Here is a 237,033-nt window from a genome sequence, read left to right on the forward strand (position 1 = left end):
TTTGAGGATACCAACGGAATTTCGTTACATAAGGAATACACACAGGCATTTATTATCATAAATAATAAACCATTGTAGCTACCATAGCTACCAAGATTTACGTATGCTATTTGCTATCACAGCTCAACCAACACTCAAAACTACCTAAATATAAAGCTTTGCAATCTTCCGTACTGAAACAAATGGCTTGCTACGTGCCTGTAGACTTCATATTTTCATGTAACATGATTAAATATCGAGGTTAAAAACACAGAAATAGGATCAAATTGAATCAGTAAGTATACCATCCAAGCATCCGAAAAGAACTACACTGCTGGGATATATGGTTACGATCAGACAAGGAATACCATGGATATTTTTAAACAAATGGCATGTGATGGGCATCCGGTCTCCTGACTGTTTAGGTGAAGAAATTCTGCGAATATGGACAGGAGCCCAGTTCCTTTGTCCGTCACGGTCGAAGGAGAGGGCGCTGACCAATTTGCGGTCTGCTTTCGTAATTAGACCGTTAGCGAGAAGCATTATTCGCTCCGCATCAGTGCCCCTTTAAAATGTTGAGAACTCGGTCAGTTGAGAACTGATAGTCAGTACTTAAAAAGTTAACTTGAAACATCCCTGCTTTAGAATCTAGACAGAAAACAAATTCTACTCTGAATCTTCCATCATTTTCATCAGGTTTGTGCGGTTATGAACAAGAACACATGTAGTTCTCTGGTGAAAAACGTGTTTATATATCAATGAAGGTAAATGTGTACATATAATCTCGTACATAATTGTAAGTCAGTAGTCTATTCAGCACTTATCTCATTGCACATACAGATAATGACAAGTGAACACATAGCATATAGAGTAAATACATTGCAGAATAGGTAAAATAACAATAAAAAGCTACAATACTGCCCAGGCATCACTTGTAATAGTTGAGAGCGAGTTGTATGCTAAGTTATATAGGGGGTGTAGGGTGTGCTATGTAGGAAACATGTCCAGTGATGACAGTATTCAATCCGCTGATTTCTGATTTTATTTCAAACTGATCAGTTCTGTGAATCATCTAAAAGTGTTTATGCTGAGTTATATAGGAAGTGTTTGTAACTTACACTAAACATCATTTCTTACTTGCCTAATTATGTTATATTTGTAATGAATGCTCAGCATCTCCAGTGATATTTCTGTGAAACAACACTATCTTTGTACACAAATGACTCCATAATAAATGATAACTGTAGCAGGCCTTTTGAACAGAGAAACAAATGAGTAGATGACAAAAAAACAAATAAGAAATTAGGAAATCATATCAATAAAAAGTATGACCCAAAGGCTGAAAAACTGGATTGTAAAGCACAGCACACAACAAAGTTACACACTTACTACAGAATAGGTTAGTATGACCCCTCACCTGTAATCTAAGAAATAACTGATTTCCAGTTGACCTGAAACATTATTTTGTTGACAGGCTGCCCTTGCATGGCATGAGTACTGCTGTGTGGCACTGGGCTAAAAATTTATAATGGGGAGTACCACCAGTAGGGCAGGACATGCTTGCCCTTTTCGCAGTCACCTGGTGTCACCACAGATTTGGGGTTTTCAAATATTTTTGCAGTCTACACTAAGTCTGAGGATAGTCAAAAAGGGCACTAGTGTTATATATTTACAAACAGTACCTGTACTACTTGGTGGCAGCGTGTATCAACAAGTGATGAAAGAATGTAATAAACAAACAGCACTTGGCCACTACTTCATAAAGTCATCTGACCACTATGGTGATGATAAGCCCATGTTTAAGTATGGGGTATGGTATAAGGTCACTTCGTTGTAGAATGGGGTCCAGTAATAGAACCACTCTTGTTTCCTAACTCACTTGATTCATTGATTTACTAACTGGCCACAATCACATCGCATGAATAGTGGGGCTAAAATGATTTGTTTTGATTCATTATAAAATTATATCTGACACCTTAGATTCAATTTTCGATAACCGTTATCACTACTTCTGTTCAATAGCTGAATACCTATCCAAATTATTTCCACACACCCAACATAATTTTTACTCCCAACGCGAGCAGCACTGAGCACTTGAATGAGGCAAAAACTTGACTTGTCGACGGCGGGCTACTTATCCACTGAGAATTGTTGTTTGTAGTCATCGCCAAGTTGGACTTCACCTTAAATCTTTCCAGGTTTTAGCCAACTCTGAGAGTTACATAAACATGGATGTTTTTATTTGCACTACTAGGTGGTAGTATGTATCCAAAATGGATGTAGGAAACGCAACATTTTTTGTCAAGTTTTTCAATAGAGGACATATACCGGCATACGAACGCTTACTTTTCACTTTTTCGAAATTCGCATTTGTTTTACTGTTCAGCATACATTCAAAACAACTGGTAACTTTACCATCATCCATCAAGCTGATATAAAACATTTTAAAGGCACTCTGACACGACCCTTACAATATACCACTTTATGACCGCATATGTCTTTACCCTTTGTCATGTGTGAACATATCTTCTGTATTTAATGCCTTTAAATATATAACAACTAGAAACCTTACATCATCCATCAAGCTGATGTAAAATATTTTTAAGGCACTTTGACACAACCCTTAAGTTAAAATATGCAACTTTATGACAGCATATGTCTTTACCCTTTGTCATGTGTGAACGTAGCTCCTGTATTTAATGTCGTTAAATATACTAACATTACCATCATCCATCAAGCAGATACAAAACATTTTAAGGGCACTCTGACCCGACCCTTACAATATGCAGCTTTATCACAGTGTACGTCATTACCCTTGGCCATGTGTGAAGATAGTTCCTGTATTAAATATCCATGAAGATCCGGGTTAGTATTGGTTTTCTGCAATGCATGTTTGTCGTAAGAGGTGATGAACAGGATTGGGTTGTAAGGCTCACTGACTTGATTGACACATGTCATCATATCCCAATTGTGTAGGTCAATGCTCATGCTGTCGATCACAGGATTGTCAGCTCCTGACTTACAGACCATCAACAAATACCCGGAATATTGCAGAGTATGATGATACACAACAATCAAACACAACAAAATTCCGATACAAAGACACTTTGACACTATATAAACATGAACAATGTGAAACTTTATGTAGTCATAACATGCATGACACACCTGTAAATCCTAAGGAATACATTGGTCAGAGGCAACATCATTACAAGATCTGAAATTGAGGTATATAAGACTAATAAGATTAATATCAGTTATAAATTTACTTTTATCATGTGTGGGTATTTCAAGTATTTTCAAACAGAAAAACACATTCAGTCTGTTTATATGAGCGATCTGTGAATAATCCTAACACAGTTATTAGTGATATTAGTGAGGTTAGTGATGCTGATCGTGAGCTAACCAACAAGGTTCTCTGCATGAGTGACTGCTTAGACCATTAGGATATCCCAGTTCTCCACAGAGTTGCAAGTCACTTCCGTCTGCTCTTCAGATCATCAGATACAAGTACATTAGATGATGAGATCATCACTCCATCATGGTGCTATCATCAGTATCCGCATTACCAGAATAACGTCAGACTCTTAACTGTGATATAGTCTGAGTTACATCACAGATCTATGACAAATATGTGAAGCCTGCAGAAAGGAGTTGGCTGCCCTGCCCTGCCCTGCCCTGCCCTGCCCTGCCCTGCCCTGCCCTGCCCTGCCCTGCCCTGCCCTGCCCTGACCTGACCTGACCTGACCTGACCTGACCTGACCTGACTGCCACCTTCCCGTCCTGTGTATCATGGTAGGTATATATATGTGTGTCCGCTTGTATTTTCTTGTTCATAAAGCATCTGCCTGAAGAACATGGGGTCAGTACTTCCATCCCCATGGCTGTTACACCTGTTGCAAATGTATATATTGTTGTTTCCCTGCCTAGAATTCAGCACTGGAGGAATAAAACAGGGTCAATCTGTTGTCAGTATACTGTGAGTGAGAGAGGTGTCCATGTTCAAGTGCAGCATGGTATCTAAACAATGGCACTAGCCTGGGCTGATACACACAAAGGTTCACTGCAGAAATGCAATAATCTTAATGCAATGTTAAATCTCATTTCATTTCTCTATATGATGAAAAAAGCACAAATTTACTCCAGTTTATATCCACTCAGCACTCGTTAATACAGCAAAATACAACAAACTAAAATTAGTGGTCCCTTTGAATTTGTTTTCACAGTAGTGTACTGCAGCTGACAAATGATGAATGACTCTTGCGGCAATTCTGGTGTTCAAAAGCCCATAATCAGTTGATCCTGATCTTGGTTATAAGGGAGACAATACATTGAGGCACATCTACCATTACCCTGACCCTCACCCCAATGTTCAATATGTACAAACAGTTACAAAACATAAACAAGGCAATAGTTTTCAGCACTGACATATAGGCAAAAGGCCTTTTATAACACTAACTGAAAAATATTCCTTATGTATAAAATGGACATATGGTAAAGCTGTAGTGTTGCCTTAAATAGTGAACTTACTGGGAAAATCACAGTCTTGTAAACATGAACACAGACCTTCTATTATTGCAATTATAAGTTAACTTTGATTCATTATTTTAATGTTTGAATTAGTAAATCTATACAAAATGAGCAGTGGGTTGTCTCAGTTGACCATCAACTGGTCTTGTAGTATCACAAAGCTTGAAAGCCTGGAAGAGCAGAAAATGCCTCACCACCTGTAACATAAATAGTTTAGTGAATGAGTCAATGGTGCTCCATGCCATTTTGCAGTATCACACATTATCATGGTATAGTTAAAAATATATCAACGTCTGACAAGAGAAGGAAAAAGGATAAGTATGTTTGTTAAAAATGCCCATTACAAGAGATATATTCTGGCAAATCCCAAACCATTTAATTCAAATCTTTCACACTTTACTGTTTATTACTATGGGACTGGATCACAATGCTTTAATAAACCAGTCTGATGAGTGAGTAAGTGAGTTTAGTTTTACAGCACACTCAGCAACATTCCAGCAGTGGCGGTCTGTAAATAATCGAGTCTGGACCAGACAACCCAGTGATCAACATCATGAGCATCAATCTGCACAACTTGGAACTGATGATGTGTCAACCAAGTCAGCAAGACTGACCACCCAGTCCCACTAGTCTCCTCTAATGACAAGGATAGTTGCCTCTTGTGGCAAGCATGGCTTGCTGAAGACCTATTCCACCCTGGATTCACAAATCCCATTCTGATGACATGAGACAGCTTGTGCTGGTTATCACTCGCAACAATCATCAATTTTAACCTTAAATCCCACAACATAACCTGTGGGCAATAACTGCACACAACCATAACATTGCACAAAATGAAAGAGGCACTGATTGATAATGGTGAATGATTAATTACTAATTCCTATAAGGTCTTAAGAAGAGACATGCCTTTGGGGCACTTTACATCGTCTGAATAATATACATAAAACACTGAAAAATAATCACACAAGTACTCACTGAGTTGGTCATGGGACACACTAAACCTACTGTCTGAGGTGATGACCTTTGCCTCTGCAGCCCATGATGGCGCCATCCACGTCTGCCACTGTGCACAAAGTGGGTGAGTGAGTGACTTAAGATTTACAGTCACACTGGTAATATTTCCGACATATCGTGGCTTAAAAAAGTTCTAAATGCAAAATACATACATATCCAGTTTTCATGGTAGATTTTGTACCAGTGCATGCAGAAATAAAATCATAAATATGTAGTCCAAATCTTTTGCGCTTATACCAAACCTGAATCATTTCAAAATATATTGTTTCTTCATATGTTTCTGTTTTAAAGTACTTTTTAAAAATAAGTAGATCAGAGTCTAAGCGTGCAAAACACGCCTGCAAAATATTGTTTGCGTGTTTTGTTGATTTTTTGTGCGTGAAAAACGCAGGTTTCTACTTTAACGCGAAACTGCTATCACATATAAAACCCTGTCAATGAAGGACAATGACAGTTCTAGATTATCACAAAATGATTTAAAACTGGCTAGCAAATATCTTTAAAAGTAGTAAACTATTTTGGGACAATATGATGTAAAAATGGGCTATTTATTGCCAACAACTGAAGGTAGATCACCATGCTAGGTTCCATGGCGGTGGACAAAGAGTGACATCATTAGTCAGTAAAGAATCTGGCTATCTAGCTGGCTGCCAAGTCCTGAATGTTACAAAAGTCTCTGGCTTGTCTAACCTGATATCATGGCATAATGAATCCCTCAATATCCCGTTCATGCTTTAATGGCAACCACAGTGAGAGCATGAATGCAGCTACCAAATCTTCTTAGGGTATAAGAGATTTATTCTCCTCCATCGGAAACATATTTCCCTCATATATATGATTTAAAGTATTTTATATGAATCAGGTGATTTATTTATTGTTCGTTGTTTAACGCCACCCTCAACTATATATCACTTATACTGTAGTAGTCTGTAAATAATTAAGTTTAAATAAGACTTATCCCATGATCAACATTAAAAGCATCAATCTATGCAATTGGGATAAGATGATATGTGTCAACTATGCCAGCAAATGTGATCCTGATCCTGATCCAGTTGGTCGTCTCTTACGACAAACTTTGGCTACTGAAGACCGATTCTGACCCGGATCTTCACTTGTGCATAAACTGAAGTACATCCACTAGTGACTCATATATACTATGATGCGTATCCACCACTATTGAACAGGTTTCACCTGTAATCCAGCATGGTTCCATAGACTCTAACAGGAAACATCCAGGTTAGCCAAATATTTATACCCATATTAATAGCATGTATTGTAAGTATCAACTGCCAAGGAGTCTGGCCTCAATTACATACATACCATTTCCCCACCCAAATATATATTACACTGGTCTTTTCCACACCATTGTGTATTTTTAGGTTGTTCACTCAAAAATAAGAATGAATGAACAAGTACATATCAATAGTCAATTTTGGGAGGTGTTTCCAAGGAGGTGGGGAAATGATCAGGCAAAAATATTTTTGGGTGGGGAAATGACCAGGCGAGGAACCTTGTCCACATGACTAAAGGCTACAGCTGCAACAAATACAGTATGTGGTGAAGATGATATGCATCACAAATATTGGGTAAGGAATGTGAATGTAATCACAAACACAATATTATAGTTAAGTGATTGATGCACAATACAGAACGTTCATGTTGTTAGTGTTGATCTGTCACAGCCATAACCAGTGATCTCATGCCTCTCAAATTTTGTATGTAATAGTTACAACTGACAGTACCATGTGCAGCCTTGGCAACCTAACATGACATGCGCTACTGCAGGGCTTGTACATGTTCCATCCTTGTGTATCTCACTTTAAGGGTTCAAGTAAAACACACTCCTGAAGGGATTGTAAATAATATTTACTGGTGACCACCAATAATAAATTGAATTCATGAAAGGCTAAAGTTTGATTCATCGAACATGCGAGTGAATCGTAACAGCCTTACTAAAGAGGTAAGCTCACATGGTCAGGGTGTCACTTGTGTGATGACTTCCGGCACTCTAGTCTCGAAATGCACATAATGTTAGTAGAAACAAATAATACCATTTAAACTGAACAGGAGCACCTGAGAGATGGGAGATTAAAATATCTGGACTAACTTCAATCAGGGCTTTAGCATTGCAGAAAAAGAAAACAGAGTCTTTGAGACAGACTAAAAGATTTGAACACTACTTACTTTATGGTTTTTGCTCGGGAGCAAGCACGGAACTGGGAGGTTGATTCTCACTATTGACTTGTTGCTGAGGGTGACGATGATCTCTAGGCCATACTTGCACTGAAAGAAGACAACACACAACAAACTGGATAAATGTCAACCTCCTCACAATCTGAACAGTTCCATGGAATTATCCTTGTAACAGTGTACAGCAATCTATAAGCAATTAACATAACATAGCGATAAAATAGTATTCGAAATCATTCAGGTACAAACCTTTCCTTGTTAGAAGTTCAAAAGGTATGTGCAAATGTCCACTTTCACGAGTTGGTAAGCTGTTCTGACTGGTCAGTCTCAAAGGTTGCCTGAAATCGCTTCTAGGGTTTGTTAGACTCAGTGTAAGAGTGTAACAAACAATACTGACACTAAGTTGATTAACCATCATGGTCTGTACATCCAGTAGGAACAAAAGGCCAACTATATAAGTACAACTGACCATCGAGAAGATATGCCTGACCAGTCAGGTAAGTACATCAGACCATCCAGTAAGTACAACTGATCTTCCACAAGATACATCTGACCACCCTGGTAAGCACATCAGACCACCCTGGTAAATACACCTGACCATCCACAAGATATGCCTGACCAACCAGGTAAGTACATCAGACCACCCTGGTAAATACACTTGACCATCCAGAAGATACACCTTACCGTCCAGGTAAACACATCATCCCACCCATGTAAGTATGTCAGACCAACCTGGTTAGTATACTTGACCATCCAGGTAAGCACATCAGACCACCCAGGTAAGTAAGTCAGACCACCCAGGTTAGTACACTGTACCATCCAGGTAAGCACATCAGACCACCCAGGTAAGTAAGTCAGACCAACCTGATTAGTATACTTGACCATCCAGGTAAGCACATCAGACCACCCAGGTAAGTAAGTCAGACCACCCAGGTTAGTACACTGTACCATCCAGGTAAGCACATCAGACCACCCAGGTAAGTAAGTCAGACCACCCAGGTTAGTACACTATACCATCCAGGTAAGCACATCAGACCACCCAGGTAAGTAAGTCAGACCACCCAGGTTAGTACACTTTACCATCCAGGTAAGCACATCAGACCACCCAGGTAAGTAAGTCAGACCACCCAGGTTAGTACACTATACCATCCAGGTAAGCACATCAGACCACCCAGGTAAGTAAGTCAGACCACCCAGGTTAGTACACTTTACCATCCAGGTAAGCACATCAGACCACCCAGGTAAGTAAGTCAGACCACCCAGGTTAGTACACTTTACCATCCAGGTAAGCACATCAGACCACCCAGGTAAGTAAGTCAGACCACCCAGGTTAGTACACTATACCATCCAGGTAAGCACATCAGACCACCCAGGTAAGTAAGTCAGACCACCCAGGTTAGTACACTTTACCATCCAGGTAAGCACATCAGACCACCCAGGAAGAACTACTGACCATCCATGAAGGAGTACCTGATCATCCACCAAATACACCTGACCATCTGATCATGTAGGTAAGTACAGTTGACCACACAGAAGGTACACCTGACCATCTATATATGTACATCTGACAACCAGCTACACAAGACTGGCCTCTCCTCACCTACCTCTATGTGTTGCCCTTTTATCGTAGGAGGAAGATCTTGCCTATCTTTTGACGTGAGTGGAATCAAAATATTATCCAGAACTCTGAAAAAGTGAACAAATTTTGAACGGTTTGCTGAGAAGCATGGTGGTCTTATATCAGAGAAAATGTTTCCCCAAGACAGTATAATACTTCTACAGTGTAATGAGATCAGAGAAACAACTTTCAAACACTATACTTTCAGTAATATAACTAAGAGCTTTCAGAGGACTTCACAACATAGTATAGCTTTCTGTGATTGCCATAATTGTGTATATGGTGTTGATAAACTTAGAAAAAAAAAATAAAAGGGGTGGATTTTCATTTGCGGAGATCAAATTATACTTTAATTTTGACAGTCATACTTTAACATAAATTGATAATACAATAGATTTTTAGGTAATTCTAAAACAAAAAATGATAATCATATGTTTTAAGCACCGTTCTGTTTAACTATTGTATGTGATGATATAATATACTCATGGATACAAATAAGGGAACACATGAAAGTACAAGTGTTCCTTTATTCTTCTCCACATTTCGCATGTATTGCGCAGTGGGAGGAAATTCTGGAAATAAACATAGGAACACTTGTACTTCCAGGTGTTCCCTTTTTTGTTTCCACGAGTATATTTGAATCAAGCTGGGGAAGGAAAAATAGAGTAAAGTCAAGAAATTTTAGTTATATTTTTAAGAAGCTGTCATATGACTGGCGTCAGAGACCCTGAGGTCATCATTTGGAAAAATTCAGCTCGCATATTTTCAATTTCAGTCAAGAAGGGTTTAAAGATCATAGAGCAGAGAGTTATCATGTCGGAGTCATACACCTGATTGTAATGGAATTGTCAGCTATCTTAATCTTCAGGCAGACAGTCTACCAGACTCTCCAACATATACAATAATACATACTAGGGTTGGGACGATTCACCGAGAGATTGCAATACATTAAGATCGATACAGCTATTGTATCATCAACTGGTGTATCGATACTGTTTCAAAACAGTATATCTTAAACATGTTTAAGTACTTATCTGCTAACTATGATAGAATTATTTACTTGTTTATTACAACAGTGTTATTGTTACACATATATACCTTGAAATAAATTATACTAAATCTTAATACTGTGACACCAAGTTTTATGTATCATGATATGTGTCGTATCGCAGGTAAAATATTGCATTGTGTATTGTATCGTGACATTATAAGTTGTTCACTGGTCATGAGGGGACCTTGGGTTGAGAGACTGAGGGACCAGTGAACAATGTATTTAACTTACCAAACACCTCAATGTTAATTTTGAACTGTTTGAAGCATGGTATCGGATCGTATACTAAAGTCAGCCTCTGTGAATCAAACGAATCTTGAATCTGGCTTTTTTTTCCCCCACAGGTATTGTCGTAGTAAAATTGCTGTGCATGGTGTAATTCCGACTCTTAATATTCACAGGGACTACATATGAATGTTTTGTCAAAATTTATTCACTGGAATGCGAGGCAAATGTTTTCTTAGGCACTGCTAGATTTTGCAGATGACACAAGAAAAACAAACTTAGAGTTATCTCACCTCTATCAATTTTGCATTCACAAGACAATGGTAGTTTCCGGTAGTTTCCATGCATCATGCATGATTTAGTGTTATTCCAGATAAAGAAGTACTACCACAAAGTACCGAATGAGTTGCCATTGGCAACGGAGTACACTGCAATGAACCTTGCTTGTAAGTGGGGTATATTGAAAATAATAGAAGAGCGCTCAACCAATCATAAAGTGACATTTATGTGTGAGGTAAGATAAAGAGTATGGTCCCTGCTCTAATACACACATCCTCCTATCAGAAAATTCTGGCTTGTCATATATGTGATACCGAGTGAGTGACTTCCTCAAAATACCACCTCGTGAGAACTGATGCATCCATTCCAGAAGAACTTCCTCCTGTTTCCATGACAACCACAGGTCCACCTTCTGGTTGAATGTACGTCTTCTGCTGCATACGTCTAATGCTGGGAGACAGTTTCTCCTGTGGAACATCTTTCTTGCAGATGAAGAGCATATCCCTCAGTAGCTGTGGATGCAAAATCACCATCACTAGCAGAATATACCCTAAATTATCACCATCATTGGCAGAATATATCCTTAATCAAAATCACTAGCAGAATATACCCCAAATCATCACCATCACTGGCAGAAAATACAAATCATCATCATCACTAACAGAATATACCTATAATCACCATCACCAACATAATAATAATATAACCAAAATCATGAATGAATTCAGTTTTATGCCACTTGTGAAGGACTAGAAATTGGCTTAAGACATTGTACACATGTGGTTGGTTTGTTGTTTAATGCCACATTCAGCAATATTCCTGCTGTATGGAGGCAGTCTGTAAATAGCTGAATCTGGATCATGAGCTTCAGTTTACAATGACATGTCAGTCCCATTAGTAGCCTGCTAATAGTCTTATGACAAGCATGGGTTACTGAAGACCAGTTCTAACTCGGATCTTCACAGTCAGTGAGTGAGTTTAGTTTTACACCGCACTCAGCAATATTCCAGCTATATGGCGGTGGTCTGTGAATAATCTAGTCTGGACCAGTGAACAGTTAAAACAAACTCAACAAAGCTGCAAGTAGGCACAAAAAGAATAAAAAAAATGAAAAACAACATGAGTATTTAACAAAAATTAAGACATTTACTAAACTATCTATAGTTAGTTATCGATAGTTACACATGCAACTGATTGAGCAACAGTTTCGATTCTACCATTGATTGATTGCTTCGGGAGACTCAAAGCATCGTTACAGCCCTATCTGTTCTTGACAAACCATGACAGAAACATGGTATCATAAGGTTCCTGACACACCTAAGGGACACAACTCTGCACAGCACCTGCTGAGTCTTTGATGACAAGGATACTGTCCCTACCATAAATGCGAGCAAGTGAGTACAGTTTTACTCTCCTTCAGCAATATTCCAGCAATATCACAGCAGGGGACATCAGAAATGGGCTTCATGCATTGTATCCAAATGGAGAATCAAACCTGAGTCTTCAGCAAAAACCTTACTCCCAAATTTTTGTTGTTCTTTGTAATGTTCTTTGTAACATTGTTGTCTTCAAGGTCATACATGTATATGGATTCTTTCATGATCCACTGATGACAAACATGCCCCAAACAAGAAATAAGAAAACCTCAAGAATCGTATGTGACATCTCATCCTCCACACACCTTGATCTTGAATGAGCTGATTGTTGTGGATGTTTCATTAGTGACGATCATCCGAAGCTTCATGTTGTCACCTGACATAGGGTTTACGTCCACTAATCTGCAACCAGAGGCAGGACAGGTTAAACTAGCACTCAGGTGGGGTGTTCTCAGTTTACCAGCAGGTATTGTTTAAAGGTTTCAGGTCATTGGAATGTGCCAATCTCTAAAAAACAACATGTGATGCATTTTTTATTGTCTGTTAGCAGTGAAAATGTACGATAAATTTTGTCTTATACACCAAATTAAATCAAATAAAGTGAAATTAAGATTTCAGATCCTCATAATTTTACCTTGCCAACTCAACATTTAAAACTCAGAAATTCATTCAACTTAGGATAGATGTTCTTTGACAAACAATCATAGATTCCAATAATAGCAATTTGAAACTAAGGTAATTTGTTTAACAACTTTTATCCTAGGATATAAATGTTCAGTTGACATGGTAAAATTATAAGCATTGGCAATCTTTAATTTCACTTTATTCGATTTACTAACAATTCATTGGTAGGTTTGCACTGCAAACTGACTACAGAAGCAATCCAAATTTTATATATTTTTAGATTAAGCGTTACTTTTTCCAATTCCCCTTTATCATACAAATAAATACCAGCGTTGATCTCGACTTGTTGACTCACCTCACTAGAAAATGGATGGACCTTCGAAATGGGAATTTACTGACGACGTGGTCAAGTTCTATTGTCTTGTTTGCTTCTTGACCCTGCGGCTTCATCACAACAATAACCTGTGATGCCTGCAAGTGTCAAGGTCAAAGTGTTGTGTCTCTCCATGGTACACATTTGCATTCATCATTTACAGCAGTTCTTTGAAGAGTACTTTGTACTACTGCATGCCAGAATAAAAGCCCATAAAGATGCAGATGTTATTCATGTTTTAATAAAAACATGAGAACAGGCATGTGACTGACAAACCTTGACTTATAAACAGGGCAAATTTGGGATTCGAACTAATGATGTTATGTTTTGGGCGCAACAGAGGGAAGCATTTCTGCACAGTGAGTTGTGGTGCCTGAATCTCCATCGTTAGAGGAGGAACTATCAGCATGGAGGAATTATCTGATCAATAACTGGCTGATGTACCCATTAATGAAAATTTGTTCAAATACAACTTCAAGTCAACATGAGAATGAAAAAGGAGTATGTCAAATGAATAACCCATTCATATACAGCCAAATTCCATCTTAACAGCACTTACAGTATTGTTTGACTTACACCAATGTTTGACTTACAGTATTGTTTGACTTAAGCAATGTTTGACTTACAGAAAGGTCTGAGTCTGTGACAGAGGCTTGAAGCCAGTACTCAACCATGGACTCCCATGATGCATCACCAACACTTTGAGCTTTAAAGGTCCCTGGAATAGGAAGTATAAATCATATACTAAAGGAAGAAAATTATGGAACACACCAACACATTAGTAACATCGCCAGTCATTTCAGCAGTATTCATGCCATATTTTCACTACAAACTACTCATAATGCCCCAAAAGACAGTAAAATATGCATTAGAACAGTCAAATTATTTCTAAGTTATAAAGCATCACAAAATATGATCAGTGTTCAAGATCAGCTCTGTCAACCAACTGGCAGATTTTGCTGACAACCTGCTTCACATCTACCTACTGTTGTGGGAAAATGTCACAAAGTTGACCAAATTAAAAATCAATTACAAAATAGTGAAACTGGAGCTTGTGTAAATATGAAAATACTTTGATTAATGTGTCCTTGCCAAATAATATCTGGTGTTGTGAAATTATAATAAGCTGTTTATTGAACTGAACATGAATTCATGTTGATAAAATTTGCTCTTTTCCTGGTTATTTATATTACTTTATACCTCTCTTTGTAAGCCCTAAAAGAAATAATGTTCACCAATGAATATGTTTTCATATGTGTTCTTGTTTTTTTTAAGGAGATCAGGACTTTAAAATGAGCATCTTTAATCATGGTTGTATCATGGAATAATAATTTATACAAAAATTCATTTATTATCACTACAAGCATTATACATTAGGATTCAGATATTAAGAAAATATACATATAGCATATTAATTTCATCATGATCAGTAGTAGCTTAGAGGAAGACACCAGCTTAAAGCAAGAACTAATTTCATAGATCTACAACTCCACAAGGGTTTAAAATTACAAGTGCATTGTTTAAAGATGTTTGTACATAAATCCTAGCCTGAGATATTCAAAATGCTACGGTTAGACATACAGTTCATTCTAGACAGTTTAATGAGCTTCCTTGAAGAAAACATATCATTAGTACAACAGTGTGACAACATTTTTAATTAAGGTCATTAAGCCATGGCCCAGTGAAACACATCTATTGTAATCCAAGCTATTATAATTGACACATCAAAACAGGTTTGGATAGAACTAGCCCAAGCATACAGTAAATGTGCCAGCAGGATTAATGCCACTTAAGATAGGATTACTAGGATTAAGAGCACTCCCCTCTGTCTGGTTATTCCAATAGGTCACACCCCACTCTGTACATTCAGTATTTCATTGGCTATTATAGGGCACACCCATTTTGTATCTTTTAATGAGCCACAACCTTTTTATTGTTTCAAGTTTAGTTAAATAGTCTCCAATTCCATTTGTGGCTTAGAAGGGTTTAGACTTCCAACTCAGACCAACTCTAGCCCTCAGCCCAGAGGGTTGTACCGACTCTCTGCGGCCACCCTTGTTATTCTATTTCTTGTTAATAAAATTATAAACAGCTTCTTGTGACTTCGGACTCTTTGCTGAGTTAATTCCCCCAAGCAGACCAGCACGCCAGTTAGATAAGGGATTTGACTGGTACCCTCATTTGGACCTGAGACCCTTATCATAATAGTTGGTTGGCTGGCAGGAAGTTTTTGTGGCCTAACATTCATCTTTATTTCATCCATGACTTGTGATAAGAAACTGAGGGCCAGGTAAAACAAAACTTAAAATATCAAATCTTAAATACCGTAACACACCTGGTAAAACCTTTGGAAGTGTCATCATAAAGGGGAAGATGTAGCTGCCAATTGCAAATGGCTCTGAAAGGAAAATACAGACTTCATGTGTATTGTTGCTCTTTACAACACTTCATATTTTCTTCCAGTTCTAACCATGGTGAAAAATATGTTCCAAAAATGTCCTACATAATCAAATTTACCAAAGAGTTGACTAAATACTGTAAGAATGAAGATTTTCATGGATATCAACTTCTTTATTATGAGAACACAACATTTTGGTGTTAATGCTTACTCCTTCATCAGGTGAATGAGAAGGGGGTACGAAGTTATATTTATATGTACAGGTAAACAATAACAATGTAACAAGTGGACTGAATTATCGAAAGCTGGAAGCCAGTATAAACAAGCACTGATAGGAAGCCGACAGTTATGATAACAATGATGGAAGCCAATGGTAAGATTATGTTTACATAACACAGATGGGGATTAAGGATGATGTACATGATTGGGGATTAAGGAGGCCAATGGTGATGACATACACATGATAGGATGAGGATTAAGGATGATGTACATGATAGGGATGATGATAAAGGATGTACACGTGTGTAAACACTAATGAATTACATAGATGGAATGTACACAGATAGAAGAGATTAATTTATCAACAAGTCCTAGGCACTTGGTAGGTACTGTCAGTTTGTCAAAAGCATGTTAATCATAAATACAGTTCATTGCATTTCAAACTTTACCATTGATTAGAGTCACTTTTGCAGTCAATGATTTACCTGTACTGCTGTAGAGCTCCACATTGTAGAAGTCAATGTAGTCTTTGGTTGCAGTCAAAGTGTTCTTGCCACCCTCTGACCTGTAGTCATAGTTGACTGAAACGACAACAAAACACTGATTATACTACTCAAAAGAAGTTAAGAACAGTGATTTTTTTCGGTAACCTCCCAAACCCCTATAGTTAATACAACAAAGTTCATGGTTTAGTGCACTGTTAATCTCCTGCCTGTTACCTACCAGGTATGTCATACAATAAACCATCCCAAACACGTAGAAAATAAGAGAATAATTTTAATGAGCAATAGCCAAACTAAGTTTGAGTTGAGAGAATGGTTGGAACACAAATATTTTATATTTTATAATATACAATACTTTATTAGTTCAATAATATTGAAAATGAGTTTGTTGAATCCATTACAAGTACATTGTTGTAGTGTCTCTTATTTTCTTGAGGTTATTGAGGGTTTCAGTGTCTGTCCAAATTAAAATAGATGTCTCACAGTGTGCAGGAACTGTTTTCAGTCCAATATCAAGCTGCTCCTTGAGGTGCAGTGCTCAATCTCTGTATTCCCTCTTTCTGTTTCTAAAATTTATATAGCTACAGTTACAATCTGTGATGTTATTTCACACATTCATGGATTTGTGCTCAAAAAGTGTGTCTGAAACAGACTTTTTCAGTTTACCAGTAGCCAAGATGCTAATATTCTATATATATGGATTATTTCTACACAGTATGCTATGCTGTTATATTCCTGCATTTTTCATTTTTCTATAAGTTTATTCATGAGTCAGTCTGTATGTGACATATAGTACCCATTGAATGTTAAATAAAATGGGAAATAAAAAAAACTGAAATATTGTAGAGGTTGCCCCAGATGAAACTTGAGCCCCACTAAGAAAACAAATGGCAGCTGAGTGCATCAACTAATTGTCATTACATTACACTTCTACATTTGATTCAGAACGTTCCATTTTTGTCTAACTTTGTGATTTGAAAATCACATATGCTCCTTGGGACTTTTAAGCACTTTTTAAGCACAAAGAATGCAGAAACCTTCACAGTGACTATCTTGTCAGAATGTTCACCAGTTTGGATCATCCTCAGTGAGACTGATCAGATGGTGAATGATCAGGTTTCAATGTGTCCAATCATCAACTCTGTGTGTTCCAGTAACTGGTGTTACAGCAAAACAGCTATTTGGATCATCCTTCCTGATATATGTCAAGGTGTACAAATATAATCTACATTCATAGTGCTGGTTTGTTTTGGGAAACCCTCTACTTATTGTAGAGTCTGCCAACCTAAATCTGAACAATCTGGTTCTCTAAATATGATGGTTCTCTGAATCTGAACATGCTGGTTCGCTGAATCTGAACATGTTGGTTCCCTCAATCTGTACAGGCTGGTTTCCTCAATCTGAACATGCTGGTTCCCTGAACATGCTGGTTCCCTACATCTGAACATGCTGGTTTCCTCAATCTGTACATGCTAACGGTGCTTACTGCAGAGAATTTTCATATTGCAATAAATTGCAATGCAAAAGCATGTATTGCGATATGTATTTTTGCCAAATATTGCAAGAAGTTTTTTCAAACAAAAACAGCTTATAATAATCGAATTGATGCTTTACGATAAAGCAAAAGCACTATATAATCACTAGGCTTGATTAAAATTTAATGAAACTTTTAATCATGACAAAATAGAAATGTAAATAACAATATGGAGGTTTCGGATTACGTCCCTTTGTAAGTGCTCTCTTTAGAAAAGGCAAAAAAGGGTCGTTACATCACCGGAAGGTGGGGCTGTTTCCAGGCCGTAGCTAATGTAAATATGCCATCTCATCACTGTTGTGTTCCGGGTTGTACCGCATTAACGCGAAAGCAGCATAAACTGGAGAAGTACCCATGGCTGCAGGGGGTGACTTTTTTGTCCTTCCCGAACAAGATCAGGGCATCAAGTCTTCAGAGAAGATGGATTAATCTCGTCCGACGAGAGCCTACATGGGCACTGAACAAGTACAGTCGGATATGTTCAAGACATTTTTTGCCCGGTGGTGACTGTCCGACACTTTCCCCTTATAACAACTTTAAAACATCCTCCACTCCAAGGTATTGACCACTTACATATATACTTTATTTTTCACTGATTTTTTAAAGTCTTGTAGCCTCTATTTTGACACAATTTAATGAGTTTGGCCGCAGATCTATAAATAGATCCAAGGTTTTTCATATTACTCAATATTAGTATAGAGTCGAAAAGCCGACTGTTTAATTCAAAATTATTGTCAAGCTTGGCCGTACTTCTGCTCAATGTAAATCTACAAATTGTGAATAATAAAATTGAATTATTTTAGATATTTGTTCTATTTTTGCAAATAAGATATACTCTGTTGTAAAACACTGTGGAACTGAAAATTATCAGTTATATTTTTTTCATAAAGCTACTCAAAACTCATCACTGGCCTTGGATGAGAAGGAATCCACCAAAGAGCTTGCAACTACACAAGTTCCACCTGATTTATCAGGAAGCAGAGACTTTGCCGCCATACCCTACACAGTTGGAGAGATCACAGTCCTTCAACCAACAAGGAAAATAAGTTTCTCAAAAGGTCTACTCATAAATAATTCTGAACTTTAAACGATAAATTTTGTTGAAACTTTATTTTGAATAGTTTGAATACAGAATGAAAATGTTGTGCAGATTAAGTAATTATTTTTTTAAATGAGCAAATTGACCTTCTCTGATTCAAGATATTCATTTCATTTTCCTCCAGGTGCAATAGAATCAAACACACCCATAATCAGCAACGATCATGACTATGTCATGAAGGATGAAGAGAAGAGCGGGATGTGTGAAGCTGGAACTCAAACAGATCTGACAATGTCGGACATCCATATCATGAATGAGGACCTTAAAAGTAAAACTGAAAAACTGGATGACAAAGAAACTCTATTTAGGGACTTGTTTTTGGAAACTGTTGTTAAAGATGATGAACATGTAAGGTTTTATACGGGCTTACCATCTTGTGCTGTTTTATTGGGAATCTTCAACATACTTGTTTCTAAATGTTCAGTTTTGAACTACTGGAATGGCAATGCTGCTGCATGCAAAATAACAAATACTTCAAGATGTCATCCAGGTCCAAGTAGAAAGTTGACAGTGTATCAAGAATTTATTCTAACTCTTGTTCGTCTGAGACAAGGATTTCTGCAGTATTTCTCAGCAGATGTGTTTGGAATATCAAAGTCACGTGTTAGTCAGATATTTGCAACATGGATTACTTTTATGTCTCAAACCTTTGATAATGTATTGAAATGGCCATCAAAACTGCAGGTTAAGAAATATATGCCATTGTCTTTCAAGCAGGTATATCCCAGAACACGAGCCATAATTGACTGTACAGAGTTCTTTTTTCAAAAACCTAGATCACCTTCAGCCCAAGCAGCTACTTACAGTTTGTACAAATCTAAAAATACTGGGAAATGTTTACTTGCCATATCACCATCTGGTACTTTCACGTTTGTCTCTGACTTATATGGTGGTAATGCTTCAGATAGGTATATTACAGAGAATTCAGGATTTTTAGACTTAATTGAACCTGGAGATGATATCACGGCAGACAGAGGTTTCAATGTTCGTGATTTATTGACTAGAAAGCGAGCTACCTTAAATATGCCACCATATTCTTGAAAATGTACTTGGGGTAAGAAAAAGAGACTTAATGTGAGTGAAATTAAAAAGACAAGAAGCATTGCAAAACCTAGAATTCATGTTGAGAGAGCTATACAAAGACTAAAATGTTTTCGACTTTTAAGTAACATCATTCCTTGGGAAGTGAAACCACTTGTTAACAAAATGGTGAAAGTGTGTGCATTTTATTGTAATCTTATGCCAAAACTAGTCAGGAACTAAGTCAACTTCAATAACTGTTGTAAAGCAAATAATGCATATATTTTGACTTGACAGAACAGTGTCTTGTATTCAATCCTCTAAAAAAAAACCCAAAACAATGTGATACAGATGTTTTTTAATGCATCATGGTTTATTGTTGATACTGTGCTGTACAATAGTTGACATGTAATGATTTGTACATAATTATACTCACATCCAATTATTGTATTAGCATCAAACAGATCCTAGATTTTTTAAGCTCTCTTGGCACTAAGATAGTCTTAAGTCAATGTTAATGTATGTCACTTATGAATGCCTTAGCGCTGAGAGAGCTTCGAAAATTGAGCCGCAGGACCATGATCAATCATTACAATACCCAACAAATCAGTGTGTATTTCACACAATCTACACAAGTAAAAACTCAAAGGCCCATATAAGCTGCATATCCGGGTAAATTACACATGTAAAATTTCCAATTATGCATCGGAAAAAATGGTTGCATACCAATTACACACACAAAATTTTAGATATGCAAAAAGTATTAAACATGGTCATGGGTTATATTTATATTATAAGAATTGTTTGAGTAATGAAAAAGACATTGATTGCTATGAATTTGTACTGTTAGTGTAGTACTACTGTTATACTGTCAGTACAGGATGAGTGATTTTTTATGAAATCAATTCCATTATACATTATCTGTATTTAAATTGGTTTTGCTCAGGTATGATGTAAGGCAATACATATCTGCTTAGTGAACTCACTCAGTGACATATACAAAGGTGAGTAAAATCACAGAGATACCCACATATCTGAAAGCAGTGGGTAACAGAATATGAAATACCGAGTCAACATTCATAATACCCATTCAAGAAAAATGAATTAGGTACAGTACCCACATGAGCTATCTTATCTGAGGCTCTGGCTAAAGATGACAAATACAGTCGAACCCCATTGTCTCGAACTCGGTTGAGACGAATTCTCGGATGTGTCGAACTGACATCTTGGTCCCTGCCGATTTCCTTATATTTATCATTATTTTTCCCCTGATGTGTCGAACTAGATGTGTCGAATTCCCGGTTGTGTCAAACTCATTTTAGGGTCCCCAAAGGCTCTAACAAATTTACCCTTTTGTCTCGAACTGTCAAAGCTGGTTGTTGCAACTGCAACTGCAAATTATTCTTGTTCTTATCTTTTTGTATGCATATTTATTTCCATGACGAATAAAGTGATTGAATTGATTTACATTTGTACATGTTGTAATTTAAAGATCAATCATGCCGTAAATGTTTATTGCAAAGATATATTGTTCGTTTGTGTATCCTACTGCAAAATAACGATGTGTTAAGCAGCGTGGTCTTGTTGGTTCTTGGTCTTTTCAATGCTGACGGATGTGTCGAACACTCGGATAAGTCGAACTTTCCCCTTGGACCCGACGAGTTCGACACAACGGGGTTTAACTGTACTTAAAATACATTTGTAGTGCTAGGTAGAAAACTTGTTACTAAGTGTAAAGTTGATGTTTATAATCAAGTGCCTCATGGTATTTACAAGGTACTTGACAGACAGTAAACAGATTGTAAACTGTTTACATAACAGTTATCCCCATTTAACTTAAAAGTACATTTGTGTTGTAGTAAAAGCATAATTACACCAATAGGTCTATACACAACGTATGTACAGTATTACCTGGAGTCATTTTAATACATGATGACAACAATAGTAATATTATTTATTACTTTTTCATGTACATGCCCTTGACAGTAATAGATACTGACATCACAAGCACTGTTCTGAATAATACTAGGGGAACAAATTTACAGAAATAAACTTCAATTTACGTTCCATAAGATCTTGTTTCTCAATTTTACATACTATTATGTATGCCAGTAAGTAAGTAAGTATTTCAATTAATACAAGTCAGTATTTGTTGATACCTGAGTTTTGTTATGATCATCCACTTCAAATGACACTGGGATGAGACAATCTGTATCTGCATGTCTAAGTAACCTTTAACACTTCTCACATACACTTCACGTGTCAATAATTTGTAGGGCTACAAAAGCAGATCAATCTAAGACAGCAGTTTAGGAACAATGAATGATTCATAGAAAGAGGTTATTGACTGGAAATCTTTTTTCCATTCCATTTTGTCAAAATAAATTCTATCAATATATATCAAATGCTTTCCAGTTTTTATGGTACCTTCAACATAGAGAACAAAATCACACCAGTGAACATTTGCAACTATTTGGCACTGTATTTGCTTGTACCAAGGTGAAGACTTACTCAGCTTTATCACTCCACTTTCAGTTTTATACACACTGTAATTCTCAGAACAAATTTCCTCAATACTGCAATTTTTGTATTTGTAAGTAGATTTAACCTCTAAAAGGCCCTTACCACAACATTTACAATGTACAACACCATCAGGGCTGGCACCAAGATGAGGCATGCTTTCATTTACTAATAGTCCTGGAACATAAACATTCAGGCCAACATGGTCTGTTTTTTTGTTTATACTCATACAATTCACGGGCAAGGACTTCACACTCTTTACCATACATTGCTGGTGCTAATGTTGAAGAGGCACAAGTACTACTAACATCAGACCAACTTGTATACTCAGACATGACCTGCTTTACTATGTAATTGTCACTTTTATTTTGACTGTAAATTAATACATTTGGAACGACAGATGCAGTCAGTCGACCACATCGATACTTAAACCAGTTTTCATTATCTGACTGACCTTAAGAAAGTGAATTAATTTCTTCACAATTACTGCTTGTCATGTTAAGCTTAACATAATCAATGAAACTTGGGGGTGAAATTGTGTTATTTTTATATTCAAAGCCTATTTCAAGCATAGATTTGGGAAGTGAAGAGGCAACTTGACCCTGGTCATTATCCAAGACTTCATTCATTTGACAATCAGTGTCCTTAATTAATTCATGCAATGCATTCTGGACATCAAAATAACATTCATTCCTTTCCTTGGACGATAATTGTTGATTGTATCTGTGTGGAGTAGTGAAGAATTAATTTCAGCTAGTTTAAGTGGTAAAAACTGTTTCCTAGCATTGTCCCAAACACACTTGACATCGGTGCAGGTCTCTGTATTCCTGTCCACGTCTTTCAGACCAGTCCACTAAGCTGAAGAACAGGGCAACAACATGCTTACAAGCACCGTCATCACTGAAAAAATATGGAATAAAGCTTATTTAATAAATATTTTGAATTTCTGAAAACGCTCATAAACATGCTTTGATTTTTTGATACCTCACTAGACATAATTCAACTGACTATGGCAAGACTACACATAGGAAACTGCTTAGTAGGAAAATACAGATAATAATAATACTTACCCTGTACAGTCACATCCTGCTGACACAATACAAGCATTTCCCCTCTCCAGCAGACACCAGGTTAAGTAGGGTTTCTCAGACTGTGATGTCTCACGGGTGCACTGGGCTCGAACATATTTATGATCATGTGACAAACTATGAAGCTCAACAACATGGACATGGCCATCGGTATGTAGTCGGTAGCCCTTCTCCTTCCTGAACCACTTCAGTCTCTCTTTGCTCCAACTTGCCCGCCCTAGCAAGTAAACTAGGATGTCAGCTTGACAGAACATCGGCAGCAAAGTCAGGTTATCGGTCCACGATTTCAGTTCGGGCGACACAACTGCGGGAAATGTCACTTTTTCGTTGTCAACAACAACCCTACTTCTCTCCGCAAGGAACGAAGACGTATCATTGGGAGTCGCAAGTTCAGCTGCCTTATTCGTCAACTCAAGCAGCTGTGTCAAGGTGTAATTTGAAACGGTCATACCCCTTGCCTTTAGAAAGGATCGTAATTCTGGATTCAGCATCGAATCGATAGATTTTGAATTACCCGCCATTGCGACACTAGAAACAGCCCCACCTTCCGGTTTGTTGCGCAACCTATTTGATAACTCGAAACCTCCGTATTGGCTCAAATAAAACAAGGAAAAGAACAATTTAACATCAACAGAGTGGCTACTAGTTTGAACTGTCTTCTCCACTCTCAAAATATGCCTTGAGATTTTAGGCAGCAACTTGACATATGAGACATCACTGATCATTAATAAACAGTACTTAAAACATTCAGATATGAAACACTGAGAAACAGTTCAACAAATATTAAGAACGCAACAAACCAAACTTAATAATAATCCTGTTAAATGTAATTTTCACCACGATTATTCCCACCACAATCATTATTTATCACAACAATCATCACCATCATCAACCATCACCATCATCATCATCACCACACCATAGTGTGTGTTAAAAACAGGAATGTCCAAAGATTTTGGAAGGTCAGAGTGTTGCAAAAGTTTTCCAAATACATGTCAAAGTAACAGTTTTCGATCAACGTATCCCAACACACATCATTTTCATGTCTGAACAAGTAAATAATGGTAAACCAGTTTTTGAGTAGCCCTGGTACATAGTGGTACCTTTAACCTGTAAATACTAGAACCCTGAATCTGTACATGATGGCAACTTTTTTGCAAGCCTTTAAATTCTGATAATTTACAGCAATTCTGGTATACTTCTAATATGAAAATTCACATAATTCACATTTTTCTATCTCCTTCAGTCTAAAACCCTATTAGAAGTAGAAAAATACTTAAATTTGTTTAAATTTGAGCTCTGAACTCCAAAATTCCAAGGTGGAAACTTAAAATTTATGAATAGAGATTTGTACATATATAAATATTATCTCTACTGAAAGATTTTAGGGTTTTTTACATCCAAAAGGTATTCATGTTGCTAAAGATGACTGGCATATTTTGAACATTTGAGAATGTTTTTCTGTTGTTCCAGAAAAATATATCGTGAAATATTTGAATCAACCTCCTACCACCAACAGCTGTATAAATATTATGCAATCTGCCTATGTTGATAAAAATGCAAACTGTTAGGATATTTTTTATATTATGTACAAATCAGAATCAAGTGCAGAACATTTTCATAATTCCATGTGTACCATTCAAGTGATGTGTGACCATGCATTTGACTGTATTATGAGCCAGTGGCCTTTTTTCAATAAAACTGTCTGTCTGCCTGTCTGTCTGTCTGTCTGTCAACTTGTTAACTTCTGAACAACATGTGATTTACAATCATCACAGCATATTCAATATCTCATTCAGAATTTGACTGGCAATTCATCACACATGTTACCCAACATACAAAAGAAAAACAAATACTGACTGTCGTGAAAAATAGCAAAATGTTCCTGTACAAGCTTGTAACAGGTAGCCATGATGTACACACACTACATGTTCACCAACTATATGTCAGAAACAGATCGCATTCATCACAACACTACAAATGTGAGATCAAAAAGCAGTAAACATGGTCCAACACAGATTGTCAGTGTGTGTCACAATACTGAGCCCCAGTGAGAAGCACTCTTCAACACAGGGATGAGGAAGGAAGTTTTGGATGTCAGTTGTGACAAACCAAAGACCAGGAAAACAATTCTGGACAGTTCATGCTTACTGACAGAGCTACGTGGAAGAAGCAATGTTAGCCTTATTGCGTTACTGGTTTCTGCTTATTCCAGAGCATGAATCTGTACATGCTGGTACCCTAAATCTGCACATGCTGGTACCCTAAATCTGTACAAGCTGGTTCCCTAAATCTGTACATGCAGCTACCCTAAATCTGTACATACCTGTTCCCTAAATCTGTACATGCCGGTACCCTAAATCTGTACATGCTGGTTCCCTAAACCTGTACATGCTGGTTTCCTAAATCTGTACATACTGGTACCCTAAATCTATACATGCTGGTCACCCAAATCTGTGCATGTTGGTTCCCTAAATGTGTTCATGTTTGCATCCCTAAACCTGTACATGATTGTACCCTAAATCTGTACATGCTTGCACCCCTAAATCTGTACATGTATGCATCCCAAACTCCTAAACATATTTTCACCCCTATATATATACACGTTTTCACCCCTAAGTACAGTTTTTTATAGATAAAACTGAATACTACTTGAAACACATCCAAAATATTTTATGTCAAAATGGCTGAAACACTGTAAACTCTGATTTGTGCTTACGAAATCAACACATTTCACATTACTAGTGAGCAGTGAAATATATCTGGCACGTAAGATAACATTGATCATGGAATGTGACACACAACACAACTAAATACCATTACAACTTTCTCACAAATAAAAATATAATAAATAGAATATTTTGTTAATATTGTCAAAAAACATGTATATTTCATCGAGTGGTCTGACAAGCTGATATGTTCACGAGTGGCGCTGCCACGAGTGAACATATCAGCTTTGCCAGACAACGAACATATCAGCTTTGTCAGACCCCGAGACACGAGATGAAATATACATGTTATTTGACAACATTAACAAAATATTCTATTTATTATATTTTCATCATTGTTTGTAAATGATCGAGACATCGAGTAAGTCTGCAAAAGTGATATTCTACTCAGTAAAATAACATGCTATTCTACTCAGTGAAAATACCATTTTTATTTTCATCAATATTTACAGAATTTCACTCTTAAAAATATAACAAAACAAGACATTAATTTGTTCATTAATTTCAGGAACATTGTTTCATTTATCAATATTCTTGCATCACAATGCTTTCTTGTTTTGGTATTAATAATATTCAGCCATATTAATGGGTTTTTTTCACAACTGTCACTCTCACTGATATCTAATTCATGAATTTAAAAAAGAATTATTATTCTTTAAATCATGTTAAAAAGCTTCCATAAAACTATTTTTCCCATAAATCAAAGACCTCTCAAAGGAGTTTAAAAGACTGTTTTGTAGCAGATGAACCCATAAGTAGAAACCATGGTCTCACTAAGCAATATCCGATTAAATGTTTTTATTTAATGTAAGTTTATAAGCAACAAACACATGTCTAGAAACAATGCACTGAATTTCAATTTACACCATGATTATTGGCTAAAAGTGTGGTGAGAATAGAAACAAATTGTTTCACTGACAGTTTGTCAAATTCCAAAACATGGTTTGCAAACTGTTTTCACAGTTTCTAATAGACAAACTTCTGTTAGTAAACATTACTCTGAAATCCTTGTTTTCAGATCTTTATCTGACCAGTGTCATGGAGACAGACTGACAGCAATTACAGTAAAAAATGTCATCTTTCCCAATTAAAACAGCTGGCATTGTTTGTTGTTTATTGATGACATATTGTTTGTGTAACCCTTTTGTGCGCCATCTGTTGTACATTATTATTAACCAACATGTGCTACATGTTGTATGTACCTAGCACTATTTGTACATCAAAATAATAACAACAATAGCCACACTTATAATATGCCATGCAACCATGCACCGCAATAGTGTTATGTAATTTTATATGTATCATTGTACATGTTCTTTTTGGACCAAATGAAAATGGGAAATATAAGACTTAAATAAAAAATAGTATTTACGATACAGCATCACTAGGTATGAAGTTGATAGGGTAGCTTAGTGGTTAAAGTGTTAACTCACTGCACTGAAGACCTGGGTTCAATTCCCCACATGGGTACAATGTGTGAAGCCCATTTCTGGTGTCCCTGCTACAATAATGTTAGTATACTGCTAATAAGCCTTGGAAAATCTATAACCAATTGACTGTGTCTTCATACACAGTCATACACTGTACTTCATGTTCAGAGCGATGAATTAATTATGTAACCACTCTCTAAGTTTTCATGAAAGCAGTATTTAGAACAGCTTTGTATTTAATAAAAGACAAAAACATTTGTCACAGCAAAAAAAAATATTGCTAAAAGCAGCGTGAAACTAAACTCACTCACTCACTCACTCACTCAGTAAATATGCAAGTGATTACTTACAATGTTCGTATCCTTTGAATATAAGCTTGATGCCACGTCCTGCCGTAGGGTCATCAATCCTCAGATACACTACACTGAAACATTGAAGACAATACCATGAAGCCATTACCAGCATATCAGTGCAACAAGTTGTTCTTTTTCTACACCGTTTAAATCAAATAATCTATAATAAAGTGTTGTTTTTTCCCTGTTTACTCATTTTTGTTATGCACCGTATTAATACTTAATGAAGATATTTACGAAGATAAAAGTTGTCATGTCATCAGGAGAAACATTTACTGGCATTTTAAACTTATCATTTGTTTCAAGACAAAATGTTGGCTGACATGAAAAATGAACAAATTTAACATTCAATAACTATACTTGTCATAAGATTTATAACAAGTTTTTAGTTTGGTTTGTTTGGGGGTTTTTTTGCACTCAGCAATATTCCAGCCATAAGGCAGCAGCAGTCAAATAATCATAAATAATCGAATCTTGACCAGACAAACCAGTGATCAACAGCATGAACATCAATCTATGCAACTGGAGTGGGATGACATGAGTCAAATATTTCGGTAAGCCTGACCACCCAATCCCATTAGTTGCCTCTTTCAACAAGCATGGGATACTGAAGATTAATTCTAACTCAAATCTGCTCACAAACTTTAACAATTCCCACCATTTTGTCAACAACAAATTGCATCCTTGTGGTTCGACACCAGATTTTGATATTTTGTTGAGTATTGTCATGTGTGCGAGGCAGGGCCCCTTCTTCTTCCTCTCCTTCAGCATTCTTAAAATAGTTGTCCATTCATTATTTCTGTTTGTCATGACTTCTTTAAGTTTGCTACATTAACTCACTGCATAATTCATATAAACTAGTTAAAGTTTACCTAAAGATGACAAGAATTTCTATGATATAATACAACGTAATGGTAGTTGAGAAGGAAACATACATTCTTCATTCAGATTATGACTCACTCCTTCACAGATTACTTTGCTAAACGAGCACTTTTTCAGACAAACTGTTGGCAGAATTTATCTCGGTATGGTAGTTGGGAAACAGATACATTAATGATGACTTATTACAAAAACAAAATATCATGTCTACATGAGGTACAATTAGTATATTTTGCTGACAAATAACCTGGTACATATTACATCAATTGATTACCTTCCACAAAATAGTTCATGGAGAAAACGTGTTCGAATTTGTTTCCACTGAAACTTCATATGTTTTTCCTGTTTACATCAACTATCTTTGATTGTTTGTTTATTAGAACTTTGTCAAATGAATTCACAATATTTCAACTGAGGCTCTTTAAAAGGCATATATATAAGTTGGTATTCAAGTATAACACAAAATCTTATGGATGTCAGCTTATTCTTTTTTGCATACACAACGTTTCTGACTTTACCCTTGCCCCTTCATCCGGTTCAATATTTTCAATGTTTGTAAAAATGACTATGCATTACGCCAGTGACCTAGACTTCAAAAGGTGGTTCTTATTTAGGCTTTTATCTATTCGTGAATGAATTGTGTTATTTTTTAACATCATTTAAATCTACAGAATTACAAGACAGACAGTACACAGCTCTCTGATGACAGAGAATGTGTTTGATCATCATGACGCGAATAACGACATTAGTTTACATACACACTATATGCCATGCATTATGCGATAGACATACGAACCATCATCAATAAAATATTCATAAATAACGTACCCAAATACATCTTCTCCAGGTAAATATTCCCCTTTATGTGTCCTCAATAGAATTTCGTTCATGATGTCATGAACTTAAGAATATGATCCGAACGTGGCATGACAGCTATGCCAGTGACCCTATCATGTCAACCATGAAACGCACATTAGGTTTTCACGAAGTAGGAAGTAAACATGAAAGGTTTCTCGAAAAGTCTGCCGCTTCCATAAACGAAATATGATTCATGCTCCCCAAATAATTTACACATATCTACTCATCTTGGCAATTACCCCATTGTTTTATAAGTGTCTTTATGTCATTGAAGTGATAACTTATTTCAGGTACAATGTGTGAAGATGGTTTCTGGTGACCTCTGCCGTGATACGGGACTTTTGCTAAAAGGTTGCGCAAAACTCTCTCTCTCACTCACTCACTCACTCACTCACTCACTCACTCACTCACTCACTCACTCACTCACTCACTCACTCACTCACTCACTCACTCACTCACTCACCCACCCACCCACTCACTCACTCACTCACTCACTCACTCACTCACTCACATGGGGCTCTGATTCAACTTCGGTTTTGTTCCCGTGCCAGACTCACTGACTAGCTGAGTAAGGTTTTACGCCTCTTTGACGATCGCTTTGAGGAACGGGGCCCTGATTGAGAGTAGCTCAACAGGATAGCGTAATAATGGACCATAAAGATCATGTGTGTAATACTATTTAATATATATTATATAATATAGTAATAATATTTACGATATTCGTTAAAAAGACTGCATGTCACTGACCCACATCCTGGTTTGACAAGTTCGACGTATATCTGCTTTGGTCATCAACAGAAGGGGGCATTTCAACAGTTGCTTTCCAATAAAAGTATGAATCTGATGAGGAGGGGTGTCTGCAGGTTTCTGAGCCAACGGAATAAACATTTCAGGATATTTAAGCCGTTAGTGTCTTTCGTTTTAATAAATATATGGTAAGAGGACAGATTAACAATCCTAATTGTTCCTACTTGATCCTGACACATAGAGGATATTATATGAGTTCCCGTATCACACTATGTTTACGACACGAGCGCCTAAATTTTCGTATTTCCCGAGCGAGAGCGAGGGATATACCGATATGTAAGCACGAGTGTCGTAAACATGGTAAGTTATGGCCACGAATATAATATTCTGTTTATTACCGAAGTCGTAAAAGTGAAGAAGGTAAGACAAAATCTACTTTCAAACGTGGGCTGGCTACCCGCCGTCGCCGCAGGAAGACTGCAGCGTAAAAGATGGACCGTGAAGTCATGACATTGAAACCCGTGAAGATCCGGGTTGGAATCGATCTTCGGCAACCCATGCTTGTCGTAAAAGGAATTAGATAGTCAGACACTATGACATGGTTGACGCATGCCATCGTATTCCATTCGCTCAGATCGATACTCATGCTGTCGATCACTGGATTGTCTGGCCCAACTCCATTATTTACAGACAGTCGTCATGTAGCTGCGATACTGAACGAGTTTGAGTTTGAGTGAAGCACCATGTTTGATTCGGAAAACCCAAACCCAACAGCCTAGCGCATCTGGAACACATACTCCCCATGCAGCTTGTGGCAACTGGGCACTGACAGTTGTGACTCGGTGCCGAAAAGTTTGGAAAACTCAGTCATCTACCTTTGTTTGTTTTTTTCTCTTGGTCTTCCAAGCAGAGCGAGACCTGTCCTTTACTTTAGCAGAGGCCTGGAACCTGTCACTCAATCTGTGAAGAGGGTGAGCAACACTTCTTATGGTTCGCCATCCTGTAACCATGGTTCGCGTGACGGCCTGCGTTGTGGAATGGTGAAGAAGTTGCGAGGCTTCAATGCTGTCGGTAGCGTCTTTTAAAGGAAACGTTGCCGCAAACTACATGGGAAATCTGCCGTCTACATGCATTAGTGTTTGGGCGTTGGAATCAAGTATGGTGCTGGTGTGTTTCAGCACCCTTGTGCTTCGTTGTTTTGACAACGTTTTATTTCACTCAAACTCAACGAATATTGAATCAGTTCCATCACTGCAAGCTCTAACATGACGTTTAAAGTGCCCATTAAGTCCACAAAAAATTGCACTTACCTTAGGGTATAAATAGCATCACCACGTTTTAGTTTATACAGGACTATCAAATACTAGTATTAGGGTGGTCCCATACTTTTTGTTTGTAGTACAGATTCCGAAGGAAACATCCGGTCATGGCATCTTGTGATACCTATAAGTCCCGTGATACCAATTCCTTGAGCTGACACGCCTGGAGCGGTCCAGACATCTGAGGTTCTGGGCCCAGTGTCCAGCTTCAGAAAGCGATGGTAACTCTACGACTGTCGTAACTGTATGGTTAAGTGTAAGAGGTAGCGCTATGGTCGCTTTGAGAAACGCGGTCCCAGGTGCTCCTTTCACGAATAAACCTGCATTGACAACCTCGATAATTTGCCAGGGTATAGGTTATGATAAATCGTTTGTGGAGATTTATCGTATACCCTGGAGATTATCGAGGACGGCTCTCCTGAACCAATCGGTAATGTTGGCCCATTTGACAAGGTGCAGGCGTGGACTGACATCATGAACCATTTCGTGTTGCCATCTTAGGCGCCTTGTCAACTTTGTGCTGCCGCTGACAAAGTACTGACCGGTACCATGACCGATACTGACTTTTTGAAGTAACAACTGACCCAGTGCCACTTTCAGATGGAAGACCGAGGGACCTGATCATGAACCTGGAACTCCATATGGTGGCATCATCAAGTGATTAGACTTTAAGCTTTCGGTCTTCTGATTCGTGCCGGCAATGTTTGAATAACAACGTTTTGCGTCTGTGCCAAACTTCAGGCTTAAGACTTTTGGAAACCGGACTTTTTCATATCCAACCTAAACCTTGTGGATTTCATTGCCGTGCAGTTTGACACTCAAAACATACCTGTTTTCAATACGTTATAAGAAACTATATTCGGACGTGTGCATGTTGTTATGTGTCAGAGACTCTTTTAATCTGTGTATTGTCCCTTAAGTATGTCTGCTGACGTGGAAACGGCGCGTGAAGAAAATTCTGCAATACATTGTTTTGGTGGTCGGCTTTGTTGACATTTAAACAGATGACTACATATGATGTGGTGAGGTACCACAGTTATTCACGCACTGTTCAAGATATCTTACCACCAGTTTGAATAATTTTGGACTTAAACGAGTCACCTGGGGCTCCTCTCACGAAGCAACCTTTATACCGGTTAACCTTAACTCCCATTCTTTAACATTTCTGAAAGGTTACCTCAGTGACTTACGATCACCACAGTGCTTTGTGAAAGGAGGCTCTGTTTTTGCTTAATGTTTAATAAGATGTCCAGTAGGACACATCAAGGCACAAGCTTCTAAGATGATGTGTATCAAACTTAGTTCCCTAAGATATGTTTAAATGCATTACAGGAAGCCAGTGTGCAAAACAGCCACTTGCCCACTAGCCTCAGGCTAGTAAAAATACAGTCGGGCCAGTAAATCTGAACAGTCAGACCAGTAAATCTTAACAGTCACTGGCCCAATTGGCTAGTGAATTTCCATGGAGTCCTTTTGTAAATATATCACTCTCACTGATCTGATCTACTGAAATACATTTTTAATTCATCCAAGATTATGGCCTGATAAAAATCACATTAGCAGCTTAATGATGAAACCTGTGTCTAGATTCATAATTTCGGACAAGTGAATTGTATTTTGCGGGCTAGTAACTTTCAGGTACAGTTAGCCTGACTGAGAAGGAAAATTTGAAAACTATTTAGCACACTGTTGAGAGCTGATGCGTTGTGAGGTGTTCCATCCCCTGAACAAAAGAGAACCTCTGTTTCTTTAGCGACATCACAGTTATGCCAACATCTTGTAATTGTTTATACATGTTGCCACTTAAAATACAGCACTGAAACATCACAAACTGTTCTTTTTTGTTTAAACATGTTTTATTATTTTCATAACAAAATGTCACCAACATACATTCCATGCTCACAATGTATATTCACAGTGAAGAAATCAGGCATTCTCTCAAAGTCACACTTGTATCTTACCTCACACACGAAGGCTATAAATATTTACAAATAAGTAAGCCCTCATGCTGGGAAAAACTGGGAAACAGTCCTGACGATCTGTTATTAAAATGTCACCCACTGAAACCTCTCCCCACTAATATACTGAGGGAAACAAATAAGAGAACACCACCTAATGGCATTGTTCCCTTATTTTTTACTCAGATTTCTTCCAACAGTGCTATTCAAAGCTGGTGATGGAAGCTGGAAAATATTAAAGGCACACTTCAATTTTCCCGTGTTCCTTATTTGTTTCCTGCAGTATATGTCATATACAAGTTACAATTCTTTGACATAAGAAGCATTTAACACAAGTAAACTTCTGTGTACTCTCTATCATAAAATGTGTTATGATGCTAAGTAAGACAAATGAAATTTACAACATAGATGACGGGGTTGAGCTCCTAAGCTTTACCCTCCACAATCTGAATACAATGTATGCAACACCCCTTTGTTTTGTTTATCTCTTAATTGCTATTTGTATGGAAGTCAATTAAAGTAGTTTATGTTGAAAAAAATAATAATACATATTCAATATAACTCTACACCCAAAAACACAGTTTCCACACCTACGTTCTCCCTTCTTATACAATCAAAATCATGACTGGTTCCTTGGAAGTGAGCAATTTTTTTACGCTATACTCAGAAACATTCCACCTACAATTGAGTCTGGACCAGACTAATGTGAGATCAACAGCATGAGCATTGATCTGCACAAATGGGAACCAATGACATGTGTCAACCTAGTCAGCATGTCTCACCAATGGATCCCGTTAGTCGCCTCTTACAACAAGCTCAGTCACCTTTTGTGGCAAGCATGGGTTGCTGAAGACCTATTCAACCCCGGATCTTCACGGGTTGGGTCATTTATTCATTCATTCATTCATTCATTCATTCGTTCACTATGCCATTCGAGACTGTCACTGGCTTTGTAAATCCACAAATATTGAATACATCACTCAAAAGTTTTTTTGTTGCTATAAAGATGTATCCTGAACAAAAAGTTACATGATTTTATATGGAGTATATCACTGGGTTCCTCAAAATTCCTTGAAACAGTCTTTCGGTTGCAGCACTTGCATTAGGGATAGCATCTACGTTCCACACAGATCACAGAGAAAAACATGTACATTTACTGCAACATTTTCACATAAACAATCTACTCCCTCTGGATGACATGAAGAGTATCATCTTAACAGATGGCTGCTCTTAACAATTCAGATCAATTTGTGTGGAAATCCAACCCTTAAGCATAAAAGATTTGCTGTGACGTTATTTACTGGTTTCTCAGTTGAATGTGTACCTGTAGGTTTCGGCAAATTGATCAATGTTTGAGATCAGCATCAGTTTGGGTTTTCCTTCAACATGCTATGATATAACTGGCATACAGCTCAAGGTGGCACACAACACAGCTCACTTCCTCATTCTTAGCAGTTAATTACAGCATGTATATCACTCACAGCATGTGCTCACACACATGCTCACACACACGTACACTCACACACACTAACACACACATTATGTAGCACTGGAGCTGAGGAAAGCCAGATGACCTTTGGTGCACTTGTTGGCATAGTGACCTTTCTCGCCACACTGAAAAATCAAACATATAGCCTTTGTAAGATTGAGTAAAAAATCACACTTACCTAAAGTTTAAGAGCACAAAGTTCGATAAAAAGTTTAACCCTTGCTAAAAATTATCAGTAATAGGGTGAGCATGGTGAACATAAAAATGTAACAATAATTTCTATGGAACAATATAAAACACACCTTATAACATGTGACCTGATCGAGGGGTCGGCGTTGATCACCAATGGAAGCATCATTCATCTGCTGGTTCATCTGAGTAAATCACAAAAAATAAGAGTGAGTGAGCGAGCTTGGTTTTCTGTGGCTTCCAGTGACATCAGAAATGGGCTTTACACACTGTACCCATGTGACATTGAAACCATGACCTTTGGCATGACAAGCAAACACTTTCTCCTCTGAGCTAACCAGTGTTGCATCCAGGAATTTGGAATTAAGGGGGACATCTTCCTTAACTGTCATAAAAGATGGGGACCTGACACCCACCAGGGGGTATCACATATTGATTAAAGATAAGTATTTACTGTGAGTGAGTGAGTGAGTGAGTGAGTGAGTGAGTGAGTGAAGTTTCACGCCTCGCTCTGCAATATTCCTGCCATATGGGGTATCACATATTGATTAAAGGTGAGTATTTACTGTAATGTTGATGCAGTCACAACAATGATAATCTATTTACATGAGTAAACATCTCCGTTGTTTCGTTTCCCATGCTACAACAGCATCATCATAGGGAAATTCCTTATACCTCGGTCCCACAATTTTGATGGTAGAAGTGGGTCAGCGTATCTATGGGTTACATATGTATTTGTCTCATATACAGAGTCAGAAATAGCAATTAGCTGTGCACACACTCCAACAATTCACTGGTGCTTTTTTAGATGAATTCTGAGACAGTGATCGGGAAAATGAAACTGCTGTTTTATCAAGAGAAATATATTGCAGCATTGTGTAATTCTAATTGCAGGTGTGTGACAGCACTTTGGTGTTCTTCATGCCGTTACCCCGTTCTGAAGTGTACCCTTGGTAGGCCAGGCTATTTTAGTTGTGATGATTTTTAACAAATCATCAAGCTAAAGAAGTTACAAATGTTGCTGAGCTGTTTAAAATGCAGCACCTGATTGGCTGAAGTAAAGGTATGGACTATATCGAACATTAATATATGTAAAACAACAAATAGACACAGGTCAAGGAACCACTTTAAGTATTTGTCATGAAAAGAGACAGAATCATGAAAATGTTTTGGTTTAACAAACGAAAGAGTTTATCAACACAATTCACAGTCTTGGTTATATATTTGAGATATGTAAATTCATCCATGAGACCCACACATGTTACAAAGTTGCATGAGTTGACATAATATGTTAGCTACATGGTCACTTATATTGTGTGACCGCTCACGCAGAGATTTTGATTTTTTGCAGGAAATGCACGTTAGTAGGGGGAATCCTGCAGTCACGAAGCCTGGATGCAACACTGTTAGCCCGACAACCCTAGGCATTGAGAAGTACACAAGGCAAATGAAAGTTCAATAATCAATAATGAAGTACTCATGTCATCATGAGGAAAACAACTTAATGTATCAATATGAACACCAGGACAAATGAAGATAAACTGTTCTTGCAGTTACAACAGTGTCCAGGAAATCCAGCTATCACGTTTCCAGCGATTACATGTTGTTTACTGATTTACTAACAATACACTGATAGGATTAATTGCTGCGATGTTTCGTTTTCACAATGATCAACATATGGCATGGGTACACTAACTTTCACAAAGGCAGAATAACTTATATACGTGATGCCCTATGGCACTCTTATAAAACTCAATTTCTGAGCATGTAGAATCTCACCATGATCTGTTCCATCTTGACATTGTTGGGCATCTTGGTACAGTTGAGCACTTTGTGACCTGTCTCACCACAGAAATGACAGACAATAGAGGCCTTCTTGGCCAGCTGGACTGGGTCACTCACTGGCAGGTCAAACTTAGGACTGAAATTCAAACCACACAGAATTTGTAAGATTCACAGAAGAGATTTATGCTGCTTCAAGCAGATTTTCAGGTATATCATGTGATCTCAGGATGCTGAAGTGAACATGTTCACAGACATTACGTTAAGCTAAGAAGTGCGGATCATAATGTATCAGAATCTTGGATTCAGACCTAAACCACTGGGTTCTGGTGGAAACTGAAATGGACAGACAACTTTCATAAAATATGTTACACATGTATTTGTGATTATGACTTCTTAGTAAAGTACAGATTCTAGTACTTTTGTTGGGTTAGGACACAAGTCCCCTCCATGATTCCAACCAACACCTCAGAGTCGGACATCTAACTTGTCCAGTCAATGCATATCCCTGATGGGACTCAAACCCCAAAAGCACCAGAAATTAGAATTTGTATTTCACTAAGAAAGTGTACTCCCAAACATAGCATATGATATATTCTCATACACAAGAGTAATGCAATGCTGCAAATCATGGTTATGCTTACGTCGAAATGACAGACAACATTTTGGACAGACACCCCAGCTTCCAAATGTATGGCTGTCTGGTTTCTTTCACTTTGAGTTAAACATGGCATTAATTAAAACAAGGAGTGATACACTCAACTTTTGTGCAGTCTTACACCCAGTAATGGTGGTGACAATTCCGGCATGCTCGATTTCACAAGACTTATGTGCATGATATCCACATATTCATTGGTATGGTGCATTTGGGGGGATTCTTTCTATTGATGTGTTTTAACTCAGGCCTTCCAAAACGAGTAAAAAATTATTGATAATTTCACCTTTCACTATATGCTAAAATCTCATATCAATTTAGGGTTCCAAGTTTGTTTCCTGTTTGTATAAAAAAACTTGCATTTCTTATGCCTGTAAGTATATTTGACCACTCTCTCAATGGCATTGCATCTTCACAACTTTCAGAGCTAACTTTCTTATCTGAACACTCTTGGGGCACAATACAGTGGAAACTGTCTAAACCAGCACTCTATGGGACTAAAGAATTTATGCAGCTTAGACAATGTGCCGGATTGAGGAACTGATGATAAATGTACAAGCCACAAATGGGTCTGAGATTTTTTGCCAGTGCTGACAACTTGTCAGTTTGGACAGATGCCAGTTTCGACAACTTTGACTGTAAATGGGTTTTGTTCATGTTCAGTGTTGACTTGCGATTCGACAAATCCCAAAACAATGTCAAAAACAACAAAATGACTATAAATCTGCCATATATAACTTAACAAAAGATCCCTTCACTACTGATCCAAGCACAATTGTCAGTTTACACATGTTAAACATTTCTTTTCTTTGGTATTGGTGTCACTGCTGACTTAACTTTTCATTGGACAAAACTTTTACCAGTCACGAATGACATTTCCCATAATCATACTGTAAGTTGAAGCACTGACTTCCTAAAAAATTCAAAATAATGACATTAACATTTTGACTTGAGGTTAATGAGGTTAGACAATCTGAAAAACTTCATCTTTCTCTGGTTCATGACGTTCTAAGCCACATATATAACAACTGAACAGAAAACTGATTACGGTGACCAATCACAAGGTGCCAAAGACTGTCATTTTAGAGTTACTTTTAGCCTGGGTATTTCCCAAATATAATAATTTTTGCAACCGTGCAAGCACAGCCAAGACTGTCATTTCACTTACCCATGATAGTTTTTTATTTTAACACAGGACTATTTACCAGACACAGTGTCTGGCTAGCTTTTCAATTTACCGATCCCCAACAAATTTTACCGGCGAATTCTAGGTATACACCAGAGAATGGAAACACTGGGTATCATCAATGTTAGTTCCACTTACTGCTGGTATTTACAGCTGGGGCCCTCAATACAGAAGCCATTGACATAACTTTGGCAGATAAGTCTCCTCACATGTCTGTTCTTGCAGTTGGGACCTGTGGACAAAAGACAAAGCATGAAAATGTTTACTTTTACAATAAATCATGATATCCCCACACAGTGAATTTTTCTTTCTTGTTCTGATCCTCAGTGGAGGCGTGCCTAGGCAAAGGGTTTCAGCTTCTAAAATTTATTCACTTGATTACTTACTGTTTCACTCTGCAATTAGCAATATTCCAGCTAAGTGGCAGTATTCTGTAAACAGTCCAATCTGGACTAGAAAATCCAGTGATAAACAGCATGAGCATAGATCCATGTAACGGGGACATGGTAACATGGCCATCTCTCAGTACTCAATGTAGTCTAAGTGATATTTTCCAATTTTCAGCTTTCACAGTCAGCTGATCCATAAACCAAGTTTAAGCATGTTAATCAAAAGCATGGTTTAAGTTGAAACATAAAGTCACACACTCATTACTTACCATGACGACAAAAGCCTCTGTCATACCATGGACAATCTTTCATCTTCTTTTCAGGATCAATGTGAAGAAATGGACATTCTTTATTACTACACTGTCCTGAAACAAGAATAGCAGCCTTAATAATTTACATGTAACATACAAGATTTTAGAAAGAGGTCTGGCAAATATCAAAGGAATTCTCATTGAAATGAATTAACTGACAGACGTATGGTTTGAGACAATCTCCTGCTGGAAAGCTGGTTTATCCTTTGTGACGTTATCTACTGTCTTTATTCCAGTGTGTTGTAAGCTGAAACTCCTTGGAAATAAACAATATGTTTATCACATATTGTTGGTTATCTATGAAGAAGTGAGATACTACATCTCAGCGTCTAAAGATCTGGTACTGTTTGAATTCTAGTGTGTAGGTCTGTCAGTGTCTCTATTTTCCATTGTTTACTTGTATATCTATTAACGTAAAATCAGCAATATACTGATATGATTTAAGCATATTAGTAAAAAATATTGAATGTACTTTAGGGCTGCTGGTCCGCTGAAACATTAAACTGACATAACAGGAACACTGGTTCTTATAAGCAATTGTTTTGAATATTCCACTTTCAACATGTAAAGAGTTAATTTCTATTCCTAAACCTTACTTACCAAATTTGGAGTAGAAATAACACTCTGGCATCTTTGACATGTCATACTCATGCAAGAACTCACAGTCATCTCCCTTCTTACACAGTCCACGCAGCCAATGTTTACACACAACCGTTCTGTCACCTCGAACATGACGGAATGGACATGCTGTACCCTTGTTGCACTGATGTCGGAGATGAAATACACATGTTGCTGACCCAGATTCTGAAATTCATAAATGGATAATATCAAAAGTCATTTAAAACATTGTGAAATAACAAAATTCGTTAACTGATGCAAGAGAGTGGTTATACACCATGATAGGTTACAACTTTTCACAGATATCAAGATGAGTTCGTGTGAGCAAACAATAATTTTGTAGGAAAAGCTAAAACCATGCAGGTTGCAGACATTTAGTCCCTGTGAAAACGACAATATGCACAGGTTTGGTAATGACAAAGACAGGCCCATGATTAGAACAAATGTTTGGTGAGTGAGTGAGTGAGTTTAGTTTAACGCTGCACACGTCAATATTCCAGCCATATGGCGGCGGTCTGTAAATAATCAAGTCTGGACCAGACAATCCAGTGATGAACAACATGACCATCGATCTGCGCAATTGGGAAGCGATGACATGTGTCAACCAAGTCAGCGAGCCTGACCACCCAATCCCATTAGTCGCCTCTTACGACAAGCACAGTCGCCTTTTATGGCAAGCATGGGTTGCTGAAGGCCTATTCTAACACGGGACCTTCACAAATGTTTGGAGTCAAACATGGGACTAAAGCATCATGACATGCCCAAAGCATAAAATATGGCTGGACTATAGAATACCAGACACCTTCTGCCATCTTTCAAAGCAAGCGAGTTCACATGTGGTTAGGGTTAGGTTTAGGGTAAGGGTTTGGTTTCGGGTTGGGGTACAGTTTAAGCATAGGGTAAGATTTAGGGTTTGCGTTAAGGTTAGGATGACGGGACACTAGGTATCCAGTGTTCTGTAACTGTACCTAAAACATTGTTGAGGGACAACACTGAGAATTCAGGCAAATGAAATGTGTTTAAATCAGTTCATTATGTGACCTTACTTGGCAAGAGACATTTATGTGCACTTAGTTTCCAGAGTCATCAATTTTGAACTTCATTCATAATCATATAAACAAATGAAAACTGACAAGATGATGAAGATAAGAACATAAACACACGCGCGCGCGCACACACACACACAATCAATCAATCAATCTAAACACTATCATTATCACGTCAACATTTGTATAACACTATCAACAGATTTCATTTGTGAGCAGTACTGTTCATATCATGTAATTACGTTGTACCGGCGCCTGCCGGCATCACTCAAACACTCACTGTCCATGCCAGGGAAAGGCAACGGTAGAGCCCCTAGTTGCTGATCTAAAGCAACTTCTATGTCGAACGTTATATTGTATACGGGGGCTACAACTTCCTGCATTTTGTATATTTATGTCTCTTTCGGGAACAACAAAACGAGATATAACTCAGTGTTCAAACACATGCACAAGTGGCACCGGAAGTTTATGATCAGCGCCTCTGTGGGTTATTATAAATGTCGGATTGGTATACAAAAACGGACATAATTCAGATATTTCTTCATGAACAAGAACTGTGTCAGCATTACAATATTTTCCGAAGTGTTGTCTTCGACTGTGTTGGAGCATTGAATCACTGTGTTTTAGTTTTCATATCATTAAAAGTTATGTTTACAGGTTTGACTCGCGTAAAACGTTGGTCCAACTGAAGCGGTCGTAAAATCACGATCACACTATCAAGTTTCTCTCGAGGCGTTCGTATTGTCAGGCTTAACCATTTTAAAAAACGATTCCGTTCCTGAGATGTTGTGTAGAGAAATGGCAGTTAAGGGCTTCACACGTTGTATTATAATGTGATCATGTGAACACTCCGTTTTCAGACATGATGAAGTAACGCTTTGAGCACGAGACTACCCCGTCGAAAGGTTTTTGCAGAACAATACTTACCAGGGCCAATGCCGATGTTCTCGCTACAACATTTACATACCACGTTGCAGTTTCACATAAATATCTTTCTCAGACACAGGTTTTTTTAGGCTCAGAGTCGACCAGTCCTTGTGTTTATCCCCTAATGCTGAGCCCCAGGCAAGGTGACAACAAGTAGCCTTTAGCAGGACGAGGCCACGATATCGAACTACCAGCCTTCCGTTGTCCGGGTAGACACTCCCTCCACTGGAACACGGAGGCGGATAACAGTAAAACCGTTTAGCCTACAATTCCTCATAGCACGTTGTTAACTTACCTATCGTGACCAATGTTTTCATTATGTTTATGTACATTTTAATATGTATGTATGTATCTTATTTTGCTTTATTTCAAAATATTTATTTTTTATTTTATTTATTTTTATTTTTTATTTGTATTTATTTATACGTATAATTAAGTAAGAAAATAAGTCATATTTATCTGTGTTTGTGGTTGGATAAGGAGTTTTGTTATTGTTTGGGATTTTTATTTTTAATTTATTTATTTTCATTTTTTAATTATTTTTTTTTTACTTTGTTTTATTTTATTTGAGTATTTCTTGTTCTGTAGCTAATCCTGTAATTGTATGAGACCCGTGAATACCCGGGTTAAAAATGATCTTCAGTAACCTGCGATCGTGAGAGGTCAGGCTCAGGCTCGCGGACTCGATTCACACGTCACAAGTCGCGAAGGTCGATGCTCATACTGTTGATCACTGGATCGCTGCCATTTAGCTGAAATATTGCAGAGTGCGAAAATTAAATTCATTCACTCTTTAATTTGACCCGCGAAGCTCTGAGGGTAGAATAAGCTTCAGCAATCCATGTTTGTCGTAAGAGGAGACTAACAGGATCGGGTGGTCATGCTCGCTGACTCGGTTGACACATGTCATTGGATCCATCCTCATGTTGTTGATCACTGGATTGTCTGGTCCAGACTCGATTATTTACAGACCACCTCCACATAGCTGGAGTGCGGGAGTGCGGCGTAAAACTAAACTCACTCACTCTTTGATTTGTTATTGATTTTTCTGATGTCTGTTTTTGTTATATATATTTTTTATTTTGTGTTTTGTTGTGTATTGTTTAAATGCGCAGGTTTTGTCTCTCTCTCAGAAGCACAGTTACTCAGTGTTTTCCGTGTGACAAATGGACTCGACCCATGCTGCAGTCAATATGAAACCTCCACACGAGCACGTGTCACCACAACCAAAGACGTGCTTGCGAAAAGCGTGACAGTCATGCAAATCAGCTTGGCAGGATTTGCATCGTGAACACGGGTGGCAATCTTCAGCTGAGTCCGATGGCCTGCCCAGGAAATATGATACTTCAAACCTGCGCTTTCTTGGTAGGTGCTTTTACTATTTTAGGATACTAAATAAATTATAATAATTGTCATCAACTGAGGAAAGAGTTCCTTCCGTTCCCCCTTATTCTTTCTTCCACAGATTAACAGAGGTAACACTAAGTGGTTCAGCCCTATATATTGTACTTATTTTGGAAAGAGCTCCACCCGTAACCCCATCTTTTTACGCAGTAAGGGAGTCATTCCCCGGAGAAGTATTCCGCAACTGAAATAAGTTCATTGATTGTTGTTGTTTTGGTTTCTACAATGTATATTTAAGGTGAGGCATGCATGTCAGTTTATAATTTTGTTTTTTGATTGGGTCAGGGGGTGCGGGCGGAACGCTTTCGGTAACATGTTGTCTTAATTGTATCTTAAAAATATTAAAGACATATTCAGCCTCTAAAATTGCCACTATAAGAAATCTTTCCTCATACTTAAAATTTAGGGGGGGATACGGTCGGAAGTCTCACCGCATTTTTACCCAGAAATAAACATGTCCAAAGGGCCGGTGTCGTCTGCCCTGGTCAAAGTTGTTGTAATTTTAAACGTTTTTAATCAACTCCACACACACGCGCACACACGCACACGCACACGCACACGCACACACACACACTGCAATCGTTCCTTTCAGTTTTCTTATTTCGGTTTTTGAGATCGGTCTGTCAGTGTTAATGACCACCTTAACGGCATCGAAACAGGCCGAATGATGTTGTTTGCAAATGCTTTTGTCTGAAATCAAGTTGTCATTTTGAAAAATGCTACTCAGAATATCGCTAAAACTGGGTTATGAAGCAAATTGGGTAAGGTTGGCGATGTCCAGACTCAAGTCACACTCTACTCTTTCTTTGGACAACAGGCTTTGGCGCTCGGCACGCACGGCAGCAACTTGGCATCAGTGACCCTCAACATCCTAGGTGACAACGACTACGCCCCCGAGTTCCCCTCCCCTATCAACTCAGTCATCGTTCCCGAAGGCGTGTACTCATTTAGGAAGCCGTTTCTTGTGACCAAGGTAGATTAAAATATGCGAGTATCGGTTTATATTTATCCATTACATGCATGCTTGAGTGGCGAGCAGTAGTTTGTATAATATGACCAGTGAAAATCCCCGTTAGAATTGGCCTTCGGCAACCTATGCTTGTGTTACGAGGCCACGAAGGGGGTCGGATGAGCGTGAAAGGTGGGCAGTGAGTCAGGGTCCTGAAAGGTGGGCAGTGAGTCAGGGTCCTGGAAGGTGGGCAGTGAGTCAGGGTCCTGGAAGTTAAGCAGTGAGTCAGGGGCGTTGAAAGTCGATAGGAAAAGGGGTACAACTTGGACAATGTTTTGTGGTTGTCATGTCTGTTATTTTGACAGCTTGAAGCTCAAGACCTTGACACCAAACTAAGTGGGAACGTGAGCTATGCAATTGCAGGGGTGTGCAAGACTGGTTGGGGCAAATTCCACCTGAGAGAATTTAATAAACTCATGCTCATTGCCACCGTTAAAGACGGGGACAACTTCGTCATCTTGGTGGAGGCACTGGATCACGGCAAACCCCCCAGAAGGTAGTAAACTTCTTTTTCACATAAAGATTAATATTCGTATATTTTATAGAGGAGAACTTGAATTACGTACTGTCTTGGCAATGTGTATTTTGATAGCAAAATGGCGTTGTTAAAGAATTCATTTTTCAGTCAATTATATACATTCTTACGCTTGACCAATGGCTTTTCCGTAGGGATCGTTGTGCGGTGGTGGTGAACGTGAAACACAATCCAGACGGACCCTCGATTCCCAGTGACCGGTACACCGTCCGTTTACCTGAAGGAATACAGATTGGTAGCCATGTACTTACTATACCGGTATGTGCTGTTTACTGGCTGTTGTTCAATTTTCTCTTTGTACCCCGGTGGGGATAAAGTAACAGCATGACCCATAGTATGTATGATAAAAGCTGATGTTCTAATAGAACGCATACCCATATTAAAATTAACATATTAACATAATTTTACGAAATATCAGTATGCCTTGGAAATAATGTGACAATAGTATACATTCCCATCCTGGAAACCAGAGGCCTTGTATTGGTCTCTTGAAATGCTATGTATTGAACGAAATTTACAGCGAAACTGTTGAAAACCTGCAACTGCATAATCCAATACCCAGAGACCAATGGAAATCTGGTTTAGAATTGGTGTCATAAAATGCGACTGTGCTTGTCGTAAGAGGCGACTAACGGGATCAAGTGGTCAGCCTCGCTGACTTGGTTGACACGTTATCGGTTCCTAATTGCGCAGATCGATGTTCATGCTAGTGATAACTGGATTGTCTGGTCTAGACTCGATTACTGACTCGAATATGGGTGGAATATTGTTGAGTGCGCCATAACACTAAACTCACTCACTTAGATTTTTTTTCCAAAGCCCATATATGCTTGCCAAAGGATCTGACGGAATCGGATGATCAGGCTCGTTGAAATAGTTGACACACGTATAATCATTTCTCAGCTGTGCAGATGGATGTTCATGTTGTTGATTACTGGTTTTTCTGGCTCTTAATTATTTCCAGACCGTTCATAACAGCGGGAATATTGCTGTGTGTGGCGTGTAAAACAACCAGCCATCCAATACCCAGGACAGTCGGGAAGGGTTGGAAGGGTTGAAACATCTGTTCATGCATGGCTCAGTCTACGTTGTCAGCGACCCGTGAAGATCCGGGGTAGAATGTCCTCAGCAACCCATGCTTGGCGAGCTAAAAGGCGGGTCAGCGTGTCGTAGGCGGCGACAAACGGGATCGGGTGGTCAGGCTCGCTGACTTGGTTGACGCATATCATCAGTTTCAGATCGATGTTCATACTGTTGATCACGGGGTTGTCTGGTCCAGACATGAGTATTTACATACCGCCGCTATATAGCTGGAATTTTGCTGAGTGCGTCGTAAAACTAACTCGCTCATCTTATTCGCCATGGTATTGGTGGAATATTATTAAAAGCGGCGTGAAAGAAAACGCCCAGACTAGATTATTTACATAACGCCGCCATATAATTGGGATACTGCTGAGTGCAGCGTAAAACTGAACTCTCACTGCCTTTTTTGCTGGCTATTTCCTGCTTTGTTTCACTACATCATCTGTCAATGATAAAATGTCTAATATAATTGAAACCCTTCTTTCAGAGTTTTCCCTGGCTTCTTTTTGAAGCATTCTTCACTGATACCAGCATTACAGCGTATGATTAATGATGCGCATGCATGTAACTTCTTAATCCCTCCCCCCCACCTCCCCCCTTTTTTAAAGACCTGTCATGTTTTCTAGGTTCGTGACCCCGGCAACGGTACTCTGCAGTTTGAAATAGCGTCGGGCAATGCCAAAGCTGACTTCGCCATTGACCAAGAGTAAGTGTATACAGGACGAATGTTAAAGGTCACATGCAACCAAAAAATCAAACATAATTAAAACACAATTATCACTTATTCATGACATATAATATACATTGCTGCTTTAAAAAAACAAATAAACAAAATTATAAGCGTACAATTGCGATTCAAAAGTGCAATATTTTGTACTTGGGCTTACTTCCCCCGAAACGAAGCCCTCGGGAGACCGAACCCAGTCATAGCGGGTGGATATGCACTCAAGTGTAACGACGGCTTCCGATTGGCTGTTTCATTTGCTGATATGCTGAGGGTTCATTGTGTGTACAGAAAGATGATCTGTTTGATGGGCATTTTAGAAGTATAGCCAGTCACAAGAAAGTAAGAACCTTTGCAGATAACTTCTTTTTGTGTACTTGATGCGTCGTTTCAGTATGGATTCATATACTGTTGTCAAACAAAATCATATACACGAAAAGAAGTCGTTATCCATGAAGAATGTATATAGAGATGTTGGGTTTGGAAAATACATGTTCTCTGAATTTGCGCTCGATCCAATAAAAATCATGTCAGTAGAGATGGTAAACTACTGCGTGGCTGGAATCTGTCATTCGTCAAGTACAAAGCAGGACTTGAAACTGACAAGAGTTTGCACCAGTTTCCGTCAGATCCAGTCATCCCGAAAAAAATGAATGTAGTTTGTTTGCAACACACAGACATAAAAACATGTCATGTGTATCACGTGCCTAATTACATAATGTGGCAGACACGGGACTCGGGTGCACGAGTCATAAATCAACCTATTTTCTTTATGTCGTATAGTCTGATAGGTGTTAAGTTCAATTTGCACGTGGTCAATGATTGAAGCTGTGTATTGCATGTTGTCTTTAGCAGACAGGCAGATAGACATATAGGTGTAAATAAACCAGACACTGAGCTTTCCCTGTGACAGAGACTGCTTACCACAATCAACAAGCTGTTTTGCGTAACGAGTACATTATTTACTTGTTTGTGTACACAACCAAGATTAGACCACTGCTCACGACCTTAGACCCTGGGCATGCATACTGTTCCAAGCTCCGCGAAACTATTCACTGCGCATGCGTTATGGACGCAGCGCAGCACAGCTGTTGAAACCAGTTTTTCCCCAGCGCTGGGGGGAATTTAGTGAAACGTTTGAACTCCGATTTCGCGGGCTTTTTTTTCATCGCGTTTTTTTCAACTTTGTAGGTTGAATTGGCATTTTTTATGATTTGTTTCGGTAAGTGCACACCGAAAGGTACCAGAATCTGCAAAGTTGTGTTTTACGTTGCATGTGACCTTTAATGAAGTATGAAATGTTATTCATATTGGAATATTATTAATGTGAAAGATTCATGTGTAAACACTGAACATCCAGGTTGGAATCGATCTGCGTCCTGTCGTGAAAGGGACTAACCAGACGAGGTGGACCTGTGTTGTGCATGACGTGGCATCCTAGTTGCCTTGATCCACGCTGATCAGAAGTCTTTCTGGTCTAAGGCAGACCTACAGACAGGCTATATGTAGCTGGAGAGGGACAGGTGGGGTAGCCGAGTGGTTAAAGTGTTCGCTCATCACACCGAAGTACCAGATGGTCGATTCCGCACATCCGAGTGAAGCCTTTGTCATCTTATTTCATCTCGACCCGTGAGGATCGGTAGAATAGGCCTTCGTCAACTCGTGCTTGCCACACAAGCCGACTATGCTTGTCGTTAGAGGCAACTAATGGGATCGGGTGGTCAGGCTCGCTGACTTAGTTGACACATCATCGGTTCTCAGTGGCGCAGATCGATGCTCATTTTGATTACCACTGGATTGTCTGGTTGACTCGATTATTTACAGACCGCCGCCATTTAGCTGGAATAGACTCATCACATTCGCCATGGTATTGCTGGAATATTATAAATTGGGCGCAAAGGAAAACACACTCATGTAGCTCGATTAGTGCGGCCTGAACCAAGAGACAAGAGTCTAGTTTACTGACGGATTTGGGGGCGTTGAGTAGCTTAGTGGTTGAAGTGTTCCCTCTTCGTGCCGAAGACCCGGCTTCGATTCCCTCCACATGGGTAAAATGTGTGAAACCCATTTCTGGTGTCCCCCACCGTGATGTTGCTCTAATATTGCTAAAACCTACGTAAAGCCATACTCAGTCATTACTGAAGATTTTGGAAAAGCCCTTTCAAGGAGTTGTCTAAAGCTGAATTTCAGTTGTCACAGGGTGGCTGTATGTAATTTGGCTAGTTCGGTTCTCCATTATGTGTAAGAAGCTGACGGGCGGTTACAGGTTCTACAACGTGGCTGTTGGGATCAGTGGCTTTGTTCATTCTGCCATTAATCAGATGAATATCGCTGATATGTATGAAAGAATTCGTTTAAAGAACAGGAAATTCAAAATGTGTCTCAAAAGTAATCCACTGAAACCCCACGGTCATTGGTCCGCTGCTTACAAACTGAAGTTCACTTGAGAGAATGTTCCAATAGCTTAATGGTTTTTGAGAGGCGTTTTAAAAGTTGTAAAGAAAAGAATACAGGTTCTGTGAATAGTCGAGTAAGAGCATCCTCTTTACTATCCAGTGCAAATCATTTGCTTGATATCGGCGTTGGGGGTAGGATTGTGGTTAAAACGTTGGCTCCTCACCCCGGAGACCGGGGTTCGAATCCCCATACGAGTACAATGTGTAAGCCCATTTCTGGGGTTCCACGCCGTGATGTTGCTGAAATATTGCTAAAAACTGCATAAAACCAAACTTAGTCAGACATCGATTTGATCACGGTGTTAGTATCTACACCGAAACGTCCCAATCATTGCAGTGAAGAAGTTGACCATACATAGTTTGGTTTTACTTCAGGTCAGTGCTTACCAAACGTCATGACATCTAAATAACCGTCAACATTTGTTTCAGAGGCGTCATACGGAATGTTAACGTTCTGAGTGTCAACAACTCGGGAGAGTACCATCTGAATGTCACTGTGACTAATACCAATGGGTCGGTGAGTCCTCCAGTTTGAGTGAGCGTTTTCTCAGGCTAAGCTTAGTCTCAGTATTATTCGAAATACGAAATACATGCATTGGCTAATGGTAACCATGTCCTTGGAAAACGATATTCGTATACATGTAAACTGCACGTCAAATGTCTGTTTTATGCGGATTTTCCTTTGTTGAGGTTTTCAGTGCCTGTGACTGAAAATTTTGTAAGTCCCACCAAACAGTAGCTGTTGTCTGATTGGTTAAAACAGCTCGGCCGTCTCGCGTTTGATTGGGCGATTATAGGTCGCTCAAAAGTTACCTGACCCGACCTCTTACTACTGGCAAACACATATAAGATGATCCACGACCTGACAAATGACCCCAATTTGCATACTTTGGAACGCCACACAGAACGATCCACTTGAAACAAGAGGGAGACAGGTTGTATGATAAATATCGAGAAGTTCATTTTCCCCGTGCGTTTCATGCATGAATTATTATAGCACACTCGATTTGGAAACGGGTACAATCCCAACGAATTGAATCAACACAATATACTGAGCAAATATGTTTAGTACCACCGATCCATTTCACGAAGCAAATGACATTTTCCTGGGTTTTTTTTAACAAAATTGTTGAATATCTAAAATGCTTGTCAATGCCCCAATCATCTATTTGTCTTCGTCTTAACTAAAGGTTAGCATGGAATATCAGTATCTTATGCCTGAAATTGCAGTCTTATCATTCGAAGGAATATGCGGTGTTGATTTCATGTCACGGTTAGCATGTATTGCTCGTGCATAATCGTCAAGCTACCTGTAGCAGCCAAGTGTACTCGCCCAATTCGTTGTATCGCCTCTCTTGTCACAAATGCGTTTAGTGCGCAGGATCATCTAATATGTGTTTAGCAGTAGTTGTCAGTTGCTTGGTCCTTTGACTCCCAGTGAAATAGGGGTGGTGGGGTAGCCTAGTGGTTAAAGCGCTCGTTCGTCATGCCCAAGACCCCGGTTCGATCCATTAAATGGGTAGAATGTACGGAGCCCATTTTCTGGTGTCCCCCATTTCTGGTGTCGTATCGACCCCTGAAGGTCTGGGGTAGAAGAGGCCTTAAGCAACCTTTGTTTGCCATGTAAAACGACTATGCTTGTGGTAAGAGGCAACTAACGGGATCGGGTGGTCAGGCTCGCTGTTTTGGTTGTCATCGGTTCCCAGTTGCGCAGATCGATGCTTATGTTGTTTTTCACTGGATTGTCTGGTCCAGACTCAATTATTTACAGTCCGCCGCCATATAGCTGGAATATTGCTGAGTGCGGCGTAAAACTAAACTCACTCGGAACCTTAGGCTTGCCTCGTGATCGCTCGTCACACCGAAGTCCCGGGTTCGATTCTTCAAATGGATGATCCCATAGTTGATGTTCCTGGAATGTTGCCAAAATCGGTGTAAAACCAAACTCACTCAGAAACTGTCATTTCTGAGTCTATTGGTCACTTTAGTTATACTAGTGGGTTATGTGGGATTATATCCGAACTGATGGGACATTTTATACTTCTTTTCGATAATAACGACCTGTGACTGGACGTGTCAGTGAATATTAATGTATGTGATTGCAGTCGGACAACACAATAGTGGACATCAAGGTAGTTCAGCATTACCTGCACGCTCGCAACTGCTCGTGCAAGCAGTACAAGACTCGGCGGAATAGACCTCCATCAATTCCATCCCCTCGCTATATGGTCCATATTGGAGAATGGGCTCTTGTCAACACTACTATCTTCACCATTCCGGTAGGAACTCGTCCATTCTGGCCTCCGTTTTGATTTAGGTGTTGATTTTTAACAGTACCCTGGAACTTCTGTTCTGTGTGTCAAAGAGTCAGTTAAAGCTATCTGGCTTCAGTATCTATGGCTTTTCCCCCACGCGGATCCGTGATTCTGACCCAGGCGGTGTGGGTCGTTAGTCCAATATCAGTCAACGCAATACCTGGCGGAACTGAACAACGAACTTTCTTGTCCTTAAGTATGGGTAATTTCTTTTGATGTCTCAATTCAAGAGCCTGATGGTCAATCTTGTACACGCCATAGCTTAGAATAATTGTTAAATGTTATAAGTCGAGCTGGAAGACCGGGTTCGAGTCTGACTGAGCGAAGCAAACCGATCCTTCACAAGCACGGATGTGTGTCTTTTTACAATATTGAATATACCCCGAGATCTCCATTTGTTTCAAATTTTGTATTTGCCAGGCAGTTGATCCCGATGGCGACAACCTAACCTACAGCATTGTCAGTGGTAACGCCTTCAAGGATTTGGAAGTTGACTCATCAAGGTAAGGGTGGAATGGTGGCACTTGTATTGTTACTGTCCACTTCGTTTATTAATGTCTTTATAGGTTAAGTTCCGGGTTATAATTGATCTTCAACATATTGCTGGATGAGGTGACTGATGGGATCCTGGTTGGATGAGGTGTCTAATGAGATCCTTTTTACATGAGGTGACTGATGGGATCCTGGTTGGATGAGGTGTCTAATGAGATCCTTTTAACATGAAGTGTCTAATGAGATTCTTTTAACATGAGGTGACTAATGGGATCATCGTTGGATGAGGTGACTAAATGGCTCGCTGATCATCCCTGTAGATCAGTGTTAACAATGTTGATCACTAGATTGTCTAGTCCAGACTCAATTGTCTAGACTTCAGCCATATATAGTTGGATTAATGCTGTGAAAACAATCTCTTGTTTTCGCAAGGTCAGCGAGGTTCCAATATAGGTTCTGTTGTAAGAGGCGATGAAAATGGAAATCTTGTGAACAGAGTAGCTCTGCTGATTGGTGTCTTGTACCACAAACAATTTGTGAATCGTCAATTTTAAAGGCCCAGAGTTTGCGTTTGCAAAATGCTCCATAAATCAAATTACTTCATATTCCGCAGTGGCCATTTTGTACCACATGCGTGTCAAGTTTAGTCATTGAAAAAATATTGTAATGTGAGTGAAAGTGTTGGCCTCTCGTCATTTTGTCTTTTAAAAAGAGTTATGTGCATCAAGATATGGTTTCCCCTCCTGGTAAAATGGGTCTGAAACAAGCAATCAAAGGTTGACTTAAGTAATGAAAGAATTTCGAAGTCTTTTCAAAATGTTTTGTTCAGTTGTCAGATGTTGGTCAAGGTGACATGTATAAAATACTGACCACTTTTTCATTCCATTGTGCCGTTATAAAACAACCTTAACGCTGAATGTGAGGACACTGACGCCCTAAACCTTGCTTACAGTCTAAAGACATTTCAACTTGAATTGGATGTAAACGTGAAATCGAACTTCTTATATTCGTTCAAGTGATACTGTCAGCGTGTTTACACCTGAAGTTCCCATTGGAAAGTACAAAACCCACAAATTCCCATATCAGGAGACCCGTGAATGTCCCGGGCCAGAATAGGCCTTCAGCAACCCATGCTTGCTTTAAAAGGCGACTATGCTTGTTGTAAACGGCGACTAACGGGACTGGGTGGTCAGGCTCGCTGACTTGGTTGACACATGTCATCGGTTCCCAATTGTGCAGATCGATGCTCATGCTGTTGGTCACTGGATTGTCTGGTCCAGACTCGATTATTTACAGACTGGCGTCATATAGGTGGAATATTGCTGAGTGCGGCGTAAAACTAAACTTGCTCACATATCAGGGATGGCAACAGGTGAAAGGGAATCCAGCTGAAAATCAGCTCGGGGCCAGAGGCCCACAACAGGGTCCAGAATAGACTGATTTGCATATAAACCAGCAGATTCTCGAAAAATTGCCATCCCTGACATATATGTAGGGTGAGTTACTTCAGTGCCGATTTAATTTGGGATGTATTTACTTTCAGTGGTCAAGTGATTAATGTCCATTCTTTAGACTACAAACGAAAACCAGTCTACGAACTCAGAGTAAAGGCTGTGGATCCCCGTGGACAGGTGTGTATTGCTTGCTGTTTTTTTCTCGTCTTCTCGTCTTCCAGTAAAGGATATCTGGCGGTCCCACAGTTAGGAACCAGAACTGGTTCTTGAATATACGCTTGTTACGGGAAATCTGATACCGGACTTATATCTGAGCCCCGTCTGGCATGTCGCAACTCGGGACCAGTAAATCAGTTTAGTACCGGAAGTAGTGGCCTGAAACATAATTGCTTACCCCACTTGAGCATACCACAAACAGTCACGGGTTTTGAATCCCATATTCGCCCAAAACATTTCTTGGTTTGTGAGCAACATTACCCACCACATGGGTTCCACCAAAGTATGAGATCATGATTACCTCCAAATAACCCCCAAAACTAAGCTAACTCGCCATGATAAAACTGAAACACTGCTTCACTGATAAAAACAAGACCTGCTCATGTATTTTGGGGTGATCTGTTTAAAAGGTCAATTATGCTCTGTTGATTGATCAATAGACTTATCCGTTAAAATCCAGTGTGACATGAAAATTTCAGGTTTACAATTTTCTGTCAGTAGTGTGTGATTTGACCCTGAAAACCCAGACCATGCACCGATTATCAAAAATTATCGGAAAAAATGGTCTACAGTAATTTATCGATCTGCCTGAAAAACGTCGATTCATAGTGACACCCCATGCACGTTCTTAACGTGTGGTGATAACGTGAAATGATGCTGCATACACAAGATGAATGTCACTAACGGTCCTCAATGAGTTTTCTTTCTACCAGACTTCAAAGTTCAGGTTCCCGTACCTTTTTAAAGAGTATAGTTTTAACATTGAAAGCCCGGTAAAGCATGTTACTAGATTAGTAGATTACATCATTTATTTCCAGTCTGCGTCAACGCGACTTCAGATAATAGTCATCAGGAACACCTCCAACAGCACCAAGGACGACAGTCCCCTCAGCGACATGATCCTGGAATCTGAGAAATGCCAGTGCGACATGTTGAACACAGGAGTTGGCAACCACCATAGATACTTCCTCGTCATCAGTATGTTGACGACCTTGACCTTGTCACTATGGTGATGAACTTTTCTTTAATGATGTAACTGTGTCTTGTTTGTTTTGTTTTCACAACAATGGGAGGCAGCCTATTTAAAGTGTTCTCTTCTTACGCCCAAGACCCGGATTCAATTTCCCACAAGGGCACAGCGTGTGAAGGTCCGGCGTTCCCCTACGTAACGTTGCTGCATATTGCTAAAAGCGGCATAAAACTTCAGTCACTTACAACCATGCATGTAGGAGGTGCATGGAATTGGGGAATTGGTATGAGGAGGTCACGGTTAGACTTTGCACGGCTGGTGAAGATGCGGGGTAAATTAGGACTTCAGCAACCCATGCGTGCCATAAAAGGCGACTATGCTTGTAAGAGACGACCAACTGGTCAGGCTCGCTGACTTGTTAACACGCAAACCAATGGTTTCTCTTGGCCAGACTCCATTATGTATATATACGTCAACGACAAAACAATGTGTCTTGAAAAGCGAAACCACCTACTTCCGATCACTCATGAATTTATCTGAAAATATTTAATACCTTAACTGGCCCTGAGTCAGACAACTCACAAAACATTCAGTGAGAGGCTGAAGTACTCTTAGGCCAGTATTGCATTTCGTGTACGTTGGTTCATGTAATGTTTCAAACATCATCCCGATTTGTATCTTATTCAAACAGCAAGTGTACACTTTCAAGTCATTTAATGCAATGCGTGACCGTGTTGCAACTGGTTGGGTCTGTTGTGAAGGGGTGCACCTTTGTTAGTTGATGGTCAATATGTCCAAAAAGGCGAGACAGGTTGCCGTTTGACATCTCAGTGTCCAGAACTCATTCTAATTATCTTTCGAAACGAAGCTACAGGTGATTTAATGTTTCCGCTGTGTGCATGGTTCATGCGGACGCAACATTAATGATATTGTCTGCTTCCCTATTGAATGAAGTTAACTCGACCTGCCGATCGTGCCATTTGACCTCACGGGTAATGCATATGTAAAGAAGCTCAGGTCAAGCTGAACAAACTATACCATGTGCCGACTGACGAGAGGCACTGCCCAGTCTTGGGTATTATTCAAATACCCAAATACCCGCTCTTCAACTTAGAAAGTCAAAGCACGAAGGGAGGCCACCCTCGGTTTTCGTCAAGCATGCCGTGACCTGTAGTGAGTGACTTCATCGTAAAATGTCTAGAGAACCACCATCTGCTTATCTGGTTCTACCCATGTACGAAGGGTTTTTCATAGCACATATAGATTGCAAACACGTCTCTAGAAGACAGCATCCCCGCGGTTTGGGACAAATTTCCCCGAACATGCTCATTTGATAACTATCTTGTTTTCTCTGTATTTCATGTTCAGTATAACTCAGTACCAGACTCTGGTCAGCTGGTCGCCACTGTTGTGTTGCTGTCGCCTAGTCGTTCCTAGGTCGAAGGAATGAAAGATAACTAGACCCATGTGTGTACCATTTATCATTATTTATGGAGCTTTCATAAAGAAATGAAATGTGCCAGATGAAAGCATAATTGGGGACGAAAGGGAAACACAAACACTTCTTTCAAGTAGAAGAGGAATACCCTCAGACGTGCCAGCCAAAGATATGCCGAAACCACGCCTCTCGCTCATTCACTAATACTCTCACATTGACACATACATCCATCACACATGCAGAACACTAACAAATTCACCCTCCCACGTGCAAAACACATCGCCATAGACATGTACAATCATTCACGCCTGCAAACATGTCATACTGTCTGGCGTGCACCCGCACACACATACCACGTGCGCCAATTTCTTCAAACAAAACACTTCATCAAGAGTTGTCATGCACACCTCCTACAATTATACACGTCCTCAAGTTCAAATACACATGTGCACATACACGCATACTGGATGAGAAACCTACGAGAAGATTCTCATCCAGAGGGCAGACTCTCCTCGGCGCCTTCCTCGGAGCCCTCTGTCCTCCACGAACCGTCTTCATAGATCCAGTAGTCGCCGTCGTCACTCGGGCCAGGATAGAGGTCGACGTAGGTGATGGTGAATGGAGCAGGGAGTGTCTCACCGTGGTCAGGGTGAGCCCAGGACGGAGTGAAAACACGAACAGAACAAGGGGGTGGGGTGGGGTGGGAGGGGAGAAAGATAGGTCTACAGTAGGTGTTGGAGCTGTAAAAGACTAAAAGAAAGTCACAGCCCCAGATTTTAAAAAAAATCAATGTATATTTGTAAATGAGAAATGGGGTATGAGGGGACAATTTTCAGAACAGCAGAACAGAGTGGCAATCACAAAGCACGTGTAAGAGACAACTGACAGAATAAGTAAGCTGTTATGTCCAGCATGAAGAACATGTAGATGGAATACATATAGTCAAATTCCTCATCCATCGACGGCCATAGACTAGCAGCAGGAGTCGCATGATACTGGACCATGTCTTTACACGCTGAAAATAATCAAAACAACGTATTATAAATACATGTACAAAGCAAATTTGACAACATTATGTACTTAGGGGGCACCCGTGAAGAACCTCCTCGTGCTGGGTGCTGGGTAACGCTAAGTGCTCTTCTCCCGTGTGGACCCGGGACAGAATGTGTCCACAGCACCCAGTTCTGGTCGTCAGAGACGACCAAATTGGGCAACCCGTTTGGTGTGGGTTGCGTCCCTGTGTCGGTGGAGGACGGGATCCTGGTGGTTGAGGGCAATTGCGGTCATTAACTGTGTTCCGTTTGCCCAACACACCACTTTGACCCTTACTTTACATAGACGGGTGGCAGAACCGGCCGGTCATGCCCAGCCCTGAGTTCCTAATTGTTACTGCTCTATGATTATTTGGCTTGGTTGTTTTGGAAATATATGCTGGTGCCAGAAGGGAATGACTCATGGGCCAAACTGGTAGAACTTACCACTGGTGTGTATCATCCTTATATCTCTGGTATCTGTCTGTTGGGCATCCATAGGCGTTAGATACTACCCTTGTTGGCACGCGGTGGCGGGTGGGGAGTAAGGATGATGAAACTTTATTCACATTGTTATGAAGGATTTGATTTATTCCGCTTATTACCTACCAACCCTACAGGTGCGACAGAAGTGGCGAGGAGATAAACCCAACCACAACAACTTGGAGTGTAATGATGTTGTCATGATAGCAGACCCTCAGACCGTTCGATCCCTATGGCTGGTAGGAAGAGTATGCAGGACTTACCCAGGTGATGATGGGAGGGTTCGTTCTGCAACTGTCCTTGTGGGAGACCAGGAAGTCACCAGACCCGTGGCCAGACTCGTACACTTGCCAGAATGTGCAGACAGTGATGTCAAGTGACTCTTTCATTGACACTGATGTCAAGTGACTCCTTTAGTGACAGTGATGACATTTTCAGTTCGTCTAAAGCAAATTTTGTCCCAAAATTTAGGAGCGGCTGTGTTATGAAGGATTTGATTTATTGCCCTTAGGTTACTGCATTCCGCTTACCATTCCCTATTTTCAAAACCTACTTCATGTTTCGGTGGAACGCAAAATGGCAGCCTCCATGTACCCATTGCCATGTGCCCTGGAATAAAGCCATGAAGCATGAAACATACACTTCTTTTCATGGTCCCGCAAGTCGGATACGTTGCCAAATGGATGGACAGACACTGAACCGTGTCTTTAGTGATGAATCTCTATTTTCCAACGTGGAAAGACTAACCGACCCAGTCTCCCATGCAGTTACCAATGTCATCACGAAGACAACCCCACTCTGGACATCAACGGTGACAACCTCCACTACCAGTGCCCAGGGTTTGATTTAGAGTACTATGCCTTTACGTCAATCCTCACGAGAGAGAGACAGATTATGTGTTAAATCTCCCAGGTGGCAGGAATATAGACAAGTCAGTTTGCTCTGCAGATAAGTCTGATCACTGCAAAGCTAAACACTCCGTGATAACCAAGACTTCAAATGTATCCAGATATGTCGCTTACATCTAAACTCAGTGATTTCCAATCAGCAGAATTAACCAGACAGAGGAGGCAACTAGAGTTAGCTGAAATAAAGAGGCAGGCTATAGAAGATGCCAAGGTTGATGAGGAAATGAGGGTATTAAATGATAAAACATATTTAGCCCGCATGGAAGCAGAGGAGCAGATGCTTAGGGCTCGAAAGTGAGCAGAGGACATGTGATAAGGCAGAGTGAAAAACGGAATACTGAACTGGGAAGAGAACGCAGGATCCGCAAAGCAGAGAATTCCTTGAAGGAAGCAGATCTTTTGGCATCCATGATAGGAATAGGTTTGAATCCACCAGCTGCAGTAAGCACTTTCACCACTATTACCTCATCAACACATCGTCAGCAAGCTGTAATGGCAAATGTTGAAAACCAGGTTGAACAAGTTGTTTTCAAAACTGAGAAGACTAACCAAGAGGTGAATCCTTCCACTCTGCATTCTGTTCATAATGCCATGCCTGTACCATATGAGAAGGAAACTTGTGTGAAACAGGATCAGCCAGCCTTGCTACCGAATTTCCCAAACATAGCTGCTGAACCATTCCAAAGTGCTCCAGTTCACCCTTCTTCTGGGGACACATCCTTTGGACCCCAAACTTATGGTCCACCAAGTTTCCCCCATGGACAAAGTCCACCTATGACACCAAACATGACTGAACTATTGATTTCCTCGTCATATGGGATTCCACGACCTACTTTGCCTTTGTTCAACAGCGAGAAGGAAAAGGACTTTGCCATTCTCAAAATGGCCCTGGATAATCTGGCCAATGTCCATACTCGTTTAACTGAACAGTACAAATACCAGTTGTTGCTTGATAGGCTGGGTGGCAGAGCTGAACGTTTAGCAGAGGCATACATGTGTGCACCACAGCCTTACTCCGAAGCCTTTGAAGCCCTCAAGAATAAGTATGGTCAACCTCGTCAGTTAGTTCAAGGAGAGCTTGGAGCAATTTTGAGTATGCCCTTTGTAAAGTTTGGAGATAATGAGGCATTTGAGAACTTTGCTGTTGCTGTACATTCCCTAGTTGGGATGCTGAAATCTCTGGATGGTGAGAGTTGTGCAGGGTTACAGTGTGGATCTCATGTGGACAGACTGTTGAGTAAGCTACCAGTGAGCTTAAGAGATAGTTTCACTGAACATTGCATCAAGACAGGTGTGATAAGAGAGCACTCAAGTCAAACCTACACTCTTTCTCAGTTTAGTTATTGGCTTCAGATTAAATCTCAAGCCAGACGTCAAGTCACTTCATCATATCATAATGACGACCGATCAGGCAGTGGCAACAAACCCTTGAACGTAGGTCGACTCAGACGAGTACCACCAAGGAGAAATGAACCAACAATGATGACCAGTATCCATACGCGATCTGACTCACGAAACCATTATACCCGTGCTCCTACATCCAGTACAGCAAGTAGGGATGAGACAAAGATGATGACCAAGTTCAGAGCCTACTGCCCTTACTGCTCTTCCTCAGAACACTATCTGAACTCTTGTAAGGAGTTTGAGAAACTATCATTGGATGAAATTGTCAGATGGATGAAAGAAGGGAACCGATGCTCAAAGTGTGTCATGTTGATCAACCCTCCAAACCATGCTTTGTTATGCTGAAAGTTGTGAAAGTTGTCCTCAATGGCCCAGGTGGTCAGATGGAAACATACGCTATCCTGGATGATGGATCACAGCGAACTATGATTTTGACATCAACTGCAGAAAGGCTTAAACTCTGTGGTAGAACGGATGAAATCCTCCTGTCAACAATCAGGCATGAATCTTACCATTGTACAGGGAAGAGTGTCAACCTTTCCATATCGCCAGTTGACTCGCCACAGATTCAGTATCCAATATCAAATACGTTCACCTCACCTTCACTTTGCCTCTCAGAGTACACTTACCCAGTGAAGGATTTGCAGATCAGATGGCCACATTTGAGAGATTATCTTCTACCCTCCATCTGCAATGCACAGCCTGTGATCCTGATTGGCTCGGATTAAGCAGACCTAATTCTCCCACAGGAGCCTGTGCACTTTGGACCCAAGGGAGCACCGGTAGCTGTACATACGCGACTAGGCTGGTCTTTACAAGTCAAGCAGACATGCACTTACCACGGATGTCACAGACAGTTGAGCAGTGCCTACTCACTTCCTGTGTTCACCGTGATCCTGAGCTTTGGAGTAATGTTGAGAAACTGTGGCAGGTAGATGCAGTTCCCAATGGAACAAAGGATGTGACCAGGTCAAAGCAGGACAAGCAAACTTTGGAAACTTTAGAGACATTCACAGAAAGAGTTGAGATGTATGAAGTAGTGCGCTATGCTACCTCCTTGTTTAGGATTAGAAATGGAGTTTTCCTTAATGCCATAGAAGAATCTGTTAAGGATAATCTCATCCGTACAGAAAGGAGACTTAAGTCAAATCCTGAACTAGCTCATGTGCACAAGGAAGAGATTCAGAAGTTGGTAGATGCAGGTTACGTGAAGGTTATCAGCCCGGAAGAAGCAGCGAAAAGTGCTAAATCTTGGTACATTCCACATCATATTATGCAACACAATGGAAAGCATCGTTTGGTGTTCACTTGCGGGTACAGCTACCAAGGCAGAACCCTGAATGAGACTTTTCTTCCTGGGCCTCAACTTGGATCGTCCCTGATTGGAGTCTTACTGTGTTTCAGACAGCATAGCGTAGCAATCTCAGGTGACACAAAGGCCATGTTCCACCAAGTGAGGCTACTGCCAAAGGGTCGACCCTTACTACGATTCATCCGGCGTGACATGGATCAGACAGTTCCACCAAACATTTATGAATGGCAGGTGCTACCTTTCGGAACCACCTGTAGCCCTTGCTGTGCCATATATGCACTGCAGACACATGCACATGGTCACAAAGAGGAAAACCCTGATGTATACAGATCAGTTGCCACAGCTTTCTATGTAGACAACTGCCTAGACAGCGTTCCCACAGCAGCGGAAGCCAAAGAGTTAGTACATGACATGAGTGCTTTGCTGGATAAAGGCGGATTCCACCTCAGACAGTGGATTAGCAACATTCCCTCAGTCGTGACTGATCTACCTACGGAGGGCCAGGCAGCCGTGAACGTTGGCTCAGTCTTGGCGAGGCAGGACTTCCAGAAGGAACCTTGGGACTCCAGTGGCAATGTGACAGTAATGTGCTTGGATATAGGGTCAAGGAGATTAGCCATGATTGCCTCACCATGAAGGTCATATATCGAATCTTGGCAAGCCAGTATGACCCCTTGGGATATTTAACTCCTTTCACAGCAAGAACAAAGGTCATTGTCCAAGATCTGTGGAAATTGAGGAGAGACTGGGATGCACCTATTGTGGAGGGGAGTGAATATGAGAAGTGGTGTTCATGGGGAAATGAGCTACCAAAGATTGAGAACATGAATCTACCTCAATGTTACACACTTGATCATGTTGATACCATGAATTTAGTTCAACAGCTACATATCTTCTCGGATGCCTCAGGGCGTGTGTATGGAGCAGTTGCCTTCCTTCGGACAATGTATCAAGGAAAGGTTTATGTCAGCTTTGTACAAGCCGGATCCATTTCCCAACCATACCAAACCCCGTGAATCCATCTGACGTTCCTCCATCATCAAGATGGAATTTTTAAAAGGCTAACTGGCCTTTACATGAATGTCTCGGTGCTGACCAACTCAAAACTGAACTTTTTAATGATATCCCTGGTGCCATACAATTTTCAGATAAACTAAGTGACATAGCTGACGAGTGTATCCCAAAGTCCCCTTTAGTTCCTCACACACAAAACCATGGTTTACAGATGAATGCAAACAGGCCCTGAAGACACGGAAGAAAACTGAACATGACTTACGTCGCCATCCTATGGTCCACAATTTAGATAAATTAAAAATTATTAATGCAAAACACGTCGTACTTTCAAGCAAAGTAAAAGCCAGTCTTGGCAAAACTATGTATCAAGAATCAATTCTCGCACGCCCATATCAAAGGTGTGGAATATGATCCAGAAGATCAAGTGTAAGGGATCTACATCTAGCATACACCATCTAAAAGATGGGAACAAATTATCGACTAATAAATCAGATATTGCAAATAAACTTGGTTGTACTTTGGCCAAACATTCTTCCTCATCTAATTCTGTACCTGAATTCCAAAAATGTCAAAAACAACAAGAAAAGAAATCTATTAATTTCAATTCAGATAATGGAGAAGACTACAATGAAACCTTTTCTATACATGAGCTTCATACTACTCTTGATCAGGCTCACAACACTGCTTCCGGAGCTGATAATATCCATTACCAACACCGGAAACACTTACCAGAATCATGTTTGGAAACACTATGTCATATTTTTTATGACATTACCCTTCGTCGTGGCGTAATGCAATAATTGTTCCCATCCCGAAACCTGGACGTGATCATTCTGATGAATACGGGGCCCAGTTATAGGCCCATTTCATTAACTAGCTGTGTTTGCAAAACCATGGAACGCATGGTAAATAATCGACTTGTTTCGTACTTGGAAACCAATAACCTAATAACAGCTATTCAATGTGGTTTCCGTAAAAACAGAAGCACTATCGATCATTTAGTGCGTTTGGAATCTTTTGTTAAGAATACCATAATAAATAAGCAACATACAGTGTCGATCTTTTTCGATTTAGGAAAAGCGTACGACACGACCTGGAAAAGTGGGATTTTAAGTGACTGTGGATTACGAGGCCGTTTACCTCAATTTATAACCAACTTTTTAAATAACAGGCAATTTCAAGTTAGAGTGGGTTCTACCCTATTTGATCAGTACAGTCAGGATCAGGTTACACTTCTACACTTACACCAGAAACCATATAATACAGATCTCTGGTGCGATGTAAACTTGATTACGGTCCCATTGAATATTGTGGATCCTGTCAGAGCAGCCTAAGACTACTTGATTCTGTCCACCACCAAGGACTAACCTTCGCTCGATCAACGCCGTATAAAACTATCTTTACAACATATTACAAAATTATCTTCTAATGAGTCTAATCCTGCATTTAATTGTCATTTAATCCCCATTATGAGTCTTCTCTTGTTCCGCCTCTTGGGCTCAGAATTAAGCCATTTATTGCTGCTGCCGGCAGTGAGCTGGAAAAGAGAGCGCCTTCCCGTCTTCTTTCCTCTTCTCCTTCGCGATTGGTTAGGCCACTAGTCGACATAACATTAACTACTTTTAAAAGTGACGTACAATATAAACAAGAATATAATCAATTAAAAAGTAAATTTAGCAATTACAAATCCTTTTCACAGATGGGTCCAAGGATGGTGACGCCTTAGCTTGTGCCACTAGATCCAGAACAATACCAGACAGCAGCTCTATTTTTACAGCTGAAGCAAACGCTATACTGACAGCTCTTAAATATATTAATAGACACTCAAAAACTAAACAATGCATTATCTTTTCTGAGTCTTTCGTGCCTTCAGGCTATTAAAACTCTTTCTTGCAAGCATCCACTTTTATTAGAAATTATTGAATTATGTAATGAATTTGCTACTGGCCAATACGACTACGGCTACTGGCCATCGTCTTCTGTTGGTTCCAGCCAATCTCTGGTAACACACTGACCTCGCTGCTAAGGAACAAATCTGTGACACCACTTCATATTCCTTACACTGATCATAAAGCCACCATTAGATCTCATAACTGTGATCTGATACAGAAGAAGTGGGACTCTCAAGCAGGTATTAATAAATTACATGCGATAAAACCTTATATTGGTTATACCTATTTGGGTAGAGGGCATTATGCGACGATGCGATTGGCCACACAAGATGCACCCACGAATATATACTGAAAGGTGAAGATCCTCCGTTTTATATCCCTTGTGATGAAAGAATTAGTCCAGCATATATTGCTTGACTGTGTTGAGTATTCCATTACAAGGGACAAGTATTTTAAATCACCCGCAATGAAGGATCTTTTAACAATAACAGCTCTCATTTAATTGTTGCAATTTTAAAAGAATTAGATATATTAACTGATTTGTAAATAGATAAATATTTTATAATTGGAATTTTAAATTAGTAACTCAATTTGTTGGTGGTTGTACCCTCAAAGGGGGTTAAAGCACAGTAAAATTATTGTCCTCCTGAGTCCAAAAACATTTGATGTAAATGTCTTCCAGGTTTTTACTCGTAGTATACTTGTCATTTTAATGTATGGCTTATTCTCTGCATAAAAGCCAAAGGCTGGGGGGATGGAGTAAATCCAGCTAGGGTCCGTGCAGGTAGCAACAGTAATGTAAGTCCCCATGGTAGTATGGTGATGTACCTTCACTTGTTGCTGATTTATAGCCCATTTATATATTGCATTGTCCTCTGTAGTTAAACTGTTTTAGATCTAATCATTAGTTTTACATTCTACTCTGTGATATTCTAGTTAGTTTCACTGTCCTTCCTTGACAGGCTTTAACAATGTGTCTTTAATTAATATGCATTTTTGTAATTCATCGTTTTCATCCCGATATGGCTGAAATATAGCCGATGTGACGATAAATTTTAACTCACTCGCTCACTCACTTTGGGACCGTCCAAAACATAGCCAGATATTCGTACTGCCAGACAGGCGGATTACCGCTATTAGACCATTATACCATTAGAGACCCTTTGATAAAACAAAGTTACTTTATCTAAAACGATGTCAGTGGTGAAAGGGTTACGTTTTCACCTTTTGGACAAGACAACATGGAGCTTCTGGTCTACAAATGCAGTCATTACATGCGCATCCCATCTCTGCAGAAATTTTCATTTACTCCTAAACATTTTATGAACAGACTGACCGACACGCTCTGGAGAATTAGGTTTACGGGCCTCGATAAAGCGTTAATGTGGTTAAAATGGGCATTTCGTCATTGTTTCTATCCTTCTAATGATGTCAATGTAGGTTGTATATTTTAAAGGTCAGTTTACAGGTAAACAATATCTAAAGAAAGTGTTATCTACATAAAATATACATGTAACAACTTAACAATATCCTCCATCAAGTGTATACACGGACAAATCCATTTCAAAGGCACAAAGCGCATGTAAAAGATGAACTTCAGTAAAACTGCAAATGGCTGCCATATGTCATCGCTACCTACACTGCGACCAAATTCAGTAACAATCTATCTCCCTAATACTTTGAAATATAATAGTTGTTTTCTTAAATACCTTTGAATGTTCAGCCTTGTAAACATCTTAGGTGCCTGACTCTGAGGGTGCGGGTTCGAATCCCGGATGGGACTCAACCGAAAAAAGTACTAGAATTTGTACTTTACTAAGAAAGTGAAATCCCAAATATGACATATGTTGCATTTGACCACTTTCTAAATGGCATCGTGTAATCATAGCTTTCGGCCGTGGGAGCCGTGCCAATTTACACTCATCAGAGGGGTACACAAAGTACGCAGTCTAGACTACCAGTTGTCCGACTTTCATTTTTGTGGAAGTCGCGGTGGCTGAGCGGGCTAGGCGGCTGACTTTGTGTGCTGGCGATTAGGTGCCTGACTCTGAGGGTGCGGGTTCGAATCCCGGATGGGACTCAACCGAAAAAAGTACTAGAATTTGTACTTTACTAAGAAAGTGAAATCCCAAATATGACATATGTTGCATTTGACCACTTTCTAAATGGCATCGTGTAATCATTGTCAGTAGAAGATCTCGGAACGAAGCTGTAGTCAACGAAATGCAGAGCGATAGGGAGTATGAGCGATAGCAAATCTGTTAAGAACAGAAAGGACGTTGGCAAAGACAACGGTAGCTATGGAGACGGAGTCAGACCGAGGCCATCGTCAACGTCAAATAGGTGGCGGTAGGTGCATGGCATGAAACCAAACACTTGGCTAGGTTTAAGGTTCTGGCTGTTGCCCATGTACATATATTCAAAGTTGGGATAAACCACCAATTCGTGCCTCTATCAGCTGTGAAAAGATATTTAACGAAGATATTATAATGGCAAAGAGCAAAACTTAAGCATTCGTTTTCAGTAAAGGTGTCTCTGTTTTCAGAGTATGTTTCTTTTGTTATGTCAGGAACAGAAGGTGCAGTGTTGGGTTAAAATAACTGTTCTCTTTGGGGATTGTCGTCTGTTGCATTGTTCTGAACATATACTGAACATCATTGAAAACGCACCACCTGTAAATTTTGAAATAAGGCAATAGAATCTTTTGGAAATGGAAAATTAATGGTGGGAATTTTGATAATAACACACTAGATCGTAAATAACGCTCTACAGTAAAAAACGGATCGTTCGAACACATCATCGACCACATCACATGAAAACAACAAAATTCATGCACATCACACACAAAGTCCACAAATTGCATGCAGAAAGCATGCTGTTCAGGGGTATAAATGACCTTCGGCACAAAACCGTTCTCATTTTCGCAGTACTTTCGTAAGTAAAGTTTTTTCGCCATGCCAAGATTGTCACCAGAGGAACGAGAACAGGCCTTCAAGCAGAAACATTGCACGACGATTTGGGTGTCATCATTCGACCATTCTGAGGCTTGCTAACAGATACCAACAAACAGGAACCAGCAGGGACCGGCAACGCCCAGGTCAGGCACGTGTTACCACCCCTCGTCAAGATCGAGATCGAACCTTGCCCGCTGCCAGAACCGCCAACGCTGTCCAGGGTCGACGTGGTTTGATCAGCGCTTCCACCGTCCGACGCCGTCTCCGTGCGGCAGGGTTACGTTGTCGACGCCCTTACGTTGGACCCATCCTGACTGACAGGCATCGCCGTGAACGCCGACAATGGGCTGAACAGCATCGTGTGTGGTTGTTACGACGTTGGCATGGTGTGGTGTTCTCCGACGAGTCGCGTTTTCACTTGCGAAATGCTGATGGGCGTCTACGGGTATGGCGTCGACGGGGTGAACGTTATCATCAGGATTGTGTTGTGCAAACCGATCGGTGGGGTGGGGACAGCATTATGGTGTGGGGAGGGATAAGTTATCACCACAGAACCGCTCTGATTGTTTGTTGTGGCAGAGTGAATGCCGTTTACTACCGTAACAACATTCTTCAGAACAACGTCGTTCCCTTCTTTCACCAGCATCAAGATCTGCACACATTTCAACATGACAATGCACGAGCCCACACTGCACGTGTTTCGATACAGTATCTGGCTAACAACAACATTCCTCTACTTCATTGGCCTGCATTGTCACCAGATTTGTCACCCATCGAACACTTGTGGGATTACATCGGCCAACGCCTCGCACGTCGTCCGCAGATCAACAACCTTGGGGAACTCGACAATGCCTTGCAGCAAGAGTGGAATGCAGTGCCTCAGGACTTTATTCAGAGACTTATCCGTTCAATGAGGAGACGTTGCACAGCTTGTGTTGCTGCTAACGGGGGTCATACACGCTACTGACTTTCCATTTTGACCCCATCTTTATTTCATTGTCAGCTGCATTAAATCTTCACTGTTTTGCTTGATTGTTTTTTGCTTCTTTTCTTTATCAAACATTGGTCTACACAAATATGTAAAATTTACATAGATTGCTCACTTCTGCTCTTAGAAATCCACAATTTTAGGGGTGGTGCGTTTTCAATGACGTTCAGTATATTATATTTACATTGTCACACTGGTTTGGTATTTTTTGTTGTTGTTGGTTTTTTTCGCTATTTGCTATATGTTCATATCAGGAACAGAAAGTGCAGTGTTAAAACAATTGTTTTCTTTGGGGATTCTCGTCAGTTGCATGGTTCTGAATATATACCATTACAGTCTGACATTGAGGTCAGGAACACAATAAACACTAGGAAAAAAGTAACTCTCGGTGAAATGCAAACGACAATAAAAGGAACCAGATCCTGATGTGGCGGTCGTTGTCGTAGTCTCCGTCGGTGATGAAAACAAGGGCATGTTGAGTATTAACTGGTTAACTGACGATTTAATTCCTGATTACAAAGACCGTTCATCTCATCCGGGAAAGGTCTGTTGATGTGTGGCTGGTGTACATTTAAGTTACAAGCGACTGCTGCACTCGTTGCTGCTGATGGAGCTCCGTGATTCCTCCAACTCCATGTGTAAAGTCGCGCCAATAAGCTAACAAGAGTGGTCTCCCCTAATCATACGTCAGGAAGATGTTGGACTTCCCCTCACTCATAAAGACGATGAAAACTAATTAACCTGCCGGATGTAATAAAAAAACATATATGACGTAATTGTTCACTGCACTTTTTTAACACAAAAAGGACCGGTGTATCTCCGGATATTCATTTTAGAAAATTGGAATCTCGCTGTCTCTTCTGTGAATTCAATCCTATCGCCATTGTTTCCTTCAATCTTATTGATGGTATTTGTCACTTATACATGTGTAAGAAATGTTGTCTACCCTGTTGTGGAGCTCAGTGATTGAAACATCATCCCGTCACGCCGAAGTCCCGGGTTTGATTCCCACATCTGTACAATGTGAAAAGCCCGTTTCTGGAGTCGTACGTGCTATTGCTGGAAATTGTTAATTTTAAGTACTGTAAAAGTAAACTCGCTTACAAAGAAAATATGTTTCCGTGTAATGATACTGGACAGAGACCAGTTATCGCCATTTTTAAGTGGTTTTTAACGATTTGCACCATTATTTCTTATCAGAATGAATTAAAATTTGTTTTGATGATAGATCAGCTATTCACCGATGTTTTCTGCTTGTTTACAGTTACTGGTCGTGTTTCTCGGTCAACACAGTGCGGTAGCGTATATTGTGCGGGAGACGGTGTTTTCGTAGACTGAACCAGTTCGTAGACGCAGTGATTTCGTAACCCAGACTGTTTCGTAGACAGTGATTTCGTAGACGTGTATAAATAATTGAATAACATTATTATGCAAGCATATTAATTTTGATAAACCACTAGGCTTATATATTGTGAATATTTTTTTGTTTTGTTTTCCGCAAATAAGAAAACAATGAAATGGTTAAACAGTTTTCACTGTTTACTCATTGAAACCATTCGGTTGCACTTAGTTGTTGTGAATGTTAATTAGGAACTAGTGAGTTGTTTTGATTGCGTTTTGTTAATTACTTTGGCGGTGACCTACCCACCTTCTCCAGTGCTACGTCTGGGTTTGTGTCTGTGTCGTTGAATGTTGACCAATTCTGTGGGAATAGGAAGTAGTGAGTTGTTTTGATTGTGAAATAGTGTGTGTATATTCAAGTGTGTTGTTAATTATTTGTCGGTGACCAACACACTCTATCCTTCTTCTCCACTACTACTTGTTAGCTTGTTTCCGTAGTTCAATGTTGATCATAGTTACCTATTGTGTAGTTTGGTATTTATTTCAGAAAACTCAGAGATTATTACATTATTTGCACATCTCTCATCATTTTTTTAAAACACCGATCATAATTACCTAATATATTGTTTTATTTCACCAAAATCAAACACTTTCCGTTTTCACTAATATCAGAATGAATAATAACACCAAACTAACATTTACTAACATCATTTACTAACGTCTACGAATCCACCGCTCAATTTGTCTACGAATCCACCGGATTTCCACGTCTACGAACCAGTCTGGTCTACGAATTCACTGCAAGCCTATTGTGCTTTCCCAACAACTAAAAAGACCAATTATCGCCATATCTGATTTTTTTTATGTCATTCACCTAATTTGACATAAACTTGATAATGAAACTATTGTGCTTCAAACCTTGACATATTGAAGAAATTTCATAACTGGAATTTGTTTTTGTAAAAAAAAAAAGAGAAATTTAAAAGAACAAAACTCGTTCTCACTGTGAATGTTGAGGGATGCTGATATAAGCTGATGGGAATATGGAGATCTCACCACCGGGTTGAACGTATGAAAGTTGACATTTCCAGTAGTAGTTTGCAATTTTCTCAATGTTTGTTTTCTCGGGGAAAAACGAAAAGATAAAGGTGAAAATTGACAGTTATATTTTGTCAGTATCGTCTGCATGGTATCTGTCTAGTCCATAAAACGGAGATGGAAATTTGGGTCAATTCAAAGTTAAGTGATTAAATGTTGGCGTTATTAGTATGTTCAGACAAATTAAAATCTGCACTTTTTATTGACTGAGTTGACAAGTCATAGATACACAACACAGTCTGGGTGATTGTCTTTCAGTTCTCATCGTTTATGAAATTTCAAGTCTACACATTAATGGTCACGTGACATACCCCCGACATGTTTGGGTCACGTCTTCAGAGGGATTTATATTAGTAACGTGAAGCGTAAAATACTCACGATAATTTTAACTCTTGTAATGAATCGTTTTATTTTTGGGGGATGTGTCAGTATGTGAAATCCTACAGAAGTACAAGTAAAGCTGTACAGTCAGGTGTTGGCGATAACTGGTACGCGGTGGTAACTGGTCGCTAGCCAGTACTGTTGGTGTATGTCAAATTATAGGCCTGCTTATTAAATAGCGATTGAATAAAATTGAGAGATCTTTCATACAAAGTTAAAGCCTGATTACATATTTTGCGCGTGTGGAACTCGAGCTATGTACGCGATAACTGGTCGCTAGCCAGTACTGTTGGTGTATGTCAAATTATAGGCCTGCTTATTAAATAGCGATTGAATAAAATTGAGAGATCTTTCATACAAAGTTAAAGCCTGATTACATATTTTGCGCGTGTGGAACTCGAACTATGTACGCGATAACTGGTCGCTAGCCAGTACTGTTGGTGTATGTCAAATCATAGACCTACTTATTAAATAGCGATTGAATAAAATTGAGAGATCTTTCATGCAAAGTTAAAGCCTGATTTCATATTTCGCGCGTGTGGAACTCGAGCTATGTACGAAACAGTGGCGGAGAATTTCGCGTCAATCATCCAAGATGGCTGCGCACATGAACAGATGACCAATGTCAAAATAATTCAACGTTTTCATGAAAACAGGTACGGTATGAATTGCAATTTCGACAGCTGTTCATTCTGTTTGTAAAACACCATGCCTGTATTCAGTATTTACCAATACAATTCAGAATTGGGCAGGGACTACTCCTGAGACTGTAGCACTGTATCACCTGAAGACATCATTCGTTCACGTGATGCATACCAAGGTTGTTATATCTAACAGTGTTTAACCTGTCTGGATACCGTGTAAATTTGTGGCATATTGCAATTCATCAAATATCGCACGATCCCGATGCAAATAGTCTCGAAGCTCATACTGCACTGCAATCACTCACAAACAAAACAACGGCCGATGATATGGGTCGTTCAGATAAACATGATTAAATTGGTCGTATGCACAAATGAGCCTTTTGTTTCTGCATTTTGTTCCACTTCATTATTATTTTGTCATGCATTCTAATGGTAACTTTATCCTGGAGGTTGGGTAAAAAATGCAGGTGAAATCGATATCACCAGCACTGCTTGACCAACTATAAATCCATAATTTGTGATGCTGAAAATTTAACACAGCTTGTGGATAATCAAAATCATTGTTCAGAATTGATAAGCGATGTTCCAACAAAGCATGAATCCTTTAATGATATGTATAAATTGTAAATAATGTCAATTACATTGACATAGATATTTCATTTCAATGATCACAACTACAAGAACTCTATTTTTTTGTATGACAAAATTAGATCGTGTGGTCATGATTGATTCAGTGACTGCATATATCACTGTGTCATGTCATTGCTCCTACCATCAACCACTGGTTCAGGTTGATTATTTATATGCTGTCATGTACAAATTGTTGCTGACTGTGATCTTATGACTGACTCATACAAAATTAAATTAAATTAAATTAAATTAAATTAAATTAAATTAAATTAAATTAAATTAAAATTTTGTCAACATGTAGACAGATTATGTTTTTAATTAGGTAAAAGGTTACAGATTTGTGTATTGTAGTGCTGGGAAACGGTTAAAATCTCATGAATGATGACTGGTTAATTAAAACCGATCAATCATAAAAAAATAATTGATTAGCATTATTTATCAGATTTTCCTGTCATGTTAGTTAATGCACACAAATACAAAGAAAAAAATTGAAGTTCTTTGGTTGTTTTTTTTCCAAATCGCGCACAAGGTATTTGCTAATTTTATATCTTTAAAGGATGACTAGTATGTCAGGAACATATTTTCTTTATGTCTTTAAGATGATTTGAAGTGAGCTTGCAGTACTTATGAAATGTAAATTTAATGATGGATCTACGAACAAAACTAACCTTTTGAAAAATATATATATTTAATGCAAAAGCTGTTCCAAAATTGTTTGTGTTTGATTATGAGAAAACATGATTGATTGCTTCGAACAATCTTTGATTATTTCAATTAATCGGACCACCTCTAGTGTACTGGATGAATGTGTAGGAGAATGAATTTATGATTGTTCTATCTTACCAGAATATTCCCTTTTTGCTTTTTTCTTACAGATCTCAAGATGCTGAAGCAGATTGTGAAGAGTGCGTTTTTGTTAGCGTCTTCAGCAGTGGCTGTGCCATATACAGTGGCGTTTCTATGCAATGTTCTGTATGGATGGCCACAGTCTCGGGACAAGTACAAGAGAGCATTCCATCCACGGAAAGTGTATGCTCTTAACTATGCTGTGTTGAAGAAACTGCTCATATTAAAATATGCTCCACTGTACTTCAGATGGAAATTTTTCTACAGCAATGCAGATCGTTCTATTCTTGCTAAGGTATGGCTATATCTTGTTCTCACTGGTCTGAATGTTGTGTGATGGTTCCTCCCTGTCAAACCCATGAAGATCTGGGTTAGAACTGATCTTCAGTAAATCCATGCTTGTCTTAAGACTGAGAGGCGACTATTGGGATCAGGTGGATAGGCTCATTGACTTGGTTCATGCCAGTCATTGTATCCCAGTTGTGTAGATAGATGCTCATCAGTTTATGGTTACAGCTCCTTCATAAACCCCACTTAATGAATATAAGAGAATGTTCTCAATAAGATGGGATGCAGAAGTGACATAAATTAGGCAACTTGATTTTCTGGTCCAAACTTGGTTATATTTAGACTGCCACCATATAGCTGGAATATTGATGAGTGTGGCCTTAAGCTAAACTCACTCATTTGCTCATGCTTCTTTAGTGTCTGTCTCAGACGATATTTTTCACTATGGACTGCAGGTGAGCTACAAAAATTAATGAAAAAAATGTATGTTTATATACATATAAATTTGTAAAAGGTAGGATTTTTCAATTCAATATGTAGGTTGTTTTCAAATTCAAACATTCAGTCAATCAATGATTTATTCAGTAGAAAGAGCAAGACTTCCAACACAGATATCAATGATACTATAGAAAGGAACTGCTTAACACTGAAGCATGAATCTGAGCAAGACAATAAGTGAGAGAGATTACTCCATTGTAAAGAATGGAACGTGTAGTTATTGATGACAGATTTATAAGTAGATTGAAAAAATTTGGAATTTGTTTTCAGGATTTGTCTTATGGACGCAATGACCGCACATTAGATGTATATTCCCCGTTTCCTCACAATCCTGCTGAGTTGCGACCAGTGGTGATGTTCGTGTATGGCGGAGCGTGGGGATCTGGGGACAAGAATATGTATGGGTTGCTGTGTATGCAGATTGCATCCAAACTGGGGGTGATTGTGTGCTGTATCAACTACTCGCTGTACCCCCAGGTAATATTACTTTCATATGTGTAGATATTAGTGCAGGTTACCAGGTTAGTGTTCACCGTATGTGCATTAGTAATCAATACTGAGTAATTGATCAAAATCATTTGTAATGATGTTATCTCACACATAAACCTTGTTTTCTGATTGATCAAAATCATTTGTAATGATGTTATCACACACATAAATCTTGTTTTCTGATTGGCTGAGAGAGTCAGTGTACCACATATACAGGCAAGTAACATTTTCTTTGTTAAAACACTTTAAAAGCCGAACTAGGGGAATTTGTTTGTTACTTTATGTTAGTAGTGTTTTGGCTTTTGCCAAACTTCAGTACTTCTTATTTTGATCCAAAACCTGTGCTTCAAACAGTCAAAAAATTAACATTGAGGTGTTTGGTAAGATAAACATGTTCACTGGTCTCTCAGAGCCTGTGGGTTGATGTACCTGCTATGTTTGTTTATGTTCCCGGAGCCTGAAGGTTGAACATACGAGACAGGCACAGTTGATATGATGAACACAATGGGGGTTACTTCCTGTTGAGACAAGTCAGGAAACTGTCATCAAATGTTTATGTCTTCACCTGACACCCATAACAATGAGAAACATACTTTCTGAAGTGTAATATCAGGTTTCATTTTTTATGAATTACAATTAGTCTCCCAAGCTCATTAGTAATCAGTCCATTTCTGGTGCCCTCCACCATGATATTGCTGGAATAGTGTCATAAAACTAAACTCACTCACTTACTCATTAACAGTACCCGTGTGATTGACAAATTGGCCGATTATTCGATCAAAATCTCCATTAATAGATACTGGTGCTGCAGTGAATCCACAAGAAGGTGAAATGATATGGTCAAGAAAATTACTCAGACCTACATGTAACAAATCCACAGTATCCAGTATCCCCCAAATTTTAAATTTGTATGCTATATTACTGTGGAGGTTATGTATAAAGCTGGCATGGTTTCCTCAAGAACTCATGCCTACTTCTTTTTGATTTTGTGGTCTGAGTTCACCTGACAACTTTTTTCGGAGGTGTCCTTTGATCCTTACACAGCAAGGCATCATGCCAGAGGAAAATGATCAACTCTAAATGAGATAGTCTATTTCCCATAAGATGTGTGGACACCGCCTGCAATAAGCTACTGTGAATTTGCTGAAAACAATGGCCTTTGAACATATTCTCAATTTCATCAACTTTTTATAGGACTGTCTCATGTATATTTATCAAACTGAAAAACTGATCATTGTACCTTTAAAAAGTCAGTTCGCCATTGAAAGCTTGGTGTCTGATGCATTAACACCAAACAATATTTATGTTGTCTCTGGTTGATACTGGTCATAGTATGTTTGTAAATATGTAGGCTATATTCCTTTTTTACATCAAAAGCTTCTGTTAATGATGGATTAGTCACTGATAAGGAGAGAGTATCCTGTTGGGGCAAATAAAACATCTCAGGGCTGTATCAAATATTTACTCAAAAATCACTGAAACTTGAACCTAACATGAATGCACTTATTCTATAACATTAAATTTCTTTCACACAGTGTCTGATTACCATGGCTTTTTATAAATCTTAGGCTTGAAACAAAGACGTTATATTCATGGGCCTGCCTGCATCAACCCAGCATTCCTCCTTTGAAAAGTAATTGAGAATTTTCATCAAGGGCAGGCTCCCTGACGTAGTTGACATGTCATCATGTCCAGTACTATGCTGATCACCGGATTGTCTGGTCCAGACTTAATTATTTACAGATTGTCGCCATATAGCTGGAACATTGCTGAGTGTGGTGTAAAACTGGCCTCACTCACTCTCTAATGTGGTTACTGTTGTGTTGTATCAAGGGCTATGTGGATGATATGGTGCAGGACGTGGTGGACGCCATCAACTGGGTACACGAGAACATCCACACATATGGAGGTAATAAGGTATGTACCTGGGGACATTTGCCATACACACACAATGTGAAACTTTATCTGTTTTTCATCTTAATTTCTAAAAGATTAGAGGAGGGGAACTCTTATTTTTTGAGTCCTCAGACTCTGCGCCTAGAATTACTTGAATGACTTGATTGTGACAAGTCTGGCTTAATTTGGAAGTATTTGACTCATGGACTGAAATATGACTGCAAAAAAACCCCTCTTTCTGTTAACATGGTTACTGTCTCTCAGATGAGATTTTTTAAACTTGGACTGATATACATTAGTATTAGTGATAAAAAATGTTTGTAAGGGTGTTGTTTTTGGACATAAACATTCACAGAGATGCACAAACTTAGTGTAATTGCATAAATGTTGTTAACAGTTGCCTAGTGGTTAAAGGTCACATGCAACCAAAAAATCAAATATAATTAAAACACATTTATCACTTATTCATGACAAATAATATGCATTGCTGCTTTAAAAAAACCATATAAACACAATTATAAGCGCACAATCGCAATTCAAAAGTGCAATATTTTGTACTTCGGCTTACTTCCCCCGAAACGAAGCCATCGGGAGACCGAACCCAGTCATATGCACTCAAATGTAACGACGGCTTCCAATTGGCTGTTTCATTTGCTGATATGCTGAGGGCTCATTGTGTGTACAGAAAGATGATCTGTTTGATGGGCATTTTAGAAGTATAGCCAGTCACAAGAAAGTAAGATTCTTTATGGATAACAATGTCATTTTGTGTACTTGATGCGTCGTTTCAGTATGGATTCATATACTGTTGTCAAACAAAATCATATACACGAAAAGAAGTCGTTATCCATGAAGAATGTATATAGAGATGTTGGGTTTGGAAAATACATGTGCTCTGAATTTGCGCTCGATCCAATAAAAAATCTTGTTAATAGAGATGGTAAACTACTGCGTGGCTGGAATCTGTCATTCGTCCAAGTACAAAGCAGGACTTGAAACTGACAAGAGTTTGCACCAGTTTCCGTCAGATCCAGTCATCCGAAAAAAATGAATGTAGTTTGTTTGCAACCCACAGACATGAAAACATGTCGTGTATCACACGTGCCTAATTACGTAATGTGGCAGACACGGGACTCGGGTGCACGAGTCATAAATGAACTTATTTTCTGTATGTCATATAGGTGTGAATAAACCAGACACTGAGCTTTCTCTGACAGAGACTGCTTACCACAATCAACAAGTTGTTTTACGTAACGAGTAGATTATTTACTTGTTTGTGTACACAACCAAGATTAGACTACTGGTCACGACCTCAGACGCTGGGCATGCATACTGTTTCAAGCTCCGCGAACCTATTCACTGCGCATGCGTTATGGACGCAGCGCAGCACAGCTGTTGAAACCAGTTTTCCCCCCAGCGCTGGGGGGAATTTAGTGATACGTTTGAACTCCGATTTCGTGGGCTTTTTTTTCATCGTGTTTTTTTTTCAACTTTATAGGTTGAATTGGCATTTTTTTATGATTTGTTTCAGTATGTGCATACCGAAAGGTACCAGAATCTGCAAAGTTGTGTTTTACATTGCATGTGACCTTTAAAGTTTCTGATCCTCACGCCCAAAGACCCGGGTTCGATTTCCCACTTGGGTACATTTAAAGTTTCCCCTGTCAAGTCCCTTGCTGTAATATTGCTAAAAGTGGAGTAAAACCATACTCACTCACTCCATTGATATTGACTATGATACTAAAGCCCAATTCCCAAATACTTTACCTGATTACTGATGTTTTTTTATTAATTCTCTTATCTTCAGGATCAAATAATGCTGATTGGCCACTCATCAGGGGCCCATCTCTCAGCCATGGCAATTCTGGAATTGTTACATGACGAGCGCATACAGATCCAGCCCTTCAAGGGGAGGCAACTCCAGTTTGACGACCAGCACTACACAGGATCAAACAACAACAGTAATGAGGAACAGGAAGGCCAGGAGGGAAGCTCAGGGTCCTCCGAATCTTTTGCTCTTCTAAGTGATAATGGGGAACAGCAGAATAGTGATGTCAATAATGGAGCTACAAGTACATTTGAAGTTCTCAATGGACAGCAAGGAGGGAAAGAGTCCACAATGACTAGCAGTGAGACCAGACCTCCTGATGACAGTATGGACGTGATTCCTAGTCCCACAGAGGAAGGTGCCGGTGATGATGTCGTGGCTGAAGGGGGAGGTGGGGAGGAAGAAGAAGATGAGGACAGTGGGGATGATGACTCAGTTGTCACTGTTCGACCAAAGGATATTGAAAGACATGCTACCTTGGTGGATCTGTGCAAGTCAGTTAAAGCATTTGTAGGTATGTGATGTTAACGATTCATAGACCTGTGAAGCTCTGGGTTAAGACTGGTCTTCAGACAAGAACATGATCAGCAGGATTCCACTGATCAATGCTGATGTCACTGTGTCAGTTGTCGGCAACCAGTGTCTTCAGCAACCTATGCTTGTCGTAAGAGGCAACTAGTGGGATCAGGTGGTCATTATTGCTGAATTGGTCGACACGTCATCGTGTAACAGTCGTGTAGATCGATACACATGCTGTTGATCACTGGATTGTCAGGTCGAGACTCAAATTGTAAGAGGCAACTAGCAGGATTGGGTATCAGGCTCACTGACTTGGTCGACACACGTCATCATATCCTAACTGTGTAGATCAATGCTCTTGCTGTTGATGACTAGATTGTTTGGGTCCGACCCGATTATTTACAGACTGTCACTCTATGGCTGGAATATTGCTAAGTGCGGTGTTGAACAACAAACAAAATAGAGATTTATGCCATTGCCATTTGGGATTGAGAACAGCTCTCAACCAGTACAGGTGGTAGCCAATATTAACATGTGGTCAGGCTCTTTGACTTGATTCCAAACAACATTAGCTGGAAATTTAGGTCTGTATATAAAAAACTTTCTTTATTGGTATTGTATGAATAGACATTCAGGAGCATGGTTAAATTTCAGGTGAGACTCCAATATAATGACTAAAATTTTTGTTTTACATAGAAAGTCTTACCCAAATATAATGTATATTATAATGTCTTGAATTACTAAGTACAGATTTTACAATTAGCTGTTGTTCCACAGGTTTAGCTGGAGTCTACAACATTGCCGACCACTACATCCATGAGTACGGGCGGGGTGTCGAGGACATCTCCAGTATGGGGCGGGCAATGTATGGGGAGGATCACTTTGAGAGATTTTCACCCACAGTCATTATTAAAAACCTGGGCAGGAGTATAAGGTGAGTGACACAAGCACAGGGATGTACAGGGATATATATTTTGTTGGTACAGGGCAATCAAAGCTTTCACTCGAAAGTATCAGTTAGGCTCTAAATTTACAAAATGGAGCTCACAGAGATGGACATTATCAGAAATCTTATTTCCCACAGTGTCTCTCCTTGTTGTGAGACAGTTTGGCATACTTTTTCAGATTTTTCCTTATCCTGACTCATGGCAATTAAGCATGAGTCAGGATAAGTATAAAAGATCAATTTTATTCAGAAAATTACATTTTTTAGTGGTTTTACCTTTAAAACTGTTGTTACTTAATGGCGAGCAACATATAGCTGCAGTATGGCTGTAGGTTTAACACTCTGTTGTCTTTGAGTTTATTATCCATGTAGTCTTGTCTAGGCAGAACTCATGAAGATAGGGGTCAGAAATGGTCAACATCAACCCTTGCTTGTTGTAAGAGTTGAACGGAATCAGATGGTCAGCCTCACTAACTTGGTAGGGTTAATATCCCAGTTGTATAAATCAATTTTCAGGAAGCTGATCACTTAATTATCTGGTCCAGACTCAATTATTTACACACTGAAATATAGCTGGAACATTGCTTCATGCAAAGGAAGAAATATCAAAGCAGAAGTTTTGTTCATTTGAACCTCCACTGTCAATGATGAAAGCAGTTCCCACTATGTAAAATGTGTGTGTTCAGTAGGATGTAAGTATATGGATATCTGATTGTATGATTCTGTGAATGTGGCAGTTCCACTGTAAGTGAGTATATCACTGGTATGAAGTTATGATACTGAGATTTTATTCTAAATTTTCGTGTCATGATAACAGAAAAGCGGAATGGAAGTACAGTGCACTGACTGAAAAATCAGAATTAGACAGCAGTCTGAGTTACACAGAAATGGACTATATTGGAAATATTTTTATTTCATTGTCAAATAGTCAATAACTGATTATTTGATCGATGGGTGCACCACTGATCACAATGTGTCTGAAGGTCTCTTAAATGCATTGTGACTATGAGTTGACATGATCATCGCGGGGCGGTGGAGTAGCCTAGTGGTTAAAGCGTTTGCTCGTGACGCCGAAGACCCGGGTGTGAAGCCCATTTTCTGGTGTCCCCCGCCGTGATATAGCTGGAATATTGCTAAAAGCGGCGTAAAACCAAACTCACTCACTCACTCACTCACTCACTCACTCACTCATGATCATCGCAAATATTGTTTACAAATTTGTGTTAATCGCATCAAAGGTAAACAAGCATTCACTGCTAGACAAAATACACAAACCAATCAACGGGTTGTTTATTCAAGATTTGTTGGCCAAGCAGACTTCCTGCTCAGTCCAGATTGTAAAGAAATGTTTTTGTTCCCTTTTCGGACTGACGCTTTGGTCCAAAATACGAAATTAAGAGAGCCTGAGATACAAAGATTTTTCATTATAACAAGAAAGAAGGATTATGTCAGGACTTAAAGTTCTGTTCAGTATATACAGCAATTCGATAAAGACAGTCCAAGTTGGACAGAGTGCAATGTAGTACCGCAAATATCATGAACCCATGAAGTACCTGCATTGTAAGTTGTCACATTTACTTTTTAACAATACCATTAACACAGAGAAAGATTTCCCTTTATGATGATATGTGCAGCAAGACTTGATAGGCGATATATTGTGACATGAAATCACTTAACAAGTTATTAAAACAGGGATGTTGTGAGTAAAAGTTTGTGTGCTGAGTTGCTTCCCTTAGGTGTAAGGGGTTAATGATTGTGGGCTTGAATCCCAGGTTTGCTTGTTTGTTTCCAGGTTTTGTTAGCATCTTGTTTCACCAAAGTGGAAACCAATGTCCTGGGATTGGGAAAGAGAACTTTGATAATGGGCCATTTTCAGGATTATTAGCCATTTCCTGAATTTTGAATGGGTCACTGCCCTTGTATCATTAGTAAACTTCCAAATTTTAATGGGCCAGTTTTCATTCTAATGTGCAAAATGGCCCATGGCCCATGCTTTTCCGAGTCCCTGAAATGTCTAAGATCTGCATCCTTGAAAACTTTCCACCAATATAAGACTGACATGCTGATGTACTGAAATACTGTTCAAAGATTATTTACCGAAAAAGGTGTCTGCTGGGTAGCCTAGTCGATGAAGTGTTTGCCAGTCATGTTAAAGACCCGGGTTTGATTCCTTCATGGGTAATAATAATGATAATAATTAGGAGATAAACATCATGTGTTGGCCAATTCCCGGGTGTTATGTTTATCGACATTGTAAACACAAAAGTAAACCAAAGGGGTTTTAGTGTCTGCACTCGTTTACATCGAATACGGACACAGCAGTGAAGTGTCATCAGCTGGCCGTTTCAGCTGGTTCTCATGGTAGCATCTGGAGTTGCTCATTTGTGACGTCATTCTAATTTTACGTCACAATATGATTTGAATGACGTCACCACTGTTGATGACACAACAAAACAATTGTTTACGTGTCAATACGCGGTGAATAGTCTTTCAGTTTCCGGGAATCTAATACCATTTAATCATGTTTTTCAACCAATCAGATTACAGAACACAGTAACTTTTGGTTTACAATGTGTAATAATATAACGCCAATTTCCACTCCAGGTTTCCTCATAGCACTAACAATGAATAAAGTATTTCTAGAGAAAGGTTTTGAAATGAGGCTTAAAGTTTAAAAGGTTGGAGTCAGCTTAAGTTCGTCACAGATGGAATTCCATTTGACCAGTGCCTTGTTCCGGTATAGTGTGAAGTCAATTTCTGGTGATATTGTGATATTGCTGTAATATAGCTAAATGCAGCGGAAACCTACATTACTCACACTCACAAAAAATCAAAAGAAAGATAAATCTGCTGCACCTATATCAACTTTTGTGTTTATTTATCCACAGCCTACCAAAGATGGTGCTTGTGCATGGAACGGAAGATATTGTGGTTCCATTGTCATCAACAACCAGATTCAGTGATGCTCTAAGTGACATTTTCTCGGACGTGACAGTGCGAGTGTTGCCAGGCTGCGATCACTATGACGTCATGATTGACCTCATGATGCCAGAGCGTCGTTTCTATGACTCTGTGATGGGGATCCTCATGGAAACATGCAAGAAAGTGTTTTGATGGCGAGATTGGCGTGGTGTCCGTTTGTTGAAAGGTGGCCAGACGCACTTACCTGGCCAGTGCTTGAACAAAACAAGTCAATATGTTATTTTTTAATGAAATTTTATCTAATCACACATGTTATCAGCACTGTTCCAGCTTGGTTGAATTTCATGTTTAGATGAGTTGGTTTGTGCTATTATTTTCAGACCAAACTGCTTTGATAGTTTGAAAGTGAATATGGTACAAAGTGTGTTTGTAGGTTTTGTTTTCTTGTTCATCATTTGTTGATGAATCAGGTAACATATATTATGATTTTTGTTGTTTAATTGTGGAATAATCTGAGGTTGGAAATTGGTTATTTGGGTGTTTTCCTTGTAGACAGAAGCCAAATTGAAACAGTTTTTTTCCATATATGTATACCTATAATTTGCAAACAATACTAAATATGTGTTTGAATGTGATTTGCAATATTCATGGAAGGAATAGTCTTGCATCATTATTTTTGCAGCATTTAGCCATGGAATAATCAGTATTCCTGTCTGGCTAATCTCATATGATTCTAACTGCTGCCAAAGATTTTAACCACAGGAAACTCCATCCTTCCAAAAGGGCCTCCATTCTGTAGAACAGGAAGTGCTTGAAGACATTATGCAACTCTGTTGTGGCACACCATTTCAGTCCCAGGCCTTATCCCTTGGGGAAGTGTTAGTGAAAATGAAGTACCACAGACAAATTTACAGAAACACAAATCATGGTCCTAAAGGAAGCTGAAGATCCCGATTTGGTCAGTTCCATGGCTTCCAGAAGTATCCCTCACAATGTTGTAGTCACAGGTCATTTTCCATCCTGCATCTTTCTTACAAAAGTAACAAGTGCAAAAATTTTACAATATTTTACTTATCTTTTTCAGAGGTTCTAAAGAAACCAAAAAAATTCATTTTATTCATTTATTTTGAAATAATGTCTTTGATTTGTGTAAGGCTTATGTTTCCTTTCAATGGAAATTCTTCAGTTGCACACCAACATGCTTGAGTTAGTTGTTCCTGTAGTTGTCAGTCTGAAAATTTTGAAGAACAGGAAATATATATTGTTTATATTTAAATATATATTGCTCTGTTTTTTGAAGAACAATGCTGTAATGAATTTACAGAACAAGCAATTCCTTCATATTACCGATCCTACAGTATCCGTACAGGGTATGACTGTAGAGTTCTGAAAGGACAGTGTGTTCTCATCTTCAGTTGAGTGGTAAGTTTCATACAGTATATGTATATACTATGAATGATCATTGAACATTTTTTTCTGATACAAAACACCTGACAAGGTTACTTTATTAATTTGTTTTGAGATTTTAAAGACAAGAATTAGGTGTGCAATTTTATATTGTCATTATTACCATGTTGTTTATGTTATTACATTTGGGCCAAAACAAAGAGGGAACATCGGAACAGATCTTGGACAGTGTTCTAGTAAACTGTTCTACTTAATGTCCAAACATACACAGGATTTATGGTTCACAGGTAAAATGTCTTTTCATTTCATATGGTCATGGCATACACAATCCTAATGATACAACAATCACTTTGTCTCTGCTAAAAACCAGGCAACTTTGTGTTTGTTTTTGTACTGAGTTGCTGTGACAGCGTGCTGTCAGACTAGGAAAGTTTTGCTCTTTGTCAAAAAACAGACATATATGCTTTTGCAGATATTGATATGCCTGTGTCTGAAATCCAAGAGTATTTCTGTTTGATGTTTTAAACATAAGCTTTCAACAATTCTTCATCAGAATCAGACATTTTGTAAGTGTCAGTAATGACTAAGATATATACAGTGGAAGCTGTCTAAACCGGCACTCAAATTTTAGATGTTCCATACATCTGAGTAACTTCACCATATCTTGATGTTTGGTCTGGTTAAATCCATTCTGGGTTGGTGACATTTTGGAGTTGCCAATCCAGATGTCTGGCTAGGTTTTTGGTTTAGTCATTCACTGATGAGTTACATACATTTTCATGCTTTTAGGTTGTGTATGAGAGATACAGAAATCAGATATGCTTATCTTACTGCTTCGGTTACTGAGAATTTACAAGCCATGATATTGTCCATTTGATTCAAAAGTTTGCCTGTTTTAACTTACATTAGAGAAGTCCTTACATCTTCATTCAGAGCTAGCTTACTAGCGTAGCTTATCTCATTTCAAGGGCATTCTTCCTTGAACAGGTTTAAATTTGTTCAGTATTTTGTATGCGTGCCTGCATGTTGGAGTTTAAAGATGCCATGGGAACACTTTGTGTGCCTGAGAATGTATGTGTTAATTTCATGCAATTAGCCTAGAAAGTTTAGATGTTCTATTGTGTTATTGTTTTAAAGGCTGGAAGAAGGTATCTAATCTAAGTGGCTTTGTTTATTGATCTGTTGATCCAAATTTGACTTATTTTGGATTTGTTTAATTCATTTATTCCTTAAATCTTTTAAAATATTCAGAGTGGTTGATGAAGGCAATGAAAGTACCTATTCAACATTTAGGAAAAGAGTAAGCTTATATTCCACACACAGTTTTCTAAGGACAACATTTTTAACTGAAGATGATTTTTCTTCCAAGTATTTGATGACTAGAATATTTCACTGATTATTCTGACTAATAATCTTTCACTTTGATGTTGCACATGAGAAGATGATCATGATTGAGTCTTCACTTTGAAGAAACTCATATGATAATTATGGACACATTACTGTAGTTGTTTGCTGTGGAGTGTGCAAGCGAGTATTGTTATGCATGTTCTGGGTGATTGTTGTGAATATTTGTTAATTATGCCTTGACTCAGGTTTATGGGTTTAGTGGATGATCTGTCCATGGTCTTGTCTGTGTCTTTTACCTTGTATTACTCTGCTTGAGACGTACACAGATTGGTGTATTTTGTCATTCTGTTCATTCACTGTATGTTTTAATAAGGGGCCATTCATAATTTATGGCTAGGTGTTTGATGAGGATTTTTATGGAAGGCATGTACAATGTGAATAACGCCCCCTAAAATTGATGTGCAAAGTAAGTGGGGGGGCACGCACGCACACATGCACGCACACACACACTCACTCACTCACTCTCTCTGAGTATATGTGTCCAAAACTGATGACCAACCAGCACCTGCACCTTCAAAATGGGTGACCCCCTAAATATCATCAACTAGCCTTAAGTTATGAACGGTCCTGCAGTGGTTATGCAGCTAGTATCAGTGCAAGGCATTGTAGATGTTTCATCAATCATGAAATCACATATATGCATATTTTAACAAATTGAGATGAGAGATTATATAATATTATTTAAAATGTGGGGGGAATGAATCGGGTGAGATTTGGTCAACAATATTATAGCTGTTTCATGAGGGTCCATAATGTTAATTGTCCTGACAAACCAGGGGTCAATGTCATGACCAACACAATGTATGTGGCTAAATGCAATCAGTGTGCTCCCAAACCAGAAACCATTCAAGCTGATCAGCCATTGTGATCTCATGATATCTGGCTCTAGTCACCTAAGTTACCCTGCAATACACAAGAGATTTATAGAGCTGAATAATTTATGACAAACCTAAGAGTGCAACATATGATTCTATTGTACGACACACTTAAATGTCTTTCATATCATGGAGGAGGCACTGGATAATTTCAAACCATCTAGCTGCCATTTTGTTTTAAGAAGGGGCTGTCTCACTATGCCTATATAGAACAATCTGAAATATTATGATTACATAAAAAGGAATTTTTTTCAAACCTATTTTAGCTTGTAACATGTATGATGTCTAATGCATAATCCATTCCCAGTGTATGCCGTTTGTGTTGTATTGAGACACTGTTATAATATATGTACTGTCTTTGGCCAACAAGTAGATAAATTTCCTTGTTCACACCATCCACATATAAGTTACCTGTGCTAGTTGTTTATTTCAGTTTTACTCTCTTTTTTTTGTGGAGTTGGTGGGAAGAGAAACAGATGTTTCAGTACATAAGTATGAAGTCAATGTTTATTCTACAGTGTAGTGATCGGTTTATCTGTATTAAGGCAAACAAATTACACGAAAGTCATAAGATAAGGCATTGGAGTAGCCTAGTGGGTAAAGTGTTTGCTTGTCACACTGAACATACTGTGCATGGTTTCGGGGGTAGGATCACTGAATAATACATTGCCATGCAGTAAATTTAATGGGATATGGTTGAAATATGAGCCATGACCTGTTGCACAATTGTTAGACTTCTGATAAACGATCTGACATTTTTGTATGCAAGTAACACACTATTCTCATTACCAAGGATGTTTCGGGATGTGAAACATAAAATCAATGTAGATTCTTTTCTTTCCGAAGTGTTAAACATATATATGTAATCCCTCCTTTTTGTTTGATATATCAAGTATATTTCTGTTTATTGTCCTATAATTTGCAGAGAAAAGCATTTGTATTAATAGAAAAGTAAGAATAATATATGTACTTTGATAAAACTTTAAACAGTTGCTTCTGGGTGAGAATCCAAATGAATTGACTAATATGGGGTTGGTTTGGTAAAAGAAACATGTTTTGTTTTGGCCTTAGTTTTAAGTTACAGTGGAATGTACTTGAAATTTGAATAACAAGTTGTAAAATGAGGTCCAAGATGGTTGAAGCCTGTATTAACATATTTAACACTAAGCGTTTGTATTGATGTACTTAACACAATCAGTATCAGGTATTAGCCACTGACAATTTATTGTTTCAGATTTAGTGGGTTGTTTTTACATAAAAAAGATAAACAGAATATAGTTACCAATTCTGTTTCTAGTTATATACTTTAAATTATGCATAAGTTTATTTGTTAAAGTACATTATTTTTTGTCTTACCTTCATTCCATGGTCCTTGTCATGTAGAGAGTATTTTATTGAATTGATACACCCCTTCTGGATCCACACATGTCCATATGAATCCTTGATACATCTGTGTACACATTTGTTGCATGTGTATGGAAATGCCAGTACCAAATTTCATCGGCTGCTTCCAAGACAAAGCAGTTCCCTGCAGGTGATGGGCATCGCAACCAGTATTCAAAATGGCTGGTTGTTCATCATGTCATTGTCAAGATCAGGCATAGTTTGTTCAAATAGGTAGGAATTCATTCTAACATTTCTGTGTTCGTCCCTACTTTACCAGTGCTTATGGGGTTCTCAAGGATGATAATGCGTTCTGACCTGCATCACTTAGACTTGCCTCTATATCAAGCCCACAATCCGGTTCTAGTAGGTTCAGGGTGGTGGGATAGCCTCATGGTTAAACTTCCACTCATTACATCAAAGTTCAATACCCAATAAGGGTAGGATGTGTGAAGCCCATTTCTGGTGTTACTGTTGTGAAATTTGCTGGAATATTGCTGAAAGCAGCATAAAACCTTACTCACTCACTCAAGCTAGTAACCACTGCTCAGACTGGAATGATGTTTGAAGTAGTGTCACGCTGCCCTCAGTGAAGTTACATTGACCTCAGTGAGGTTATATCACCCTGTACTGTACTTGAGCCCTCCAACAGAGATAAATATACCATATCATGACAATGTGTGGCCGACATCGATGATGATGATGATGATGATGATGATTAAAAGTCCTGTTACCTGTTCAAGTCTCCTTAAGGGCCTTTGTCCAAATGATTACCAATCCTTGACAAGGGAGGAGTTTGTTTGTCTGAACATTGGCATAGATATTCATATTTTTTCACATTTTTTATTTATTTACTTGTGCCTCTGTACATATTCTGTCTTGTGATGGTTGTGTTCGCAACACTTAATGCTTCTGTACAATTAGAGATCATTCCAGCTTATGCATTGTGTTGATGTTTATAATTGCATGGGAGTTGAACAAGATAACTGAATTGTGATCACATTATGTAGACATGTTTTAATAAAATCTGTGAGTAAACTTTTGTCATAGCAGTGAATAGCCCAGAGGATAGAATGAGTGAGGAGAGCATACCACGACGAAGCATTCAAGATGACTGCACTTTCACATGACCTGTGAAGATCTGGGTGGTCAGTCTGCCTGACTGTGTTGATATGCCATTGTATCCCAATTGTGTAAATCAATGATCATGCTGTTGATCACTGGATTGTCTGGTCCAGACTCTATTATTTGCAGACTGTCTCCCCATTTAGTGTGATGTTGAACCAGTGTTTGCAATGCTTTAATTTGCCAGTTGGCATTCAGGGCCTGCTGTCTTTAAATCTGCAGGCCCATTTTGTCAAACCAACAAAGTAGACTGCACTGTACACAGTTTCACAATATCTACAAAAGCAATTAGCGAATCCTATGGTGCTGAGAGAAGTTATATTTGTTAAAGACTGGTGATGACAATCCCATGTGCAAAGAGCTGAAATACCAGGAAGTGAAAGTGTATCTTTGGTAACATGAAGGATGATTCTTGAACATTAATATAGAAAACAAATTATGGGAAAGATTCCAGTTGAAAGAAACAGGTTACACATAACTTACTGATGACCAGAAGGGTGTCCAGTTTTTTTTAAACTGCTGGCCCGATACAGTAACAACCAGCGCTGGTCCACCTGGATGTGATTATGAACAAAGGACTTGCAGAGACAACCCCCTACATCCAACTGAGACACCATTCTGCTGCTGATACCTCTCTCAGACACAATTCACTGATTTCGAGCATACCTGTTGAAGTGTTCTTGTTTCTTTTCCTGAGTGCAAAGCATCATCCACTATGGACAATGCTCTCTATCCACACCATCAAGGTGACCTGTATGTCATGAACAGAGGAATGCTGCTGATGGTTTCAGCTTCTGTGGTCCATATTTGATCATGTACAGTGCGTAAGGATTTGGTTTGGTTGTTTAACACTGCATTCAGCAATACTGAGCTGTATGGCAGCAGTCTAAATAATCAAGTTTGGAACTGACAATTCAGTGATGACAGCATGCGCATCAGTTAGTGCAAATGGGATATAATGACGCATCAAGCAAGCCAACAAGCCATTACCAGCAAGTGTAGTACTGTTTCCTTCTGAAAACCACTCATGTGGGATGTTTTGGATTTACTTGGTCTTCAGGATCTCAAACTATCTCTTTGTATGGATGTTTGTTGCTTAGTCTCCAAGACAGACGTCAAAACCCATTTTCACAAAAAAATAAGCAAAAACAGAAGGTGGTGTTTATTCTATTGATGTTTTATTGTAGCAATGCTATGAGATTTGTACAGCTATGGCTGTCACAGCCATAAGGGAAAACAAGGGGTACAGAACCAGGCACACCAACCGCGTCAGTATCTACAAATATAGATAGACTGGTGATGTGTCATTGACGAAAGGAGAAACTGACACATTGTCACAACACAAGAAAACTTCACGGAGACTGGGGTCATTTTCATTACCCAAAACTACAATATCTCATGTGACAATGTAACTGCAATATCTTGCAGTTACTTTATTCAGACAGGAAGTTGACATGTTCTCAACAGCAACAAAACAACTCCTTCCCTTATCAACTTTTGTGTACTGGTAGAAATAACTTCGGATCTGTACTGATGTAAATGATTTCTTTATTGGTCTTCTATTTTGTTGTGTGGGCAGCAAGTTTAAACACAATTCACAGTGGTTATCTCCCCTTACCACCATTTTCACTTATACCATTGTCTTCCTTTTTGAAATTTGCCAAGTAATATAAACCTCACACATTTTCAATGAACTTAGAACGCAATCTGCCATAATAAAAGATTCTGTGGTGCAATAGTTATTTATGTCTCAAGTTCTAACAATACACATCCCTATTTCACTTCACTGCACAGCAATACAGCCCCAATTATGGACATATAATATTAGATTAGTAACCTGTGGCCTGAGATTCTTGTCTTCACTTCTAAAGTCTTTGGACAAAACTTTCTACAGTTGAGTCAACTTGCTTCCACACAAACTTCAGAAGCAACTGAGACATTCTTGCTCTAGGGAAACATGATGAACCTCTTCTGAGGTTTGTTACCATTGTTATGTAAATCCTAATTTCTATCTACATTAAATACATGAAATCATGTCTGCTAAAAGATTGACTGAAGTGGAACCACTACAAAGAGGTAGAACTCATCTTTGAGTCTTCTGTCCCTAACAATGACAACATGAAAAAGTATGGGCGTTACCATCCCAAAGATCTAAATAAAATCTAACAGTATGAATCTGACAAGAGTACTACTTCGTTTCAATTGAATGATGGAAAATGTGTCTAAGAGGAAGAAGCTGTGAGACAAAAATGAAAATTGGTGGAGAGGGCTGCTTTTTTCAGTATAAAAACAATTTTCTCTAAGATAAACACAGCTTGTTTTCAAAGATGTATAGAAATGCTTTACGAAGATTTTCTCACAAACAAGCAAGAACCAGAGGACAGTCTTAACCCATCAGCATCAATTTTATTACTGCGCTACTTAAGCAAAGCATAGAAAACCAAAAACCAAAAATTATCAAAACGGATGCAGCATATCCAAAGCCTTTGGGGTTGTTGAAGCTGACAGACATATTGAACTATCACGCTTAAAATTGCATAGATTTGAATGCAACCTAATCTAAAACTTGGCTTATGCCATTGCAAAGTGTCCTGTACATCTGTTGACTAGATTGAGTTTAGTTACGAACTCATGCTCTTTTGAAATAAAATACATACTACTCCAATTTTGGCAGGGACATCCAATCAGCAAAATTTCACTCACTTTGTACATACTACATGCTTACGGCACCCATGAATACATACATGTATGATCTGCAGAGTAGTCAACAGCTGAGCTGACACATGAAGTCAAGGTCAAGCTTCTAATAGGTTCGGGGTGGTGGGGTAGCCCAGTGGTTAAAGTGTTTGCTTGTTATGCCAAAGCCCCAGGTTTGATTCCCAAAATTGTTTCTATGTGTGAAACCCATTTCTGGAGTACCCTGCTGTGGTATTGCTGGAATACTGCTAAAAGCAACTTAAAACTACACTCGCTCACTCTAGTAGGAATAGGGTGGTAGGGTAGCCTAATAGGTTTAGCCCATCACTTGTCTTTGCTTCCATACATAACAATGTGTGATAATGACTTGTCTTGGCTTGCAATCATGTCTGCACACTGCTTGAATAACAGGCTACTGTTGTGTCCACTCAAAATTTAGGACTGATTTGAAGTCCAGGAGTCAAAATAGATTTGTTTCCTTAGTTACAAATTATGTACCCAAAGTCATCATATGTATTCATGGGTAATTCAGGAAGGGCATGCATCCAGAGTCATGAATTACTGACTCCAGAGTCATGAATTATCGACACCAGAGCCATGAATTACTGACACTTATTTTCCATTACCTACTGAACAAAAGGGTTAGGAATTACAAGTACTTTGTGTAGCGAAGACTGGACTTCTTTAATGAATATGATACATTATTTCACATCCCTAACTTGATTTGTTCAGCATGCATCAAATTCATTACTTTTATTTAGGAGCTTAATTTGCCTCATACCTTCATGGCCCTTTCCAAAATGAGGCATTCAATCTGGGTAAGTTAACCCAGAAAATTTCAGATATTTTTTTCTGCGAGTACGTGAGTTTACTTTTACACTGCATTCAGCAATAAATAATCTGTCTAGTAAAGTCTGTAAATAATCCAGTCCAGATGAGACAATCTAGTGATCAACAGCATTAGTGTCGATCTGCACAATTGGGATAGATTTTTTGTGTTTAACAAGACTTTAAAACAACACACACAAAAATTACTTAACTCTAATGGCTGCTAAAGAGATTCCAGGTGTTCTAACATGCATAGTTCCAGAACAAACCTTTCTCCTATGTGGTTTTTGGATATAGTACCGTTTTGTATTTGCACATACTTTTAACATTGGTACATGGTTGAAATCCCCCTTTTTTCACATTTATTTTTTGTTCAACCATTAAATCAATTTTTTCTGTATACTGTAAGCCAAATTCAAATGTCCAGAATAAACCAGCGATTGTCTAGCCATGATTGTATGTAACATCAGGCCACATTGTTTACAAAGAGCACAATGTTTCTCTCTATCTCTCTCATTTCCTTTCTCTCATTTATGACTCTCTCTTTGAGCATTTTTATTTATATCTTTTTAAAAAAATATTTGGTGTTTTAAGAAAATTTACTTCATTTGACATGAACATATTTTTTGCCTCCAGAAACCTGGCACTCAGACCAAGAATTCACATAAAGCTAAAAAATACTTTATCATATCTAAGTATAACAGTATTTCACCATACATGTGTGTATTGTTTTATACTTGGGTGGTATTTGTTAACTTCAAGAATAAACATCCTTACAATGAAGAAAAGCTGTTCAAACTTTTGAAAAATTCTGCAAAATGAGATTCTACCGACTTGACCATCATGGCCTTTTCAGAGAATAAGTTATTGCTGTGATTCTGAAACTTTCCCCGCATGTGAAGCAATGTAACAGACACTGTCACAACATAGGAACCAGACATACTTATGTCCTTACTTTATTCACACTGATTCTTAACTTAAACAGCTTTATATCTATTTTCTGATCTGACAACCCATAATTTATTAAGGTGGATAAAAAACATATACTGTTTAGCTTATAATCATACGAAAACAGCAAAATTTATTTGTTTCTGACTGAACTCAAACCTCAAAACCTGAAAACAGGACAAGCTTGAAGATCCTAGAGTGGTGTGTTGCTTTAATCCCATTTAATTGTGATGAAATATTTAACATTCCTGTCACCTTTTACAAAAATATGAAAAAACATAGAGAAAAAAAACTCAACCAACTGACCCTATATGAAGAATTCTTTCTGGGCCCATTTTCATTTTAAATTTTATTCTAACCACAAACCAACAGTTTTGTGAAAAAATATCTGAAAAAAAAAATAAAATAAAATAAAATAAAATTTTAAAAAAGCTTCACATTGAAAACGTCTTTAACAGTTGTGTATCTCTAATTCCACTTGGATCAAGTACATGCAACAGACTTAAACATCTTATGTACAGCTATTCTGTAATTCAGATGAACAGGCCTGTCAGACATGCATGCTGACATCAAAATTACTCCGAAAACAAGATCAGAAATAAACTTCTTTTCATCTGATCATGTAAACAAGTGCACCTGGCAGGTTAAGATTATCCTGTCCTTATGCAATACTGGTTTTACCGTTAGTATCAACACTTAGTCCAAAAACATTTCTTTTTCATCAAAAGAAGTTGAGATGTTTATTTGACGATATGTAATCCTGGCTCCTGATCCACAAAGTACTTGTAATGTTACGACCTGTCATAACTCTACAGTTTATCATAGACTTAGGAACGTCATAGCACTGCAAACACTTTGTGGATCACAACCCTGATGTATTACATGTGTTCCCAACCCCTAAATGTTGTGAAATTGAAACTATATGGATGTTCAAGAACGACAAAGACCATGTTCAGTGATAATAATATTCTAATTTTTATACACCAAATATTTCTATAGTTTCATTCATGTGGTTTACAGCAAACTCAATGGTGTTCAAAGAAGACTGTTAACATAAATATTACTGAAGAATCATAAAATTTGTACATGCAAATATTTGGGCTTATAAAACAATGTTTGTGTAAAGTCTCAACAAAATTAAAAGCATAAAATGTCAGTGTAAAGATTTCAATAAAACACATTCAGCGCTGTTTAAGAGACTTACAAGAATCTCTGCACACACTGAGAAGCTACACAGCCTCAGAGGGGTACAATATATTGACACAAAACTGGTAGACTTTCTACCAAACACAGAAATTTGCATAATTTCACGCTGATTACACAATGCTACAGAAAGGACCATTTCACTGTTTTTCATCCAATATACACAGTACACCTCAACAGCATCAATAATATTTACCATGTGATGTAACTCACAACAAAATAAAATACTGTAAAAAGACAGCAAAATTAACCTAAACTTTCATTAGTTTAATCTGTATGAATTTCAATGCAAGGCATGCAGAGACGAAAACTGTGTTTAGACTGTACTACGCTAAACAAAATGAACCCTTAAATCAAATACAGAAATCAATGAATTTTACAAAAAAAATATTCCATAAGGTTTGTTTTATCATAAACAGTATTCACGTATAATTCTTAGTAGGTTTTGAAAAATAGTTCACTGACTTTTAAAATCTGCTGACTAGACAAAATGGACTGTTTGAATATAAAAGTCTCTCATATCGAGACCCTTAGACACAGGCCAGGAGGACATACCCGTTACAAGAAGTGAATTTGACAATCTTTCCCAGCAGGCCCCGAACACAACCGACAACACAATGAACAAACAATATACATTGGTCTATACATGACAAAGGGGTGTGTCTATATACAATCAGCAACATCCTTTTGAACGCTCAACACCCCAACAGAACCTTCCCAATTGCACAAAAACCGCTTGTGTATGCACCGCAGCACTACACCGACATAGAGATCACAATGCTACAGCTAACAATCTTGTCATAACAGTTCATCTAATTCACATCTAAGTATATAGGAGACAATTCCAGCTCAGACAGTTCTGCTTGGTTCAACAGTGATCAACTTGTTGACCAGGCAATTAGGTGTTTCATAAATGGCAAAATGGTAAATTTTCAGAAAATGTTACCAGTTTGGATAAAAAAATCATCTTTGAGATGTTTTTGAAACATAGGTGACTTCTATATATATGTCTTTGATCTTAGAAAAGAGTACAAATCATTGTTAAACTGCAACCAAGTAAAATCAAATTTTTAATAAAAAATGTGTAGTCTAAGTGATAAGGTTGTTTCTTGCAGAATTGCCTCTCTTCAATAGAAACACTCACAGCAAAACACTTTCTTAGCCATTTTGTCCCTTTTAATGTCAAACATTTGAAATTTTTTATTTCATCAATGCCTGTAATACTGACATCTCAAAACATGTTTGAGACTTATTGGAATGCATTATCAATATGATACTAAATCACGCTCAACTGACTCCCAATATTGAGCCTCAACATCCAACACACACTTGTAGGGATGCCGACATCAACAGCATCGATACTCACGATACTCATTATTGTCGTTTAGAGGGGAACATGTACAACTGCCATCAAGTTTAACAGTTTACCACATCATACCATAGCAGTTTGGTGCTCCACAGTTCTACTCCTTCTATCAAACCACTATATATACATTCATCTCTCTAAGGGTAAACTTATTAACTCTGAGAGAAACAGACTGATACTAACAGTCATAATCTCAATCTCATTATGAACATCCTTTGAGACACTGGGAACTGAACACAAACTACACAGAGATATCTAGTTTTTCTGAAGTGGCCATTTTGAATCTGAGGTTTGGCAGCCATTTTGAATTCGAGGTGGGGCAGCCATTTTGAAATTAGAATCTGCGTACTGGTGTCATCATGTATGTTTAGGTTTTGGTGGAATTGTATCACTGAGACAGTATATGGAGCTATGGTGATGTCATATTTTATACACAGAAAGATTCCTATCAGCATGTAATGCCATAGGAACATGTTTTCATTCACAACAGAAATACAAAATATGTGCTTCAGTATTCTGTCAAGTTGCATTGTATAAATCTATATGAAAATACCCCATCTGAATGGTCTACTTTTACAAAGAGACAGAACACACTACACTGCAAGTTGAAACGAAAGTAGTTCTCAGGACAAGCTGGAGTGGGACAACATTTTCACTTTGTAAGAAATTAAATCTGAGGCATGGGAATTCTACCGAAGCCAAATTCCACAACTGTCTGGGTAACCATGGCAACAGCAAGCTTAAAACACGAACACGATGACCAAGGTCTCAGTTCCACAAAAAGATATAAGAGCCATGACAATTGTCAACCTTTTAGGGTATGGAGTTACAACTGTCCATAGGCTAAGATTTCTTTCTGAATCAAGGGTCCTGGTCCTTGGTATCCAATGATATGACAGTAAAACCTGCTGTATGGAACTATGCTACGTTCAAGGAGGAATCGGTGATGACAGATACAGTCCCTGCTACAGAACCAAACATCGTTGTTGAAGAACTTACAAACAGAACTTCACAGAAGCCATGGCAATTCTTAGCAAGATCTGAACAAATTTAAATCCGCTGATTCATTATTTGATATAAGGACATAATCCTCAAATTATGAATCTGAGTAAGTAAAATATATACTGTGGGTGCCAGGAGAGTACACCTGCAGTACTTCCCATTGTTCCAGATCAACAAATTTCACCGAAGGTTTTCAATTACCACGTAGAGACAATAAGTTTTCATTCAGAAGTGGTCTGTGATAGTTCTGTTTGATCATGTCCTAAAGATAAATTGTTTCTTTAACAGTCTGGATTCATGGTGGGCTACTTCAAGTAGCAATGCATTAAACCAAGCTACAAAATATTGTTTCCATATTGTTAAACAAAAATGCAACATATACTAACATAAAATCAGCTTAGAAGTCGCAAACAATATCAAGATTTCGACAATCTAGGGGTGCCATGGCTGGACTGTTGGAGGACTTTGTGGTGGCTGTGTCTGTCTGCTTCAAGATGACCTTTGGTGTGAGGAGCAGACGTCAGACTGGTAGGCAGGCTGCGAGTTCCGAGAATAGCAATTTGCGATGTGTTTTCGAGGTGAAAGGCGTATGGTACATCTATCTACACAGGACGTAGTGGTTGTGTCCACATACACTCGCCACCAATAAATTATGCCTCTATATATAATACACGGGACTATGTACATGACACTCCAGGCCCCCTACCACCTCTTCAGTCCAACTGATGGCCTCTGACTACATCCAGTGATGGGCCAACAGCTGGACATCTGACCTATGGTCAGAAGGACAATTAATGGAGATGGTTTTGACTACCTCACATAACAGGCCAAGGATTTCAACCAAACGAAAGCTTTACTCTGTTCGCAGATAAGCATTCAAACTACCAAGACTGCTTCAAAGAAATTCTTAAAGACTGGGAAATATATTGTACTAAAAGCAGTCTTAGACTCAACAAGCCAAGACATTACTTGATTTCTTCTACAGTCGACTGTACAAAGAACAGACACATTATCAGTGAAATGAATTGTACTAGATTTGTTCAGTGTCTGAACTTGGAGACTGCTAAGCATTTTGGAGAGTTTCTTTGAATTGAGGTGTAATATTCTAAAGGTATTTTATCACTGAAAATGTCCTTATTCACCAGTAGAGTTCAGGCTTGCTATTCTCAAATGTTTGTAGCCCTACAAACTTCTTAAGCACTTAACACATTGGCAACGTTCAAAGTTAAGAATTCATAGGGTTACGAATGTTTTGAGACCCGAGCCCAGTTCTTCCAGACAGAAACAGAAACCTTTAATTTTATCTTAATATTACTCTGAACAGATTAAAAAGAATCTGCAGCTCTCATTTGGACAATGACCTTGACTTGTAAGTGAGGCGTGTTGTATTGAGAAGATGAGGATGAAAGTGGGGATGGGCATACACGTGGGCGGGCTTATGTGCGGGTATATACTGTAGCAGAACCACTGGCAGCTACACCAGCATTGGGGGCAGTGTCGTTGCTTGGCACACCATCTTGTGCTGCAGAGAGATAAGGTCAAGGTCAACGTCAAAGTCATCATTCCAGAAAACAACAGTTCACACGTTCACATACATTTTGCATGAGAGCAATGTTACAAAGGTCCAATTCGGATGACAGCAATGTTACATTCATGTATACTACATATGACCAAGAGTATCACGTTTGTGCAAGGGAAGGGCTCGCTGCATGATCAAGGACTTAAATCAACACACCTACTAGGTATATAGACACACTTTGTAACAATAACTTATATTACTCAATAGTACTAAAGCTGCCTACCCACAATTTCGTCTTTGTGTAAAAAGCTTCACACCTTTGATTATTTTGGAAAAGTTTTAGCCACAATGCTCAACCTCTGGTCCTCAAAACGTAATGAATATTTTCCTAAGTACACTGGACAGCAAGAGAAATTCAACTCTGTTCTTTTGTCAAGTTCTTAAAAAGAAGACATAAAAAAGAATGTTTACTTTTATCAGATCTTCAAAATTTGCATTTCTTTTGCTGTTCAGTATATTTCAGAAAACCTTCATACTTAGAATTTTTTAATGTCAAATCATCCATGTCTGTGTTCATTTCTGTGGCCATTATCATTTGGCTTATTCACCTTTGATTACTCAACTGAAAAGATTTGACACTGAAAGGCACAATAAAGGTAGCTCTCTATAAATGCTAAACGGTTTGTCAAACCCAACCCAGTCACATAGTGGCAGAATGAAGGACACATCTTTGTTTCATAGCAAAAGAATTAATTTCATGTCCACAGAGTTACGCAACATTTGTACAGGCAAGCAGCTTTGCAGTACTGTAGCAGGACGTTACCTATGATACAGTATATAAATTACAGAAATAAATCCATTCTATTTAATTTAACCCCCTATTTGCAACCATAGCTTGGTTCTGAACTCATTATAAACAAGATGCAAAACATGATCCAATTAAATGTTTCACAACTAAGACTATCTGTGCCAATGATGTTATAAAAGCTTTGAGTGAAGAGACCTCTCCCCAAAACGAAGCTATGGTGGTAAATAGTCCTGGGTATCATAATAGAAAAGCAATAATAATGCCCTGGATTGCCAAGGATGATCTACAGGATGGTTTGTACACTGTAGCAAGTAACAGCATGGCACTGTCACCTTCAGTAGTTTCTAATCAATGATACTGTAGTTATGACTAGTTAACAACTGACACAAGAGTCTTGCACGTCTTTATAATGATCCAAACCCATCAATACTAGATCCTTGGATCAAGACAACACATTCAAATGTCTAACATTGTCATGGGGTTTGTTCAACACAGTGTATACAATAACACAGGCATCAATATTCAACACAAATCAACCAGTTTTCATCTTGTCAACCAGACAAGAACATTGCTACTCACATTTACTTGTATGGTTTTGCATAGCTCTCTGTCGTTCTCTATTCTCGTATTCCATTACTTCATTGTATATCAGACCTGAAAATATATAACTGATGAATTAGCTAATTTGTCAACTCACAAGACAAAGAGTTGAAACCACATACAGCAGAAGTTCTTGAAAAGCATTTAGAACATGAATACACGACATCTTTTGATGGATAATAAGTTCTTTCAGAGATAATTCTTGCTCTTTTATCAGATGATAAAGATAATTCTTGCTCCTTTATCAGATGATAAAGATAATTCTCGCTCCTTTATCAAACGTCGAAAAAAGAATTAAAGAAGTTGTTAAGTTAAGTGAGTGAGTGATTATTGTTTTACGACACTTGTAGCATCATTCCAGCAATATCACGGCTGGGGACACCAGAAATGGGTTTCACACAGTGTAACCGTGAGGGGAATCGAACCTGGGCCTTTTAGCTTGACGAGCAGATGCTTCAGACATTAGGCTACCTTACCCTCCAACAACACAGGATAGCCAAATCAGGCAATCATCACATGCAAACAATGTTACATTTGGCATTACACTTTCTCATTTAAATACAGATTCTAGTACTTTGTAGGGTTGAAACTTCGGACCCACAGAGCTAAGCACCTTATCATCAGCACACACAGACAGATGTCTTAAATGAAAGTGAGTGAGTATTGTTTTATGCCACTCTGGGCAATATCCCTGTAACATCACAACAGGGGACACCAGGAATGGTATTCACCCATTGTGAATGCTACTTTGGCTACATCACTGACCCCCTATATGAAAGTGCATTTCCAAGAAAGTGTAAACCCAATCATGACATGCACTACATCTGAAACCTTCTTGCAATGTACTGTAAAGCATTGTTTCCTGTACTGAAAAGCAAAAGAAACACAATTTTTGAAAAAATGAAGTCTCATAAAAGCAAAAGAAACACAATTTTTGAAAAAATGAAGTCTCATATCTAAGAACTTATCATAGAAGTTCAGAGATGTGTTTCTTCTGTCGTTTGTCTTACCTTTCCATTCTTCGACCGAATGTTCTTTTTCATCTACCGAGTGGTCGTAAGGATCAGGAGCAGGCTGGAACAAGAACCATTCTTGTCATTACTTAACACACCTTCACATAAACATATACCATGACAAAGTGAAAGTATACCTGTAAATTAGGAAGACAGCAAACACAAAATTGAATCATTGAAATGATTATCTAAAAAATATCAATCTTTCAAATAAAACTTCACATTTTTTTCCCATAAGGTCCTACACTGAACAAAATATAGAAAAGTTTGTTTTGAAAAAAAAAGTTTAGTACCTGTACTCATATTCAACCAATGTAAAAAAATTTGGTTTGAAAACTAATGAACATCCTGGGTTTCTTGTCGCATGCATATATTTTGTCATCAAGTTAATTTGTTTTGGCTGCCTGAGGAGTTAAACATGAGCTGGCCTATCCTTGACCATCCAGTGTACTAGGATCTTCATTCATGAGAAATATCAGGGACCATTTTGCCACCCAAGCCTTCTTTGACTCCTTATCTCAATCCCTCGTATCCCTAATGAAGTACCAAGCTTCTTTTGATCATGAGTAGATGAATTTTGTTGGGTTTAACTGCCTAGGACGTATGTTTCTTGTTCCTATTATGACCACAGGTGAAACTTGTTTCAAATACCATGATATAGCAACGAGATCACTTGTAGTGGCAAATTTGACAACAACTGATACAAGCATACTCGTGGTGGCAGTCAGCATGTTAACAAGGAAAGCATGCCCAAGGGAGGCAACTCTTCACACCAAATTAAGGCATCACATGATCCATTTTCTCTCCCTCATGCTGACTGCGTAAGTATGGTTTTACTCTGCTTTTAGCAATATTCCAACAATTTCAAGGTAGGGGACATGACAGAACATGGGTGATGGATGAACGCTTTAACCACAAGGCTACCACATCGGCCTTCCTTCTTTCATTCGTAAGCTTAATCAGCTGCAGAGACAACTGTCTCCAGCACATTTTAAATTTCGACAAAGGAAGTAAATAGGTCAAGAGTATTTCAATGAATGGTGTGATCGTATAATACACCGGATAGTTGGCCTCACTGTACCCAATCATACAATTATCACTAAATACTCACAGCATTGACTTCTCCATCATCATACCACACGTTAATGTACGGATGCATCAGAGCATCATCCACTGATATCCTTCGCTCAGGGTCAATCACCAGCATTTTGGACAGGAGGTCTCGTGCCATGCTCGCACGGAGACCTGGGTGCTCGGTACTGTCCGGCGGGAACAGTACATCGGGGAACAGTCTCTCAAAGGATGACCCAGCATGCCGAGGTCGATTTTCCACATAGTTCCTCACTGTTGATTGTAATCTGTTCATGAAGTCTTGACTTGGAGTACCTAGCTGTTCAATGATTTTGTTCCACTGATCGATGTCTTGATGGAGTTAAGGATGAAATATCCAAATATTCAAATATTCAATTGTAAGACCACCATCAACTACAAGAAAGTTATTGAGTGAGTAATAAGCTGATTACAGTACTTGGGGCCTACTTTATCTTAGGAGGTGTTCTACATGTTCCAACATAGGTGGTTATAGAAAATGGGGCCTGTTTTAACACAGGAGGTTTTGTTTGTTGCATAACGCCACATTGAGCAACATTCATCTTTTATGGTAACGGAATGTAAATACTTGAGTCTATACCACACAATTCAGTGAACAACATCAGTCTATCCATTTGGGATATGATAACAGGTGTCAACAAGGTCAGCAGGCCTGACCAACTGATTTCGTTAGTCGCCTCTTAAAATAAGCATGGGTTGCTGAAGACAGACTCTAACAAAAATCTTCACAGGTGGCATCTTAGGAAATAACCAGCCAGTTGCAATACAGCACAGATAACAACGGGAAGGATACGGTCACTGCCAGGAAACATGACAGTCCCTCGTATTAACTCAGCCATGATACAGCCCACTGACCAGATGTCCACTGAAACAGACAAGATGAAGATGTGAACACAGACAAGATGAAGGTGTGAACACAGACAAGATGAAGATGACAGCACAGACAAGATGAAGGTGTGAGCACAGACAAGATGAAGATGTGAGCGAAGACAAGATGGGATGAGTGTGAGTGAATGAGTTTATTTTCATGACCCTTTTAGCAATATTCCAGCAACATCACGACATCAGACATTGTGCCCATGTGGGGAATCGAGCCTAAGTTCTTGGCATGACATGTCAACACTTAACCACTAGGATACCCCTACGCCCTCAAAATATGTAAGGAAACAAAGAGAGATAATAACATGTCATAATGAACTGTTCAAATTATAAAAATCTCTCTGATAAACTACACACTTGTGTACACATGAATTTCACGCAGTCTTATACATGTGGTCCTGTGCACATGGCTCAGGTCACGAATCAGTTGAAGATAAGCAACATCAAGCATGGAAAATCCTTGGATGGGTGACTGTGTTTGGCAGCTTGACTCCTGACAGTTTTTATGACTGTGTTTGGCAGCTTGACTCCTGATAGTTTTTAGGACTGTGTTTGGCAGCTTGACTCCTGAGAGTTGTTAGGATGTCAGTCCTGCCCCACAAAGCATGTGATGCACGTGGTCTTATATTAGGCATGTGAGTTTGTTTTTACCTCTGTTCACCCATCAGAAAATGGGTACCCGGTTGGCAAAAGTTATGCGACTATAACCTTCTAGTACTTAACAGGCAGCTTGGTTTTTCCAGGGTAATAAGAATCAGGATTCTGATTAAGCACAGTGAGCAATCACCTGGTGTTTGGAGACTGCACTATAAAAGATGACTTATTATTATTTAAGATTTACAACATAATCATGTACCTTGTCAGCAGCTGAAAGAATCATTTCATAACCCAAAAGTCACAAATTAAAGTCACAACAAACTTTGAAATATTGGAATGAAAATTTATTCACTCCCAAAATATTATTCTGCAACTACTTTGCCAGAAGCTATTGCTGATCGTGAGCGCTACCGTATCTCACCGTTTGCCTTGTATCCCATGCCTAGGATGACCTCTGGCGCCCGGTAGTACCGTGTCACTACATACGGCGTCATCATGAACCCAGTACCAGCTGTCCTCGCAAGACCAAAGTCCAATATCTTTAACGTACAATCTGATTTCACCACTATATTGCTGGGTTTTAGGTCCTGAAAAACAAAAACAGAAGAATTATTTCAAATCATGGGTCCATTATTTGTGTTACATCTTTTAAATAGCATAAGCAGGCAATGTGTGAGCAGATTTTACCCCCTGGATGCCACAGGGACATATATGTCCTTCTTTCTTCTTCAATCCTCACTTTGAAGTGCAATAAAATTCTAAACATATCAAGCACATACACATATTTCACAGTTTTGAATTCTGTGGAAAATTTCTTGATACCATTCACTATTACCTCTTTTTGGTGCGGGATAAAAAACGGAGACTTCACTGTTTTTTAATGCACACAAACAACTTTGACAACATTTGGCAGTGCCTGTTTCTCACACTCCTGAGGTAGTCGCAGTAATATTTATACCAACCGACAGGAAATTAAACACTCTACATTTCTGTATAATTTTATAGCTGTATGCAGATGCAGGCCCACGCGAGCGCAAGTATTGCACAACGTTCACTTTTCAAACCTTACAAAAATGTGCGCCTAAAAAAAACCCCTCAGCATCCACGGGGTTAAAATCTGCAATTTGCGCAGACTCAAACCTGAGCCTAAAGTAGACAAGTGAACCTACTTGCTACCACAGAATTCTCAACCGATTGGGAATCAAAGCTAGTTCTGGTGTAATTGACTGAAAACATGACTAATTCTTTATAGTCTAATGAAAGGAAACATGGGCTCTGGTCATCATTGATATCCTTCTTTTATAGCTTGAAGATGTTGGGAATCAAACTTGGACTAACTGCATAAGAGTGAACACACTGCCTGCAGAGCTGTTCAACAGTTCTTATTAGTTAAAGTCTCAAAACTTTTGGAATCAAATATGGCTCTAGACCACATGGCTATCCTTATACAACTTGAAACTCTCTTCTCCAGATGAGTACAACCTCACTGCATACAGCAGGAAGTTATGGGCTAACCCAGAACGTAACGATCATGGGCTCCTTTCAAGAAACAGCTTTTACTAAGGTTACCTTAGTGACTTACCATCACCTTAGTACTCTGTGAAAGGAAGCACTGAACCTGTTGGGAATCAAACCTAACTGACCCTCTTTTAAATAACAAAGCACAAAGGTGATCGTAAGTCACCAAGGTGACCTTAGTGCAATGTTAAGGTTAACCATAGTAAAGGTTGCTTCATGAAAGTAGCCCTGTGACATAGATGAGAACCGAGTTTCCACTGACTTTCCCAGCATCAAAAGACAGATGTTGCACTGAACTCACCCTGTGTATAATCCCGGCAAGATGAAGATGTTTGATGCCACACAACATTTGATATAGAAGGTAAGACATGCGTTCATGATCAAGGTCCATCTGTATCACCTGGCATAGATTGGCATCCATCAGTTCCATTACTAGATACCTGCAACATAGAGCAAGACATGACACTCTTACAGGATACACACAAGGCACACTCACTTTGAGTTTCTAGGATTTAATGTGGCCCTAGGGCGGTAGCTGGCCTTGATTTACTGTGATTGTGACACTCTCATCCTGATTGTCTTATATTTCTAGGGACTATGACACTCTCAGGGCACTCTCACCCCACACCTAAGCATTCACCCTAACTGACTTCCAAGCACTCACATACAGGTATGTTATTTTGTACATTTTGAGACTCGTGAAGATCTGGGATGGAACTGATCTTCAGCAACCCATGCTTGTTGTAAAATGCGACTAACAGTATCAGGGTGGTCAGACATGCTGACGTGGTTGATGCATCAATGTATCCCAATTGTGTAGATCAACGCCCATGCTGTCTAACACTGACTTGTCTAGCCTTGACTATATTATTTACAGACCTCCACCATATAGCAGAAATAATGCTGAGTGCAGGTTATAAAACAAGCTAAACTTCCTCACTCAGTCATTGTACATTTTGATCTAACAAAAAGCATAGTACACTAAACAGTTTGCCTTATTTGCAAATGGTTGTGAAAAGACAGATGTGCTTGTGTCAAGCTGCAAGTCACTAGTAATAGCTCTCAATCGTGGCTCTGATATTTGAAACTAAGACGGAGGATACACTGTCAGTGGGAACCATGGCTCTCCACTGTGCTGGTAATCGAGTTGGTGTGTGCTGATTGTGTGTGGGAGTAGCCAAGGACACACAGTCTCTGTGTCCTGTACAGTAATAGCAGCCATGCAACACCATGTCCATCTTCATCTCCCATCTTCATCTCCTATCTCCACCTTCATCTCCACCCTCATCTCACAGGAGGGAGGGTAGAACAGCGGGAGTTATATAGTGGGTGAGTTGGTGGGTGAGTGAGTGGGTTGGCAATTGATTAAGTAAGTAGGCTGGCAAGTGAATGAGTGACTGTATGGATGTTTTAGCCAGAGGTTAGATGTGTTGTGAGTGGACTGATGAGGGAGTGGATTAGTGATTAAATTAGTGACTTGGCGGTTGATTAAGTTGGTTGACAAGTGAGTGAGTGGCTGTATGAGTGTCTGGGTGAGTAACTAGTTGGGTGAATGGGTGAGTGAGTTAGTGAGTGGCTGTGTGAGTGTTTGGGCGAGTAACTAGTTGGGTAATTGAGTGAGTGAGTGGCTGTATGAGTGGGCGTCTTGTTGAGCATTTGAGCAAGACAGTGTCAGCAATATTATAGAACTTGGGAACTATGATTGGTCTCCACAAGTTGTATCTTTTACAAGGACTAAACCACATATTTAGCAATATGACAAAGCAGTAACCACTTGGCTACCCTGTACTTTTTGACAAACCAGTGCAAACAGAAATACTGGCAATGTACTAACCAGAATGATAGCATGGCAATGTAGGGCAAGCTAATGTTTTTCATATAAGACTGATAGGTTGCAAAACTGGCACGAAAGAAAACAAAACAGTCCTTCTAGCCCTCAGATAGACCAAGATCAAGTTTCTGGAATGGCCATATTTTAGAGAAAAATTCTGTTCATAAAGTGTAATAAAAAAATATAATGAAAAGCAGCCCAGACACTTTCTTCATTTTTAGAAAATATGGCAATCTAGACTTGCATGGGCTTTCTTGGATATACTGTATTTGTTCCTGGGTGTGTATGGCAGGCTAGCCTCCAGAACAACTGTACACGCTTGTACAAGCAAGGTAATAACATTTTGTATGATGAAATAAGGTGAACACTATGAACATTGGCCCAGTCATGGGGTGAAAGGTTTAAGGACCAGACTACATAGATGATTTATTGATATTTATAGATGAATTGGGAAACGTTCGAAAAGTTGATATTTCAGAGCTTCCAATGAAGAAGTGGCTAACGAACGACAATTTCATTATGAAATGTAAGCACTCTGGTCCAGACAAGCCAGAGTGTGGATGAGAAGGTACCATGATTCCTGCAGGCTCGCTACAGCTGGTGTACTCTTGTATGCTACTGGTTGTAATCAAAGACCGATGATTACGACACGCCCACACGATATTGATCTGTGGTAGACCTAGGAAGTCTTAGCATGGTGACCTAGATCCTGAGCAGTGCAGATGAGGGCTAGTGCAAGCAATGTATCCAGCCAGTAACTCTTTCAAGCAGACCTACTGACTGGCTCAGTCAGTGTCCATGACTTTCCAATAACCGATTCTGTTCCAGAGATCAGGATGATCTGGAGAAACTTTCTCACTGGTTGCAAGAACATGAACAGTGGAAAGTGAGTGAGTGAGTGAGGAAGGGAGCGAGTTTATTGCTGCTTCAAACAGCACCATGGCTTTTCCACTTGATGTTGGATGAAAGGACTCATTGGTCACAGCATAAACCATTAGAATCATCAGTCAGTGAGTGAGTCAGAGAGTGTGTGAGTTAAAAGCTGCTTTCAAACAGTATCATGGCTTGCATGCTTGAAGTTGCAAGAAAAGCCTGTAGTGATGTTTATCTCATCTAGGAAACCCAAAGGGAAACCTAACCAGGTCACATTTGGATCTGAACCAATGTTCACAGGTTTCTGGCACGCCCAAGGGACACAACTCTGAACTGAGATTAGGAACACTGGACAACCTGTGCCCCTTTATAGTTTCAAAGGCCTAAATGATTGATGAGATTCTTTGAACAACCACAGATACTGCATCAGAAAGAACCATTTGACCAATTCTGGTGCTAAAGACATATAATGCAAATTAATTCCAAAGGCGCCAGACCAAACCTGAAGTTCTTCATGCTGGTCACCAAGTCTGACATCACTGTAACACAAGATGTCTGAAGATCTGAGTTTAGTTGCACACAAGGCTAGGCTTTATGAAACTCATGAGGCGGCTGTAAAACTGCCGACACAGCACAAACCCCCCCACTTGCTCTTAATCAAATTCTTGGATATCACTACACTGAGTGGGCTCACAGCTTTGCTGACAGTCACCTCTCATTATAGGAATCTTCAAACAACTACACTCTGGTGATATTTCTACGAAGGAATCGTTTTATATAAATTACTACTGAATTCACTTGGTTAATCTTAATGACATTGGTTGAAGTGAATGTACCATGACATTGTGAATCATTGTTTATAACATCAATGAGTGATTTGTCTAGACTAGACAATTTACAGACTGCCATCCCAAACCTGGACCAAACTATGAAACAATGCCATTGTACCTAACACTGTATCAGTGAATGATTTGTCAGTCTAGACTTCACAATTTACAGACTGCCATCCAAAATCTGGACCGTAACATTAAACTATGCCATGGTATCCTAACACTGTGTATTGTTGGCCATAATATCAATGATAGGTTTGTCTGGTCAAGATTTCATGATTTATGATGAACAATTAACGATGCCATTGTGTCTTACATCATGGATTGTTGTTTGCAATATCAATGATGGGTTTGTCTGGTCCAGCCAAGACAATTTACGAGTTGACATAACATGAGTGAGTGAGTGAGTTTAGTTTTACGCCGCACTCAGCAATATTACAGCTATATGGCGGCGGTCTGTAAATAATCGAGTCTGGACCAGACAATCCAGTGATCAACAACATGAGCATCGATCTGCGCAATTGGGAATCGATGACATGTGTCAACCAAGTCAGCGAGCCTGACCACCCGATCCCGTTAGTCGCCTCTTACGACAAGCTGAGTCGCCTTTCATGGCAAGCATGGGTTGCTGAAGGCCTATTCTACCCCGGGACCTTCACGGGTCTGACATAACATGAAACATGAAAACACAAACAAATTACGACAAAAAAAGAACAAACAACATGTTTCAAGGAGTGTCCAAAATTATATAAAATATCAATTATCGAATGTAATTCTTTACTATGTCAGTGTTAATCACTTGAAGTTTCTTCAAACTCAGACGAAAACCAACATATAAATGAAAATATAACTTAGAGCCAATTTACAGAGTTTATTAATTGAAATAAAATAAACTGTCAACTAACATTCCATACTTGTTTTTGTAATTACTGACAATAAGTAGTGCAGTAACAACCTAACTGACCCCTACATTCAGGAAGTAACACCACTGAACCAAGCTGTCCACCTAATTATCCTATGACGCCTGTTTACTAGCATAATGAAGACGGGAAGTGTTCCATACTCACATCAAGCAGGTCTTACATTCAACATGATCTCTGACCCATACTATCAAAGAAAATCAATTATTCAATGTGTGGTATAATGGAACTCTTTGGTGCAATTATTTCCAAATCAATCTTGACTCAGAACATGACTCCCATGAAGGTAGTTTGTCTGAAGGGGGTTAAGAAAGTCACCCTTTCTTCCCCAAATCAATGCAATAAAGAGAAATAAACAGCTAGTGTGTTGAATCCAAGTCTGGGAGCAATGCCAAGCCTACTCTCATACGTGGACATTTTATTCATTCATAATCAATATCATTGGTGATGGTTGGTAAAGAAGCTATTCTGTAGCAAGGGCGGAAAAATCAATGTTGTGATGCTACCAAACTTGGTCTAGCTTTAGTGATCTTAATGCATTATCAGTATAATCCCTGCAGAAACACCTACGTCGGATGCATGCCAGAGAAGTGGTCTAATAGTTATATCTGAGGTGGGATGATATAGCTTGTATCCACCTCATCTTTCATAGAATCTCAGGAACTGCACAGAAAAGTGGTACATTCCTGTTTTTGATTTGCAGTATATAAGTACACAACCTGAAGGAGCATATTATTTCTAAGACGGTGGCTCTCTTGTGCACACCAATGAAGTTGCATTGCATTCAACTGAACATTTCACTTACTGTCATAGGACAATTAGCTTGACATTTTTAATCACTGGCTATGAACAGTCACACAGAATATGAATTAATGAGAGTACAGTATTATGTCTTAAGTCACATTCAGCGACACTGGGTTAATTGACACAAGAATGACCTACGCTCAAAACGCCAGGAGTAGAGTAAGCTGGTAAGTCTTGGCTAGGTAAACTACCAAAAAAATATCTGTAATGGATTTATATTAAATTCATATTTCCTATGTTAAGAAGAACTAACATTGCACTGAATGTTAAATTAAACATTACAACTGTTCCTGTTCGTTGGTTCTGTTATCATTGGAATGCAGGTAATTCTGACCAAATGGTATTAGGCAGAGTAGTATTATTATGAACTGGGAATCTGTTGTAACATTTGCTTTACACATGAGGTTGACTACAGGCCTGTGAGCAGGTCCAGATTAATCCATGCCATTGTCACACTGAGACTCTGGACATCCAGCCTTGATGATAGTAAGGAGAGAATGTTGCAAGGACTGTCTCAAATTCAACAAACATTTAAAAACTTCAACATTAATCTTAAATCTGTAGAAAGATAACATGGATATTAACATTCATGATGATGTGTAGCACGATCGCAATATGACCGAACAAAATTAAAAACACTGACAAACAAATTTCTGTTAAAAAAAGAAAATACAAGCAGACATTTAAAGTAGACATATCATGACAAATGATTCAACTCTCATTGTTTGGACACAAACAATACACCCACTTCGAAGCCAAGGAGCAGATTATGGTGCAGTCACTTTCACAGTGTCAAGAGGACAAGCCGGGGTTTCCTCAGAGAAACATACAAATTGGTCGTTTGCTTGTTTGAGAGACAGTTATACAAGCTGGTGTGATATATTGATTACTGTTAGCTTCTTCTGCCCATCTCCTTCTGTATCGGCGGCCGAGGAGGTGGGAGCAACGTGTCCTCATCCTACATCTAACTCCTCAGTTGTTAGACTAGCTCTTACTTTTTGTCTTTGTCAAATATATGCTTGGACATTTTGTCCTGATTCTCACTTAATGGATGCTTCAAAGATCTGTGGCAAGATCTAAATCATTGTTAATGCCAAAGAAAGTTACATCAGTGTCTAAGCATCATTAAGCAGGTTCATGTGGGAAGTTTCATGGATTTGCTGATAAAACTAGAGATTAGGCTAGAGGAGACTGAAAAGTGTGCGTTGCTTTAGGTTATGGATAAATTCCTGGTGGGGCTGTTTTAAAATAGCTAACTTCACAACACTCTATTGCCAGTTGTAAGACTTGGTATTTGTCTGTTATTTAATGCCGCACCAATGAATATTCCAGCTATATGATGCTCGTCTGTAAATAACTGAATCTGGGCCAGACAATCCAGCGATCAACACCAAGAGCATTGTTGGAAAACAATGACAAACCGTGTCAGCTAAGTCAGCGAATCTGACCATCCAATACCAATTTCCTTAGTTGCCTCTTATGACAAGCATGGGCTGGTGCAGACCAATTATCACCCGGATCTTCATGGGTCCCTGTTGAAAGAAACTGGTTAAACTGGCAGGAAGGTTCAAGAAATTGGTTCATAACATCAATCACAGGTTCACCTTGTCAAATCTGATTGGTATGAAATTGCCAACAATTGGAAAGTGAACGAGGGAACACTTTTTTTTTCTGTAATAAATAAGTTTGTATCAGTACTGGTTAACGACTGCAGCAGTGCTACAGGAATTTGTCTAATCCAGCATGTTAGGTAACTAAGCATCCAGCATTGAATAACAGCTACAGCAATTACCAAGAATAAAAGCTAGCAAGTCTCCTGATATTGAATCTCTACAACAGTCTCTCAAACACTATCTGGACAGTCATGATCCTTGACACTTAAAGTGTACCAACTCTCAGTCAGTATGTCAAACACAGCTACACTGACCGCATGACCAGGCACGGTGTCATTTTGACAGTGGGATGTTTATAGGATTCATTATTGATGTTTGAAAGGACAGAGTAACATGAAAAGCTTCCACAGTAATATGGATTCCTATTGAGCTACATGTACTAACACTGATCAGCCATAGCATAGTATGGTTTACACATCTTTTGAGTGAGTGAGTGAGTGAATGTGAACGAGTGAGCGAGTGTGTGAGCGAGTGAGTGTGTGTGAGCGAGTGAGTGAGTGAGTGAGTGAGTGAGTGAGTGAGTGAGTGAGTGAGTGAGTGAGTGAGTGAGTGAGTGAGTGAGTGAGTGAGAGTGTGTGAGAGAGCGAGCGAGTAAGCATGGTTTAACACCAGATTTAGCAATATTTGCTGCAGGGGAAGCCAGAAATTGGCTTCACACTGACACTGTACTCATGTGGTGAATTGAAGCCCCATATGAAGGGAATAGAGCCTGTTCATGGGCATGACAAGCAAACACTTTATCCACTAGACTATTCTACCCTCTCCTCATTGAGCCGCTTCTAGCAATGTTCCAGCAATGTCACAGTTGGTCCGGGGGTCACCAGAAATAGGCTTCACAGATTTTACCAATGAGGGGAATCAAACCAAGGTGTCAAAAGCAAACACTTTAACCACTCAGCTACCCCACTGCCCTCTCAGCACATACAAATAACCAAGCCTAGACCAGACACTCCATGACTGATATCATAAGTAACCATCACAACATCTAGGGAAGAAGCAAATCAACCATGTTACTGAGCCATATCTGACCTACTAGGAATATCTTAGTCAAGCTCAGTGATGGATAATTTCATCTACAAGGTTTCAGCCAAAAAGAATTATACAGAATTATGTCTCGTTAGACATGCCTTCTAAAATATATGCTGGAGGCCAATGTACTGAGAATGCACACAGTAAAGACCTGACATATTCCAGCTGAAAGGCTTAAAAACAGGATTTTTTTCACAAGTGTTCTTTTTACGTTCATGTGATAAAACAAAGCAACCAGTGACACAATATACCTCAAGCGACTGTTTCAACATATGTAAAATGTGACAGCTTTAAGTAGAAAAGTTAGATAGTTAGAGGTGTGCAATGCCTCGCTTCCCTGAAGGACACAGATAGCTTCTTCATCTGCATGACATGATGTGCTTTTCTTTAAATGTTGCATCCTTTTTTTTTCTCCTTGAAATTAAAAAAAAAAAACACCAGAAGATAAATCATCAATATATCCCGCAATGGCAAAATATCCTTCATGAATATGTCTACAAGTTATGATTATGCAAAATGTTTTGGTGTGTATATATAGAAAAGTGGAAGGAGACAATGAATAGTTTTAAAAGTTGAAAGGAGCACAACCACTAATTTCAGTCAAAGTCAAAGTTGTTGCCATGGAAACGCCAAAAATATTAAATTCAGAATTCCAAAATTATCAAAAGTCACCAGTAGAACAAGCTATGTGCCAAGTAAGGTGAAGACACAGTGAACGGTTTTACAGCTCTACTCCAGAAAAGAGCACTACCACCAATGTTTAAGTCAAACTTATTGCCATGGAAATGCAAAATATATTTTCTTCAGAATTCCAAAAGTACCAAAAGACACCCGTACACCACAAGATTTATGTGCCAGGTTTGGTGAAGAAATACTGAATGGTTTTAAAGTTCTGGTCTAGAAAAGATATATGTGCAGGGACAGATGGAGCGCATTTTAATACACCTTGCAAAACTCCTTGCGGGGGATAAAAATCACAGCATCTTTGATATAAATTTTCTGTAATGATAGAAAATCTGCCATGCTATTCAGTCCCAAAATGATGATATCCACTTATTTTACCCTTGTCATAAATACAATAAATGTATTGTTTGCAACCTGAGTGAGTGAGGGAGGGAGCAAGCTGCAGTGGATGTTAGTGCAATGCTGGTCACAATGTTCCACGCTTTGGAGGGTCCATCTAATCAGAACTGACGATGACAGAAGATTTATGATTTAAACCAACATTTGACCAATTCTGGCCACAAGGGGACATAACTCTTGACAGTATGCCATTCTTGATAACATAAACAGTGGCCTCCATTACTTCAGGGATCGACATCAAAGCAATGGAGATGTGCTAGACTAACAGTAAACACTTTATTCCAATATGGCTGACTGACTGCAAGAGGTCAATAAGTCAATACTTGAATGGCAGAGTGCCCAAATTGTGTTACATACGCCATTCTATTTGCAGCAGTACTTGATCTGGTAACAATCTACGTGTTTAAAATTGTTCAATAAAACATTTTATATATTTGCCAACAAAGAGATTTCCTTTCACCGCAAATTGAATTCACCACAAAAAACATTTCACAGAGTAGGGAATTGTTCTTCCCAGTTTGAATGAAGAATTTCACTTTTTCCAATAGCTATTTTAATGGAAGAATGCGTAGGAGAATGTGATCTTTTTTCAGTTGAGAAAAGCCCATGGAGACATTTTGAGTTTTACTGGGGATGTTTTTGTCCTGTACATATTTCCTCCAAATGTTAATATCTAATTTCAACATTTCACACAAACATATATCACTTTCCCTTAAGTTGCTGCTGGCAGTCAAACAACTCACTATAGACATGAAGCAATACATGATAGAATATACACCATCACAATCTATGCATCACGATACATCAAATAAGTTACATTATAAATTATCCTTATGGTGGTTCTGTCACATTTCCTTGTTGGCCAGACAAATAACATAAAATCCACTTGTCCTTTAGACTATATTTTTCAACCCAAGCTTCAGTTTTTGAAAATTAAAAAACAGCTGATTCAGGGTTTTAGTTGAAATGCAAAATGAAGGAATATCAAAATATTAGGATATGAACATATTTCAAAGAAACTAATTGTTTCTAAATTATACACAAATATAATGACAAGGAGCTGAGAGACTTTCTTCAGTTTTAGGTCTGTGGTAAACTAGACCTGCCATATTCTGGAGGCATGGGCTTCCTTGGAAATGTTTTTAAGGGTCTGTATCGCACACTACAGTCTCCTATATGACCTAAAAGGATACAGAATGTAATGAGTATAATCCGAGAAGAAAACTATAATGTTCTTTTCTTGACAGTATCTTCAATGTGGAAATGAACAAACAACATTTATGATATGTACTGCATGGACACTCGATAAAGACATCACACAGAGTTCCTAATTATCTAAAGACCACTGTCTCTGTCGGTCAGATGTACAATGTGACTTATGTGTACCATCCTGTAATACTGACTAAAGACAGTTGGAGTGATTCCCCTATATCACTGGCATGTTGTATGGCTCTTGTGGCAGACATCCTGGCTGGCCCAGAGTCTTCTGTCGGACAACGACTGAAATCTTACAATGTTCCATCTCCTTCGCTGTAAAAATATATCATTTCTGAACCGCTGGTTGCCAACATAACCTTCAGTTTTCAAAAATATATATGATACTTAATAATAACTGCAATTTATACCTAGCCTTTTCCACACAGTGTGCATGACATCCCAAAGGGTACCCTCTTTCTGCTAGGTGAACTTACCAGTAATAAAATATATCCGAGTGTGCATGGATGACAAGAAAGCACAAATGTTCCCCTATTCTTTTCTAGTTTTCTTTAAATGCTATGCGGTACAAAGCTTATGGAGAAACACTTGCAAAAAAATACAGGTACAGTTGTCCTTTCATGTGATCCCTTGTGTTTTTCCTTCAGTGTATGTTGCTGGGTGTTCTGATACCTTTACAGATACATACACTACTGTGTCTGAAATAAGACAATATCTTAAAAATAACCTCTAATCTCATCTCGTCTCCTCCTTCAGCAGTCCATTCACAACTCTTTACGATAAGATGGCATAATAAAACTTAAAGAACAAGCGTAGCAATTTTTCTTTTTCACTTCAGCTATTTTTTTTTAGACATAACCAATATTAAACATGTTAATTTTTCTATGATGTTTTCATGATTTTATCCATTTTTGTCAAGTTCCATGATTTTTCCAAGACCAGAAAATGGGATGAGAAATTTCCAGGTTTTCTAGGTCTTTTGAGAATCTTGTGTACGTACAGTCAACCAAATCTGGATCCAGGAAAACACTGCAGTAAGGTACAACAGTGCATAAAACCGTACAATACAGGATGACGATAAACCTGTTACACCAGAGTTACCTGCCCTTCCTGCAAGAGCTAACCCTTCAAAGAATCAATTGCTTTTGTCCATATACATGGATGACATTCAACATCAAAAATAACAAACATTGGCACAAGGGTCTAACTAATAACAGCTTGAAATACGTTCTTACTTACAACACTCTCTTTATTTCTAACAGCATTGCATAAAATGTTTGTGACTATAATATCCTTGTGTCTTTATTATGTTTGTCCTCTACAGAACATTATCAACACAAACAAAACCCATAAAACCGCCAAAGCATCATGAACATAGAATCAATAGGGATATAAAGCAAAACAAAATGTATTGACCATGTCTCTACTAAGACAGTTCCATCCATTACTGTTTGTAGAGCATGTGAAAAAATTGCTCTTGAGTATAGGTAACAAGTTTTCATAACTCAGCTAAATACACTGTCCACTCAGTAATGGTGAACACTAGAAACGGAAATAGAAATACTCCATCAAAAAATACTTTCTTCACAGATTGCTTGGCAGTGTCAATGCTCTTCGTTCTTTTGGTCGATCACAAACGCCCAAGTTCTCAGCATTCATTTGTTAATCATGGGAAATGGACAGTGATAGGGTTTAGGAAAAGCCAAGATAATCCAACATGGGGGCTCCCCTTCCTATCGACAACAATTATCCTCTTAATATCCTCCAGCTTAGGCTAACAGAAGGATCCATCTCTTATAGATTGTCAAATAACGACCTGCTTCAGAGAAAATGACTTTGGTCCATGTGTTCATAATCTAATACCTCTGTATCTGGTGCTGACGGGGAGCCTTGGTAGCAGTGTGCGTGAGACCCTCGACAATGTCCTCAAACTAGCAGCGTCAAATTGAACTATAGGGCTTTATGTACATTACTCACATTGTGCCATCCCTTAGGACTTCTCTGTGTAAATATTCTTTGTCCTGTATAACGTTATAAGTCTGTGATGCTCAACCTAACTCACAGAAAAATTACAGAAAAATTACTGAACGAACTGGGTATAATTTGGTAATAAACATATTGCGTTTTAACTATATATCAAAGATTACTTGTAAATTTAACAACTGTTGACTGTAAATCTACTGTTAAACAATCTAAACACAGAAAATACAGTATGTATATCACCATATCAGTTTCATCTGTAATTAAAAAAAATATCACTATAATATAATCTTCTGAACTGTACATACAAATATTTAACAATGCCTCCTGACCATGACTGCAAATGAAAGGTCTTTACAGATAAACCATCTGTGGTGATGCACTTAACAATAGCTGTTTTTCAATCACTTCTTGTTATGGTGAGTGAGTGAGTAAGTAAGTTTAATTTTACACCACACCCAGCAATATTCCAGCTATATGGTGGCGGTCTGCAAATTATCGAGTCTGAACCAGACAATCCAGAGATCAACAGCACAAGCATCGATCTGTGCAACTGGGAACTGATAACGTGTGTCAACCAAGTCAGCGAGCCTGACAACCCGATCCTGTTAGATGCCTCTTACTACAAGCATAGTCGCCTTTTATGGCAAGCATGGGTTGCTGAAGGCCTATTCTATCCTGGACCTTCACAGTGGTTGTTATGGTCGTTTGATACCTCTGGATGACCAATCAGAATCAAGCACTTTCCAAATTCATCTTGCTGTTCATGTTACATCATACAGATCTGCATCATGAGAGGAAATATGGGAGAATGAGCAAGTGGGATAGATTTAATGCTTTTTACAACAGGATTCCAGTAATACAAGGTGAAGAAGGTTGAAGATGTTTACAACTTCGGTAAAAACCACCAGCAAGAATGCTGAGTGACACAAGATGATCAGGAAAAAAACAACATACTGTCTCATGGTTTTACTTTGATAAAGCGACTGTTGAAATGTTTCAGAACTGTGTAAGTGACTAAGTGTTCTCCTAAAAATAAAATGAAATCGATAACACAAATGTTGCTTCACTTCAACAGAATGCATATGGTAGAAGAAAATATTTAAAAAATATCCCTCTTACGACTGTCACTTAACACAACACGGATGACTGCGTCATAAACACCAACCCACTTCACAAAATGTATGCCTACGTGATATCAAAATAGTTCCCCTGAAATGCAATCTCTTGAAGATTCCACATTAATCTGTGCTTTGCTATTCTGTCTAACTTCATAAAAATTCATTAATTTCCAATTTTGCTGACAAAGAATGTATGTCATTCTTTAATCACAAAACAAAAAGGTAGTTGGATAATGAAAGCATCTAATAATCAAACCTTTACAGATATAACCACACAAAGATAGCCATTTTTACTACACAGATGACGTAAAAACATACATGGTTAAAACTTTGATTAATGACATCAGAAACCTTTCTGTATGTCAGCATGAAACTGCTTCAATCTTCAAACCACACTGTGCCATATATCAACCTCAAAAAAAGCACAAGATAACATGAAGAGGCACTGTTCCAAACAATTTCAGACTTAACTCAAAACCTATTACACAGAAATGTATCTACAGATAGGAAAGGTTTTCTGAAGATGATTACACGTTTGATAAGTGGAACCATGCTAAAGACTTATTATTCACATGGTCCCCAAAGACTGATTTCCTGAGACAAGCAATTTCAGGCACCTGCGTGCACAGCGAATCAACTGATTATCTTCAGCCTTGTCAAAAGTAAAATGGCTCTTCAAATTTCCTTCAGATCCAGAATCATCAGCAACAGACTTGGTACAGGAGTGACAGTCACATGACAAATGGTGACATCTAGTCATTCTCTTGTGTTTTGAAATGATCTGATAGCCTCAACATGGTAACAGTAACATGCACCAAAGAATTTATATCCCTGAGTTCTTGCAATCTGAAATAATATTATCATAACTGATGGTTCCACAGCATAATTTTAAGTGGTGTTGATTTCAAAAAGAATGCTAAACTGTATAACCTCCTCAGGACAAAGGTCTGTGTAACTAACAAGCGACAGACTCATGCCAGTTATTTTCAGAAACTTGATGTAACTTCCACAGACTTATATGTTAGTTTACTGTAGCATAAATAATTTTCATAAATTTAATTTTTGTACGATCCAAGTAAAATTTTGCACATTTGTGAGGAATCATCTTATCTACACGTAATTTCTGTTTAATTTTATATTGATTATTTACTGAATGGCAGCCAATAAATCAACATATGCACTCCTTAAACATGGTAGACTATGGGATTGTGCATTGTGGAACCATACGTAAGGTGGTAAATATTGTCATGAGTTAAATCGTGGTCTGAAAACAGAAATTATGAGCACAAAGCAGAGATGATTTCACATTTGCCTGTCAGAATTTAGAAAGACCCATCCGAAAATCACTTCATGACCATTATTTGTGCTACACAGAAATAACATGAAAATTATGTCATGTGTCTAAATATATCTGGCGTGGGTCTGTATTTGCTTAAATGTCTTGGAAGACTGAAAGACTATGTTTAATGCAGTAGTTGTGTCACAGTGCCTCCATGTGCTTTTGAGTGATGTTATATTTTCCGTCATTGTAAGAAGTATTTGTATTTCTAAACTTTATTTTCCGAACATCCCGCCCATCCTCTCTCAGTTTTTTTCTGTAAAATCTGTATTTTTTCAGTATTTTCAAGACAACCTATAACTTCTTTTTCATGTCAGCCATACACAGATCCCCTTAATTACCCAGCTGAAAAGAATACAAAAGGCCTTGTCCTGAGGTGGATTTGTCAAATGAAGGTCAACAAAGTTGACCCATCCCTGCTCTCTTCTTCATAAAAAGTAGACAGCTGTAACTGAGGGTACTACTGGCTCATTTGAGGCATTTTACCTGTTATTCACATGTGAACATCCATTTTCTTTCACCAATTAACCCTGTTTTGTTGCCCATGTAATCGGCTAATCACCCATACATGTAAACATGTTTCTCTGAAGAGATGAACCTTTGAGAAGTTGCTGCTTGAAGAAGCCATTGAAAGTTTTGATTATATGATTTGCGTACATCAATGACATCCAGAAACTTTGTTTGGATGCCCAGAAACTTACATAACAGGCAAATCACAAAAAATCATCACTTAGGATTTCACAGTAGTTCATGGGGACACAGTCTAAAAGACTTACATGAGGATTAAAAATTTCATTCCTAAAATACAGGGATTTAATCTCCCCATGCCATAACTGCCCCATAAAAAGAAGATATCATCAAAGAGACTGTTTCATCTAACATATTCTGAACACGTTGTGCGGCACAGCTATTGAGTATGTCAGTGTGACTGCTTCTGCACTGACCGTCTTTCATATCAATGCCTTAGATTCTGTATATTTTCAGAAAGCATGTAAGTGAACGAACAGCAATAACACTACAGCATTTAAGTTAAATGACACCAGTCAGCATTATGTGAGAGAAAGGCCTCAAGTCTCTGATGATAAACTTTTATGATCAAACCAACAAACCAAGGTTCTAACAGCCCTTGAAATGCATTACTTTCCTTCCAGCCCTTTCTGAAATGCTAAAGCCCAAAATGGAGCAATTCAAGATTCTCATGTTCTGAGTCTCCCCACTGACTAGGGTTCATGACCCATGAAGGTCAGGGGTGAAAAAGGCCTTCAGCAGCCCATGCTTGCCTTAAAAATACAGCTATGCTTGTGGTAAGAGGCGACTAGCAGGATCCGGTGGTCAGGCTCGCTGACTTGGTTGATCGGTTCCCAATTGCGCAGACTGATGCTCATGCTGTTGATCATTGGACTGTGTTGTCTAGCCTTGATTATTTACATACTATATAGCTGGAATATTGCTGAGTGCGGACATAAAACTAAACTCACTCACTCACTGGGGCTCACTTTCAATTTAAAACGACTTGAGTTTCTATCCAAATTATACTAGGAAACTTAGTTACTCTTGTGCTGACAGTACAATTATACTGACTTGTGAGTTAGACGGGACTTTTACTGTCCAATACTGCAGCCCTGTCCCACCCATTAAAAACACACAGAGTTAGAATTGTCCTTGCAGGCTGCCTGCCTTCACTGCCTGAAAATGGTGGTGTCCAGGATGGAGCGGTTAGTTTTGGTGCCTTGTTCGACATAGCATCACTGTACCCTGATGGAGTTGAGCATACACACAATATCAATCACTGTATTATATGGTCTAGAACATTATTCACAGGCACCTGTCATTGATATGAGACATTGTAGAATGCAACGGTAAACAACAAAACAACAAACGAACACCTTAAAATAAGGTTGTTGATCTTTGCACTTCTAAAACAAACTATACATCCCAAACAACTGTCAATATGTACATTAAAGATCACAACAATTCGGCATGTCTTTGGTGACGTCGAGAAATCAGCAAAATGACAAGCTTCCTACACATTTTCTATACAACTAACTGAAAATCGTTCCTTTTATGACGTCACTGCAAGGCTCTGGCAACAGAGTTATGTAACCTGTCTGTGGTTTCGTTTGCGGGCGAGAGAGAAGCAGACGGCTTTTTAGCAACTTTTAAGCACTTGGTATTAATTAACCACAAGTTTTTTTAAAAAAAAGAATGGTGTTCGGTTTATGACTAACCAGAAATCTTTCATATGCAGTGGTAAAAAGAGTACCACAAAAATGAGTTTAACTGTTCTTTAAGTGTTTCCCAATCTCAAGAACACTCCTCAGATATTGTGCATGCATGATCAATGTCTGACAGCTCTTTTTTCATCGTATGTTTTACAACACGAAATAGAACTTATTCTTGAATATAATAAGAATCGGTTTGCAGTATATGATTGCATTAATTGATGTGGTTTTACTTGCTTAGAAAAAATATTATTTTGAGGTGCCAAACCTTTTTTTATTCCTGGTCTTACAGTAGAAATAAATTGATGTGATTCTAGGACACTTAAAAGACATCAGCAGTGCTTATAACTAAGTGCTAGTGACTGAGTAATTCTACTTCTACTAAGGAAACCCGAAATGGGCTGTACCCATGTGGAGAATCAAACCCAGGTCTTCGGCGTGACAAGCAAGTGCTTTAACATCTATGCTTCACAACTGCCTTGTACTTAACCATGACTATTTTATGCATAATCAGGGAGATAATAGTGAATATTGCATCTGATGACAATATTAACCAGGGATTTGTTCGACAAAGCTATCGTAGCATAAGGATGGTGGAAATACAAACACTTTTTTTAATATGGACTCATGACTGGTGTTGCACAATGATCGTTTTGTGGGCCAGAGCCCATGAATAACACAGCAGAAACATATACTTACACATCTTGAAATTCTTCTAAAGATTTCTGTGGTGTGAAAGCATTTAATAAACCTATAATCTGAAACAGAGAAACAAATGAAAGGGTTAAATCACGGTGAGACAGCATCATGAATAGCTAAAAGAGCGTTACAGCTATCTCGTGTTCAGATACATGTAATCCAAAAGAATATATTTCACATAGCTAATGACTTCCAAAAAAAATATTTCTTTGTTGCTCTATGAATTGTCAAGGGAGTTTAGTTTTCCGCCACTTTTAACAATATTCCAGCAATATCATGGCAAGGGACACCAGAAATGGCCTTCTGACATTGTACCCATAAGAGAAATTGAACCTTGTGACGAGTGAACACCTTCACCACAACGCTACCAGTCTGCCATTGGTGAAAAGGAGTTGAATGTTTAACTTCACTGTCACAGAAACATGCAAGGGATTATTGCATATACTAACACACATGTAAACATGGATACTCCAGACAGATCTAGTTTACTGTTTCTCAGAGTTCACAAAGGTGTTTCAAAGTAACAGGACATTGGGTCCTGTAAGTTTCAGATTTCTGTCCGACCCACTGAAAATTCACAGGACCCACAGAATAATGTTAAACAAACATTTCAGATTTAACATTTCTTATAATTGGCATTGAAATTATTAACACTATATGATAACAAACATAAGATTCATAAACATCAAACAAGTTCACATGCCGCAAATAACAACTTCACACAAAGCCATTGTGAAATATTCAGTCAGACACTGGAGCTGGCGGGTTGGTGACTTCTATCTGACCACTGGTGAATCTGCCAGATTTGTCAGAGGGTCAGAAGCTGTTCATGAACACTGGTCTCTCAACCAACTACTCCTTGTGTTTATCCCTTTATTTAATGCCATGTGTAAGGCAAGGTAACAACAAGTGCTATGTTTTCACATCTTGACCTGACCTGGCATTAAAAAACAAAGACTCAATACACTGGATAACCAAGGTCGGCAGGTAAACCATTTAATCCGAATAAGACAATCCAGTGATCAACAGCATGAGCATCGATGGTACAATTATAACCAAGGATGCTGCTTTAACATCTATTTTTATCACATCAGAGAATCTTAATGTAGGGGAAACAAAACTGGCACAGCTCGTAGTTGATCACCAGACTGGTGAGCCAATCATCAAGCTTATAATGCTGACAAAGTTATGGGTGAGTGAGTTTAGTTTTATGCACACTGAGCAATATTCTAGCTATATGGTGGCGGTCTGTAAATAATTGAGTCTGGATCAGACAATCCAGTGATCAGTCAATAGCATGAGCATCGATCTGCACAATTGGGAACCAATAATATGTGTCAACTAAGTTAGCGGGACTGACCACCCGATCCTGTTAGTCGCCTCTTACAGCAAGCATAGTTGCCTTTTATAGCAAGCATGGGTTGCTGAAGGCCTATTCTACCCCGGACCTTCACTGGTCTTATGGATTATAACTAAAGACAAGTAGCTATTGGCATGCTCAGAAATAACACAAAGGTTATGCACCGGTTTCATGCCCGTCATTTTTAACTCTAATGGTTACTACCCATCAAGGCTAAATTAGTCCTGACTTTGATCTGGCAGTCTATGATGAGGGTGAAATTCCAAATGCTTAGGGTATGACATGTACTTGTACGACATCCAGAAGGGGGGGAAAACATGTCCTTAAACATGCTAAATGAGAAAATTAAATTGGTTATTGATGAATCTGTCATGCTAACTTGCAGATAATTTTAGCCATAAACCCAAAATGCATAGCAGCAAGCGGAAGTTTGATAATCGTCTGTCAATATTTGGCAATAAGCCACATAAAACTTTCATCTAGGTGTCTGTGCTCATCAAGTACGCTCATATCTACATCACATTACACAAAGTACCAAATGTGTGAGATAAAGGTGTCTACTACAAGGTATGTACTTAATCTGCTCAAAAAAAAACATGGCAAACCATGCGCATTATCACAGGACCTGTGACCCGATGTAAAATCATTTTGGAATACAGATGTTATTGAGTATGATTGCGATGGTCCCTGTTTGAATAATGGCTCACATCTTGTCTTCACCTCATCTTTCATCCTAAAAATGACCTTCTCCAAAGGTTTCGCAATGCCCGTCAACAGAAGGACCAAGACATCGTTTGACGCTGATGTGAAAAATGGTCACAATGTAGTTTGGATAAGTTAAATGAATCTTGTGAAAAATACTGATTTTCATGTGAGAATTGATACGATGTTCCGGATCTGCCAACGCAGAACTCGATGCTAGTGGGCCACACTGTCACGATAGTGGCCTCCGTAATGCCCGTTGACACGCTAGTTGCAGGGAACATGTTGCAACACACGGCTGACACACCATTAGCAAATATTGATTGATATAATGTGCAATTGTTTCTCGAGAGATTGACTGACGCATGCTGAACAAGGAAATACATCACTCAAACATTTATTTCATGCCTGATTCAGAATATATGTGTTCTCTGTTAGCATTTGCCTGTTAATACATGTATATGTAACTCCAAAGGATACAGAGAGATTAATACATGAGCGAGTGTGTCATATTGTTTTTACAAAACGAGTGTCAGAAAAAATACATATTTCCCAAGTGAGATATGTATATGTAAAACCCAAGCATACTCTCTATTAAGCTTCCCCATTAATAAATATTAGTTTCATCCATAATGTACATTCCATCTTCTTCTATGGATATTGTCCTCAAAATATGTATAATTTCAAAGCATATTTTCCTCTTAACAAATGTTACTTCAAAACAAATTTCCTTCCTTATAAATGTTACACCCACTGTTATCTCCAGGTTAATGCCACTCCCATGTATATATCCCTGTTAATGTCATTCCCATGTATGTCATAAGTTGTTCAATGGACAGGAGGGGTACATGGATTGATGTACCCTTGATGTTTGTTTATGTTCCCTGAGCCTGAAGGTTGAAGGGAACATAAACAAGCATTGAGGGTACAACAACCCATGGGTCCTGAGGGACCACTGAACAAGTACTTATCTTGCTGAACACCTTAAGCCCTCGGGTCCACAAGGACATACATGTACTTCCTCTTCTACCTCACTTTGAAGTCCAATAAAGTTCTAAATGTATCACACACACATATATACTTAATAGTTTTGAATTCTATGGAAAATTTCTAATTTCGTGAGACCACCCACTATTATCTCAGACAAAGCTTAACTTCTTAAAATAACCTTTCAAAATATGATTCATCGTAAATGTCGCTATTTTAGACACAAGATAAAATCGCGATTCACAGTGTTGTTTGCTGTATTTTTTGTAATGTGAAAATCTGATAATTACTGGGAGTAATGAATTCTAAAAACAGCATATCGATTGATATATATTGATGTATTGATGACCACCAATATCAAGTATCATGTAAGGGCTCATCATAATTCTGAAACATCGCTGATGAACCCTTAATCAGCTGGGATGTTTTTGAAAACATACTTACACGAACGCCAAAGTGCACTTTCCGCCATATTGCATACTGCTTACAAAATCACATTTCGTGAAGGCCGGTATTGAGACGAAAATTACATCACATATTTTTCATAGTCAGCTGCCACAAATGCATCACTGAATTCCCGATACATTTTAGAATCAGATTACAAATAGTCTTTGTTGCCAATACCACCTACCTAGATAAGACTAAACGTAAGATATTGAGTGTGAAAATGAAGACTTTGCTTGAAAGACTTCGCTTGTTTGAAATGCAGCACATCCAGCTGGCTAATCATTGCTTACTATGGCTCCATACGTTTAGAATATGCAGGGGAAGAGTATCGCAGCAACAAATAGCAAACTAAAATGCCATGCAATGACTTGATAATTCATATGTAGTTTCCATGCAGCATGACGCCAAGACTAAAGCAAAATCACGCTGAACGACAACAGTAATCATCAGTATTTCAGACGTCTTCTCTTTTTCACAATAAAAATGATAAAAAACATATAACAATACACAGATAGAACGATTCTGACTACTTAATTATTCTGACTACTTACATCACATATTTATGTACAAGAGACCTCACAAAATCCTGTCTACCTTTGTCAGTGAAGCCACCATTTTGAAGTCATTGGTTAGGATGTCATATGGCAATATCGTTGTACATATTAGGCAATTTCTTTGAGGTGAAGGTTGGTTGAACACGAGTAAACACAATCGCCCTATCCTTCGAATAAAAGTCCCCTATTATGATGTATATTTTGCGTATAGTTCTGATATTTTTTCATGAAACTAATTTCAGTGTCTACATTTAGCCTTTACACATGTGCTAGAAGATCACATGTAGCCATTACTGCCATATGTGCTTTAGTTCCTGTGATGTACAATATTCAATATGCTTGGACTACTATCACACTTTCATATAAACAGGTTAATAAACAGCCATTTAATTCAACCTTATAAGTAGAACAGGTAACATTAATGAAAACTATTGATACATTTTATGAAATGTACATGCACACACATTTGCAGGAATGTTTATTTTGAATTGTTTGAAGCACGGGTACAAATCTTTTTGCAGCCATTGGTACATCTTGCTTACAAGAAAGATAGATTTCTCCCTCCCTCCATTTGCATTCGCAAAACATGGGTAATTTCCTTACATAATACATAAGTCAGTGTTATTCGAGACAGAGAACTACTACCATGAAGTACCAAATGAGTTGCCACTCTCTCTGTCTGTGTGTGTGTGTGTGCACGCACGTGTGTGTCCCTCTTAATGTCATTATAATGTATACCCCTTTTAATTTCACCTTCATGAAAAAATCCCTTGTAAATGTCACTTTCATGTATGTATCCCTGTTAATGTCACTTTCATGTATGTATCCCTGTTAATGTCACTTTCATGTATGTATCCCAATTAAAGTCGTGTATGTATCACTGTTAATGTCACTTTCATGTATGTACCCTGTTAATGTTACTCTCATGTATGTATCCCTGTTAATGTCACTTTCATGTATGTATCACTGTTAATGTCACTTTCATGTATGTATCCCTGTTAATGTCACTTTCATGTATGTATCCCTGTTAATGTCACTTTCGTGTATGTATCCCTGTTAATGTCACTTTCATGTATGTATCCCTGTTAATGTCACTTTCGTGTATGTATCCCTGTTAATGTCACTTTCATGTATGTATCCCTGTTAATGTCACTTTCGTGTATGTATCCCTGTTAATGTCACTTTCATGTATGTATCCCTGTTAATGTCACTTTCATGTATGTATCACTGTTAATGTCACTTTCATGTATGTATCCCTGTTAATGTCACTTTCGTGTATGTATCCCTGTTAATGTCACTTTCGTGTATGTATCCCTGTTAATGTCACTTTCATGTATGTATCCCTGTTAATGTCACTTTCGTGTATGTATCACTGTTAATGTCACTTTCATGTATGTATCCCTGTTAATGTCACTTTCATGTATGTATCACTGTTAATGATACAACCATGGATATATCTTTGTTAATGACGCTCCCATGAATATATCACTGCTAATGTCAATCCCATGTATATATCACTTTCATTTGTTACAACCATGTCTATATCCTTGTTAACATCACATCCATGTATATATCCTAGTTAACATCACATCCATGTCTATATCCTAGTTAACATCACATCCATGTCTATATCCTTGTTAACATCACAACCATGTCTATATCCTTGTTAACATCACAACCATGTCTATATCCTTGTTAACATCACAACCATGTCTATATCCTTGTTAACATCACATCCATGTCTATATCCTAGTTAACATCACATCCATGTCTATATCCTAGTTAACATCACATCCATGTCTATATCCTAGTTAACATCACATCCATGTCTATATCCTAGTTAACATCACATCCATGTCTATATCCTAGTTAACATCACATCCATGTCTATATCCTAGTTAACATCACATCCATGTATATATCCTAGTTAACATCACATCCATGTCTATATCCTTGTTAACATCACATCCATGTCTATATCCTTGTTAACATCACATCCACATATATATCCCTGACATTACACCAATGTCTACATCCTTGTTAACATCATATCCACGTTTATATCCTTGACACTACACCAATGTCTATATCCCTGTTAACATCACATCTACGTATAAATCCCTGACATTACACCAATGTCTACATCCTTGTTAACATCACATCCACGTTTATATCCTTGACACTACACCAATGTCTATATCCTTGTTAACATCACATCCACGTATATATCTTTGTTGATGTTACACCCATGTACATATCACTGTCAATGTTACTTCCACGCATATATCCCAATTAATGTTACAGTCATGTATATCCAGGTTAATGTTTCCAGTATATATCCATATTAATAAATTACTCCCAATACATCCATGTTAAAATGTTACTCGCTGTTAACAAGACAACTGATTACACTCAACAAAGACAAACCCATCTCTGAAAAAATCCGCCATATTGTAAGCCCGAAAAAAAGATAATTTAATTAAAGCAGGCTTCTTAAAAGCTGAAATTTTTAATAACTGCAGAGTGTATTGATTCTGCTTGAAATAGTCCAGTTGTGGAAAGGTCTTGTCAGCTGAGAGAGGTTTACATGCAGTTTTCTCCACATGTGATTGAGTGGTAGGCATGACTGTAGAAAGAAGATGGGTCCAACATCGATGGGATCTGAAGGCTGTGTGTTTATAGATGAGGATGTTATGCAGGAAGTACCATAAAAGTTGCTGCTGCTGCTGCTGCTGGTCAATCAGATTGCACAATCTTAAGCTAATGAAAATACATCTTGCTTTCAGGAAGCACTGCTCAAACTTGAGTTTATTTCAAGGCAGATAATTTAATGTTGCTTTGAAGATATTTTATGCTATGATTTAATTTGAAAGAACACACCACAAAGAAAATGTTCTTTGATGATCAAAACAAAATGTTAACTAAACCTTCACCATATTTGGTCACTTTTACAAGAAAACAATTGTTTAAAGATATATTTTACATAAATGGCTAAGGACACGACAGATGCAATAACTAAACGAGCTGTTGTAAAGGACAGAGGCACAAAACTATTAATGAGAGATGATTACAGTGATAAACTCATCTGTTTGTAGATTACTCTGTATTAATGGCAGGTATTGGATTGTTTTCCTTGATCACTGCTTAACATAAGCAGACAGAAAAAATCAATCATTGAAAAGAGTGAATGAGTTAGGCGTACTCAGCTTTCAGAAATATTCCAGCAGTATTATACAGGGCGACCAGAAATAGGTATCACACACTGTACTCACGAGGGGACAATGGACAGATATAAAAATAACAACGTGCAACTCACATAATATTCTTATCACCATTCTTCAATCTTCCTATACCCTAAGGGCAGCCTTTTTATTGGTCTTGGTGTGACAGATATATGTTCTTAATAACTATGATCCTTTTAAAAAACACACCTTAATGTAGACTAATAACTAGTCTCTGAAATGAACATATTTTACTGAAAAAAGTTTGAAGTAAAAAAAAAATAACATAAGGAAATGGAACCCGGAGACTTTCTTCACTTTCTGAAGCTAGGGGAATCTAGACTTGCCACATTTTTTAGACTTGCGTGGGCTTTCTTGGATATATTTGCTTCAGGGTCTGTATAAAAGACTACTGGGATGTTGCATCCAGTTTAACACACAAAACAATTTACCCATGAAGAAATTTTTAAAAAAACCCAGAATATGATTTGGTGAAAAAAAAGGGAAATGAATTATTTCTTGAAACACTGTCTGATGAAACAAACTGTCTCGAACAACTGTCCCCTCCCAATCTCCAATGAACATTAAGCATGCAGTTCCTTCGGGGACAAGTCCATCCTTGTAACATATATGGAACACTGAAGTGGCCGTTCACCGATATAATGTTGATCCAAGTACAATACGTGCCTCTCCCATAAGTCGTAGTAGTCTATTGATCACTTTCCTGAAACATCAGTATGGGACAATCCCACAAAGCACAAGGATGGTAAGCTCTAATGAGGTTGTTAGCGACACTGCGCCCAACAAATTACATCATTACCATAATTGGCCAGTAACCCTATAAACAATGGTAGAGTTATGTCCCTTCGCCCAAAACGATTTATTGCACAGTAATGTGATTTTCTACTTTGAAATCAGATAATCATGATAAAAAGGGCATGTTCATCTGATAATTAAATATAAAGACACTCGTTCGCCAGACGTGGTGGATGGGCTGTACATATATCTGTCAATAACAATGAATATGCTCATCTGTCATCTGAAATACTTTTTCTTGGTTTCATGCCCATAAACCATTCATTCTGTGCAGATGCATCTGTTAGGAAGATGAATATTCAAATGTCCAAAATATATTTTTTTAGAATTAATTCAACACTGAATTTCATGCATCGCATTAAAGAAGTGTCTACTTTCAGGAATAATTCTGGAAAAGTCTTTAGAGTAGTACATGTATACTGTTAACCTCCTAGATAAAGAAGTCTTGAGAAAGTAAAGTATGTGCCCAGTAAAGGTTTTTTAAGTGTAAGCATAATGTCCGAGCCTTCTCCCTCGGCATCAAGGTGCTCGCTATACAGCTGTATAATCGACTCTAATATATTTCTTTTTTCATCCGTATCAACTAGACATGAGTGGACAAACCACCAACTGTCTGGGATGGACCCACTGTGCCACTGCCAACATCCAATTACATGGTGTGTCACTCCTGGAACAATCAATACAGAACTGAAGGAAGTCACTAGCCTGCACTGCCCACCCCCGAAATTAATAAGAGTTAGATAATAGTGAAGGGAAAATGTAATTACGCTCTTCTGGAGTTTTTCTGGTTCCTTCACCAGGCTTGATCAAACCACATCAAAAGAAACATTAACAGACTTTATTTGATCGATAAAACATTTTCTGGCAGATGAGATTCAACACCAGTTCTGCTGTATACTGGCAAAGTTGTAGCCACCAATGGAAGTACAAAGTAAAACTGGATAGGGATTATACAACAATCTCGCAGTGAAGAGACTGCAGGAGACAACTTCCTCCATATCAACTGCTAAGTCTTCAACACCAAATCAAATACAATGCCTTCATGAGAATGAAGAGTTAGTCATGTTGGCAGTTTGGTTGAGGTTGAGGTTGAGGACATATCTCACAACTGTGATACTCAGATATTTTGCGATCATATTTACGATCAGACATAAGATTTACTTCCCAAGGAGCTTAGATGTGAGCCCTTCAAGATTCCATCATCATCATCATCATCATCATCAACATCATCAGGACTACCACCACCATCTATATACAGTAAAATTCCTAAATACAATTTCTAGGTCACCAAGTTTTCTTTGTCATTTTTCTTTTAGCAAAATACGTCTGGGTCACCTTGATCTGATTTACAAAGTACTCATAAAATACAGCACAACATCCTTCTGAATGATGTAAATATGTCATGGAATAGGAAAATATTGATAAAAGAATTATTTACAGTGAAAATAGCCCTAAAATCCATTTCTACACACAATCCCTGAGGCAAAATTTCTTCATCAACAATATCACTCAATCAAATTCTCAGCCTTGAATTACCACATGGCAGATGAACAAGTTCAACCAAGTGTGTGTTTAAATCGTAGCCATGCAAATGTAGATTGGTAACAGCATGGCAGCTTCAGGCTCTCCACGCAGTATGTTCCTACTACAGAAAGTCATACCAAGCTAACGAACCAGAAACGCCTTTGCCATGAACTAAACACCTCACTTTCATTGGTATTCAAGGGGAAATGGCGTATTAGCTGGCTGGACTATTCTTCCAATTGCTTCTGGTCACATGACAGCAAGCAGTCGGGACTAGATCAGATTGGGGCCCAATGATTGGTCCCAGATAAATATATGGCAATATAGATCCTGATTTACGATACATTTCTATTTAAGCTTTGATAAAATAATTAAAGAGAGAGACAGATACTTTTCATGTCAGTTCAACCTAGACATCAATTTATTTATTGTTTTATTTAGTCAACCAGGATTTGTGATGCTGTAAAAATCCGGAAAATACTCCCAATGGATTGGTATTACTGTTATTTGAAACTAGAACTGTCATGACAGAACTCACATAAACAATGCTTCATGAAAACACTTTTCACTGAGTCAGGCTCACTGACAGGGCCCTGTTCCGCTCAACAGAAACATTCTGCAAAACTACATTTTATTTATCAATAATGACAAATTTATGGATATCAACTTTGTTTATATTGTGGGTGCGACAATTCAATAAAGAATCTTGTACCTTGTCAGATATCACAGTGGTACCGTAATGTTGCACTCACAAAATAAAAGTTATCCATAAATTTAATATTACTGTACTTCCAAACTTCTAAATTGCCCTCAGATAATTATAAGCTATATCATCATCAAACAGCTTTGCTTTTGAGTAAACCTTGCAGAAAATATTCTGATCTGCACATAAATAATGCAGACAGCCGTCTAGCCTTACACCTCTCCCAAGAAAGAAATGACCTAATACTTGAATTAATAATTGAGACAGTTGAGAAGTCTTGCCATGTCAGGGTGTCAAAAAGTTTGTACACGTATCACAGGACATAAACTCCTGCATGCATGGTGACTTTGGGATATTGTCTTGGATCTTAATAGGCGCAGAATGACACAATAATGACTAAAATGTCAATTCATGAGACTTAAGGATAGGGTTCGAATCTCCACATGGGTACAATGTGCGATGCCCATTTCTACTGTTCGCAGTGTGATGTTGCTGGAATATTGGAATATTGCTAAAATTGGTGTAGAACCAAAGTTCCTCACTCACATTTATGATTATGGATAGTGCTCTGGTTATTTCCTGTACAAAACTCGCATAGGCCCATTCCATGCATCAGCATGAAATACTGCTAACAGTGGTGTAAAACCCAAGTCCCCAACTCATTCACTGGATCTTAATCAATATTTAATATTTCTCAAGCATCCAAGAATGAAAGTTCTATAAGATTACAAAATGGCCATTCCTTGAAATATCAGGTTAATTCTAGTACCAGGTGTCAACGAAGCCTCCATGTCACAAGAGCTGACACTTGGAACCATACTATCATGACGCGGCATCATCATACACAAGTAACACTGATCATCAGTGAAGCTATCAAGCACAGCTTTGTCAGTTCAAGCTGGGATTACTTGATGCCATAGTGACAGCACTGCTATATCTCTGACAAGGTTAAAACAACTGTCCCTTTCCTTCTCATCCCGATGTGTCACTGAAGGTTCTGCCTTACTGACTCAGGCACAATAGTGACACGCTGTGTCAGAGCCACTGACCCCTGTATGAGAGGTGTCCCTGTGTGAATCAGAGACAATTATCCAAAGCTGGTGACAACTGCAGGCAACGTTTTTCTCTCTGTCATTGTAATGTCAATTCCACCAATTATACTGCAGGCCCCAATTTTCTCATATGCATATTTCATTAAATCAAGGATTCAATTCAATATTCCCGTCATTTTAGTTCTAATTTCTGAACGCTCTGAGGTCTGTCCTAAAACTGATGATTTATTTTTAATGATAGCATCAAAGGTCCCTCTTTATTTCCCATCTATTATTGATAGCTCTTGATAACACAGAGCTGGTAACACTCAACTTCAAAATGGCTTTTTACATTTCTTAAGCAGAAATAAAAATGTCCATTCTACCAATAAAGAGAAAAAAAAATTGTTTCTTCACCAAGACAAAGTAGAAAAGTACACCTACATTCAACTAAAGCAGAACCTAGCTTAACCAAATCACAGTTACCCAGAACAGGTCATATTTATGCAAAGCGAAATATATACCACATACCACATTCAAAATATCCGGAAATCCAGTTTACGGTCTGGACAGGGAATTTCAAATACCAACTGAGTCATGTCCTATCAAACATGCAGAACCATGCTTGATGATGTTTGTATTGCAATTTAGCATTTAGAATCTCACATCAAAGAGGTGCCAGGTATCAGGTGATTGTAGAGACAACTTGATCCTGTCATTCCACCTACTGGTTCCCTAAACTATTGTTGTTATCTGGACATCACGGAATGGAGCCGAGAAATCTCCGAAGATTGCCAAGCGTGTTTCAAGCATTACCGACACTGTTTCCGATAGGGGCGCTGTGTTTCTGTTATTACCGCTAAACTACTGATATCAATGCAACTGTTTCGCGAGTGGGCTGCGTTTGTTTACATTTGACATGCAATTCCTTCAAATTTGCCGTAATTCCTTCCACTACTTAAGGGGGCCTGACTAATGGTTATTATCATTTTTCAACATATAAACTAGAGTTTGTACCTTTCCTAAAATTTATGGATACTGTCAATTATTTTTAAAAAAGCAACCCGTTAGAACTGGTCTTAAGCATCCCATGCTTAAGCATTACATGTTAAATTTGTAAAAGGGATTGGGTGGTCAGGCTTGACGACTTGGTTGACACATCTCATCACATCCCAAATGCATAGATCGATGCTCATGCTGTTGATCACTGATCTGTACTCGAATGAACCATAACTTGAACTCAGACGGAATGACTCCTTCAAATCAAGTTCAGGGGCCCGTTTCACAAAACGCTCGTAGCCTAAGATCTCGTAAGTTTTCTCGTAGCCATTGTACCTCCTATACTGTAACATAGGAGCTATGGATGCTACGAGAAAAGTTACGAGATCTTGGGCTTACGAGAGTTTCGTGAAACGGGCCCCAGGAAGGCTAGCAAACTTTGTTAGTGACAGGGTTTTCATTCTTGAAATTGTGCTTCAAGTAATAGGCATGAAAGACAAACATGGTTTCTCGTTTGCCGGTAATCTCACAAGGTTAATGGTGAGGTATAGGGACCTACTTCACCTTCTGCTGCCCACAAGGGGCACAGATGAGGACCTTTTCTGGCAAAGAACCTAAACTTAAGCAAATATGAAAAATCTTTGATGAGAAGAAACCTGTGATTGACAATAATCTATTTCAAATACAATCAATATCACCAAACATATCCCCAATCAAAAAGTCTACTTGCTAGGAATCTTGACCTGAGACTCTGAACTTCAACATCGACCTAGCTTGAAAGGCTGACAATTTGTCAGTAACAACGGACCACTTTCTCAGAGTCAGCTAGTACTGGGTTTCAAACACTTACATTAGACTGATAACTCACAGTCCAAACACCACAACGAATCCTATTCTCATTGGACTGAGATGTGTTTGCTGGTAACAGGAAACAGTAAAACTTCCTCCACCATAATGAGCTGGTTGAGCATGCCAACACTTTGGCCGGGAGCAAGAAGGGCCCCTCTCTATCTCCGTCTGGTCAACTGTTGGTAGACAATGTGATAAGCTAAGGCGCAACAGCAGAAAGTCGCTACAAACTGGCTACTTGCTCGCAGTCATCGCTTCATGAGATCAATATGAGATCAATATGAGAAGTGCTATGAAAGTCGTGCCTCCTTGATGAATATTTTAAAACGAAAAACACTTTATTATACTTTTTGTCAGGAAGTTTGTTTGTCTATGGATTGATTGTGACTATTTGTGGGCTCTTAATCCTCATCACTTTCAGTCATTGTGAGGTCAGGAAAAATGGGTGAGGTGAGGTGAGGTGAGGTGAGGTGAGGTGAGGTGAGGTGAGGTGAGGTGAGGTGAGGTGAGGTGAGGTGAGGTGAGGTTGTACACTATCCCAACTATGGCATCTCAGCTTCACACGGGAGGAAACCCCAAACTTCCCTAAGACATTTACCAGTTTGACTCGATCCACATGCAGAGATATTGTGTTGGCAAACACCAACATCAGCAGTGTAACTGGGCATTCAAATTCATTATCACAAGTTTCTGGCATGAACGAAGGATACAACTTTACACAATAAACTGAGTCATATTTTCTTGGTGCAACTGAGACAAGTCTGTTACAGGCTTCCCTTACATATGACATTAGGAATTGGTCTGGTACCTAAATGTTACAGACTGTAATAGTGCTGGATCATTGCTGTTCTAACAACCTGACCATTAACACCCTCACTCAGCTCTTTGCATGCTTCTTTTCATCAACCTATGAAGATCTGGGTCAGAATCGGCCTTCAGTAGCCCATGCTTGTCGCACAAGCGACTAATGACATACGGTGGTCAGGCTGGCTGACATGTCATTGTGTCAATACTCATGCTGTTGATCACTGGATTGTCTGGTCAAGAATCGATAATTTACAGACTGCCACCATATGTAGGCGGAATATTGCTGAGTTTAACAACAAACCAATAAAATGTTTTGATCAACAAAATTTGAACAAAGACAAAAACATGAAAAAAATGTGTGGAAAGCATGTCACTTACATTCTTATGGTTGACCAATTTCATGAGCACAAATTCCCTATATGCACGCTTCGCGTGTGTGACATTCTGGAAGGGCCGACTCAGCTTCTTGATGGCCACCATGTGACCAGACTGTGTGTCACAGGCCGCACTGAAACAGACATGCCGTAACAATTATTAGTCATTGCAAGACAGACATGATACATATTAATAAAGCCAACTAATCCGTAAATAAAAAGAAGTTTTTTGGCATTTCCTATGTACAAGAAATGTATTTGTGGTTTACACATTTACTTGGAAACCATGAAATGTTTTCGCTTCATCTATAATCCTGCAACCAGCACATCAGAAGCAAATCATACTTGCAGTATATAGTTAAGAGCATGTAGCTAATAGCATATAGTTAATAGCATTAAGTTGATAATATCTTTCTCATTCAATACCAATCAGAATATTTAATGAAAGGCAATAACAAGAACATCTTACATGCTCAAGCCTTAAACCAATGACCTCGCTCTGCATGAAACTCATTAGTTTAATCTAGCCTCTACTCAGAGATAGCAATAACGGTTAATGTGGGTATGGTAGTGATGAGGTAGGGCATAATTATTACAGACAGGAACAGTGAGCTTAACTCATAATACCTGGGTTTCTTCATGATTGAAAGGTTTACTAGTATTTTTCGTATAAATTTTAACATGCATTTTAAAATTCATGACAAAAGAAATGTGACTTCACCAAGGGAATTACACCAGGCTGATTTTAATTACCATATAAATACACAATTTGAATTTTTAGTTTTCATCAAACATCTACACATCACTTTCATCCATTCTGTATAACTTATCAATGGTCCATATACATGAAAATATAACAAAACAAAACTAAAATAACAACACACGGTTGAAGATATCTGACGAAAAATATCTTGATAAAATTGCTTTATTTAGGTCAAATAAATTTCATTTTCAAGGATATGTTCTTGTGCCAGCTCTTGTTTAAAGCACAAATGCATTTCTTTCATGAAGTAAGTCAGTGAGTTTAGTTTATGCCAAACTAAACAATATTCCTGCTATAGGGCCGCATAAATAATGAAATCTGGACCAGACAATCCAGTGATGAAATTATGAACCGAGTCTGTTAGTCGTCTTTTATGACAAGCATGAAATACTGAAGGCCATTATTCTAACCTAGACCTTCACTGGTATTTTTTCAAAAAGACAGTGGATGGTGTGTTCAAGCTTTTTTTCATAACTTGTGTCCTGTTTGCTGAATTTCTGCAGAACTCTGTTTAGGCTATCCACCATAGAAACCCTTCAGACTTGTACTGTTTGTGAGAGTGTGGGTGATATAGTGAGGGTGAGGATGGGACCGTAAGTGAGCGAGTAAATAGGACAGGTGAATCCAGCCCATGTCAACATCCCCTTAAACCAATGTAAGTGGGTGTCCATCCAGTATCGAAGTCAATTTAACAAGTGTAGGTCTGTGTCCAACCAATGTCAGTGCCTCTTTAATCAGAGTAAGTGGGTGTCTAACCAATGTCAGTGCTCCTTTAACCAGAGGAAGTGGGTGTCCATCCAGTATCCAAGTCCTTTTAACAAGTGTATATGGGTGTCCAACCAATGTCAGCATCCCTTTAACCAGTGTAGGTGAGTGTCCAATGAATATCAGAGCCCCCTCCTTTAAGCAGTGTGGGTAGGTGTCTAAGCAATGTCAGTGCCCCTTTAACAAGTGTAGGTGGGTGTCCAACCAATGTCAAGAGTTCCTTTAACCAATGTAAGTGGGTGTCCAACCAATGTTAGTGCCCCTTTAACTGGAGTATGTGGGTTTCCAGCCAATGACAGCATCTTTTTAACCAGAGCATGTAGGTGTCCAGCTTATGTGACAATGAAACACTAACTCAAGCAACATTACTGCCGATCCTGTGATATAATTCATCGAAATTAGGTATAAATTGGATAAAAGATGTGCTTTTGTTTCACAAAGCATAGCAACAAATCCTTGTAACCAAGGGCTAGGCTGAACTGATAATATCTTAGCTTCTGTCAACAAAGGCATTCTGGTGAATGTTAAGGAAAGATTTTCCTAACTAATGATAGCCTACAGAGATAAATCTGTGTTTGTCTAAGACCAAATTGCCCATGATTTCACTTTGGCTTTACCAAACTAAATCTCTTTATAATACAGTATGGAGCTGGTGTAGTCTAATGGTTAAGCATTCACTTGTCATGGTGAAGACCCAGTTACATGGGTACAATGGCCATTTCTTGTATCCTCTTCCATGATGTTCCTGCAATATTGCTGAAGTGCTGTAAAACTGCACTCCCTCACTCACTCACTCATAATGCAGTTAAACTGCAGCACTGATACTTTCCTCACAACTTCCTACACACTGGATAACACAGTTCAGTCATACCCTTATCAAGTATCTGTCACAGGGGTGGAAATAGCTTTTTGCTAATATTGCTAATGCACTCTGGTCCAGTTGCACATGCAAAATCACTTGTCCTGATAACTGGCCTATTTTCTTGTTGATTTTTTAAAATATGCAACATAATTAACATTGGAAAGTCAGCTGGAACCGGTACAGAGTGATATACAAATCTGCTTGCCCCACAGAAAAAAATTAGACCTGGATATCGGGCACTGGTTTATTTCCAACCGTGTGTCATAACATATCTTTTTCTGTAATGAGCTAGTTTGGTTTGGGGCATTATATCAACTTTATTAGACCAAACAATTCTTCACACACCGAACTGAAAATGATCAGTGAGGCAGAGCACTTTCACAACTGCGCCACCTCACACCAAGGAGGCCTACAGGAGGCAAAAAGCAACAGCATAACTGTATGCCATAAATACACTAACACTGCTTTACATTCCTTTAAGAATGTAGTTCCCAACACTGGAATTTGAACTTTTTAAAATCTTAAGATTACATCAGCAAGAATTGCAAACCTTGAAGCTGAAGAATACACAGGTCAAACTAACCCTGGAGATGCCAGCTTGAGTAGTGGTAACTATCGTGGTGAAAAAGGCACACCCCATATTTAATAATTTTTAGCTACGTACCAAGTTAGGTATGTTGTTTGAAGAAATGGTTCATTTTTATCTATATTGATTCGTTAATCACCCCAGTCAGATATAATTTTCTTGACACTGATTTTGAGAAGGTATACAGAAATTTTGTATTCGGGGAATATGCAATGAACTGCATGTTATCAAAGCCATCTGTGAATCTAGTTACTGTCGTTCCTTGAACAAATGCCCATCTTTTTCAGAGTAATTTGATTAGAGGGAGGTACATAAGTTTTCATGCAATAAGGATTTGTCAAAGTAGGCAATTTACTCATTTTGGTAGTTCTGTCTAAGACAGGACTGAACCACATCATTCTGAGTAGAGAAAATTTAGTGTAGAGAGTTTCATTTATCAACAAAACATCTTAACATAATGTTCTCTGTTATTTACAAACAATTCAGCCATTGGTCATTACCTTGTCATGAGAACACCATCTGACCTAACCACAAGCTACAAGGTATTTACTCATGAAAATTAATTTCACCTTCATACTGAGGTTTAGATATTGAACATTCAAAATTAGTTCTAATTTTCAAAAGTCTACATAAGCATCATCATTATTCTGCATCATGATGATGCTCAGCATCACATGGATCATCAACATCAGCAGCAGCAACATCAACAGCAACAGCAACAGCAACAGCAACAGCAACAGCGAATTTAGTTGATGAGTGAGTTCGGTTAAAATATCCTTTGAAGAAAACTTTGTAATATAACTGTGTCATTGTTGGAGTTGCTTGACGACGCCTTTAGTTTTTCCGCTTTGACGAAACTTCCTGACATGGGCAAATGGTTCTTATGGAACAAACCTCAATACACTCAGCTAATGTTTTTGTTGCATGTCTAAGCTATGGAATTCTGCAGTGCTTCAGAGGATGGAGCCATCAAGAACCCAATCTAGAATTTAGTCATAAAACATCACAATGAGCTCGAGTCAAGTCATAAAAACGGTACCATATCCTTTCTGACAATGCATTAAGTTAAATACATTGCACAAAGAGGCCCTTCATGCTCCTCTATACTTGACTATCAGTTAACGGTACTGGGGCAAACTTTAGCATCATGATCGTCTGTCATGAAAGAGTTGACAGTATGTAATTCTGGCATGAGCACAAGGGTGATAAACACGCAAGATGGAGGCCACACTCCAGAATCTGATGAGAATATATATTTCAGATTTCGGAATTGTAGAGAATGGTAGTCTGGATCGATGGCACCGATATTTCCTGAACTACAGCTATTGATCTGTGTGATACAGTGCACTCAGTATGCAAGTAGTAGAACCTTGGCTATCCAGGTCTATATGTCTCGTTATCCTACTTACTGGCGTCAGTCTGTAAGATGTCTTTCAGTGCTAAATACTGCATTATGTATTGATGAGTGCAAATAGTTCCTGATTACATCTATTATGTTCTGTTGTGAACACACTGATTGGAATGTGAGTGAGTGTCCTGACACCTACTATGTAAGGTCAAACACTACTAGTGATACCGTATGATCCCCTATGATACTTTGTCAGCCCTGTGTGAGTGCTACTGTATGATCCTTTATTATACTTTGTGTCTGCTCTGAGTAAGTGTGTGGGTGATACCATGTGATCCCATCTCATACTTTGTCAGCCCTGTGTGAGTGCTACTGTATCCTTTATGATACTTTGAGTCAGCTCTGAGTGAGTGTGTGAGTGTCCTGACGCCCACCCCCACCCACTGCCACAATATGATCCCATAAAACTAACAGTCTACCAAACCACAAGGACAATTTTTTTGTGAGTGGTTGAGTGGGTGAGCAAGTGCATGGATAGGTTAGTGGGTGGCTGAGCCAGCATTAGAGCTGTTAGGGCTGTTTGAGTGATTGTTTCCAATCTTTGTGGGTGATTGGATGAGTGGGTGAATGAATCACTTTGTATATTACTCTCAATATATTTCATCAATAACTTCACGAGCCAATCACTTTAAAACCTGTTTTCCACACTGCTTGCTAAATTTCAGCACAGCCAACAGTTTGATTACGACAAGCATCAGACATACACCTCTTGTCCTCATTTTACCATCAAGAGTATTACATGTTAATCTTGAGTCTTTAATCAAGTACAGTTCCAACATGAATCCATCAATGTCTGCGAGGCTATAATCTCTGATATTGGTCTACAGTGTGTTCACTGATCACTCCAACAAAGATGGAACCTTATCTATGTACTCAAGACAAAACCTGCCTGGCCTGGTAGGTGCACAGTGTTGATCTGTTCACATCTATACCATAGTGCACAATGGAAGAGCATCAGAGTCTAGTAAATACTCTCACGATCAGCCACAGAACACATCTAGATCAGTGTTTCATGGGGAGAAGAAAGTTGGACTCTGGTGAAGGAATTTATGTTACACAAATTCATGTATTCTTTATGCACAAAAAGTAACAACAGACGCAACAATATTTATTAGCGCATCTGCAAAAACACAGAGAATGTCCAAACACTTTTAGTAAAATTTCTATCAAGTAACAGTAAGATATCACTGTTTCCTACTAGCTGGGTTATGGTATCGTTTTCAGTTTAATTGCTGTAACAATGTGATGATCATGATACACAACACAATAATGGTAACTGAATTACAACAGTATTACAATATAGTATTAATGAATATATAAGTGTCAGGGACCTCCTTTTCATAGTCCAAGACCCCTGAAAATCAGGATTATGAGTCCAAGGGACCTTCAAATAAGAAGACTCAAGGTAAATTCCTGCTGGTGAACATGCTACAGAACTCTTCAACTCTTCACAAGTGTGTACTAAGCCCTACATACCAAGGTCTGATCATCGCCCACTTCAGTATCAGAGCTGACAGATTGTAATGGCATCATAAATAATTAACATCAGCACCTACAACTGTTCCAGATCAGAATAATTCACAATCTAGCCACCTGCCATTGAACAAACGGCAACCTGTAATTTTGCCGAGAAATACAACTGAGGAATTGAATCGGACCATTTGGGAAGATCCCAAGGGTAGTGGTTAGTCAACATATCTGGCATGTCCATCCATTATCATTCATACTTGATGCTACACAGCTAGCCATATGATCTAAAGGCTTGTTAGCACAGTGGGTGATATGCTGGATGTGTCTGCGGTAATGTGACCACAATGTGACTTTACATTGATTGATTGATTGATTGATTGATTGAGTGAATGAGTCAGAGCAACCTGAATGCTAGACTTACGCTTAGTCCCTAAATATACAAAAATTTGATAATAACAAAAAACACCCATAAATAGTAAAGGCACCCAAATCAGTTGGCCAAGGTCACCAAAGCTGGGGACAACAGAAATGGGCTTCAAACCTTGTGCCCATGTGGGGAAACGAACACAGACCTCCAGCGAGCAAATGCTTGAGACAAAAGGAATAGTAGAAGAATGAAATATGACTCGCCAGTAAAGTTTGTCAAGAAAGATGGAGGTAACTGTGGCCTTATCATGAATGATGTCACAATTAGCTTAGCAGCGTTGCAATCTGTTCCAGAATCAAGCCAATCGTTCAAATCTTGATATGCCCTAATTACATTTCAAGATTTGTCAAGTCAGACCATGTGGGTGTCATGTCAGACCATGTGGGTGTCATGTCAGATCATGTGGGTGTCATGTCAGAAAATGTTGGTGTCATGTAAGAAGATATGGGTGTCATGTCAGACCATAACCGTATCATGTCAGACCATGTGGGTGTCATGTCAGAACATGTGGTTGTCATGTCAGACACTGTTGGTGTCATGCCAGACTCTGTGGTTGTCAAGGCAGACCATGAGGGTGTCATGTCAGAACATGCGGTTGTCATGTCAGACCATGTGGGTGCAATGTCAGACAATCTGGGTGTCCGATCAGACCATGTTGGCATCATGTCAGACAATAATGGTGCCATGTCAGATAACGTGGTTGTCATATCTGAAAGTGTGGGCATCATTTCAGACAATGCGGTCGTCATATCGGATAATGTTATGACCAACCTGATACACAATGACCCACCTGACATTTTTTCTTCCAGTAAATATATACATATATCACAAAAGGTACCCCACTACTGATTAGGGATTCTGGTGCTTCTAATCCTTTTTTACCAGCTTTTATAAACACATCCTGAGGCAAAACCACAAGGCTATCTAATGAAGCAGGGTATGAAAACATTTCATTAAATAACAGATCTGTTTCTTAACCATCGCCTTCTTAAACATATTTACAATTTCTCTTGTTAATCTGATTCCTTTTAAATCTATTAACCATGAAAGGACCGGAATCTCATAATCTTTACACTTTGTCAGTAAAAATGAAATAAAATACAACATAAAAGTGAAAATTAAGTGCTAAACTTGAACACTGCACTTAAGCCAAATGTCGAGAAGAGAACCATATAATGGAAATGATGAAGATTATAGAAAGTCTTGCGGAGAAGGCTCCGCAGATTTCATCACCACACATCATTAGCTGATGATTTTTTTGACATCAATAAACACTGCTTCCACGACAGCTGGTGCTGGGTCACACAAACCAGGATCAATGAAAATTATTTGCAAAATACTTTTTAAGTTTGATGTATAGATTATGTGTGGCTCTTAATTCAGAGAGATGACTCTGAATGGTAGACAGACTCACAGATCAAGATTCCACAACAGGTTTCCCAGATATTTCACAATTTTTCATGTTCATGAAAATGCAAAATAGGCCATGAAAAATGCAAAACAGGGTATGAAAAAATGCAAAGGGAGAAGTCAGGTTACACTGGGGACAGAGACACAATTTGGTTTTAAAATATTCAATCACAAAATTCAGAATATGTAATTTCCATCAAAAAGATACCTTTGTAACTTAGCTCAGCATAGAGTGTTGAGGTTTCATTACAATTTAGCAAATCACTATTTTTAAGGATTCAGTTTTCAAAAAGAAGTTCAATCCTCCATGAAATGAAAGTTTCCATCCTGTGTAATCATAAGAAATAATTTTGATTAGTCAAATTGCTACGCAAAAAATGCATACTTCATTTTATTTATTTTGCACATATGTAACAACACACTTTTTCAACCAACTCACGTTCTAAAACATTTGTTCAAATGTTAATGAAACACGACAAATTCAGACAAAGAATAATTCAAATTAGTTCCATAATAACCAAGTTCTCGGCCCACACAATTGCACACACTTTTTCCAATAATGACTACAATTCTTGATCATCCAATGTCTTGCAAGGTTTCTTGTAAATTTTACCCGCAAAATCATTAAACCAGCCCAGCTTGAAATACAAGTAAGACTCCATGGATGCAACAAGTGATAGCTTGATGAGCTAAATGCATGAAAGGGCAACGACCATGTGGAATCCTAACAACGCCTGTACTGACGAAAACCTCACCAAATCTATCCTTTTGGCCCGAGGAGCTAAGGATTTATTGTATTTTAAGTTAAAAGCTGTAACCTTGAGCATGCATCACCCCACAAAGACCTTGTAAACCTCTCAGATAGTTTAATGCAAGATGCGATTAGATTTGAAACCCGCTAAACATTAGATGCCGCCCGCCCAACTTTGTCTGTCATGGTGCTGGGTTCTCACTCAGTGATGAGTCTGTTTCTTGTGCAGTAGCATGTTTGCAGCAGTCAATAAGGCTACAAGTGTGTAAAAAGCTTAGTGCCACCATCTAATACATCTCCCTGACGGAGATATAGTTCCCCAAGGGGTGTAGGAATACATTCAGGAGATGTTCGTCCACTCCAGACTTGCTGCTATTGATTCATGCCATGGTGATGTTCGCCGCAAGGTAAAAGCTTCATAAAGTGTGGCGATGAACGCTTCGACTATTGATCATTGGCCGATAAACAATAACCTAGGATTGTGCAGTGGAATGGGGTCACTCTCCCACAGTTTGACACAGAAATAGGCTCAACCAGACTCTCTTAACTCATGTTCATTTCATGATCTCTCAGTCTCACTTAAAAGATCAGCCTACATGCATGAAATCAATTCAAAGACACATAAAAAGCAAAATACTGCGATGTACAAGACTGTGCTGAGTGTATTACAAGCAACTGAATCTATCGTTCCAACGCAGATGTCATATTCACCTAACAACTGATCTTCAATTGAAGGCTTTATTCCTTAGGTTTTAGAATACTGACCATTTTTGTAAATTTGTCTAATCAGTCAAGGATATTTCTTATCTCTAATAAAGAGTCTGTCTGTATTACCTTTTGTGATATATTCTGCTGATTGCTCAGTGTTACATTTGAATACTGAAACATTTTCAAAACATCATCTCTTCAAGTATCCGATACAAAAGTATTAAGCAGTACTGTACTCTACACCACCTTAATCAAGTAGGCTCACAATAAGCACCAAGAGAGTTAAAAATCAGGGCCCACTTGCACAAAATTGGTTACTGGGGACGATAACTCCTATATATATTAACACAAGTTTCTAGCAATCATATCCCTAGCATTAGGGGTGGTTGGGTAGCCTAGTGGTTAAAGTGTTCACTCGTCATGCTGTATACCGGGTTCCATTCCACACATGGGCCTATTTCTTGTGTCACCCATCATGATATTGCTGGAATATTGCTAGAAGCAGCGTAAAACTAAATTCACTCACTCCCTACAATCGCTTTGAAGGCCCAAAGATCAGGCTTGATTCTGTTTAATGCAGCATTCGCTAATAGCACAGTAATATGATAGTAACATGTAAACAATTGAGTCTTGTCAGTCAATCTATTGGTTGATTTTGTAAGCAGTGATCCAAGCCTCTGGATTACTATGGCACACAATTAACCAATTAATGAAGCCAGACTTTCTGATCCATCTGGCAGCCCCTAATGATCATGACTACTGGGAACCAATACTAAGGCCTGATGGGACAAGCAGGAAATGGCAGCTTGGTGACATATTCTGAAAAACTATTTCTATGTCACTGAATCACAAGGAACTTTCCTTGAAAGTAATAATTAGTTTGAGTGGAACAGATATGTTGAACATCATTAAGATTTAAACAAATAAAAGAAGGGAATTTCAACTTGAAAAGCTAGGAAATTCATGTTGGGGTAAAAGTGAAATAGTGTACTTAAATTTAACTCATTTATTGAGTTAATCGTTGCCTCATTTGTTGACTTTCTAAATATATATATTTACAGAAACATTTATAGAGCACTAGAACCCAACAGAAGCAACAGTTACAGATTGAATGCTTCTCTGTATAAGTGAGTCTTTAGCTAGGCCATGAAAGTGGAAAGCTGTTGTTACGATCACAAGACGAAAGCCTTTACTAGTCTGTAAACCAGTGTCCCACGTTTGCACAAAGATCACTTAAGAGTTTGATATATAAGAGATGACCACAAATATTCCACGTCTATCACAATTATATACAATAATCAAATCAAAGAGATATATAAAAATATCAATCACCACTCCCTAAACCAACATCCAATCAGCACACCTTTCCTGAATCACCAACATTCTCGTAACTCCTATTTACTCTGTACGCAACCATCCAACATGAAATAACAGACTTGACTCAAAGTCGATATAACGGGACAGCATACACTAGCTGCCTTTTGAATATTGCATTGTCACAGAGACAGCCGTTAAGCTGGCCTACTGCAGACCCACTTGAAAACCCTTTCTGTTTCTGATCGCCCTACAATGGGAGCTTGGAAAAATCTATAATCGGAGAACGTCCTCAGATACTGATGAACTCTACAATAGAACAATGGCTATAAATAGATGACAAACACAATATAGCATGCATGAGAGAGAGCAATGCCCATGACCGTCTGCTTAGACCGGGTTCAAAAGGAAAACATTTTTGCTTTGGAAATTTTGGTCCCGGGACAAACTGCATTGTATTACTGTGTAGAGATGTCTTTAAAAACTTATTGCAAAATTATCAACTGAATATTGACAAGAAATGGATTATCGCTGCAGAACATGAAATGAAATGTCATGCTATGTGATTGGCTGGCATTTACCTAGAACAAAACCATAATTGGATGACATGTATTTCATCAATACCCAATCAAATATGGTAAATTTGCAGTTAGTTTGATATTAGACTGATATTATGAAGCTGTAATAATACTGTCACGATTCATTACGCAGTTGACGAAGGAGTGGTGTGGAAACTGACAGGGGTGGGCAGTGATTGAGTGAGTGAAAGAGTAAGTGAAAGCGTTTATTGGATGACAGTATTAGTTATATAAAGCATTAGTTAGAAAAATCTGGGGAAAAGCCCTTAAAGCAGGTAATTATATTCAAAATGTAAATATTTTTATTATTATTGACAATCGTTCACCATAAGTCCTCTGATAATCAATAGTGGATTTGGTTTCCGATTCCAAGTAGTAGGGACAGCCATGAAATGATAAACACAATTATGTATTTTGAAAAAGTTTGATAAAAGCACATTGTCAAGAGATAATGATAAGTTCAAACATTTCAACTGAAAACACATTCCAAACCAGAATGTTAACAAATCGGAGCAAACCGAAGCCCTTTGTAGGATCAAGATAGTAAATTTGACAAAATGACAAGTCCTTGGTAGAAAATCTGGCACCAATGCAACCATCTGCAACATAAACATCCACTTGTCCTTGTTTGCTTCAAAATTTGACAGCACCCATCAATTTACAGGCATTCGGTATAGACAAAGATATTTATAACATGCATAATCACTTCCTTTATCAAAGAGGAGGGAAATTAGCTACACTGTGCAGCCGAATTACTGTATTATTTAATCATTCTGGGACTGGGTGACTCTGAGCACAGCTGCAATAACGCAGTGTGACTGTAATAATCTATTGACATATTCTGTACAACACTATTTCTGGTATTCCATATATCAAAAACACATATTACTTGTCAGTATAAATTCTTTTGATGTAGAGTACTAAGACACTTAAGAGAGAAAAATAAGACTAATTCCTATTTTGCCTAAATTTAAACCATGTAAATATACATGTAACATCATTTTATTGACAGGTACAGTCCATACATTCTATATATGTCTCTAAACTTTGGAGACTTAAATGAGTAAGTTTTATGGCACTTTTAACAATATTATATTCCAGCAATATCACAGGGAGGAACACCAGAAATAGGCTTCTACATATACTGGACAAAATAAGTTAGGGATATTGGTATATTCATGATTTGATATTTTATCAGGGTGTCAATGAGTAGATTGATCATAATTCATAATTTCAAAATTTACATATATATATATATATATTTTTTTTTTGTCCAGTATATGTGGGGAATCGAACCTGTGTCATCCTCGTGAAGAGCAAACACTTTAACCGCTTAGCCAGCTAAGAAATCTAAAAATAGGTTCAGTGACAAAAGATCCAATCTAATGTGTGTATAGTAAGTTAGTGACTGAGTGAGTTTAGTTTTACGCCGCACTCAGCAATATTCCAGCTGTATGGCAGCCGAATGTAAATAATCGACTCTGGACCAGACAATCCAGTGACCAACAACATGAGCATCGATCTGCACAATTGTGAACCAATGACATGTGTCAACCAAGCGAGTTTATGTTCGGGTTAAATATCTTCTCTAGATCATTTTAATTACATCTGTGATTCTCTTAAACCATACAAGGCAATATGACCGTTTCAATTCTACAACCAACTAAAGTTTAGATCAGTACATTCAGCTGAAGTGACTAGTCATGTGACATTCCACGACTGCATTTTGGTAATGTAAACATTGCAAACATTACCGTGTCTCTGTAAAATTTTGAGACAAACTATGAGACATTTTATCCTTCGGAAAACATAAATGTAATGTTTCCACCAGTGATGCTAGCTGTGTGTTGCAACTGCAAACCAAGAAACAGTATGCAACGAAGCAGTTTACCGTGGGAGGCTGTAAAAGGCGATGGCAGCTGACATCAATCGTGACGTCGATTACATTGTGACATAACCCAAAAAAGTTCGATTACAAGGGGGCAGATTGGAATAGTGCAGTGACGTCAACACATTGTGACATAATGCAAAAAGTGGACATTATCGTCTGATAAAGTATTGTCGGCGGCTTTGATCTTTCACCGAAGCATCTTTGAAAGTAAGTTAGTGATTGATAAAGAATGAAAAGAATGGGTTTCATACTTTGAATGGAATCAAACCCAGGTTTCCAGCATGATGAGCAAGCACTTCCACAGACCAGAGCCCAGTGGGTGATAATTCAAGAGAAAATCACTGCAGCCATGTTGACCCTTCACTCATCAGGGTGTTAGTACATTTCCTAACAGATGTTGTTCCTCTGTCACAAATAACCTCTGAATTGTTTTCATTAAAAGGAAGGAGGATACACTGCTATAAATACTCCAAAACACAGTTAAAAAAAGATTATTACTAAGTCAACCGTTTGGAAACCAGGATAAAGCGAGTGAAGAACAATCCCACTAGCATAACTATGAGAAAGTGTCATTTCTCTCTTAGGAAGGAATAATTTCACTAGTACCCAATTCTGAAAAACAAACACATTCTTTCTAATTACCACACTTTGTCAAATATAAAATAGCCAAAACTGAGCCAGTCCTTTCAAGGAGGCAAGAGGTGTGCCTTGTTGGGTAAGAAATCAATTAATAACACCTATCAGTGTCTGGGGATAATCTTGTGATACATCACACAGTTCATAGGGCACGCATCCATCATCTAATGAGCAGGGAGATCAGCACAAACAGCAGCATTCACACTGGATTCCTGGACAGGCCACCAGGTTACTGGGTTATAGGGATTCTCATATACAGTCATTAGGACAGTGGTGATTGTATGTCAATAAAACAAAAGTGTTGTTAAATAAACAACAGTGTTATTGTAATGCATCTGCCTCTAGAAAACACTACAATCACTCTGCCTCTAGAAACAACAATGTTGCTAAATGGATCTGCCTCTAGAAACAACAATGTTGCTAAAATGGATCTGCCTCTAGAAACAACAATGCTGCCAAAATGGATCTGCCTGTAGATACAACTTTGTTTAAATGGATCTGTCTGTAGAAAAATGTGTTGCAAATGCATGTGCCTCTAGCAAACAACAATGTTGTTGTGGATTATAGTTACATTAATATTTACTACCGTGATGACTATGAAACTGTGAATATAATGCTTTAGGCTGATGAGCATGTGTTTGTGAATATTTGTCACATTTAATGGTTAGTTTACTTCATTCAGGGGTGTTATAATAAAACCAATAAATTCTTATTAATAAAAATATGTTTTTACAATCGATAGTTATTTTCAGTCTAAGTAAACATAGTCTCAGTGTATTTCGTTACACTCCACCACTGAGTCTAACAAAACCTAGTAGAAGGTCGCGTCAGGTAACCTTTGAGCGACCAATGACCGTCCAGTCAAACGCAAAATGGTAAAATAGATTTAACCAATCAGACAACGGCTACTATTTAGGGATCGGAGGGACTTTCAAAATATTTAGGTCACTGACACAGGTCTCTCCACAAACAAAAATCTGCATATAACATAGTTATTTGACCTGCAGTATATACGCTTTGGGGTTTCTGCTGACATGGTTACCATTAGCTAATATTTCTGCAAGATAACATCCTTGAATATTGCCAAAAACACTATTTTCAGCAACTGTTTACTCACCGTTGTCATGGTTGCACGTACGCCGTTTGCATCACCCGCGAGCAAGCATATGCTAAATAGCATTGAGAATCGTTTGGGTACGAACCTTTTTGAGATATAAAATTCAAAAGGTATGTGCGAATGTCCACTTTCGCGAGTTGGTAAGCTGTGTTCTGATTGGTCAATTTCAAAGGTTACCTGACGCGACCTCCCATAAGACTTTGTTGGACTCAGTAGTGGAGTGTAACAAAAAGTACTGAGGATAAGTTAACTTAGGTTAATTTTAATCCTTTTCCGATCAGTTTTCGACTATTTTCAATCCTTGGAACACAACTAACAGCTCAAATATTTTTCTGACTAGGAAACTTTTGAAAGGGCATCAGATCCATTGACATGGTAATGATGACACATTGTCCTCAATCATTAAATGCATGGTACAGATATGTTCAAGATGACACACTGTCCTCAATCATTAAATGTATGGTACAGATATGTTCAAGATGACACACTGTCCTCTATCATTAAATGTATGGTACAGATATGTTCAAGATGACACAATGTCCTCTATCATTAAATGCATGGTACAGATATGTTCAAGATGACACACTGTCCTAAATCATTAAATGCATGGTACAGATATGTTCAAGATGACACATTGTCCTCAATCATTAAATGTATGGTACAGATATGTTCAAGATGACACAATGTCCTCTATCATTAAATGCATGGTACAGATATGTTCAAGATGACACACTGTCCTCCATCATTAAATGTATGGTACAGATATGTTCAAGATGACACACTGTCCTCAATCATTAAATGTATGGTACAGACATGTTCAAGATGACACACTGTCCTCTATCATTAAATGTATGGTACAGACATGTTCAAGAACTTCCCTGGTATAAATAATCAAGAGGTATATTTTCTAGACACAAAATCTGACATAACCTGATTACTGCATTAACAAACACCTCATAACCAGTTTAGGTTTAACTTCATGCCCATATTAGTCAGAACGTCACAATGTAACCTGACCAGAAATTACTCTAGTTTCCTTTCTAATCTGCCAAGGGAATTCACATCATCTATCACACAACACAATTTGTTTACATATCTAAACTGCAAAGTCACTTTTATAATTACCAAACAGTGTTGAAGAGTAAGTTTTTGTTTGCCATTATTTTGGTATTCTACAGTTGGATCTGAGTGAGTTTAGTTTTACCCCACTCTCAGCAATATTCCAGGTATATGGGGTAAGTCTGTATATTATAAAATCTGCACCAGACAATCCAGTGATCAACAGCATGAACATCAGTCTGTATGACTGACAATCGTTGACATGTGTCAACAAAGTCAGCATTAGAAGCGTCTAACATCAAGCATAGGTTACTGAAGATACATTTTAACCCACATCTTCACAGGTCAATTGGTTCTGAGCAAATGATTCTTTATTTTACTCCTAATATTGTTGACTGCAGTGTGTAACAGAGAACAATTATTGCGAAACATTGGGCCCTTGAGACCACTTACAGACGTGATTTATGTCCTGCACTCTCTCATAAATCACTAAAACGAACAGTGACACTGATGCGAAGAAAGCTCTAAAAGACATCAACAGGGACAGTTTTCATTAAGCTGCTGATAAACAATGGAGGACAGTGTATTCCGTATTTCTCATGTTGACTTGTTGTCTGATCCTGGCAAGTGTGTGTGCCTGCACATGCCTCATCCAGTTCTACACATGGCTACTCACAGACCACCACAGGTAATTAGGCCAAGTCAGCATCACTGATAGAAGGGACGAGCTGACAGCTCCATCCATTGAGTGAGTTGAAGGGTGGGTGGGTTGGTGGGTGAGTGGATGCTTGTTTAATACCATCATCAATATTCCAATGATGAGTGAGTGAGTGAACTTAGTTTTAAGCGGTTTTTAGCAATATTCCAGCAATATCAAATTATCATGGTGGGGCATATCAGAATGGGCTTCACACATGTTAGGAATCAAACCCCGGCCTTCAGTGATGAGTGACCGCTTCAGCAACTAGTCTACCAATCGCTCTTATTCTAATGGTGGTAATCAGTATAAAACCAACCAGAAGAAACTGTGATTGACATCATGACCACTTGTCTATGCACTTGGGTTCTGATGACATGCATCAACAAAGTCAACGAGTCTGACCAACCAGTCCTGTTAGTCACCTCTTACAACATGCATTGTTCTTCTCCGTCTCATTATTTCTGCAGAATTGTGACTTGGGCTGCAACAATTTGGTTCAATTCATCCAAAATAATTGGTTGGTGCCAAGCTAATTATCCAGTGAGAATTGTTGTTAGCAGACATTGCCAAGTTGACAATGGATTGCAGCGAAAAAACCGATTCTGAGAGGTAAATGAAATAATGTTTTCACTTGTGCGAAGAATCAAATAAAAAATTATTGAATCGAGGGGCCAATATCAAAAACTGAATCAAATCAATGTGTGGGTGAATTGTTGCAGTCCTAACTGTGACGCACATGTGAAAAAATGGTGGAGTAAATTCAAGGAAAAGATGAGTGGGATAATGCACAAGAAGATGCTTGAGGTAATGCACAAGATAGATGAGTTAATGTACATGGAGATGAAAGAGTTCATGCATGAGAAAATCAGTGAATAAATACATGGGAAGATGGGTGAGTATATGACAGTGAGATAATTGTTTCATAAATGTGTGAGTGAGAAGTTTAGAGACAGCAGGAATTGTACTCATCAACATCACTTCCACACTGTTAAAAAATGGAGTCTGTCTGGTCTGACGGTTATTAACACTGACAGTGACTAAGTAACAGCCAAGTGATCACAGTCGTATCATTTACAAAGTGCATTAGAAATTCAACTGAAAACAACTTTGTCAATACAAAGACACAAGACTAGTTTTGACCTTGCCCCTATATACAGTTTACTAATCAGTATTAATACATTAGGCCAAGACACAATGACTGATGGGTTGATAATAATAGCCAAGAGTTCAAATAAGTGCTTGTGATGTGTGATAAATGATATAGGATAACAAACAGCAAATGTCCAAACATGATGCCTCCCTGTAGACACCTAGCATAGGAACTCATGTACCACAGAGGAAAAACATCACCTTCAGGCCTAACACACTTTCAGAATTACCTGACATCTAACTTTTGATACGACCCCTAGTCATCAAATGGGCAGTACTTGATGTCACTTGCTTTCCTGGCTATAAGGAAAGTAATAGCAGGTGCTTATCCAACTCTTCAGGCATGGTACATCCCTTATCACCAGTTTTGTTCATTGCCATCGCAGTTTTATCAATAACACACCTGGTACCAGTAGGACATTGCAGCTCTCTCAGTACTGAGTGATGCAACACTAATACTAGCTGTTTCACCAAACTGCGCTCGTAAGTAACAGAAATTTTTATCAGGTAAGTGATAAGAGAAACTATGATGGCGACATCAACTCTGACACATGGTTGTGAATGGTTCCATGAGAGAGAGAGAGAGAGAGAGAGAGAGAGAGAGAGAGAGAGAGAGAGAGAGAGAGAGAGAGAGAGAGAGAGAGAGAGAGAGAGAGAGAGAGAGAGAGAGAGAGAGAGAGAGAGAGAGAGAGAGAGAGAGAAGAAAAAAAGAAGAGAGCTTTCGTGTCGCTTTTAGCAATATTCCGGCAATATCAAGGCAGGGGATACCAGAAATGGACTTAACGCATTGTGAGACCACTGATTTCAGTGGCAGTTCTTGACTTACTCCACCTGCAGAGAAAATATAGGTGCCTAATGTCCATCCTGATTCCCAAGGATGGCGGGTTTGTGTGATGAATATATTCACAATTAGTCCAGTCCAGAAATTAACTGATCCTGCATCTTCACTCAAAAATACTCTAATCCATGGGCGTCCACTTCTTATGAGTTTATGTTTTTTTCAATGTTGAAGATGTCCTCAATAGCCAAACTTCCACATACATACTATTAAATACCAGTATCACATTTGAGTGAGTTGGGTTAAAAGACACTTTAGTAAGTATTCAAGTTAAATCACAGTGGGTAGCTTGATGTGAGAGGTGATACAGGTCTGACACACTGACATAGCATTCAACCAGCATTCAAACTCATAGGTGTCTGGCATTCTCAAGGAAGGTAACTCCTCACTGCAAATTGTGGTGCCTTTACCAACTGAGCCACCAGATGTCTCTACATTACAGATAAAGATACATGTGGATGTCCTGAATAGATCAGATTAAATGGTCAGACTGTGTTTTGTCCATCCCTTGTATTAACAGGATACTGGTACCCATACTGTCCACTCATCACAGTGTGATGAATCTCTGTGTGTTCTGTCCACCCTTTTAAACAGGATACCCCTTCCGTCAACCCCTTACAGTGTGATGAATCTCTTTTTCAGTCCACCCCTTCAAGCAGGATACCCCGACTGCCAACTTCTTGCAGTGTTATAAACCTTTGTGTTGTATCCACCCCTGTTAAAACAGGATACCCCCTTCTGCCAACTCCTTACAGTGTGATGAATCTCTGTATGTTCCGTCCACCCCTTTAAACAGGATACCCCTAGTGCCAACTCGTTGCAGTGTGATTGAATCTCTTTGTTGAGTCCTCCCCTGTTTAAACATGATGCCTCTTCTGCTACATCCTTACTGTGTGACCATTTTATGTGTTCTATCCACCCAGCTTAAACAGGGTACCCCTTCTGAAAACTCCTTACAGTGTGGTCAAACTGTGATTTTATCTATTTAGGTAAAACTGATCATCCTGTCCCCAACTCCTTGAAGGGATATTTGGCATGTGTTCTATACACCCTGATTATACAGGATGCCCCTTTTCAACACCCTTTTGAGTGACGACAGGCATATTCCACCAACCCAGATCAATCAGGGTTGTCTCCTCTCCTCCACACAAAATCAGTAGACACTCACCATACTATTCCTTGAGCACCGGAACCAATTGGTCTGAGATTCTGATAACGTTTGAGTATGGTGAAGGTTGAGTCCCCCACCTCCACCGTGTAGAACTGGTTGGGGTGCTTGTTCATTACGACTGTGCTGTGGTATCACTGTGGAGCTACACAGCCATGGGATACAGGGAAGACCAGGGTTTACTTTACTCCATTGAGACGAGCAGTAGGCACACCTGCAAAATAATCACAGATTAAACACATACATCATAACAAGGGTATAGCAACTTCCTGGGATTCACAGTAGGGTTGGGACAGGTCCAAATCTTCTACCCAGGTACACCATTCCTTATTATCCTACCCTACCCAGATACCCGATATATTAATTCCTGACTACAAGTCAGTAATAAATATAAGTATATTCTTCACCTGTGGGGGATAGAATTTTGAGTTCTTCATATCCAAAACAGATCACTGTAAATAATTTCTTAAACTTCAAAGACAACATAAAAGAATTTTACTCATGAAAGAATAACACATTACATTGTTTTTTTATTAGTCAAATGATCATAAAGGATCTGGGTACTGAGATGGGTACCCAAGTCCAAGTCATTACCCACCCATCCCGGATGTCCAGGTTACCCGTCCCAACCCTTGTTGATAAGCAAATAGTTTTCTCCAAACATTCATATTTCAAACACAAAGGTGAGTGATTGAGTTTAGTTTTGTGCCGCACTTAGCAACATTCCTGCTATATGGCAGTGGTCTGTAAATAATTACGTCTGGACCAGATAATCCAGTGATCAACAGCATAAGCATCGATCTGCATGATGGGGAAAATATGACGTGTCAACCAAGTTAGCGAGCCTGACCTCCTGTTAGTTGACTCTTACTACAAGCATAATCGCCTTTTATGACAAGCATAGGCTGCTGAAGGCCTATTCAATTCCGTACCTTCACGGGTCTCAAACACTAAGGGGTTATGTAGAAAGACTTGAGGGCAAAAATCTTAATTTCAAAGTCACAAGGGCATGAAACTCTAACTTAAAATCCATATCTGAACATTCAGTAAAGGTAATTTTTTCAAAAGCATGGTTACATGATAGTATGTGTTTTCATGTTACCATTCAACATTTCAAATCTTCTTAAAAGGAATCGTTTTCAATTCCATCCATATCTAAGAATATATTGAAATCGGTGTGGTCCAAAGAATGTCATTATAATTTCATCTATCACAAATCGTACACCCCATCTTAATTAACAATATAAAAACAGATCCACTAGACTCGTAACTCTACACACTGGTCCAATATCCTCCAAAGGGATGAAAGTTGTTACCTTGTATATTCAATGACGTTAATTACACACCTTATCACATCAATAATTCACAAACACACCTTGATTAACCCCAAGTGTCTAACTCAATGCAATTATGACACAGATCCATATGTCTTCATACCAGAGCTTCATCCAAATGTCCCTGTGAACCATGAACCTAAGTGAATACCCCATAACAGTCTGACATCTCGTTAGATAGTCATGAATTGGGTTATTGCACCAGCATTAATCTCATGTCATCTGTTTATGATATGAATGCCTCAGGCTGCTAAAATTATCTACAAGTTTACAACAGTTGCACAAATATGGTATTCGATTTATTCCTGAGCTGTTTATTTGTGCACCGAGATACAAAGAAAAGACACAAGGGTATGAATATTAAGACCAGTGACCACATCAAAATATATGGAGGACACCTTAACATGAATCACTTGCCAATATTTCATGATGACAACCTGCACTGATTACTTTTTTGAGTGACATATTGAATGACGATTCATTTGGAGGAAGCCACAAAAACAGAATTGAAGAGTAGGGATTAAAGTAGCTTTGAACATTATTCCGGAGAAAATCAGGAAGAAATGGCCAATGTAGCTCAGGAGCTTATAACCCTGATAAAGTTCACTGGTTCAAAATTAGGAGGCAACATAATAATAATAATAATAATTAATAATCTGGGATACAAATTCAAGATCAACAGAAAGGCCCAGACAACCTATAGTACAAACAGCTCCTAACAACTAGTCATATATACACCTCCATCCCACCAGTCAGAACATCCGTTTAAGAGTTCAGTTGGATATTAGTGAAAGAAGATGTACAAATAAACCTTACTCCTTTTAAGTGATCCAAAGAATTCTTGGTCACACACGAAACCTCCAAAAGTATTCTTAAGTACCACGTGGTGAAATAATATTTCATTCTACATCATTTTTTTCTTGTGAATGGTCAATGGTCGTTATTTAACACAGCACTCCGCAAGATTACTGATATATGGCAGAGGTGTCTTTAAGATATCTGCAATATTCCAGCTGTATAGTCGCGATGTCTTTAAGATATCTGCAATATTCCAGCCGTATGGTCGCGATGTCTTTAAGATATCTGCAATATTCCAGCCGTATGGTCGCGATGTCTTTAAGATATCTGCAATATTCCAGCCGTATGGTCGCGATGTCTTTAAGATATCTGCAATATTCCAGCCGTATGGTCGCGATGTCTTTAAGATATCTGCAATATTCCAGCCGTATGGTCGCGATGTCTTTAAGATATCTGCAATATTCCAGCCGTATGGTCGCGATGTCTTTAAGATATCTGCAATATTCCAGCCGTATGGTCGCGATGTCTTTAAGATATCTGCAATATTCCAGCCGTATGGTCGCGATGTCTTTAAGATATCTGCAATATTCCAGCCGTATGGTCGCGATGTCTTTAAGATATCTGCAATATTCCAGCCGTATGGTCGCGATGTCTTTAAGATATCTGCAATATTCCAGCCGTATGGTTGCGATGTCTTTAAGATATCTGCAATATTCCAGCCGTATGGTCGCGATGTCTTTAAGATATCTGCAATATTCCAGCCGTATGGTCGCGATGTCTTTAAGATATCTGCAATATTCCAGCCGTATGGTCGCGATGTCTTTAAGATATCTGCAATATTCCAGCCGTATGGTCGCGATGTCTTTAAGATATCTGCAATATTCCAGCCGTATGGTCGCGATGTCTTTAAGATATCTGCAATATTCCAGCCGTATGGTCGCGATGTCTTTAAGATATCAAGGACCACATAGTATTACCAGTATATTGCACATATATATAGGGTATATAGGGTATATAGGGTATATAGGGTATATAGGGTATATAGGGTATATCGGAGCACAGTCAGTGTCACTGTGAAACAGCTCCTTCCCCCACCCATCCCACACTACACATAACATGAAATAAAGGCAAAATAATACTTATATTTCTTGTTTACTACAATGACAACTTCCACTACTGTTTGGCAGAAAATGACTTGCTATCATACAAAAAGACCTCAATACTGATGAGACATTTTGATGTAAGAAATTAATTACTCCAGAGAATAATAGACACAACTGATACTGGGATTTTTTGTTTTACAAATGAACTCTGGCTTACCATCATTCAAAACATGCAATGCAGAGTTGAATGAAAAACAAATTCAGGCCAAATTTGGAATGATAAGATAATTTAATCAAATATTGGAGTAATATATAGAATTACAAGAGAATCTGAGCATTGCAAAATAAATATTGTTTGTGAAAATTTCTGAATCAGATTGTATCAGAAATCCTAAGTTCATCACAGTGATGCTTTGTTCCCAACTCCTCACACATGTATGGCGTACTACCAGTGAACCATAATATTTACTAACATGTTATAGCTGTCAAGGAACCAAATACTCTCTCAAAACTAAAATTCTTCTCATAGATTGGAGACAGCAGATGGAAGAAAATTCTCTATTTTATCACAAAAGATAACAGGGTAGTTCTAAGAAAAGGATATCCTCCTTACACAAACTCTTCTTCATAACCCTAACATTTTTCTTTAGGTTTTTAATGCACACATTAAAAACAGAATTTCTGACTGAATTGTTGAAAGGTACTAACCTATTAAATTTTAACTGCAACACATTGGATTTATGTTAATGTAAAATATAATTTGATTGAGGGGGGCAGGGGGAGCTAACACTGCCATCATTCAAAATGAGGATGTCCACAGAAAGCTTTGGAAATTATCCAATACATTCTTTATGGTTAACAATCTATCAAGTGTGAATATGTATTGCTTCCAAACACAGGCATCTGAGATTACACCTTACATGAGTGTCATAACACCAGTATAAATTTGAAGTAACCATTGATAAGGTCTCACCTTCCATTTCTACTGTGAAAAGCAGAAAATAAAAATGGAAAAAGACATCTAAAAAGGGGTCTATGATCAGAACATTCTGACATATCAACATGATAAACAATAACTTTTAATAATGACTGATATTAGTAGACATCACCTCATACTATTCGTTTTCAAATACTTTTCTCAGTTCAATGGATAGGCAGTATTAAGCAATCATACCTTGAGAAAACACACTTGCCATCATCATCATTCTATGGTTCACAGGAACAATCATAGGGATAAACATTTTGAACTCTGATATTCTACTGTTAAGACAAATAAGATTTTATATATTAACATCAATCAATTATTTCTGACATGATATGGCTTATATTCTGTCGATATCTACCAGTTTCCATTTTAGATTAATGCCTTATAATCAATACAAGTGATACTATTCCAGTGTATACAAAACTGATGTCACACTGTCAAATCGTTCCCGGTCTCTATTTGCAAGGGTGCCATACCGACGTAATCGACTGGTAATACACACGTACATAAAACTATTATTCACAGAACATCAAAATGGTCACGAAAACATAATATATTCTTAAAATGTGAGAGACAAAAATAGATTATCTAGATTTTTCGAGGTAAGATTCACGGAAGTAGGCTTCTAGTGAGCATGTCAAGGCACCCGACGACGCAAGGTGCCCGCCGCAAAACGGTACCGTTACTTCAACTGTACCCTTCATCAAATGATGACTTACTAAACAAACAGACGTTGAATCCACGAGACCCTGAAATAGAGCGATCGGAACTGTTGTTCGTATATTCAGCCCGGAATTTCCTAGATCTGTTCTCTTCCTCTTCGATATAGCTTACTCGGTTGTGACGTCAGCAGACATTGCGGAATTTTCATTATCGTCAAGAACGAGATTTGATTATGTTCGACGGAGAATGATTTTCAAACATTTATATCAAGCGTCATTAATGAGTTATGAAGATTCGCCGTTAATTGACAAATTAGTACTTTCAGTTGAAGAAATTCATCCGGGTTCCCGAATGGTCACAAAATTTATAAACTATGAGTAAAACGTCAGCATTTTGCGTGCATATGCCCTCGGTTTACCAGTCATGGTTTGACTGTACACAAGAGTTCACAAATCGACGAAAGAGGTGGATGAGCTGACGGAAGCAATGTAGTTAATACGCTGAGAACAGGGTGTTGATGCATACCCATTTTTCACTACAATGAAGGTTGTCGTCCCGTCTCAGATCTCCAGGAGTTGTATCTTGATTTACATGCATCAAAACAGTGCTTTTGCTCGGAGTCCTCGCACCTGTTGAAAAACTTTGGAGTCTGCATTTATCTTCACAAACTGACAGGTAACAACATTTCTGTAACACTTTAAAAGAACTTTCCTCAAGTGTGACATGCTGATCGGTTGATTTGTATTTTATCTATTCCTCTCAGTTGAGATGATATGAATGCATTTTTTCTGTTTTGGAAAGGATATGATAACTAACAGCCTGTCCCATTTTTCACTGAACACGAGCTGTACCATGTCGAACTCTTCAGCTGTCAAGAGCTTCCGTCCTGTTTCTAACATGTGGGCGGGGCATCAGCTGTTATTAAGTATAACTATGTTGTAAGGTTCAACACTGATCATATTGTCATTGTTTATACAAACCAGGTTCAGGAACTTTTGTTGACATTTCATAATAAATGTATCTCAAAGTTTCACAAACACAAAAAGTGACAAGTATGCGGTTAGTAATAGACGTTATGCCATGGGCACGGGTGTTTTCTCGTTAATACACTGTCACTCTTAACGTTTCCCAGAAAAATTGTTTTCTTCTGGAGTGTTACTATAATGTCAGAATAAACAGAATTCAGGATGTTTAAACGTGTTTCACCTGGCTGCATTTGTGCTGCACATGCTTATATATGTTCAAAGTTTGATATTAGATTGCTAAAGATTTGAAGGTTTACTTTAAGTACAGAGCAGTAACATTTATGAAAGCATCGGCCAGTATTAAAGAACTGACAGATAGAAATATATTCCACTTATGGTGGGATCAGAGAGCATATGAAAATAGATCTATTTTATATGGTTTTTGACGGGATCAGTAGGATTTTGTCATTTCACTGTCTCACCAATTACAGTTCTAATAATCTATAAGTGTAATGACTTAATTGGGTGTGCCTAATTAACTGTTTCACACCACTGATGCTAAATGTAATGTTTTAAGTATTTGCAGTTAAAGTGAATTAGTGCAAATCTGATGGCTAAATTGGATGTGCCTAATTAACCGGCTTTACACCTTTGATTTTAAGTGTTATCCTCTAATTAATAGCTTTTAAGTCAATTAATTAGTGGTTACTGCAATTACTGTTAATTTAAGCTTTGATAGTGCTAAGAAGGAAGGAAGAAGAAAATATTTTATCTAAGTGTTACACACTTCATAAAAGTGTCTGGCCAACATTGACTTACTAAACACTAAATACATATAGGACACATTGTTATAAAGATATTATATTAAAAAGTTAATGCTGTAAAATATCATAAAAGGTAAGAAAATCCATAAAATACACTATGACCCCAAAAATATTGTGGCTGTGTATTTTCTATGGCATTCGTGGGATAGTATATAAATGGAATGTGTAAGTGGCTTTAGTGTAGCAGTGATTTCATTTGACAACTTTTACTGAACAGATGTCTGTATCAGCAAACAGAGCTCAAGATGCCAAGGGTTAAAGTTACCTTTTCATATTTGGATTTGTGATGTGTGGTCGTGTGCATTAGTTTCTATGATATTCCTGTATTTAAAGTACAAGTTGTCAAGACAGAGATATATAACTGATAATTAAGTTTACATGTTACATCACACAGTAAATTAATTATAATCTTAAGTTTCTTAATAATCATTTATTATCCATGTCTTATATTATATTACATAACATTTAAATATGTTGAGGTTGCTGTTCAACTGTATTTTACTCATTATGAATGTTTGATGTGGATGCTGCAGGTACAATGGCTTATTATTTAAACCTTGAATAATGTTAGTGAATTATTTAGTGAGACATGAACATTTGAACGCATACAATGTGATGTGACAGAAGTCTTGAATTGAGAAAAACGTGTACATATATACATGTGGAGTAGGTTTGCCTTTTGTCATAAGAAGTATTTGTTTTGACCAAAGATATGAAAACAATCAGCAATTCCATAAATGCATGTTTGAAGCACTAACAAAATATTCCGTTTTGTCCAATTTTTCTTAGGATGTGTAATCTTGTACAATGGAATCTGTCACATCCAGACTCCAGAATCTGGAATACACTAGAAGCTGTCTAAACCAGCACTCATTGGGACTGAAGAAATAAACCAGTTTAGACAATGTGTCATAATGTAGAGCTGATGATAAATGTACAAGCCATGGACGGGACTGAGATTTTATGCCAGTGTTGACAACTTGCCGGATTGGACAGTTGCCGGTATTTACAGCTTCTACTTTACTCTCAGAGTCCTGGCAAAAATATAGTTAATTTTTCATTAAAACATGCTTTATAATCCAGCCTCTCTAAATTACGGATTACAGATGAAAATAACAGTCCCAACAGTCAACTTGCTATGAAAATAATGCTTTGTAATCCAGTCACAGCTGACTAAAATCACAATCTGTTGAATAAGCATATCTTATTCTTTCGTTCACAATGTTTAATGACTAAAAACATGTATAACATGGAAATTTACAGAGGCAGAATCAATTCATGTTAACAGACTGTTTCCAATGAAAGTATAAATGCTCGTAATATACTGAGCATAAGTAAAGAACAAAAAGAACGATTCAAGTTGTTGGTTGTCAAAGGGAGGCAACTCACTGTGGCAGTAAACATATTAACTGACAAAAGTTGTCAAATCTGGACTGCTTTACTATCTGGACAAATAACTGTCCCAGACCAGTCCATAATGGAGAGATTCCACTGAATATAAATTACATCTGAATTGGTGTGTTAGGCAGTGTGTGTAAGTGTGTAAACCTAAATGTACGTACACCCAAATTGGCGTGTTAGGGAGTGTGTGTAAGTGTGTAAACCTAAATGTACGTAAACCCAAATTGGCGTCTTAGGCAATGTGTGAAAGTTTGTAAACCTAAATGTACGTAAACCCAAATTGGCGTGTTAGGCAGTGTGTGTAAGTGTGTAAACCTAAATGTACGTAAACCCAAATTGGCGTGTTAGGCAGTGTGTGTAAGTGTGTAAACCTAAATGTACGTAAACCCAAATTGGCGTGTTAGGCAGTGTGTGTAAGTGTGTAAACCTAAATGTACGTAAACCCAAATTGGTGTGTTAGGCAGTGTGTGTAAGTGTGTAAACCTAAATGTACGTAAACCCAAATTGGTGTGTTAGGCAGTGTGTGTAAGTGTAAACCTAAATGTACGTAAACCCAAATTGGTGTGTTAGGCAGTGTGTGTAAGTGTGTAAACCTAAATGTACGTAAACCCAAATTGGTGTGTTAGGCAGTGTGTGTAAGTGTGTAAACCTAAATGTACGTAAACCCAAATTGGTGTGTTAGGCAGTGTGTGTAAGTGTGTAAACCTAAATGTACGTAAACCCAAATTGGTGTGTTAGGCAATGTGTGTAAGTGTGTAAACCTAAATGTACGTAAACCCAAATTGGTGTGTTAGGCAGTCTGTGTAAGTTTGTCACAAACTTGTGGTTGAGAAATTGTGCAAGCTTTCAAAGTCCAGCTGTATACCTTGTTTAAAGAAACCTTCCAAGAATGAGTATTCCACTGACCTATTGACCTTCCTCCACTTAACATCACTCATTGCCTAAGGAATCAACAATTTACAAGCACTTGACACACCTTCCTTAACACATCTAACACTCCCTGCGTCTATATGGGAACACATGCACACCTATGTGGCAGCTGTTCTGAGAGAGTCAATGACATGTTTGCAGCCAGGTACAACATGCCTACTGTCTGAGTGGATGCAGAGGCAGATTCTTCAGGAAGTCCTTGGGGTTCGAGACTAATGCTTAGTCCATGAAAATATAGAACCTGATGATCTGGTCAGAACTGGTCTTCCAGAACCTATGCTTGTTGTAAGAGGAGACTAACTGGATCAGGTGGTCATAATCACTGTCTTGGTTGTCACATGTCATTGTATCCAAATCGCATAGATTAATGTTCAAACTGTTGATCATTGGATTTTGGTTCAGATTGAATTATTTACAAATAGCTGAAATATTGCTGAGTGTAATGTTAATAAATAAACAAACAAAACTACATACTATCAGCATAAATCAGTGTCAATAGTGACAGAGGCTTTTCAACATTTGTGTCATGGTGCTCGGGAGGACAGTGTGAAGTGATGATGCAGCTGACTGTGTAGGGTATCTGTGGTATGCCACTCAAAGTGAGTTGAAATTTCACAGGGCATCAACATAATTTGAGCCATGTGGGACTTCTATCAAAATGAACGGTGTTGCTGTTATGCAGTAATGCATTGATAACTGAAGTCCTGTTCAGGCATTATTTCCCTCAACCCCCCACTGAGCCTTCCTCCAAGGCTGTACTGACTGCTAATCCCATGGATGTATAGTAATTCTATGCTTCAAAGAGGCTAGTCTAGATCAGCAGACTGTACAGTCTGGTATTCACGTGTTTGTAGAAATTTTCATCTAAACTATTAATTATTACCTTATAGACTTGTGTAAGTCTACCCCCAGTCAGTGATTACAAATAAAGATTGAGTGAGGGAGCGAGTTTACTTTTATTTCGTTCTTGGCAGCATTCCAGCTATATGGCATTCGTATGTAAATAGTCACGTCTGGATCAGACAATCCTGTGATCCACAGCACGAGCATGAATCTGTGCAATCAAAAACCGTTGACAAGAGCCTGACCACTGGATCCCATTATTCTACTCTTACGACAAGAAAAGTCACATCTATAATTAGCATGCTAACAATCCTAGTGTTTAATGATTAAGTTAAAGATTTGAATGATTTAAATCATGATGAAAACAAAGCCTTTGATCTTCTTCAAAGTACACAAATAATGGTGATTATTTAATTGAATTGGTTGATATGCACAGTCATGTGAGGAATTCACTGAAATGTAAATCTTGTACACAGGATCTAAGCAACATTTAGGTTCAGTGATTACATCTGTAATCTGTCACCTACAACTGTTCCTAACACTCACATGAAATTCAGGGATACAATGAACATTGTTATGTGTTATGGAGAAGAGGAAAAACTGATGGGTTTGTTTCAACAATAGAACAATATTCACAAGGAAGACCTTCCCTGGAAGTTTAAGGTGGAACCTGTTTGCAAAGGAAGTGACATTTTGGGGTATTTTTTTAATATTGTTTTTGTGATAGTGTTTTACTTGATTTCTGGCACTGACATCAAATTACTACTTCTAACGGTGTGTGTTCTTAGAAGTTGTGCAAAGGAAGTGATATTTTGGGGCATTATTCAAATATTGTTTTTATGATAGTGTTTCACTTGATGTTTTGTTAACTGCCACACAGATGTTGTGTACTCAAAGTGGTCATGTTGTATACTCTCTTTAAAGATTGGTGTACACCTTTACTGGTGAATTTGGTTAATTTTCATCATTAGAACGTATCACGTCTGGTTCATGTAACCGGTATCTATGAATGATTTTCTACAGGGACACACTGGAACCCCCATGGTTTGTCTCAAAGCCCCCAAACCATATGGTTTTAACTACTACCTTTTCTGTCATTCAGCAGCCCTTAATGTTTTTTATTGTTCTGAATCTCCAGGCATTTTAATCACAATGGATATCTTGTCTGTCAAATTTGTGTATTTTCAGGGTTTTTTTTGTCGTCGTTTCAAACTGGATTCAGCAATGATCCAGATATACTGTGTTGGTAGATAAATAATTGAGTTTTGCTCGGACAATACAGTGATCAACAACACAAGCATCGATCTATGCAGTTGGGATACGATGACCTGTCAACTTCCTGATTCAGTTAGTCTCCTCTTACAACAAGCATGGGTTCTGGAATACCAGTTCTGACCAGATCTTCAGGTTCTGTATTTTCATGGACTAAGCATTAGTCTCGAACCCCAAGGACTTCCTGAAGAATCTGCCTCTGCATCCACTCAGACAGTAGGCATGTTGTACCTGGCTGCAAACATGTCATTGACTCTCTCAGAACAGCTGCCACATAGGTATGCATGTGTTCCCATATAGATGCAAGGAGTGTTAGATGTGTTAAGGAAGGTGTGTCAAGTGCTTGTAAATTGTTGATTCCTTAGGCAATGAGTGATGTTAAGCGACGTAATGTCAGTAGGTCAGTGGGATAGTAAGTCCCAGCAGGTTTCTTTCTAATTCTTTCAGCATTATTCTGTGGCAAAAAAATATTTTGGGGTGGTTTCTTAGTGTTTGTACATGTATAAGAGGATTTGAAACTTGTAGTTAAAGTGAGTGAATGAGTGAGTTTAGTTTTACGCCGTTTTTTAGCAATATTCCATCAATAACACGGTGGGGATGCCAGAAAATGGGCTTCACATATTGTACCCATGTGGGGAATTGTACCTGGGTCTTCGGCGTGACGAGCGAATGCTCTAACCACTAGGCTACCCCACCGCCCTGAAGTTAAAGACAATTTAATGTTTCAAAACATTTCCTTGATAAAATTACCATTTTCTAAGGACAGATTGATTCTTTTTTAATCAACATTGGTTAAGTGCCTCTTCTGCTTGTGTTGATGTGGAGCTTGATTCAGGATTTAGACTGCCATGCACTCCAGCTTGACAAGTGTGAGGATTTGTATGTTTGTAGATCAGGATAATTCTGTTTTTACCATTTTGTGAGTTTTAGTTAGTTCCCAAATTCTTCATTGCTTTTGCTAACTTGATGTATCAGATCAGAAGTAGTCACAAAATTCTGGCCTTAACTTATCTATTTTGTATGATCAGTCAAAGAAAGAATTCATGAAAAACATTGCTGTAAACAAATCGGATCACGATAGGTCATAAATATTCCTGTATGCTGGTTAACTTGTTGGATCATGATAAGTCATAAAATATTGCTGTACACTATTTAATCTTGTAGGATCACGATCAGTTTTTAATAATCTTGTAGGATCACAATAGATCATACAACCTTTCCATACACTAACAGGTGGCATCACGACAAGTCATAAAACCTTGCTGTACATAGTTAATCTTCTAGGATCAAGATCAACAGAAACATTGCAGAACAGTAATTCACCCTCTATATTGAGGCCCAAGTTGCTGTTGAGAGTTTCAGTGCATTTGTCTGTAGTTTGTGAGTTGTAAACCTTGATTTTGTTTATAGTCTTTATAATCACGTGTTAAATTTGCAACCTGTCTCACTTTGGCCTTTTATCTCTTGTAGGGTAAATGAAGTTTGCAACCTGTCTCACTTTGGCCTTTCATCTCTTGTAGGGTAAATGAAGTTTGCAACCTGTCTCACTTTGGCCTTTCATCTCTTGTAGGGTAAATGAAGTGGTTTTGAAATTGTAGAAATCAATTAAATCCATGTTTATCCCTGTTTTATTTGGGTGTGTGGCGTAGCCTAGTGGTTAAAGCTCTCACTTTTCATGCCTAAGCCCCATGTTCGATTCTTCACATTAATACAGTGTGTGAGGCCCATTTCTGGTGTCACCCAGCAGATATTGTTGGAATATTGGCAAAAGTGGTATAAAACTAAACTCTCACCCTCTTTTTCTCATACCTGATGTAAATGATAATCTTTTAGCATATTTTTATAAAATTGGTGTATTTAACCTCTGCCAAACAATGTGTTTTGTTCTTTCCGGTTCTGACAGATACTGAAACTAGGAAGTCAAACTTAAGTTATTTTCATAGTAAGTGAGCTGCTGGTCAGCAGTGTTCGTCCCTACAACAGTTGTGCTCACAAAATGTCTGAAGTCGGCACTGAAATGATGGTATCAGTGAGTGATTTTGCATTTAAGCTTAATTAATCGATGGATGCCAAGACGGTGAATACCAAGAGGTTGTACACTTTTGCCGAGGAGCATCAGACCTGTTTGGTTTTCAGTGAACATCATGAAATAGTATATGGTACTGTGACAGGTCCTCACCAAAAGTATATTTTTATAAATTAAGCCTTTGTAGACGACCTGTCACAGTACTGCTATGATGAATACTACTCAGGATGACCCGCTTGCAGGTGCAAAATGAAAATCCTCAGCACTTAATTCTTATTCATTGCAGTATAAACTCATCTAACACTATGGCAGTATTATATGTCTATAAACGAATTCAAGTAAACCATAGCATTTAGAAAAATGTCACTTTAATCTTGTGGTTAGTTAAAGTACTATGATAGATTATATGTTTTATCATGTTTATATACCATGATAACTGTCAAGAGCGCTAAGGTAAAGCATTTTCCTAATGTTTCATTTATTACATACGTAAAATTTGAATATTTAGTTGCTTGTCATACAACTTACATGGAGGTGGGAGTGGCCGTACATATTTTGTGGGAGCCAGTTTCTATTATCTTTGCATCTCAAGATGCTGCTACCCATCAAGACTACACTATAGTAATTCACACGGAAGACTAACATTCTGGAACAGATGTTTTTGAAAAAAAATCATTTAGATCGTTATTTCATCTTGAAATTGCTTGTTATGGCTTATGAATGACTAACTATGGCCCACCGTCACCTCAAAAATGTTTTGTTTCTGGAACATTGTCCTGATTGTCTTTACCACCCCTGATGTCAGGTTTTGACAGAGTGTATCAATTAGCAAGGGCAGTTAACTCTTGTCCCACATCATTATTACTACCAAAGTATTACTGGCAAACACATATAAGATGATCCACGACCTGACAAATGACCCCAATTTGCATACTTGGGAACGCCCCACAGAACGATCCACTTGAAACAAGAGGGAGACAGGTTGTATGATAAATATCGAGAAGTTCATTTTCCCCGTGCGTTTCATGCATGAATTATTATAGCACACTCGATTTGGGAACAGGTACTATCCCAACGAATTGAATCAACACAATATACTGAGCAAATATGTTTAGGACCACCGATCCAATTCACGAAGCAAATGACATTTTCCTGGGGTTTTTTTTAACAAAATTGTTGAATATCTAAAATGCTTGTCAATGCCCCAATCATCTATTTGTCTTCGTCTTAACTAAAGGTTAGCGTGGAATATCAGTATCTTATGCCTGAAATTGCAGTCTTATCATTTGAAGGAATATGCGGTGTTGATTTCATGTCACGGTTAGCATGTATTGCACGTGCATAATTGTCAAGCTACCTGTAGCAGCTAAGTGTACTCACCCAATTCGTTGTACTGCCTCTCTTGTCACAAATGCATTTAGTGAGCAGGATCATCTAATATGTGTCTAGCAGTAGTACATTATCTAGCTGTTTGTATAAGATGCAAACAAGTTTTATATGTTCTGTTTGATTGACTTTTCAGAAGATGATAAATAAGAAAAGTGAAATATTTTGGGGTGACAACTTATTTATTATATTATGATGTCATGGATTTACGTAGATTGAACGAGATTTGGTTGATACATATATCTATGAAATTTGGAATCAGTTACTCCTGGCAGCTTATGATCATGAACTTTCACAGCAGTTAATAAGGAAGTACATTTCCCCATGATAGATAGAGCTGTTGATAACAGACCACCACATGCAGTGTGGTATGCAGAGGAGATATAGGCTATATATACATACCATCATCTAACACAGCTCAGTGGGAGCCATTACACAAAACTGAGATGTTTAGTTGAAAGTCATTGTGATATTTTCCTTTGGAAGGTAAAGAATTCAGCATGTGAGTACCATTTACATTAATGACATGTGAATTTATGGGTAAGGACTCACCAAATGTTTTAAATCAGTTGGGACAGTAGCTTTGTGGTGATTATGTTTGTCTTTAGATTTTCAGGGATGGCAATTAAATTTTCTGCTGATCTACAGATTTGCAATTTCTGATTCTGTGAATCACCCAATTCATTTAAATTTCCCTGAACCCCCCATATAATGACACAATGTTAAGTTTTCAGCTGTTGCCATCCTGGATTTTGTTCTGCAGGGTTTCTTCCCTTAGGTATGGCAGGCTCCTGTTAAAGCACCAAACCTACATTGTGGCATTCCAAATTAGTAAATGTCTTAAGTCCTGCATCACTAAGGTGTCGTTCCACATCAAGCCGACAGCAATTTTGTAACTAATGCTCAGAGTGGTTTTCAACCAAACTCACTCACTCACTCAGTATTGTAACAGTTTTAGCTGTGAAGGATGAAAGATGGTTGTATGCAAGAGCGGATATCCCCTTGAATGAGGAAGTATGTTGGTCATTATCATGAATACAAGCACTGCTGCATCCTGGTCTGATATTACACGATGTAACTCCCTCTTGACACAGTTCGCTATTTCTGGTCATGAAATATTTCTATGTTCCTTTCTTGCATCTGGTATATTGTTCAGTAATCTGTTGAATCAAAGGCCCTCCCTTATAAAAGCTTTCCGCCTAAGGTTTATATGGCAATGCTTAAATAATATAAACCATTTACATATACAGGAACTGAAACTTATGCTGTTTAGATTTGTGTGATATCTGAAATATGTGAAGCTCCACCAAGATCACAGATCAGGGTGGTTCAGTCTAGGAATAGAGACATTGTCAATCAGTCTTGTAACATTGAGAGAGTATGCTGTAAATTATGATCACTAAGATTGCTTTGTGGAAAAGGGCCCTGGATACCATTGTACAAAGTGATATTAGTGCTAAGGTGAAAAGTCAGTATGAATGTTTTATAAACACTGTTCAGCGACTTGCACCATTGTGTCAAATAACAAAGGCAACATAACCCCATGGGCAGCTCCAGAGTATCTTAATGTATGTGTGAATCTTTATTTTATGTTTTTAGACCATAATAATAGTCACTTCACTGATGCACCGCTCACATCAAACAGTTCAAAGGGAAGCATTTATTTCTGTTTCAATTTTTACAATTTGATAATAGATTTCTTTCATTTTTAGGGGTAAATGCTTACGGCCAATTTAGCAGAAACACTTTGCCTGAATTAATCATTTTTATTCTTTTTTTACAGTTTTACTGACATACCACAGTCCTTTTTAAGAATTATGTAAATTAGTCCCAGTTTCAAATTTACTGTAACAATTTATACCCTTGCATTAATATGGCCCTTCCTTACCCTAATCATCCCCTTAGCTTAGCCCTTGACCTGTGTTGTCCTTGCACTCATATAGCCCCAAATGGTATCGAACCATTATCACTCACTCACTGACACGTAACCTTATTCTTTACCATTTGAATAACACACCCACTTATTGCTTCACCATGAGTACCTTGGTGATGAGAATGTTGAAGGAAAAAACAGAAGCCCGTGTCACAAAGCAATCATACTGCTATGACTGTCGTAAGTCAATGTTAAAGTATAGGGACTTTGTCATATCAGACTTGTAACATTGAGAGAGTACATTAAGTAAATTATGATCAGTTTAGCACTAAGACTGCTTTGTGGAAAAGGGCCCTGGGTGCCATTGTACAAAGTGATCTTGGCACCAAGGTGACTGCGACTCCCATATCTTAAGATAGACATAGGGTAGTCTTAGCACTAAGGTGACTGCGACTCCCATACCTTAAGATAGACATAGGGTAGTCTTAGCGATAAGGTGACTGCGACACCCATACCTTAAGATAGACATAGGGTAGTCTTAGCGATAAGGTGACTGCGACTCCCATACCTTAAGATAGACATAGGGTAGTCTTAGCGATAAGGTGACTGCGACTCCCATACCTTAAGATAGACATAGGGTAGTCTTAGCACTAAGGTGACTGCGACTCCCATACCTTAAGATAGACATAGGGTAGTCTTAGCACTAAGGTGACTGCGACTCCCATACCTTAAGATAGACATAGGGTAGTCTTAGCACTAAGGTTGTGTTGTACAACAGCACCCACCATACTAATTATCGCACGTGCATGTTGAATATTGTTGTATTATTATCCTTCACCTTCATGCACATCTTATGTTATCTTTGTGTATTATTTATTTTTTAAAGACAATGTTTGGATGTGCCCAGGTCAGTGACTCTGACAGCGAAGTGCATGCCACATGCACCTTCTACGTAGGTATGAAGCCGACAATGTGTTACTTTCTTCATTTAGTCTCAAGCATGCTTTCTCACCGTTTTTCTTAGTCCAGCTTGTCTTTTGTCACTTTATGTCTTTGTTGCCATTTTTTATGCCTTTGTGTAGCTGTTATATTATTTACTGGTTTATTCACGTTGTGGAAAACATGCACACAGAGACAAGGATATCTGTGAAATTGTTTTCATTAATTTTCAGGCAGACAGACAGTTACAGTCCATCAAAATCTCAAAATCTCCCCAGTGAATTGCGCTCAAAAACTCAATAAACATATCTCAAAAACAAATAATCATAAATGACTCAAACCAATTCCAAAGTAAATAGGAAAAACACACCAACTCAGCAGAATTTTGTTATAATTTTTGTCAACAAAATGTCAAAGTTGTTTAACAAACCATCATTAGTTTCATTTAATAGTGCAAGACTTTTGACAAGGGTGTAGCAACAGCTCAGATAACAGCCAGGTAACAGAGAGGGTCAGATTTAGTTGTGCAGTCCTCAATGTTGTTTCAAAAGTGATCATTTGCAAAGCCTCGGTAATTTCCTATGCGCATCCCCAGCATGATGCACAAAGGATTCATCTAGACAGAACCTAGTCATGTAATGTCAGATGTATAACCCCCTCGCTGACAGGGGTCAAGCAAGCCATTAAATTTCTTAAGTGTCACATCAACAAAAACATCTTGTCAACTGCTTTAGCTAAACTGAATCTATCCTTCACACACAGATCAACTAACTCCACTGCAACCGTCATATTGGATCTAGGTAAATGCATAGAAAGCAGTTCTATGGTGAATGTAACATGGTTGGATTGGATTAAAAAAAGGGAGATAATTTGTGTTGCAATTTTTGGTCACTAGGGGATTTTACAAGAACTGGGAAATATGGTTGTATTAGACAGGTTACGTAAGGCAGGTTAATGAAAGGTGACATAAAGAATAACTTATTTGCAAATCATGAATTATCTGTCCCTCATGAATTAATGTTGGCTTTCCTTGCTGCTGCTCAAAACTAATATTTTGATTACTTAGGGATAGATACTTTTAACTCCTGTAGTTTGTAGATATTCTCGATGTAAATGTTTTCAGTTTGCAACAGCAAAGATATCCTTGGGAAAAATGTTTGTTTGTTTGTTGTTGAATGTTCCAGCTAACAATTTCTATCAGGATGTGGTATATGTTTCCATTTTGTGAAGGTTAATTATGGCTGGCATTTGCTCATTTTTGTGTTCATGTATTGATATGATGACTGATGTTCATGCTATTAACCACTTGGTTGTGTGATTCCTGTTTGCTAAAGTACAGGACCACATCATGTGTCTGTTGAAGTGCTGACTGCAGCAAAAAAATTATTTTCATTTTTTCCTATTCAGTGATGTATCATGAAACTTATCTGTAACATGTGAATATTTTGTAACTCCATCTTAATTACTTATTTTTCCCTCAAGGGGGTTTACTTGATATGTCATAACAGTTGCATTGTCATATTTGGATCAGTTTGTGAATACTCCCTTAGTCATGTTCAGTCATTGCATTGTAACAAATAATTTTAATCTTTCACCAAACCTGATTTATGATTTCTCAAGTGCCCCAGGACAGACAGATCATGACAAACAGCTAACCAAGATGGTCAATATAATGTCAAAATAATGTATGTCACATGGCCTGGCTAACATTTGTATTTCACTGGTTTCCTAATAAAAATTTTTGCATCCACTTTGCTGAAACAGGTTAATATTAACAGCCATTAAATAGTTACTATCCAGACTGATTTCAATCTAGCAAGTCTGCACATGTATGAATTGGTTACATGAATAGAATGTTTAATTTCAGTGATGTTGCTGACATTGTTGAAACTATCAATAACTTGCTTGCCTGCTTCAGATATTACTTAAAGACAGATGTATCAAAGCTTCGGTATTGATAACAGTGATGCAAAGCAATGAGCTGACCTGTAGAAGTGAATGAAATTCCTGGCAAATACCAAGGCTGTAGAGATGGACCACCTGCTTAGAACACCTGCCTGGTTTATTCACGTTACCTACCCACATGACCAAAATGTTTTGTCATAAACCACTAGGTTCCAAGTCCTGGGCAAGATTACTTTCTATATGAATGGGTTGAATATTACTCACTTTTATGTATAAAGCTGTCTTTAATTCCCTCAGGGCAATTTATTTCAGCAGAGTATGTGTTTGCAACCAGTGTTTCGTGAACACCATAATTTGTCAGCCAGACTGAATATTTGTCATATTGTTAAGCTGCTTGGTATGCAAGTCCGTTAGAATTGACTTATGCATGATCTGAAAAAAATCCACCATTTTAATAAAAATATCTTCAATATTCAGTCATTGACATGCAACAACTATCTTTATTGGTTGCAAATCCATTGGTATCTATCAGTGCTGAAATCATGTTAATAAATCATTCCACTATATTCACTGCCAATCTGAGGACCCATGAAGATCTGGGTTAGAATCAGTCTTCAGCAACCCATGCTTGGTGTAAAGGTTACTCACGGGCTTGTTTGACACGTGTCATCATATCCCAGTTGAGTATATTGATACTCATGCTGTGGATCACAGAACTATCTAGTCCAGATTTTATTATATACAGACCACCACCTGTGGTGATGTCACTGGAATATTAAACAACACGACAATTAGGATCTGCTGATTATGTATGTCAGCAGCTTTTCTGTGCATGTAGATTCACATCAATGGCTACTTTCTCTGACCTAGTTCCTTTTCACTCTCCTCCCAGTGAAATTAATAGTGAATAAATCTGTTCATATATGAAACTTTAAAGCATCATGTCACTGACAGTTGCCTATGTATGATTTCGATATGAAAGACTACCGCGCCCATTTACAACTTTAGGAAGTTAGATATAGAAATGTTTGTTTACTTATCAGTGAAAACGTCCACACTTACGTCATTTGGGTGACTATGCTTAGATTTCCTGTTGTTCTTGGTTGAAATGTTCAGTAGATACATAAGCGTCAGTAGCATATATATCGTCACACAAAATGCATCTCTTCAAAAGCATTTGGAGGACACCGAAAAGTAATTATGATTCAATTTTATTTTCTTTGTTGTTACACCATTTTTGAAGTTTATTCAGTTTTTAGAGATCTTTGTTGACATAATCCATGTTCAAAAGTACTAAAAGTATAGTGTCATGTGGACTGGTGTAGCTATTGTTGTTTTTGAGATGTATCAAGATTCTTATGTTTCATCGATGTTGTCTCACATCAGACTGTTAACAAACAACAATTCTTTGACAAATAGATACGATGATTAGAAAAACAATAATATAAGGAAACTTGTTCCTAACGTTTAACACTAGCCATGCAACATGTAACAACTGACACCAGTGTCATAAATCACCAAGATATATACATTGTGAAATTTTGAATGAAAGCCCATTTCAAAGAGACAAGAATGTAGTTGAAAATGTTTTGTTTCCTGTAAGTTTTGTAAGTTCCAACAGATACTGAAACTGAATTATATTAATTAGTTGTCAGGTAAATAAAGCCCAGGGACATTTTAAATGATCAACAGGAATCCAAGTGATATGTCTGCTTCCAAACTACAACTGTTGTACTGTAGTGGAAAATGTTTGATACAAGCTGGTACAGAGCTTCCAACCCTTCAAAGAAAAAAAATTGAGAAGCCGGGGTCCAGGGGCTGCAGGCCCAGGTCAGGTGCAGGGCGGAGACCTGGTTTGGGGGTCAAGCTGAAGAAAAGTAGTGTTTTACCACCCTAAAAGTGGAATTGATAAGCGAAAAATGAGTGAAAAAGTGGCTTTGATTAATTTACATTAAACTTTTTTAAAAATCATGAGATTATCAATGTGAGAGCGTGATAAATGCTTAAAAACTGTGAGTCTCAAGCCAAATGCGGTGTGAGAGTTGGCAGGTCTGCTGGTAGGGCAGCTCGGTTTCATGGTCAGGAAGTGAATTGTTAGTACACAGCTCTAAGTTCTGTAAGTTCCAACAGATACTGAAACTGAATTATATAAATTAGTTGTCAGGTAAATACTGCTCAGGGACATTTTGAATAATCAACAGGAATCCAAGTAATATGTCTGCTTCCAAACTACAACTGTTGTACTGTAGTGGAAAATGTTTGATACAAGCTGGTACAGAGCTCCCAACCCCCAAAGAAAAAAAGCTTGAGAAGCTGGGGTCCAGGGCAGGGACCTGTTCGGGGGTCAAGCTGAAGAAAAGTAGTGTTTTTACCACCCTAAAAGTGGAATTGATAAGCGAAAAATGAGTGAAAAAGTGGCTTTGATTAATTTATGTTAAACTTTTATGAAAAGGGTGAGATTATCAATGTGAGAGCGTGACAAATGCTTAAAAATTGTGAGTCTCATGCCAAAGACTCCGTGAGAGTTGGCAGGTCTGCTGGTAGGGCAGCTCGGTTTCATGGTCAGGAAGTGAATTGTTAGTACACAGCTTTAAAGTTAAGACAAGTGATGTGGGCAAGTTGCTGTATGTAATTCTAGTGACACCATTATGAGTCATTAACTTGAGACATATTATATGACAAGTGGGTGGATATGGTTTTACGCAGTTTTAAGCAATATTCCAGCTATATTCCAGCAGGGGACAACAGAAATGGGTTTCATATATTGTACCCACTTAGGGAATTGAACTTAGGTCTTCAGCATGACAAACAAAAGATCTAACTGCTAAGCTACCCTACTACCCCTCCCAGAAATAAACCTCACATATTGTACCCATGGTGGGAATCAAACCTTGGTCTGGCATGACAAGCAAATGCTTTAACCATTAGGCTACTCTGCAGGAAGGCTGCTTGTTTTTGCCATTGTTTTTGCCATTGTTTTCACAGTGTCATGAGTCATCAACTCCCAGGCCAGTATATTTAGTGCGCGTTTAGATTGTCATCCATTTCTGTCTGCAAGTAAAGGATTTGGTCATCCTCTGAAACACAGCACATTTGTATCCATGTTTGTTGTTTAATGGCCATTTGGTATCTGTAGACTGGTGGCCTGTTGTAATTAATGCTTACCCAGACAAACCTGTATTGTTACTATGGGAAGTATCACAAACATTTGGCGTTGAGAGACAAGGAGCAAAGTCACCAGATTATCCAATCCATTTGGTCAGCCTTTATGGCAAGCATGTGTCAAAACTTACTAGATATCTATTTTAACCCACAATTCCCAAAGTCAGAGTATTTTTCTGGGGATCATTCTTCAGAATTCCCATGGTATGGAATGGCGAAACTTGCCACTGTGACATGAATAGATGTGTTTAAAGCAGGTATGCAGCTTGATACTCAAGTTCTAAATGAGATCTCTCTGTACCATATCATATTCTGTGTTGTGCCATGGTTGGGTATCTGATGAAAAGTGTCTGATTACGGTTTTAATCTCGATAAACTCACGGGGGATCCAGGATAAATTCCAGGGTTCATGCCTTCATCAGTGGGTCATTTCTAAAAAACATATTCGTTGTGAGGAGTAGGTGCCCTTCTTTGGCTCATTGTTCACTGGATACCAGCAGTTCAGAGTAGAAAATATAATGGTGTGAAGTCCCAAATAGGTAAAAGTTAAGTTCACTTCAAGACTGATCATATGGGGGTTTGGGGGAGGGGTTCCACCTTATTGTGATATTGCTGGAATATTGCTAAAAGTTGTGTAAAAATTACTCACTCAAACGTGTCATCTTGAAGTAGTCAACAGGTGTAACAACAGAAAATTGTTTTTTGAAACTAATTAACTGTGATAAGATTCAGCTAAAGCAGTATATATGGACAGTGTTTATTCAAAAAGTATGTTTTTTCTGGTCTTAATATTGTGTAGTAGAAATAAGTTTTATCTGAAGAGAATCTGGAAAAACTAACACCAACAGGATACCATCTAATGAGGTAGATCCGATTTAGAGTAGGTCTGAAACTCTACTCTGGACAAGTTGTTAGAGGCGACGCAATGTGTGGTGAAGAAGTCACAGTGCTCATCTCAAACTTTCCATACAACAATGCACATTATATGTGCTGCAACTTCAAACAGCTTTATAAGTAGGCTTGCACTGATTCAGTTCGATTCATAAAAAATTGAACCTGATGTCTTAGTTTTGACTTTCGATAATCATTGTCTCTGTTTCAATTCGATGTTTGAATACCTATACAAGTTATTTCTAATCCTGACTCCAATTCAAGCAGTTTTGGGTGATGAAATAAGTTGAAACATTGATTTGTTGATGCTGAGCTAACTATCCAGTGAGTATTGTTGATAGTAACTATCACAAGGTGACAGTGAAATGTGATGTCTTTACTTGTATGAATTGAATTGAAAATGATCAAATTGAGAACCCATTATAAAACCTTAGATCTAATCAAGGTCTGGGTGAATCTTTGCAGCCCTGTTTATCAGTATCATCAATATTTAGCTTAGCTGTGGCAAGGTGTCCATCTAAGCTTCTGTTGTAAACTGTAAACTTTTGAACCTCTCATCTGTAACCCACAAGGCTCTTGGTGGTGAAACTTTTCTTCGGTAGTCCTTGTAAAGGTCAGAAATCGTATGCTCTTTTGAAATGTTCAGAATTCAGGAGTTTTAAAAACATTGTTTTTATCTGGTAATGTCTAGCATTAATCATGTGTTTCTGTTTTCTTCTACATTTCCTGTTCAATTCTGTGTGAAAAATTCTCTCCACGAATACTTTCCTGTTGCACAGTAGTGTTGTATACTTTAAGTTTTATGTTTCGCATTCCATATTTTTATCACAGGTATCAAAATGTCATAGTTTTAAGACAAAATACTGAACTCCATACATAATTAAAATACTGTTGTGGTTTTGATTAGACTTAATTTCAAAATAGTGTAGGAAGCCTTTTGTTTTGTGACAATATGTCTCATTGTCGGTGTCATCTAATTTGTTGGTTTCCATTACAATGTTACTACATGTATATCATCATGAAATTAATATTTGAAATGTATTGTAATATGTGTCATATTTGGGATTACACTTTCTTAGCAGAGTACAAATTCTAGTACTATTTTTGGTTTAGTCCAATGCAAGATTCGAACCTGACCCTCAGAGGGTTCAAATATGACATGTTACATTTGACCACTTTCTAGACGGCATTGTGTAATCATTGAAATGCATTGTTGGCAAATGAGATGTTCACACAACAGACCATGAATTATGCTAATTTATTTCATGCCTGTGTGTTGGTTGCAAAGAATACTATTACTTTGGATTAGAGTTACTTCCCTTTGGTGTCAGCAGTATCATGGAAGAAAATGATTATCAGCAATATATTGTTCAGTAGTCTGTTAGATTGATTCATGCTGTTAACAAAATAGCTGCAACTATTGCAAAACTGTTGCACCACTGTTTAGTACGATTGCTTTGTAACCATAATAATTATGTAAAAATAATACATATTTTGGGTCGTTTCAAAAATACCCAACCAAAACCAAACAGTGCTTGATTGAGTTATATTTGTTTTTGTAGTTTTTGGACAGTGAGTGAGTTAAAATTTAATGTCATCTCGTTTAACGAAACATTATGTACAAAATGATGAATGATAATAATCATTAGTACAGGTATTGTAATGAAACTTCAGCAATGGATTTTTATTCCCGATTGTTTTTTGTTTACTTAAAGTTACAATTATAAGTAATCCAAAATGTAACATATCTAACATTTGCCCCCAGTTTGGGATAAGTCATTGTGTATTCATATTTTTACTTATCTGTTCAGAGATCGAAGGGTAGCCCAGTGGTTAAAGCTTACAAGCCTGGGTTTTATTCCCCACATGGATACAATGCATGAAGCCCATTTCTGATGTCCCTTGCCATATTGCTGAAGTATTGCTAAAAGCAGCACAAAACCCACCCCACTCTCACACACTCACTCACTCACTCATTCATTCAGTCTTGTCCGTCAGAAAGGAAATTATCTTGTATTGTTTTTAAAACCATTGAAGGGTGTTTGTTCGTTTGATTCATGACATGGGTACAATGTGTAAAGCCCAATTCTGGTGTTCTTCGCCGTCATATTGCTAGAATGTTGATAAAACCATGGTGTGATCCGCTGAACTAGGTTATATAATCTGACCATTGTGCTTTTGTAGCTCACCAGTTCGGTTGATGACATGTTTCAATGCAGTCACAAATCAAGGACAAAAATACAAGCTCTTGTATAGATACAATAGTAATCACCAATACTTCCAACCCAGCAATGAAGATCTAGTGCTCACTGTTCTAAGAACTAACAGCTGTAGAACATAACATAGAACATTATTTATTTCTTTTATGCAGCCTCACAGACATTACATTTGTGTATAAATCATCTTTAAAATATAATAATGTATTAATTTCTTTTTATTGTTAAAAGTTGTAAGATTTTTATTGCATATTTCAAAATTGATTGTTAATATATCCCTCTTTTTTCAGATAGTGCTAATGATTTAGCTAACGAGTTAGGTTTGTTTGTCATTAGCTTAACATCTTTGTATTAAGACCTTGTTGACGTGAAGATCTGGGGTAGGAAAGGCCTTCAGCAACCCATGCTTGATATAACAGGTGACTGTCGTAAGAGGCGACTAATGGGTTCGGGTGGTCAGGCTTGCTGACTTGGTTGGCACATGTCATCAGTTCCCAATTGCGCAGATCGATGCTCATGTTGTTGATCATTGGATTGTCTGGTCCAGACTCGATTATTTACAGACCGCCACCGTATAGTAGGAATATTACTGAGTGTGGAGTAAAGCTATTCTCACTCACTCACTCACTCACTCACTCACTCACTCACTCACTCACTCACTCACTCACTCACTCACTCACTCACTCGTTAAGACCTTGTTATTTCCAGATGTGTCCAGCTTCAGCCATGTATACTACTGATACAATGTATTTAATGGTTTATTATAGCTATGTCTATTGAGTATTTCTGTGTTCTATCATACATGTGTTACTTCTTACCTTTTTAACCCTCTTTATGTATTCATGCTTTTCTCAATGTATGGCTTTGTGATAAAATCTGTTGATTCTTTCAACCCTTGCCGTCTGATATTCATATTTATGTTACAGAACGTTTTTGTTTTAATGAGACATTGTATCTTTTTCTCAGGATCGTGACAGTTAATTGTGTGTTTGAGGGTTGAGGATGGCCCAGTGAGAAGCTGAGGAGTTGTAATCAGACTGATTCACTGAGTCAGTTCAACACGGCTTTAAACAGTACAGACTCACCCACTCACCCACCCACAAAATTTACATGCTAATTTTATCATACCTATTTATACCCATATAATTTTTGAAACACTCCATAGACTACAGTTAGACAGGACTTCATGCTTGTTGTTAGAGAGACTAATATGTAGCTGCCGAGACAGTATGTCTTCGGAGTATTTGTGGCGTTTTTGCCAACGATTTGCAATTGTCATTGTACCCAGGATGTAGTTCATGTTGTCAATCATTTATTTGGCCACTTTGGATTCGCAATAATGTGCAGGTTGCCATAGTAACTTGATATAGTTTTGATTACTTCAACCACAGTCACTCACTGAGTGTCAGTCTAGTTGTGAATCTCATTTCCCTGTTGATCACCTGCATGTATTTCCTAAATGAGAATGTTTATTTTGTTCTTGTTTATTAATCATTGTTGTCCAGAGCCATAGGGTGCATTTAGCATTTAATCATGAGTTATGCTACATTAACTTCCCCTTCACAAACCTATTGTTAATAAATTAATTCCTGAATTTTTGTTGTATGGAGTGAAGTGAAATTGATAGTGTTGAAATGCATTGATTTGTAGATTTTTCTCTCTGTGTGTGTGCATGCATGTGTGGAGAGAGACGGGAGAGAAGTTTATTCTAAAAAAATTACTCGGTGATACATGGAGCATCTAGTTGAATTCAAGAAGAACATCCTTTCAGAAGTTGTGTGTTTGTGTGTTATTATCTATCTTATTTCTACATCACAGAAAGAAATACTAATGGAATGTTTTGGAAAGGTCTTTACAATCTGTTCTTTCTGCCTAACCTTGCCTACTTATCTAAAAATCCTATAACCTAACTAATAATCAGTAATCTTTATGGTGCCTGGATCAAGAGTATTTCTTTCAATACAATAGAGATATAGTACCCTGGAAGCCCTTAGTCTTACAAGCTATACTCTTGATGATAATGATAACCAAATTCCATTTTCGTTTTCATACCTGTCTTGTTTTATGACCTTATTATTCAGATTTTGTTAGATTTAAATATTCTTTCGCAAGTATGAAAGCCAATAATTCATGTTAAACCTTCTTTTCGTTCATGCTGATATGACGAGAAGAAATACTAATATATGCTCCACTAAATCTTACTGATATTTCTATAAATAGACTTCTAATTTTGTATGATACATTGAAATCCACACTAAACGTTGTATAATGCCTGTATCTACCCTCTGCCATTCCAGACATGAACCCCATATCACCCAGCCTGAAGGGTCAGCAGAGGAAGTCTCGGAAGGGATGGCTGCTGAAGAAGGGTGGAATGATGAAGATCTGGCACCGGCGGTGGTTTGTTCTCACAGACAAGATGCTGTTTCAGTTCAGCAAAGAGGACGATATCAAGCCGCAGAGTTCGTACTTTTTGACAAGTGGTAGCCATAAAGTTACCGAACATCCTGTCAGTCCAGACGAGCCAGAGAAGTTCTGCTTTGATCTTGTACCAGGTGACCTATCATTTGTATTAACAGTTACTGACAGTATCCCGTATTTCTTCTAATAAGTGCCCGGGCTCTTATTAGTTCAAGAGACTTCCATACCCAGCACATCAATAGAGGCCAGGCTTACTGGGTGTAATTAATTGTATCTTAACTGCTGCTTATCCCCTGAGACTTATTAGAGGCCCAGCAATTATTAGACACCCATTGCTTATTAGAGAAAATATGGTATTTGTAAAACAGATGATCAACTTTCATGAAACAGTCAATGTCTGGTGTAATCTTCAACCAAGTGAGCATACAGAAGCATACACTGTTAGTTACTGATGATAGCCAAGAAGACTTTATCAGTTGTGTTCAAGTAGTGATCGCTTTAGCCTTGGTCACAAAGCGATTGTAATGTCATTGTAAGTCTCCATTTAAAGCACAGGAGTTAGGCTAATTGTAGCCCAGCATTTACTTTGTGAAACTGTGCCATGGTTGATGTGATCAGTCATAATGTATTGACATCTTTAACTTGTTCTTATAAGTAGTAAGTAGTAATGTTGGTACAGCCATGACCTCATAATTCTACACATCTGAATAATAAACATTTAAACACCTTTAGACCTACCCTTCTTATCATTACCGACTCTTGAAGAAAGTGACATGAATTATCATGTGTGAAAAGTCAAACACAGGAAATACCTGTAAACTCAATAACTTATTATAGCACATCAGGTGTTCTTAGCAGTGGTCTCAATCATGGCTACAATTCATTTTCAATGTTCGCAAGGTGATTGCTGGTAATGTGCCTTACTAGCATTCCAACATGGCGGCTGGTAGATCAGTTGGTGATTTTTTTGTAACATGTGTTAATATGTTTTCTTAATAAAGTACAAATTCTAGTACTTCTTTGTTAGAGTCTCTTCTGGGATTCGAACCCACACCATCAGAGTCAGGCACCTAGTCGCCAGCACACAAAGTCACACGGTTAACCCACTCAGACACTGCGACTTCCACAAGGGGCTGAGCTGTCTAGGCAGCTGACTTTGTCCCAGATGGGACTCAAACAAAAAATTACTTAAATTTGACCTTCACCAAGTGAGTGAATGAGTGAGTTTAGTTTTACGCCGCACTCAGCAATATTCCAGCTATATGGCGGCAGTCTGTAAATAATCGAGTCTGGACCAGACAATCCAGTGATCAACAACATGAGCATCGATCTGCGCAATTGGGAACAGATGACATGTGTCAACCAAGTGAGCAAGCCTGACCACTCGATCCCATTAGTCGCCTCTTACGACAAGTTTAGTCGCCTTTTATGGCAAGCATGGGTTGCTGAAGGCCTATTCTACCCCGGGACCTTCACGGGTCACCTTCACCAAGAAAGTTTAATCCCAAATATAACACATGTTACATTTGATCACTTTCTAAAAGGGATTGTGTAATGCTTTGCGATTACTTCCCTCAAATTAGCAATAACTCAATGTCTGGATATCAGTTGAGTTACTGACATCCTCGCACCATTTTTAAAATGCTCATTCTTCAACACAGAGACATTAGTAAGCAAATTCAAAGCATTCAATGTATTTAATAAATAATTTGATTGTATACATGTGGAACACTGCAAATTTGACGGGAGTAATCACCAAGCAGTCTACTTGCCGCCATGTTGGGGTGTTGTATCTTACCAGCATCAGTCTAGGTACAGTGATTGTACAGAGTTACGTCACTTGGGAACAATGGATACATGTGATCATAATTCACCCTCATTATATTTACATGTTTGTTAGCATCACCCACGTGCTTTAGGGTTTCAATTAATCGATAAACTGATAAAGCATGATATAACTGGATTGTTGTTCAATGTGGCGTTGGGACAGGGACATAGCAGTAGCCAAGTGGTTGAAGCATTAGATAAGGAAACCTAAGTCCCAGGTTTGAGTCCATTGTGATGATATTGCTAAAGGCCACGCAAAACAGTTAACCCAAACTGGTCCCTCAGCTGTCAGTTTGTAACGGACATTATCATATCCTCCATCAGTGACTTTATCCTGCACTTAGGCAGCCCCCAATGCCCCATCATTTGGGTAGATAGATTGTTTGTTACATAATGCCACACTTACCAAATAATTTAGACAGATATTGAAGTTTTTGCCAGAACTGAGTCCATCTCAGACATATGTGCAGTACACCACCCACTGTTTTTTGTTGTTGTATACTCAGCAATTTTTCAGCTATATAGCAGCAGTCTATAAAAAATCAAGTCTGGACTAGACAATCCAGTGATCAACATCATGAGCATCCGGCTGCATAACTCATCTCATGACATGTGTCAACCAAGTCAGTGAGTTGACCACACAATCCTGTTACTGCTTTTTGACAAACATGGGTTGCTGCGGACCATTTCTAATCCAGATCTTCATCTTTGAATTTGTGTTAGTCATTGCTAATTGTAATACTAGCACAAGACATAATAATCAGTTGTGCTTACTCATCAGGCCCAAGACTTGAGACAGGCAGTGGAGAGACAGTGATGCTATGTGCCTCATCAGGAGAAGAAAGGCTGGGCTGGGTGAAAGACCTCAGATATGTGCTCTATGCCGACATAGGTGGAGGTATGTTCACTAAATTCTGCATTTGTTTGTAATAATGATTGTCTCTCTTGAATTTGTTTACTGAATGGACCCAAGAAGCAAGAACCTTTTAACATGAAGTATCATAGACAGTAGGAATGCAAACATTTGATTTGCTAAGCAGAGGTTTAGATTCCCAATCCCCTTCTCATTTATTACTATTCTGAATTTCATATTGAAATTTCTGAATGTTCAGTTTTAGGGTAGTTTCACGTGATGAGTTCTTCACATTTTGTGTTGTTAAATCTGAAGGCAACTATGGCATACACTGAAAGCACAGCATTTTTGGCTTTCTACTTGCTCCTGTAGATTTTCCCATCAAAATATGCATACTACAGATGTCAAAAATGTGTAAACCATTAAATTGTGGTCCTAGGTGATTAAAGATACTGCTGTTGTGAGACAGGAGCAGGGTGGATGAGAGGCAATGGCAGTTCACTGGCCAGGAACTTCATACTCCCATGGCATTGATTAGCTTATAATTGGAATGACAGTGAACAGAGCAGGAATTTTTCTAAGATGTAAAATTTGAGTATCCTTGGAAACATATTACCTGTATGTGTTTATTTTGTTCAAATTTTGTTGGAAGTCATATTTATCGAAACATTTCAGAATTTCAGACATTTGCATTATAAAATTGAGTTCAACAAATTTATTGAAACAAATCCATGAAGCTCTTTACTGTTGACATTGTCAGTGAAATACAAGTTACCTAACAACAAAGCTGCAGTAGTTGTAGCTATTGTAACCTCAAGCGGGAAATTTATAGTTTACATTTTGGAACTTCAGTATCACTTGCTGCAGACTGCTCAATGTCAGCCTCTGATCTTGTGTAATTAAAATCCCTGTAGAGTCTTAACCTGGCAACATAAGTGTAAGATAGATTTACTACCTTATTGTCAAACAAAGTCAATATTTCTTTTGTCTTAGTGGACCTAGTTAGTTAGTTTGTTGTTGAGCATCATACTCATTATCACTACGGTAATGGTCTTGAAGTAGCAAGTCTTGACCAAACAATCCTATGATTAAGATCAAGCACTGATGTAGGCAGTTGGGATATGATGACATACATCAACAACATCAGCGTCCACCTGATCCTGGTAGTTGTGTCATATGACAAGGAAAGGTTTCAGACAAACAGTTCTGAACCAGTCTACATGAAGGCATTATTACATGTAAAACTGCATGTATAATAGTCTGTGACTACATGTTGTCATTGAGTGAAGATTAATGTGTATCTAGAATATCAGTCTGTTATATTTAGCCATGAAATCCATACAAATATTGATTTTGTAAGTCTGGATAGCCATGATGTTCATGAGGGATGGGGGATGGGGGGAAAGAAGGTGGGGTATTACATTCTGCAGCTGTTCCCAGTGTCACAGGTATATGAGGGATTCACACCTGGTGTGATGTAAAGCCAACTAGTATGATATCTCTATGTGGGTCATATGAATTGTTTTTATGACCATTAGGCCAAGCCAAGTTATTTCTGTTTTTAGGACAGATGACATTTATTACAACAAAATAATTAGGATTACAACAACATTTGATTGGAAGTGACTCGTCAAACATACAAAACATGAATGAGTGAGTGAATGTGTTTGCTCTTTATTCCTGTCTTTGATAAATGAAAAATAAACAAAAATAAAATTATATTTTTTTTTTTCAGAAAGCAGGAGCATTTTTGTGTAACACTAATGTCTGAATAAACAAAAAAACAGAACAAAAACATTTTGATTGAAAGTCTGAACACAAATATTACTTTTTGATTGGAAGTGACTCGTCAAACATACAAAACATGAATGAGTGAGTGAATGAGTTTGCTTTTTGTTCCTGTCTTTGCTAAATGAAACATAAACAAAATTAAAGAATTTTTTTTCAGAAAGCAGACTCGTTTTTGTGTAACATTAATGTCTGAATCAAAAAATGTGAAATGAAAACAGAACAAAAACATTTTGAATGAAAGTGTAAACACATTGTGATTTTCAGATGTTACTATTTATGTAAACCTTCCTCAAAGTATGTAAAAGTATAAAACACTCATCACCATTAAGAACGTTATTTGATTCAAAATATACTAGGATTGAGTATTTTGTCAATTTCAAGAGCAGTTTAAGTATTGGCAAAAAAACATCAGCGACAAGAACAGTATTTTCTGCCTTGATTTGTTGATCCATACTTCCAACGGTTCTTTATCTGTGTTGATGTTATGTGGCAGCTGTTAGTCTCTTTTTCTTTTCCTCTAATCAGAATTGCAAAAATCCTTATTAGACAAACTTAAGACATTTTCTGTGGGGGTCGGTAGATAATAGGAATATGCATCTATTAACTATCATACTGAATCTGATGATAGACTGATTTACTTGACAAAAAAAGGTTGCTTCTACTTTTCTACTGGTATCAAATGTTTGTTGTAATAATTTGAAATATTTTGTTCAACATCATCCTGGATCTTGGGCAGTGGGGTAGCCTAGTGGTTAAAGCACTCACTCATCATGCTGAATAGACCTGGGTCCAATTCCCTACAGGGTAGAATTTGTGAAGCCTGTTTCTTGCATCCCCTGCTGTGATATTGCTGGAATTAATTGCTGAAAGCATCCTAAGACTAAACTCACTCACTCACCCTGATCTGATAAAGCACGGACTCGTTATCAGGATGCCCGTTGACATGGGATGAGTATGATTTGGAAAGTGGTCAGATGTAACAAACAAGATTCAAGATTACACTTTCAGCAAAGTACTAACTTTTGTATTTTGTTAAGGGACACTTGGCGGAGGGGTACAAATGTAGTCTACTAGTTGTCCGACTTTGTTTTGTGTGGAAGCTGTGGTGCCTGAGTGGGTTAGATCTCTGACATTGTGTGATGGCTGTTTGGTGCCTCACTGTTAGACTGTGAGTTCGAATACTGGATGGGACTCAACCCCACATTAACTGTTCACACATGTTAGTAGCGTTACTGCATTTATTTCCTTGATGTAGCACTATAAAACATACATCAGTCTGTACTAGTACACACACACATGCTTGGATGTCTCTAAGAAAATGCAATAATCTTATATCTCTTTTCACCACTATGCATCTTACTATTTGCCATGCAGAGTTGTTTCCCTTTGGTATGCCAGAATACTGTGATCATAGATTCAAATCCCTTTTTGCTTGATCATGCTTCCAAGGTTTGTTAGGACTATTTGAAGGTTTCTCAAAACAGGTCAGTGGCGGCATCTCATCACTTGGCTTTCCTCTTTCTGTAAGCTGAAAAACTGTGTGTAAGAGAAATACCGTTCAAAACATTCTAGAACAACGCACCCACTCAGTTGATAAAAAGAAAGGCAACAAGTAGTAATCATGGACAGCAACATCATTGGCAACGTTGGAATCAGCAAAGTAGAACCCTTTCTTTATTTTCAAGAAACTAGAAAGCTACACCCTAGTTTCCAGTATGTAAATATTCCTTTTACATCATGTCATTGCTTGACATACTAAGAAAGTGAACACAACATCATTAAGAAAATTAATACTCAGCTACTGATGATAGATAACATAATATTTACAGCATCTGTTGGAGTATGGGAAAATCAATGTGCTGCGGAATTGTGCTGCTTTGCCCAAAGAAAATGACAAGTATAGGTTACCAATCAGTAAGATATATCATATTGTATTGTTCACTGTGGGTGGTTCATCTGGCAGCCTGGTCTTATCGGAGGATTTTAGAAGATTATGTTTACTGTTAGCCTGCATGGTGTTTGACATTAAGGAAGTAGGTAAAGACTGGCAATCTCTGAGTTTCTATGATGTTTAATACTGTGACTTCACAGTCATCCCTTGGAATAATGTTCTTTGCGATACCACGGTTTGGGTTGAACCGTGGGGTAATTTGTGCCTCCTATAAAAGTTGCCAAGCAATCACACATTTTCACTGGAAATAACATAATGACAAATCCACTGGTGCGTTAATCATATTGTAAACTGGTGAAATTCAATGTGGATTGCAAGGAACAGTGTTTATCATATATATAACTGAGTTTTCTAGCACTTAAAAACTAATAAAAGTCTGGACTAAAACAAGAAAAACATGCACATCGTTGTTTAGTGACTTAAAGCTGCATGTGATAATAAATCCCATTTATTTGAATGTTAATGTCAGATCTAAACGACAAGTTGATGTCACTGAATTTTCATGAAAGAGCTGACATTTCATGTTTCATGTTTTCAGATGTTTGATGGGCATTTAGAAGTTTGTAGGGTAATACAAAACACCAATATTGGATGCGCAGCTTCTTCATTATTTACACACAGCGTTTCTGGGCTAATACTTGCTCCTTCATCAGGTGAATGACAGGGACTAGTTACAGGGGCATATATAGTATGTACAGGAAGCCACTGAGTTGTTTCTAGTGTTTTGCTTTTGAATGTTTTTGTTGAGATGACAATGAGAAAAGTATACAGTAACCTTCGGAAAGCTGGGACTCATGGAGAGTCTGCGTCATGTGAAAGAATTCAGTTGAAGCATGACATTGCCCATTAGCATTCTGTTTCCAGTTTTAATATAATGTGTGAAGCTCATTACTTGAATGCTTGACACAGGTACTTTCTGCCCTGACACATTGCCCTGTCTCAGTGTCCCGTATTATATTGTTAAAAAGGACCTATACTGAACAGTAAAGAAATGCAACTGCGTTGGTTCTTTTTGTCAAGTTTTTAAACAGAACACATAAATGTGAATGCTTTCTTTTATGAGATTTCATTTTTTTTGTAAACTTGTGTTTCTTTTGCTGTCCAGTATATATTCCTTCTCTGATCTTTGCCACCATGTCTGTCCCCTTCATTAGGTCACCATCATTCTTATCCTTGCAGCCATATTTGGTCTGAACCTGGAGGAAACAATGAAGTTCACCCGCAGTGAGGGGAAGAAGATCCCAGCTATCATAGAGAAGTGTGTGGAGTATATCTATGCTAACGGACTGGAAGTTGAGGGAATCTTCAGGTGGGAATCCTCAGGAGCTACTTCTTATTTCAGAATTTGAAATCTTATGGTGGTTTGGCTTATCTGTGGAAATTTATTGATGTAAATATTGATATAAATTAAATTGCTCTCATCATATGGCTGAAATATTGACGATGCCGATATGATGTTAACTATTAGCTTAGCTACGGTAATATACAAAATTAAATTCATCTTGTTTTCACTTAGTGACTGATTTCTAATTTGTAAAGTGTTAGTTAATCATGCCAATGGCTTTAGTTCATTTCCCACTTTTTATGCAATTCTGTTGTCCCTTGCCATGATATTATTGGAAAATTGTTAAAGGGCAGCATGATCACTTCCGCCTATGGAGGAAAACAATCCAATTCAGCATCTTTTGATTTTTTTAAAAAGCGTATGAACAACCATACTCCTATTTATAGATGGTTTTGAAATTCATATTTTTTATATTTACCTGAAAGCAATCAATTTCTCAAGGTTGATTCTGTCTCAAAACTGATCTTTATTTCCCATTCAGGGGTTAAAAAATCATATCGCCCATTGCCCGGTGCTTGTGACAAGTCAGTTTTCTTTTCAGGGCAATTGAATAATCATATCTTATTTGTCCACAGGCTGCTAGATGATTTCTACTTATGGTTTCAAACTGCAAATAAACTTGGATTTTATTTCATAACTGCTCAAAAAGTAGCTATTAAATTTCGCAATGATAATAAAGTGGAGTTCTCCTTCTTTGATGTTTATCACTTTTTTTTATAAATACTCCTGTAAACATTAACATCAAATAGCATGTTGATTTATTCTTTCATAATTAAATCATCATAATTATGTCATACAATCAGGGCAAGTTAAAAATTGATCAGAACAAGTTATTTTCTTAAAGTCACTGGCCCTCTGGCAATAACTTTGATCTGATAACTTTTGCTCATGTGTGACTCTCTTTACAGGTTACCAGGGCGTACTTCCCTCATAAGAGAACTGAAGGAGAAATTTGATTGTGCTGAGACAGTGTCCTTTGATATGCTTCAACCTGATGTCAACAGCGTTGCATCTTTGTTGAAGATGTACCTGAGAGAACTGCCTGAATCCATCATCCCTTGTAAGCTCTACCAGCGATACATGAACCATGCTCTCAGGTTCATTGACGCCAAAGATGATGAAACAAAGGACAAGTGTGTACTTGACCTTCAGAATGCCATGCCCGATATGCCTAAGGACAATTACTGTATCCTGAAATACCTGTGCAAATTTTTACATGACATTGGTGAAAAAAGCGATATCAACAAAATGACTGTGAATAACCTGGCCACGGTGTTTGGTCCTAACATAATTCGACACATGGATGACAACCCAGAACTGTTTATGATCACAGCTGACCTTACTCAGCAGCTTGCCTTCATGATGATCAAGAATTATGAAACTGTGTTTACTCTGGAGTACAGGGATGATGGGAATATTGACGTTCCTGAGGCTGACCTCCTTCGCTTGTCCACCTGGGATTCCAACCCTGTGCTCAGTCCTCAAGCAGCTTCCCAACCCAACCATCGGTCTGCAATGCAGGATCTCAGGTCTTTGGATTTGGCATTTGCTGATGAAGTGTTTGATCAGCTTGCTCAGAATAGTCAGTCACCAAATAGTCCTGGCAGTCCTTTTGTGTTTGTGGCTAATCATTTTCAAGCTGACGGTGAGAATTCTACTCTTGATTTTGATCCTTTGAATGTTCAGAGTGAAAAGCAATCAAACACTCTGGGTTCACGTCCCATACCTCCCAAACGAAAGTCGAAGATAGCACGTGGTAGAAGGATAATTGAAAAACGGACAGGTAGTGATAGTGAAGGCAAGCATCAAGAAGATCCTTCGAAAAGGCTTTCAGAAAGCATTAAAGAAGCTTTAGATCAAAGAAATGAAACACCATCCCCAAGAGTGTGTAGTAATGGCACGACATCTCACTTGAACAATAACACGTCTGCTGAAGCAGAAGCAGACAACAAAGTGCAGCCATCTGAGGTTCATCTGCTGGCTCAGAATGAGGCTCTGAAGGTGGAGCTGGTGAATACGAAGACCCACTATGGGGAAACACTGAAAAAGTTCCAGAGTGACTTGTCAGCATTGAAAGACAGGTATGAGAAAAGGATTGATACAATGGAGGCCATGATCAAGTCACAAAATGAATGTTTGCAGAAGGAGAAGAAGGACCGGGCAGAGGCAGTAGAGAGAGTGGTGCTGCTTCAGGCACAGTTGCATGAGTATCAGATGCAGTATGGCGAGATACAGCATAAATAACATGGAATCTCTTTCCCCTAAGGTTAACAAGCACCACATTTCCTTTGAATGTAAATTGAAGGGGCTTCAAAGTCCTTTGAATGTAGAGTGAGAGATCATGATCGGGGTCGAATATATATCTTCAAGGGACTCACAAACATGCCCATCATCTGATAGTCCTCTGAGCTCCCAGTGAACTGGCTGGATCAGTTTGGGACATGATCTGCTTATTCCCAGAGCAGTGACTCTAAATTGGCAAAGCTGAAGCTTCAGCTACAGGAGTATCAGATGCAACATGGCGAGATTCTGATCCATTATTACCAAACTTCCAGAGAGCTGTCAGTTAAACCCAGCTCGCTTGCTCACTTCACACAGTCATAACCATTGTCTGTGTTCAAATAGCTAGTTCTAACATAGGATTTCACAGCATTTCACACATTGATTCTGAAATCATGGATAGCCCAACAGTGCTGAGTTGAATTCTGTGGTTGCAGAATTCAGACTTTTTTGTAATTCATAACATGTGTGCCTTGAAGTTGGTGAGCTGTTCCATAGAGTTTCTGATGATTCTTTTACATGTATCTTGTGTTTGTTTTCACTAATTGTCTGATATCAGGAATCACAGGCAGCTGTGAGGGTGTTAAGAGGTTTTGGTGTCCTTCTCTTGCCAGATGTTTTCAAGAGGTTTGATTCATCCCCATGTCGTGAGTTTGAATTCCAGAACCAAAATTGTCATGAACATTATCTGAGAGTAAGCTTTTGTATTGTTTAAGAAGGTTATGTGACCAGTGTTGAGTAAGAACCTCGATGATTTTTCTCTCCCAACTTGTTGAGCGTCAATCAGCCTGCAGCCATCAATTAAAGTCATCCAGTAATTTACTGGTGTTCTACTGATGACTATATATTCATATTCTACCTTCTCAAATATACTTTTGACTTGGATAAAATAATTTTTTTTTTTTAAATTGAGCTTACCCCATAATTGTATAATTAAATGTAACACTTGTACTTTTTTTTAAAATATATTTAATTTTTAATCTGTTTTTTTTTTGTTTTTTTTTCAGTTCGCCTTCTGCTGTTTTAAATATTGTCACCAAAATATTATAAACTAAATAATTTAAGTTAATACGAATAAAGTAACTTTAAAGTCATTTGTTGTTCAATCTCCTTAATGTCTCAAAATACCTGAAAGTGAACATCAATGTTATATTTCTACTGTTTGCTTAAAATCAGTTCCAGAAGTAAACATCAGAATCTCGTACAAATAAATTTCAGTATTCAAATGAATGGAACATATCTGCAAAAGGGCATTAGAATAGTGTTCATGATAGTCAACCTCGTAAACTGTACTTAAGAAATTACATGTTGTCCTTCTAGCAAGAGCATTGACAATGTGTACAGCATTTTGACTGAATTACCAATATACATACTCATATATGTAGGAGGAAAATTTTTTGTCAGTATTACTTACATGCATGTACCCAACTAGACCTTACCTTTTTTTCAAACGGATGAATGCATGTAAAAATCCCTTTGTCTCTTTCACAGGCAAATTATTGAAGTTTCTGTTGTTTTCTAGTGTCAGCAATTTTGTGATAATAGTTCTGTATTTCACACAAACATTTTGGTGCTGTTCATGGTGTGGAATGTGCTTATCTTTTCTTAGAACTAAATTTCATGTGTGCCAAGTGAGGGAAAATAGAGAAATCATCTGTTTGTACTGTAAATTTGTTTCAGAAATTTCTTTAGTAAGATTATTGTAAGCATGCACATCGTTATTCATTAATACATTAGGCATATCGATCGTTTATTTTTTTTTGTTTCAGTAGAGGACATATATTGTGACATCACAGTTTTTTCGGAACTGGATTCCGATCCACAAAGCATTTGTAGTGCAATGTCATGACTGTGGTAAATTGTAGTGTTATGGCAGGTTGTAATCAGTTGTGTAACAGGTCCCTGGACACACATTGTGACATCACAGTTTTGTTAGTCACACACACACACTTTATGATGTCACACTTTTGTCTGCTTTTATAAGGCGATATTTTACAATGACAGATTCATATCAGGTACATGTAGGCCATGCACACCAAACAAGGTTTAAAATTCTAAAATGTCATTTTGTAGTCTTTTGTTAGATGATATGTGCCTTAATTAACAGGAACATATATGGGTATACATTTGATATATTAGATTAATTATATGTATATGTATATATAAGTTTATTAAATAAGATTTACACTGATTTGTTTGCATATATTTATTAAAATACAGATACAGAGGGCACTAAATACCATTTTTATTAAACAAGTTAATGGTTTGTTTTCAAACGAGCAAAAGCAAGTTTGATACTAAATCTTTCACGAGTTTAATAAAAATGGTATTTCATGGAAGCGAGTTTAGTGTTCTGTTTATCACTCTCCATCAGATCTGCGTCTCTCAGATCTCAGTGTGAGGACTCTCAGCTTTCCGTGAGGCAAACAAGGTCTAGTACCATTTGGCATTAGTGTTAACGTTTATGACCTCATACTTCTAGCAGTATTAGACAAGTATAATATTGCCATGAATATATTACACCGCTGTATCTTTCACCGTAGACTAATTAATAAAATTATTATATTATATTTCACAATTAAAGCTAGTGAAGTAGCCTAGTTATCAACAAATGGACCAGGGTTGATTTTATACACGGGTACATCCCTCCATAATGCACTGTGTTATGCCCCAATTATATACTCATGGAAACAAATAAGGGAACACATGAAAGTACAAGTAATCCTTTATTTATTTCCAGAATTTCACCCCCAGTGCAATTTATACCTTGGGAAGGAACCTGGAAGGTGTGTTCCCTTATTTGTTTACATGAGTGTAAATACACTGGTCATCACCACCATCCCTGTAATCAGTAAACTCCTCAAAGTTAAAGTTTGTTACCCTGCTTGCAACCTAAGGCAGTGCAACCTAAGACAAATACGTCGTTGCACCAGGTTCCAGTGGCAACACAATGTGTTAAAACCCCAGAGGAGTCGATGCACATATTTCCATGATGTAGTACCTATGAAACGATAGCAATACAGAGACGCAGCTGTTTACAAGAGCTGTCATAACCAAAATATATCTATAAATAGCAGTGTTTTGATGCCATAGCTAATGCTTGTGATGTTAGATTTATTGTTGATTTATTTCTCAAAAAATTAATTGCATCTGGTGCAAGTGTGTCAAATAAATAGGTTGCACATTGTAATATTGGGTTGCACCTGTGTAAGTAAAAAGCACTAAATCGAGCCCTACAGATTAATGATGATTTGGCTCAGTTAATACATTAACTCACTGCAGGTGAACTCCTTGATTTGTGTCTCAACACCCATTCAACCCACAAGAGATCTGCTTAGTTTGGGAGTGAGTGACTTTAGTTTTATGCCACACTCAGCAATATTCCAGCTATATGGTGGTGGTCCATAAAAGTCAAGTCTGGACAGACAGTCGGTGATTGACAACATGAGCATCATTCCACGCAAATGGGATACGATGACGTGTCGGCCAAGTCAGTGAACCTGATCCCAATAGTTGCTTGTAAATAGTCTTATTACATGCATTCTAATCCAGATCGTCAGGTGTTTCCAAACATGGGTGTTAATACCAAGGACCAGTTATGATCTCTTGGGTTGTCTGCACCGTAAGTGTCCTTGTGGCTTTCCTCAAAGTGGTAAACTGCTACAACTGCCAGCTCTTTTTTCCTACACTGACAACTTGGTATCATTCGAAGCAGTGTTGAGCCCAACTCAATCACAAATCAACTTTTGATTTTTGCAGTTAATATTCATAAACTACTGCTCGTTTAATAATGTTACTCTTAAATCAAACAGAATTGCTTTGATACCAAGAATAACAATAAAAATGTTAAACTTGAGTTGTCTAGAAAAATTTAAAACATCTTGTTCACTACCAACTGGATTTGCTGAACCATAGATCCCCCTTTGAAGTTCCTATCACCGTCACAATATATTTTAAGAGGGACAAATGTCCTTAAAGATTCCTTAAAGAATACGAACAATATATGTTTGCTAGAAGTTTACACAATATTGTAATTTTCTATGATATGCACTATACAATTCACAGATATGTACCAAGTAGGTCTAGTTAGCATTCATATATAATCATGTAGATACGAGACTGCACACGTGTAAAACAACGTATGAAGTGTACTTGGTAAACGTGTAAACCCAGCATCACCTCAAGCTCCCCCGCGTTATACTGACAGCATGACGTCATTGAAATACTGTTACAGTTGATGTCAGAACCCCATTTAGTCTTCAGTATCAATTGTAGCCAGGCAGTGAAACATGTCCTTCAATAAACTTTAAATCCTTGGTTAAACTCCATACTTGAATATGTGTCTCTCTTAAAAAAATCTTAGCAAGAGTATATCTTGACAATTCCACATCCAGTGCACATGAAAGAAATATAGAAAACAGTTTGGATAATACTTTATTCTTGATTCTTATAAATTTTAGAACATTGAAATTGTGTGAATGCTTCCATGGTAATATTCAAGTATATTGTTATAGTTCCATAAATATTTTGAAACAGATAGAAGAAAGCATCCCTTTTTTTATCTATCTTAAAATTCATGAAACGAATATTTTAAAAACATGCAATTTTGCTGCTTCTAAATAAATGGATGGACTGAGACTGCATCTCGCTCTTCTTGAAATATATATTATGTACTCTCAGTGGTTATTTCAGAAATTGTAACTGATTCTGTTTAGCTGATGAAACGTATTGTGACTGTATAGATTACATACACATTGTGTTGCTTCAGTCTATATTGTTCTCATTGCATATCATGATTTCTATGTCATGCGCTCAATCGGTGTATCAGACTTCATGTTCATTATTTATTCATATGTATAAATAGCGATCTGTTTCATAACATACAAACCTCAGCCAAGGGCTAACGATCCCATTTATTATGTACTTTTGTAAACTACATTACCTTAAAATTATTATTCAGATCATAATCATTTAATTCAGTATTTATGCTTTGATTCATTGGATCAGTTAGTTTTGTAATAATGTTTGCTTTTTGTTTAATGATTTTAACTTTTTGAGTCACTGAACTGTCTATAGATATGCTGAGAAATCCATGGAGGTCATGGCACATGAACATTCTAATGAGACCGTTAGTCTCGCATTTCTGTTCGGAGGCATTTTTTGTGATGAGATAAAAAATTCTGAATCAAGTTGGCAAAGAAATTCAGCCAAATTTGTTTATGAAAGTAGACAGCTGTTTTCAACAGTTGTTTACTTCTAATTTTCAAATCAGTCTTGATACAAAAAACAGTTTTAAAGAGTTGCCTCATTCTTTCACGTCATGTAATTCAGGGAGACGGGATTAGCCCTGTGGTTCAAGTGTTTGCTTACCTTGGACCCAGTCCGGTTCAGTTCCAACATTTGTTAGAACTCTAGGTGTCATAGTCTCCTACTGAAGATATGGAGATGTCATTTCCAGAATATTCTGATATTAACTTATGGATGGCATAATGGTGCAAATTTCAGTCTTTTCTAGAAGTTTGTAATTCTCTTGCACCAGGAATAAGAATTCTGTATGCGGGTTGAGCTTTGTTTTGTGAAACATTGTCCAAATCATTGAAATCGGGGCATCCTTATTTGTTACATGGTTTGTTCACCTCAAGAGGGCACAGATGGACAAGTTATCGGAGTTGCAAGGAATTCTCTATGCAGTTGCATCACTTTGATGAAACTGTGCAAATTTGTCCAGTATCAGGTTAGATCAGATGAAATGGTAGCATGAATTGTGGTGTCTGTTAAGCTTTAGTTCCATGCACAGTTCGCATTTAGTGCATTTGTTCACATTTTGACATGCTTCAGTGGCAATTCATACCTAAAATATGTGCTTGCTTTCTTGCATTTTATCATAACTTTATCTTGTGCTGTGAGTAGGCAGGTATGAGAAGGCAAATTATACATAGTGCTACTTACATCCTTTCTACTTATCTTACTCTGCATCTACTGATACACTTGTTCAGGTCCCAGTTTGAGGTTAATCTCCTTTGTCTCCCATTTACACAAAATTTGTTGATAAGAATGTTTTATTTTCATAAATATATCTTTGTATAAAACAGAATGAATGTTTCTTGTTTGCTTTGTCAATAGTGGTGCTATACTTCCTAAAACAAATATATCAGTCGAAAGAAGATACACACGATTCTTTCAAATTACTGTATTTGGTTATGCCATGGTATGCTGGGTTGACTATAGTAAGCTTCACCTTTACATTCTTTTTAGTGAGTGAGTTTAGTTTAGTTTCATGCCGTACTCAGCAATATTCCAGCTGTATGGTGGCAGTCAGTAAATGATTGTATCTGGACCAGACAATCCAGTGATAAACAACATAAGCATCAATTTACATAATTGGAATACAAACAATGACATGTGTCAACCATGTCAGCAAGTCTGACCACTCGATCCAATGTCGTCCCTTACACCAATCTTGGGCAACTGAAGACCGGTTCTAACAAGGATCTTCATGGCTGTTTTCTTTTGAGTATTATATATCGATAATAGGGAGCAAGAGAAATGGTTGCAACTGTCATTTATTTTTAGTTGTGACTTAAGTCACAAATTAAGGCCTTGTGATTGTAACTGTTGTTGAGTTTCTGCTTGGTGTTCATTAAGAAATATTTGTTCTGTAATGCAGTGAAGTTATAAGAGGTGTTGTTTTTGTCATTTATTGAGAAATGTGTTATATACAGGTTGATAGCCATTTTCAGTGAATGTGTTCAAAATGTGCATAATTCAAGCCATCATTTGCTGTTATATGTTGTTATTGTCATGGAAACGGTGATGTAATGGCCTTTACTTCCTGGTTCAAGGTGTGGTATTGCTGAAACAATCACTACGCCAATATTTCAATTTTCTGACTTATTTTGGGGGTAAATCTTCATTATTTGTTGTTTGTTAGTTAATCTTCATCCATCACAACCTTCATTTTCTGCGGTTATTTGTATGTGTATTTTTTGCTCAAGTTTGTGTTTATTTTAGTAACGTTTGATGCAAGTTTTACAAGGTTAGATGAAGTCAGTGACACACACATATTGGTGCATATCCTGTTTTCGCATACACACACACAAATTGTGAGGTCTTACAGGACAATATTATTGCTTAATTATTGGTTGAATGCTGCAAGCATTCTGTTAAGCTACAATCAGCTGCTATTGCTGTGGCCTGTCTAATGGCTGTGTCATACATGATTCTGAAATTGTGTCTCCTGAATCCCTGTATCAAAATTTTCTTTGTTGGAAACTGTTTTTGTTTGCTTTTTTTCTTTATCAAGGTGCTCAATATGTCAATCTTTCATTCCTGGCACTGTTACATATTAACTTTGTTGAGATTTGAAATATGTGTCATGTGATTATGAAAATCCTTCCTCCTTCGTGTAGCAGGAACATGTGATGCAGAGATATGTACATTGATTTGTCCAGGTTTCACAATGTTTGACAACACAGCAATGCACTTCACTTCAGTATATAATGATATTTGCTTTAGTATTTACTCCCATTTTGATGCAATGCTTGCCACATCAGGTACCCTCAATAAACTATATTCACAAGGAACTGATTTGCAGCGTTGTTGCTCTCGAACATGTGGGATTACTTTGTTTGTTGTAAATGTCTTTCTTGCCTGTGAATGAGTGAGTGAATGAGTTTAGCTTTATGCTGCACCTGGCAGTATTCCAGCTATGTGGTCTTTAAATAATTGTGTCTGGACAAGACAATGTGACGATCAACAACATAAGCATTGATCTACACAATTGGGATACATTGACATGTCAACAAGTCCGTGAACCTCACTACCCAATCCTGTTAGTTACCTTTTATAAGCTTTGGTCACCTAACATTAATTCAATCTTCACAGGTCTTGAATCCATCAAGCCTATGATTGTATGAGGAGAATACATGGCAACTCTACCAGACATTCTAGTGACTGATATTATGAACACCTACCCACATTATAAAGAAACCCAAACACAGTGGAATGCCAGTACTTGTAAAATAGCTCACAATAAGTCAATATAAACAACTTTGAAACATTGGGTCCCGATGATACTTTCAGATTACTGCAAATAATATGCTATGCCACTAACTATAGTAATACATTTATCCTTAGCTTCTGTATAGCAAGGAAGGAAGGAGTGAGTGAGTGAGTTAAGTTTTACGCCACAATATCCCAGCTATATGACGCAGTCTATAAACAATCAAGTTTGGACCAGACAATCCAGTGATCAACAGCATAAGCATCGATCTGCGCGATTAGGAACTGAATCAGCGAGTCTGACCACCTGATCCTGTTAGTCGCCTCTCGTGACAAGTTTGGTTGCCCTCTATGGCAAGCATGGCTTGCTGAAGGCCTATTCTACCCTGGACCTGTATAAAGGGGAACTTGATGACAGAGTTCTTAACTATAAAGACTGTAGTCTAAACTAAGATGAAGTATTTCTTGAAGCAAAAAAAGGCATCTAAGTCCTCTCGGTTTTCAGTTTATCCATACCACCACCACAGCTACACTGTCTCAGACCTCTTGAAATGCATGTTCTATATACTACCCCCATGGCTTAAGGGAGGGGATTATATCCACTGGACTGGAATAAACACAAATCATGACATAATAATAAAACACAAACTGGCATGTCTAAGAGTGAAGATAAAACACACCCTAGAACTGATCCTTGAGCAACTCCAGACAAGATCAGAAGAACTTGCAGCCACTGTGTCCAGATATGTACATTATGATTTTCTTCAAATATTGGTTATTTCAATCCAATTCTGCATCATTATCCACTGGGATAACAAGCCAGAGGCAAATGAAATCCGGTTTCAAAGAATACATGTTGTATAAGCATGATAACAACAAAACACGTAATTGACATATCAATTATTTTACTTGATAAAATTCATTTCTGAATCTTAGTACATCAGCAACATTGACTCAATCAATACTTTAGTATCATAATGAGATGTATCCATACCCTAACAAAAGTTACAGAAAATGGGCTCATAAAATGTATTGAAGTTGCTTTGAAATTTATTCCAAGGTTTCCATCAACTCGGCTGTTGAATCTGTATCTTGTATTGATTCAAGACACATGAAACCAATATGGACAACTATTTTGAAAGTATGGTCCCTCAATAAATGTGAAAAATGTCGTTAACATCCCTTGATGATAGCATATTCATCACAGATATGCCACAGTTCAATATGGTAATGTATGTTGACATCAACAGGAAGTTGCACATAGGTCTGTTAACAGACACAAAACTACATGCGTTAAACTTGCGTTTTCATTTGACATATGAAAACAAAAGCAGAGATGATGGCTGAATTCCTTGTCCAGCCCTGGGAGCCACAGAAAACAATGAAACTCAGACTTTGAACCAGTAATGAAACCTCTGCAAACATCCATCACCCCATTAACCAACTAGCCAGTGCCATTTCAACATCCCTGTACATAACAGACATGTTACAGAGGACTGGTTCCTTCCCTCAAACATGAGCATTCCCAAATATCTGCCTGTCAAACAATCATATCCAACATCCAATTAAAATATTTATCTGTTGTTAAATCCCCCACCCCTTCCTCCCCTAAATCCACCTCCACCCCGACCCCTAAATCCTCCGCCCCCTCTGAACCCCCCACCTCCACGTCCTCCCCCGCCTCGTCCCCCACCCCCTCGACCACCACGGAAACCTCCACCTCGACCACCTGCAACAAATAAACAATCATATAGATATGTGTATGAAACATCAATGAATTGATGTTTCTTTCTCATTCCAAAGAGGTGGTTTGTGAGTTGACATCCACATAACTATCCCTGTTAATGGTCACATGCAACAAAAAAATCAAACATAACTAAAACACAGTTATTACTTGCTCATGATATATACAATGCACTGGAGATAGTGAAAAAACAAATAAACAAAATTACAATAATATAATCGCAAATCAAAAATGCAATATGATGTACTTGGGTTTACCTCCCTCAAGGGCCGAGGGCCGGTGCGTGTGCACTCATGTGTAACAACACGTCATTGGCCACAGGTCCATTTGCTGATATGCGTAGCCTGCTCATTGTTTATGACTTGTAAGCCTGATAGATGTTAATTTCAAAATGCAGATGGTCAGTAATTGATTTTGTCATCAGCAGACATATAGGTGTCAATAAACCAGACATTGTGTTTTCTCTATGACAGTCTGCTTATCATTATCACAATTCTTTTTTTGTAATGAGTAGATTATTTACTTGTTTAAGTACACACCCAAGATTAGACTACTGCTTACGTCCCGGCAGGCATACTCTTTCAAGCTCTGCGAACTCCACTGTACATGTGTTATGTTTTAGCATAAAGAAACAGTGTAGACTAATGCTTCATCTCTGAACATCTTAAATCTTGACAAAAAACTAAATATTTCCTTTGAAAGAGAAGGGAAACCTAGGAGAGGTTAGGGGTTCAGAACTGGAGGAAATCTACTCTTGCTTCATTTAGGGCTTTAGCATTTCAGAAAGGGTGGGTGGAAGAGAAAATGTTGTTAAGGGGATGCAAGATATGGATACTCTGCGGTTGTGTAGCAGTGCTAATCCCACAAACTTGGCTACATTGCTCAACGTCTTGATGACACACGTCCTTGAATCACAAGTAAAGTGTGATACTAAGGGAGATAACTCATCCAGCATACCTCGCCCTCCTCCTCTACCACCACGATCTTTTCCTGCCCCTCTTTGTCCCGCTGGTCGGGGAAGGAAACGCTGGAGAGGTAAGAGTTTAGCAGGATCTATAAACACCTGAAATTCAAACAGATCTGCTGTCTTAATTCTGGAAAAAAACATATGATTTTTCATTTGCAGTCTACACAGTGATTATGATTTTACTGTGTAGTTATAGAGAACAAATAAGTTCAAGGATGGGTGCTACAAATTATTCATGCTTGGAGAATCAAACTGACATAAGACACACAATGAATAGGAAAATGAATGTGATGGAAAAAGAGGCAAAACTGTATACAAATTATCAAAACTTTAGCTTCTCTTTACATAGTGATGTATCATTTATCAAAATTTTCTTAAAATGAAAACTAAGAACCTGCATACCTTGATCAAACAGATAAGCTTACCTTTGTTGCTTTCGAAAATGAGCTTGCCTTCATGTCACTGGACAGTTTAACAGAGAAATACTGTCAAAGTTAAGGAACGAATAAGTGAGTTGTGTTTTATGCCACATTAAGAAATATTCCAGCAATATCATAACAAGATACACCAGAAATGGGCTGTCAAACACTGTACTCGTGCGGGGGAATAGAAGGGCCTTCAGCATGACAAGTAATAGATTTAACCACTGGACTACCCCACTGCCTAACAAAATTTAGGATGAAACTAAACAGTTTGTGTAGACAATTTGCATCTGATTTTGGTTTAGGGCTTTACATTATTCTCTTTTCTGCCACTTGCCCTAAATATACTTTTCAGGACTAGCAGAAATTAGTAAGCTTTCGCAAGATGCTTACATGTAACAAATGAGAGGTATTTTCAACCATAATTGAAATTGATCCTCAGCATTCCGTGAGTGAGTGAGTGAGTCCAGTTTTACGTCGGACTTAGCAATATTCCAGCTATATGGCGACGGTCTGTAAATAATCGAGTCTGGACCAGACAATCCAGTGATCAACAACATGAGCATCGATCTGCGCAATGGGGAACCGATGACATGTGCCAACCAAGTCAGTAAGCCTGACCACCCGATCCCGTTAGTCGCCTCTTATGACAAGCATAGTCACCTTTTATGGCAAGCATGGGTTGCTGAAGGCCTATTGTACCCCGGGACCTTCACGGGTCCTCAGCATTCCGTTGCATGCATGGCAGTGGCATGATGCTTGTTTGGAAACAAGACACAGGCAACATCACATGCCATACAGTTTCATAGATTTCGGGTTTCAAAATGGCTGAGTGAAATTAGGGCTTGGGCAAAGATGAGTAACAGTACAATATTACATGTCTATCACTAATTGCTTTAGATCTGAATTCACTAAGTTTGTCAAACACAGGAAACAAAAACAAGCTGGAAGCTGCCAGTCAATTTGTCAGCAGTGGTTGGCGCCAATGAATCTTCTAAGCTAAGCAATTGGACCAATGCAAACCCTGACCATCACAAAGGTTCTGCAACGTGAGTAAGAATGTGTTTTTTTAGACCTCTTTTAGAAGTATTCAAGAAATATCAACACTGGGTGTGCAAAAAATGGGTTTCACAAATTTTCCTCATTTGGGGAATTTAAACTGGGTTTTCAGCATTATAAGTGAACGCTACAATCACTTGGCTACCCCATCACCCTCGGTTCAAACGAGGAGGAGTTCCATAAGTAGTACAATGTCTCTACAACATTAAAACCTGTCATACTAAATCAGAAAAATAACTTTCAGTAAACATTAAAGAAAATCTCTGCACACATAACTCACACAAGACTTTCATGAATAATCAACCAAACATGAAACCATTCACTTTATCTATGTAAATCTGTATAGGTCCCACAGTAAATCAGTTCACCACTTTCACTTTGTTTCCAAGCAAACACCTTGTTCATTACTACTGGATATCTTAACACACTTCAAAATTCAAATCCTTAATCTTAATACCTTTAACATTTGAAAGGATACAAAGTCTTTAATGGAACCAAATATTTCATCAACTTTTCCAACTTGTTGCTTATTTTCCAAGTAGATTGGGGCATTGAAGTAAGGGATCTTCTCATTGGTTCCCTTGCAAACAAGATCATCTTCACAGGGATGGGTGAAGACACCCATTTCTGCAACACAGAAATGGTCACGAAATCACATACCACAATACTCATAATATTTAGGACATTTCAGAGACAATCATCTGGCTAACTATACATTGTGTAGCATCACTGATTATCCTGTGTTTTGTTATCCACATTCTATCATAATAAATATTCTGGGTGCAAGTGTTTGTGTACTGTAAACTTGTCAACACCCACGATCATCAATATTCTATGTATATGATGCAACATAGAATGCAACAGACAATTTGGAACTGACAATTTAGTGAGTCATACTGTGAGCAGTAATGTCTTTCTTTCGGTCAGGCATCAACCACTGCTCAGAGACTGTACACTTTCTCTTTTGACAACTTGGTGATCTTGACCTGAATTGTCCCTCTGGATTCTTTTTCTAAAATGTCAGCAAGGTTTCAGTTGGACAGTGAGTAAAACAAGCTGCTGAAAAACATCAACTTACCCATAACCTCTTCAGGTGGGCCATAATCTTGCCAGCCACCACCTCCACCACCACGTCCACCTCGACCTGAAAACAAAAATGTGATAAACATTATGCAGACTTTATGTTTCTTTCAAAAACAGTGGTCCTTTATTCCACTACTAACTGGAGACAAGAGATGTGTTGACCATGTTAAAGTAAAACCTTTCTGAAGCCAATATCTGAACGTACAGTTGACGTGACTATGTTTACAGACGTCTAGTATTTGTTCAAAGACTTACCCCCTCTACCCCTGAAACCTCCCCCTCCTCCTCTTCCTCGAAAGCCTCCTCCCCTGTCACCGCCACCACGGTAGCCGCCACCACGGTAGCCACCTCCTCGACCTCCCCCTCTTCCACCACCAGGGAAGCCCATGTTTCACAGATTAGATCTACCTGAAACAAATTGAAAAAAGAGTATGAACATGATGAAAGAACATCACTGGATGTTTGTTTTATTTTCTTGACTATTTATGGTAGGATTATGAAACAAAGCAAATTGAAGATTTGAACCACAGAACTCCTTAGCCATTTCGAACGAAGAAGTGCCTAGCAAATGCTATGTATACCACGTAACGTCTCTGGACTAAAATTAGTGAAAGAGAAAAATTTGTAAACGATCAAGCCGTCCTGTGCCCCTAAGTATCAAATAACTACCACATGGAACATATGTATGATACCGGTTCAACGTTCTATTTCTTGCCTCCTTCTTGCTCATTACAAAAGAAATAAAACTGAAAATGTACGTTATGTGTGCTTTAATATCCATACTCACTGTAAAGTTGTTTTGTTTTCGCACGTGGTTCGAGCTTACATGGTGCGCAGGACTCGCCCGGGAAATAATATGTCGTAAAGCCACAAATACTTCAAGGAAGAACCAGATCACTATATTATATATAATATATTGCTCAAATGTATGCGTTCTTGGGCATATGTTGCTTCAGATCACTCGCATAAATGAATTTTGAAGCACTAAATTTTGAACGACATACCGGAAGCCGTCTCATTATAACCGGCGTTGACCTAACGTTCGAGTTGGAAGTAAATACACCTGTTTTGAAATAAGAATTTGTTGGTATAACACGTACTGTAGATTGGAAATCCAGTATAATAATGCCTAGAGATAGCAGGTACGTTATCGGATATTGTTCATTACTTGAATTATAAGCATTTGTTAGACAAACTAGTCGAAACGAGCACCTGTTTCGTGTCCCATAAGTTCGTGGTAGTTTGTGGTATTGTTAAAGGTTTTGTTCACGTAGTATTTTGTAGTCTACTGTTTGTTACGTACACTTCAAGCTAAAAGACGGGTCCCAAAAGACGTACACGGAAGAATAAAATAAACCAACTTCACATGTTTGGTCAACGAAACAAGTAACAATCCTACATTCAAACTCATAGATCAGATTAGATTAATTAGGACATATCCCAACACAATGATTGATATTAATTTCATTTTTAGAAACTGTCATATTAAGTGTCTGCAAACAGACTAGGGAACACCTTTACGGTAGAGTGCAGTTTACCAGGCTCGCTACCTGGGCACTGCTGAGCGCTCCCTAATGAGCACGCTGCTGTATCCTTAGCCCTTGGGCACCCCATTCTAGATCCTGAGCCCTTGGGCACCCCCCTTCTAGATCCTAAGGGTTAGTGAATAAAGGTTAGGGTTGGCTTACCTTTGGTGTGAGTATATGTGAGTATATCCATCCACAAAAATCGGAAAAATTGCGCCAAGTAAAGTGCACTACTCCCCACCTTTACAATACAGCACCACAACTTCTCATGAGAATGTTCAGGTTAGATTATTCTAACCGTAATCTAACCCTTATCACCTACAATTACGTAAAAGAGTATAATGACATGCTTTTGAAGTTTATGGTGCTGTATTCTAAAGGTAAACCCAGGCACACACTCACATACACCACATTTCTTACACTATTAGGCATGTACACTATAGACGAACATCTACACACACAGGCACACTTGAAACATACATACTGTTATTAATCAAGTCTGAGTGTGTATGTTTCATATTATGTGGGGAGAGGCATTAAATTTTACGCAATTTTGCTTGTTTGCCAATCCCCCCCAAACCTTGTCATATGTAAACTTACACAGATCTGTCATCAGAGGAAATAAACATTGTTTAAACCAATCACATACACTATATGCACAATTCACATGTACATCATGTTCACTGTCTAAATATGACATTGCTTGCTTGGTACAAACACTTAGAAGTATTGAATGACGTCAAATGCATGCGTCCAGGGCTTGTACAATAAAACCTGGTTGTCAATAACAGAGACATGATTGTGCCAATTAGCTGGTTTCACGTTAAGTTTTGAATAGCTGTGTGCATGCACAGGGTGTATAAAAATATCTACTGGTGTATTTCTGTTTTTGTGGATATTTTTACACGCCCTGCTCATGCACATAGCGACTCAAAAATGTATGCAGCTTAAAGTTGTTTAAATACATTACTTAACTTAATTTTTGCAAAACAAAATTGACATTCCCATGTATTATTGTCATATATTAAAGCACATAATTGTACATGCACATTATGCACAATTTTGATTGTGTGCTTTAATTAAAATGGTGCCTACTGGATGACTGATATTTGGAATTTTGTTTCTTTTTAAATTTCAGTTAATTCTGTCTTCAAGAGCTATGATCCCATGACTCAACATTAGGACAGGGACCAAGTGTAGCTACACTATACCGTTGAGTTAGTCTTATTGGCCAATATTTTGCCATGTTTACAAGTGTATAGATTAGGACCTTAGACACTGCCACCATGGTCACAAACAATTAGTACTCTTTTCCTGCATGATGAGCACTCTGCTGTTTACCCAAAATGTCCAGTAATCATTTTCTCCACAAAACTCAAAACATGATAGAAATGGTATGGATTTTCCTCAAGTTACATTGGGGTTATTGATAAAAAAACAACACGTTAAGAACTTACTTTTTGTTGATGTCTTTGTATCATGCATGAATATTGTGTTTGAACTTTTGTTAGGAAGGTGATAACGTGAGTAATCTGGGACTAATATGTATTTCATCTTTCACAGTAAACAGGAACTGGAACAAGATGCTGAATCAGTTGTAAATACATATACATTGACATCATCTTTTTCACACTTCTTCCAGATCCTATAGGCGGCGGTCGCGATCAAGGAGTTTATCCCGTGAGCGCAGAAGAAAGAGAAGCAGGTCTCGCACCCCTTTAAGGTCCAGGGAAAGAGATCGATTAAGACGTTCACGGTCACGAGACAGGGATCGGAAGAGATCAAGAAGCAGGTCGAGGGATCGTGATACAAAGAGAGATAGGAGAAAAAGATCCAGGTCAAAAGAAAAGGATAGGAAGTAAGTCTATTCAGCTGAGGCATTTATTAACTTGATCACTGCAATTAACTAAACTAAAATGCTGTTGGAATGATGGTCTAGTCAGTTAGATGCAGGAGACCATCATTTGATTGCCCACATGGTAATAATGTGTGGAGCCCATTTATAGACTCCTCTCCATGATATTGCTGAAAGGGGCTGTAGCATGATAAAACCAACATGATTTTGTTGTCTCTTATCTGATTAGCTGACTCATAATAAATGTGACTGGCCATATCCTTACCTGAAATAAAGCCAATGCTCAAAATATGGAAGACCTACATCTTGTGCAGCTTGACCTGAGCTACTCAATGTATGCATGACCCGGGAGGTTAATGGTTAAATGACAAAAGCGACAGGTAGAGTTATCTTCATTAAACAGGGGAGGAGAGAATGTTATTAAGGTTGTGTTCGTGTGAAGCATGTTTTAATTGAATTGTGTATTGTCGTATGCTAACTGCTATCTATTTTGGTTTACTAACTTTACAACGAGCAGACGTCATTCACTTACTTCATAATCCGATTCACTCTTATCACTCTCTACAGCCAGCTCATTTATCACTGCAAATACCAGTTGCTGCTGCTGCTGCTGCTGCTGCTGCTCGCTGCCTAAGAGCTCAAAAAAGAAACATTGAATCATCTGTGGCTTTTTTTTAAAGAAAGTTAGGACACTTATGATTTCTTGACACTGAGATGTCAATGGTGACATTGTTTCGGCAGTTCAGAAATGTTGACAGTCAACTAACAAGTGTGCACCCCTTCACAGTAATAGACCCAACCAGTTATGACACGGTCACACAATGTCTTAGTATTCACTTGACAAAGGTCAAGCTGAACAAGCTGTAATTTATTTATGCCTTAATTTCTCTGAACATGTGGGCACAATCACAATAACATCTTTATTGAATCATGGGAACACTGTATGAAGACCTTAACTGTTGTCATGATATTGCTGGAAGTTTTTTGAAGTTTGAACCCAATACTATTTTGACTGTATACAAAGGACTTAAGGGTGGAAGAGCTGTTCATATTACAGATAAATATAGTACAATAATGCTCAGTCTAGTACATTAAGTTTCAACTTTTATTTGAGCGGGTAGTACATAGTTGAATGAGAACTTTTAACATTGGGCAGCTTGCTTATACAGTGGGCAATATTTGTCCCAAGTATCTAGAAAATTTGATTGAGTGAGTTAAGTTTTACGCCGCACTTAGCAATATTCCAGCTATATGGCGGTGGTCTGTAAATAATTATGTCTGGACCAGACAATCCAGTGATCAGCAACATGAGGAACCAATGACCTGTGTCAACCAAGTCAGCAAGCCTGACCATCCAATCCCGTTAGTTGCCTCTTATGACAAGCACAGTCGCTTTTCATGGCAAGCATGGGTTACTGAATGCCTATTCTACCCCAGGACCTTCACGGGTTCTAGAAAATTAGAAATGAAGATAATATTTATTGGTTCATGTTATAATTAGTTTGCATGTTTTATACAGACGAGAGAAGAAGTCCAAATCCAGATCCCCCGAAAAGAAAGCAAAGAGCCCCTCTCCGAGTGCTGAAAAGGTTCTTCACAGAGAAGGAGAACTGAGGGTTAAAGATGAACCACTCAATAAGGTAAAAACAGATTAACTCATTTAGTAGGTTCTACATGAAAACGTTACAGTGGTGTTTGTCGGCAGGAGATCTTAGGTTTGTTGTGTAGTAGTAATTGGTAATCATTCAGTCCATTTGGGTTCATTTGAGTGATTAAATAACTCTAAATAGAGATAAATGCACAAAACATGAATAACATACATTGTCCTGAAACCCCTGTACCCAACAGGATCTGAAATCTCCTTTATGATCAATCACAGAAAAACTATGACAACATTGTTCTGTTTTCACTCTTCACACCTTGGGATGACAAATGACTGGTGGAACAGCCCTGGCTGAAACTGACTAGTAGCTGTGCTGAGTTTCACCTGAACTGCATGGCAGCACTGTTCCGTGGTCATTTTGTGATCTAGTAACCTTGAATCTAAGTGCCTGTCTGATTTCCAGGAAGAGGAACAAAAACGTCTTGAGGTGGAGATGCAGAAACGTCGTGAACGTATCGAGAAGTGGCGAGCGGAGCGCAAGAAGAAACAGGAACTGTTGCCCATAAACATCACTCCCCCGATGAAGAAGTGGACTCTGGAGGATGATGATGAAGATGAAGATGAAGTTGTTCAGGAGAATGATAAGGATGATGAAAATGAGGTTGACCCACTTGATGCCTTCATGCAGGTAGGAAATACTACCAACTGCAGCTCTTGGAAAGCATTTAGTAGTTTATTAGGATGAACATGAATACATGACAAGTTTTGTGGCTAACAGCTTCTTTTTTTCTTTATCATAACATTTCAGAGCTAATTTTTTTCTCCTTCATATGCTCTGAAACATTCATGGACATCTGTAGTAAAGAACTGTTTACTGGCACAGTCATGTCTATTGTCTTGTTCAGAGAAAACTTCACAAATTAGTACATGCAGTGTAAGAAATTGAAAGTATGAGGGCTGTCACAGGTGGTGCATGCACCAAAAATAGTTCATGCAGTATAAGAAATGTAAAGTAAGATGGCTGTCACCAGTCAGCACTATCCATGCTTGTGGATTTATCCAAAGTGTTAAATGTCCATGACCAGCAGCACATGTGGCTTTTCCACACATTGTTCTTTCAGTGTCATGGTTATGTCTACAGACTTGAAATGTTTGATTTGCATGAATATTTATAAATCGTCCACAGGAAATGTTGGTGGCATGTCACTTGAAGATGTGTGGGATTATTGTAAAACAATATTTGTTAAAAAGGTGTCCTCAAACTTTTGAAATTGTTGGATTTTATAAGGTTGTTTTGGTTATGGCCTTGCAGTGATAGTTTCAGACTGGAAGAACATTATATGATTTTGGATTATGTTACAGGCATAGCTGTTACAGCTATGTTTTTAGTCACCCTCCAAATAATTGTTGCTATTTTGATTTCAGTCTGTGACAGAGGAGGTGAAATCTGCCCGTGACAAAGACAAGACCCATGACAAAGGTGACAATCAGGTGAGGTGATGTAATGGCTGGAATATACATGTATCAAAGTGTATGGAGACTTCAAAGTGATTGCCATAAAAGGCGACTCAGCTTGTCGTAAGAGGCGATTAACAGGATCGGGTGGTCAGGCTCGCTGACTTGGTTGACACATATCATCGGTTCCCAATTGCGCAGATCGATGCTCATGTTGTTGGTCACTGGATTGTCTGGTCCAGACTCGATTATTTACAGACCGCCGCCATATAGCTGGAATATTGCTGAGTGCTGCGTAAAACTTAACTCACTCACTCACTCACTCGCCCACCCACCCACCCACCCACTTCAAAGTGATCTGTATTAATCAGGGGAGGTAACTCTGACAGTTGGATCTGTATTATCCAGAGAGGTACTGATTGTTTACACTGAAGGTATGCAACTCTTGAGAATAATCTCTGGATCTGTATTGTTTCAGAAGGGAGCAAATGGTAATGGAGCCCAAGCAGCAGCTGCGAGTGGCAAAGTGACGTTCATCACAGCTGTGGCTAAGAAGAAGGACGACACCAGCAAGGAAAAGGGAGAAGTGATGGAGAGCAACATAGACGCCATGGAGGTAATGATTGATTGTGCTATACTCAACAGCTGAAGAAATGCAAGTTTGAGACAAATGAAATCTCAAAATAGTAAGCATTCATGTTTGTCTTCTTTTTAAAAACTTGACAAAAAGCAAGAGATGGGTTTCTTTCTTGTGTGTAATGTGTATTTTGTACGTAATGTGTACATATGTGTCGAGTGGTCTAAAACATTAACAGCCAGTGAGGATTGACAATATAACTGAAAGTATGTAGCAAGTTTGCAATGGACCGTTGTGTATTTCTGATTTTAAGTTTTAATCAGTTCCACTTCTATTTTCAAGAAGTTGGTATTGGTGGCTGCTTACTGTGTGAAATCACCACTACTTACAGCATGTACATCAGCCAGATTACAACCAAGTGTGCCTTGAAACTGACTTTAGTTTTCACATAAGGAATAGCTCTATAATAAATGAACTTGCTCATTTTCACAGCCATACTGCAGCTGGCCCTATCATCTAAGGCATCTCTTAGCTTGACTTAGACATGGTCTGTTTTTCTAGAACAGCACTGTTTACATGCTGTTTACATGCTGAGACCTGTCCCACTTCAATATTTCCTTTCCACATCAATGTGATGCAGTGTAATATTACTATAAGACCTTTCACCGTATTACAAGACAAGTGAATAGTCCTCTGAAATCTGATGACGTGGTATTTGATTTTTGCAGTATTCATCAGAAGAGGAAGAGGAGGATCTGGACACAACAATGTCCAACATGGCCAAGAAAAGGAAGGTAAGACTCGTTATTCTTCTCCATGTCCTTGGTATATTAGTTTACCAATACAGACAAAAGACTGACTCACCACTACAGCTTTGTTTTGAAAGTGACACCACCAGCTCAGTCTTGCTTATCAGTACGACAACATCTTTTCTGCATGATATCAATGATCAGTTAGAATGATTCATCTGAACAAGAGTTAGTCATAGATCTACATTTAAAATCACAGTCAAGTTTAATATGTTTGATCAGGTCAAAAGAACGTTAAAAATTAAATGGTACACAGTGCTGGAGGGTTGTTGTAACCGGCAATCAGGGGCAGTGGGGTAGCCTACTGATTAAAGTGTTTGCCAGTCACACCAAGGACTCAGGTTCAATTCCCACATGGGTAATGTGTTTGAAGCCCATTTCTGGTGTCCCCTGTGATGGTATTTCGGGAACATTGCTATAAGTGGCATAAAACCAAACTCACTCTCTCACACACTCCAAGTCTTTAAGTTGCTGTGCACCAGAATGAGTGAAGAAGGCATTTTGATTGCATATCATCAAAACAACAGGTGCAGTGGAGTAACCTAGTGGTTAAGGTGTTAACTCTTGATGCCGAGGACCCAGGTTTGATTCCTTACATGTGTGATAAAATGTTTGAAGCCCATGTCCAGTATCTATCTCTACCCCCATCCCACTGCTGTAATATTGCAGGAATATTGCTAAAAGCATCGTAAAACTAAATTCACTCACTCATGCCAGTAGTCAATCTTATACCTTATGTAATTGAACTGTGTGTGGTGTGTGTGTGTTACAATTGGATGCACATGGTGTAGGAAACAATGAACACTGTGTTTCTGATGAAAGAAGAGTAATGGAGTCTGCAGTATGTGGGAAAGTGAGTTAGATGGCTATCCTTCCTGCTAATGGTCTTAATGTCGTCTGGTGCTTCCACACAGTCTAGCCAGCATCACAGGTATCTTTCCCTGAACAGAGGTAGCACATATTAATCCACTGTGTTTTCATTTTCCAGGAGCTGACAGTTGTGGACCATGAGCGCATCTACTATGCCCCTTACAGGAAGAACTTCTACGTGGAGGTACCAGAGATAGCCAGGCTGACCCAGGAGGGTAAGTATCTGATTCATTCAGTGTTCGTGGACACTTCTCCCATCAGTAGACAAGCCATAAGGTTTCTCTAATTAACACTACTGTCAACTGTATTTCAGCTGTGTTGTTATATATTGTCTAGTCTCGATAATATGTTGTCAGCAGCATCATTGCCCCATTGTGTTTGTTGGGCAAGGATGAAGGACAGTGTACACCTAGCCAGACCTCCCACTCCCTTCAGTCAGCTTGTATAACCAACATTCTCTTCACATACAGTTCGGGGTGGTGGAGTAGCATTGTGTGTCAAGCCTTTGCTGAAGACTGGGTTCGATCCCCCACATGGGTACAATGTGTGAAACCCATTTCTGGTGTCCCCCACCATTGTTTTGCTGGATATTGTTAAAAGCAGTGTGGAGGTAAACTCACTCACATCCATTGTACTTGTATGGTATTTTTTCATGATTTACCTGGTCAGTTTATTGGTTACAATAGAAATCACTTTGTGAGATGAAGCCATCAGTATGTCTTGACAGAACTTGATTATAACTATTCGTTAAATCAACAGAGGTTGATCAGCTGCGAGAAGACATGGAAGGGATCAAGGTGCGGGGCAAGAACTGCCCCAAACCTGTCAAAAGCTGGGCTCAATGTGGAGTCAGCAAGAAAATCATGGATGTCCTCAAGAAGTAAGTATGATGACACATAACTACAAAGTTCACAATTCAGGCTTCTAGGGGCTACCTGGCTCAAACATGACATCACATGGTGACTCTTTGGGTGTCTGACTCACCTCACTACACCATCTAGATTCTTACTAGTCTCAGGCAATTAGGCCTGTGGCTTTGTTCAACCCTGCTACTGCAAATTCTTTTGTTATACAGTTGTGCCCTGTTTATCCGAACACTTGTGTTTTTATTGAAACTGTCCAGATAAGCGGATTTTCGGATATCTAAATCACGGGCCATATGTATTAGAAACGTACAAAGAAACAAACATAGTAGGCATCAGACACAATCTTTTGCACTGGCTGTATAAAAAGGCGAGAGGACTTTCGTCGGTCAGTTCGTCACTGTCGACATTCACAAGATCATCGGCAGTAACAGTCACAGTGGGTCCTCATTTGATTGGATAATATCCACATGATGAAAGCAGTTCACAATTGTCTTTTCGCTCACAGCTGTCCAGGCTTGCTTGATCATCCGGATTAATTAATTATAGTGACCAACAAATTGACACACCTCAAAATTAACTCAATGTCACCTTGCTACTCAGAGGTAATTAATCTTCTCACGCTTCAAAGACCGTCGACTTCTTTGTTACGGCACACAAGGCCCTTGGTAATCGCCTGTGTAAACATACAGGTGCTCAGCAATCCGGATATACGAGACAAAAATGCGCATTATTTAGTGTTTTGTCTGTGAAAATGACCGTGCGGTTACGGAAACCGGATTTCCGGATATGTGAGTAATTTTACAACGTTGTGTATTCGTTTTAAGGAATTTTTGTTCGGAAGAGTTTTCCGGATATCTGAGGTTCGGATAAATGGGGCACGACTGTACTTGTCTCTCATCAAGTTCTAGAGTGCATGTTGAAGCTGAGGTTGATTTGGGCAATGTGGGAAAGTTCGAGATTAGGCTGCCTTTTGTCCTCAGTTCTTTGAAAGGCATTTGAAGTGCTCTAATTTGCACATTATGTGAACATGATTCCAATTCAATCTCTGTTTGCAGGCATCAGTACGAGAAGCCCACACCTATTCAAGCTCAGGCAATCCCAACTATAATGTCAGGTCGTGATCTCATAGGGATTGCCAAGACTGGCAGCGGTAAAACCCTGGCCTTCCTTCTCCCTATGTTCAGACATGTACTGGATCAGCCAGAACTGGAAGACGAAGATGGACCCATAGGTATGTTGTCATGGTGATTCCAGGCCAAGGATATATTAACAGTCTTAAGAATGCTTGTTCAGAGATTGTCTGTTTTGATTTTTTATCCTTCTGAAGAGCATCTTAATGATTGCAATGTGCTTTATGCAACAGTGCATCTTAATGATTGCAGTGTGCTTTATGCAACAGTGCATCCATTCTCTTCCCACAGAGGTTACTCCTGTCATATCTTCCTACGTAACCTCTGTTCTAATACGGCCCTTTCATGGTGTGAGTGTTCAAGACTCTCGATGGGAGGCATTCAGATTTAGTTGTGCAATCAGAGATGTTGTTTCAAGAGTGATCATTCGAAAGATATTGGTAATTTCAGAATGCATCGGGAAAAGTTGCCACTACCAGTTTTTGTTTCTCCAAACGCATACCGGCATTTGATCCCTACACTCTCTATTGCCAGTTTCTGATTTTCAGTTAAACATGAAATACCAAATCTTTCCTTCGCACGTTGATGAACCAACTCCATGGGTGCTGCCATATTGGAGCTAAGTCTATTTAACACGTTCTGATTGGATTATAACAAGGGAGATAATTCCTATTGCGTTTTTCTGCTGCAAGGGGATTTCTTGGTGACTGGGAAATATGGCCGTATTAGAACAGAGGTTACGTAGGAAGATGTGACAGGAGTAAGCTCTGTGGGAAGAGAATGCAGTGCATCTTAATGATTGCAGTGTGCTTTATGCAACAGTGCAAAACTATGAAACCAGGCTTGGTTAACCTTTTTTCTGAGTCAAATGGTATAGCCTCAGCATGTTCCTTGTAAGGAGACAGGAGATGCAGGGGACAGGCAGTGGAGGCGCCTGGTGATTAAAGTGTTTGCTGGTCTCAATGAGGACCCGGGTTTGATTCCCCATGTGGATACAATTTGTGAAGCCCATTTCTGGTGTCTCCTGCCTTTATGTAGCTGGAATATTAATGACAGTACCCTAAAACCATACTCCTGGAGTCACTCCTTGTATGGAGTTGTTACGCAGAATAACAGCTAACATTTCAAATTGAAGTAGTAAATGGGCAGATAATCATTTAACATTTAATATTGAAATCTTTGAGGTATTGTTAGAAACCATAGCATGGAAATCATTCTTGATGCAAATTGCTTGATGTGAACTTTGACCTGTGACTTTTTACATGACCTGTCTGATGTTATTCCTTAAAAATTGGACCTTGGTTATATTATGTTTGTTTTGTATAACACAGCCGTGGTAATGACCCCAACCCGTGAACTGGCTCTACAGATCTCGTCGGAATGCAAGAAATTCGTCAGAACTATGGGATTGAGATGCGTGTGTGTGTACGGCGGGACAGGAATATCCGAACAGATCGCAGAGTTGAAAAGAGGCTGCGAGATAATCGTTTGCACACCAGGGAGAATGATTGACATGCTGGCGGCAAATAATGGTGGGTACATTTGTATTCAGGTAGCATTGTTTTTAGGGTGGCAGGTGTTTATGTAGGTCGTTTGCCTTCATATGATTCTGAGACTGGGGTAACGTGTGTACAATGCTTGTGTACAGATTGGAAACATACCTCTGACCCATATATGACATATTTATGTTTACTTCAAGTTTTACAATCATTCGTTGACTCTTTTGAGAACAACTCCGTAAATGCTGTCAGTAATGTAATTAATTGTATGATACAATAGGAAAGATTAACTAACACATGTGGATCTTTTGTGGAATCCAAATCATTTTGGTATACTTATGAATCATTTGATCCCCCCAAAACAAATGGTTTAATGCATGTTTGACAGTACACATTGTTATTGGCTTCCATTGTCTGCCATGTTTTACTAGTTAGCAGTTATTAAAACCTCGTATCTAATGTTCACTCCCAATAGAAGTATTAGGAAGAATTGTGATGATTCAGAAATAATTGTCATAAATGTCATTCCTGCCACAAAGGCCTTCACTTGATATTGAACCATGCTTGAAGTAGTCCTGTAAAGCTATGTGCTGACAACACATGTAATTGAGGACTCTTTCTCAATCTTTGTGTGATATTGCTGGAATTCAATTGAAAGCAGAGTTAGCAATTTCTACTACGAGCCACACTCTTTTGGTTGATTGCTACTGATTTCTCTGCACACAACTTTTGTTGACTTAGAATAAACCTGATGAGCAAGAGTCCTTTACTGTATGTATATGTCTTACAGTGGTTGCCATGGCTACCATTGATTTCTTTCTATCATCACTAGCTTCAGCCACAAATAGTTATCACTGAATGTATTTGTGCACATATGTCTTTAATGTAGGTAATTAAAAACTTGATTGTCACACACTGTGATCAATTTGATATGTCAAGGTGGTCATATGACAAAATATGTTGGACCACTGACAATTTCCATGAATATAAAATGTCAGTCTCTGTTGTCTGCTGAAATGTTGGGCATATGATGCAACAGATACACGACAGAAGTACTGAAAGTCGGTTACAGGGAGTCAGCCTGGATGTTAAGTTTTCTAAATATCTGCTCTGGAGATATTCAAAAGGCATTGAGATGAGTGTAGAGAGACTTGGGCTTCAAATGTGTCATGTATGTGCATTTCAAGACTAATTTCTGATCCTGCATCAAGTAGCCATGAGATGGAATGTCAGTGAAGAGTGTTAATTGTCGGTATATAATTTAAAACTGCTGGATATATGTCCCCGATGTCCTGAAGAGAACTCGAGACTAATACGTCACTTTTTGTTTCCAGGTGTCAAGGTATGATGATGATGATGATTGTTATTGCTTGTCATGCCTGTAGATGAAACATCTGTTTCTCTGTTTAGCTTCTGAACTTTAGGAGTATGGTTAGGAGAGTTTGTTATACATTTAACACTGTATTATGTTACAAATGCAGGTAAGTTTGATAGGAGTAGTTGTCAGGTGTAACATTCTGAATTGCAAAGCAAAGCCATGTATTATTTTCATGTACAGTGGAACCTGTCTAAACTGGCACTCATTGGGTGAGTGAGTGAGTGAGTTTAGGTTTACGTCGCACTCAGCAATATTCCGTCTATATGGCGGCAGTCTGTAAATAATCGAATCTGGACTAGACAATCCAGTGATCAACAACATGAGCATCAATCTGTGCAATTGGGAACCGATGACATTTGTCAACCAAGTCAGCGAGCCTGACCACCTGATCCCGTTAGTTGCCTCTTACAACAAGCATAGTCGCCTTTTATGGCAAGCATGGGTTGCTGAAGGCCTATTGTACCCCAGGACCTTCACGGGTCAACATTCATTGGGACTGATGAAATAATCCAGTTTAGAGAGCATGCCGGATTGTAGAGCTGACACGGTTACCTATGACTAGGACTGAACTCATATTCGCTTGATAACATCAACATCATAAATCAGCTAATTTGATGAAAAAGTCCATTATTATTTCAATGCAGGATAATTTATAAGACACAATGTTATGGATGTCAACTTTTTCTTTAATGTATACACAACATTTCTGGGCTTTTCCTTGTCCCTTCGTCAGACAAATGCTAAGTAACAGATCCACAGGTTTAATTGCTAACAATACACATCTGATCAACTCCTGACCACACGCCAGATTTGACAGCACTGATTACTGTATGAACAGATATTCTGTCAAATTGCAGAGCTTTCAAGTGATGATGTCCATGTATTGTCCATGGACAGGACTGATATTTTATGCCGGTTTTGACAAATTGCCTGATTGGACAGCAGCTGGTTTTGACAGCTTCCACTCTACATTTAAGTTGTAGTAGGGATTATTATTAAGAAATTCCTGTTAAAAATACCTGTACAGTTGGAAAGTTGGGTGGAGTGTCATATAAGCAGAGTTCCCACAAGATATCGAAAACCTGGAAATTTCACCCCCTGTATTCTAATCTTGGAAAAACATGGCATTTGAAAAAAAACAATGGATGGAATCATGGAATAATCTTGGGGTTTTTATTAAAGAAAACTGCAGTATCTTTACAGTATTACAAGAGCAGCCATCAACTCGTGTAATTGGATTCATTTGCATTTATGTGAATACTTGAAGGAAAGCCAAGTTCTATGGATAGTCAACTTCTTTATTACAATGGCTTGCTTGATAAAAATGTAAGTACCAATGTTTGGGATGTTTTGTATCATTTGATTGATACAGCAAAATGTTGCACTCATTGCAATAAATAAGCTCACTGTCCATGGAATTTTCCTGCACCTATACAACTTCTAAAATATATTTTCAGAGAAATTATGTGAATACATGCTTAGATGCCTGTGGTACTAAAGTTCTAAACAATAACATGGATTTAATGTTTGATGGTTGAAATTATTTTGCACAACTGGCCCCCGAACTTATTTCAGACGCAGGAATATATGTTTAAAGATATCGAAATACCCTATATTGTTGTATTTGGAAAAAGTAATATTTGTCTTGAAAAATCGTGGATTTTATTTCACAAAAATGTGGGAGCCCTGATAATATGAGAGGTTAGCCAAGCAATGTATGACTATACAGAGTCTTTCTGTCAAGGTACACCTGCATACTGTAGCAAAGTAAACCTATTGAGGGTTTGTCAGACCTTGACACATACAGTATGAGATCTGATTGAAGTGACATTGAGCGTGGCTGCGATACCGCTGATTATGAGATCTTGCTGCACTCACTCAGTCCAGGGTCTAGGTAGGGCTTGTGTTCCACACATACGGTGTAATCAATTTTATTCTCTTCACTCAGGCTGCATAGCTTTGCCATACAAGACTTATATTTTAAAGGTCACATGATATCGACGAGAGGAGAGGATCGTCAGCATCGTCAGTTGCCATGGTAACACATCACCAGGGATGATGAATTATAATGTTCATGATATTGAGGAAATCGCATTGAACAGTTTCATTCCTGAATCTGATGAGAATAGTCTCTCATGCATTTTATGATTCAGGTGTGGAAAAGGTAATTGATCAGACAAAGTAAAATGCTGATTTAAAAACCGAAATTATATGTCCACAAATTGTGAGGTAATAGCAATATTTTTACACTTTATTATTTTTGGTCTTAGTCTGAAGCCTGAGTTTGGTAAAATTTGGTTCTGTGAGATGAGCTGGTAACAAATTCCTAATCACATCACAGAAAATGCTTGCACTATGATTTACTGTAACTGACTCCAAAGCTTAATTGGGCACAGACGTTTTTGAAATATGTTGGTTTATGATTCACAATTTTTTTGCTTTTTATTTTTTATGAAATTCAGTCCAGGTTACTGGTACACATCTTCTGTTACTCTGTCTGACCAAGAGCCTGTTTCTTACCTTGTTATTATGACTTTCATACATTTAGTGTTAAATGTGTGGGCACATAATCCTTTTTATTAGAAGACATACGAGTGCTTGTGTTGTTTTATGTTGACATTATTGTAAAGATTACAATGGATTGTAATTGTTTTCTTACTTATGTTTTCCAGGACGTGTTACAAACCTGCGTCGTTGTACGTATGTGGTTCTAGATGAGGCAGACAGAATGTTTGACATGGGATTTGAGCCCCAGGTGAGATGGAGGTCTAACTGCGTTTTTAATGTTTCAATGAATAAAGTATATTACCACCCGTTCATGAGAAGGAGAATATGTAAGATTGTATTTGTCAGTTCCATTATGTGGATTAACAGACAGATTGTATCCTTCAGCATTGTATGCAAGGCGTCGGTTAAAAAAAAAGCAAAGCTTGACTCTTGAACAGTGTGGTCAGGAGGTTTGCCAGAAAAAAAGTCCTTTTATCAGCATACAGAAGGGGCAGTAGAACCAATATCGGTATATCATGGTTGTCACAATGAATATCTTGTGTAGAACGTCTAATTTTGGTTTGGTTGGTTTGTTGTTTAAATACTGCATTCAGCAATATACCAGTTATATGGGGTAGTCTGTAAATCTGGACCAGACAATCCAGTGGTCAACTTCATGAGCATCATTATATGCAATTGATGACACGATGACATTTGTCAACCCCGAATTAGTAAGCCTGACCAACCAAATCCATTAGTTGTCTCATATGACATACATGGGTTACTGAAGATCAGTTTTAATCTGAATCTGGATGGGTAAGAGAATCTGATGCCATGGTAACAGAACATAGTCACCAAGCCGGAACTGTCAGTCATCACTGGGCATTTCAAAGTGGTAGAAAATGACTTACTCTTACTATATGTGAACATACTGGCGGAAGATTTTGGCTTTTAGTAATTGCTGCATGTTTCCTTGAAGGTGATGAGAATAATGGACAACATACGGCCTGACCGTCAGACTGTCATGTTTTCTGCCACCTTCCCACGACAGATGGAGGCATTGGCAAGAAGAATTCTAACCAAGCCGATAGAAGTTCAAGTTGGAGGTCGCAGTGTTGTGTGCAAAGATGTTGAACAACATGTCGTAAGTATTCAGATTTTCTAATGTTTTTCTTGACCACACTGATGTTCTTGGTCATATTAGTTCCAAAATGTCTTGTTAAATCATCCTTTGGTTTCAGTAGCTTTGCAGTCAAAAATGGATTCAGGCAAAATCATAATACAGAGGAATGCCTGATACCCTCAACGGTGGATGATAAGTCCAGTGTCTTCAACCTAATACCAGTTCATGTTGTAGTTTCTGTGCATGTTCATGTGCTGGAATAAGGTTGACGTCTCATCCATTTGTTCGTAATCAATTTGTTTCTGCAGCATAACTAAAAAAAACTTTAAATGTTTTTCAACAAAAATTGGTATTTACATCAAACAGAACCTAAAGTGGTGCTTTTCATTATCTACAGATTTTTTTCATTTTTGTTTTTTTCTTTTTCCATGGAAATGGTTTGGAGGGATTTGCTTCGTTTCCAGAGCACAACTCGAAAACCTTTCAATATCTCTCAGCAAAACTTAGCAGATATACGCCCAAAGTGGTGCCTTTTGCTATTTTTTCAGATTTTGTGCATTTATATTTTTCATGATTTCCATGGAAACAATTCGGGCTTAAACTAAAAAATCAAATTGGACTTTTAGTAACTGTCAGATGATTTCTTCTTTCAAATATGTAGGGGCCAGGGGATTTGTCATCTTCTGATGACTCTTGTCTGTATGCATCAAAGTGAATTGTATTTTAAACAGTTCCAACCCGGAAAAATTGCCTAAATTCTGAGTCAAGGAACTAGTTAATTGTACTGTGAAATAGACTCAATCTTGGATCTGAATTTGGCTCAGGAATATTGTATACAGAAACATGTGTAGGGTGGATGTCTGTGGTATGTGATGTAACAACACCAGCATCACTGTTTCCCAGGATGAGGATGACAAAAAGTGAAAGCTGGTATTATTTTACTGCAGATAAACTTGAAAGATGTCAAAAAGTAATCCTCTTTCTATGTACTTCAGATTAGGGGTGGGGTGAGCAGTGTCGCCTAATTGTTAAAGTGTCTGCTTGTCACACTGTAGACCTGGGTTTGATTCCCACATGGACATTATGTGTGCAGTCCATTTCTAGTGTCCCCACTGCGATATTCCTGGAATAATGCTATTGCAGCTTTAAACCATACTCAATCAGATTTACCTGAAAGATGATGAAGCATTCATCTGTGTTTTGTACTTGAGATTATCCTGGAGGATGACAAGAAGTTCCTGAAGCTGCTGGAGCTCCTGGGGATCTACCAGGAACATGGCAGCGTCCTGGTGTTTGTGGACAAGCAGGAGAATGCAGATGAGCTGATGAAGGAGTTGATGCGCCACTCCTACCCATGTCTGTCTCTACATGGCGGCATCGACCAGTACGATAGGGACAGCACTATCCTGGACTTCAAGAACGGGAACATCAAGCTTCTGGTAATTATCTGAATCTTAAATATTCCTGTAATGGCATAAATGAATGTGTTCTCGAGAATGTCTAAACGTTTTGTGTTTCGGAGTATGTATTCGTTTGAAATGCTTTTAGCTTGACTGTAGGGTGTTGTTTTATGCAATGATTGTTTATGTGGATACCCGTGAAGGTCCCGGGGTAAAACAGGCCTTCAGCAACCCATGCTTGCCATAAAAGGTGACTATGCTTGTCGTAAGAGGCGACTAACGGGATCGGGTAGTCTGGCTTGCTGACTTGGTTGACACATCATCGGTTCCCAGTTGTACAGATCAATGCTCATGCTGTTGATCACTGGATTGTCTGTTCCAGACTCAATTATTTACAGACCATTGCCATATAGCTGGAATATTGCTGAGTGTGGCGTAAAACTAAACTCACTCACTCACTGTTTATGTGGAATGCTTCCATATGACCGTGATCAAGGATATTTAGTGTTATTTAAAGCATTAAAATAGGGGAGTGAATGCCTTGATAGGTCCCGGGGTAGAAAAGGCTTTCAGCAACCCATGCTAGCCATAAAAGGTGACTCACTCTGTCGTAGAAGGCGACTAAGGGGATTGGGTGGTCAGACAAATGTCATCGGTTCCCAATTGCGTAGGTCGATTCTCATGTTGTTGATCACTGGATTGTCTTGTCCAGACATGATTATTTACAGACCACTGCCATATAGCTGGAATATTGCTGAGTGTGTCGTAAAACTCAACTCACTCATTTAGCAATTCTCAGTGCAGATTCAAGTGTTTTAGTGATATGTTACATCATACATCTTCCACTCAAATCTGCAAAACTGCCCACTTCATTTGTATGAAATCCCTCAGACAGGCTGTTTTAGACCTGAAATGCCTCATTTACAAATTTCCTATTTTTAATTTTATTGCAACCTTGGGTAAATGAAGAAGAAGAAGAAGAATTCTCATGCCATGCCCATTACACATCTCATAAGTCGGAGTGATTAGAGACAAAATGAGTGATGTGCTTACTGGCACATCTCCTCGTCTTGGTGTAAGTGAATTTCATTGATTTTACTCATTTTGGTCTACATTCATGTCTCTTAATTGTGTTTTTTTGTTTGTTCAACTTGTTTCAGATTGCAACATCTGTGGCAGCAAGAGGCCTGGATGTGAAGCAGCTGATTCTGGTCATAAACTATGATGTTCCAAACCACTACGAGGACTATGTACACAGATGCGGGTAAGTTGCAGTTTGTATTGACTCATGATGTTGTACACCCATGAAGATCGGGATTAGAATCTTCAGGAAGCCATGCTTGTAGTAAGATGTGGCTAAATGGGTTCGGGTAGTCACACATATTGTCTTGGTTGACATGTCATCGTATTGATCACTGATTTATGTGTTCTACTTTTTATTATTGACAGTTATTAACCATATAGCTGGACTTTAGCTAAATGTGGCGTTAAACAACAAACAGAAAACTAGTCCTGTGCCCAGTATGAAAATGTAGGAGCAGTGACTCAGGTAGGGTGAGACCTACTATCCTGGTCGTTGTTGAAGATCAGTTGTGTAGAATGATGCTTTTAATGTCAGTCACTAGATTGTCAGATCCAAATTTGATTATATGACAGTCTCATTAATGCTTAGTCCGGCATTAAACTAAAAAAATGTCACCTCTTGGATGAGTATTGGTAGCTCAGTGGTATGGGTTTTGCTATGCAGTGTGAGGTTTTTCCTGTTATTGGACAGCATCGACCAAATGCAATGATCCACAAAAAAAATAGCTTGTACCTGCAACATGAACTCATGGCACATGATCAGATTTCAGTTGTAACTAGTCTTGTGGTTGTCCCCAAATTAACATTCTGTATTCAGACATCTGTGTTATGTGGACCTCAAAACCTTACAGCAGAGATTTGAAGGATAATACCCATCCATGTGCTACTAAAGTGATAAAGATTTGTATAACTTAGGATTTAGTTCTTAAGTTAATCAAATACACCTGCTGTGACAGAACTGAAAACTGCGACTATGGTACGAAATGCCATGCTGGCACATGGAATCTGATCACCTCATCACCTTACAGTCTCACAATTCAGTCACTTGGGACAAATGAGCTGTAGTTCTTAGTGACTGGTTGGATTACAGTCAATAAAATATGTTTCTATATATGTTAACAAAACTATCTATGTCCTTTTCAGCCGGACAGGTAGAGCAGGGAACAAGGGGTTTGCCTACACTTTCTTTACTCCTGATCAGGAGAGGTACGCAGGGGACATAATCAAGGCCCTTGAGCTGTCTAATGCTCCAGTGCCTCAAGACCTGGCACAGATGTGGAATGAATACAAGGAGAGAGCAAAGGCTGTAAGTTGTGTCTTGGATGTAACAAGACTTTGGACACTCTGCTTGTGTCACCATTTGAAGTTCTAGCTTAGTGTAAGAGGCAACTAATGGGATTGGTTGGTCAGACTTGCTGACTTTGTTGATACATGTCATTGTCTCCCAGTTGCACAGATCAATGCTCATGCTGTTGATCACTGGATTGTCTGGTTCAGACTAGATTTCTTACAGACTGCTGCCATATAGCAGGAATATTGCTGAGTGTTGCGTAAAACTAAACTCAATAGTTTATCACAACAAAGGATCATGGCACGGGTCTGAGATGTTTATACTGTTAACATATGTTAAACCATCTGCTGACACATTAAATGTGATGATTGAAGGGGAACGTTCCATCTTGACTTGACCAGCAGGTTTGGTTGGTGATAAAGGTGGCATATCTGCCCTCTCATGTAGTGTCTCCTTGAAGATAAAGTCAAACTAATGTAAGGTGAAATTTTAACCTACTGATCTTGTATGAAGTTCAAATGGTCTAAATGTCACCTGTTAACAGAAGGGAGCCACTTATCCCCATTGGAAACATGCTCCAGCAGATTTCTGGACCTACACTATAGTAGTTTATTGGTATGTTTAATTTCAGGAGGGTCGAACAATCAAGAGTTCTAGTGGGTTCCGTGGGAAAGGGTTCAAGTTTGATGAGACAGAGGCCCAGCTGGCTGACGAGCGGAAGAAGCTACAGAAGGCAGCACTTGGGTTGCAGGACTCGGATGATGAGGATGCAGGCATGGACGTGAGTAGCTGCAGTCTGCACAGACTAAACGTAGTATTTGAGAAGCCCCTTGAGCAGGTTCAGAACATGAGACCCATGAAGATCTGGGTTCGAATTGTTCTTTAGTTAAACATGTTTGTCATAAGAGGCGACTAGCTGGATCAGGTGGTCAGACTCGCTGACTTGATTGATGCATTTCATCATGTCCCGTTTGTGTAGATCAATGCTCATACTGTTTATCACTGGATTGTCTGGTCCACACTCAAATGTTTATAGCCCACCACCATATATCTGGAATATTTGCTTAGGGCGTTTACTACACTCACACACTCAGTCAGAACATGGTACAGGACAATATACAAATGTATTCATCATTGTGTTTGATTGTGTATTATGTGAGCATATGCTTTCACTCAGTCCTGAATTCAACGTGTTTGGATAAGTGTTGTGGATGGAGAAACTGTCTGCAGTGTTAGCACAGTGTAAACATCGCTGTTATGAAAGCAAAGTGAAAGATTTATCGAGTCTAGATATCATCTCTGGTTGTGAATAGATCAGCTTCTTCTCGTCACAAAATGAAAAATGGTTGAATTTGGCTATGATTCATCAAAACGTTCAATAATGAATGATACATGCACAAAACAATTTTCCTACTTTGATTGGTACAGATTGATCAGAAGATTGAAGATATGTTCGCCAGTCGGAAACGTGTGACAGATGTGGCCAAGCCTATAGCCAATCAACAGACACAGCAGCAACAGAGCAATCAGCAGAAACTGGAGCTGGCCAAACGTTTGGCTGCTCGTATCAACATGCAGCGCAACCTGGGACCTGACGCCCAGGATATTACCCAGCAGGCAGCAGCAGCTATATTGAAGGGAGATTCGGTAGCTGCTCCACAAGTTGCTGTAAGTTGAAGGTCTTCAGTTATTGGGATTCCAGGTTGGCATTGACTGTCAGATGCTAGTTCTGTTCAGAAGAGATGACATAGTGGATCTGGTGTTCAGATTTGATGACTTGGTCACTGTACCTTGGATCACTGCTTAAGTCGGTTTCTGTATTGTCTTGGTTTGCTGTGAAGTGTGAATATTTTTAGCACTGGTGTTAATCCACCTGACATGTTTACTGTCTCAACAAACACAGACAAGGGACACAAACATTGATATTACCTGTCTTTAAGTAGCATTTAGAAGTTGGTATGGTGAAGAGGAAAACTTTTTGTCTATAACTTCTTTATTGCAGTGGATTCATTTGATGTTTGGTATAGATGCTAACACCATTATCAAGCAGGTGTTAATTAAAGAAGTTGTCTATACATAAAAGTTGTTACTCTTAATTGTTGGTACCCATTGGAAAACTTTCACTAAAAGGTCACAGCCCACAACTCTTAGAACACTGACTCATCCAGCACACTTAGTGTCTACTGAAAAGTTCTATCCCGTATATCTTCTAATAAGTGCAGGGATTCTAATGAGTGCAAATGGTGAAGCAGTGGTATAAGAAATAAGCAGTGTACGTTCAGTAATTGCCAAAAGCCCTGTTGAAAAATATGCACAGGGGCGCTTATTGTAGGAATTACATTATAACGATGTACTCAAAGCTACTTTGTGTTTTAATCACTTAATATATGTTTCTTTCGTCTAGTCCAAGACAATTGCAGAGCAGATGGCAGAGAAGATTCATGCAAAGATTGGGTACCGACCACAGGCTGAGGAGGAGAAAGAGCAGGAATCGGCGGGCGAGACTTTCAAACGCTATGAGGAAGAGTTAGACATCAATGACTTCCCACAGACAGCCAGATGGAAGGTCACATCCAAGGTCAGTCATTTCTTCAACTCCTCTGGCTTATAAGTAAAGGGTTTGTAAGGAAGGATGTCAGACTGACATGAAATATAACAAACTGAAAATCAGCACCTGTGTGGTCAGTGACGGTTTATTAAACAAATCCTGTGGGGATGAACTTGGACAGAATGAAATGTATTAAAAGATTAGGGACTTTTCATAATTTATGGCTTTATGGTTAGGGGGTGATGACGGTTTTAAGTGGGGAGGAGGTCACCCTTTTGGTTGAGGGATGGGATGGTTATCACTTCTGTACAGATGTATGGTGGGGGCATTGATTTTGTACAACGTGCAGGGGGTTCACTTAAATGTTCGTAAATTTTACAGATGGGGTGGAGGTGAGGGCAGTCACATTGAACATGTTTCTCAATAAAAATCAAAAATAAAAATCACCAACACCCCGCCCCACTTAAGCCAGGATTATAAACTGTCCCGTATGGACCACATGTTTTTGGCCTTGAACAGTATTTCATTAATATCACACCCTGGTGCTGACAAGCTGAGAAAGAGGATGAATATTGCTGAACCACCTCTGCTCTCTGTGGTCAGAAGAGAAATGCATCTTCACTGAAGCAAAGACTGATCACAGTCCATTTGTTCTTGACTCATCCTGTTTCTACTTTGATTAGAAAGTGGTCAGATGTAACATGTCATATTTGGGATTACACTTTCTTAGTAAAGTACAAATTCTAGTACTTTGGGGGTTGAGTCCCATATGGGATTCAAACTCGCACCCTCAGAGGTAGGCTCCTAATCAACAGCACACAAATCAGCTGCCTAACCAGCTCTACCACTGTGACTTCCACTGAAAATGGAAGTCAGACAACTGGTAGTCTAGACTGCATACCTTGTGTACCCCTCTGGTAACCACGGCCAAAGCTGTGATTACTCAATGCCATTAGAAAGTGGTCAAATGTAACACATGTCATATTTGGGATTACACTTTCTAAGTGCTTCTACTTGGCTTGCAGGAAGCTCTGGCTCAGATCTGTGAGTATTCAGAGGCTGGCATCACAGTGAGAGGAACTTATGTGCCCAATGACAAGGATCTGAAGGAGGGAGAGCGGAAGCTGTACCTGGCTATTGAGGCTACAAGTGAACTTGCCATCTCCAAGGCCAAAAAGGAGATTACACGCCTCATAAGGGAGGAGCTCGTCAGACTGGTAGGGAGCAGTTTTGCTTGTCTCTCTGTAAACTTGTGTACCTCACATGGAAAATTGGTCCTGGTGATGTTGTTGCAAATTCTTGCTTTCCATGAACAGATTATTTTAGTTTTTCTGATGTAGCTGTAACTTATTAATACATTTCCATTGGGTTTTTTTAATATGTGAATAACAACTGAAGAGTTTGTACAGAGGATCTAGACATCCAGGAAGTCGAAGATTTGTAAATTTGAGGAAACATTACTTGTACGCTTTTGTTCTACCAAAAAGCCAACTCATCTTTACGGCAGTTGCAAGTCTTTGTTAATTAGGCAGGTTACAACAGCCAAACACATTCTACTACTAGCCAGTTTTTGCCTTTATGGCATCATTTTCAGCAAGATATGGTATTTATTGGTTCACTTTACTAAAGAGACCAAGGCCTTAGCTATTCAACTGTAGATTCCCACATTGTGAAAATGAGATTAATCAGTGCTGCAGCGAAACTGTTAATTAGGTTCTGAAATGCCAGAACTCACTGAGATTTTTTTCTGTTTCAGCAAAATTGTTATATTCCAAATGCCAACAAGAATCGCTACAAAGTGCTGTAACCCTGCAGTTGGTGACATTTGCTTTCTTATTGCTGGAAGCATGGCTTGGTTCAAGGACTACTTATGGAGGAAGTGTCATGTTTGTGTCATTCTGTCCTGTCAATCTCTGAGCATTCGGTGAAGGACCAGAACATGAGAAGATTCAATATGTCTTAAAACAAGTTCATTAAAACATTTTCAGTTTCAGTTCCAGGGAACAAGGGATTCTTATAGTACTCCTAATATCTTTGAGCATGCATCCTTGGGTATCCCCATTTTAGTTACACGAAATAAGATGAAGCCAGTCACTGTCATTTGTGTTTGGAAAGTAACATCAGTTTGTCACCTCCCACAGTGCCATCACATGTCAAAGATTCTCTAGTTAATTGGAGTTATATATTACTGAACAGCTCTTTTTAATGTCATAACTATTTGAATCAGGCTAAAAACAAGATATGATGGCTGTTGGGTCCAGATGATTTATCATAGCAGAATAGTGATTTAAACCACTTCATCGTCAAGGATGTTGATCATGCAGAGTTGTCTTTTCTTTCCTCTTCTGGAGAGAGGCTATGTTGCTATGACAACTGCATTGCTGAGCCTAACAATTTAACACTGGTTCATCATTCAGGAGTGTAGCAGATACTGTTTTGTTCCTTTTGTTTTCATTTCATTGTAAGTCTCCTCTTGGTGTTACTGATCTAACAAGTCTAAGGAAGTCAGACTTTGGTTTTATTCAGGCAGCGAAACATTTATATTTTAAAACTGAGCCATATTTTACACTGTAATTAGATGGCATTATGAATGTAAAAATCCTGGATTTTTTTTTTACTGTGCTCATGTCAAGGACACTTTTATTTTCTGACCCTGTGAATATGACCCTGTACATTTTGTAATAAAATAAGTGTACATGTACAATAAATGTATTGTTTTTGATGTTGATGTACACTGGTTGTGTACCGTGTGTGAAATATTAACACCATTTTGTAGAAGTTAAATGGATATCTGACATAGTTTTGTCTCTCTTGCAGGGTTGGGAGACGTATGGTCTTGGGTTGAGTCTCCATTAGTGTTCTCCTTGTTTCCATGACATATCTCAAAAACTAGTTAAACAAGCTTTCCTATTTTCAGCACTGGTATGCTGCTTCTCCCTATCATGTAGATGTGCATTTTTGGGTTTTCTTTCTTTCATTTTTATTTTTTTCTGTTTCAAAGGCAACAAATTTGGAGTTGGTCTTTTTGAAGTGTAGGGTGTGTGTTCGAAGCATAAAACTGCTCCACCAAATTTTGTTTACTTAATACCAATTTTTAGTAAGCTTAGAAGCATAAACCATATGCCTGTACTACTATAAGAAAACACTGAAGTTGTATATTGACATGAAAAAATGTATTTTGATAATTAGACATTTTGAAATTGGAGGAATCAAATGAATTGTTTGAGGTCTCAATGTTGAATATGGAAAGGAGACATCTAATTGAAGTCATCCATGGAGGAACACAACTGCTGAAAGGGTGATCAAATCATGAATTATCATTGGACCAAGCTTTATACTTTGCTTAAGTTTGACCACAATTTAAGAGAAATCTCCTGGTATCAGTTCAAAGACTTGAAATATGAAGCTTGAACTCATCAAGTAATCTTGTTGGTGACATGACTACAGTTTCTCTTACGTCAACTGCTGTGAATACCAGTGAAATTGAGGATGTAGCGTTTCACAATACTAACACGCATTTCAGATGTAAGTAGGCAAGATGGTCACATGTTTACAGACCATGAGTTTGTTGTGAATCACTGGCCTTTGTTGATCCTAGATAACGTGTTCCTAAGTTGTCAGTGTTGAAAGGTCTAGCTAGGCTACCGGAGGGAACCAAGGCATGACCTCTGCCTGAATATGCCAGCTGGATATAGCTGAATTGTGTGTCTGTCTGTCTGTCTGCTTGTTTGTCTGCTTGTACTAGCCCAGACTTGAGCGTTTTTTTTTGTTAATAGTTTTTACTCACTGGGACACCATGCCGCAATTAAGCATGAGTACCCAACTCAAACACATTACACTGACTCCAAGCCGACCAGTCCTTGCTGTACCTGTGCCTGTCAAGAGTTAGGCAGGGACCAACAAGTACCATATTTTTTAACATGTTTTTGTACAACACAGCTGGAGATCGAACTGACAACTTCGCTCTCTGTGCAGACGCTCTAACCACTACACCATGGGGTCAGGTCTCACACTGAAGACCTGGGCCTAGATTTGCAAAGCCCCTTTAGCGCTAAGATAGTCATAAGTTAATGTAAAGTGTGGCACATACGTCTACTTTAGCTTTAAAAATCTAAGAGTCTGTTTGATTCCCCTAAAGAGTACAATGTGTGAAGTACTTTTCGTCTGAAACTGGCTTAAAAACTCACTACTGCTGAAGTGAGTGAGTTTTAGTTTTAGCAATATTCCAGCAATATCACGGCAGGGGACACCAGAAAATGGGCTTCACACATTGTGCCCATGTGGGGAACCGAACCTGGGTCTTCAGCGTGACGAGCGAACGCTTTAACCACTAGGCTACCCCACCGCCCCACTGCTGAAGTGATATGCAATATGTTTAGTACACTTTATTACACAAACCTTCATGGATCTGACAGAGCAATGTTGTGTGTGCAGTGTAATTTGTTTAAAAGGATTTGAAAGAACATAAGTATAAGAATTCTAGTCTTGAGAAAACATTTCTGCTGGCAGCTTGATGTGACGTTGCTCTTGGTAGGGTTTTGTTATTGGAAGACACAGCACAGGTCAGCCTGCTTTTATTATCAGAAACTGATCTGTAAACATCCCACTAGAGTTCACAATCACTATCTGCCGATCTTTCTTCATTAGCTGAGGAAAATGAATCAAGACAAGCTGAAGTGTAACTCTGAGATCAACATAAAAGATGGGATTTGAGATGCCTTTTTTATGACATTCAGTTGATCGGAATTTTATACAAATACCATCATGCAAATTTTTCAAGCCGAATGTAGTTATATACTTAAAATATCTTGTAAGGGACCTTCTTTTTCAATTTTTAAAAAGTTTTCACTACATTCAAACTGTCTTATTACATGTAACATTAGAGTCTGAATAAAGGAAAAAAACAGTTGTACATGTAATCAGTGGCAGCAGATGGTTGAAGCACTAGTAAAATAACAAGTGCCAGATTGTTAACAGTGATCAACACCAGTGAGTGGAATGTACAGTAGCTGTCCATCTTGTAGCAATAACCATATCAGGCTTGACCATTTGAGAAGTGTCAGGATGGGGCAAGTTTGTATTGCCAAGCTATTGTTTGTAAAGACCTGTTTTGAGACATTTCTTGAGGACCAGTGTTGTACTCTAGACACATTCAACCCACTGTATTCCTTTTTATTATTGTAAACCTAACAATGTGTTACAGTATACTTATTTGATTTTTCACTGATACAGTTTGCTTAGTTTCATATCTTGCAATGGTATATTTTCTCAAAAACCATTCTAGATGAGGAAACCTAATTTGGTATGTATTTTCTGGGCCCTTATTCTTGAAACGTTTGTAGCCCTAAGAATTCTTAACTTTGATCATAGCCAATGTGTTAAGAAAGGGCTTAAGAAGTTTGTAGGGCTACGAACGTTTCGAGAATAGCTAGCCTGCACATGAAAACCTTGATGGAGTTTGAAAATTGAACTTGTTTCAGAG

The 237,033-nt window shown here is 38.5% G+C and overlaps 9 protein-coding genes across 10 annotated transcripts; 5 read left to right on the forward strand and 4 right to left on the reverse strand.

Moving 5' to 3' along the window:
• Positions 1-707: 707 nt before the first annotated feature.
• On the reverse strand, positions 708-30,028 carry LOC137283429 (uncharacterized). Its single transcript, XM_067814903.1, has 12 exons — positions 29,860-30,028; positions 28,150-28,223; positions 16,362-16,457; positions 15,595-15,657; positions 13,886-13,977; positions 13,242-13,357; positions 12,568-12,664; positions 11,229-11,398; positions 9,318-9,399; positions 7,708-7,806; positions 5,485-5,572; positions 708-4,706 (listed from the first exon to the last, which is right to left on the reverse strand). The coding sequence occupies exons 1-12, from the start codon at positions 29,919-29,921 to the stop codon at positions 4,663-4,665; spliced, it is 1,083 nt and encodes a 360-aa protein (XP_067671004.1). The 5' UTR covers positions 29,922-30,028; the 3' UTR covers positions 708-4,662.
• Positions 19,187-20,053, forward strand: LOC137283216 (uncharacterized). Its single transcript, XM_067814654.1, has one exon. The coding sequence runs from the start codon at positions 19,187-19,189 to the stop codon at positions 20,051-20,053; it is 867 nt and encodes a 288-aa protein (XP_067670755.1).
• Positions 30,029-33,792: 3,764 nt separating the features above from the next.
• LOC137283448 (cleavage and polyadenylation specificity factor subunit 4-like) lies at positions 33,793-42,097 on the reverse strand. Its single transcript, XM_067814946.1, has 7 exons — positions 41,859-42,097; positions 40,515-40,718; positions 39,873-39,968; positions 39,353-39,446; positions 37,371-37,512; positions 35,705-35,776; positions 33,793-35,527 (listed from the first exon to the last, which is right to left on the reverse strand). The coding sequence occupies exons 1-7, from the start codon at positions 41,959-41,961 to the stop codon at positions 35,453-35,455; spliced, it is 786 nt and encodes a 261-aa protein (XP_067671047.1). The 5' UTR covers positions 41,962-42,097; the 3' UTR covers positions 33,793-35,452.
• Positions 42,098-43,691: 1,594 nt separating this feature from the next.
• On the forward strand, positions 43,692-55,274 carry LOC137284860 (cadherin EGF LAG seven-pass G-type receptor 1-like). Its single transcript, XM_067816882.1, has 10 exons — positions 43,692-43,870; positions 44,727-44,882; positions 45,224-45,414; positions 45,588-45,711; positions 47,163-47,242; positions 50,146-50,233; positions 51,822-51,995; positions 52,452-52,534; positions 54,067-54,154; positions 55,012-55,274. The coding sequence occupies exons 1-10, from the start codon at positions 43,826-43,828 to the stop codon at positions 55,204-55,206; spliced, it is 1,224 nt and encodes a 407-aa protein (XP_067672983.1). The 5' UTR covers positions 43,692-43,825; the 3' UTR covers positions 55,207-55,274.
• A 16,721-nt stretch (positions 55,275-71,995) lies between these two features.
• LOC137284425 (uncharacterized) lies at positions 71,996-89,023 on the forward strand. The gene is made up of 7 exons (XM_067816220.1): positions 71,996-72,063; positions 73,557-73,822; positions 74,584-74,790; positions 76,636-76,719; positions 78,506-79,040; positions 79,823-79,979; positions 82,880-89,023. The coding sequence occupies exons 1-7, from the start codon at positions 72,054-72,056 to the stop codon at positions 83,103-83,105; spliced, it is 1,485 nt and encodes a 494-aa protein (XP_067672321.1). The 5' UTR covers positions 71,996-72,053; the 3' UTR covers positions 83,106-89,023.
• Positions 89,024-94,534: 5,511 nt separating this feature from the next.
• Positions 94,535-161,869, reverse strand: LOC137285053 (stress-activated protein kinase JNK-like). Its single transcript, XM_067817243.1, has 11 exons — positions 161,731-161,869; positions 156,792-157,005; positions 137,196-137,325; positions 122,818-122,876; positions 105,500-105,638; positions 104,102-104,267; positions 102,998-103,069; positions 102,206-102,516; positions 101,092-101,155; positions 100,061-100,135; positions 94,535-98,676 (listed from the first exon to the last, which is right to left on the reverse strand). The coding sequence occupies exons 2-11, from the start codon at positions 156,905-156,907 to the stop codon at positions 98,591-98,593; spliced, it is 1,218 nt and encodes a 405-aa protein (XP_067673344.1). The 5' UTR covers positions 156,908-157,005; positions 161,731-161,869; the 3' UTR covers positions 94,535-98,590.
• Positions 161,870-162,105: 236 nt separating this feature from the next.
• On the forward strand, positions 162,106-195,869 carry LOC137283698 (rho GTPase-activating protein 24-like). Of its 2 annotated transcripts, XM_067815355.1 has the most exons (6): positions 162,106-162,349; positions 174,081-174,150; positions 184,605-184,862; positions 187,337-187,453; positions 192,330-192,459; positions 193,404-195,869. In XM_067815355.1, the coding sequence occupies exons 2-6, from the start codon at positions 174,084-174,086 to the stop codon at positions 194,737-194,739; spliced, it is 1,908 nt and encodes a 635-aa protein (XP_067671456.1). In that variant the 5' UTR covers positions 162,106-162,349; positions 174,081-174,083; the 3' UTR covers positions 194,740-195,869. The 2 variants fall into 2 exon arrangements, with proteins under 2 accessions (XP_067671456.1, XP_067671457.1); XM_067815356.1 differs by lacking the exon at positions 174,081-174,150.
• Positions 195,870-203,664: 7,795 nt separating this feature from the next.
• Positions 203,665-208,892, reverse strand: LOC137283703 (H/ACA ribonucleoprotein complex subunit 1-like). The gene is made up of 7 exons (XM_067815366.1): positions 208,839-208,892; positions 208,307-208,459; positions 208,047-208,112; positions 207,447-207,595; positions 205,913-205,972; positions 205,478-205,583; positions 203,665-204,505 (listed from the first exon to the last, which is right to left on the reverse strand). Exons 2-7 carry the CDS (start codon positions 208,437-208,439, stop codon positions 204,351-204,353), a joined length of 669 nt encoding a protein of 222 aa, XP_067671467.1. The 5' UTR covers positions 208,440-208,459; positions 208,839-208,892; the 3' UTR covers positions 203,665-204,350.
• A 156-nt stretch (positions 208,893-209,048) lies between these two features.
• LOC137283365 (probable ATP-dependent RNA helicase DDX46) lies at positions 209,049-234,259 on the forward strand. Its single transcript, XM_067814827.1, has 21 exons — positions 209,049-209,193; positions 211,220-211,435; positions 212,952-213,072; positions 213,499-213,723; positions 214,461-214,526; positions 214,969-215,106; positions 215,796-215,861; positions 216,865-216,961; positions 217,506-217,626; positions 218,668-218,843; positions 220,074-220,274; positions 224,292-224,374; positions 225,086-225,250; positions 226,441-226,668; positions 227,790-227,893; positions 228,856-229,018; positions 229,635-229,784; positions 230,432-230,671; positions 231,408-231,581; positions 232,577-232,768; positions 233,308-234,259. Exons 1-21 carry the CDS (start codon positions 209,177-209,179, stop codon positions 233,356-233,358), a joined length of 2,994 nt encoding a protein of 997 aa, XP_067670928.1. The 5' UTR covers positions 209,049-209,176; the 3' UTR covers positions 233,359-234,259.
• The last annotated feature ends 2,774 nt before the right edge of the window (positions 234,260-237,033 follow it).

This window comes from Haliotis asinina, chromosome 5 (genome assembly GCF_037392515.1).
Source record: "Haliotis asinina isolate JCU_RB_2024 chromosome 5, JCU_Hal_asi_v2, whole genome shotgun sequence".
In the NCBI taxonomy this organism is placed as follows: Eukaryota; Metazoa; Mollusca; class Gastropoda; order Lepetellida; family Haliotidae; genus Haliotis; species Haliotis asinina.

Bases quoted from the DNA above. Each gene is read 5' to 3' on its own strand.
- LOC137283216 (XM_067814654.1), top strand. From the start codon at position 19,187: ATGAAGGATGAAGAGAAGAGCGGGATGTGTGAAGCTGGAACTCAAACA.
- LOC137283429 (XM_067814903.1), bottom strand. From the start codon at position 29,921: ATGAACGAAATTCTATTGAGGACACATAAAGGGGAATATTTACCTGGA. The intron at 13,978-15,594 runs GTGTGTTACGGT...TTCCTATTCCAG, and splicing joins ACTTCCAAAGGTTTTACCAG to GGACCTTTAAAGCTCAAAGT. The intron at 4,707-5,484 runs GTGAGTACTTGT...TTTATGTTACAG, and splicing joins TGTGTCCCATGACCAACTCA to GTGGTGAGGCATTTTCTGCT.
- LOC137283448 (XM_067814946.1), bottom strand. From the start codon at position 41,961: ATGCAGGAAGTTGTAGCCCCCGTATACAATATAACGTTCGACATAGAA. The intron at 35,777-37,370 runs GTGAGATTCTAC...TGATTTACTCAG, and splicing joins TCAAGATGGAACAGATCATG to ATGAACCAGCAGATGAATGA. The intron at 35,528-35,704 runs GTGTGTTTTATA...TTGATTTTTCAG, and splicing joins ATCAGGTCACATGTTATAAG to TGTGGCGAGAAAGGTCACTA.
- LOC137284860 (XM_067816882.1), top strand. From the start codon at position 43,826: ATGGCCTGCCCAGGAAATATGATACTTCAAACCTGCGCTTTCTTG. The intron at 47,243-50,145 runs GTAAGTGTATAC...CATTTGTTTCAG, and splicing joins GACTTCGCCATTGACCAAGA to AGGCGTCATACGGAATGTTA. The intron at 52,535-54,066 runs GTAAGGGTGGAA...ATTTACTTTCAG, and splicing joins TTGGAAGTTGACTCATCAAG to TGGTCAAGTGATTAATGTCC.
- LOC137284425 (XM_067816220.1), top strand. The intron at 73,823-74,583 runs GTATGGCTATAT...ATTTGTTTTCAG, and splicing joins ATCGTTCTATTCTTGCTAAG to GATTTGTCTTATGGACGCAA. The intron at 79,980-82,879 runs GTGAGTGACACA...ATTTATCCACAG, and splicing joins AACCTGGGCAGGAGTATAAG to CCTACCAAAGATGGTGCTTG.
- LOC137285053 (XM_067817243.1), bottom strand. From the start codon at position 156,907: ATGAACAAGCACCCCAACCAGTTCTACACGGTGGAGGTGGGGGACTCA. The intron at 137,326-156,791 runs GTGAGTGTCTAC...TGTCTGTTTCAG, and splicing joins GGTGCTCAAGGAATAGTATG to TGCGGCCTGTGACACACAGT. The intron at 100,136-101,091 runs GTAAGACAAACG...ATATATTTTCAG, and splicing joins TTCGGTCGAAGAATGGAAAG to GTCTGATATACAATGAAGTA.
- LOC137283698 (XM_067815355.1), top strand. From the start codon at position 174,084: ATGTTTGGATGTGCCCAGGTCAGTGACTCTGACAGCGAAGTGCATGCC. The intron at 174,151-184,604 runs GTATGAAGCCGA...CTGCCATTCCAG, and splicing joins CACATGCACCTTCTACGTAG to ACATGAACCCCATATCACCC. The intron at 184,863-187,336 runs GTGACCTATCAT...CTTACTCATCAG, and splicing joins CTGCTTTGATCTTGTACCAG to GCCCAAGACTTGAGACAGGC.
- LOC137283703 (XM_067815366.1), bottom strand. From the start codon at position 208,439: ATGGGCTTCCCTGGTGGTGGAAGAGGGGGAGGTCGAGGAGGTGGCTAC. The intron at 207,596-208,046 runs GTAAGTTGATGT...TCTGTGTTGCAG, and splicing joins CCCACCTGAAGAGGTTATGG to AAATGGGTGTCTTCACCCAT. The intron at 205,584-205,912 runs GTAAGCTTATCT...TTTGAATTTCAG, and splicing joins CATTTTCGAAAGCAACAAAG to GTGTTTATAGATCCTGCTAA.
- LOC137283365 (XM_067814827.1), top strand. The intron at 213,724-214,460 runs GTAGGAAATACT...TTTTGATTTCAG, and splicing joins CACTTGATGCCTTCATGCAG to TCTGTGACAGAGGAGGTGAA. The intron at 232,769-233,307 runs GTAGGGAGCAGT...TTTCTGTTTCAG, and splicing joins GGGAGGAGCTCGTCAGACTG to CAAAATTGTTATATTCCAAA.